Source organism: Argopecten irradians, chromosome 1 (genome assembly GCF_041381155.1).
Source record: "Argopecten irradians isolate NY chromosome 1, Ai_NY, whole genome shotgun sequence".
NCBI lineage: Eukaryota > Metazoa > Mollusca > Bivalvia > Pectinida > Pectinidae > Argopecten > Argopecten irradians.
The window spans coordinates 42,588,035-42,876,392 of record NC_091134.1 but is presented as its reverse complement, the minus strand read 5'-3'; the positions used below and the strand labels follow the sequence as shown (position 1 = coordinate 42,876,392).

Below are 288,358 nucleotides of genomic sequence, written 5' to 3'. Positions count from 1 at the left end.
ATTTTGTTTTAATTTTGTATTTATAAACATTTGTTGTCAAATGTCTTTATACGGTTGGATAAGTAATTAACGTACTCCGTTACAGGTTTGAGCCCAGATAATGTACCCGATATAACAAAATTATAAGATAACATAACCAGAGTCCAAAATCGTAAAAATTAATTAATTTTAACTCTCATATTCCATAAAGTCATTCCCTATTCTTCAATAAAAATAGTTTTGTAAAATTAAAAAAAAAAGTTAAATTACGATCATTTTTTATATCTATTTACATGACTTGTCAAAAATCTTCCATGTATATACCCCAATAGTTTTCATTTATCATAGCATACTGTAGTTGTAAAAGCAACAAAGCTTACATAGCAAAGAAACTGAGAACAAAATTTACCAAAGGCAGGAAGATTATTATTATGTTTCACGTTCAATTGATATAAAATCCACTTCCTTGGTACTGTAACTCAACTTTATTTCGTGTGGGATTTATTTTCGGCTATTACGCTATCCAGGTTAAAATTCGCGAATGTTTATCCCCTCATTACTACTGTATAGTTACTTATATTCCCGGATTGTTACAATTCGCTATATTCACGTTAAAGGTCATTTCCTTACACTTTAATATCCGCGAATAAAATGATAAGAACGCCATGTATAATAACATGTTAGAAAATTAACAAATGCGCGAACACTTTCCACCGGGATTATTTTCAAAGAGGAAATCGCGAATTGTTCTCCCGCGATATTAAACAAATACATATTTGTCCACATCCTGGTTGTCAGATATAAATAATGAATACAACATCTTTTACTAGTTTCTTAGGAGTTTATGGGTATTTTTCCCGTATGGTTTTATTGAAGATATTACACATGTAGAAATGTAATACACGTTCAGACTTCATAATGGTAGTGTTGGTTAAACCCGATTTTAACAGGGGAACTCCTGTCTTACCTCTGCTACTGACTGTAATGATAACTAGAGAGGTTTTGAGTGGCATTGTAATATGAAACTACTTTTCATTTGCTTCAGTCTGTTTATTTCCTAATGATTTATCCCGATATTCCTGATAATTCCCCCAATGTTGCCCCATAACCAAATCATATTGTTACCATCAACACCACCACTTACATTGCGCCTGCTAACACCCCCGGCGACCCCCTTATAATGCATCATTCGGATTGATGGACAAATTGGGTGTTTATGAGCAGTCCTCTTGTCGCAACATTGAAACCAAACGCTATTCACCAACAAGCCCCCTCCTGTCGACAAACGGCTTGCCATTGCTTTTTTGCTGTAGGCCAAAAGAACGTCAATATTAATTACTGGCACGGAACTGGTAAAAATCCGGATTCCATTATACGGTCAGAATTGAAACCAGTATCGAACATTTCCCCCTAATTGATTAAAATCTCATTAAGCGGATTTCCCGTTGTGCTTTGTTCCTATAATACGCTATTTAGAGAGCTAAAGAAAACTCCATAATTAAGGGGTCTTTGTAAGTTGGTCGTTTCGCCCCTACACCATTACACGCGAATAACACAGTGATTGTAAGAGAATACCGTGCAGGGCGGAGCTTGCACAGCACGACTCTCTAGTATCCGTTTGTTTAACCAGTTCTACTTTAATAGTATCTCAAATGAATGAATTTATTCGGTTGGAAATGTCATATCGGCCATTATTTTCCACCATCTTGCACCTTAAAGCCATATGAACTGGCTACGAGAACAATATGGTCGAAACAAATGGTACACCCTGGAAACATTGTCACAGTATTAACACAGTTAAAGGTAGCAAGTCTAATGTCATAGTAGCTTACACACCCCTAGAAACATTAAAACATGAAAAAATACATTATGATTTTTATATATGATATGTTTAAGTAAACATACAATTTCTGTCCAATATTTCCTGGAAACCTGATTTTATGTAACCTTTTTCCATAAAAGGACGGATTACAAGACACATTAATAATTTGCTTTATGTCAGATCCACCATACAGTTGTTTGCTCCTTCTAGCATTCGTCAATGATATCTAGAACTATAAATTCCATGAAGGAGACGTAGTACTTGTATAACTTTGTATGAATGCTGAATTTAATTGAATAAAGAATAACATATTTTTTAATATAAATGAATTTTTGCGAAAATATCGAAATCAAGAATATACCAAACCAGAAAACATATTATGCATGGTTAATGATCTCAAAGTTATATATGATTGTTTACAGGTCTTGGTGACGGCTGGGGTCAAAGACAGATGGGCCACAGAACGAGGCTCGACAAGGAATTAGGCTCACATCTATTGCAGGTAAGAACGTTTTTCTTAACTCTTTACATTAATACATAAACATTAATAAATATACATATAGTTTTACAAATCTAAAATGTTTGTGGATGTTGATAATTCGTACAAAACGTGTATTTACGAGGAAATCAAAAAGGTTTGACAGCGTCATTTGTAGTTGAATCAGCTTTAAATGATCGTTAATTTTCAAGTTTACATTAAACAATCAGGTAAGAAATGTCTTGGGTTTGCTGTTACCGGTATCTTGTTTCATTCTGAGGTTGTTATCAAAGAGGAAACGTCCTTTGAGGCGGGAGAGCTTGGAGTAGAAAAGTGTTTATTTCTGTTTGGTGAAGATCACTCTGTGATTCTGTCCGTCGTATACAATGTCACAGGATATGTAGTCCATGCATAACTAATGTAAAATCCGTACAGAACTCTCCAGATATGGAGGTCAGAACTCTCCTGTAACGGAGGTCCGATTAGTGGTTTATCTTCACCCCGCAGAGGCCTCGAGTACGTGCCTGCGCATTCATGACATAACTCGTGGCGGGAGACTGAGAGCGCGAAGAGCATGTCAGTTTCAGCTACTGTGTAATTTGTTGATGGCTGCCGAAATATGTGATAATTAATGGTGATTTTTTACGATCATTGACCTAAAAGTTCCTTTAACCTAATGGGTGGCAGAATAATTTGTGTTTAATGACGTTCTCCATAAGTTACCGTCGAGAAAAATTTGTTAATTGTTTTGGCATGTAGGTGATAAAAATAATTAATTTCTTCTCAGACCTAAAACACGTCAATCATGATGATATTGTAGGAATTCGGAAAGGAGATCCGGATATGATCCTAGATGGGTCGTGATAGACACTGTCGACACAATTTTTTAACAATAAATAAATTTAAACAATACAACGAAATGGGATTTTTTTATCTCAATCATTGAACATAAAAAGACAATTTCCTTCTAAAGAACAACCCTTTTTATAACTTTGTAGCACAAATTTAATCCACAATCGGAATGAATTGTCACGGTAATAAATTGAATTTTCTGTATTGAACAAAGTTTTAGTTTGAAAACACAAAGAAACCAAAACAAAAGTGTAAAACCATAATTATAAATTACATAAATAAAACCGAGTCAATTAAAAAAAGTATGTAATCTATCTGTTTCTAGAATTACAAAATTTGCATTCGAGGATCGACTGTTCATGCTTAATTTCAGAACATCATCATATATTTGATAAATAATATCAAACTTTAAACATTGTATTGCAGCCTTAAGAAGTGACAAAATCATGCATAAGAAATTGGCAAACGTGAGGTATCTATGTTTGTTCATGTAAAATCATTTTTAGGATAATCATATATAAGAAATAAATATAGGTTTCATCGCTGAAAACAATTTGTTCGTTTTTAAACGTTGAAACACCTTAATAAACTATAAAAAAGTACTGCAGCGTATTAAAGAATACACTTAATGTTCTTAACAAAACATCATAAGACTAAAGTATGTCATTACAAATAAAAAGAGAAGTATCAAAATTAATGTTTCAGAATCAGAGCATTGCTTTTAATGTATTCAAAAGCGATGATAATGGAAAATTTCATATTCATTTTGATAAACGATATTATAGCATTAATTTTTGTTTTAACAAATCAACGAATCAGAGTTGTATATAATATAGTAATTGTGACCGAAAGCAATTAAGACTAATCAAATTTGAAATAGTGAAAATTCAATGGTATACTACTTCTACTATTGAAGTAGAAAATAGAAAACACAATAATGTAAATGTTCTAATTTTTGGAAAACTGTAAACCGTGATTTATAAGCGCGGATATGAATTTGCGTAATTCGGTGGTTCACAACTAGAAATGGCCTTTTACAAAGTTTAGCGTTGTACATGAAGTAGCCTTCCAAAGACAGCGCAATAAGCGCTGAAATAACACTACCGTTCAAATAAGTGCGTTGGCAATAATAAAAAATGTTTAGATAAAACCTTTTCTGTTTGATCTATCAATACTCCAATGCCTTCTTCGGAATATTGGACTTACTTCTATGGTATATCTAAGATGTATTGTCTAAATCAAATGAGTTATAATTTGTTGATCGACATAATTATTGAACAAAAATGAGTTTAGAATGAAACCGTATTCGTAAAACATGACTCACCAACATTGCAAGTGTAACAAGCCATTCACCATATGGATAGTATGAAAATATAAAAAATGCGATATTAAATAAGAATATCTGTGACCACAACATTATTTCAGTTTAAACATTTTGGTAATCAGTTAAGCTGGAATGAAAAAAAATCATATGCAAAATTTTAGATCAAAATATTACCAGTTGAAGTTCGTATCAAACAATAATTACAAAATGTAAGAAATCAATGCGACACAAGAATATATTCCTTTATAAATAATGATAAAAAAGATACAATATATTTGTAGCCAAGAAAAAAAAGATATACTACAAGTTTTGTGTCCAAATCATACAACTAAACGACAAAAATCAAAGTGATTTAGCGCTTTCAGTATTTACAGACAGAAGTCAAGGCAAATCAGACGCAAGGATACAAGAAATCATTTCAACTTCAAAAATAAATGCAATAGATATGGCGAGAGTTTCATTGACGTTATTATTGATGCATCCATCATCAATTTAATTTCATTTCAAAAGCACAAACACATATCTCATCCTAGTAAATTTGCAAGAGCAATCATATAACAATTATTTCAATTGACTATATTTTAATTCATTTAACAAATTGATATATATTTAAAGGATAGCCAGAGACAAATAACTTACATAAAATAAAAGAAAAAAAAGAGAGATTATTATGAAGTAATGTTTTATCAACAATAGTGTCTAATAATTCGAAAAAAAAATTGTCCACACCTATAGGACTATTTCTTTGACCAATATTTACTATTTGAATATCCCACAAACAAACCGTAAGGATAACACTTTACATCATGTAACCTTCTGTGAACAATTTGACGATACAAATTTAATAACTACCTGTAGTCTTAATAATATTTTCAAAATTGTCCTATGTCCTATACAAAAAATGTATATAATGGAATTTAGTAACTTATTTTATAATCCTCACCGTTACTAAACATTTTACAGCACATCGTAAACTGGCAAAAAATTCTCTTTGGCGGTTTTGCATGACATGCAATCGCAACGCATTAATAAATGATTAAATAATGGGTTCGAACGTTTAATTTTTACTCAAAGGAAAACACAAAATTTGATATATATTTGTAAAGGTCACATGTAACATCTGCTTGAGTATGATTTACATAAGAACTTAATGCACTAGTTCTTATATTAGTGTGTTATCATAATGAAAGGCCGTAAACGAATTACAGCCAGTCACCATGAAATTAACATCCACAGAAGTAATAACAATGCTTATCAAGGGATCAAGTGTGAAAGAAATCGCCGTTGATATGAGGTCAAGACATTTAACAGCATTTCTTGGTACCAAGGACTGGGAGAGAAAGCTCCGGTCCTCCCCTTTTATGTTCCAACCCTTCATCTTGATTGCATCAGACGACAATACCGGTCCCTTATCGCCACTTAACGTGTTTCTGATAACACGAACATCACATCAAATGATTAGTCCGATATTTCGCCCGATATTGCCTGAAAAATCATCCGGAATAACTGCTCCTTTTTTCATTTCCTTTCCTTAGTTGTTCCTCCGAAGTTAATTGTAATCGGGTTTGGCAGAGAGAATTTGTCTTCTATTAGACTTTTAAGCGTAAGAGCTACATCCAATTACATGCTTATCAGAGCGTTTTTCTCGGCACGCCGATATCCAACATAAAGTAGCTTTCCTTGTCCCGTCATTAAACCTCCTTATTAACATTCAGTCCTCCTCTGCCATTTGTAAAACCCATTTTGATCGTTTTAATTGATTTGCCCGAGAAGCGGTTGACTGACTGGCGAGGAGAGTTTCTTATCCTCTGTCCTCTAATTAATGGCGTGGGCTTGCCTAGGCGGATTGTGTCCCTTCTACTCAGACGATTAGTAAAATCATTGTTGATGATAAAATAACTGAAAAATAAGTAGATTTCAACAAAGTCGAGCTTTATAATGACATATTTTATCCAATAAACCAGATCGTGCAAGCCGATGTTAGGAAATGTATTTTTGATTTAATGTAGAAAATATTGGTCTATTTTACCAAATATATAAATAGTGTTTTCAATCTTCAACGGAGCTCATTTTCGATAGAAAATTAAAAATAAATATCCAGATCAACAACACATAAAGCATATGATACGCTGTGTTTTAGTATTAGATAATATCTGAGAAATAATAATAATTTTTCATACTGGAAAAATGTATTTGGGAACTAAAGTTTGTTTTTCAAACACAAAGTTGAAAACATGATGCATCGTATTTATTGAAAATACGTGAAATGATTATATCAATTATCGTTCAGAGCATTTTTTCTTTATTGAAGGTCAGTTTCTTTAATCATCTGTCAACATAAATAAATAAGCTTGAATTCAAGAATTGCGAAATAATGGCGTCATTGAAACTTTAGAATATAACATACAAAATGATATCGATATTCAGTAAATCCTAGAATTACGCGACGGCTTTAGTTTTCTCTTCTTTATATTATTACGCCTTATTGTGCCATAGTTTTGCCAAAGAACAAAATGCTCGGGCATGTATTTAACTGATATATTAGTAATATGAATCTGTCTATTGGAAATCGATCTATTGGTTTTTCAGACTCTAGACGGCTTTATATTCGTTGTTGCCCCTGATGGTAAAATTCTGTATATATCAGAGACTGCATCAGTTCATCTGGGATTATCACAGGTAAATATATATTGAATTACTTGAATAAATAATATAAAGAATATCCTTGTGATGGAATTAGAATATCAAAAAAACAAAAATTAAAACAAGTCAAGCTTAATGAGCAGCGAAGCTGCGAAAGCGCTAGAGATCGCAGACATGTTTTAATTTTTGCTTTGAATTACTTATACATATATGTAATCACAAAAAATTATTTATTTTATTTATGTCATTGAGAATCTTTAATCCCATATATCACGAAAAAATGGATAATTAATTTAAAGATTTCTGTTTATTTAGGTAGAGTTAACTGGGAGTAGTGTATTTGAGTATATCCACCCATCTGACCACGATGAAATGACGGCAGTCCTATCCCTCCATAACCCGTACCATTCACATCTTATACAAGGTAAATACACATCTTCAACAAGGCACACAAGCAATTTTAGTTATTATCTATGCAGTAATTATGTTTTCGATAACGTTCATATGCCAGCAATACAATTTACTTTCACCCATTATTATAACGCTTATAACATTAAATGTTAGTAAACCCTTGATACATTTACTATACTTTTTTTCGATACATTGACTAAAATTTTATGGCATGCATTACATGCTCCTTATCTTCTTTGAATATTTTTTGGGAAAGGTATTATGACTGCAAAAAAATATAGGTGTATATATTGTATAGGTTGCAGAGCAATGAATCAAATATTTCATACTTTACTTATTTTTTTCAGATATTGATATTGAAAGAGTTTTCTTTATACGCATGAAATGTGTTCTAGCTAAACGGAATTCGGGTCTGACAAATGGCGGATATAAGGTATGTTTTGTCCTTACAACTAACTCTTTATAATTCAATTTTGCTAGTTAAGAGCATTTTTATTGGCTTAAAAATTTACTTTTATCAGCCCATAAAGGAAAAAAAGGCGTCGCCGTTTGTAACGTTGGCTGAGATGGCGGCGAAATGATTTTATAGACAAAAGAGTCCCAAAAAGAATTTTGAATATTGAAGAGATTATCTTTAGTAAATTGAATTATAAGGATTAATATGAATAGATTTTTAAGTTATGGAGAGATAACACAAAAATCTAGGTGTACTCTCATTATAAACCGCTTCGCGGTTTATTTAGAGTACACTCAGATTTTTCTGTTATATCTCCATAACATAAAAAATCTATTCAAGTTAATCCTTAAATAGTTACTACATACATATATGTATGCATTCACTAATGTTGTGTAAGAGAGGATTTGATGCACTGACACATGTGTCCGTCCTCAAAACATAGCCACCATCTTTCTTTATACAAGAAGATATTTCAGTTTAGACTGAAGACAAGAAAAGCATCCGTCTGTCCCATTTGAGAATAAATGACATAAACTACTACCCGTATTAACTTACGCATTTCATTTGTTTGTTTGTTTTTGGTGTTTTTTTGTCTGTTTGTTTGTTTTTTGGTTTTTGTTGTTGTTTTATCTTATTTTTTTTATATTTTGAAGGAAATAATATATAAAAATCTGTAAAGGTCTGTGTAGTATCTGTGCCACTATTCGACTCATCATAATACATTATTATTTTCCTAGCATTAATCCATGTGATAACTAATTAGTCATTGGAATATTCGGACAAAATGGTTTAGCATCCTATTAATTAACGTACTTGGTTAAACAAAGTAGAACATATTTCAATATTCTTTTCTTCATTATTTACTATCCATTTATCATACCCCAATGTATCGAAATCCTTTATAAATGCATTATCATTTGGTTATTGTTGTAAAGAGGGCATTTTTGTTAGTTATGTCGTTAAAAAGAAACATTTAATAAATGTATTCTACTGGTCTGATATTACCCATTAAAGGTTGTGTATATTATGATGTTCCAGGTAATACATTGTAGCGGGTATATGAAGATAAAGCAATACACTATGGATATGGCGCCGTATGACGGTTGTTTCCAGAACATGGGTTTGGTAGCTGTAGGACACTCGCTTCCACCAAGTGCTATAACAGAAATCAAAATGTTTAGTAACATGTTCATGTTCAGAGCCAGCCTCGATCTCAAACTCATTTTCCTTGATGCGAGGTACGTTATTTTGAGAATTTATGTCAAATTCTGTTTCATTGAGGTTTAATAGATATTCGAAATTTGAAAAAAAAACCTCGAAAATTTAATTGGTATCGCATCAATATTCAATTAAAATATTATGCTTATAAATTCAGACTTGAAAGCTTACGGGCTATATTCTTTTCAAAATAGTAAACATGTCACAAGTTCTGTTCTGATTTTAAAATCTTCTCCTTTCATAATAACAGAGTAGGACAACTGACTGGGTACGAACCGCAGGACCTAATAGAACGCACCCTGTATCACTATATCCATGCCTGTGATATTATGCCAATGAGATTTGCTCACACCACCCGTAAGTATAATGTTTTATTGTTTCTTCTATACAGAATGTATCTTGTGTCTTCGATTTATAAGGATACCATATAAATTGGAATTCTTTTTTGATAACTCAAGACTGTACTCTTTGTTTTAGTCTATATTCCCTTGTCATCATTATAAAGACGATTAAGAGACTGATCAATATGGAAGCTTATGTTGTGTGGTAACATGTTAGTTGAGGAATGCAATGTTTACGTTTATCACCCCTGCACCACAGATTTGCTTCTCAGTGTTAAATACGTTACACTTAACTTCTCTGTCAGACCTGTCATCACATCAAAAGTGGAGTTAATCTTCCTGCAGAAATATGCAGTATTTCGTGATAGTTTCCTAATTTCCTGGTGGAGTTTGTCGTGTGTCCTTTGTTTCTATCTACCCGGGGATAATCCTTTGCAGTTCCAACCTAATGATTCACGACCACCCGTCTATTCTCTCCCCGATCGACATACCCTGTACCGGCCTAGGTTACACCACCTATGCACGAGATGTGCAACCTTGTCCATCGACAGCAGAACGGTTGTAAATACCTCAACAATCAAAGAGATCGCCCATTTCGTCTAAATTTCCTTTAACTGTCCAACTAATCGTCTCGGACCGCTTTAAGACGATTTATCATATACGTTGATCCCACAAACGTGTCGGGATCTTGGTGCAACATGGACAACTTTATCATCGCGCTATAAAGATCGGATTATGCCTTGTTCAGACACAAGAGTGTTGCACTGTCACCCGAGCGCATTCTTCGCAACGACTATCGTGGGGGACCATTTTGAGATTTCTCCGACAATAGCTGTATTTATCATCAACCCATTTTACTTAGATTACATTCAAGCGTCCTCTTGCAAATGCGAAACATATAAGCTACATGTGGCATAACCTCTGTCATTTATTTACTATTATAGCACTAGTGCTGTCTTCGTTCTTCATTCAAACCTTAACATATGTTTCCGGTATTAACGAGTCTTCAAGTAAACAGGAAAAATGAATCTCTTTATTCCAAAACAACTTTGTCTCTTTAATGATTATATAACGGACAAAAAGAGTATGTTACCATAGTTTTGGGTTAAATCTTAATCACTTATAATATGAGACCAGTTATAGCGACTTGTCATTTGACATATCCACTTAAATTCTGCATAGAGCAACACTTTCTATCCCGTCAATAAATGTTCAGCTGTCACTCCAGAGGTTGGCGATAGGAAGGTTTTCGTCTGTGGTATTCAGAAGTCTGTTAGATAATCCGGATTACGTCGAGTTTACTTGACAAACCACAGAGTGAAGTTCACATCTGTGCTGTGAATACGACACAGGGACGTTACATAAGGGTGCCGAGGTGTGTGGTAGTCGGCGGGCTTATAGGGGCAACAGGGATCACTTGGTGATACACTTACTGGAACAAACCAGCATCAACTCACAACACGATTACATTAAGATCTATTTATCAATTTAGTTTGGTGTGCATGTTGCACGATTGTCAATCCAGAGGAAACTGAAAGGACGAAACATTCAGACACGGAAGGGCAATTTGTTGTATAAGTAATAAGAACAATATCTACATTATTGGCAAATTAACCATAGTCAAATGTACTTGTTGAAGACCAATTTAACGTGATGATACCGTTATATCTTGTAGACATGCTATCGAAAACAACGATATTTTATGCCAAGTGTCTCTATTTAGTAAATACATGTGTTTACATGACGATATTTACAAACGAATGCAATCGTACTTTTACGATTAATTATACAAACTAATTATCTTCTTCGTATTATTGGTTTTTAACATCGTCCATCTACACCTATGGCATGTTTGCACATATATACTTTTTGCTTGTTGAATCGCCAATGACTACCAGAAGAGCGAAGAAGGGTGAAACAGATGCACTGTTATAGAGTGTTGTTGGGTATATCTTAGATAGTGAACAGAATTTTTTTCATGATACCGAATAAGCATTTGGTCCAAATAAACACGCACACACATCCATAGACAATGTGATACTTACGTGTATACCTTTTGTTCTTTTTGTTATAGAGCAATTGTGAAATGTTGCTAAAGTCATATTTATTTGATAACACATGAGTTACAAAGTTAGGATTTCTACCAATGCTTTCGTATGTTGTAGTATTGCTGAAAGGCCAGGTGACCACCAAGTACTACCGGTTTCTGACCAAAGATGGAGGGTGGATTTGGATACAGAGCCATGCTACAATCGTCCATAACAGTCGGTCTTCTCGTCCACATTGCATCGTCAGTGTCAACTATGTCCTTAGGTAGGTGCAAATGAAAGGTGTTGATAATTTTTGGTATTGGTCATGCAGTGTATATGTTCCGCAAGACAAAATACAAATGAATTCATCCTTATATCAGCATTCATGACCATCATCATTCAACTAGTACAAATAGTTTGCATTGTCTATTACAGTGATTTAGAAGCACGAGGACTGCAGATACAGTTGGAGCAAACCATCGCCAAAGAGCCATCACCTTTCTCCAATATATCAAACAGATCTGCTAGCAAGATTCGCTCCTCGAAACCAAAGTCAAGACGTTCACCGTATCCTCATATCGCAGAGAATCCCGAATATAATCATGGCGATATGACCGTCGAGAGGCCCCAGTTAGACTTTATGTCGGATCCTGCTACCCAGGAACTGATGTGTGCCACCAGCACGCCACAGACAGCCCTAGTAGACTGTGGAGATAAGTTAGTCAATATGTACTCAACTCAGTACCCACAGGGAATTATATCTGATATTTACCAGTTCCAGGCGCAGCAGCGCTACCTGGACGAAAGATTACAATACCGAGAGAATGAAGAGGAAAAGTTCTATCCAATGAGGAACTTAGAGGCATATCCTGGATATATCCCTACTCATAATGGACATTGCAGCCCTCGACTCACACATATGGACCACCACGACCGACAGACAGTATCGCCACAATTTGATTATAGAACTTCCGGTCCATGTTCTCGTAGTAGTTCTCGTGACACAACCTTCGGAACACCTCAGGGGTATTCATGTCCGTTCAGCAATAGGTCTGAATCGTCAGCATCTGATGTTGACGTTGTAAGTGACGAGTATGATAAACAGCATCAGCCTCGAACGGACACCCTCCAGGTAAAATTTGACAATATTCTAGAATCAAACAGCTTGAATATAAAAGAGGAGTCGTATAAGTCGCCAACAAGGTTGGTAGAACAGACGAAAATTGTGTCTCCTTTACGTGAAAATCTTCAGCAATCAGTGATTATGTTACGGCCGTCCAGGCCAATGTACCCCTCAGACCCGCTGTCTGTAAGGAGTTCCGAGGATTGTTGTCAGGCCGTGATGGAACGTTCTCCAAGTGCTGATAAACTGTCTGCGCAAACAGACTTCACGAAATGTGCTACAGAATCCACCCCCGCCGACGACGTATATGTACCGGACGGTACTGTGGAAAATGACAAATTAATGGACGTTCGAATGATGCAAGAGAAAAACTTTTATACGCAATGTCTTCGTGCGGCATGTGTTTATGACAATTACAATCAAAATAGCGTGCACCAAACAGCGACGGCATCCAGTCCCAGGCCTTACACTGTTGGTGCTCAGCCCGGGTATACCAGTGTTATAGTGGACACTCAGCAGTATCACCTAGCCAATGGCTATGTACACTAAGGTTTGGGTTCACCAGCTGACAAATGGTCACACACACTATGTTCTTGTGTACCAATACTGACCAATGCGATTGTTTATGCTCAGTTAGATGTAATGCCCACAGTTTTAACGTAAACCTACTGACCAGTTCTTATGTACAATTACTGGTCAATAGCTATGTAAGGTTTGGTACAACTGACCAAAAATCTATTATCAGTAAGTTCTGAACATCTGCTGGCGAAGGTGTGTGCTCACTAAACTCTAGTGTAATACAATCACTAGTCAAAGTAAAGTAATCGTACCTGAACGCGTTTATTGGAATTTTTATCTTCAATGGTTGATGATATTGATTAAAAATTATCCTAAAATTATTTTATCAAACAAAATGTACTACTTTTATACATCTACAGAATATTCCATTTTTGAATGGCACAAAACTGACATTCAATTTGACGGGAAATGTTCTAGAATTTTTCATAAACAATATAATGGACAGAAGTTCAGTGAGCATTGTTTTCCAATTTGTAATAAAATCCCGCGTTGTATGAAAAAATGAATTAACCTCTGGTAAAAAATGGCATACGTTAAGACGGCAGAACCTAATAATCAATTAACATTTCCATGGTCTTTTTCTTGATATTAACCGGATATTTTATGACTTCGCTTAAATGAATAATTCTCGGTTTTTAAAGTTGTTCGTTTCATACATGCATAAATATCATATCCATTGATAGCATATGCGAACCTGTTTTAAGTATATAAATCACTGCAGTACCATAGTTATGCTTAATCTGTCTTTGCCATTATGCTTCATCCCCTTATAACTCAGATATGTTCTACTGCTTGGTATACGAAAGCGTCCTTGTCCCAATCAGTATTAATGGAATATAAGTTGATTCCAAAGCTAGATCTTAATAACCTTTCGTGTAAACTCTTGAAATTGCATATACTAATTTGTCGAAGGTGTTCAGTCGTTTTGTAATGAGGAATATTTTGCCTCTCCCTGTTGAGACAACATTTGAATCTTAAATTGTTGAACCATTTTAATTGCTTTTAAAGTATTAGTATGAAAAATATTAGCTATAACTTTATTATGGGTCCTTAATCAGTTTGCGATGTATTGCAGCAGCCTCATTTAGATGATTGAGAATTCATACGAGGTATATTCTACTGTTATTTCGCATCTGCATTAGAATTTGGTGCTTTATGTGTTTGTCGCAGGATTAAGCTGGTTTTTTTTTAATTTTTTTTTTTTTTTTTTTTTTTTTTTGATTTTGTGGTAATTAGCAATGTTAAATAGACATTATACATTCAATGGCGCTTGGATGATCGAAATAAGATATGAAAATACAACTTCTATATTGGCATAAACAGTGAAGGAAATGTTTAATAAATATTTATTATGAATGACAAGTGTTTATTTTATGGTATAATAGTACTATCCACGAAGTCCGTTACCAATGGTTCTGTTTGGAAACGTAAATTAGTCAATGTGTAGCTATACATCTGATTAGTTACAGTATACATGTTATTTCGCTACACTGTACTTTTTGAGTGATGTATTTTGTTACACTGTATTACAAATACATTTTTGTTACATTACAAATTGTATTTAAATGGTGAATTTTGTGACATTGTATGAATGATGTATTTTATTCCATTGAATGAGTGATCTGGTTTTTTTTCTGCATTATTTAATTGATATCTTTAGGTGGATAACTAAATTTAAAGTCATTTAGTATATAAAATATAAATCAAATATATTTTAATAAATATAGATTACTTTCTCGGACTAATTAGTTTGTTTCTTACTCGAGGTAAACTGAAATGGCTTTGACAAACAAAAAAGTGTGAGTGATATCTCACAGGCCTTTGATGGAATTAATACGAGCAGCCAGAGCGCGTTTTTCATTCTTTTGAAATAGAGTTATCGACCTTGATGTCATTAACTATGACGTCAACGCTTGTAATATAATTTTATCATTGATAATTGGCCATTTAAAGTTGATTTCCACAGAAATATTGGATAGGGAATTTTACAATCTTTATTCTGGCAGTCTCGATTCATATAGGTATATTTCTTAAAGATGCTCCACTGCTGACAAACGGTATTTTTTCACTATCAAAAACATGAGCACACGATTTAGTATTTTTCTTCAGTTAAAAATTTACTTACTTTACACCATTAACGCCATTGAAAAGTTTGAGCTTCTATTTTTGCTTAAAGTTAAAAATATAAAAAAACAACAATTTATTGCATCCCGAAAATATTCCATGTCACATTATCCTATATGGAATATAATACTGATTGCGCATGCACCAAAGGCAAAATAAATTATTTCATTAAATTTTATTAGTGCTAATTAGACATATATATACACGATTAAACACCAATTAATGTTCAAATGATGAATATCATTTATGCTCTGTCGGCGGTGGAGCATCTTCGCATGGAATCTGATGGTAACCCAAGGCAACTAGTCTTCAAAACAACTGTCAAAAACATTTGGAAATTGACCACATTTTAATACAGAACTGAATGCTTTGTTGATATGCAGGTAGAATGTTGGTGGATAATTTATAATTTGTTAGTAAGTGTGTGTATGTTTATGTGTGTGGTGGCATATGTGATGGTACGTGTACCCTATGTGTGAGAGATAGATGTTTTAGGCGTGCCATAATCAGGGAGATATGTATGGACATCTCTAAACAGAAAGTACAATCAAATGTGGTCATATCTTACAATTAATAAACAAGTATTAAAATGTTTATTTTTGTGTGGTTGTTGTTGCATTCCCAGAATTCCTACCATTTCAGAAGGGTGTTTAACAGGACTCTTTAAACACAATTTTATCGTTAAGGTAGAATTTCAGAATAACAATACAAGTATCTGCTTAGAGTCTAATATCAAACCTTACTGCAACTGCTTGCTATAATGTGGCATGGAGTCGTCTAGCAGTTTTGAGATAGAAAAACTTGTCTACTGTCGTGAAAATGAATAGGATAACCAATTTCAAAAACGAAAAGGTTGGTGTCAATATTCATGCGTCACTAGAATGATGACGTTATGGATCGAGTGTGAAATTAACTTTAATATTCATTTACACAAAATGAAGCACATTTCCATCTTTGGTTATATAACTTATTCGGCATGTTGACAAAATTAAGATTGTATCATCAAATAAACTATCAACGAACATTTACATAACATCAAAGGAACTTCTTTTAAATAAGATATGATGCTGAAGCATCAACATTGGAAACGTATTTAGTGTTATGTCTATTGTTGTGTGTATTCGAGACCTATTTTTCCACTCGGACGTTATCTTGAAATGTGATATCTGTTGCTCATTATAAAGGTAAAACAACAGCGTTTTCTGATCGTAGGTAGTACTGGTAATCGCGCGAAACTGACGTCACGAACTGGTGTTTACCATTTGTACACTGACGTCAGTACTTTTGATTATAGAGATATGATAAAAATTGTGACACTACGTGGCCGATGTACCATCACCAAATTTATCAAATTCTCTTTGTAACAAGTATTTATTGCAAAACTAATATGAATTAAAATATTTAATTATGTTAAGTTTATCTTATTAGCGTATTCATGTAATTCGTAATTCTGACATACGAAGAAGTTACGAAGCTTTGTGAAAATGTATCCTAGATTAATTTATGAACATGTCAGATTTTAGTATATGATAAAAATAGGAGTATCCGAAAATCAAAATCGACCTACGATCAGTATCTCAGTATCTACCACAGTTCTGGTTTACAGTAGATACTTACAATTATCAATGTCTATGAAGACGTATCCTATTGTTGTCTCTGCTCCTGCTTAACGTTCAGCATACCTGGAACGGGACGACTGGCTTGTCCGTTGTCAGTATAAAAGGCTCGCTTGGGTGTGCTGTTCGCTATGTTTGTTAGCATACTACCGTGATAAAGCATTTTGAAATGAAGAGTCCCACTACACATACAGCAGTCCCCCAAAAAACACGAGCAAGTACCTCGCGCATTACTACCTGCCAACCTATTGCATTGATTGAGTGAAGGCAGACTTATGATGTTATGATATATTTTGTAGAATATTTATTGATTTAATGAGTTTTTCAGTCACAATTTTGTTTTGTGCCAGGTATGTGTAATCATATTTTTTTGGACAGATTTATAAAATTGATATTAGTTTTCCTGTATTTTGGAGGGAACACTTTTGTCAAATCTTGCTGTAGTGAAATGTGAACAGTATCGGTACATGGTATCTTAAATCTGAAATGATGAATGATAAATCCGACATTATCGATGGAGCCAAATAAGGAACAATGCCAGACATGCAAATCTGGTTAAACAATATAACATTACATAACACAATGCATTGTGTAATCAAGGCTGAATTGTAACTAGATGATGTTTCACCGTGTTAGAAGTAAATGTTTGAGTAATCAGACGCATGGTCGACATTTCTGTGTAAACGAACTTTATGTAGAGGCCGGTGTAGTTCAGACCCACTATTTACAGTAATATCTGGTCCCTTGTGCATTCTTGTCTTATTGACTATGATAGCGGGGTGATCGGGCCGTTATTCGGATCGATTGTTATTATTTTGAAGCAAATAATCCCCACAGTGCCACTTAACGATAAAACAGTACGACCCTATCTCAACCGATTGATAAAGCTTGGTTTTAATTAAAAGCAAACTTGGACCACATTTTGAAAATTGATAGACATTGAGCTAGCAATAGTTCATCAAATCCCAATATGGACTCAATCTTGATCCTGTAAGTGTTTTTGGGGTCGCGTGCGAAGATATAAACTGAACGCACGCGTTCTTAGTGAAAGGAACCGCTTTATTGGGAAACGAAGCCAAATATTAATTGGAATGTCAAATAGTGACTTAGGATCAAATTTCCCAGAGCTGCTAAGAATCTACTCGTATTAGGATTAGAATTACAGATTTCTGTTATAGACTGATAATGTCAATTTAATTGGACGAAACTAATACATTTATGAAGAAGAAACACTATACCCTTAAGGAATTGTCAGTTAATTCATATACGGTCGGCTAGCTAGGCGGCTTCGTTATAGCTCAACTTGTTGGCGGCTAATTCACGTTAGGTTACATTTCAGGAGAACTATGGTATTTTAAACATAGACAATACTGAGTTATTTCCTAATTTATTTATCAACACCAATGTTACCTTCGTAAATGAAAATGATAAAGAACATACCGAAACAATTTTCACACTATTTTCCTAAACTTTTGAAAACAGGTCATGAATGTTCAAGCTCTTTTGTCATAAAGTTGGTCCGTTCTTATTTGGTGCTATGCCGCCCAAGTCTCTCTTGTCAAACATTTGTCATTGGAGTCCATGTCATGTCTGGGCTACCCTTTCTTATCATTGAAATTACATGTAATGTTCTTGTCAAACAGTTTACATCATGTCGTCGACTTACACGACAAGCCTCTTTCCACAGAGTTCACAAGTCTAAGTGATTCATTCTATCTTGCCTGATCATATATTTGAAAAGTTGGTATTCGAATGTCCGTCTGTATGATTTACTTGTACCGTAAGAAGAAAATGAGTCCGTCAGAAATATAGCAGGGCTTACTCTTCACAGGCCAAGACAGAATTACTCCATCATGGCAGATCACTTCTAATCCTAGTGCCTGTCGGACGATCATCCTGATCTGGCCATTGGGATCGTCGCTGATCCTCACGACAAAGTACCTTATGATATACAGCCCCGGGATCGGCTTTCTGGGCCCCCAATAGGTCCTTGAGGAAAGCCCCTTTATTGAAAAGTACCCACACTCGATCATAAAAGGGCTTAGTTTTCATTGACTGGCCAGGGCCATCGAGACGATAAGTTTGTACAAATAACTAGCCATGCTACAGGTGAGTGTTGTATTTCAAGCACAAACGTCCCGGAAACCTTCACAAGCGGAATGTTATGTCAAAAGAAACCATTGATTTAATCTCCAGATTTGATATATATGCAAATTAAGCTAAGTGGATACGAAAGCGTTCCCAGGAACGTGGATCGGATCTGGAAGGGTATACCCAGAGATAATGTAAAGAACCCAACATAGATAATACATATGTCGTATCGTATCTAAAGGCTCACTACCTTCCCGAAACAAAACAATAACATAAAAACTCTTAAAAACAATTCATAACATCAGAAAAGTATATCGCTTGCGTAAGATCAGTGAAGATTCATTTAGCTATTTGGCCGTCTAGCGGTGTGAAAGTCAACTAACGCGCGGTGATTAGGTTGACGGCGGGAGATATATGACTCGCGTTACGAAAATAACATCTAATTTACTTAAAATAAACTGTTAACTATGTGATGATAAGGTTAGTATTAACGGTAAACTAATAACTTTTGCGACTCTACATAATTACTAAACTCGTTTTACAGTAATCATTTCAAAATTCAAAAGCCGTTTCAAAAAGTTATTGGGCCTTTAACTACAATGACAATATATCTGGTAGCAATTGGTTCATTAACGTTTTGTTCTATTATCCAAATTTATTCTATGTTTTTCTCGTGTCCCGACTGCTTCAATTTTTCTTCTGATTTCCCGAATGATTTAGGCTTGGTTCCGATTTCCCCGCTTGGTTCAAACATTGTTAACACGTCCTAATTTTGTTTAATCTTAGTTCTCAAGTCTCGATTGGTCCAAGCTTTGTTCTCATATATATCTCCGTTGGTCCAAGCTTTGTTTTCATGTCTCCATTGGTTCCAGTTTTGTACTTATATCACCTTTTGTTTAAGCTTTGTTCTCGAGTCTCGATAGGTCCAAGCTTTGTTCTCATCTCTTCATTGGTTCAAGCTTTGTTCTCATGTCTTCATTGGTCGAAGCTTTTGTCTCATATCTCTATTGGTTCAAGCTTGTTCTCGAGCCTCGATTGTTTCAAGCTTTGTTCTCATATCTATATTGTTCTAATGTCCCGATTGGTTCATGCTTTGTTCTCATGTCCCGATTATATCGAGCTTTGTTCTAATGTCCCAACTGGTTCAAGCTTTGTTCTCATATGCCGATAGAGCAAGTTTAACTCTCTTATTCTAAATGGTTCAAACTTGATTTGCCTATACCAACTGATCTAAGTTTGTTCTTAAATCCAAATTGATTCATGCTTTATTATAGATTTGATCACGATTTTTCTCACTTTGTCCTCGCATTATCGGTTGTTTTATCAAGTCCTGGTTCGTTCTAATGTTTTAATTGATTCTATTCCTCAACTGCTTCACTTTTTTCTTGTACTTCTTGATTCATGCAGGTCATTTTTTAACTAAAAATATGAAAATATGCCATTCAGCATAGATAAGGTTGTAACCAGACAATGTAAGCTTTATTACCGTTGTTCGTATAATATAATTTGTCTACGATTTAAAAAAACAAACAAACAAAAAACCGGTTTTTTATAATCCTCAAAGCAGTACACCACACACTGATTTGATGTCAGCCACCAAGGTGCTGTATATAATTTAGCGTAATCATAACAGAGCCAGACATTTTATACTATAATATGATTCTGCTAATTGCATTCTACATATGTCCTCTCTGTAGCAATTACTTCAGATGTGTGAATTCTTCGCCGCCTTAACCTGTTCGAAATCAATTTTAAGATCAAGCTTGATTGTGTCAAAAACAGTACGTTTACAAAGGTTTAAAAGTAATAGACTGGACAAAATTGGTTAAGAACAAGAAACATATTAATATTACTGGCACTGGTTTCCGTTCATTGGAATTAATGACCGGACATTAACAGTAGAGATCTAGACAATACATTTTATCAATTGTTTTATTATAAGATACCTATTGTGTGTACATCTTATAACAAGTATATGAAAATGTCTCTTAACAATAATCAACAGTAATTACTCCCAAAAATTACCCACCAGCATGTGATACACATAATCTATATGAATACCTAATACCTATGGGGAGACACCATTGTCAAGTGACTGGTAAACGGAAGTCACAGGTAGTCACTATTAGAATTGTACGTAATTCTAAACAATTAATAACGGATTGTAAACAGCACTAGAAATCTTTTATCATAATCAACGAATAGGATGTCAAAACTACAGCTGAACACTGAACATGATTGATATAAAATACAAAATTATCTAAACTAATAGCGCGAAGACTTTGAATTAGGAGGAACTTTCTTAGTATTACAAATAGGGAAAATTCCAATAAATTCATAAAGTTTGTCAAATAGCAGACTTTAAAGCAAATTCTCCTGATCCTAAACAACTCTGAAATTTTAATTGAGAACTAGGTAGATCTATACATATATTTTTTTCATCTTTTTCTTTATCCATATGAAATGACTGATGATGCCTGGTAAGAACAACTTGATAAAGTTTTAGTTCAATAAGAAGTGATTATCCTTGTTAAAAGTGGACAATTAATTCAATTTTCTAAAATTGAACATTCGTATGAATGAATCAGGAAGAACGAACATAGTTCAAGCTCCGTCCTGCTTCCTGTTGTACAGGACCTGATTAGTCCTGTCACCCTATGAATTAAACATCCCTAAACGCAACAGTAGGCATTTGATTTACGGCCACAGACCTGCGCACACAGAAGCAGGCCCACTGGTCTGATAGTCGTCGTTATCGTGATGGTACATATTACTCATCCTAATTTGTAACCAATCCTCAACTCACTCTTCTACAAAGTCTGTCTTATACTGTTTAGTATTACCATAACACTTCACTGAGCATTAAACAATTCTGTAACCTCAACCCAGCATTCAAAAACTTCACTTTTTTGATAATGCACGGCAGAAATGAAGTCAAGAGAAATTTCACTGAAATAAGTAAATACTATGTTAATCATGTGATTAGCATGTATCAAAACTATCAACAATTTTATGTACAACAGTACCAACACAAAATTAAAAAAACCACTTTGAACTAGATATACAGTATCTCAGTCATAAGACAATCCTTTTTAGAAAATGGTTAAAAATTAAATATGAAGTGAAAAGATCAAGCAGTAAAAAGATGTATATCATGCAATAGCAAACTTCCAAGAGAGTCTAATGAAGAAGTAAATTTTATGGTATTCACTACAATCACTGTATGCAGGATTGTATTTTTGTTTTGCTGCAGGAAGTGTCATTACCAGCATAACTTAGTATTATTAATGAAACACAGTATATCAATGCATGGAAGAATTAAAATTAAAATTTCTAAATGGCACAAAAATTGCAAGAAAATTAAAAATTCTTTATACATATACATGTTCTGCTGCCATTCCTAGCAGATCAATGACTTTACAACTGTGCTCTTTCGAGGATGACAAACAAACACAGAAAAAAAAAATCAGCCTTAATTAATTGATTATAATGGATAAACAATGCAATTAATAATTTCACTAATTATGAATTATTTACATGTTAATGATACATGATTTTTTGTGTGCGAAACACTATGTATCTAGTCAATACCTGTTAAATCTAGAGGTATACCAAATGAAGGTAATACATCACCATACATTAAGTTATCTAAGATTCCATAGTTTGTTATCATATTTATGTACCAAATTTACAAATAAACTGACTTAACAAGAAGACTTATTTTTGCTCCATTTATCTGCCACCTTACTCATCTAGTGAACATGTTTACACATAAACATGGTACCCTCTGATATCATGTCTCTTGAATGAATGCATGAGAGGTGGCCATGGTTTGGAGATTAAGGCAATGAATGCTATTATATTACCTTTAATACAAGTTACGGTTTTTCATTTCAACAAACTTGGTGAACTATTACTATATAGCATGCTATGCAAGAAGTTTCTTCCAAGTAATAGAATGATTTTAACATACATGTATCGGTATCTGCAACCTTGAATGGAGGTCAAAACCTTTGATTTAAACTAACTTAATAGCAATTCATCCCAGCATGCTAATAATAAAATTAAGACACAATACAAATGTATCGTGTATCTAGGTCTTATGGCTTAATACTGAGAAGTCCAAAATGTTTATGATGGATGAGAGATAATGCACGACACCAGACAAAAGGCGACTTCTTCTCAGGTGACCTAAAATGGAGTTTTGTAATTCATGCTAACAGCATTGTATAACTGTCCTTAGTTCATCCCAGTGAAAGACTTAGAGGTTTAATTAGGTTATTGGAACAGATCAAGGCTGTAAATCATGTGCAAAAAAAGCTCCAACACACATACATCTTTGTAAATGTACACATTTTATAAAGAGATTACTAGCTAAAGAGGGGTTCACTTGCAGCCAACCAACATTCAAGTACATGTAAACGTAAAATTTCATGTGTAATGTATCTTGGTTACTGAAAAGACTCTGGAATATGGATTCAAATTTATTAAATTTTTTTTGTAATTTTTGGATCTCAATTATTTCTCAATTTTGTGTTTTAAATGACAATTTTCATAATAATCAAAATCATACAAATACGGTAAAACAAAGTTTATCACTCTTTCATATATTTATAATGGAACATTACAGTGAAAGCTACAAAGGCCTATTTTAACATTTTTTTTCCTGGTTTTGTTCACAAATAAGCCACACTAGAGTACAAGTCGCAGCTAGTACAATAGTATAACTATTTGGTTAGGTTGATAATAATATTGACACATGGGGAAGTTTACTGTTCCATTTTGCTACTGATAATCACTTTTATTAGGAGCACCAATTTGTAATAGTCATCACTATACTGCTTTTGTAGAAGTTTTGTAATTTTTGTAGTTTAAGATATCATTAAAAAATCACTAAGTTTTAACATTATTGGTATTACACTTGAATATATCGTGTACATAACAAAACATCCCTTCTTTACATCTTAACAAAGTTCAAAGCTCTTGAACCAAGGATGAAGTCATGTCAATAATAAATTGACATTAACTAACCATGGAATCAGAAATTATTCTGACTAAAAACATGATCACTTAACAAATGCTAGCCTCTATAAATTATCACATCAGGTTGGAGTTAAGCTAGCCACAACAACAAACTCCATACCATTTACCACTTAAACTTCAATATCAACTAATCCAAATATGGAAATTGAAGAGTTCAAATGTGATTCAAGGGATGAACAAGTTAATAGAGCAGTACAATGTAAGTTACATATCATAGCTACATAATAAAATTCCTTCATTGTTCAACTAGGAAATGATAGGCAATAATCATCCTGAAATCTCACTGATCATTGAAGCAAAGACTGTTCCTACAGTCCTGGTGTGGTGTCTAATATATACGTTCATAAAACAGAAGATAGGCTTGAGCTCTCTGTACCGTAGACTCGGTTGCCTCCGAAACCCGACTATCACTGATGTGGTACCAACGACCAGGTGGTACAAGTTTCTCTTCTAGTACATCTATGGATTCCTCACGTTCCAGTGACACATTACTAGCCAGGTTTTCCATGTAGCGCTGGATGTATTCGCGTTTGCTTGGGAAGCCTGACGCCAAGAATGTGTTAGTTAGTCCGACATTGGGGCGTACCTTTACGTAAGCTGTGTAATGGCCTGCGTTGAGCCGACCGCTGTGTTCTACTACACCATACAACGCATAGAGGATCTTCTGTTGTCCAGGCTTTATACCCTGTAATAACATAACAGGCTCGTCAGACGGATAAGCAAACTGTATACTTACTTGTAGATAGATCTAGAGAATACAGTGTACAATTCTACCAATAAAATCCATCAAATTTATCTGCATGATTGTGCCAAGAGAGGCAACTCTTTCAATCACGATAACTAGTACTGCACACAGAATACTTTATTTTATATTTTACCAGTAATCTTATTTTAGCACTTATTTGCTATTACATAATATGATTGCATTTGCTATCTTTATATTTAAATACATTTTTGTATAGAAATTTTAGCAAGCTGGCGAATCAAAGATTGCACTACATTTTGCACTAAATTGTGTTGCAATAAAATAACTATATACACATATCGAAATTTCACAATTTAATTGTCAGCATCACTTTTATCATTAAGTTTTAAAGATATAAATCAACATTGAATGTAAAACTCTCTGATCCTCCTACCTGACATAGGGAACTACAGTAGGGTGCCAAGTCTAATACAAACGGGAAGTCTACATGACGGTTTACTTTCCTGGAACTGTAGCCGACCTAGAAGAAACAAATCATTATAATAACATGTTACACATTATCAAAGCTATTAATAACAATGTAGACTTTGTAACTGTGTACTTTATTAAATTAAACTGAAATATTGAAGGTCAAAATAGATTACAGATTCTTTATGTACACTTAATATAATAACCTGACGACATTTGTGACCCTTTCCAATGAAGTTTGACTGGCAAAATCCAAGTTACCACTTACCTGTTCAAACCGTTTTAGATGCAATGTGAGAATAGGCGGAGGTGTAAATATCAGATACTGCTTCGAGGCAATGGAGTACTGCTTTTCTTTCTTCTCTATTGGCAAAGACAATAGAAAACATGATCATACAAGATCAAGTTTCATTTCAGTTCTTTATATAACAAGAGATCCCAGAGGGATCTTGGCGCCCACCAAAGAATGATCTATGTCTGACAACAGAAAGAGGGATCTTTTCCCTGCTTTTCAAACTTTTACTACATACTATATATGAACCTTGAGAAAGATCTTTTCAGTACTTTCTGAGATATGTAGCAGTAACAAACTTCAATTATCAAAATTCAAGATGGCTACCTGTCGATCATCTTGCTGACCGATCTGTCCCAAAATGCAATATGCACAACTAGGGTCGTAGGGGAACCTACATATGAAATTTGAGAAAGATTCCTTCAGTACTTTCTGGGAAATAGTGTTAACAAACTTTAACTATCAAAATCCAAGATGGCCGCCAGTCGGCTATCTTGTTGACCGATCACTCCCAAAATGCAATATGCACAACAAGGGTTCAAGGGGAACATGCATATGAAATTTGAGAGAGATCCCTTCAGTACTTTCTGAGAAATAGCGGTAACAAACTTTAACTATCAAAATCCAAGATGGCCGTCAGTCGGTCGGCCATCTTGTTGACTGATTGGTCCCAAAATGCAATATGCACAACTAGGGCCCTAGGGGAACCTATATATGAAATTTGAGAAAGATCCCTTCAGTACTTTCTGGGAAATAGCGGTAACAAACTTTAACTATCAAAATCCAAGATGGCCGCCGGTCGGCCATCATTGTTGACCGATTGGTCCCAAAATGCAATATGCACAACTAGGGCCCTAAGAGAACCAACATATGATATTTGAGAAAGATCCCTTAAGTACTTTCTGAGAAATAGCGGTAACAAACTTTAACTATCAAAATCCAAGATGGCCGCCAGTCGGCCATCTTGTTGACCGATCTGTCCCAAAATGCAATATGCACAACTAGGGCCCTAGGAGAACCAACATATGAAATTTGAGAAAGATCCCTTCAAAACTTTCTGAGAAATAGCGGTAACAAACTTTAACTATCAAAATCCAAGATGGCCGCCAGTCGGCCATCTTGTTGACCGATTGGTCCCAAAATGCAATATGCACAACTAGGGCCCTAGGAGAACCAACATATGAAATTTGAGAAAGATCCCTTCAAAACTTTCTGAGAAATAGCGGTAACAAACTTTAACTATCAAAATCCAAGATGGCCGCCAGTCGGCCATCTTGTTGACCGATTGGTCCCAAAATGCAATATGCACAACTAGGGCCCTAGGAGAACCAACATATGAAATTTGAGAAAGATCCCTTCATGACTTTCTGAGAAATAGCGGTAACAAACTTTAACTATCAAAATCCAAGATGGCCGCCAGTCGGCCATCTTGTTGACCGATTGGTCCCAAAATGCAATATGCACAACTAGGGCCCTAGGGGAACCTACATGTGAAATTTGAGACAGATCCCTTAAGTACTTTTCTGAGAAATAGCGGTAACAAACTTTAACTATCAAAATCCAAGATGGCCGCCAGTCGGCCATCTTGTTGACCGATTGGTCCCAAAATGCAATATGCACAACTAGGGCCCTAGGGGAACCTACATGTGAAATTTGAGAAAGATCCCTTCAAAACTTTCTGAGAAATAGCGGTTTTAAACTTTAACTATCAAAATCCAAGATGGCCGCCAGTCGGCCATCTTGTTGACCGATTGGTCCCAAAATGCAATATGCACAACTAGGGCCCTAGGGGAACCTACATGTGAAATTTGAGGAAGCTCCCTTCTGTACTTTCTGAGAAATAGTGGTAACAAGAATTGTTAACGGACGGACGGACGGACGGAAGGACGGACGGACGGACGGACGGAAGGACGGACGGACGACGGACCACGGACGAAAGGCGATTTGAATAGCCCACCATCTGATGATGGTGGGCTAAAAACTGTTTATCATTAACAATGCATGCGCAGAATAATTTTGCTGTATTTCTGTAATTCTATACAAATGATTTTCCAAGTTAAATTGACAGCAAATGTTTCAAATAACTGTAAAAGAGCTCCAATGTTCAGACAGGAGATAAACAATATTTTTTTAACAATAATTATAACGAATAATATATGCTAGCATATAATTACATGGTGTAAAATGTGTATGTACATATTTTAATGATAATTATGTTTTAGTGCTTTTTGTGCTAGAAAATTTTGCTCTATAACAAAATTATGCAAATTGTATTGTCTGTAGTTGGTATATAACTATATATATAGTATATATTTAATCAATTTTGCACAAAAAATTGGTTGTGACAAAATAAGTATGTTTACTGTACTCAATCTCCATGATAAAACTCCTTATGTTTGGAATTTTGTAGTGACTGACCTTTATTGGGGTTGTGTTTGCTTTTGATCTTGGTACACTGAGCACAGCCAAACCTGTTGTTACCGGTGAGTAACTCTGCTGATGTGAACTGGTGTAGACAAGACATGATGGAGCATTCGCGAGATGATGGTTGGTATCTTTGACCCAGTGTCAAGGTCGACTTGAACTTGGCCTCCTTCCGCTTAGAGTGATTAGAGGTCTGTCGACACAGAGCAGGACTTGTTTTCTTATTAACACTATCCAAAACGCTGGAGGAATTTAAAGGCTTGGGTGAATTACGCCCACCTTCCAAAGTGGGGCCGACACACTCCGCTGAGCGAGATTTTGGCAAGTGATCATACTTTGAGGTAGTGTTGTCTGTTGTGTCCTCTCCATCTTGTAACTGTAACTTGTCCAGTTTATCAGCCAGTACAGAGGAATCAGTGGAGATACCATTACAGAGGTTATTTTCCTCTTTATTCATGGAACACTGCGGCATGCCACAACTACTTGCATGTCCATTTACAATATGCGTATCTGAAAGACTTTTCTTCACAATTTCAACATCACAACTATCATAAGTTCTGTTTTCTAGTTCCCCATTACATAGACTAGCACTAAGTTTCCCTTCAACGTTCCTGTTTTGACCCTCACCATTATTATCCAAGACCTGACAGACTCCATTTCTGTTTTCTGTCTTGCCATTAATATCCGAGATCTGACTTACTCCATTTTGACCTCCAGTCCTATTATCACATTGGCTTTCCTCCTTGTGGTCATTACAATGTCCAGCTTCTTCACCATTACACATGTGACCATTACTTGACCTTGCCTGATCTGGTCCCTCCTCTGGGCTATCTTGGCCCTGTTTAATAGTACTCGTACTTCCACTCAGGGAACCTGGACCAGTGCTGCTTTCTGCTCCTTTAAATGTACCACTAGACTCTGACAGACTGCCAGCCCCGCACGAGTCCTGCATGACTGACTCACAGCCTGTCGGGAAGGCTTCCGTATTTTCATTCCCACCAACCGCTCCTTGTTCTTCCTCAGTCACCGGTTTCTCTCGAAATGAGGCAGACAGGCTTGCGAAACGGTTCACGTCACTCTCCAAATTGTCCTCCACATCAGCATCTGTTATAAAAACATTGAGTAATACAAAAAAACCACTATAATTAAACTTCTGTTGTCTGTCTGAACCTTTAACTCTGTAAACATATTTGAACACTTATAAATCTAAGAAGGTAAAGGTTCATTATGACATTTCAGGGGGATTTAAAGCTCAGCTTTTATCAATTAATTAATCAAATTAATAGTTTTTCAAGTTGTGTTTAAACTTTGAAAACTTTTAACAAGACTTATGTGATTTTTTTGCCATTGGATTGGGTCTTCATACCTGATGGATCATCCCTATTACTGGAGTTACCCTCTTCGTCAAGTGCTTCCTTCTGTCCTCCATCTTTACCCGGCTGTGTCTCTGTTGACTCGGCTTCCTCCCCCTGTCCATCACCTTCCTCTACAGCAGGAGTGTTTTCTCCAGCCATAGGTAACACTTGGTTCTTGGACACTTTAGCACGCCTCTGTAACAACAAACACACATTCAGAATTCTGCCAGGTTTATTTTGATTAACATTAAATTAATAGGTAATTTAAGGATGTGCTGGGTTAGAAAAAGGAGGTGGAAGAAAATCTAAGTGCCTAGAGAACAAGAGCTGTTGGAGAACAGCAAAGCTCGCCTATTCAGAAGAAGTTGATGTTCAAGTATTTATTATTTAAACATGGAAATATGACAAATTAACAGACTCAAAAACCCTCTAAAGGACCCCAAATTGGTTGTATTATCATGTTCAGCGTCCATACACATTAGGAAAATAAAATCATAAACATTTATGATGACTTATGCTTAAACAATTGACAAAATAGAAACTTGCTCAAAAACTTTAACATGGAAATATGACAAATTAACAGACTCAAAAACCCCCTAAAGGGCCCCAAATTGGTTGTATTATCACGTTCAGCATCCATACACATTAGGAATATAAAATCATAAACATTTATGATGACTTAAGCTTAAAAAATTGAGGAAACAGAAACTTGCTCAAAACTTTAACGTGAAATGGGACGCCAACGCTGACGCCGACGCCGGGGTGACAACATTAGCTCCCCCTATTCTTCGAATAGGCGAGCTAAAAACCTACCAATCCATGGCCTGTGCCTGGCAAATGGACCAAGTGGGTTTTGCTACCCATTAGGTGGAGGGCTAGAGGTAATATGTTGGAATTTCTTAACCACTCAGCCACAACAGCCATAGTCAGGATTCCAGAGCTTGATAAAGCTATCTAATCGTATTACCAATACTAGGCCTGCTAAAATCCAAAACTCAAACTCACTACCATTGATGTGGTCATTAATTGCTGATGAAATAACTGTGATTTTTACCCAATTATTTTCATATGAAAAAGGATCAAAATCAGATGACTTTGATCATTGAAGTGCTAAAAATCAATAAAGTAATTTTAATAATAATGCTTACTGTTTAAGAAATAATGGTGTTTTAATAGGTTTATGGGATTTAAAAGTTATTTTCAGGGGAAATTAATTAATTTTTAATTTGGAAGTGAATGCAAACAAGCACTTTAACATTTTTATTTTAGGACATTTTATCATGGAAGTGAAGTGTAATGATAAGGTTAATACTAAAGAATGAGAATGGTCATAGCTAAGTATTTTATGATGATGAATCTTTACCACGATGTTACAGATGATGATGATGATGATAATGAATCATGATCTACGACAACATGATGGTATGATGATGATTTATGATGATATCAAGATGAAGATGATGATGACTGATTATATGATGGTGATGATGATGATGATGATTGTGATAATGATTCTGTTGATGATTGATGATGATGATGATGATTGTGATGATGATGATGATGATGATGATGATGATGATGGATGATGATGATGATTGATGATGGGAGGATGATGATGATATCATGATGATGATGATGATGATACCATGTATTGTTTGTGTTCAATATTGATGTAGATATCTATTTGTGAGGATAATTATTGTTTTGTAAGGATGATTGATGATGAGAATGATGGGAATTAATTGATGAGGATGAGGACGATGATGTGTGAATGAGATATTATGTATCAATGAAATTGGAAAAAAATAAAAATTATAAAAAAAAAAATCAGATGACTTTGATCATTGAAGTGCTAAAAATCAATAAAGTAATTTTAATAATAATGCTTACTGTTTAAGATATAATGGTGTTTTAATAGGTTTATGGGATTTAAAAGTTATTTTCAGGGGAAATTAATTAATTTTTAATTTGGAAGTGAATGCAAACAAGCACTTTAACATTTTTATTTTAGGACATTTTATCATGGAAGTGAAGTGTAATGATAAGGTTAATACTAAAGAATGAGAAATCAATACCTTAGCATCCTTCTTTGCTTGGCGTTTCTCCTTCTTACTGACGTGTTTACTATTTTTATCTCCCTTTAAAGCGAAGCCATCGATACCAATTGCAGGAGATTCCTCCACCGACTCCACATCTACCGCTTCCTTCTTCCTCCCTCCTGGCACCTGGTTAGGTCTCTGAGGCTGAAATGATGGAAACATAAAATTAATATACATGTATAGGAACAATGACTACACCTGGGGTCATGGTACTGGGTACCGCCTTATATTTAAACCCCTGCTACATATGTTAAATGGTTTGGTTGATACACATGGAAACAGAATTATCTACAATACATCTTTTATCATTAATATCATCATGACTGTTTAGGTCTTATAAATATCTATGTTAGAAGAATTTAATTGACGATATCATCGATATCAAGACTGTTTAGGTCTAGAATATCTATGAATTTACAATTATTGACATACATACATCTTTTATCATCGATATCATCATGACTGTTTAGGTCTTACCTTTTCTTCAGTGATAGGGATAGAAATATCCAGAAATGGCTCGAAGATCTGTGATATCTAAAGCGACAATAAATAACAAATGTCTGTGAGGTGTACAAAACACAATACCAGCAATGATACAGTGGACTCGCGATAATCAAGAGCCTTCAGTCCAGAAAATTTACAATCCTGACACAAGGGGGAAACAAGAGATCAGATTAACAAGGGTTAACTTTATTATTTGAATGGAACCCTTAATTCTAAAATCAAATAAATCAAATTACCGTGTTAATCATGTACTCAATGATGACTGTCAATTAAAATGCTTGGAAATACATATGTCTACAAATATAACAATATTAAACAGAAGCGACCTAATCTATTTTTTTTATAAAAGAAGAATGACTTACAAAGGAACATTCTTCACATATAACTGTACTGATCAGGTTTCCTCCAAACACAGAGTCTACAAATGTGTGCTTGCCTTGCCGCCCATATTCTGTAGCAGAAAAAGGGAAATCATTTATCAAATAAAACTCAGATAGACCAAGGAAAAACTGCTTTAAATTGAAGTTTGCATATTGATTGTTTTTCATAAAACCAATTACTTGAAGTAATGAAAGTAGTTATGTCATTTTTTTATAAGAAAGGGATAGCCAACTGATATAAACAAATTAGTGTAATAGAAAACTGTGTATTAAAACAGTATTGTTTTGGTTGAAACAAATTTCAAATGTAATTGGAAAACATTTGTTTTGTTTTAACACCAATCATCTTACCTCGCACCCTATATCGAGTTTCTTCATCTACTTTCTTTGGATTCACATTTTCAGGCAATTTAAAAAATTTTAAAATAGCAGCTTGCCGTCTCTAAAAAATCAATAAGTGAATTAATGATGTACAACTGTCAGATCACAAAATCTGACGAAATCCTAAATATTGTAGGATTTAAATGAATTTTAAAACATTGCATCAGACATACAACAATTTAACATAAAGGCCGAAATCTGTTATGAATATAACAAAGCAACATTTTAAACTTAAATCTGTCAAGGGCTTATTGCAGCCGAAATATATAAAAAATTTCCATTCAAATTTCTCTTTATACTCGGTACAACACTCTTTTTGGTGACCATATATCATTGTCACATAATTCTAAGTGTTTTTATTATACTTCTCACTCTTTAAGAGGATAAAATTGATTTAATCTTACTTCATACTCACCTTTATCTCCTCCATTTTCATATTGTCTAACAAATAACGTAGAAGTTCATGACTGTCCTGTTGATGATAGCCACGGAACCTCTGAGCTCTGTAATAAAAGTAGTCAACGCTGCACTGAATATACTGTATCAAATATTTTATAGGTAGATATTACAGCTCAATCTAATTAGCTCTAGGTAGGTGGGGCCATGGTAAAACTGCAATAATCTAAATATTCAACTATACTATTATTGAATATATAGAAATAGTTTTGGTAAGAAAAACAAATCACTTCAAATTAATGAGGTTAATTGAGTTCAAACTTGTATATAAATTGGTTTAACTACATATATTCATTTTCAGAGCTCTATGAAAAGGATTGTAATATACTGGAGATACAACTTACTTTTTGCAGACCTGAGTGAAGAGAGCATTTGGGTTGACTGTAGAACTGCGGTTAGATGTGTTGTTGTTCATTTCCATGAGAAAGTGAATGAGAGATTGAGTGAGAGGCCCAGCTTCGCCCAGAGATACAGCTATGCATGGCAGCTCCTTTACTGGCGGTGGCTCTCCATCACTCTCCTCTCCTGTAGAGCTATCGTCTGTATCACTTTTACCAGAGATTGACAGTGACCGACCTTTCTTTCCACGCTCTAACAGGCAGCTTTCAAAGCAGTGCGTCTGTGTCACATTCTGAAGAGCAAACATTTTACATCATAGCAGCATGCAGAGAGATAAAATAGTTATTTAAGCAAAGCAACAGGATAGGTATCACATAAAAACATGAACTTTAACACTTCAACATTCTATGATGTAATTGACCTTCTTTGAGCTGTAGACAAACAAGCAAATTTGTGGAATTTCCATCCGAGCAAATTTGTGGAATTTCCATCCCCTGCTTTACAGACAGACGGACAAACCCAAGTTAATATCCCCGTTTCGGAAAAAGCGGGAGATAACTAAAACATTGGCATGTAAAGATGCAGAACTGCTACTAGTAAGGTCTTCCATAGAAGAAAGGTTTGATTGCCCTTCCCTGGCAGTCTAAGAAGTTGAGTTGGTTGGTATAGGCAACGATAAAACAATTGGTATGGATAGAATATTTGATATATAGATAAAAACACATCAAATTTTAAAAGAAACACCAAGTACTCCATTATAACAAAACTGCTTTTAAGTTATATCTGCTGTCACTAGGTGAACACTTTGACATGCTATTTTTTTCTGCAATTTATTGGATGCGATAAGATTTGATAACTTAAACTTTGGAAATCATTCAAAGGCATGGATAAACATGTATGATGCCTTATTTGCACTGTAAAAGTCCTTGTTTTTATGCATTATGTATTTTTAGATGAAAACATATCTTCATAAGTCACTTTATAATTACTAATAACACTGTGAAAATGTGAGATAAAATTGTAGACCAGAACTTGACTCCAGGACGTGACCATACATACTCATTTCATTGCACTTTAGCGTAGATTCATTTTGAGCTCTTATTTGACTTTGTAAAATTAAAACCTATGTATTGTAAGTATGGTAATTCTCAAAATCATGGTAGCTTTTGATGGTGAATAACATATGAAAAGCTCTTCTTGATTCGTGAGCATGAGAATTATGGCACGTAAAACTTTAATGTTTTGATTTAGAAAATTTAATATACCATTGCTGTCAGGGAATAGTGTATTGCAGTCAAGGAATTACTAACCTGTAAGACAGCATTGAAGAAGCAGGTATTTCCAAGGTTACTTAGGCCCTGAACAAAGCAAAAATAATAATGAATAATGCAAACATCAATAAAGTTGGAAAAAAATGTCAGACTATTATCAAAATGCTGAACAAAATATTACAGTGGTATATGGTGATTAAATTGTGCACCTTAAAAGTAAAGTAACTTTTGAAAACAAGAGGCCCATGGGCCTTAGCGGTCATCTTAGTTCTGATACAGATTAAAACAAAGACATATAAACACTATATATTGGCCCATCAGGCCCTTGAAGTCAGTTTGTAATTTTATAAATTTGACTTTTTAACCTATGAAGAGTATTTGGTTCCATCAAATCTGTGAATTCAGAAGAAAGATTTTTGCAATGTTATCCATTTTGACCACTTTTGGCCCCTGGAGGTGGGCCAGGACCAATATGGAAATGGTGTTAAAATGCTATTTCAGGCTAATAAATCTAACCAAGTTTGACTAATTTACCATAAAAATAAGCAAATAATGTTCATAAATGTGTTTTTCCTATATAAACTATAGTAAACTTAACCCCCTCTCCAGGGGGAAACCTGAGACCCCAGGGTCATATAATTCACAATTTTTGTAGAGGACCTTGAGACCTTTCTATCTATGAAGAGTACAGAGGACTCCACATAATCGAATAACGGTTATTCGAATATTTCGGTTATTTGCATAAAATTCTGCGGTCCCGATTTTTCCCTTCTTTATCTTTGTTTTTCAACTCCGTGTATTTGCATAGACTTTTACATGACCTCCGGTTATTTGAATAAAATATTTGGGAAATTCTAAAAATAAAATAGAATATTTTTCAATTTTGCAATATATTTTTAGCGAAATTCGCCGATATATGTTTCAAGATACTTCACTTTTACTAGAAATCATCCTGGTAACAGATTAACATTATAGTATGGCTTGTTATTTTATGCATGAATCTGCAAAGGTATTCGACGCTGTTACGATTTACATCAGCAGCGGTTGATCATAAATTTAGTATTATCACCGACTCAAACATCTAATTAAAGCATTTGCACTTTCAAATATGTTTATTTATTAACGTAACGTACCTTAGTTCGCGATCGATTGGAGAAACCATGCTTCCTTACAACAATCGCCATTCATGAGTAGTCTCGTTCAACCTGAGTCTTGTTAAATACGACAGACATGTGCGTATCAAGCGTCTCGTTGAACGAGACATAAAAGCATGCAAAGTCGGAGTACAATGACTACCGCAAGTTTCGTACAGTATGTAAGCTTAGGATACAAAAGATACTTGCTACGTTAATTGTTTCATTGCTACTTGGATATGAATTAATTTCTGAAATGTTATCAAGCTATTCGCCGTATAGATCAACAATACAGGGAGAATTCTCAAAAGACATTTAGGTCGAGTGAACGCATGGCTTCATCACCTGCCGCCATTTTCGAATTCATATGCACATGTGTAAAAGCAACACTACTAGTTGATCGGCACTTTGAAGTTTAATCACGATCGTAAGTTCACTTTGCCAGGCAAATGTACGTAAATTTGTTTATTATTTAGGTTTAGAATTGTAGACACAAATCCAATCCTGTTTAGTAGAATCTAATTGCATTTGATATCGATCGTTTAGCTGTTTCTCAAATATTCACGTGTCGATCTAACGCAAACAAGAATCTAATATTGGAATATTTTTTGTTATTAAACAATTAAAATCGATTTACAACTTCGAAAGTAATTACTTGTGGTTCGTTTTAAGTGTAAATAATTTACGTATTTATCAAGTAAACGAAACGATATTTATTTGCCTATTCACATACATATGTGTGGGGTCAAACGGAGGTGCAAAATGTCATCTCCGCCTATTCGAATACTCCGGTTATTTGCATATTTCCTTCTGGAAAATGACCTATGCAAATAAGCGGAATCCTCTGTATTTGATTCTACCACATATGTGAGTGGAGAAGAAAATTTTTGAAATTTTAGCCAATTTTACCCCTTTTGGCTCCTCCCACAGCCCCCTGGGGGGTAGGGGTCATATAATTCACAATTTTGATTGGCCTTATGACTTAGAGGGTTTGTGCAAAATTTCATTGAAATTGCTTCAGCGGTTTTGGAGAAGAAGTCGAAAATGTAAATTGTTTACGGACACATGACGCACGAAGACGGATAAAAGGCAATTAGAATAGGTCACTTGAGACTTTGTCTCAGGTGTCCTAAAAATTCCAAATTATATTCAAACATGTTGAAGAAAGAATGCTTCATAATTGAATTGTGTACCTTGATTTTATTACATAATCCAGGTGTGGAAGACTTTGGTGTAAGGGGGCGGGTATTTGTATCCTTTACTTGTTCTGTTCCATCTACAGCAGCAGAAGCCTCATGGCTGACACGCTTCACTACAAAATATCAAAACATGTACACTGATTGAAACAGAAGTTTAGGGAAGACTTAATATCTGATTTGGGAGAATGATTTGTGTGCACTTCAGCCAACTCTTCCTTCATTGTATTACCACCTGAACAATAAAATGTTGTAAAATAAAAACGTTTCGGATAACTGATTAACAAATCTATCATTTAGTAGAGAAGAAATATATCATGCAACAATGAAATACAAAAACATTATAGCCAACAGCTTCATAAAACATTGCACATGTAAAATGTACAACATAATCTATAAAACACAATGAAAGGATAAAGAGCAAAAAATCTGAGTTTTATGTACATAAAAGTTTATATGAGACACAGAAGGCACAGTACTACATTGAATAGGTTAATTTTAATTAGAACAGTTGAAAAAGAGGGCTTTTTTACTTCACCTGGTTCAGGTTGTGGTAGACCTGCCTGCTTTCTTAGATACTCCATACATTCCTGTAGGCGTCTGCTACGCTCCAGTGGAATATCATCGTCACATTTATAGCACCTAGCAATGACAATATTATAATGTCATGTTTGATAAACAAGAAAAGTATGTGAAACACTAAATTACACTATTTCACTAATTACCTATATGGGATCGATATATTCACTGAGATTTAACGGTACGGTTCATGTAATTTGTATGAATTATAATATTCTTATTACATACATCAATGGATTTTAAAATATTTCACTGGTATTTAGAATTTGTAGATATCAGTTAAATCCGGAAATAAACCACCAGCAAATTTAACCACCGTATAGTATTCTTTATCCTATTTGATTACAATCCCAAGTTTTCTTCGTTTTTCTACAAGTAAAATAGATATAGATGGAAGTCGTTCTTACCAGCACGTCCAGGTGGACGAGTTTATCACCAAACAATGACAACTTGACCGTGGCGTCTCATAATGCTTGAGTCCATGCTTGTCACGCGAGTTCCTGTCACAGCCCTAAAATAATCATTATATAAATAACTTTTCTGATAGTATTTCTTTGTTATTTAAATTGATTTTCTGGTTGGATTATGAGTGAAACAAAAAATTATATAGTAACATAAAACATGCAGACTGAAGTTCGAGAATAGACAATTGAGGTAGATCTTCTTTTCGCAAAGATGTGGCTAGCAACAGACAGTACACAAAATTGCTTTAAAAAATAGTCTATAAAAGGGTTCTTATAAACGAATTCATGTCATTTTGTATAATTTTATGTTGGTATTACCTGGTGTCCACACTGCAGGCACACCCACAGAGTAGGCTCAAGGTCACCTAGTAAACTTTCTTCTATATGCGATGCACTGGCCTGGTCATTTGTCTCCCCCTGTCCTGACTTACGTCCAGATGAACTTTCCTTAGAACAGGACTGCCAAAACATGTAACTAATTATTAACATATTCTTCAAAAAATATTTTCTTTCAAAAACTAAAATACTCATCAGTCTTCTATTCAGTATTCTAGCTAGTCTGCATAACATCTGCATGATGACATACAAGATATTGACATAAATTAAAAAGAAATGGAAAGGTTAATAGATGTTATGATATATGTAATAGTTGACATGGAAATCAAAACAACTGTTGAAATGTGGACTGAAACCTACCGCACACTCCCCAAATACTTGTTTGGCCAATCCTTTCTTCATGGAAGCAAAATTGACTGCCATGTTGATGTGATTACACACTGGTACTGAAAGTTGACAAAAATAAGGCATAATGTCATCTATAAACATATCATTAGCTCATTGCTTTAATATATCAATTTGGAATTCACTTTTGAATTGGTTTTTTATGCATTTTGTTCTGAATGACAATCTATGGACCTTTCAGCAATGTTCAAGAACAGCCTAAAATATGGAAGTCACCAGCTACTGCAAAATCTGTCTACTAAAATTGTCTACAAATGATAGCAATATATAACTACTGAAGTTACGTATATATATAGCGGTACAACAATTGTAACTTTTCCTTCCGTAATTTCTTGACAGATGGTGAATGAACCTGTATGTTCATTTGTTATCACGGAATTAACAAAAAAAGTTGGAAGATTCAAATGGTACATGCTAGAACATCATATATAACTACCTGAAGCACACCCATCATCTGAAGACTCTGAGGCTTCCTTTGCCTTTCGCATCTTATGTTTGCGATTCTTTCCCATGTTGTACGACTGTGTCGCTTCAGTCTCAAGCACTCTCATTTAGTCTGTTGGGTCAAATAAAACCTGCAATGACAAAAGAAAATTGCAAAATTCATAAGACATATTATAAATAATCATGATCTTCCAAAATAATGTACATAAAGGAAGTCTTCGTCCATTACCATGTTCAAACTGACATAAGAGGGTGATAGTTACATATGTCTCAGCCAATTTTACGTTTCACATTAATTTTGTTTTTAAAAGATTACGGATAATTCTATATATATTATTCTATAAAACATATTTCCTGAATATCTATAAATTGTTAATAGGTTTGGGTTTTGTTAGTTTTACGTCCTATTAACAGCCAGGGTCATGCAAGGTCATGCCAGGTTTGATGGTGGAGGAAAGCCGGAGTACCAGGAGAAAAACCATTGACCAGTGGTCAGTACCAGCTGGGAACTGCCCCATATGGAATTTGAACTCGAGACCGAGAGGTGGAGGGCTTGTCACTGGTTGTGGTAATATGTCGAGACATCTTAACCACTCGGTCCCCATGGCACCAATTATAGTTAATATTGTTAATAGTTTCTATTATTAGATTAATAATATATATATTGTTATACGGAACATTTTCCGTCGTTTCGTAGTAAAACTTTGTAAAAAAGGTTGTTTCTCATGCACAGAAATATATGGCCATTCATTAATTGGAATCATCCAACAACAATGCAGATACATTAAATTACATGTGTGTCAAAATAAATGAAATTTATGAAATGGCTTCAGCTTTATTCAATGGGAAAACAGAAGTCATATCAAATATATATATGGGTGTTTATGTTCAGTTGTCAATACATATACGATCTTACAGTGTTCATTTCACAAAATTTCATATGAAATTAACACAAATTTAAGATACTTTTTATCACATAACTACAAAAACCTATAATACAAAATATTTAATGCCAAAATGTATTGAGAAAATCCAACAGAGGATGCCATTTTGTTTCGCTGTTCTCGTAATCCTGACATCATTTTATTTTTTCTGTGTCTGACATCAAAATAATTTAAATTTCTAGCCAATGAAAATCGCTCCAGGTTACATATTACACTTGTGACATACGCAAAAATATTACAAAGGCGAAATCACAGGATATCAGACAGATTATGTGATAAAAGTATATCTTTGAAGTAATTTGTATGAACTTGTATAGGTCTATTGTACGAGTATTAAGCTCATTAATAAAAGGATGGATGGGATAGATATGCCCAAAATTTGGGCAATTAAAATGTAAGTAACTGTAGATGCATGTAGGCATTTTTTAATGGATATATAATTATGTAATAACCAGGTAGTATGCTTGTCTACTTCCGAGGATTGCAAGGTCGATGGCTTTCCAATTTGCATTTTTTTATGTAGTCATCAGTGTAATATTTCGTAATATTTCAAAAGTGTCTCGTCGCAGTAAATACACATTAATGTTGTTAGAGTAGGAATTGTCCAAATTGGGATGAGGTGTACGTGTTTTAGCGGATTTGTGCCAAGATGCAGGTCAATTTAGTAGATCCAGGAACATATACACATATTATATGTGTCTGGTAGCTCCGAATAAGTTTTGGGTAGTAGCAGTTTTAGCCATACAGCACTAATTAAAACGATAGTCAGTGTGATCGGACCATGACCTCAGTCCAATCAGGACAGGAGTGTTCAGTCAGGTAGAACGACCTAAACACAAAACAAAGTTCAACAAACGGAAAATACCCATAAGCAACGCATCTTTAAACGTATATTTTTATGAACCTTCATATGTATATTACGTTATATAATAAGATTAACTCGTTTTCGCTATTCCGTTAATTTTCATTTAGACCAAAACTAAAGCGATAAACTCATCCCTCGAGTTTGATTCTGTGTCCTATGCCTGTGTCTGAATATTGTCTTAAAAATTGTTGAGGCACGGTTCAAACTAAAACCATAGGACCCAGCCTACCTGATTGTAATGCTGTTAAGGTCATTTATTGAAATGACACCATTCAGTCGCCGATAAAACTTATTTCCCGGACCAACGATCAGTCGGGGCCCGTGATAACCAGAAACATGGCGATTTCGCACGATATTTTTCCCGCGATAGTTACGTATTTTGACGTCACTATATTGTTCTATATAATTTTATATTAAATAACAATTACTGTTTGTCATAATACTTTGAATGATAAATCTATATGCTTTACCAAATGCTACACATCTTTTTTCCCCTTAATATATACATTGATAATTATATACGAAACTAAATGCCGTCTGCATTTATAGTACGCGTTCGATTTGAGCACTGAAGGCAAGCTAGACAACAATATTAAGATGAAGCTTACTGTAGCCTATGAGATAATAAATGTAACAAGAATATTACTGATTCTGATGAGTTTTAATTATGTGGTTTTCGGTTCAATTATTTTCTTATCATTTCATATGGAAATATTACAACAAATACAAAGCGAATGCACCAAGAGAATGAACCTTGATAATTTAAGTCGTTGATGGCAGTCATGCCATGCAGCAAATTGATTAAAATGCGTGAATCAATCATTGTCCATTGTGAACAATCATGGAACAGAAACTAGAATGTTGCATTGATGATCACTGTAAATGTTAAACTAAAGGTAATACTAAATAGCTTTATCTTAGTCAGAGCAGTTTCATTTTCGCTAGGCCTATCTGCACAAAAGGCCTATTTTTTATCACTGATAGGTTATCTTGAAGCGAGGCCATGCATTCCAATGACATTTCTTTATAGGAACCCTCTTCCTGACTCGATCGGCCAGGGCTAGCCTCACATCCTCGATACTCAAGGGGTTACCTTTACCGACGTAATATACACCCCTGGATTATCTCATTGTAAAATTGGAGTGACAGTCATTCATGAGAGAAAAAAACTGACCATGGTAATAACAGTCCTGCAGAGACTTCTATTGAGATCTAACTGTTATACAATTCCTTTTATTCACACTGTTCACAATGTTTTCCAGCCGTTGTAAGTCGTGGACTTGTAAGGCCAATATATATTTGGTTTTTTTCCTTGATCCTCTTCTTGTTTTAAAAGTTTTAAAAGGTTTAAAAGAAGCAATTTCTGGTAAGCAGCGAAACTAGCTTACATCTTTAGAGTCCTGTTAGTGCTTCTCTCAATAAGTTTTTACACCGCAATTTATCAAACTATCAACCTTGACTGGATCATTACTTATACATTTATGACAACAGTAGTGATTGTACGATAGTAGAATCTGTAGACTTGAACCATATGGCTTCTCTTTCGTCTGCATTGTAGTGACGGTAGGCCTAGTTCTACAAGTCGTTCGTGGTTAGATTTATTTTGCAATGATTTCACTAATTTAGTAGCCCTTCATTGTACATTTTCTAGTGAAATAATGTCCTTTCTGTAAATAGGGTTCCAAATTGAACTAATGTACCAATTCCTTTGTGGAAAATTAAATTACTCATGTTTATGTTGCCTCTAGTTTTACCACGGGATGGAGGTGTACGTTGGTGATAGTAATTAACACCTGGAGCATCTAGGATGCGGCTATCTATAAAGACAATCTGCCTTACAGATGTCACAACATAACCCCTAGAGTATCGAGGATGGGGCGGTATCTATAAAGACAACCTGCTCTAGCACAAATATATTTCTGATACATGTGTATCAGGGCGAAGCTCTCCTGCAAGGTGGACTCGAACCCATGACCCTGGCTTACTGGTCCGCTATTCTACCGACTAATCTAAAGGGGAATTCCCCCTAGTGTGAAGCTTGAAGGTGACCGTATCGCTATGTAAAATTAAAACCTGCTAGTGCTACACTATTCCCCACTTAGAAATGTGTTTGCCCCAGAACATAATCAAACCAACCCTGGTTCTATCTCCAAAGGAGCCTCTTTATCACCAATTGCTTGCATTTGGAGTGGTCTATGTTACCAAATGTAACAGGGTGAGAGTAGACTTACTAGTCAATTGCTCTACCGACTGACCTATAGGGAAATTCCCCCTAGCGCAAAACTAAAAGGTGACCTTATCACTTACAATTAAAAATGCTACACATGTATTGACCATTTTTCTGTCCCCATCCATCCGTCCCCCCTATAACTGAGTCATTAGATACAGATGCCAAACATACGCTGTATAGATCTACATGTAGACTAGAATAACCAAAAATGTATTCACAGAATAGACTAAATCGCTGATTACAGGTGTTTAAAGTGTACACGGAATGGTTTGGTATATAAGGCTTGATAAATGCGTCATTAGATAAAATTTAGAATGGAAAAAGTAGGAGTTTCATAGTGATTACGGTATTAGAGATAATGCGACTTTTCTTTAGAACACACCTGAAGCCCGAAGCCATTGACCCCGATTCGGGACCCCTGACCTGTGACGTCACGAGGACAACGGGATCGACTCTACTCGCATAAGTTAGAGTGGCGATTTTCGGAGTCTGCCATCTAAAACAAGCTATCTGTTTGTAAATATCGATTTTTAAGACACAAATACCTTTGTACATGTCCAATACCTATTTAATATTATCCTCGATCACAGATATGAGTTTGGAATATGCTTGAAAATAGGGACTTATACCATGCATATAATTATGATGTATCTGTCGTAGATAAATGAACATCTCCGAGCGATTACTGCATAATTACACACAATAAAATATATCTAACTATAGACTTATGTTGTATGCATGAATATTATATCAAGGACGTATATGTTCTTGATTATGTTATCCAAAATTGCGTTGTCTGAAATCGATCAGGTGACTTAATTAATACACATTTAATACTTAATTATCAGTATATAAGTACATAATTGTTTGTCATTTAATTCTACTGTGATTTGGCAGATTTAATTCTATCAGAAACATATATTTCTGATTCTATATACCAAGTTTTGAGAACCGTAATATCACAAATATTTATAATTTAGCAGGAGTGATATTTTTGATCCATTTATTTTTGACGAAATACATTCAGCTTTCAAATAATACAGTACATCCGACGACTTGTTAATATTTCGCTCATGTTCATTCATTGGTGTCTTTAATTGAAAAATAAATCATGCACAGGTCAAACGGCTCAAAAAATGAGACTGAAGATGTCTATTTCTAATCCAAACAGCAGATATGAGGTATCAAAATTAGAATACTACCGAATAGCCAATGTCGTGCTGCTTTACCTGTATACTGCAGTTACTGAAAACGTGTGGTCAACCGAGACTAATGAGCTGTGGGCTAACCAGATTACGTAATAAAGGTGTTTAGTGATCTGTCACGCTTTGTTGATTAGCTCACGTCAGGTGTCAAAATATCAGTTCACAGGTAAGTTAGCGATGGACCATCATGTAATTGTTATATAATGTGGTGATATTTGTTTTCACTTTTCAAGTCTTGGTTTACAGTAAAATATACCGTTCGAACATTTCATATAACAAGTGTATCATATACTTCAGAAACACTTATGTATATATTTGTACATATGTTTCTGGTTACATGTAAATGTATTTTTATAACAAAAACTACAAAATTATTTTCAAATGACATATAGGGAAAGAACAATGCAAATATAATGCACAATGTCAGAATTTTGATATTTCTGATTGTTGCTAGATTTCGGATATCCAATTCACTGTGAATTTTGGTCAATATCGATCGGTATGTAATACCAATAATGATATTCTATATGACCAATAAATGTACTGTTGATGATTGTTTAAGAACACATGTCGACATACAAGTACATGTAGCAATTAAAGGAAGAGATACTCATTACAGCTATAAATGAATTATATACCATGAAATCAAACTCTCAAGTTTTTATTCCAATTTATTTCTGTGGTATCTACGTGCATTGAGCTATAAAATACATTTAACAAATTCTTTTCGTTATGCTGGTTCTTGAAATCCATAGGGCTAGTGAATTTTTATCTACACAGAAACAGTTTCAAAATGATAATTTCAAGACCATCATTTTCCGAATTTGTTCCTTTAGACCACATAATGAAAATTGAATATTCCCGAGGTTTAATTATTTAGTAAGCTGTCAAAACAAAGATAAGATCGCTGGTTAAAGTTTTTACACAAGGTACACACGGTGATGCCTACCAGAAACATGTATATTTCATAGATGTTTCTGCTGATGCATTTAGCCTGATTTTAGTTGCAATATTTCCTAGTATATAATTAAATCCTCACCATAATTGTATACTGTATATATTATTTGTAAAATTCTCGTAACCCCATTTCAGAAATACATATATATATATATGTATGTCCACCTTTGTGCAATTTTTTTTTCATGTTTTATTATAACCAAATGCGATACAGCATATAGGCACAATATAAATAATTATATTAAATCAAAATTCACATATAATATACAAGATGGCGGAGGAAATCCCATACACATAAATATGTAAAGAATCCTTTGACATGTAAGTTCGTAACAAACATCTTAATAAAGGAGGAACGATACAAAAAATAATTAATGTATTTGCGACGTCACCACATATGTGACATCATAAAAGTACACTTCAAAAAATAAATAAATAATCATTCATCAATGATTAAATAGCTAGGTGTTAAATAAATGTACAGTTAATTCAACATTTGTTATAAAGTTACACAGAGAGGAGATTTTTCCTTATTTTTCGAAGCATGAAACAAATATTTACTCAATTTATTAAAAAATTTTACACTTTTACATGAATGCAATTCTATAAGCTTGTGAACACTTGGATGTCGGTAATAATACTGCTTGATATAAGTCCTTCTTAAATCAAATTATAAACCCACTACTAACACCTCACTGCCGTTGTCCTCGTGACGTCACATCCAGTTATTCACCAAATCAGCGTGAGCGGCCAATTCCCTAATTAGCAGTCAATATACAGGTAAAAATCGAGTACTTTTGAGGGCGGTATCTCGGTACTGAAGCGGCCGATTTTGATGCGGTTTTCAACATTCTTGTCAGGAGATCAAAGAGAATAACATATCAAAATATAATTTTCCGTTCCGTGTACACTTTAAAATGTAGCAGAATAGGAAAATATTGATCCTATCGGCGACAAACAGGTAGTTTAATCGGTAGAGCATCTGATTGGTGTTCATGAGGTACTGGGTTTTAACCCTGTTCTGGTGGCTACATTTTCTCCTCCCATGTTACAAGTTTGGCGAGCTTGCCAACCACTGTTTCAAGAATTGGGCAAGAGGGTATGCTATCTTGTGAGTTGTTCACTGATTGTTATCTTTTCAGGGGTGAAGACTTAAAGAAAGGAAGGATGAATTATGAAGCAGAATTTGACAGGACAGTCGGCTTTGTAATATATATGTGAATGTAACATGATTTTCTTGTGCAGATTAATGATGTAGCAATCAGTACAAAACCCATCCTTATATATTTTTACCAAATCTACTGAGTTGCTTGCAAATTGTCATTGCTGACCTCAATGATTTAAAAATAATATTGGTGCTTATTTAGTTAGGACAATTTATAGTAAGGTACTTTATGAATTTGCTGATGATATCATGTTATAACATTGGGTATACATCTGTTTCAGATGGACTGACATTGACCTACTATTGAGAGCATGATGGAACTTGATGTAGATAATAATGTTACTGGACATTGGCACTTCCAAATACAAAATGGGCTTAAAAGATTGTTCCAAGAGAAACTTTGTTCAGATGTGATTTTAAAAGCGGAAAATGAGAAATTTGAATGTCATAAAAACATTTTGTGTGTGTTTTCATTGTACTTTGGATGCATGTTCCAATCTGGAATGCAAGAGTGTCGGGAAAAGTTAATAGAGTTGGGGATGGTGGAAGCAAGCCCTTTAAGATTACTGATACAGTACATGTACACTGGTACAATTGACCTGAGCCAACATAATATTGTCAAAGTACTATGGACAGCAACTTTCCTCCAAATGGATGGCTTCCTCACCTGGGTGTCTCAACACATAACCATTCACAAATATGTACACATGGACAATTTCTGGGATTTGTGGTGCTTGGCAGACAGCCATCATGATTGTGCTTTCTTAAAAGATCCTTTGAATGACTTCATGTTAACCAACTTTGAACAGGTTTACACGACACAGGGATTTGAAGAGAACATCACTTCTGAAAACCTTTTTTCTATACTGAGTAGTAAAAAATTAAAGGTGAAGAATGAAGATACTGTGCTCCATTCAGTCCTCAAATGGCTAAGCCATGATGAAGAAGCAAGGAAATTGGACCTCCCTAAGCTGGTACAGGTGATACATCTACCTCTTTGCCAGAGGAATAGCCTTCAGAAGCTGAAGGGTATCCTCAGAGAGGATGTAGAAAAGTCTGTACTAGATCATTTAAGTATGGCAGAACAGTACCAGGAGGACTATGGTGGACAGATGCGTTTCACTACAGCACAGAGTCAATACAGGCCAAATATGGGTAAGGAGAAGGCTCTTATCCTCATTAATGAAGAAAAAGAAACCCATGATCCATCAAATGAGGATATATGTTACCCTTCCATCACATTTATCCGTCATTCTTCCAATTGGATGTATGAGTTTGATGGAATGTTGACAGTGCTCCCATACAGTTTCAGACCAGGGTACTATGCTACCTGTACTTATGCCGAGAGCTATGTATACCTGTATGGGTACCGACAACAAGCCAATGCCTTCTTTTACTACTCAGCCTTAACAGACAAGTGGCAGTGTCTTCACCCAGGTCCTATTGGGGTCTGTAGGGTCGGGGCTCAAATTGTTGCTGTTGGAGACCGTGTGTATCTATTTGGGGGTGAGGATGAGGAGGGGTCATTGCTGTCTAGTGTGGATATGTATAATGTCACAAATAATCAATGGGACTCAAATTCAGTCTGTCACCTCCAGACACCCGTTACGAAATTTGTTAAGGGATGCCTGGGTGATAAGATTTATATTTTTGGAGGCATGTCGTCTGGATCTCGCGCTTGTGGACCAAGAATTGGGGACGACATTGTGCAGTGTATTAATACAACAACTCAGTCCTGTTCAGTTATATGTCACTCCAGTCTCATCAGGGGTGTGATATCTTTGGGATGTGCCTGTAGTTGTCAGACTGACGGTTCCATATACATTACCTGTAAAGACGATGCCTCCTCATTACATGTCCTCAAGTTTGACCCGGATTCAACAACAAATATTGAAGTTGTTGGTGCTATTCCTATACTGATGGATACAAGGGACCCAAGTAGACACAGCTTAGGGATGGTGAAACAAGATTCCAGTCTACTGATAGCTAGAACACAAAGTCAAATGCATATTGGTTGTATTACAAACTTTGATCTGAAGTCCAAACAAGAAACAGGGAGAGATTTAAGGGTATTTACACCTGACACAAAATTTGTAGATGTACACTATTTGGTTCTGACGGAAGAAAGTATGAATATATGAAGAACTATATAGTAGAACTACTGTATTCGACCCAAAAAGCTCCCATGTCCCTATAAGCGCCCCTCCCCCTTTCTGAGGCCTTGATTTCAATTGTCTACACATGAATAAAGACCAAAACTACACAGAACTTTCTATATATGCAATAATTTCGTCTTATTAGCACCTTTTCCTTTTTTTCAATTTTTTAAACGCCCTGGGCGCTTATTGGGTCGAATACGTTACATGTGTATGAGTATATACATGTAGTTAACAATCATTATATAGGTTTTATACAAGTCATTCAAAATGATACTTCATCAACCAGATGTTTTCTTTCTGTTTGAGCCCTAGCTTACAGTCTGAAATTCTACATTTACCAGGTATTGTATTGCTATGTGTAGCTACTGATTTTAGAAATATCTAACAATGACATGTATAACACTTTAAATTATGATTCTTAATTTCTAAGTAATAAATGAGTAACTTTAAGCATTGGTTTGTACATTTCTGAAATAGTAACAATTTATAAGCAACTACTAAATGGGTATGTTGTAACCTGATAATCATTGTAGTTACCATCTTTTGTAAATTGATTAGAAGAAATGTGAGTTTTGAAAACAGATACATGTTAGATAATCATTAAAGGTTTTAAGCTAAATAAGTGAGTTAAGTCTATATAAACTAGTAATAATGGATGTTTGTTAATGTATATATATTAGTGATAAGGCCATCTTTGCTTGTCAAGTGTTTCAATGCGATGCTCTTCTAGAGGAAGGTACTGAATCTTAAGTCTTGGTTAGCAAAGGTGTAATAAGGGATACATTTACAGATTCTAGGAACTGGGAATAAAAATTTTAGTACAGTGTAAAATCTAAGTCCCACACCAAATGTGACTATTAAACATTGTGATCTATCACAGTTACTTCCCTTTGTTTCACTGCCAGTACTGATTGGGTGAAATAAAGGGAATTAACTTGGATAGATCAGAATGGTCCACTTGTCTGTCCATCTACCCAGTTTTACTTTCAAACCTCCATCAGTTCATAATCCTTTCTTGTTATCTGTTTCTCAGAAAGCATTGCAAGAATCCCTCTAAATTATGTACATGCATTTTATTAGCCCACCATCATCAGATGATCAGATATATAAATCGCCTTTCGTCCTTGGACTGTCCGTCCATAAACAATTCTTGTTACGCCATTTCTCCGAAAGTAAATGACGGGATCTGTCTCTTTTTCATATTGCATTTAGGGCAGATCCGTTAACAATATGTTTGTTAGTGCTCATTCTCAGAAAGTATTGAAGGGGTCTACCTCAAATCTAATATATTGGTTCCTTTTGAACCCTGGTGGTGCACAGGGACATGGTACGAATATTTTAACCAACAGTATACATATGTATATTATAGTATCTTGATACTATAATATATAGATGTATACTGTTAGTTAAAAAAATTGTGCCAGGTCCTTGTGTTGTTAGTATGTTGCAATTTTGAAACAATCGCACATCAAGATAGCCAGAAGGTAGCATAGACATCTTGGGTTTTTAAAATAGGTTTGATTTTGTCACTTTCTCAGTAAGTACTGAAGAAGTCTGACTTCCTCAAATTAAAGTAGGGTCTTCATGGTCTGCATATCCATTTTGGAACAAATCAAAACACAATATGGCAGGCAGTAACCATATTCAATTTGATAACTGAAGTGACTGATCCTGCCTAACAACTTAATGTGGGCAACGTAATGTGGAGTTTCCCCATGTGCATTCAATATTTGAAATGGAAAGGGAACAGATGAGTAAAGCAGAGAAAAGAGCCCTTTTTACATCGTCAGACATACTGTAGATCATTCATTGGTGGGCGCCGAGATCCTTCTTGAATCTGTTGCTTTAGTACTGATAAAAAAACACGAACGTTAAGCGGCCATCTTAAGTTTTGCCAATTGAAGTTTATTACCATTTTATCTCAGAAATCATTTAAAAGGTCTCCTTCAGATTTCATTTGTTAGTCTTCAATTTTACCAGAAATGCTACTGACTGAAAATGTCAAAATCATGACGAGACCTCCTCTAGTCAACGTACATTTGAACATCTTTCTGCTATTTAGAGGGAAATTTCGAGGGGAAAAATCGTTAGGTGTGTTAGGAATGTGCGTAACATTGAGCTAGTTTTGACTTGTGTATAGATACATGTAGGAAGCTAATTATAGTTACAGACGCTCTAATCATGATTGATCGAAAATCCTGATCTCCATACATATACATATAAATTGTTAAAGGGACAATTCAGTCTAAGACAACATGAAAATTTGTACATATATCGGAGAAAAAAACGGTTCTAATGGAAATTAGATCAGTCGGTTTTACTGTGATAAGCTCGAAAAACCCATGGTGGTGAAATGTGTGTGAAACTTTCAAACTCGCTCGCTGTCCGCCATTACACATTGTGGTCGAACATCTTGTATGCCGAACCCTGTCTCTTGCTCGTAGAGTAATGCAACTTTTGTCTAGAACTGCTCAAATCGCTCTGACAGTAGTGGTTTACCTTATTAGATGAATTGTCTTGCCTAAGAATCATTTTATTACATCCTCAGTGGTGTAGTTCATTTGTTTAACGTGCGTGACTTTGGCTCGGGAATGGGTACAGAGTACATACTGTACCTGCTTAGTTACAACGGTATCAATTAAAATACTTAAAAATAACGTAGAATTTGTCAATATATTGAGTTAAATGTTTCATAAGAAATGTAGAACAATACATTTATGCCATATTTTGCTGCTTGGTTATATAAAAGAATTAGCATGAGTGAATTGTCCCTTTAACTTCCATGGAGGGTTCAACAGACGTCGAACCTTTAATTTCAAAATCTGCATCAGTCTTGGTATTGTACTGCTTCTACATAAAGATTCAAACTCTGTTGAATAGAATTTCTCGCTGTATCGAACGTTTTGCTTGGTTCGATTCTACACTAAGTATATAACATTACTATTGTAGTATAGGATATGAACTTCAACATAATAAAAGATAATACAATGAACACAGAAAGAATATTGCTTTATTTCATTAAACGAGTATAAATCCTTTACGACACATTTTGTTGTCCATTTTAACTTGTTCAGTATATCAAACGATAAACAAACGGTTCTATACAACAAGCTGTAACATAAATACGATAGCAAACGTCGATGGAAATATTAATCGTTACTCGTAAGTTTAAAGTATAGCCAGGTTAGGAAGGTTAAACATGTCAAAACTTAACCACGTTAGCAATGCCGGTTAGATCAGAAAATAAAGTAATACAGTATATAGACTGTAAAATGAATACCTGTAACAGTTGTTATAAGTTAGTAAAACAATATGCAATTAACTAGAATTTTAAACTTTATTTTAAAGATGCTCCACCGCTGACAAATAGTATTTTTTCACTATCAAAAACAGGAGAAGACGATTTAGTATTTTTCTTCAGTTACAAAAGTTACTTACTTTAGACCAATACCACCATTGAAAAGTTTGAGCTCCTAATTTTACATTAAGTTGAAAATATAAAAAATAATTAATTGCATCCCGAAAAAATTCCATGTCACTTTATTTATTCTATATGGAATGAAATAGTGATTGCTCATGCACCAAAGGCAAAATGAATTATTTCATTATATTTTTCGTGTTAATTAAACAGATATATACACGATTACACGCCAATTATTATTCAAATGATGAATGCCATTTATGCTCTGTCATCAGATTAATCGCTAACAAATAATTAAATGAAGCTTTACAAGATGAACAGGAAAAATCGGAGAATACTGTAAACCTAGTTTTATTTCACGGGCGATAACAATTCGTGAACATATACTGCCGCGAAAATGCTTCAGACAAGTTAAAGTATAACAAAAGAGGTGAAATTAAATCGTCATGAAAAAGTCGTTATATATGAAAACGTGAAATGAAGTCATGGCGATATAATTTGGTGTACAGTACATTACCTTAATATATCACCGAAAAGCTGACATTTTAACTAGGTAAATGAACGAATACGATTATAAAGTATGCTGCCATTAGGTAAGAAATCTTATACGCACTAGGATAAGGTAAAAAGATCTTTTATGTCCATGGGACACACATAATGTCATAACAAATACATGTAAAAACATGTTCCTCAACGCTATGCGCAGACAGTATTCAATATGCAGTGATTTCTCTTCCAGAACTCCCTCGAATAATAATCAAAGTAATAGAAAAACAACAAGCATTTTTAGCTAGTAAATATGAAACTAGTGTTATGTTCAGTTTGTAAAACATGAGCTGAAGCACCATGTACCATATACAAATTCATGTCCATGTGTGAATGATAAATCACTGTAAGCGTGATATACATATGTAGTATGGCAGCAAAGCATAACTGCTTATAATCTCGGTAATTGTTCTGTTAAAGTGTGATATGCAAACGCATCTCCGCCATGTAAGTTAGCATAAGATACAGTAAACAATATATAGGTTTAACATCGGACGACTATGCCAATGGGACCTATTACACTCGTTAAATGTTTTGCACCAAAACCATCCTATAGTATCGGCGTAGGTGAGATTATGCACTTTGAATGGGGATAAGGACTATCTTGTCAAAAGTAGGCCACATGATGCCCTGCCCCGCGTGACGGTCAAGGGACACGTGATTTCGAATTAAAGCAAGTGATTAATTATTAAGGCACAATGCCCTTTTTCGAAATCCCACTTGGTTACTGCATGGTTAGTCATCAAGAAAAACTTGATTTCCATTGGTCCATAAGACTTAATGTATGCGTTTGACACGCGCACGATTCGTCTGTTTGTGTACAACTATAGGTCTCTGGTGAATACATGTCGGGGGCTTCGACCTTGATGTAGCCCGACAACGTCATGGATGGTTCCATGTTCATAACGGGTATTGGTCGCTGTATATAGGACGTGTACGGATACAGACCATGGACGGAAGACATGCATTCGTCCTCGGACTTGGCTGTGTATGTTTCATCTAAAACAGAAAGATACAGAGTCAAGAAAAGGCTTCGACTTGGTATATTTTTCAGCTTGACAAGTAAATGCAATTTATAACACTTTATATAGAACCAACTATAGAATATCTTCTATTTGTAAAAGTTATGTGAACAAACTGATATAAGAGTTATTCTCCTTATAACAAGTTTCTTGAGAGACCATCGAGAGATGATTGGTGATGATATCTATTACAGATGAAAACTATCAAGAGGTGTGCGGTAAAGTTGTGAAAGCCATCGTGAGATAAAATGATGTGTGTGGATGAAGACTGTCTTAAGACGTACATGTATGGTGATACTCTTTGAAATTAAAAGACTTTCGGGAGATGTAGGACGAAGAAGAATTTTGGGAGGTGGATGAGATGAAGGTTAAGGAGATTACTCGGGAGATGAAGACCGAATGATATAGAGAGATAAACAGTGGAGAGATGACTATCGATAGATGTTGAGAAATAGGCCGGGATCTAGGGGGGGTCCACGTGCACCCCCCTTCCCCACCCCCACAACTTAACGAACCAATGTTTTTCTGAAGCCTTATGACCCACTGATAACGAAATCGAGAGGTAACATTGTATAAACTGGGATGAACTTCCGGTTATGACGTCATCAAGATGGCCGCCATCTCGAATTTCACTAAAGATTGAAAAATAGTCATAACATTGACATTTTTCAACCGAAGAAGACAAATGAGGCATCAAAATGACCACAATAGAACAACAAATACATATCAGGACCATATAATCCAATATATGTAGTTATTTCTACACAGGAAATGAAAAAATCGGATTTTAAGCTCAAAAATGGTCATTTTTAAGCAAATTTTTCATATTTGGCTTGACGCAGCAAAAATGTTTGCCAACAGCAAACTATTATTTCTAATCAGTTATTTGACCTCTTATCAATCAGTAAAAACAACACCAACAAAAAAACCAATGTTAACATTGTATAAGCTCCGGTTATGACGTCATCAAGATGACCGCCATATCGAATTTCACTAACAATTGAAAAATAGTCATAACATACACATTTTTCAACCGAAGTAGACAAATGAGGTACCAAAATGATCATAATAGAATAACAAATTCATATCGGGACCACATAATTCAATATATGTAGTGATTTCTAGGTAGGAAATGAAAAAAATCGGATTTTAAGCTCAAAAATGATAAATTTTTTAGCAAATTTTTCATACTTGGCTTGACGCAGCAAAAATGTTTACCAACAGCAAACTATTATTCGTAAACAGTTATTTGACCTCTTATCACTCAGTAAAACAATAAAATATATAGAGATACAAAAAAAAATTATTGTTATACTATCATTAAGTTTACAAAACATCACCGGGTGCGTATACTGGGTATATGCTATTTTCCTAACTCCAAACCGCTGACACTACAGTTTCCTGGTGTATTATAAGTTCCTTAAATACGTTTGACTATTGGCGATTTATAAGTAGGAAACATGAATGTAAAGTTGACAGAATATCTAGGTAGGACAAGTCACAGTTTCGTTTATTTCCTATGCATAGTATAAGCAAAATGTCAGATGGTTACCACAATGTCACATATTTCTTTCACTGGTTCTCAATTATAACCATTATCATTGTGCGTGCTTTCCCGCCTCACTGCACTATCCTCTGACGTGACTCGGCATGTCTGGTAGCTGGTACATACAGTCCGAATCAGAGTAATCGACATATCAGTATCCAATTCGTCGAAAGCCAGAGCGTCGTCTTCGATGTCGATGAGCTGATGTGACACTAAATTACCAGTAGTGTTCTAGCCTGTCATCTTTCATGACCCATCCATGGCCAGAGTTTATATCAGGAACAACAGGTTCAGGGATGTGGGATCTTCTTCAGATTCTAACACATCGTATATGCTGTTTCAGACTTCTCAGGAAATCACACCAGATCCAGATTCTTCGAATGGTGGAATGATTCAAGCACCATTCATCAACCTTGTGGACACTCGTGCGACTATAGATGGCACAGTTGATATCCTTGAGGTCTTTAATGAGGTCATAAATGTTAAATGTTTTTCATTTGTCAGACTTTCCCCAGTCCCTTGAAGGTACTGGTTGTGTCGCATCTGGTGTATGCGTGGATACACCATTGAAGACTCTCCAGAAAAAAGTTTTCTACAGTGCTCTCCAGACTTGACAAAGAGAGAAACTTCACTGTAGACCTCATTTATGACCTCAAAGAATTCACCTGTGCCATCTATGGTCACTGAGGGTTCACAAGAATGAGGAATTGTGCTTCATACGAATTAAGGAGAACAACTCAACCCTTCGCAGAATATGGCTCTGGTGTGTTTTCCATCCTACCGGAGAGGTCTGGAACATCATATACGATATGTGAATCACTAGGTTGAAAACAGGATGAGCTCCCACATCCGCGAACCCGATGTTCTTGATGTTACCTCTGGCCATGGACGGTTGACAAGTTAGAACCACGATGGTAAACCGGTAATGTGATGTCACATCAGCTCATCGACACTCTGGCGAGAAAGCACACACAACGATAATGCTTATCATTAAGAACTATTGAAAGAAATGTGTGATACTGCAGTAACCATCTGACATTTCCTTACATTATACACAGAAAAATAAAGTTAACAGTGGATGCGTTATTTCTAAAAGAAACAAATTTCGGAAAGTGTTGTGGTATTAGCGGAAACAAATGCTTTCTTCAGTTTTAATTTGATACTATATTAGTTGGCGTTGTGCTGTAAAAATTCATTTTGAGACGCTACTAGTCTACTTTCGAACATGAAAATGGATTATGTTAGGAAATTGTCAAGTCCCACTTAGATATTAAGCCAACTTAAAATTCAAATGTGTTAAGATATGAATCGTCAATTGCAAATGTTATCTTCAGGAATTTCTAAGACATCTGGAAACTGTAGTGTCAGCGGTTTGGAAAAAAAACAGCAATCATATACCCTGTATACGCACCCGGTGATGTTTTGTAAACCAAATGATGGTATAACAATAATTCTCTTTTGCATTTCTATATATTTTTGTTGTTGTTTTTACTAATTGATAAGAGGTCAAATAACTGATTACGAATAATAGTTTCTTGTTGGAAAACAATTATAGATGCGTCAAGCCAAATATGAACAATTTGTTAAAATATTACCATTTTTGAGCTTAAAATCTTATTTGTTTTTCATTTACTGCGTACACATCACTATTTATATAGGATTATTTGGTCCCTAATATGTATTTGTTGTTCGATTGTGGTAATTTTGAAACCTCATTTGTCTACTTCGGTTGAAAAATGTCTATGACTATTTTTAACTTTTCCGTGAAATTCGAGATAGCGGCCATCTTGATGACGTCATAACCGGAGCTTATACAATGTTAACATTGGGTTTTTTTGTTGGTGTTGTTTTTACTGATTGATAAGAGGTCAAATAACTGATTAGAAATAATAGTTTGCTGTTGGCAAACATTTTTGCTGCGTCAAGCCAAATATGAAAAATTTGCTTAAAAATGACCATTTTTGAGCTTAAAATCCGATTTTTTCATTTCCTGTGTAGAAATAACTACATATATTGGATTATATGGTCCTGATATGTATTTGTTGTTCTATTGTGGTCATTTTGATGCCTCATTTGTCTTCTTCGGTTGAAAAATGTCAATGTTATGACTATTTTTCAATCTTTAGTGAAATTCGAGATGACGGCCATCTTGATGACGTCATAACCGGAAGTTCATCCCAGTTTATACAATGTTACCTATCGATTTCGTTATCAGTGGGTCATAAGGCTTCAGAAAAACATTGGTTCGTTAAGTTTTGGAGGAGGTGCACGTGGACCCCCCTAGATCCCGGCCTAAAAGGAAAGTCTTTCGGTAGATGCAAGAAGATGGAGACTGTGGAATGATGTAGAGAGACAAAGAATATCGGGATATTTATAGTGATCAAGAGATCCGCTGTGGTGAAGACTTTCGGGAGATGCAGGAAGACGAAGACTTTTGGCAAATGTAAATTATCTGGAGATATGGGGATGATTACTGTCGAAAAATTTATGGTGATGAAGGCTTCTGCGGGATGAAGTCTTTCAGATGATGCAGGACGTTTTAGACCATTCTGAGATTCAAAAAACAATTGGGTAAAACACAATGTTGGGAGACGAAGACCGTCGAATGATATAGAGAGATGGACGACCTTCTGTAGATGAAGCAAAATGGAGATAATAGGGAGATATTGTTGATGAGAACTATTAAAAAATCCATTGTGGTGAAGACTTTCTGGAGATGTCGAGGAATGAAGACTTTCGGGAGATGTCGAGGAATGAAGACTTTCGGGAGATGTCGAGGAATGAAGACATTTGGGAGATGTCGAGGAATGAAGACTTTTGGGAGATGTCGAGGAATGAAGACTTTCGGGAGATGTCGAGGAATAAGACTTTTGGGAGATGTCGAGGAATGAAGACTTTTGGGAGATGTCGAGGAATGAAGACTTTCGGGAGATGTCGAGGAATGAAGACTTTTGGGAGATGTCAAGGAATGCAGAATTTCGGGAGATGTCGAGGAATGAAGAATTTGGGGAGATGCCGAGGAATGAAGGCTTTTGGGAGATGTCAAGGAATGAAGACTTTCGGGAGATGTCTATGAATGAAGACGTTTGGGAGATGTGGAGGAATGAAGGCTTTTGGACTATGAAAGCTAAGGAGATAAATATCGGCAGATGTAAAGCTATGCAGACTATCGATACTTAAAGGGTAATAAGAACAATCGATATATGAAAGGTTATGAGGACTAGGAATAAGATGACGATGGCCATAGATCCCCTACATTTCTCGAGAGTCTTCATTATACTACATGTCTTGATAGCTCCTATCATCCTATATTTTTCGATAGCATCCACCACCATACATCGCCCGATAGACTTTATCTCCTATTTCACCAACTCACTCAACAACCCCTTCCAAGAGAATATTGTTATAATGGAAATAGGGCTTAAACTTAGAAATGTAATGCATGTACGAAATGGATAATTCAGAGTTGGTGAAGTAGTTACATGCCTCTCTGGTGAGCACTTCGCTTCAGCATTCTCCTTCCGAGCAAGGAATTCATGTCAAACGCTCCCGGCCCGTCTACCTGTAGTCCATACGATTCCATCATAGCTTCTAGTGAACTCCTGTAATGGGAGAGTAAATGATTAAGTTGTCTTACTTAACGTCCTTCACGTTTGTTATTGTCAGTATAGAATTGCATATTATTTTTATCGTCTTCTTTTAACCTTCGGGGTCATTAAGAATAATGGAAGAGCTAACTGCTATAGTTTTACTTATTTCAAGCCCTTTTGTCTCGATCCAACTCATGCAAACGATGCAAATGTATGCTCTCTGTTTTCTCTTGGATATTCTATGATTACTTTATGCTTATCTATAAGATAATGTGCAATTTATACTTACCTATTTTTCTTATCAAATGTTTGTGACTATGTCAATGGTTTACGAGAAAAACAAAAACAGTGGCGTAGCGCCAGTGCATGCTTGCATGCTCGAGCATGCAAAAAATAATCTGACTAACATTTTTGTACAGTCAGAAAAAAAATACAACATTTGTATACACGTAACGCTGCAGAATACAAATGACGTAAAAATACACGTAATATGACCGGCTGTATACCTAACATAACTTTGTGCACATTGAAAGACTTAATGTATTGGCCATCAAGGACATTTATTAGCATAGTCAATATATTTCCTGTTACCAAGTTGTTAAATGTGATTATCTTTGAATCATGTCGAAGAAAATATTAGATCCCTCCAGCAAATGTAGATTTTGAATCGGCAAACACTTACGATCACCAAAATAAACAACATCGCATGAAAGTTAGAAATATTAAAAACAAACAATAAAAAAAAAACAAATAATTATGTTAAATGATAGCAAAACATCTCTAAAATAGCACTAACAACATGTTTTTTCGCCTTAGTAATGAAGATTTTGAAGTTTTTTTTTCATTTTGGTTCACTTCCAGCCCGTTAAAACGCGTATTAACCAATGATTTCCGTGGTACGAAATAGTTGGCTTTGTTTTTTGTCGAATATGAAGTTCAGGTTGTGGATTTAGAAAATATTTTTTTGATGTTGATTTTTAGGGGCTGGTTTTACGCAATTTTCACCATTTTGGCAGTGGTCTTTGACTTGCTATCGTAAACAAATCAAACACGCGAACTTAATCTTAATTTTGTTAAAATATTCACCAAAATTTTTTCCTAAGTTAAAATAATACAAAATTCAGCCATTGCTTACTATTTTATTTTTCACAGCCAAAATCCGTGTTTTTTGCTCGAGCACTGGTCAGAGGAGTCTAGTATAGTACGATTATACAGTGTAGACAATATAAAATCACCACTGTTCTAATTTTGTATATTATTTTCGCATGGTTATAAACCTTAATATCGTGACCTCCATTTAACCATTCATATAAATATATACATATATATATAAGTTTAAAGAGGTGAAATAGTTATTACATTATAACAATTTCCCGTCAGCTTCTGGGGAGCTTCGCCACCCATACCCCCTACCGGGGCTTCGCCCCTGGACCCTGAGCAGGGGGCTATCGTAACTTGCTACACGTTTCTAAATAACGTGATATATTCCCTAATGTATGAAGATTATAGAAATTCATCATATATATCCAGCAATAATATATTGCGAAAAAAGTCAAATTATTGATGAAATATATTTATATAGTGTAATGAATCCTAATTCCCCAATTTAGCGTGTTTTGTGATACCCAGAACGCTGTGACGAAATGCAGAAATATTTACAAGTCTTTTATCTGGTCTTGCAAGTGCTAAACTCATTCTCCACAAACACTTTAATGCAACCGAAAACAAGTATTAAAATCTCAGCAATCTACTCCCTAGACTTCCGGTATTCGTACTTATATGATACATACCTATTTTTACCGGCTTCTCGAAATCCTTTAGCGAATGGGTTTCTTGCAATTTTGAGCCTAGTAATCTGAAAGGTGATTGTGTTGTCTTATGTAATTTCCTGGTAATATTTTCATGAGATAACATTGGCATTCGGTTCCAATGAAAGTTTTCCCTCTTTTTACATGGTTTATGTTCAGGTTATTCTGATGATGAAGTATAATAACAATTTATTTTCAATGGTTAAACAAGTTTTCCTATTTTTTTAACATTATAAGAACGTTAAAACTCAAAGTTCTTTGCATCGTTTTCATTACAGACAACACTAACTGGACTAGTACCAACAAAATGATAACATTGCATTATTCTATTCTGCAGACGAACAGGAAAAAAACTTTGAGAGAACAAAGGGATAGCCGATAGGAGAAGAGCACTTGAGATTTATAACGGGGAGGCACTGACGACGTTTGTCTAACACCTATCTACGTTTATCTCTACAGCGATAGCGCCCCGACTCATTCGTACTTTTCGTTTTATCTTGAATGTATTTTGTGTTGATATAAGCATGGTTGTGATATAACTTCTTGGCCAAGAGCCATATCTGATTTTGTAAATTTATATGAATATGTATCCGAATACTGTGAACCTCTTTTTTCGTGTGCGATTTACATTCGCGATTTAGGAAAATTCTCTAAGTTGAACTGATATCTTCATGACCATTATCGGTTAAAATTTCAATGCAATCTTTATATTCGCGAAAGTAAACTTCTTTTGGAATGGATATCGCGAAAATAAGAAGCCGCGGAAGAAAGGCGGTTTACAGTATAAGGATTTTGTAAATAAATGTTAGTAACACAACGTAGGAGAATAATGCCGATTGTGAACATTTTCAATGACATGTTAATTAACATTGTATCAATTACCATAAGTATTTGTTCTACTGTCTCCCCTCGGATTTTCCTGGGTTTTTTTATTTTGTAAAAGAAGAATAATCTGCTCTCACATTACCTCCTGATTTTGGTAAGCGGTCACTGCTATAAATGAAGTCTGCGGAAAGATTGCGATGAAGTGTCTGTTCTCTGATTCCTCTGTTTCATCCGTCAGCACACTCTCCACGTGTATTCTTGGAATAAACTTCTGCATCGACACCAAGGATACCTGCAAGAATGCAGTATCGAAAGACATATTGAATAATGACTCTGACAAAATGACATCGACAGATGCCTTAGGAAAACAAATCGATTTTAAAGGTATGTCCATATCACATCAAAACTTTTATACCCGTCATCCACTCGTCCACATTCCTTTCTGTTCTCCAACTTAAGAAATACATTTATTGTACATTCAGTCATTGGCATCACATCCTCAATACTTAAGGGATTACTGTCACTGCCGTAACATCCACCCCTGGACTATCTCATAGTAAAACTGAATGCAGTCCAGGAAAAAAATCAAAACAACAGTCAACCACAGTGTACCGTTATACAATGCCTTTTATATACATGTACATTAAAGTATTTTACTTGTGTCTTCTGTTGTCACCAATTTTACTATGAGATAGTTTAGGGGTGGATATCATATAAGTAATAGTAATCCCTGTAGTATCAAGGATGTTGGCATTATGGTCCAAAATCAAGCCTTCGTTGGTATAAGGCACGAAGAAAATACATAGGTGGTGGAGAAAATCTTGAGAACATGTAATTTGGTTTGTCAAGTACCTCCTTTGACCTTAATTATTTCTTCTGGGTCATGAGAATTTTTCGTTGGATATAAAGAACTTTGGTAAGTAACAAATATATATATAACCTACCTGTCCCGCCCTTGTTTTATCGCTGTTGGTTAATTTGATTCGCTCAAAAGACACGACCTGTGACGTCAGGTGAGCGGCGTCCAATGGAGAGTCAGGATGATAATGAACTTGATTTGGAATCATCTTCTCCCCTGTTCCTGATACCATCCATTTGGAACTAAAAGTGAAGACATTCGTAGAATGTTACTGCTGTTACAAAAATGATACGAACCGTATCAAGTATCACCTTTATATCTGAATTATGTAGTCATCAACAAAGAAGTAAATTGAAAATAAAAAAGACAATGATTTTACTTTTGGTTTTGACAATCTAGATGGTAGAACATGTGATGTACTACTATCTTAGTATCTTACTGATTACCCAGGTTTTAATAACCCGTTGTTTGCATAACTGACTTAAGTTAAAACCATACTTGAAAACGGGCAATATGTTGGTTTTTTGTTTTTGTTTTGTGGTTCATTTTCAAAAAAAGTTAATGTCAATCAAAGGTACCGATTTGACAGAGTGATTTACTTAACGTAAAATTCCTCGTTTTGATTATATACGCAGGCGCATTAATATCTTCCAAAAGCGTGATCTGATAAGTAGTTTGCATACTTGAATTGTTAAGCTTACCTGTGGTATACATATCTATATTTGTGTTTGTCTTGTTGCTGAAAATCTATATACACTTTGTATCTTTTGTGTGTCTCTAGTCCCTGGATTCTTACTCGGATGGCGGGAAACATTCGTCTGTATTAAAGGAAAACGAAAAATCATAAAAGCGAAGACACATACTGGTTAAATGGGAAAAATGGTAAAAACTGTTTAATAATTGAGTGCCATTATGATTCATATGATATTCATCCATCGTGAGATATTGTATGAAAGAACATGAAATCATCGTTACTTTAGAGTTAAAAGTACAAAGGAAGACCTGAACATCACGAAAATTGACTGACCAGCCCTTGTCAATGAATGATCACGTGGTCTACAAAGGTGGTATCCTACACACCCCCATCATAGACCACGTGACACGTACCGGCGCTAACTTACCTGCCCGTTTTTGTGATGATCATCTCCGTGCCTAGGTTATGGAAGGCGTGCCAGAGGTCACTGTGACACAATTCGACACTGATCTGACTTCTTCCCGACATGTCTGGAGTCAAAAGTAAAAAGAAATTAAAGAAAATAGAAAGATTATGTTATTTACCACACTTTAAGATACACCATCAGATTGGGGTCAATAACAGAGACTTACAATGTATTGGTGGGTGACCTTTTGCACTATCCTCTTTGTTCTTCGGTATGTTTACTACTATATCACTGTTCTCATTCGAAGAACGTGGTATTTTTCAATATTTTTTATGGTGACCATCAATAAACGGGGAAGAGGGAAAATTTGTCACATATTAACTCATTAGGTATAGTCACAGGCATTTACTCTCTCTATATATGTGTGTGTCTGTGTAAGTATTACATACAAGAAATAAAAACAACGATTGACTAACGTGAGCGCTTTCACTCCATCCAAGGAAGCTCTTCAGAGGATGGAGCGAAAGCGCTCACGTTAGTCAGTCGTTATTGCTTTTATTTCTTGTTTATAATTTTCGTTCGTAAGGATTTTTCTTCAAATTTATCATGTAAGTATTATATATATATATATAGAGAGAAATGTCTATAGAGCCAAACGCCTGTGGTATTCTCTTATTTATCTTGATTAAATGGGATATCATAATTTACTGACGCTTTTTCGTAACACTCCAGACATAAAACATTTCTATACATGTATTCACATATCATTGATTAAGTTTATTATCATTCGCGTCAATGTTTTTATTTATTTTCATTCTTAACTAGGTCATATAGATAATTTTATCTCGTATATAGGCCAAATTTGATTATAAAGATAACCATTGCGCAATACAATCACCATGTATTTATCAGTTTCATTATACAACACTGTAATACTAGTAATAGTATACCATAACGTGTTAGGTAAGATACTTTATGGACTCACAACAAACATAATACAGTAAATATAAATTATTTTATACCGTATCCACACAGCATAAATACATTATTTTGTATAACATGAATTGTCTCCTGTGTAGAATATTTCGTTGCTGTTGAAACACGAATATGATTTGATTTATACGTTGTTGGATTTGCTGTCCCATAGGGTAATATTTCTACCCACAAAATACTTTGAATACGAAAACTGATATAATGTGTTTTGAAAACACATTTTAGTTACAGCTAAAGTCATTTAATGTAGAATACTTTTATTGGTATAAAGAAAAAGAAAATAAAAAAGATCATAAAGGAATAATTTCCATAGGTCAAATTGTTCCTCAAAATTACAACGTTTTAGTCTTATACAAATAAGTAGCTTTGTACAAACTATATTTTGTTTTGTATATGAACACGAGTTTATGAATGACGAGTCCACATGTTCGAGTCAGGCTATAATCGCGTGATCCCCAGGAAACGCTTATCTCGTGTGAAGATGGCCAACCTTATCTGGTGTCGATGGTCCATTGTCACACGATTGAATGACAGTTCTCACAGGAAAACAAACAGATAACGTAAGAATAATGAGTGAAAAATTACACGTGATAATCTCTTGTTTTGATATAGAATCAACCTTATCCTGCTGTATCGTAGTATGTACAGCTTGGTAGTGACATTATGGGTCTATTGCATGGTACTGTTATATCAATATTGTAAGATGACAGCAGTCGTAGTATTCTGGTCACTGATAGCTTGTGATAGATAACAATAGATAGTAGCACTGGTCAGTGGTCAAGAGGGCCAACGGACAGAGCAATGACACGCGTGCATCATTTTGTACTGGTTGCAGGTCAAACCAATCTTATATCATAACATTTCAAACAATTGTGTGTCCTATGCCCTTTTAAAATTACATTTCAAGGTTTGATTCTTAGATTATTTTTCATGGAGACATTGTTCGTGTATACTGTAGAAAGTAGACCTTTCAGCATGACTAAATTAGCATAGTCCCTTTACAGTAATGCATGAAATGACTAGAGCAGCTAAGTCCATATAGTTTTGCTATCATGTTCTAGAGACAAGAAAATTACATTAAGCATTGCGTTTTATTTTTCCCCGTATATACTTACGATGTGTAAGTCTTTCAATACATTTTTTTCTAAATTTGATTTTACCATTATCAAATATATTTTCAATATGAACTACATGCATTTCAATCTTTAAACGATGAACTCAATATTCCCAGCATTGACCTTTTGTTTCATTTCATCATTTATTTTTTCACGAACATTATCATTGATTTCATATCAAATGTCATCAGATTTATATCTTCTTTGTTGTGATCATAATGATAATCGACTATCTCGATGTAGATTCCCGCTATCTATTTCCTCGCACGGTAGATAGTCTGTGCTGATATACGCACAGTATATACATCAAAGGAGTATATGTTTACTCGTTAGCGGGTACCTATCCTCTCCGTAGATCAATCTGATAGTCATCAGTCAATATAGATTACAGCCCATGGGAATATCCCGTTATTCACATAAATACACGTACAGCATAGAAATCGTGGTTAACCTCACAACTTATCTTGCTCTGATGCATCCAGTCAACAAAAAGGTCATTGAAACAACAACAATACTTAGTATACCTTGTAATTTTTTCGAGGGATGATACTTTCCCGATTTCGCAAGAACTTTAATAATCGTGAAAAATATCTTCATTAGATTTAAAGCAGATCGCGAAATTTTAACTAGAAAATATTAAGTTTTATTTGAAAATCATTTCTTTAACTTTTTACCTCACGAACACCCAAATATAAGGCACAAACAAGGGAAACGTATAAGACTGAAGAAGTTGAAACGTTTTGTCAGTGCATTATATCCTTACTTTTCAAAAATCGTTTTAAAAAGCTTTTTGCTATTTTATTCTATCATAATTTTAATAAACATTTAATATTTTTTGATATCCAGTTATCTATTTAGTATAATAGTCTAGTAACTAATATTAATATTTTCAATAGCATCAATGCAACAGAATAGTTCATAATTTAAGGTCTTTTATATCTTTTAGCGATGCAGTGTGTTTAACACTCAGTTCCAAATGTTCATCCAAATTATAAGTCAAGGTTTGATTTTATAGATTAAAATATGCTTTTAATCATTTTACATCCATTGTAGATATTGGAATATTATTAATGCATACACTCTGCCATCAAAGAAAGGATATATTCAAAGGTCATAGATATAGATTATTTTTAAAACAAATGCTCCACGGCAAATGTATCATGATCACTTGACAATATGCAGTAAGTTCTTTCAAAACTTTTATTGTCAAAGTTTATATAGCTGTTAGATATATCAATGACATTCAGTTCAAAAGTTTTTAACAAGGTTTATTGTGCATAATAACAAACAGACGTCTCGCCAGAAACATGAATACTTAATTTAACATTTTTGGTATACACATCATCATTATCATCATCATCATCATCATCAATTAGATGTACAACATAGGTGTGTGTTTGTAAAATAAATGTCAAAAACATGTACACAAATCACTTATCGATAATCAGTTTAGCTTTCGCATATCTATATGAAAGTTTATAGAATAATTTTGGAATATATAGAAAAATAAAATATTTTGGAAAATAGAATATTTTTAGTTAATACACTGAAAGTGTCTTTAAATGTAAATAACATTAAATGGAATAGGTGAAGTGTCGAAGAGCAGTCTCTTTTTTCACCATATGAATAACCATCATCTAATACTTACTCTTTAATTTTTAATACAAGACATAAAAAAGTCACAAAGATTAAATAATTAAATGATTTTTTTTTGAATCCTTAGTTTTTCAATTACCAATATTAATACTTTGCGTATAATTTTGAAAAGTAAAATGCATTAATTTTCATGTGTTTAGGAAAATGTATCGTCATGATCCAATTAATGTTACCTCCTTTTATTTTTTTTTATTTTCCTATGTTTTAAACCCTCGAGATTGAAATATAGTTAAGCATTGCTTTTATATACAATTAATGAAATGTCAGGTATTAATTTTTTATCTTAAAAAGATCTCCTCTTTACTCATTTACAGTTTATTTATAAATCTGCCATATTCTCTTTTTTACTTTCAATAATATTGTGTCAATATTTTACCTTCTAATTTTAAGAACACGACATCCCGTCCTGCCATAGATTTGCATGGCGAGGAAAGTAAACAAAACTATAATAAGAATTATATCCAGAATAATACGACCTTTTAATTTTTTACTAAAAATCGTCTTCAATAAACATCCAACAATCATTTCTTTGACAATATTTCATTTTTAAAAATAAGAACTATGCTGATGTATTTTTTTTCAAAGTCCTCTATTTCCCTTATAGTTTTGAATCCTATTAAAAATAGAAATTCTCGGGATCATTTCATTGTATAATTATAATAAAGTCTATAAAACTCTTTCTTATTTAATGTTTGATGTTTTCTTAAATATGACTTCTTTTTCCAAGGTATGAGGTTGACATAATAAAATCTACTTGTTTGTTTTGATTAATAAAACCGTATTTTAATATGGTGGTATACTAAAAGTTGTTCTGTTATACTTCAGTTCTATAGTAAAATTCAATTGTATGAAATGTTATAATTCAATAAAAACAATGATTAGTTCTTATTATTTTCAATACCACACGTAATCGTCGATTTTATGTCATATATTTGTTTTTTTGAAATATTTTACACCGCTTTGTTTTTAGCATTTCTTTTTTAAATTTCTTTTTCTTTTTTATTACCAAGAAGACTAAACACATTATATACTTATCAAGAATATATTTTTTCAGTTCTATGTTGAATAATCATGAGCATCGTAGTCAGTCTAATGGCAGAAATGAATAATACAATAACTACTGGGTTATTACTTATGTAAAACGCTTACCTTGAACCGTCTGTCTGGCCGGGTGTATACATTGTATCCCGCCACTGGTGTTGGACGACAGACAGATATTTCTCACCGTATCCTCCCCATTACCGGTACACGGCTCCCCTTCCGTCCTACCCGGGGTAGTCTTTAATCCTAGTAAATTTTCTATCTGAAACGCTTCCGCATTTGGACTCAGCATATTTTATAGTGTTGTTTTCCTAGGAAAAAAATAAAACAATCTGATGGCATGAAAGTCCGCGATTTAAAATTATAATAAAATTTAACAGTTTGATGTCTGTTTGTTTATTAGTCGCGTCTTTCAATGCCTCGTGAGAAATATTCTAAGAATGTATATTTACTAATAAAATAATCATATGATAATCGAAAATTATAAAGGATTTAGATGGCAGGAACATAATTACCTAAACTACTTTACAGAATATAGATCGTTAGGCATCATTAGACTAAAACACTTGCATCAATAAGAATTTGGTAATATTGTGTCCGAAATTACCATGGAACCCATTTCGGTAAGGTTAACAAAAATGAGAATATCAGAAGTAAATGTAATAGCAAAATACAAAATCGTAGGATTGAACGCAAGAACAAATATATAAAATAGTGTAATAATTAAATGTATTCAATTAGCTAGAAAACGTGAAATCTTTTTAAATAATCAATTTAGATTGAAATAAATAAATAATAATAAATATATCAATTCGAAAAATAATTTTAAAATTAAATAAAAACGTCATTAATCCAAAAGGTTGTTACAAAAAATGAAGAAGTAAAACACTACAATGTTTTGAATATAATCTTTACAATGGGAGGTAATTGCATGCAATTGCATGCATAAAAACTTTTTTTTTCTTCTAAAAAATCAAAATGACATCTTTTTAATTACAATATGATTACCGTTAAGTAAGTGCTCCTGGTATACCCACCTGTTCCAGTGTCCTATGTCGGGTAGTGTGATGGCTTGCTATCAGCAGCTCTCTTATCAAATGTGTGTAGTGTGATTGCAATAATAGAGGTGTTGTTTTAGCCACAAGTACTTGAACATGTTGGGCCCTATTTGACCCGAGAAGGTCAGACAGTAGTGATAGGACTCCCAACTGGGCGCTATTTCATCACCCGCTTCACAGATAGCATGCTCCCTTTTACAGCCATAAAGCCTTGGAGTTTATTTTGAATTTTGTAAAAAAAAATTGGTCAAAAGTTTTATGCTTCAATTTATAAAGGCATCATGCGGTAGAGAGTGGGACTGCATCATGCAACAATTTGTTAAGGTATGGACCAATCCATGAAGGGGGCCAAAAGTAACACAAGACATTGATCTAAGATCAAAGGAGTGCTCAAATTTACACGAGATGCTGGGTACCTTCCTCCATCATATCAATTATGACCCTCAAACGCTTTTAGGAGTCCTCAGTGATTCTGATGGCCGAAATGGTTGATAATCGAGAGTTATATTTTGAAATGTTAATGGCTTTGAATGTGAAATTAAAGTCAGTCAAATAAAAGATAAAAAGTGTTACAAAATATAAAAAAAAAATGAAAATGAAATACTCATATTCACTATATATGGTGTCTCTAAATAATTTTTAGTTGGTTGGTTGGTTAGTAGCTTATAATCATGATAAACATCCTATTAACATCAAATGTCATTAAAGGACGGTCTCCCGTGTATGTTGTGTGTGTGAGTCTGTGAGTGCTTGTTTTGGGAGACTACGGTATGATCTTACTTGTATGTTTGTGATAGTATAGCCCGAGATACTCTGGCCCTGACACCTGACTTAGACATTATGACAGATAGATGTCGTAATGTCTAAGTCTGGTGGAAGGACCAGAGTATCTCATTTGATTATTTTTCTCCCATACTTAGAAGAAAAAATGATAAAATTCCACTTGGTTTCCAGCTTTTTCATCGCGTCATTATCGCAGAAACGTCGTTATGCGTCAAAATGATTGATGAAGCCATCTACAATGCGCGCCGCAGTTACGTCGCATATATTGACGACGTCATGTTATTATCCAGCGCGTGTGAGCTGTCTTACACCCCCCTGTGTAAGATAGAGATATCTTTTCCCTAGCAACCACGGGATATCCCTGTGAAGTATGGGAGAATAATAGAATCTTACATGGGTCTGTGAAGTGGACAGGGATATTTCAACCCGAGTGAAAGATTTTGGCCGATCAACCTGAGGCTCAAAATCTTTCACGAGGGTTGAGATATCACTGTCCACTTCACAAACCAATGTAAAATTCTTTTTCTCAAATACTTTGTTGAAAAAAAATGATGAAATTCCACTTGGTTTCTAGCTTTTTCATCGCGCCATTATCGCAGAAACGTCCTTATGCTTCAAAATCGATGATGTCATCTACAATGCGCGCCGCAGTTACGCCGCATGTATTGATGACGTCATGTTATTGTCTAGCGCGTGTGAGCTGAGATATATTTTCCCTAGCAACCACGGGATATCCCTGTGACGTATTGGACCTGGTTCCCTTCCCTTAGTTCTCTACTCTCCGCCAGGCTGCGCTCCGCTCACTAGGGACCGGTAGCGGGTAACCATGATGATTTTTTTGATTGGTCAATACGAGTTACACAAAGGAGACACAAGATTCTACTATTACAAAGGAGACACAAGGGTTCTACTATTACAAAGGAGAGACACAAGAGTTCTATTATTACAAAGAGACACAAGAGTTCTACTATTACAAAGGAGACACAAGAGTTCTACTATTACAAAGGAAGACACAAGAGTTCTACTATTACAAAGGAGACACAAGGGTTCTACTATTACAAAGGAGACACAAGGGTTCTACTATTACAAAGGAGACACACAAGGGTTCTACTATTACAAAGGAGACACAAGAGTTCTACTATTACAAAGGAGACACAAGAGTTCTATTATTACAAAGGAGACACAAGAGTTCTACTATTACAAAGGAGACACAAGAGTTCTACTATTACAAAGGAGACACAAGGGTTCTACTATTACAAAGGAGACACAAGAGTTCTACTATTACAAAGAAGACACAAGAGTTCTACTATTACAAAGGAGACACAAGAGTTCTACTATTACAAAGGAGACACAAGAGTTCTACTATTACAAAGGAGACACAAGGGTTCTACTAATACTATTACAAAGGAGACACAAGGGTTCTACTATCACAAATGAGACATAAGCAAGAAACAAGAACTGTCCTTCTAAATGACTATATAGCTGTTGAAAGGTCAACCAACCAACTCTTCAATGGTGGTCAATAACCTGAACCTGCAGTTTGCATTGGGCATTAAGTGCGTCTGTCCTATTATTCTTAAAATTTTATCGGGAATTATCCAGATAAAAACATAACATGTTTTCATTGTTTGAAAATTTAAACAGAACCACCGTCAACCACGACACTTTCCTCTGTTTAGGGTAAATATATCCTTTTCGACAAACGATGCGTTGGCACACTACTGTAGGGTAACACAAAGGATACAAACCCTGATCAACCAATCATCGTAGTGGGTATCAAAAGTCTGGGCTAATGACATCATTACCATTGTCACTTGGTATCACGGGGAGAAACATAGTGTCTCAGGACAATGTTATCGAATATCGAACATTTATACCATAAAATAGACATGACATACCAACGTTCGACAAAAACGTCAAACATTCCTCAAGAAATGGGTAAATTGCGTCTTTTGTAATTTTCTTTTCCAACAGTTCCATGTGTGTCCAGTTGGGCATATGTTTCCACACATGTTTAAGATACTTGACCGATACATTCGGCATGGACAAGTTTCAAGAACGTTTTACGAAACGCCTATGGTTATTATGACGGATACCCAACCTTCACTGCTACAATAGTCAATATGCCGTATGTCGAGTTTTGATCATGAGTGTTGGTGGGCTGAATCGTTTGTTAAAAAGGTATAATTCGAATAACACTTAAACAACACATTTCCAATCAATATTTTATTAATATTTTTGTTTTTGTAAAACATTCCTTGTAATTCAATTTAACCAAATTTTCTGCATAATTTTGACGTTACATTCGAAGGTTTTGCTGCAGACGAGATATTAACAACATGACCAGTTATTTTACTACATTGTATCTGAACACCTTTTAGTTTGTAATTGGTGCTGTAGTCGTTATATATCTTAGTATTTTATCTTTTAGTTTATCTTTAATATCAATATTATTATATTTAGAAAACCTTATCATTTATCGTTCAATTTGAACATGTCATCAATTCAATTGTTTGGATACTTTTTTTGAACATTGTATTTCCCTTTAAAGAGACAATTCACTCAGGCTAATTCTTTTACATAACCAAGAAGCAAAATATAGCATAAATGTATTGTTCTACATTTCTTATGAAACATATAACGTAAAACGTTGACAAATTCCACGACATTGTTAAGTATTTTAATTAATATCGTTGAAATATCAAATCGTTGATCAATACGATTAAGCAGGCACAATATGGACGCTGTACCCATCCCGAGCCAAAGTCACGCACGTTAAACAAATGAATTAAATAATCACTGAGAAGGCGATAAAATGATTTTTAGGCAAGACAATTCACCTAATAAGGTAAACACACTACTGTCAGAGCGATTTGAGCAGTTCTAGACAAAAGTTGCATTACTCTACGAGCAAGGGACAGGGTTCGGCATACAAGAAGTTTGACCACAGTGTGTAATGGCGGACAGCGAGCGAGTTTGAACATCTACACACATGTCACAACCATGGGCTTTTCAGGCATATCACAGTAAAACCGACTGATCTAATTCCATTAGAACTGTTTTTTTCCGAAATATGTACAAATGTTAATGTTCTCTTAGACTGAATTGTCCCTTTAAATAGTATTACATTACATGGACTTTTGATTATTCTTAGTGAGTTAAATCAAATGACCACGCTTCTTATTTTATTGGGGTCTTATTTAAGCGTTAAAATTTTGTTGTTTTGTCGACATATTGTAAACGTACTTATTTCATCAGATATTTTATTTTAGCGCTTTTCGCGCCGTCTCCGACGCGCTAATTTATGTACAGCGCTAAAATTATATTTCCGGTTAGAACCATCGAATTGCGCTAATTCATATCCGCGCTAATATATTGCGCTAAAATTTGACTGCGGTAAACTATGTTCACAGTAATTCCTCTGTGTGTATATTCGCTATGATTGTATGATTGACATAAATTTTGTTTTCGATTTTTTTTTTCGTGTGTCATTTTACCATGACGTTTTTCTTTTATTTTATTTAAGCTTCGGTAACAGCCAAAAATTCAGTAATCGAAAACACAAGTGCATACAACTTTACTTTACAGTAATCGCACAATCTGTCCTATATGTCACTTTGTCGGCGTATAAATAGGACAAATGGCTAGCTTAGGTCTCCCCTGTCGTTACCCTCGACACCATCATTCCAATTGTAACTAGTTGTTTTAGAATCAATTTCTTTTGAAAGTGAAGGTGTCCGGTCTTGACACGGGCGATAACAGTATAGGATGTAAAATTCCGGTGCGAAGCAACTGATTTACAGGAGATAAAAAAAACACACACGTCTCTCATATCTCACACCAAAGTTGCATCTCGTGCTAGATAGCCGGTTGCCCGACATCTCCAGTTTTTAATCCTTTAATCCCTTTATTGGACTGTATTTATATTCCACTGTAAACAGATTACGGGGAAGGGTGAAACAATTTACAAGCCAGACTTAGCAACATTCCAGATGGTTCTTGGAACTTCCGGGTTATGTGGGACTGAGGTGAGAATGTATCGGTATGTTTGTCCCGTATCTTTGTTATCATGGTAAACACAAGCGTGTACAACTTCAGAAGTGTGTAATTGTTGGCAGCCAACGGGTGATGCTAGATATCTGGTCATAGCTGGTCTCCCGCGGACCTTGTTGACAGAGATGTCACTATTTTGGGATGGGCACAAAACTAATGTATTGAATTCCCCATTAAAATGTCTTCTTTGTATCATCTTTCTCAGAGAAAACCACACAGGCCGACGCATTGCTTTGTTGGCCATCGCATCAAACTAGGCCTGGAAAATGCAAATACTTCATGTGATTTTGTTTGTTGGGTTTGTATATGTCCTTAATGAAGAGCAATGAGCTTCAATAGCATTTTAAAGCAAAATTATGTTATTACGTTGTCAATGGTTTTGTAACGGTCGCGTGACCGACTATGCCTGTTGCTACTCTGTACTGCAACTACAACTGTAGTACGGTCCGTTACCAAGTTCTATCTTGGACCCAGGCACTGTTAAACACAACAAACTAAATACTGCCAACAATATATACAAATAAATGGCTAGTCTACTTGACTCATAATCACATGCTAACAACCATGATCCGATTCATTTACACCTGGTAAATACAACAACTGAATCACCTTGAGCACCCTGTATCTTCAATACCACAGGTCTAAGTAAAGAGGCTGCTTCACTATGACAGTCAGTTCCTCGTGTACAAAGTACACAGTATCACGACACCTATACCGAGACACATGTGACTACAATACCGAGTCACCCTTTTACCGCGGCACCGAGTGCTTTGGCAAACCTTGTCTCATTGTTCAAGCAACACGTCGCTTTGTGTTCCTGAACACCTGGTATCGAACTGACACCCCGTTACCCTGTACTCGTTAGTACGTCACCCTGTACTGCAGTACTCTGTAACCTATACCCCATAGTGGTAGCAACAGTGGAACCCCAACTTACTCAGCTGGGCCCAAACTTATTCAGCTTGGTCACCGACAGAATCTTGCCGAAGCAGAGATTCGCCTCTTACAACGTGCTCCCCATTGACGATCATGCTGAACTACTTAACTTAGAATCAGTAAATTATTCCTGGTATACAGAATTTCAATAATTAAATACTTATTTATTTCAACAGTAATCAACTTTTATTTTGCTAATATATCTTTCCTACATGTAACTGTAAAATTAGAAACTATTTACAATATTCCAGACCTGCACATTGATTAGTCATTAATTAATTAAAGAATCATTATAAACTTCCGGAAATCAAGGGGAATAACTCTAATCAAAATATCTTACATTACAATCATTCGCTTCATTACCCATGCCTCCGATTCAATGAGTCCCGCATTGCCTATTAACTATTACAAATCATACATCCGTGATTCCAGCCAGGATACTGTCTCTTCATATGTCACAGGCTTCGTGTAGTTAGTCAAGGGTCTCTGCTTCACACAGACAGCCTCATCTTGTAAATCCATCCTGCGGTCTAGATCTCTAGCTTTCTTCATCCGCGTTGTAACATTGTCGCTGACACTGTATACATCCGGTAGGGTGTCAGATATACTGGTATATCTTCTCTCGCTGTCATCGCGTCTTGTCCTCTGTGACTCTAGTCTAACCTCATCATGACCACCTGTGATAACAGGGTCATCATCAAACCTCACAGATGGCCGCCGGTCCCTAGTACTGCTCACATGTTGGTATCCATCACCCTTTACAGAAGACCGTGTACTAGTGAATCCAGAATCCTGAGGACTGCTACCTTTTCCCTGTTTACTAGACACTGGAGTTGATTGCGACATAAACCTAATGCTGTTTTCCCTCAATGCCTCTAACCTAGCATCTAACTCTGCAATCTCCTTTGTCAGATTAATATCAGACATCATGATATACTGAATGAACCAATAGACACAATAAAACTATAATAAAACTAGAACACTGCAAACTATCAAACCCTAACACTGCGCAAGTATATATTAATAACAGTGACTGGATCCCACAACGCTGCCACCAATTTCTGTAACGGTCGCGTGACCGACTATGCCTGTTGCTACTCTGTACTGCAACTACAACTGTAGTACGGTCCGTTACCAAGTTCTATCTTGGACCCAGGCACTTGTTAAACACAACAAACTAAATACTGCCAACAATATATACAAATAAATGGCTAGTCTACTTGACTCATAATCACATGTTAACAACCATGATCCGATTCATTTACACCTGGTAAATACAACAACTGAATCACCTTGAGCACCCTGTATCTTCAATACCACAGGTCTAAGTAAAGAGGCTGCTTCACTATGACAGTCAGTTCCTCGTGTACAAAGTACACATTATCACGACACCTATACCGAGACACCTGTGACTACAATACCGAGTCACCCTTTTACCGCGGCACCGAGTGCTTTGGCAAACCTTGTCTCATTGTTCAAGTAACACGTCGCCCTGTGTTGCTGAACACCTGGTATCGAACTGACACCCCGTTACCCTGTACTCGTCAGTACGTCACCCTGTACTGCAGTACCCTGTAACCTATACCCCATGTACAAAATTGTATAGACGACCGGTCCGCTGAGCATCTCGACTTTTTTCGAGATTCGAGTACAGTGGGTGTGTGGTAGTAGCGTCCCTTTGACCTAACTTACGGTAATTAACTCTCATTAGTAGTCAAATTGGCAGCCATTTACTGGAAGCCCGAGCTTTTGATTTGTTTATACAGGAACTGTATGGTTTTCATTAACCTAGCGTCGTAACATTTGATGTACTAATATTATCTGCAAGGCCACTTGACATGATGGAAAGTATTTAAGAAATTAATAACCGACCGTTTAAGCCTATCCAAGACTGAAAATATGTTTTTTTGGTCGCAAGCGTGCCTTGTGGCAATGAAAAGCTCACGTAATAAAGTGAGATTTTGATACCAATAACTAGGATTTATACGGTAGGCAACATAAAACAATGCCGTTTTAATTTAATGTGTTCCGTTATTCAATGTCGATAATTAGCAATGTAATACTACTAAGAAATGGTCTGTACTTAAAACCTATTTTCAAATAGGCCTAAAAAATTTACGTTTCGATTTCTTCATGATTTTGGGATTCAGTCGGATTAATTCGCACCGACGTGTAAGCCGGGTATACATCGATGTGTTTATAAAAAACTACGGTCCCAATACATGGCAGAAATGCAACCGAGTGTGATTAAGTGTACCTTGCATTGTGATTGTTAAATAGTTAGTGGAACGCGTTATATATGTGAGAAAAATAATGCCCTCCCATATTGATCTTTCAGTCCCCAAGGATTCAATCCGTCCTAAACTGTTTACACCCCACGGGAAAACAATACATACTACTTGGCGGCGACAAAGTCGATGTTCCAAAATATAACACTCTTCACATTTTCACGTAAAAAAAAAAAAATAATCTTGCATTATATAAGTTCCAGACAATGTCAATTTCAGTAATAAGGAGATTATTTTTCTTCCTAGCTGAAAAAAATCTTTCTACACAGGTGTGTATGAAACCGAGTTGATTTTGTATATTTATGCGAAATTTTCCGCTTGCATTTGAGAGCCGCCATCCTAACATTAAAAAATAAAAACGTAACACAAAGCAACGGAAATATATTGACACCAATATGTTTCTTAAATAATGCATGTAATTATATAATAAATATCCTATAGCAAGTTGGTTTTGCATAAATATACTTTGTGTTTTATTTACTGACTTCGCTGGTTTGACATGAAATAGTCCCCAACCTTTTCGTTAATCAAAGGGGCAACCTGTCTATAGGTGACAGTATTTTCGGTCTCCCCTTCCAGTGGTCTGTTATAGACTGGTTTTGACTGTACTATCTACATACGTGCCATGCTAGATCAAGAGAGGCATCTATACAATGCCAAGACAAGCTTCCCTTTGATGCAGCTTTCAGCCAAAATGTTTCAGTCCAAAAATGTAAACTTTGTCATGCCATGCCTTTCAGCCTAAATGAGTTCAGTAAACTTAGTTATAGATCTAGTAGAGGAATTTCACTGTTATGAAGTTTTATATTTTGACCTGTCAATAAAAAGATATTCTGAAACTAGTAGAAACTCATTTTCATGTGTATGGCTAATCTATAATCAAATATAGGCCTGATAACGTCACTAAGATTCCAAAGCAGAAGTAACTGGTAAGGGAGTAGGCCTACAATTACTGAACGTTTACTATGACAAGAGGTGGATGTCAATTACAAGATTTGATTGGCCATCTCCATGATTGATTAATGAAGATATAAAATCAGTTAATTTTAAATTACCAATAGACGAGGATGGACCATAGTGTAAACCTGTTATTTCCAGCTCACGAACCAGGACATCCATGTTGATTTTAGGTGATCCGTTTGATTACGAAACACAAAAAAAACTTTGTAATTCATTCATCATGGAAAAACAGGAATAAGATAATTAAAACATAACATGTAATAATGAAATAGAGAGGGGTTAAGGTTAAAAGGCAAAACAAACTTCTAAAATGCAGTTTTTTTGTAGCAAGCTACAAAGACTCAGCAAGCGTTACTCTCTATCTCACCTGTTAGAGATAAGAATTAAGAGGAGGTTAGGGTACCTATCTTTATTCCTATCGTGATTTTCGGAGGTAATTCCTTTCTGTACAAACAATAAGTCCATATGATTGGTTATCAATGTGATTTAAACTGTAAGTGACGTCCACATAAAACTAAACTTCTTAAATTTAACTCTCCCGAAGCACCAACTCCTATTTATATTTCTTAATGATATTAGTGCTCAAGAGAATGGTACTTTTAGATAATGATTGCAAAAGTGTTTGGGAAAAAAGGACAGACAATAAAAGAAATAAATAGTAATGTTACAAAAGCGGCACCTGTGGGTGATAAGGGAGGTAACCTCCTATAAAAAAATGCACCTACAGAATAGTATAGACAGGTTCCCTATCCCGGTAGTTCTCTACTCCTCCGCCCAGGCTGTGCGCTCCGCTCAACTAGGTACGGTAGCGGTGTAACGCAATGATGATTTTTTTTGATTGGTCAAATCTACATATATCCGTTCGCTGGTACCCACCACTTTTTTAGACGTGGGAAAACCCCTTTACGCCCCGAAAGGAAAGATCGACTGATCTAAAAACGTAAAGAATAATTAATTATTTGAACGATATATAAACCAAAAATTAAATAAGATCTTAAGTTTTGAAATCCATTCATTTCTTGTGCTAACATAGTTTAGAGTGTCAATCTACAGTACTGTGCCATAAGACCATTGTTGTTGTGTTTTTTTTCTGTTTTGCGTCCACGTGCTGGTTGGTTTTAAGTCTCTTGAGTGAAAAAAAAACAAACAAACACAAACATTTTTTTCCGAAATGGGCAATAAAAGAGGCATGTAACAGGGTAAGTTACGTTTCCTACTATTTCCATAGATATAAAATCTATAAAAAGAAAATTATTTCTTAATTTGACCAGTTGAAATAAAACAACTGTTGTTTTTGTAAAAAAAAAAAAATGTATAAAAACAGCATCCAATTTGAACCCCCCCTCCCCCCCCCCCCCCCCCCCCCCCCAAAAAAAAATCAAAAAAAAAAAAAAAATAGATAATGATAATTCCTTAGCAAAACATTGTGATTTTTCTTTTGTGCGTGTTTTTCACCTTGCTGGCTGGTAGGTTTAGAAAATCAAAATGACGATGCTAAGTTTGTGGAAACAGCGTCATTTCCTCCATTGGATCCAGAGCTTCTCACATTTTTGTAAATTGTCCTGAGAGTTTTGTAGATTAGTTGATTTTGGATGTTAGATTCATATAAGTTATTTTCTTTATCTATCATCAGAAACATAGAGCTCTATGTATATATGTTTGTGAACAGCGTCACATTAATTAATTCGTAATAATTGGGTCATTTGGTCATAGCAAACCATAATATAATGTTTAACTTTGTATTGACGCAGAGATATAATGTTTTAAAGAATACACCTAAAAGTAGATAGCCAATGGAAAATGCCTATAAACCGGAGGTCCCTCTGCCTATCAACAAAGGCAAAGAAGGAGTTTCCAATTTCTGTATATATATGTTTCGGATAATATCGCTATGCGGCATCGCTGATTTATTTTACATTACGAAGATAAATCATTGAGTGCATGTACATTTATTCAACCTACTACAAAATTTTAGTCGGTCCTCTTTGCGTAGAAAGTACACAAAAGGCCACGAGTATACTTTTTCGTGAACAAGGCCACATTTTAACATAAATTTATACTTCACAGATGGTTATGGGTTAATCACTGTGAAATTAGGCCTACAGTTTAACGACAATTTATAAACTTGAATTGATTAAGATCATGATTTAATCTAATAGCTACATTTGTTACAACCTTTTGAACAAATCGGGCTTCAAACCCTTTTTCTCCCCTTTCTTTCTTGAGCATGACAACATGACTTAGTTGAACATTAATTTTCGTGAAAATACATAAGTAGACCACCCAGTCACAGATTTGACGCTAGCTACTTAGCCTAAAGTATGGAATCCATAAAAATGTGCAGGGCTCCACCGATATTAACAGGAATATAAGGTCATATAATGATATAAAACAAGACGCTGATGGGCTTAGAGATTAGAAGAGACTAGATTTACAACCCTAGTGTCATTTCGAATGAAAAACGGAACCCCGCCTCACTCATGTGGTGAGCATCTTTATTTTGGAAATAACGCAGGTTTTTGGACCCTTTGAATACTCCAAGTGTATTTTAACCCGTTTGGTAATAGCAAATTAAGTATACTAGACAGATCTTCTTTATTGCCAAGGCACATTAGTTAAACTAGCGAGTTTCACCTTGCCTTTGGACACTATATAAAAGTCAATACACACACACAAATAATGTAACAACAGCCGAACTAATATCGCTTACAACAGCCGTGGAGCAGGGAAGAAAAGCTTGATCCTTAAACCTTATTCAAGAATTTTTGCTTTGTTGGACTTTTCTTTCCATTCAAAGCCATTTGTCCGTCTCAAAACGCAACTTGTCTTTATCCAATTGCAGTTATGAAATGTTCATTTGTGAATATTGGTTTGTATTGATTCATAAGTGTGTTCGTATTGTTTCATAGTAAATTAAATAGTACAATGTTATTGTGGTTTCTATATTTTTCTTATTATCAAAAGTGCCTTTATCTGCATCCAGATACCATGTCAGAAATTTTGTATTGGTTTAAATCACAAATTACTCTATAGGACATTAAAATCCTACTTTAAAACAGTAACGTATATGTTACATCCATACTTATATATGACTGTAGAAATCTGGAAAGGATATTATGTTTTCTATTTCATAAATTCGTCAAAATGCATCAAAGAAAACGTCCTTATCTGTAAGAATAATTCTTTGTATTGTCCTCGCCTTCTTCACCTGAGAAAAAACGTATCAGTCACCGTCGATTACTTGATTGCACAAACAACCCTAAATCTTACATTTTCTGACCATATCTAGTCTGTAAAAACAAATTGTAGCAAATGAAACCAAGTTCACTCAAATTAAGGTTGAAACGTACAAAAGTACAGTCTCCGTTACCAAAATATGACAGGTACGTTACCAAATTTAAACGAGATACGTTATTTCTGTTTACTATATTACTTTACCGTATCATTAGTATAACTAACATTCTAACAATATCTGCTATTAAATGTATTGAATTAGTTCGAGTAATACAGTTTTTTTATTGTTTTTAACTAAATATTAGAGTTAAAGCTAATTCTTTCCATACAGTTTACGGGGATCATTTTATACCTGATACGGGAATGGGGACAACCTACGTCATCGGAAGTGATATCGGGCACACAAAAACAATGAAAAAACGCCCGCTTCAAGATGAAAATCGGCTGAAATTATGACATAAAAGCAATGCATTTTCTAAACCTATCGCGCGTCAAAGACAGTGTATTGTTAGAGATTCTGTGAAACGTATAAGATATCGTCAAACTAGCTCAGATAATGCAAACACCTCGACACAATATTTTTTGACAGCAGGGATATCGGTCACATATTTATTCAATAAAACGTAACAAGTTGTAAAAAAATAAATTTTGCTGCCACAAAACCGTCCCGTTTACTAATATGTAATATATGACTATAGAAAGAAAATATTTCATTCATTATATCTTCTAGTGGAGAAACATAGACGGTGCTTAATTAGAAATTATGAAAGTGATATCGGTCACACTTAGAATTTTAGGGGTAACGGTCACATCCAAAATTACGAAAACTGAATAATACAGCATTGTACAATGTAGTCGTTATTTACGCATTCATGCAACTCCAGTGGAAAAGCGCCAATACACTTTTATTGAATTTATCTGATCTTGAAAGATGACTTTTTAACCGATTATCAGCAAATGGTTGGCGAGCTATAAAAAAAACCTTTCCCCCATTGTCATCCATCCGTCTTTTGTTTCTGTTATTTCTCTGAAAGTCCTGGAGGGGTTTCATATGTAGATCCAGTTATGTATAAAATATTTCGGGATCAATCAGAAATCGAGATGTGAAACAAGAAAACAATATTTATTTCGATACAAATACATGTATTTGCCAGAGAGTATTAAGGATCTATTTTAAATTCCATGTTTAGAAAGTCATATTTCTTGATTCTAATAATGGAACTTGCTGCTATGGTTCAAATTCCACATGTGAGCATAGTTATGCATATTTCATTTTGGGACCGATCCATTGACACAATGGCCAACTGGTAGTCATCTTTGGTTTTCATATAGGAGTTATTACCCATATTTTATGTACTTAATGGACCTTTCTGGAATTTTTTAAGTACTATCTCTCTCTTTACCATAGTTGTGCATAATGCACCAATTAAAGCGCGGTAGTCGACAACTTGAAGTTCGTTGCCATGTAGACATACAATTATCAAATATCTTGTTTGATATAGATATTTTGATATTCATTTATGTCATAGGGTTGTATTTATTAATGCTCATTTTTGGGACAGATAATATTACAAAATAATGAATATTTGGCTATCTTGGAAATTTTTGACTACCACAGTGCTTAATAGCATTCATATACATGTAGATATATTTACTTTTTCACTGCAACCCCACTATTAATACTTACCAAGTGCATTTGACATTCAGGGGTGCATGATCTGCTATCCGCCTATTTTCATGTAACGTCATAATTTGTGTGCCATCGATCACATAAACTATAGTTGTTTCGTCCTTGACGATATTGCTTTTTTCCTTAGATATGCAAATATCTTTAAATGTTATCATACAATTGTTATCAAATGAAAATGCGTCCAGTTGAAAATTAGGAGAGCATGAATGCCAACTGGACATCGGCTAATTCAACATGAAGCGCTAAAGATATTGGACCCACATATCAAATTGACTTATTTGCAAATCCAATGGTAGACGTCACGATATTTCCTGGGCCTCTTGTTATCGACTGATTTGCTTTTTTATAATTTGTTTGCGTATGATCATTTGTGATATTGTTGTTAAGATATATTCTATTTACCTTTTCAATCGTTATTGTGTGTTTATTTGTATAAAGCAAATTATTGAGTTGAAAATCTTTGGAGAAACTATCAGTGAACTGTCATGAAGAATTGTACAAACGCTATCAGCTAAAAACCCTCAGTGATCCTGTCTATCATGTATTCACGTATCTCTGTTGCTTATAGATCAGTGTGGTTTTCCTTTTGTTTACATCGGATGCCTTTACATCTTTAAGTTTTATGTAGTTTCTTATATATTGTCACTGCGAAGTTTTTAAATTATAATTACTTTAACACAGAAACGTACTTCAAAATAGTACAATGGTACTACATGGAGATGTAATTTGTCTTGGTAAGGGTTTCCCCAGTTCCACTTTGCTTCAGCAAGCATTCCACGCAAAGGCAATGCAAGAACAAATGGGTATGTACAAATACATGTATAGACAGAAACAAAACAATATACAGTGTACGAATAACCAAAGTATTCAGCAAAAAATAGTTACGATAATAGTTAATGATGTTTCATGTATCTCGGTAGTATTTCCTCTTGAATGATTAGATAAGGAAAATAAAACTGCAATATTTCAGCAATCTTTACGAAGCGACAAACCATTTCAAAAACTTTGGATTTGACCGTTACCATGTGAACGACATTCTTTTCAAAAACAACAAAACGCCAATTATACAGGTACGTCACTTTTGAAGCGGATAAAATGAACTATAGTTACTACTTGAAATATAAGGTAATTTATATCAGTAAATAACAATAAAGTTACGAAATTTACACCTGACATATTTTGAGTGAATAAATTGTGACCGATAGCCACGCTGTCGAAACAAAAAACGAACGGATGACGAGCAATGGACGAAAGGCGATTTCAATTGCTCGCCAACCATTTGCTGATAGTGGGTTAAAAGTCGTCTTTCAAGATCAGATAAATTCAATAAAGGTATTTTTTGCGGCGTATCCACTGGAGTCGCATGCTGCTTAAATAACGACTACATGTACAATGCTGTTATATTCAGTTTTAGTAGTTACTTTGGATGCGACCGTTACCCCTAAAGTTCTAAGTGTGACCAATATCCCTTTTATAATTTTCTAATAAAGCACCGTCTATGTTTCTCCACTAGCAGATATAACGATTGAAATATTTTCTTTCAACATTCATATATTACACTTTAGTAAACGGGACAGTTTTGTGACAGCAAAATTTGTTTATTTACAACTTATAACGTGTTTGTGAAAAAATGTGACCGATATCCCTGCTGTCGAAAAATATTGTGTCGAGGTGTTTGCATTATTTGAGCTAGTTTGACGATTTCTAATAGTTTCACAGAGTCTCTAATTCAATAAAAGTGTATTGGCACTTTTCCACTGGAGTTGCATGAATGCGTAAATAACGACTACATGTACAATGCTGTATTATTCAGTTTTCGTAATTTTGGATGTGACCGTTACCCCTAAAATTCTAAGTGTGACCGATATCACTTTCATAATTTCTAATTAAGCATCGTCTATGTTTCTCCACTAGAAGATATAATGAATGAAATATTTTCTTTCAATAGTCATATATTACATATTAGTAAACGGGACGGTTTTGTGGCAGCAAAATTTATTTTTTTACAACTTGTTACGTTTTATTGAATAAAATGTGACCGATATCCCTGCTGTCAAAAAATATTGTGTCGAGGTGTTTGCATTATCTGAGCTAGTTTGACGATATCTTATAGTTTCACAGAGTCTCTAACAATACACTGTCTTTGACGCGCGATAGGTTTAGAAAATGCATTGCTTTTATGTCATAATTTCAGCCGATTTTTCATCTTGAAGCGGGCGTTTTTTCATTGTTTTTGTGTGCCCGATATCACTTCCGATGACGTAGGTTGTCCCCATTGGTTACGGTCATCATCGATACTCCAGGCCCGTTTTCGTTTATTCGGAACAACCGATTCGACCGATTGTCATGCTGTATTGTTTGATATTCTACTGACGTCTAGGGCTGAATTGTTGATTTAAAAAAAAAAAAAATTTTTTTTGGTCCAAAAATATTTTCAAATATGCTGTCTAACTTTGGGAAACCTCCTGAGCAAATTCAAGGCGATTTTCTCACCTTACAGGAAATACAAAAACAACAACATAACAACGATAAAACTTCAATCATGAATATTTTGTATTAATATTAAAGTCAAATTTTCAGCAAACAATCATATTTTAAAATTAAACTCATCCATATCTTTTATCAATTTATTTTATTTACATTCATTTTTTAATTAAAAAGAGGAAAAAAAACGTCATATCATGGCAAATGTACACTTGTCATAAGAAATCGATCAAGGGAGATAATCTGATTCAAAGGATTTTTAACAAAGTGGAAGAGTTAAGGTCTTGAAACATGTGCATTGTCTAAAAAAAAGTGAAAAATAGTAACATGTTTATTGAATTAATTTCTATTTCAATGCATCAGACTGACTAGTTGTTTGGCATGAAATAACTCTCTTTAACTCAATATAGTCAATTCACTTTACATGCAATATTCCTCCAAAATTTAGACTGGTACATTTCCTGGTCGACATCAATTATAATTACATCGCAACTTATTCAATGAATCATGTTTTAAGTAATTGTCAAATATATACATAGCCTGGCACAACATGTCATCATATAAACAATTTTGAATTTATCGATTCAAAGTCTACTCTTCTTGTCCAGGTTGGGTGGTAAGTCTTAGTCTTTTGTAAGCCAACACAAACTCTGCTTTAGTGTGATATAGTTCGAAACAAGGCTCAACACACAATGGAACACAACACTGTTTACACTGGAAAGTGGTTTCCCTTCCAAGACGTCTTGGAGCAGGAAGTCCCTGATGTTGTGCTCTATACAACTCCATCTCACCAGGCCCACAGACAACACATCTCCTCCTGGCTGCTGATTTGGTTCCCGTTGGTGGAAGGTGCCCTATGAAATGTCTCGCTGACAGGCGCTGAAGGTTGTCTCCCTTCTTCCTACCTCTAGACTCTGGTCCTGTCACATCAGCCTCCATTACAAGTTGGCGGACAACTTCTCTCCTGAAAATGTAAAATAAATAGATTATTGGAATGTAAATTTTCATGATTTCACACAAAACGCCTTTGATGTCAAAATTGTTATGCTCCCATTGAATACTTTCTTTTTGTACATGATCAAAGTTCCTGATTCCTGATTTTTTTTATTAATATCTAACAGTAAAATGCACCTTCAAAACCCATTTTTTTCTAATCTATTCTGTCTTAAGTTAATTCTGTCTTAAGTTAATTAAGACAGATATGTTTTCTTTCCAATAATACATCTGCTTCATCAACTGACGTTATGTGTTTTTACTTGTATTTCATTACCTGAATGCCCTTTGAAGAACTGGGTGCTGACTCATTTCTTTGTAGATTATATAAGAATTCAGGACTGCAATGCCAAGGATATGAAAGAAGACCTTCTTCCACCATTTCAATGTCCGTCTGTCGAATCCATTGTAGGATACCATCTGGTCACACCTGTTAAAGCAATGTCCTTTATTTAGAGTGATGTTTTGATTTTAAACTTTTCAAAAAAAAAAATGCTTTGAAATATGACATGCAAAATAAACTCATTTGCTGACATGCAAATCTCCTAGCATCAAGTTAATAGGACTTTTTTTCATTGGTTTAACGCCCTATTAACAGCCAAGGTCATATAATGACGTGCCAGTTTTGTTGTTTGAGGAAAGTCAGAGTAACCAGAGAAAAACCACCAGTCAGTCGTCAGTACCTGGCATGTTAAATCAATAAAAAAAACTAGCATCAGTGATGCAGTTTTTACAATGTAAACAAATCTTTTTCAACAGATTAAATTTCAATGGTTCTCATATTATCAATCTATCAATAGTGTTTTATCTGTAAGAATTCAATTTAGTCTGGCTATTTAACTTACCTGTCTACTGCTCCCATGTACTTGTTGTAGCTCAAGACACAGTCAGGCCGGACAATTCTGTTTCCATCATGGTCACGCTTTCCTGTATCAACCATTACACCTGTAATAATGAAATAGTAATCTGAATTTTCTGGGTTTTTTTTTTTAATTAGAACTCAAAATTTAAAACTAAAATTAAAAATACTTACCCATGTAATTGCACAGGGTAAAAATATTGTAAGTTTTTAACATTTATAAAAAATGAGTCTAGTTCTCAGTTGTTATTACAATGTACTGGTATATAAATTTCTTCTGTGAAATCAAATTTTAAAAAATAACACATCCAGCAACATACTGTACTGTAGATTATACTTGAAATTATGTACATGTATACATGTAATATGTTGATACTCCATGCAACACAAACATACCTTCATGAATTGTAGTAAGAAAGGACACATCCTTCTTGTCAGCATACTTAAGGGCGACCAGAGTTCCATTATTGAACACGGATATCTCTCCTTTTGCCGGATGCGCCTCCTTCATTGCCTTTGGAACTCCTCTCCTGTTGCTCCTCAAAGTTCCACAAGCCAGTGTGGCGTTCATAAACAAATCATAGAATAGCTGAGGGCTACTGTAGTAGTTGTCAGTATATAGGTGATGTCCCTTGTTCAAATATGGCTCCATCAACCGCATCACTACGTCGTAAGTCGAACCATTCCCACTACAGTCCAGCTGTACTCCCTCGCGACCAGTATATAACTCAAGCCGACTACAGTATCAATTCGCAGAATCACACAGCATGTACATCTTGAGTCCATACTTGATTGGCTTATCAGGGCTATATACACGAAAGTTCAACTTCCCTCGCCACGGTATCATACCTTCATCAATAGCAATGTTCCTTCCAGGGTTGTAACAGTTTTCAAAACTCTTCAAAATATCTGTGTAGGGTCGACCTAACTTCTGTAAAGGGGAATAACCATCAAGGCCTCGCTGCACAGCAGTATTGTTGTCACATAGATGAAAAAACTCATAACATTCATAAACCTATCTCTAGACATAACAGTCCCAAAAAATGGCGTACTGGTTACCTCGTTAGTGGTCCAATATTCCTGAATATCGGTCTGTCTGACAAGCCCCATAGCTATCACCATCCCCAAGAATGCCTTCATCTCACCAACAGTTGTAGGTACCCACTTCTTCAACCTGGAGTGTTGTGACAGGGTCCTGTTATCCAAGTAGGAGGCTGCATATCTGTTGGTCTCCAGTACCATCATACCAATGACATCTTCGGTGAAAAACCTCTGAAAAATGTCCAAATGAGACAACGTCTCTCCTTCCTCCGGAGGATTTGTAACGCCAGCGTTTCCAATGAAAGTCTGTCCAGACGGGGGTAGACCGCCTTGCACCCAGCTGTCATCTTCAAACACATTCCGGTGTTCCTCTACTACATCAAAATCATCACCGTCCCATCCCTCAAACTCAGCATCATCGCTGTCCTCATTAAGAAATATCTCCTCAAACAGATCGCGATTTTCCGGCAAAACATTTCGGAGCAAGAAATTCCCGTCCGCCATAGCGAAATCCCGACACCGGACCCACGACCGTCTGGTCAATCTCAATTCTTGTTCGTTTTTACAAGGACGTATATGACTTATAAATCCTTGGGTTTACATATTTTACACACATAAAGCTGACATATTTATTGAATGGCCAGTATCGAAATTAACTTTGAAATAAGTTTTATTTTAGAACTATTCATATTACAAAATACGAAGTGGCCGTACAGTACACAGACCGACTAAAGTCGGTATCCGCACGACACCGAAGAACCGACTTTAGTCGGTCACAGCATGACTAGGGTTAAAATCATTATTGCAGTTTTTTTTAACAATATAAAACTTGTACAATTTTTAAATACTCATTTTTAAAAATGCTACAAATGGCTTTTTGATATGAGTGGTATCTAATGCTTAGTTTTAGAAGCGATGTCGTTTATATGGAAATAGCCAAACCAGAGATTTAAATAGTATATAAATCTCTGGCCAAACTGACACTTTTGGCTATGCCGAGGTGTAGCCAGGGTTAATCGATTTACATTGAAAATATCTCAGATGCACAACTCTACAATTTCAATTACAAGCAGCTAGGTAATATACAAAGAACATATAATATATATATGGGATAGTTTATGATATAATTTCAATATTTATAAGTTCAAGAAGAAATACAATATTGACGTAGATTGATAATTTGACATAGTTTGAATATCAGAGAACATATGATATAGCAATAGGAACAGAGACATTTTAGCGATAACCGTAGTTAATTCAGCTTCTTTATATAATACTGTGCATGTACTCAAATTTGGTTGAAATCGAAAAATAAATACTAATTTTATCGAGCGGAAACAAGTTATTTATCTGTGATTATTGACGGATTTTCACCAGTATCTAACCAATCCAAGATCTCATGGATATCGAGCGGAAACCATGGATTTATCTGTTTTGACGATTTTAAAGTCCCGTAACTCTCGCAAATATTTTCTGACCAGTATTAAACAATAAACAAATTTGGTTGAAATCGAACAATACTTACTTAAGCTATCCCACGGATTCTGTGTTGCACTTGTGTTGCAAGCGACACAAAAATGGTATTATAGTGCTATATATCACTGAAGCATATTACACTAACAATCGGCGAAAGTCATCCTACTCTCTGTATGCTGATGGTCAATGTAGTCGTTATGCACAGTGCCATTATATAGTAAAAATGCATGGGAGTCTCAAAACCGGTCGTTAAAGACCCCGAGGCGGTCGTTATATACAGGCAGTCGTTAGAGCAGGTTTGACTGTATATGGTTGTCCCTTAGTGGATAACTTCTCTACTTATAAAGACTTCTTCCTGTGTGACGTATATTATATATACTGGTATTAATTAATATAATATTGATAGTTCTTCTCATTTTTTCTAAACTGGATAAAATATACATAAATAATACATTACTTAATTTACTTTATATGCATGAAATATGTGCTCTTCAATTCGTTTTGACACTTGATATTTGAAATGATATGAGCGAAAACACACAAGCGAATGATTACGACAAGTTTTTTACGACATTTCTTGCGTGTTTTATTGATCGGCTAATTATACAGTTTCGTTTATCATTATGTTGGACAATTCTGACGAAACTTGATTATAGATCTCTTACTTGATTGATTGGTCAAACACCCCAAACCAATGATACTCAATGAACTTGATTAATCGGGACACCACTATCAGGTAGCTTGTGCTAATTAGGCTTATAAGTCTGAATTATTATGTATTCTTATTATGATATATTGCACGTAGGTATATACATACAACATGACATTAAACATGAAAGTTGAAATTAAGATTAAGGTATGGTATTAATTAAAATATTTCTTTACAAGTGTAGAAGGGGAGATGATAGGATCAATTAAATTTTTAAAACTACAAGTATTACTTATAATAATTATGCATCAGACTTCATTAAAATGTGGAAAAATCATGCAATCACACTGACAAGGAATAACTTAAATAAGGCCTAGTTAGTATATTTCTACAGCATTCAATTCGTAAGAATTTTTTTGTCTTTCAAATTCTAAAATATTGAACGAGCTATAGCTACCTGAAAATGTTGCAAATTATAAGATCCAATTAAATGAAAAGACTTTTAAAAAATTTAAACAGCTGGATTAATTTTAACATTTGGAACATCATGGACCCAGAGGAATTCCATGAATTAAATTTATAATTTTGCAGTAAATTGGTTGAATCATATATTATCCACCCTTAACGTAGGATCACGAAATTCGAAACCACTAAAACTGAATTTTCTCCTTTTACTTTTAGCAAAAATTTTGTACAGTTCTGTATTTTGATCAAGCACCAATTTATTCTAGATCTCCATGCATGCTTATTAAGTAAATAATGGGGTAGCACATGCTGATCATCGTCTATCCCTTAAAATGGAAATTGATATGATTGATGACTTCATTGTTGGTTTCATCACCAACTTCTGATGTGTTGTGATCATGAATCACTTTCTTTAGGTCATTCACCACACAGATGCTACATTGACCGATCGCGCATCAGCTGGGATCTCTACACTTTGATAGGTCAACATCTTAAAGTTATAATAGTAATAAAAAGCTAAACCATGTTTAGTATATAAGAATGTATAGCTAATGAATCCACATAACATATGTGATCGCATATATTGTAATAAATAGGTTTAAAAAATTATAAGGAAAAATTATTTGCTATATAGTTTAATTAATTTCTTAACTGCACCAAATGTCTACATTGTAGTAGACTTAAGTTTTATAGCTGTAGTGTTATTAATGGAAAATGTTTGTATATTATATATTGTATCAAAGAAATGTTATACATGTAAAACTGTATGTAGATATATAAACATATAAGGTAGAGAATGTTCTCAATGTACCTATTTTTATGTAACAATCTTCTGTAAAAAGTGTAACTGGGCATGATCTTGTATAACATAAATAGGCTTAAATCCGGCCATGTTACATACATAAGTGTAGTTATACAACGTTAACCAGCATTACAGAGTACATGTATATGTAATTTGTTGTTTTACTTGTGTACCAGACACAGGCCTTAGCCTGTTAATGCTGGCAGCAATGATTTTGTACGTAATTGTATTGTTCCTGTTGTAATAGTTTCAAATCTCAGTGCCCTTTGTTGCTTTTTAATGCCTTTAGCAGCAGACACCAGTGGAAGTGTTAGATCTGTTTTGTATTTATCTGCAGTCATGTGATTTGCTATTCACCAGTCATAATCATGTGACAAAGTTAATGTGACAGGTGTTCCGGGATTTTGCCTACACTCTGATGAGTCACAAAAATTGTGTGATACTATAAACAGTGGTATATAAACAAGTAGTTTTGTAAATATTTTTCAATTCTGGTCTGTGAAGAGAGTATAAGGTTTATTTGTGAAGGGAGAGAGAGGGTGTTGGTAAGTGTATACATGTAATGGTAAGGGTCATATAGTACTAGTGAAGAATTATAAATATAGCTATAGAGTGTTGGTAATCAAGGCTGGTGAATTATATTGGCACAACTGTCATAATTATTGCTACATTGTATGTATGTTGACTCCAGTGGGAATGTCACCATTGAATACACACATACTGTATTCGACCCAATAAGAAATTGATAAAAATGAAAAGGTGTTAATAAGTTAAAATTATTGCAAATTTATACCGTTTTATGTAGTTTTGGTCCTTATTTGTGCCTGGGCAATTGAAATTGAGGCCTCAAAAAGGGGGATGGGGGCTTATAGGGACATGGGCGCTTATTGGGTAGAATACAATATATATCATTAGTTATAATATTTGTTGTTAAAGTTATACTTTATTATGATAATGCTTATCATAAATATAATTACTGGTGTTATATATATACAGATAAATACCTTCAGATCTCTTTGATAATGTTAAAAAATACACTGAAAGACTAATTAGTTAGCTTAACAATTGCCATTTTTTTCATCTTTCTAGAACTCAAACTTAAGCATAAATTTTAATATGATTAAAACAAGCTACAATGTTTTTATCAAGATAGCAAAATACCAACAAAAACAAAAACCCAGATAGTGATATGATATATATCATCGGGTTATAGTACTAGTAATTATGTAATGGGCGAGTACAGTGCATAATGTATAGCTAGCTAGGCTGTCCTCATTGCATGCATCTTATTCAATAATTTTTCCAAACCCATACTCAACACTACATATTTATATATATTTATATAGAAGTACATTTCGTTATGTTAAATTCAATTGTACCATATAAGTTCTCAGGAGCACATCGTTGAAACCTTTTGCTCTGATGAGTTAATTAGAGGTAGCTAGATCTAGAGAACTTTACAGATATGTCAATAAATTAAATCCTTAACAATGTCGCTGATGTTTTATTTCTTGAAGTATATACCCGTATATCTATAAAGGTAGTAATTGGGTAAGGGTACGTATCATATCAGAGATGGGTCTCGCAACCCTCAGTGCCTTGTACAGATCTATGTTTATTGCCATTACATTAACCTCTGATGAATTTACAACTGGTGAAATTAGCATAATTTATGACAGCTAATTTAAAAAGCATGTGTCTTTGTCTTAACTCATGACCCAGTCAGCTGATCATGGTCATGGGGTTTTAAAAGGAGTAGCCACTCTATATGGTGATTAGGTGGTGAATGTACTTACATGTGTGGGTATATATACTTACATTGTATTGTAAGTTACGACATTGGCCACAGCAGACTTTCTTAACTGGTAAGATAATTATATAAAGCTGCAACCTACATGGATTTTGCATTATAAAGTACCAGCACAGTGTGGTTAAAGAATTAAATTATGTCATTAACTACATTTACTGTATGTGTCGTTAATTCATCAATACAAGTGTTACAAGTTTATGATTTATACACTCGCATCATGTGAATTCATGATCAGAAATGGTGGTGACGAATAATTTTTACTGCTGATTTCCAGAATGAAGTTGAATTGTTATTTATATTAATTTGATTTTTTTTTCTACTGTTTCAGAAATCTTGAGTGAATTTATCAAGGATGATGTACGCTTTTGTGTTGTTGGCCTCCGTGGCCTCAGTATGCCTTGGCGTCCCCAACTATATCCATTGGTTTGAAATGGAACCAGCAAAGAACATCCTGGAGGCTAAACCCCATCTGCTGGGCCGGGAACAGGCCAAAGTGGAATTTGATGACGACTTCACTGAATTCAACAACTTCAAACAGTTATTCGGTAAGTGGATTTTCATAAATACGGAATCGTAAGTAATTTTATCCTCATTAAAGATATCAGGAAGATAATGTTATTTAAAATCTGCAGTTTGGTAATGTGTATTATATATATCATACATGGCCATGGCTGATTTTGAAGTTTAAACCATCTACATTTTGCATTCTTTTCTGCCGGTATTTCTTAGTATTATAACACAGAAAAAGCTATATAAATATTGTTAAATTTTCTAATAAAGTTTAAGATCAAGTGACAGGAATATCCCATATAATCATAATTATGTTTTTGTGCAACTTTTTTAAAAATAAGTAATTACTTTTGTGTATATAATCTAAAAGAAAATTATATCCATATGCTTGAAAATACAGTTTGTAGCATTAGAGATGTGAGAAAAAATCATCAGTTTAAAACACCCAAGATAATGAGAGGAAATAATTGTTCTCATTATCACTTGAGACAAACATAATTTGGTAAATTTGGCCACTGACATAATGTACTAACTATCAAAAATGGTCATGTGATAGAGTGATTAAGTGTGTGGGAGCCAATGCACTGGGGGACTAGGCTGACATTGTAAAAATATTGTACTAATGATGTGTCACAGTAGATCCTTAACACTGAAAATTGACCTCCACTCAAGTGGCGGATATGATCTTAGGCTTGGTATATAGTACAGTGTGTCCTTATGACGATACACATCCAACATTTTAACAAATTAAATTCATTGGAAAAAATTACATTCAGCATAAACCTCAATAGATTATATCATATATATTACATACATTTGTAGGAGTACATAATGTATATCATCACTGAAGTCAAATATGAATTCCATGATGTGGCTATATACCTAGACTGTAGTTGGTACAATGGGCAAAATGTTGAATGTGTATGATGATATTAATTACAACAGCTAATATGCATGTAAATACATGCATATATTTGCATAGCTACAATATTGTAGCTCAAAAGACTTTTAGATGGATAATGATGTCATCTTTAGAGCTTCAATTGGTGCCTATTACTGCTAATTGAGCAAAGAAATGATTGCATGTTCAAATCATTATTAAAACGTCTGTAGGCATATTATCCTACTTGATTTATATCACTTATCTAATAAGAAATAAAACTGAACCATATGAAATATCAAATTCACAGCAAGACATTATTTTTTTATCCCCCGCCCAACGAAGTTGGCGGGGGATATACAAATGGGTTTCCGTCCGTCCGTCCGTCTGTACGAATGGTTTCCGGAGCATAACTCTAAAACCAGTAGAGATATTTCCACGAAACTTCATACACACATTGGTCTTATGGTCTAGTAGTGCCTTTTGCTATTTTTAGGTTTTCATTTTTTGCATTTTTTCCGTAACCATGGAAACATTGCTGAAAATATCATATTTTGTACCAGGTTCGTTTCCGGAGCATAACTCTAAAACCAGAAGAGATATTTCCACGAAACTTCATTGACACATTGGTCTTATGGTCTAGTAGTGCCTTTTGCTATTTTAAGGTTTTCACTTTTTGTACTTTTTTCTGTAACCATGGAAATATTGCTGAAAATGGCAGATTTTTGTGTAAGAATCGTTTCCGGAGCACAACTCTAAAACCAGCAGAGATATTTCCATGAAACTTCATTGACACATTGTTCTAATGGTCTAGTAGTGCCTTTTGCTATTTTTAGGTTTTCATTTTTTGCACTTTTTCCGTAACCATGGAAACATTGCTGAAAATATCATATTTTTTTACCAGGTTCGTTTCCGCAGCATAACTGGAAAACCGGTTGAGATATATGCACAGAACTCCATAGGCACATTAGTCTTATGGTCTAGTAGTGCCTTTTGCTATTTTAAGGTTTTCACTTTTTGTACTTTTTTCTGTAACCATGGAAACATTGCTGAAAATGGCAGATTTTTGTATAAGAATCGTTTCCGGAGCACAACTCTAAAACCAGCAGAGATATTTCCATGAAACTTCATAGACACATTGTTCTTATGGTCTAGTAGTGCCTTTTGCTATTTTTAGGTTTTCACTTTTTGTGCTTTTTTCTGTAACCATGGAAGCATTGCTGAAAATATCATGGTAAATGTTACTTTGCAAAACTCCACCCATCTTTGTGTTTATAGTCTAATATAAATGTCAAGGCTATATACCTGATTCAACAATTGCAGCCCCGCTCTACTTAAATTATACTCCATCTTTCTTTAGCTCAACTTCCTTTTTCCTGTTTTTTTTTCATACACATAAGTCTCCACAACAAACTTACTTCAGCTTTGATATCTCCATTGGCGGGGGATCTGAATGACTATGTCCTTGTTCACATATAAATATGATGGCCTTTTCCAAGGAAAATTATTCGGCAAGTCTACAATTTATGAATTTGACCTATTATGAGTAGTAAAGTAGATATTCAGAATAGTCGTTATGACTTGCCCTGTCGGGCAGGGGACTACAAAAACCTACCTGCCCGACTGGAAATTTGACTTGCCCAATAAAATTTAATGAAAAATGATACAATTTCTCTATTTTTATGATAAATTTATGATTCCTTTTGATTTTCTTAATTTTTGTGTTCTATGAGCATATTGAAGAATTAATAATTCACTGTAGTAAATATAACAAAATATGTCCTGTCCTAATAAATTGTTCCTAGCTACTGACCAGTTGGGCAAGTGATAATTATCAGGAACCTTCCAGACCTAATAACTCCACTGACACTTCAAATCTGCTTTGATGTATCTTCTTCTTTAAGTTCTTAGTCCACACAATATCGGTGATTATTAACGAGATGAACAGGTGTCTTAGCTAACAATATTCTACAAGCAAAAACTGTAAAATACCGATAGGGAAAGACCGATTTGAGCAGACTAGGTTGTGAATAGCCGGCATGGCGAACAGAACTTATAAATTTCTTGATTTTCAGTCAAAAGCTGGTCATGTATAATTAATCTTGATTCTTGCATATAATGATAAACTTTTGATTTCCACTATTGCCATACTATTGCTTTTGAGCTAGGCCTACCATTTGTTATCAATCTCAAAGCTCTTTGCCATGCTTTCTGTCAAATTACATTATGACTGTGTCATCAAAGCGCTTGAATTATCACATCGTGTATACTACATGGGTGTACAAACATCTGTTTGACCATGACTAATTATACCGATAAATCTGTGTAGACAGCTTCATAGCTCAGATTTTGTTACATGACCCGTAAATGTATCTTAAGGACTGTGATATCAACTCTACATCAGCCTAAACAAGTATCAATGGCACTAAAATATCCACCTGCCCAGTCGGGCAAGTCACAGACGTAACTGACCTGCCCGACAGGAGGTCTGACCTGCCCCGGGCAGTCGGGCAATGGTGAATTTGACCTATTATGAGTAGTAAAGTAGATATTCAGAATAGTCGTTATGTTTGTTTTGGACAAAATAATAAATAAATGCATGTATACTCTTCAAAAAATTGGAAACCAGAAAATTGTGCCCTAGTGATGTTCCATTACGACAAATAGGCACCAATTGGTACCCTGCGAAAAGGTAGTAGGCTTGGATGTATATTCGTTCTAATATTTGCAATCAAATTTTGGATTCTATATATAGGCATAAAGTAGATTACAAAGATATCTTTTCCTGTTCCTTATGCTATCAGAAGAGTTTTACCTACATACTTTTGAGGTCATCTGACCCGAAGGGTCAGGATGACCTATATAGTCGTTATGTTTCATCCGTTGTTGTCCGCCGTGCGCTGTGCGTTAACTTTTCACATTTTGAACTTCTTCTCAAGTTCTATCGGTGCGTTTTGGCTGAAACTTACATGAAATGATCCTGACATGGTCCCGACAAAGTGTTGTTATTTTTTGGGTTGATCCGAAATCCAAGATGGCTGCTGTGGCAGCCATCTTAAAAACACATTTTTGAACTTCTTCTCAAGTTGTACCAGTGCGATTTGGCTGAAACTTGCATGAAATGATCCTGATATAGTCATGACAAAGTGTTGTAATTTTTCGGGTCGATCCTCTATCCAAGATGGCCGCCACAGCTGCCATCTTGAAAACTTATTGTTAACTTCTTAAGTTTTACCAGTGCTATTTGACTGAAACTTGCATGCAATGATCCTGACATGGTCCTGACAAAGTGTTGTTATTTTTCGGGTCGATCCGAAATCCAAGATGGCCGTCACTGCCACCATCTTAAAAAGACATTTTGAACTTCTTCTCAAGTTCTACCGGTGCGTTTTGGCTGATACTTGCATGAAATGATCCTGACATGGTCTCAACAAAGTGTTGTTATTTTTTAGGTTGATTCAAAATCCAAGATGGCCGCCACAGCCGCCATCCTGAAAACACTATTTGAACTTCTTTTCAAGTTTTACCAGTGCTATTTGGCTGAAACTTGCATAAAATTATCCTGACATTGTCCCAACAAAGTGTTGTTACATTTCTGGTTTATCCAAATCAAAGATGGCTACCATGACACTATATCTAATTAATTTTCCTACATGATTATTGCCAAGGTAGTTAGATGACCGTTAAGGCCCTTGGGCCTCTTGTATTTCTTACCAGTACAAATTTTATAATGAAGGACTAGAAATAAAACACTGGTTCGATTTCTGTGACAGCTGTGTACTCTTACAATGTATCAATAGGAGAGGGAAAGAAGGGGAAACAGAGAAAAGATCCTTTTTACACATGACTGATATAGATCATTCAATGATACCAAGAGCCTCAGCTTCTAGGATCTCATCATGTTGACTCAGTAATGATCATGAGATTGTTACTGGGTTGGGGGATATTTTGATATTAATCTTTTTTTCATTCACAGACACACTTTATGAAACAAATGAGGAGAGTTCTAGGATCTCTTGTTTAGATTCTTTAATGAGATTTTTATTTCAATGTCAATTTTGTTTTCGTTTAAAGGCAGGTTTTATGAAACAGAAGAGGAGAAAATGAGGTTCAACACCTTTGCCAAAAATCTAAATGTCATTCGTGAACACAACAAGAAATTTCACACTGGAGAGAAAACCTTCTATTTGGGAATCAACAACTTTACTGACATGGTAAGTTCTGGTGCATCCAATTCTTTGTGTGTTATTTATATTTCTCTGAGCATGGTCTGCCTTCCAAGTCTCCAAAGTTTACAATATTAAATATCTTCCTTTGGATGAGTCTATTTATTTCCATTGGATTTGTTAAAATAAATAGCAATATACTTAATAATTGAAGAATGTACTCATGAGTAATTATAACTTAAAAGATGACTAATATGATGCTCTTAAATTTAAATCTTAACTCCATGATTTGCTAAATTTTTTCTGAAAGGTTTTGTAGAAAGTATTGTGATGTAATTTTTTATTATGTACAACGCTTGTTTTGAATTTTAGGAAGTTGAAGAATTTCGTCAATACAATGGACTTTTAAAGAAAAAACCAGAAAATGTAAAAACCTCAGACTGTGGCAAATACATGGTGCCCCACTTCTTAGCTATGCCCGAGTCAGTGGACTGGAGGACAGAGGGATACGTCACACCAGTGAAAAACCAGGTCAGTCATTAGGTCACCCTGTCATTAGGCCATTCCAACATCTAATCTACTGAAGATTAAATCAAAAGTTCTATTAAAGTTAAACAACATTACAAACTTTGCACACATAAGATGCTTCCAATAAATACATATTTACTATTTAATATTGTAGTGTCTGTAAATATTATAAAGATTTATACTGACCTACAGATGTTTTTACATTTTCATCAATCATTTTACAGGGACAATGTGGATCCTGCTGGTCATTTAGTACAGTAAGTATTCACTCAATACAACATTTACAATGTATCCACCTCATACAACATTTATAATGTATCCACTGCATACAACATTTACAATGTATCCACTTCACACAACATTTATAATGTATCCACCTCATACAACATTTATAATGTATCCACTTCATACAACATTTAAAATGTTTCCACCACATACAACATTTATAATGTATCCACTTCATACAACATTTATAATGTATCCACCTCATACAACATTTATAATGTATCCACCTCATACAACATTTATAATGTGTCCACCTCATACAACATTTTAATGTATCCACTGCATACAACATTTACAATGTATCCACTTCATACAACATTTATAATGTATCCACACTCATAAAACATTTATAATGTATCCACTTCATACAACATTTATAATGTATCCACCTCGTACAACATTTATAATGTATCCACTTCATACAATATTTATAATGTATCCCCTCATACAACATTTATAATGTATCCACCTTATACAACATTTATAATGTATCCCCCTCATCATACAACATTTATAATGTATCCACTTCATACAACATTTATAATGTATCCACTTCATACAACATTTATAATGTATCCACTTCATACATACATTTATAATGTATCCACCTCATACACAATATTTATAATGTATCCACTGCATACAACATTTATAATGTATCCACTGCATACAACATTTATAATGTATCCACTTCATACAACATTTATAATGTTTACACCTCATACAACATGTATAATGTATCTACCTCATACAACATTCATAATGTATCCACCTCATACAACATTTATAATGTATCCACCTCATACAACATTTATAATGTACAGTGGAACCTCCCGAAACCGATCATGGTCGGTGCATATAATTTCGGCCGGTTTAGAGAGGGTTCAGTTTGGAGAAGTGAACCGAATACCGATCATCACGATCCGGATTTAATCGATCGGAAGTCGTTTTTTACACTAGTGGACCGCATGTATGCCTAGTGTTCGTTAAAAGCGACCTATATTGATTGTTAATGTGAATGTTATCACAAAAGAGAGAATCATACGTTTAAAAGGAATTGATTACAGCAAACTTGACTTTGTTACCGCTTATAAACGTAGTTTAGTTAGTTAGTTGCGTGAATGTTCTTGGGGATGTTCTCGTCTGCAACCTACATACGACCGATCGCTTCCGGTTACGTCAAGAATCAAATTATATGGTCTAATTACACGATGATCAGTCGATGCCGGTCATTATATGACATAGTCATTTTCTAAAACAATACATGGCTTCGGCTTCTTCATACAGATAATTTACGTTATCCGACAACTACATATGTAAATAAAAAAAAACCTAGTGATTTGAATACGAAACTTTCTCTTTATTACTAGCTCTGCTTGTTTTCCTACAGTAAACAAACTGCGTGCACATGGTAGACCTTCGTTAGATATCTAAACAATAGACATGATTAAATAATTACACCACGATCTCGGGTATAATTACCGTGTACCTATAGCCTTCACATCTGTATACATGCCCAAGGACATGGCATGCAACAACTATGGTACAGGTACGTGTGTATTTCACGGTCGGTTGATCAGACCTCAATGCAATCTATCGGTGTCGCTCAGGTAAGGCCGGTTTTCAGAAGTGTATTTTAGTTACATTTGACTATTCCGATCTCAAAATCGGTCCGGTATTCGGAATTGGGAGGGATCGGTTTTGGGAAGTTTTATATACTATTAATAAAGAGGAATTCATTCCGTACATGACATCCATGTTCGGTTTCTAGAGGTGATCGGTTTTGAGAAGGTTCGGTTTTGGGAGGTTCCACTGTATCCACTTCATACAATATTTATAATGTATCTACCTCATACAACATTCATAATGTATCCACCTCATACAACATTTATAATGTATCCACCTCATACAACATTTATAATGTATCCACCTCATACAACATTTATAATGTATCCACTTCATACAATATTTATAATGTATCCACTTCATACAACATTTATAATGTATCCACTTCATACAACATTTATAATGTATCCACCTCATACAACATTTATAATGTATCCACCTCATACAACATTTATAATGTTTCCACCTCATAAAACATTTATAATGTATCCACTACATACAACATTTATAATGTATCCACCTCATACAACATTTATAATGTATCCACCTCATACAACATTTATAATGTATCCACTTCATACAACATTTATAATGTATCCACTTCATACAACATTTATAATGTATCCACCTCATACAACATTTATAATGTATCCACCTCATACAACATTTATAATGTATCCACTTCATACAACATTTATAATGTATCCACTTCATACAACATTTATAATGTATCCACCTCATACAACATTTATAATGTATCCACCTCATACAACATTTATTATGTATCCACCTCATACAACATTTTAATGTATCCACTACATACAACATTTATAATGTTTCCACCTCATAAAACATTTATAATGTATCCACTTCATACAACATTTATAATGTTTCCACCTCATACAACATTTATAATGTATCCACCTCATACAACATTTATAATGTTTCCACCTCATACAACATTTATAATGTTTCCACATCATACAACATTTATAATGTATCCACTGCATACAACATTTATAATGTATCCACTTCATACAACATTTATAATGTATCCACTGCATACAACATTTATAATGTATCCACTTCATACAACATTTATAATGTATCCACTGCATACAACATTTATAATGTATCCACTTCATACAATATTTATAATGTATCCACCTCATACAACATTTATAATGTATCCACTTCATACAACATTTATAATGTATCCACTACATACAACATTTATAATGTTTCCACCTCATACAACATTTATAATGTTTCCACTGCATACAACATTTATAATGTATCCACCTCATACAACATTTATAATGTTTCCACTGCATACAACATTTATAATGTTTCCACCTCATACAACATTTATAATGTTTACACTGCATACAACATTTATAATGTATCTACCTCATACAACATTTATAATGTATCCACTACATACAACATTTATAATGTTTCCACTTCATACAACATTTATAATGTTTCCACTGCATACAACATTTATAATGTATCCACTACATACAACATTTATAATGTTTCCACCTCATACAACATTTATAATGTTTCCACTGCATACAACATTTATAATGTATCCACCTCATACAACATTTATAATGTATCCACCTCATACAACATTTATAATGTATCCACTTCATACAACATTTATAATGTATCCACCTCATACAATATTTATAATGTATCCACCTCATACAACATTTATAATGTATCCACCTCATACAACATTTATAATGTATCCACTTCATACAACATTTATAATGTATCCACTTCATACAACATTTATAATGTATCCACCTCATACAACATTTATAATGTATCCACTTCATACAACATTTATAATGTATCCACTTCATACAACATTTATAATGTATCCACAACATTTATAATGTATCCACTTCATACAACATTTATAATGTATCCACCTCATACAACATTTATAATGTATCCACTTCATACAACATTTATAATGTATCCACTTCATACAACATTTATAATGTATCCACCTCATACAATATTTATAATGTATCCACCTCATACAACATTTATAATGTATCCACTGCATACAACATTTATAATGTATCCACTGCATACAACATTTATAATGTATCCACTTCATACAACATTTATAATGTATCCACTGCATACAACATTTATAATGTATCCACCTCATACAACATTTATAATGTATCCACCTCATACAATATTTATAATGTATCCACCTCATACAACATTTATAATGTATCCACCTCATACAACATTTATAATGTATCCACCTCATACAACATTTATAATGTATCCACCTCATACAACATTTATAATGTATCCACTCATACAACATTTATAATGTTCCACCTCATACAAATTTATAATGTATCCACCTCATACAACATTTATAATGTATCCACTTCATACAACATTTATAATGTATCCACCTCATACAACATTTATAATGTATCCACCTCATACAACATTTATAATGTATCCACCTCATACAACATTTATAATGTATCCACCTCATACAACATTTATAATGTATCCACTGCATACAACATTTATAATGTATCCACCTCATACAACATTTATAATGTATCCACTGCATACAACATTTACAATGTATCAACATTCATAATGTACATCGAAAACTAAACATTTTACTAATATACATGTATTTTGAAACAAAAATATCCTGACGCCAATATATCCCAATTTTGGGTATAGATTAAATCAATATGTTCAACTGCTGTACTTGACTTCTGGTTTTCTGTACCATTTGACTTGTTTACACATATGATTATTATATGTCAATAGCATGTGAGAAACCCCATGTAAATGTATACCTTTGAATTTTTAGACTGGTGCTCTTGAAGGTCAACATTTCCGAGAAACTAACAAGTTGGTGTCACTAAGTGAGCAACAGCTCGTAGACTGTTCTAGTGACTATGGCAACAACGGATGTAATGGTGGACTGATGGACCAGGCCTTCGACTACGTGCGAGACATTGGAGGTCTTGAGTCGGAATCTGAGTACCCTTACAAGGCTGAGGTAAGATTTTCTTACTGTAGGTTGATGAGTAATCAATGAGGCTTCTAAAGGTTAAAGAAAGTGAACAATTAATGTAAAAACATTATCAACATATGTAAGAAAACAAATTCAACTTTCTAACCAATTACTAACTCACTTTTGTCAGGGATATACATTATAAGGAATTAAAAGCATGGTTCAGGACATCTAGGCTTGGTCACAAATTTAAGAGTTACTATATATATATATTACAGCAGGCTAATGATTTTTTCTCCTGGCTATTCTGGCCCTTATCTCCCAAATCCAGTATGTCATAACATGACTGTCGATAGGATAAAACATAAAGAATGGAACACTGAACGATAGTTAAACATTTTGTTTTATTAACTGCATATAAATATTTTTATTTGATGCCGTAATTTCAGGATAAGAAATGCAAATTTCACAAAAATGAGGTCAAGGCCACATGCAGTGGATGTATGGATATTGAGAGTGGCGACGAGGACCAGCTGAAGAGTGCGGTGGCCTCCGTAGGACCAATCTCTGTTGCTATTGATGCCAGTCACCAATCCTTCCAGCTTTACAAAGGAGGTAAAACTTCTAGACATTTTTAGCACATCATCGGATTTGTTTCTCTTCAAATTCACATGTTAATTTTGTTATTATATTGAGAAAAAAAAACATCAAGATGCATGAATGGCCAACTTTTTATTAAGATTAACCTTTTAGAATTTGGGTATTTCTATTTGAACTTTGATCAGTCTATTCTCAAAAATTATTTTTAGGGATAAAAAATTATATCTGATTTGTTACTTTTCTGATGTATGTCTGAATGTGATACAAAATGTATTGATAGTGAATTTATACAATGCCTTTTATTGAAAATGAACTGACACCACATACAGCTGTGGAACATGATAATAAAATACTTTATATGTGTACAGCTGTTTTACAGAGATAATAATGTGTCATGTGTACAGGTGTATGTTGTGTACATGTGTGTATACAGATGTAATGATGTACCATATGTATGTTGTGTACAGGTGTGTATACAGATGTAATGATGTACCATATGTATGTTGTGTACAGGTGTATGTTGTGTTCAGGTGTGTATACAGATGTAATGATGTACCATATGTATGTTGTGTACAGGTGTATATACAGATGTAATGATGTACCATATGTATGTAATGATGTACCATATGTTGTGTGTCAGGTGTTATACAGATGTAATGATGTACATGTATGTTGACAGTGTGGTTAGGTGTTATACGATGTAATGATGTACCATATGTATGTTGTGTACAGGTGTGTATACAGATGTAATGATGTACCATATTATGTTGTGTACAGGTGTATGTTGTGTTCAGGTGTGTATACAGATGTAATGATGTACCATATGTATGTTGTGTACAAGGTGTATGTTGTGTTTAGGTGTGTATACAGATGTAATGATGTACCATAAGTATGTTGTGTACAGGTGTGTATACATATGTAATAATGTACCATATGTATGTTGTGTACAGGTGTGTATACTGAAGAAGAATGCAGCAGCGACCAACTCGATCATGGTGTACTGACAGTAGGCTACGGCAGTGAAGATGGCAACGACTACTGGATTGTAAAGAATAGGTAAACTCACCTCATATCTAATCCAAGTTAACTTTCTTAAGTGGAAACAACTTTCTGCTCACCTCATGTCTACTCGAAATTTACGTTCTTTAGAGGTAACGACTTTCTGCTCACCTCATGTCTACTCGAAATTTACGTTCTTTAGAGGTAACAACTTTCTGCTCACCTCATGTCTACTCAAAATTTACGTTCTTTAGAGGTAACGACTTTCTGGTCTCCTCATGTCTACTCAAAATTTACTTTCTTTAGAAGTAACAAATTTTTGCTCACCTCATATCTACACAAATTTTACTTTATTTAGAAATAATGTCTTTGCTCATCTCATATCTACCCAAAGTTAACATTACTTTCAGTAAGGAGTAACAACTTTCTGTCTCCATTGGCTACTTTAAACTTACATTTGCAAAACAGTATGACTATTAGTTACATTTTAGTGGGTCTAATATGTTGCTGTTGTTCAAACTTGTTCAAAATATGCCGATTCTGAGATACCAAGAATTTTTTTCTGGGAAGGAGATGGAAAATATTGATTTGGTCATGTGACTGCGAAAAATTTAGGGCACATTTTGCCGTCATGGCGGTGATACTTATAGGCGGAGAATACCAATGTCCGAGTAAAGGTAATTGTCGATAATACTTTCTCGACAACGGAACTAAGATCAACTGTTATGTTTTGTGTTTCTTATTTGTTACTGATTTTTTTAAAGAAAGTACCCAGGTAAGTTATGAAATATTTGTGAGTGAGACGTCAGATAGCGTTGATTTCCAACTGTTGGACGACAGCTCCATTTGATGCCGTAATTTACATGTCATTTCCTTGTGAAGTGTCAAGTTCATTTTTCATGCATATTTAGATTATATTAAGTACGATATGTTTTGACAATCAATGTTGAGTGTTTTTTTTTTATATTCTGTAATTTTCCACTCGTGAACAATCATTACATATGCCACCATTTCAAATGACTAAAGTGACTGAATGTTGTATTCCTGAATCGGCGTATTGACTGAATTTGACTCTGTGCTCAATGTTAATAACAGAAAAATTGAATGTATACATACATAAAATCTTGCTCTTTGATTTATAGCTGGGATGTTGTGTGGGGAGATGAAGGCTACATCAAGATGGCAAGGAACCAGAACAATATGTGTGGGATAGCCACCCAGGCCAGTTACCCAACTGTGAAGAAATGGTAAGTTATTTGTTTTCACTGCTCTGACCTGTCACAATATTTTGTTACGTTTATTTGTCACTGTTAGACTTGAATAGAAAACAAATGATGCTACGTTAGAATTGCAGAAATTGAATAGTTATTTTATTGATTTTGTGGTACCAAATCAATTGAAAGTCTCTGTCAAAATGTCTTTAAAGATGCTCCACTGCTGACAAATGGTATTTTTTTCACTATCAAAAACAGGAGCAGACGATTTAGTCTATTTCTTCAGTTACAAAAGTTACTTACTTTACAACATTAACACCATTGGAAAGTTTGAGCTTCTAATTTTACTTCAAGTTGAAATTATAAAAAACAATTAATTGCATCCCGAAAAAATTCCGTGGCACTATATCCTATATGGAATGAAGTACTGATTTGCACCAAAAGCAAAATACAGTCAAACCTCGATGTATCGAAGTTCAAGGGACCATCAGAAAAACTTCAAAACATCGAGACTTCCAATTATTCGTGGTTGAAATTAGACCGATGTTTTTTTTACCATGACCAACTGTGGTAGTTGTGTACATGTCGTCTCCGTTCCGTAAACTTTATAATCATGGTATTTACCACAAGCAAAACAAAATAATAACGAAGTATGCAATTTATCACATGTATTGCTATCGTTAGCAATGCATACGTATATTATAAACAAGACTTACGTGTACTAGGCCTAACCCATGTACATGTATTCGTTTGGTGACTATTTAAGCGATGGTCAATATTACGGAATGAATATAAAAACGAAAATACGTTGCAAAAACGAAACTAAAAAGGAGGAACTGAAAGCGCTACAACACCTACAAAATACTTCGATTCAGAATGATCGATTTGCTCCAGTATTTATGCCAAAGTTTTGCAATGTAACAGTTTTGAGTATGAGTTACTAATAATGTGGCTCGCTATTTACCGTTCCGTAAATTCTACAAACCGCTACCAATGGCGGCGGCGAACATCAAAAACGACTAACTGTATCTTTGCCGTACTTATGATTTAATAACACAGCTTGTAAAAACAAAGCACCGGGTATCTGCCTGATCAGTGATATTAATTATCCTGATGATATCAAGCAAGCAACACAAACTGTCATAATCCCTATTGTCCGGCGAAGGGCCGTCGCGAGACAGCTAGGTGTGACAACATGCCGCGGGGTATCGGCGAACACCTGATCTGTACAGGTAAATTTTTATTCGAATCATCGAGTGTCAGTTACCTATGATTCTATAACAAATGGTCCATGAAAAAAGGTTCGATACATCGAGAACTTCGATGCGGGAAATTCGGGACCAGACAAAAAGTTCGATACAGCAAGAAATTTGATTCATCAGAGTTCGAATCATCGAGGTTTGAGTGTAGATTATTTTATTTTATGTTTTTGTGTTAATTAGACACATATATACATGATTCTTAAAGTGATGAATATCATTTATGCTCTGTCGGCAGTGGAGCATCTTGGTGAAATTTGTGACATTAAAAAATCTGTTTTATAGAATTTCTCCAAGAAACCATAATAATAACCATCTAAAAGCAAATCGGCGAAGGAAATTATTGAGGGTTTATTAGAGTTTTTGGAATATTTTGGTAATTTTACCATCTGTTTGCTAAACTTTTACTGTTAATTTACAGAACTGCTGGTAACCTGAATCACCAACAACAAAAGACGAGGGGGGATAACTCTTACAACACAACGATGCAGAAAATAATAAACGGTTGTTAACATCATTTGGAATGGGCATTTAGAGTTAGTGACGCTATTTATACAGAAGTATAACCTTCAAATTGTGAACTGAATATGTAATGAATATGAAATTGAACATAGCTACTACTATAAGACATTTATATAGTAGATAAATGCTGTTTGGTGACAAACAAATATGCACATTATAAATCTTGTAACCATTCCATATTATATATTTTAAAACAAACACTAAATTGATGTTATTGGAAACTTAATTTTTCACCTATGACCACTATCCTCAATGTCACATAACCAGCAAATTATAAATGTGACAGATTTCTTTGTGTTAGAGCAGAGAGGATGTGTGCGAGGCAACAAGTGTGTGTGTGGGTTTGAATCAGCCTTAAGTAATTCAGGAATATCTCATTTGTTAGTGGATCTGCAATATTATTGTATTTGTTTAAATTCATATTTTTTGGGAATGTAATCAGATATTGATCTGAGTTATTTACAAAAACTTTACAAATGGGATCTGAAATGTTGTGTACTGTAGTATCATTGTGGATTTAACCATGATCTATAAGTAACCCATCCTCGATACTCCAGGGCTTCCGATCACTTACGATCTCTACACCCCTGGACTATCTCATAGTAAAACTGGTGGCAACAGAATAGAACAGGTAACTTAGTCATTTGATGTACATCAAAAGAGCCGTATAACGGTACACTGTGGCTGACTCTGGCTTTGATGTTAGGCGTCGCTCTCTCTGTAGTCTTCAAATGAAATATTTGTTAGCCTGTGATTGGTCAAATGTTTTCCGCTGAGCTGCCTTCAATTTCGCTATGAGATAGTCCAGGGGTGTAGAGATCGTAAGTGATCGGAAGCCCTGGAGTATCGAGGATGTAAGTAACCATGATCTGTAAAAGTCTGGGACAGGTTTATCTGTCTTCCTTTTTAAACCCGTGATAATTTATGCTAGTTAATCTTTTTGGGGGGGTTTAAGTGTTCAGAACATTACCTGGTGTCATTCCATGTTTTTGTTAAAAGCTTCGGATACTTTGTGATATTTTGTATATTTTTATGACATATATATATATATAGGTGTAGTCCCCTTGTGTTTTCATATCAGTGAGTGCCTTTAATAGGGAGAGACAGAGGGAGAGAAAGGGAGAGAGCTTTTACTCAGATTCACGTATCCAGACAAATATGTCCTATACAAGCTAAGAAAAGCTTTCATACTTACTTACACATGAAATCAAGTAAAATGAAGAAGATGTTCAGGTAAATAATAGGATAGGAATTGGTTTTAGATCAAACATTTCATCATATCTAAGATTTTTTTTAAATTTTGAACATTTAAAAACAATTAATTACGCAACTATGGAGAAGTTGAACTACTGATAGTAGATAAGGACTTCACTGATGTGTAACAACAGGACTAAACTTGCTGCATATTGGTCACACTTTGAGTGTGGACCATATAATTTGTACATGAATATGATGATGGAAAAGTTATCTATTGTATGAAATGAAATAAACTGTGTTTTCTATGTAAGTGTTTTTTGTATTGTTACTCACCAAGCTTACTGTATTTGTCATAGGTCGTTAAAATTGAGGAAATTAGGAGAGAGGAGGTAGGGGGGGGCAGCACTTTATAGAACAAAATTAGATCCATCATAAAATTATTGTACAAAGAAAGTCAAAAATTGATTTGCAAAAGAATGAAAATAATGATATTATGCAGTAATAATATTTTGTCTGCATTTATTGAAATTATTCAAATTCATTTCAAGTGAACTTGTGGCCTCGAAAATGGGAAGGTGCACAAACGGGGATGGAGACGATTGTTGGATTGAATATGGTAATCACTAAATACATGTATTTGTATACTTGTCACGAAACATAAACTGATGAATTATATTATACAAGGGTAGTAAGATTACAATGGGTTTCAATGACACCCAGAATACAAATATGGTTTAATATAATCATTAAAAGTATTTCTTGATCTACGTAAACCATAAATTATTATTTAAATCTGAATAGATTAACTATGTTGGTTTATAGTTGTAAACAAATTGTAATTTTACGAAATTCTGGTTCAAAAAGTACTTTTAGAGAGATTGGATGATAATTAAAAGGCTTTTATAAATACTTCCCGTCACACTACTATCCGGAAGTAAACACGAAGAAAAAACTATGAATATCCAGGTACCAGGACGTTGTTTATGTAATATTTAATTCACAAAAATGCACACTGCTGTGGATCTGCTACAGAGCCTATAGAGCCCCGATACAAAATATTGGGCCTGTGACATGTTGATATGAACGTTTGTAAAACGTTTGAGGAAAACACAATATTACACTAAACAAGCGATAACCATAAAGATATGAACTTTTCAGAGTATCCCTGAAGCAGCATCCTCTGGTTTTGAGACATGTACGTATCTTGTATGTCTAAGCTGACTAAATAGTGATATCTCTAGCAAACAACCAGAAGATTATCGTATCAATTCATGTTCTGAAAAATGGGGAACCACAAAAAAGTCATTAAATATATTCTAAAGCATTCCTCTCAGATTCTTCCTCTTATTAAAAGCAGATAATATGGCTGTGCACATTAAGGTCGAAGAAAGCAGAAATATGTGAGAAAGAAGTGTTCAAGTTTTGTCCTATTTACGACTATGGCAATGGGTACTAGTAGTTATCCTATGGCACAAAACAAGGGGGAAATGCAAAGGCACAACGAAAGCTGCACATTACATTTTCAAGGTTCGTTGATATTACAGACAGAAAACGGTTTGCTTACTTATACATTTTTGACCTGGTAGAAGGACGCTAAAACTAATCGAGTTACACATAGACGCACACATATCTTTTGAGAGTTTCAAATGAACTCTTGGATCCAGATAACGTTGATTGTGAATTTGATGGTTATGTTTCCCCTGACGTGTGAAGACGGTGTCTTTCCCAAGAACTGCCTCCTCCAATAAATACTGCTTTCGAGTGAACAAATGTCGACAATTAGGTGTCTCTCTACCCGCCTCGTGTATCAGTAATGTGATAGAGACCAAGCGCCTTATTCAACTTGAGATGATACACTATTGTTATCGAAAACCTCATTTTCTTTTCCGTCAACCTTGATGTAAATCATGTTAAAATCTATGAGGACGTCATTACTCGGACCCTTTGTCGAAAAGTCAAGAATAATACTAAGCCGACTGCCGAAACACGCCCATTCTATTCATTAGAGTACAATAAAAAGCACAAAACAATTCTTCAAACAATTACGATTTTAAACAAGTCTAGACTTGACTTTATTCTTTTGATGCCATTTTGTCAAATGCGCGTGCACTTCAAGTGCAACATACCCGACATAAGTTACTTATTTACATCCGTTTGCGATCCTACATAAAACATAGGTCATCGACAAGTTGTGTAATGCCATCTCAATCTCGGGCTCGCTTTTTCAATCTGTACCGATGTAAGTCTTATATTCATCTAATTTCCCACAAGTTGCTCCTTGGACTGCACGTCTTTCGCGTTGCTTTTGGAGGATTTTCTTTTCGTGCTACTGGCGATTGATCATCGATGGCACATTTTCTAACAATGGTGTTAATGGTGATTGTCTCTTTTCTTTATAGAAGTAAAAATAACAATTCAGAATTCATAGTGGAATTAAATATCTTGACTTTGGTATTTATAATAGAAATATACTTCCCTAAATGGTATGCAGTTGAAAAAACAATGTTTTATCGATCATACCAATGATAACTCTAAGCCAGGTCACTGACTCTTGCATTTTGACACTGTCTCCATGTCAGCCCTATCCTCTTCGGGTTCAGACGGCTCTTCTTCGACTCTTTGTGGTGAATGTGTTGAATGCCTTCTTGCTTATAGCCATTGTCCGTCAGAATGATATTTCTGATAGAGGTACCTGTTTACGATGATTTCTACTTTCTTTGTAGTAGCTGTTGGGGCAGAGGTATTACCGATTCAATTGTGGTGTTCTGATATCGGACCGTTGAACATCAGATGTTTTTGCAACCATAGAAAAGCTTATGGTCAATCACCAGTAGCAAGAGCCATATCCTCCAAAGGCAGCGCGAAAGATTGGCAGGCTATGGAGCAACTTACGGGTAACTTGAACCGATTCTTACTTGAACTTCACCCAGAGTCATTTTGTCTACTTATTTACACTAGTAAGAGCTCGAAAGGTTTGCCTCTCGTTAATTGATATTTACTAATTGCAGTTTCCGCTTAAAATTCATTTGAAAGTTTCCCTTAATAAGGCTAACTCAAACAAAAAATCGCTTTTAGTACATTTTATGGTGTTGGTTCTGTTTCTTCAAAGATAAGCTTTGATCATGATTCAACCAACATTTTGCATACTGGTCATAGCCTTTTTATTCCTTTGTATTGATATTATTGTGCATTTGATACCTATTTTAGGATCTTGGTTCAAATAAGGGATGGAATTGCTAAATGATACTGATAAAGCATCAATATGCCAAATGCCATCAGATGGTGGGCTATTCAAATCACCTTTCGTCCGTGGTCCGTCCGTCGGTCCGTCCGTCCGTCGGTCCGTCCATTAAAGGGCCACTACCTTTCCGAAACGGCTTTTAATTTTTAAAATAGGAATGTGAAACGAGATCAATAATTTTGTAGAGTCGCAGAAGTTATTAACTATACATTTACTAGCACACTTATCACCACCTTCAGAACTGTTTAATTAGAATAAATAAAATGTTAATTTTCATAACGCGGGTCGTTTTATGTTTCCCGCCGTCGTCCTAAATGCCGCGCGGTAGTTGACTATCACTGCGCCAGACGGCAAAACAGCGAAATGAATTTCCACTGTTATCGTACATTAGACAGGAAATCTTGCATATGTTTGGTGTTGTAACCTCATCTTAAGCCATCGATATATATTTTCTTTTGTTATTAATGTTTTTAAGAAACCTATAAATTTTGCTCCGGAAAGGTAGTGGCCCTTTAACAATTCTTGTTACCGCTGTTTCTCAGATAGTACTGAAGGGATCTTTCTCAAATTTCATATGTCGGTTCCCCTAGGACCCTAGTTGTGCATATTGCATTTTGGGACCGATCGGTCAACAAGATGGCCGACAGGCGGCCATCTTGGATTTTGATAGTTAAAGTTTGTTACCGCTATTTCTCAAAAAGTACTGAAGGGATCTTTCTCAAATTTCATATGTCGGTTCCCCTAGGACCCTAGTTGTGCATATTGCATTTTGGGACCGACTGGTCAACAAGATGGCCGACAGGCGGCCATCTTGGATTTTGATAGTTAAAGTTTGTTACCACTATTTCTCAAAAAGTGCTAAAGGGATCTTTCTCAAATTTCATATACAGGTTCCCCTAGGACCCTAGTTGTGCATATTGCATTTTGGGACCGATCGGTAAACAAGATGACCGACTGACGGCCATCTTGGATTTTGATAGTTAAAGTTTGTTATCGCTATTTCTCAGAAAGTACTGAAGGGATCTTTCTCAAATTCCATGCATAGTTTCCCCTTGTACCCTAGTTGTGCATAGTACATTTAAGGACTGATCCATAATGCCTTTCGGGACTGATCGGTAAACAAGATGGCAAACCGGCCGCCATCTTAGATTTCATTGTTAAAGTTTGTTACCACTATTTCTTAGAAAGTACTATAGCGATCTGTCTCAAATTTTATATGTAGTGTGTTTGAAAAAGTTTGAAAAGCAGGGAAAAGATCCCTCTTTCCATTGTCAGACATAGATCATTCTTTGGTGGGCGCCATGATCCCTCTAGGATCTCTTGTTATTAAAACTGAAGCGAATGATTGTAATGTAAGATATTTTGATTAGAGTTATTCCCCTTGATTTCCGGAAGTTTATAATGATTCTTTAATTAATGAATGACTAATCAATGTGCAGGTCTGGAATATTGTAAATAGTTTCTAATTTTACAGTTACATGTAGGAAAGATATATTAGCAAAATAAAAGTTGATTACTGTTGAAATAAATAAGTATTTAATTATTGAAATTCTGTATACCAGGAATAATTTACTGATTCTAAGTTAAGTAGTTCAGCATGATCGTCAATGGGGAGCACGTTGTAAGAGGCGAATCTCTGCTTCGGCAAGATTCTGACGGTGACCAAGCTGAATAAGTTTGGGCCCAGCTGAGTAAGTTGGGGTTCCACTGTTGCTACCACTATGGGGTATAGGTTACAGGGTACTGCAGTACAGGGTGACGTACTGACGAGTACAGGGTAACGGGGTGTCAGTTCGATACCAGGTGTTCAGCAACACAGGGCGACGTGTTACTTGAACAATGAGACAAGGTTTGCCAAAGCACTCGGTGCCGCGGTAAAAGGGTGACTCGGTATTGTAGTCACAGGTGTCTCGGTATAGGTGTCGTGATAATGTGTACTTTGTACACGAGGAACTGACTGTCATAGTGAAGCAGCCTCTTTACTTAGACCTGTGGTATTGAAGATACAGGGTGCTCAAGGTGATTCAGTTGTTGAATTTACCAGGCCCCGCTTGCACAAAACTTCTCAAACTGAGATTTATCTCAACTTGAGATTTGAGCTCAAGATAGATCTCAAAATTGAGATTTTTCTCAAATTGGCTTTCACAAAGTACTTACTCAGAAAATCTCATCTCAACTTTGAGTTTTTTTCTCAAATATTTGAGACAGATGTAACACTGTCTCAACGCTGTCTCAATACATTCCAAGATGGCGATTGCATATGCTATTAGGAGGCGACGATTACGTCGGAATGCTGTTCAAAGAACATTTAGGTGCAGGTTTATGTCAGAATCTATGTGTGAGCGTGAGTTCCGGGAAAGGTATAGATTTTCGCTTATAAACATTCAGTTTATACTCAATCTAATTCGTCCGAGCTTGATCACTATGACAAGACGCAGCAAGGCTGTCTCCCCATTATTGCAACTTTTGGTTGCTCTCCGGTATTTCGCGACTGGATCCTTCTTTCGACTGATTGGAGATTCTGTTGGTCTGTCAGAGGCGACAGTGTCTCGATGTGTACATAGAGTGGCCACAGCATTGTGCGGAATCGGGAGGCGATACATAAGTTTTCCAACAGATCGACAACTTCTGAAAACCAAACAGGAGTTTTACAACTTGAGCAGTAAGTCTTCACAACTTTCGTTAGGATACGTTCGGCCTTGACCGAAATATAGGTGCACTTGTTTGACATCGATAATCGATTCACCGAGTGAATTTTGTAACGCTAAAATTGAGACAGACATAAGAATGAAATGCGTCTTCAAATTAAGCTATTATAGATACCAAATATGTTTTAATTTAGCCAGTGTTGCTATCTATACACTTACATTCGCAGTTCATGCGAACGTCTCCTAGGAATATTTCTAGTACATTAAAATGTCATCGGAACACACCAAACAAGCACGCCTACAATCAAGGGGTGCAACTCAGCTGTATGGTCCACCTAAAAGCACCCACTATACTGCTATAAAGCATCCGGAAGAATTCATTAAAGTTAATATCTTACCAAGAAGAAACTCGAAACCGCTTCAGCACTTTATATATATAAGGATCTTGCATTTTAACATACAGTATTAATTGTGTTATTTATTTGTTTTGTTTTTTTTCCCTGTTCAGTATAGCCAGAATAAAAGGGGAAAAAAAAAAAAAAAAACAAACACACACAAAAAAAAAAAAAAAAAAATTTAAATCCGGGACAACAAACTGAAATATCATAAGCACAGCTCAGATACATTTAAGGTAATTTATTCAACAATTACCATCACATACTTTGATTTCAAAATTGCTTATTGATAGAGAATTGATAATCTAGATATGTGGCCCTGCATGTGGACATGTTTAACTGAATGTACAATTTTTTGCATTTTTTTTAAATTGTAGGTAAAATACAATTTTACACATAGATTTATAATGATCCTTTACAATATTAATATAAAAATAAATAAACCTACTATTGCGATTGTCCCTTTGAAAATCTATCACAGCTCAATTATATGCATTTAAATTATAATAATTGGCTCCTCAAGTATATATTTACATATATATTTTTCTCGACAATATTTGTATACATGTATTTAGCCTACATGTATGTTTAAATAAGAACTTGATATACTATAATTATCATTTATGGTACATGCACTAAATGATTAAATGATATGAGAAATGAAAATAATGAATTCAATTACAGGATTCCCAAATGTTGTTGGATGTGTTGATTGCACACATATAAGGATCCAAGGTCCCACTGCAAATGAAAAGGATTTTGTAAACAGGAAAGGGTTTCATTCTCTGAATGTACAGGTACATGCCCATAAAAAGCTGTCTTCAAATATCACTGTCATCAACCATTACAGTATATTATTGATTTGACAACAATCAGTTTAGATTTATTTGACACAGTGACTACTTGTTAATAAAAAATGAAATGACTTTTACAGTGTAATTAATTAATTAAATTACACACCAAGTTAAACAATTCTTACAAATTGTAAATAAATGTCAAACACATGTACATATTGTATGTCATCATGCTACATATGTACTACTTAGCTTATGGAGCATTAACATGTATATATACATGTATCTATATTAAATCCCATTCAAGATTTAACTGCAGTCCTTTATTTCATTTCCATAAAACTGAATAAGCTGTAAGCCAGAATCCTAGAGGAGAAAGGATTAAAAAATGAACAACACTTTGTAATATTATATACCAGGTATTTCTCTTCCAGATGACATGCGATGCAAAATTCCATATAACAAGCTGTGTTGCTAAATGGCCTGGATCTGTACATGATTCTCGGATTTTTAGGGACAGTCAGCTCTGTAGTAGTTTTGAGAATGGTCAGTTATGGTTTCTGATACTTATGATAAATAAAGCAAAGTTAAGTTTGAACAATCAAGATAATATACACTGGAATGTCAAATTGAATAATTTGGTTATCTCTATTTATGAAACAAACTATATTTGGTGAAGCTCATATGCTTTTAAAATTTTTAGTTACAATTAATTTTAAAAAAAAATCACACATTTGAAGAAAAAAATATGTAAATCTGTGTACAAATGTTATTATTATGATTAATAATTATTCTCAAGAACTTTCCAGACTTTTAAGTAAATTTGTTGTGCAAAGTTCTTATCTACATGTAATACATGTAGCTTCATCTATTCTGCTTTTGGGAACATATATGTTCTAGCTTAACCTATTCTGCTTTCAGGAACATATGATGGACTCCTACTTGGAGACTCGGGATATCCATGTAGGCACTTCCTTATGACACCATATGGTAACCCTGTGTCAAACGAACAGCGGCAATTTAATAACTCACTTTGTAGAGCCAGGACCACAGTAGAGCAAACATTTGGTATTCTAAAAAGGAGATTTGCCTGTCTGTCTCTTTGTTTGAGAGTGTCGCCAACCAAGGCTGCATTGATAACGGTTGCATGTGCAGTGCTGCATAATCTAGCTCTAGAGTTAAATGAGAATTTAGATTGTGTTAATGATCAAAATACATGTAATGGAAATGCTGATGTAGCAAATCATGTCCACTATGTTGGTCCTGATGGTGATGGTGTAAGAGTCGAGAAATCACATCTGTAACAATTATTTCCATTGAATAGATTTTTTAATGTTATTGAAATATAACACAAGAATCTGGGTGTACTCTTATCATAAACCACAAACCATAACATAAAGAACCTATTCAAGTGAATCCTTATAATTCAATTTACTAAAGGTAATCTTTTCAAAATTCTAAACTATATTTGATGACACTTTTTTCTATGAAATCAGTAGCTGTTATCTTATCAATCAGAAGTGATGTTACACACTGCGACGTCATTATTTTCCTTTATGGGCTGATAAGTAAATTTTAAGCCAGTGAAAATTGTTGTAACAAGCAAATTTTAAATTATTATCCTAATTTGGAAGAATTACCGAGAAGATATACAAATATATCAAAAATGCACCATTTTCCACCAAATATATTTGACCATAAATACAAATTATAATAACACTTTTGAAATAAATTCACATTTGGTATATACAGTTGGTAGTAGACTAAAGGTTACACCCTTGTGCACACGGAGTGCACGAGGTTTAGACTACAGGTAGACACGGAGTGCACGAGGTTTAGACTACAGGTAGACACGGAGTGCACTACGTTTAGACTACAGGTAGACACGGAGTGCACAAGATTTAGACTACAGGTAGACACGGAGTGCACAAGATTTAGACTACAGGTAGACACGGAGTGCACTACGTGTGAACACGGTGTCCACTACAGGTGGACATGGTGTCCAGGTACATTCAGACTTAGACAGACAAGGTGATGTGTTATAGTTAGGGATCGGGGAAGAATACGTTCTTCAATTTAAAATAATACATAGTTATAATTTTTTAGTGTTTCTTTTTTTAAATTACAACATCTACAATTTAATGTACAGTATATATAACTATATATAATACGATATTTTTTCAGTATACACGAATAAAACCTTTTCACTGCAAAAGTAATAAAGATTAATTTGTATTCATTAAGTATATGTCTATTTAATGTTATATCAGTAGTTTCCATTTCATATCTTAAATTTTCTATATTACGTTTTCAAAAGTCAATGTTTTATGGGTAAATTGCATTAAATTTTACATGAAATAGTAAATATAAGTCAAAAACAACTTTGAATTGCGGCAAAAACTAGAACGAATATTCGTACCCGGCCTACTAAGACGACACCATTTTCTGTCTAAAAGTCTTTTGAGCTACAATCTTGCAGCTACGGCAAAAACCAGTCCTATTGTGCTTTTGAGACACTTGTTCTTTTATAATTTAAGCTATTAGTAATACAATCATATACCGGGTAATACATAGCTTTTAAATGAAAAGATTTGGTCCCTATCAATCGGTTTTCTAGCGACACCCTTGTAGATCGTCTTTCATAAAATATACACTTTTATAATATTTTTCTTTGCTATATCAAGTTCTAAAAGTATTGTACGTAAAAATAGCTTAAGTACATATTCTTTATTAAAAACTGAACGTCTTTAAAAGATCATGCAGAATAAATCCACTTCAAACTTTATGACGTAGCTACATGTATAGTCTACCTACAAGTACCCAATTCAGTTTGTTTTGATTCTTAATTACCGGTAAACACAATAATGTTTATGATCCCAACCCCGCAAGTTATCTTGACCGTATATTGCGTCATGGTCCAGTAATTATAACTTGTCAAACATACAGGTAAGCCACAGTATCCAGCTATACAGGTACCTCAAGGTGACCATCGATAGATGGCCAGAGGGCAGAATCGTTGTCTTCTGTGTTTGCACGGCTTTATGAGAATGGAGGCAGTATCTTTATATAATATGTGATTTTAGAATTGTTTCAATGGAAGTTTGTTAAGACAAACAAATACACTTTACCTTTTAAAAATCATATAGGTTTGTGAGTTTGAAACACAAAAGTACCATTCTTATTAGATACATGTACATGTTTGTTGTAGAGCCTGGGTAAACATGTACACCATTTCCCGGGGGAGGGGGGGTAGATTGGGATGAGGTAAAAACTAGCTGGCAAAACATATAGTAAGTGATGCTGAATACACCTCAATTATTGTCATGACAGACAGCCTTGAAGTGGAGCTGACGGGAGCTGTACAATGCGTAAATCAAGCATGTCTGTCACAACCTTGAATTTACCAATAATACATGTATATATTATAATCAAAATTAATTTAGATTAGGTACTTATTCAACATTGTAATATGGTATTTTATATACATAGTCATGATAATCAGGTTTCTGATATTTGTAAAAAGCCAGTGTAAAAAAAAATTAAATTAATGAAAAGATATTGGATGAAATATGATTTTCCAATAATTTTGAAATAAATGTTTTAGTTAATTATACACTTGGTATTTTGATTATTTTTTATTTTAATATATAAAGCTTCATTATCAAATAAATTAAAATGCACTACCAGTTAAAATACATATCCCTATTGACTACCATTGTTGTATAACTGTTCGTATTTGTGTGATGAGTACAATGTATATGTAGAGAGGCTGCCGCCTAAGTACAGCATGCTATAAATGGACCTCCTGGGGTTGGGATAAGGTACTTCATGTATACAGGTGTTGTTAGTCTGTGATACACTTGACTGAACATATTGAAGGGTGCCCAAAGAAGGCCCCAGGCCCCTGGCCCCACTCTGACCAATGTTAGGTAATTTAGATTATCATATCCGTGTGGTTGATGGAACAGTATGAAGTCCAAGTGACCATGGCAACTGCAGTCCTAGCCTAGGGGTCTACCTTTCGAGCAGGCATATTTGTACAATATACTATGTATACATGTATGGATCACACATTGTAAAGAAGGTCAGAATAGGATATTGTCAAATTATCAGAGTTTCTAGAATTAAAATAATTGTGACAAATTCAGAATCTAATCAACAACTATGAATCTACAGTTTAAATGGGTAGAAGTTGGATTTATTTTGATTGTCTGTTTAATTTATTATCAGGCATGTGACCTACATTTTTCCGATCGGTACTTTGAACAGTGTTGATACTAAATTTTTGCTTTCTATAAGCCAGTGCTTACAGGTTCCTCAATCGGTTGACACAATAAAATGTAATTTCTAATGCCGATTTTTAACGTCTATGGACGAATGCCGATTTTTAACGTCTATGGACGATTTCACATATTTTCAATGCTTTGCAACGCGCCAGGTTCTATGTAGCAAATGTATACGTATTATACATTTGACAGGATTAAAACTATTTCGCGCACCTTGCCGTTTAGAAAACTATATTCAATGCATACATAGTTAAACATCTTATGAAGAATTTAATTTGTTTATGTTTATCATGATGTCCTTGCTTTAATTATGCCCATCAATATATCCTTTTTAATCAAAATATTTTGCCGATCAAAATATCTCTTGGGCGACGATTTGCTAACACTGAAAATCTTACTCCCTGCAAGGTTCATCAATTTATGCGTTCGAAAAAGAATTTCATCTTTAAACTACATATCACTAGCTAAGAAAAATAGTTTTTACTGGGAAAATGCGGACTTGAACTATCCATTGATGAGACATAACCAGTACGTGGTTTACGGTGGTTTACCGTACGCAGTTAATTTTCTTTTATAACTTCTAATAAACGTCCTTATTTATAAATTAAATTGTATGATAATATATATTGATACATTTTACTTTATATGTATCTATTCAAATAAACATTACAGTACGAATGATTTCCAGTAATTAACGGCAATTTTATGTTGCAATAAATATTATGTTTCTGATCGCAATAAATATTTCTATCTGTCAAAGTCCATATAGACTGCAGAATAAATACATATTTTCTCATATCTCTGTGGCACATCATCTAGTCTGTCTGTGGTCTTGATGTAGTGGACATTTTACCTGGACACGATGTCCACCTGTAGTGGACACCGTGTTCACACGTAGTGCACTCCGTGTCTACCTGTAGTCTAAATCTTGTGCACTCCGTGTCTACCTGTAGTCTAAACCTCGTGCACTCCGTGTCTACCTGTAGTCTAAACCTTGTGCACTCCGTGTCTACCTGTAGTCTAAACCTCGTGCACTCCGTGTCTACCTGTAGTCTAAACCTCGTGCACTCCGTGTCCACTCGTAGTTCACACCGTGTGCACAATGTGTAACCTTTAGTCTACTACCAACTGTATATATGGCTGATTAATACATTATACTAGATTATCTCCCCTAGTTGAAACTTAGGAGGACATTAGACATGGAGTAGAGACAAAAATAATCAAGTCAAATTTTAGTGATTTCTTCAATATTATAGAGAATAACAGGTGGTCGCAGTCTTAATGGAAATATATATGGTGAAAATATAATCAGGATATAAAAAAAAAAAACAATATTCAAACTTCATACAAACATGCAGGCAGCTGATTTACTTGCTGGGCATAGTAGATTTTTTTTAATTTTAGCACATCTATTTCTAATTGTAATTTCTCCTGCTCTAATTTTATTTTCTTTGTTTCCTCTTTGATTTTCATGTTTTCCAATTCTATATTCGTACTCTCAAGCTCTTTCATGTTGGAACAGCTCTGTCTTTTTCTTTTAAGTCTTTTGTCTTTGTCATCTACAAACAATGCGTAATGTAATTATAGTTTTTAATATAAACAGAGATATTACGTATGTTATACATGTATAATATCTACATCATCTGCATGTATTTCAATTCAAGATGACTAATTATTATTGATGTATATTGATAATGTTTGTACTGTCTTGAAACAAGTTTGACTCCATTCCATTTGAGCAACAGGGACTTGGGAATAAATGAAGCCATATGTAATCTACATGTATTTTGAGTTTTTGACCCTGTGACTTTAATGCAATTTCTTTTTATCATGTTGGGTGATTAATTATTGCACTTGAAACCAATCACCAGACAATAGCATACTGAAAGCATTATTCTACACTTACTCTGTGAAACCATGATCTTTGACGATCCAGGCACTGGCGATTCTGGACATGCTGGTTTTAAAACGCATGTTTCTTCAGAGTAGTTGGTGTCTGAAATTAATACAGTTCAAGAATTTTTAACATTTCAATATTTACCAAATATAAAACAAATATGAATACTTAAAAGTTTTATTTGTAAATAAATAATTACCAGTACTTGGATTCACACAGTTTTAAAAAGAAACATTTTTTCATACAATCACTAGACTAGGGGATTCAAAACTTAAAAGTTCACCAGATGTGTACATGTACTGACAGCAACACTATATGTAATTGGGTTATTAGGTTAGTGGGAGGTCACCATTTCTGTGCCTGGGTTTCAGGATAGGGGACCGGTAATTATGAGAAATTGTAATATTGGACTTAAATAGTTTATGAATATATGGAATAATGTTAATTAAACTGAGCTTTATTTATTCAAGGAATATATTTTTATTTTGTTGAGGTTATGAGGGTATAATGATAATGGAGTGCGTGTAAATTATGTAACCCCTTGTAATTATGTATTCCTTATATTTACAGTTTTTTACGTAAATAACTATTTATTCTCGCAACAGTTGCATATTTTTTTATTAAAATACCAATATCATTTTCTCTCCCGTTATCGTTAACGAATTCGATTGAACAGCTGATTGGAATCAAGTCATTCATACATTCCACCAAAAGTGGGGCCATGACCACACGTTGCTACGCCAGCGACTATAATTACCATAACAATAGAATCGCTGCACATGTTGTACTATCATTATACACTGATAATGATAATACTAGAAAGCATGGTTATTGAGTCCATATCGGTGCAAACTGTAAATATATTTGAATAGCAATTAAAAAGTTTAATGTATGGTGTGTATTTTTAATTATTTTTTTCATTTTAAACTAGTAATTAAATCTCACTTTATAAATTTGCCGTTTAATTCATGCATATTTTACTATAATTTGCATTTATTAAATAACAAAATGCAAGACATAGTTTTAGTCTATGATGTAATCAATAGTTACTTCACAGACAGTTTCTAATCGTATATGGTGAAATATTAGCAGTGTTCAGTGATTGCTGAGAACTGTCTAAAATTGTGGAACTGCCACAAAATTGCCTAATAACTGCTTATGTATTCTAAGCAGTTCACATTGATATGGGACATTGACTTGAAGAAATTGAAATTAAAAAAAAAATCACTGTTTAAACTTGTCCTTTCTTACCTTCTGTGTCCAGATTGACTGGAAGGCCAATTACCTCTGGCCTGCTTCCTATGTTCTCTAACAACAACGCTTGGCTTTGTGTCGCCTCTTGCCTTGGACCTCCTCCCGTTTTTCCTAAGCGAATCCACTGTCTCCTTGGCTGAAAACATTAACAATTATATAAATGTAAAATTGAAACAGGGCCTACATGTATGTATCAATTTAATAATGTCCAGATACCTGCATGTGTATAGAAGACGTACAAAGATGAAAGGGAAAATTGTCTATTATGAATTATAGAGTAAAGTCCTACTATCACAAAAAGAATAAAATGGAAGTTTTGTATTTTAAAAACGCATTTGATTCAAACTTTTAATTAAATTGACCTAATGCATGTACTACCGATATATAATATAATATTCTGACATACAGACAAAAAGAAAAATTGAAGTAAAAATGTTCAAGACAATTTATTGAACACTTCAGTGCAAATATAAAATTAGAACTTGAACACTTTTACTTACATACATACAGAATAAACATGTATAACTGTAAGAGTTTTGATTCATTCATTGAATGAATGTGTATCATTTTATTATTTGTAGCATTTTAAGTTTAAACATGGATGTGTAAAAAAATGTTATAAAATGAAGTGACACATAGAAAATAATATACCTCTCTGTTTTATGTTAGAGTACTGTTTCTTTACTTGATCCACTGTCTTGGGGACTTGGGCAATGCTGAATAAAATGTACATCTGTAATATTATCATGCATCAATTTTCATGTGTTTACTTATTTTGGAACTAAACATTTGCAATTCGATACATATAATAATATATATGCCACATGGTATCACATTAGCATAACCATTTTCGACCCAATAAGTGCCCAGGGCAGGCGCTAATAAAATTGGAGCAAATTAAGGGGCGATTAATATAAACAATTTTCGACTTGCCTTTCATAAATTATTCTACAAAGTATGCCATAAATCAATTTTCAAAAGAAATCAGAAGGAAAAGCAACAAAGTTTTCATATTTTCAGGCTGCCTTTAATTCAAAGTGAGTGAAATTTAAGTCTGAAAAATGGTAGGGGTGCTTATAGGGATGTGGGCACTTATTGGGTTGAATGCGGTATGTCATTTAATTTTCTCATAATAATGTTCTCATTATGCAGTCTATTGTTGTATTCTTTTCTCATTGAAAATAATTTGCGATTAATATATATATTTGTTTCATAAAAATGAGATTATTCACATGCAATCTGAAATGCTAATAAGTTTAGATAAACAAAATTGCCAGGTCAAAAACATATGTATACATAAAAATACATGACAAATTTTCTTTTTTACATCAAAACGATTCAACTCATATTAAATTAGGAATTGAAAAAAAAATATTGAATTTCTGGGAGTTTTATTATCACCTGCACGTATTTTTTTTTTTTTTTTTTTTTTTTTGCCTATTTCACTCCTATCCAGAGCTTTTTTTAGTGTTAGCCTGATTTTAAGGAAACTGCTCGAACGTAGTCGAAGACACCCCATGCACAGTATTATCGATCGATCTGGGCCGCTGTCGATCTGTCACAGGATCTCATGTTGATATATGCCTATATATGCATAAGGGCTATGGTTATATTATTTCATTACTTAAGAGATGTAAAATACTTATTGTTCACTTAATTGGATCACATACTAAATATATTAAACTAAATACATGCCGATTTTGAACTAATCTTGCGCGTTAGTTTTGACAAAATCAACACGAAAAAAACACGACAACTGCAAAACTGGTTGCGGAAATTGTAAAACCATGCATTTTAAAATGCTGCTAAGTTGCATTGGATAACAGATGTGAACATACATATTGTACATGTAAGCCAGACAGCACGTACTTACTTAGTCCGCTAAACATGCCTATAATATTAGTTTTTCGTCATTTTTTCTTTATTATAAAGTCTATATATTAGGCCATTTTTTAAAAGCCTAATAATATTGGCAGGTTTAGCGGAATAGTACATAATATCATGACAAATTCGAAAATAAAATAATGGTAGAAGCAAGTATAAAACCATATAATATAATGAAAACCCTTCTTTATGGCTACAAAAACCTGTACAGTATAGGATTATTTACACTTAGAAACTCTTCACAAAACTTTTGCATACGTTTCAACGTTTATTAGATTAACACAGTAATCAGGAACCTGTAGTCGATAAATTTGTGTTTTCAGTCGATAGTAGATATGTCCATTAGACAGATGAAATTTCCTTCGATCGGATGTTTGGAATGTTCACGCGTCGCGCATGCACATAGGGGTTGTTTACACTCGCCGAAAGATAATAATATGAAATAGTGACTAGGTCGGTCCTATTTATTTTCAGTTTTTCTCCATTTTGAACAAAATTGTTATACAAACTTTTAAATATTGTTATTAACACAAAGTACACAACTTTTACAATTAATTTTAGTCCTATAACTCTTTTTATCTTTTATTACATGATTTTTTAGCGATTTAGTCCCTTTAATATTGATAATTCTGGTCGAATTATAAAAAAAATGACACATTATTTATAAAAGTTACATTACTCAGGGGATCATCATAAGTGTAGCATTATCGTGATGCTACTAAATTTTGCACCTCTGCAAAATTATCAATCTCGTTTTAAATTCAAATTTTGATAACCAAAATCTGTTTTGGAAAGGTAGTGCCCCTTTAAAATATAAAGTTCTGCAAGTCCACAGGGTTCAGTACAGATTTCTGTCATCAAATAACCATGTCACTGTCATTGTGTTTACTATCGTCTATAGAATCGCATATGAGTGTTTGTTTGACCGAATTCGACTTTAAACAGCTTTCACTTTGATAATAGTAATGTCATGTATATGGCGGATACATGTAGATTAGATCATGCAAATAAAGCATAAAAGGATAAATTTCAATCATTACAAATACTTCTATTATGTACTTTAAGTAACACTGAACATGAAACGATGACTAGTTTTGAGAAAAAATGTCCAATTATTGTATTTGGGGCAAAACATGCAGATTTTTGGAAATGCACGTAAACTCCAAAATTTAACAGTTTTTCTTAAAAACAGTATTTCAATCAGATGATCAGATGGCGCATTATAGCATTGAATATCTACATTGATATCAGTTGGAATGCCTCTGTTAATGCCATATTTGCATACTCTATTCTACATCTGCCATTTTCATGGCATTATCAAAGTGAAAGTAAAGTGAATAGCTGTGTAAATTAAGTCAAACGCACCTATGCGATTCTATAGACACTAGTAATGCAGTGACACGGTTAATTACTGACAGAAATCTGTACTGAACCCTGTGCACTTGCAGAACTGTAATGATCAGATCTATATTTATCAATCTGACACTTTACTGACATTTATTTCATGATAATTTATGTTATTTTGTAACTTTCAGTCTCAGTTGCATGTACTTAAAGTCTTCAATCATGATAAAACAATTCCCGAAAGGGTATTGTAGCGAAGAATTATGAAGATTTCATCACATCATGTAAGTATATTAATTAATATTAAATTGTTGTATATATGGCACGTAATAACGGTGTTTTTCTTAATTGTATTCATTTATCTATCAGAATTGGTATAACAGCATTTGAAACTGACACTAGTAAACATGTCTCCATTTTGCTTCTAGTGTAAATCTGATGGAGGTTGAATTATTGTTTGAAATTTCAGTTTTCAAAAGTAAAGCTGGTCCAATGGCCAATGGCTATAGAAAATCTTATGGGTCTATATATAAAATTAGTTTTTGTTGGCCCTATTGGCTAGTATGCAATTTTGAAATGAAAGCAATAAAAGAATAAAATTTATTTGGAAAAATCTATATAATTTACAAATTTCCATTGGTTATGCTACTTTTGTTTAAAGCTGGTCTATGAAAAATTGATAGGGGCCATAAATTGTATTCTTCTGTAGACCAATAGTCTATATGGAAAATCCACAGGCACTGTCACTTTCAGACACTAAAATCTACTTTTTTCCATATTTTCATTTCACCAAATTTTATTGACAAAGATGTTTCAAGTCAAATGGATAAAATAACAGGCAAAGCCTATATAAATTCTCTCCAATGGTGGCAAAAGTAATAGTTTAAACTTACATCAATTATAGATATTATATTTAAGTTTTGAAGTGAAATTTTACAACAAATAAAGGGAGATAACTCCTTTGCATACTCCATTCACACATAATATAAATACAGCTATTATTTTATTACAAGAACATGTTATATTAGACCACATGTTACTCAGATATTGACAGACAATGACCAACAGTCCATGTGTATATATATACACTTGTCATTGCTCTCAATACTGTTAACTTTCTTGAAAATAATTGAAAATATACATGTATATACTTTTAATAGAATATGTATATGCTGTATATAGAATAAAACAAAGTAACAGTATTAAAACAACCATGCTCAACAAAATACTCCAAGTATATCTTTGTCAGAGGATAATTAGAGAAGAATATATACAAAGTTATTTAAATGTTATATAGTGAACATTGCATAATTTTTTTCCATATGTTTATAACAAAGAAAACAGAGGTAAAACTTAAGGTTGTTTGAAGGGCTCACGGTTTGGTAAAGGAGAATTATATACAAGGCCATAGTTTTGATGTATCATATGGAGGTGCATTGTTATTAAGGCTTGAAGTTTTAAAGGTTATTAAGGCCATCCAAGGTTTGAAAATTGTTTGGTTGCGCTTTCCCAACTGAACCCATGATTCTATCAGGTAGGAATATATTTTTTTCTTACTGTAAAATCCTCAATCAAAATAACAATAAATTGAGCCTAATTCAGACACATTTCCAAGAATAAAAAGAACTTTGATATATATACTATTGTCAAAAAAACTTTTGGGTGGGTAGGTTGCGAAATTTTTTTAAGGATGGCCTAATGGCTCGGTTATGAGGTATAGAGGTACATGTATAGCTTAATTAATAAAATGCTCACAGTTTGGAGGTATACTATAGAGGTGTTGTAATTATAATCAAAATTCATTAATTAATTATTGATTAAGAAATTGCTACATTGAAGGTAAAGAGAAGTTTGAAATACCAGTGCATGAAGACGTCTCTATATGTCTGGCACTCGATGGCACAGAAGTAGACTCAACTTACTTTGAGGTGTTGGAACGCAACACAATCGTCTTACTGTTGCGAGCAGGACAGAGGTGGGAAGAAAGTCCAGGTGTGTAAATATTTTGTTATTTTGCTATATATGTTCCAAATCGGTAGGTTTTTGACTCTGAATATATTAGATATTAAAGTAAAAGTTTACATGTAGAAGTAAGTTAACTTTTATTTTTTACCCTTATCAAAAAGTCATAGGTTCAGATATTAGATAAATCCGCCATTTGAATTTGTACTGAAATTTAATCAAAACTGACTTTTACTGTATTAAACCAAAACTTCACATTTTCTTATGTGGGTATATGAAGGATTAATAGAATGTAACATGGGTCTGTCAAGTAGATAGGGGCATCTTAACCCAAGTGAAAGAATTTGGCTGGGTTGCCGAGTGCAGTGCTGACCCGCCAAACTCTTTCACGAGGGTTGAGATGCCCCTATCTACTTGACAGACCCATGTTACATTCTATTAATCCTTCATATACAACTTCCTTCAACTTCCATGTTTGATTATTTTTCTCTCATCATGTAATGTAAAAATGCAGGATTTCACAAAGATCACCAAAAATATGACTTTGCTGTAAAATGTGCAACAATAGCACTACCTGAGGCTGAACCAGGTAGTTCCATGGTTCCATGACTGTAATTACGAGTAATTCGTAGTCATGTCAACAAATATACCAATGAACCAAGGTTCATGAAAATTAAAATCAGAAGACGAAAATAAAGTTAATAATTTGATAAGGGAGCGCATCCCAACACTGGATAATTCTCACTCAACTCAACAGTTGACTTTCACTTGCCACGCCCACAGGTGCTTGTGGATAAAAAATATCTGTAAATATAACAGTTTAAAATAAGTATCTTGTATATAACTTTGTATTAGTGTCAGATATGAAGCAAATATATTTCCAATACTAATTTCCAACTGTTATATTTATATATGTTTTTATTCATGTCCACAAGCACCTGTGGCCACGCCATCTGGTTGGAAATTATGTTAAATATTAGTTATTATTAAGAAATATGATTTATCTCTGATTCCTAACCCTAAACAGATAAACAAATGGTTTCCAACCAAATGCCACTAAATATGAAAACTAAAATTAAGAATCTACACTTTCTCACTAAAAATTGCAGTCTTTTTCTAACATACTTCTCACACTATCTTCATCCTACACGCAAATAATCCTACACGCAAATATTAGGATAACTTACCAGTACCTATTCTTACTAAATCATGGTAAAAATCTACAATACATAATCCACCCTTCTGTCCAACCCCGATACTAATATAACCTGGGTACAAATCTACAAAAAAATCATATTAAAGTGTTTATTCCTGAAAAAGTACTAAAATTATCATTAAAATACAAATTTAATCTAATATAACGATAAACAACCATCCCCCACACAAAACATCACAAGGTCAGGCGGCATCGGGACACAGAATAACTGTCTTTACCCGACCAAAAGTACAAGGACAAAACACGCCTTCTCTAGTCTATATGCTAGTGTATAAGTGACCAGCGTTCAGAAGATCAAAACTGACGTGTCGGTTGTATGTGCCAGAATTCCGATTTGTTGAAAAACCGTCGGATAATGTAAATCTTGCATAAATGTGATAATGAAATACACATAATACATGACCTGTCATCTTGTAGTAATTAGGTTTGAGAGAAAGTTTGATATCCTATGTGAATGATACTTTGTACAATAATCGTGTTTTTGAATGCCAATATAAACTTCAGGTAATGTTATATTAAAGAGTTATACTTTTAACTTTTTAGGTCCAAGTAACACCAATGTGACCCCAGGAGGTGAGTATACAGTGGATATCCGTCCGCATTGAAATCACATTATCCAAGTGAAATTTGGTTTTCAACTTTTCATATATTTGATGAATTGGAGTATTTGGCATCATCATCTATGATCTGTTCTAATTTAACTATGAATTTTGAATGCCCTGAGTCCCAAAAATGTAGAAAATTGCGTCTTAAACTATAGGCTATAGTGTCATCTATTTTATCGAGTCATGTGACCATTTTCCAGGTAATCCATTAGGAAAACTAAGTACCTGATTTGTATGACTTTGACAGGTGCACAACATTTTATGATTTTTTAAAATCTCCAAAATTTGATTCAGTATAATTCATAAGAAAGTATTTTCATCTATTGATACAATTTTTAGCTTTTGGTAATTTAATTTATAATCAAAATCTCACTTTGACATTTATATACATTCCTTAGGAAACTTCAGGGATAGATATAAATATGTACAATGTAATAACATGTGAATGTAATGTTGTGTTTGCAATCTTTGAACAAAAACCCAGTCACACAACCATGATCTGAAGTTTTGAAAAGTCTAGTGTTTGGGGTCATTATAAATACCGGAGAAATTAATTCTTCTTTAAATGACGTGTAATTTTCTCAAAACCCTTAGTAGTAATGCTTTGCATATTTAGAAATATGGGACTAACTGAAAACCATTATAGATAAAGCTATATTTGATATTAAAAGTCAATGTTGTCATCAAGGATTAACAACTAAATATACATGTTCATCTTCGGTATCAAGGGTTATATTATTAGCATTTGTTAACACAGAAAGTGATTTTCTAACATTTTGTATGCTTTTTCCCACTGGTCCATAGCTTTAGTAAATTTACATAAATTAATGTAACCGGTAATGTGACTTATCAAATAGTAACTAATAGAACTTTTATTGAAGGAAATATTTTTTTCTAATGGGAGATCATTTTGATTTCAGGAGTTATTCCTTTCCTGACCAATCCTCACATAAGGTTGAAAAATTGAGAAAAAAATACCAATCAATTTAAATTATTTATGCATACCATGATCTTTTAGACCAGACACATCACCTGTAAACAAAAGTAACAAGCAATATGGATTTGAGTCTCAACTAAATTATCAAGTTATGATAAGATTGCAGAATGATTATACACTGTATCTGGTAACTTTTTATTGCAGCAACAGAGAGAGTAATGAAAATAATGGAAAAAAATCCAAAAGAAATCAGGAAATCAGAAATCTGCTAATCCAACTGGAGTTATTGTAAGTTCAAAATTGAATTTCTTTAAAATCAATGGTTAAATAGGTTTTTCTGTAATAATTAAACTTACTTTCTAAAAAAGCAAGCTTCTGCTATGATTTCCACTGCCCTGTCATCCTTTTAACGACTTCTCAATAACCTAGAGACATTATGATAATGATAATAGCATGCTAAGATTGATGTGAACAGTCGGGGCTACTTTAACACAATCAACGGTGAAAAAAGGTTTCCTTTGGTGAATGAAGTATGGAAAACAACATGGCCAACAGGCAGCCATCTTGAATGTTGGAAATTGAAGTTTGTTATCATTTTAATGCCAATTTATTTCTGTAATATCAACAGAGTTTGCATGTAGTAAGTTCTGTAAGCCTCATATTATAAATTGACAAATTAATTATACCATAAAAGGGGGGGGGGAGAAGAAAGCAGTGAAAAAAAGAGTCTTAATCATAGAACAGAAACAGATAATTCAATAAATGGCATCAAAATTACTCAGGGTGTCTTGATTATCGGCCAAACGAAAATGATTTATTACATGAAAAACTTTCATTGCAAAATTTAATTTTGTGATAATCAAATAGATATTAAGGATATGATCCTATTACAGGGCCAAAGGAAGAGTCCTACATTAACTGTAACGGTCGGCTGGCAACATTACAGTTTTACAGCGCATAAGTATGTACTTGCAAAAGCGTCAAGAAATCACCCCGACATCGGACCGAGACCAGTGCAGTTGCTGCGGAAAGCAAGTTACAAAGAACTTTTGGCCGAAATGACGAACATTTTTTTCAAAAAGGGGAAAAACTACAAGGGACACATCAAGAACATGGTTTCATCTTTAGGAAATGCAAAGGGGGAAGTTGTTATTGACACCGCAGACTTCACTCTAGAAGAGTATGCTTCAGATGGAACCAAAAAACGGCTGTATTTGCTGACAAAATCTCAAGTAAGCTTCAAAATGTTTTACCTCTCCGATCCATTACTCAGTGCATTATAACATTATACAACAGTTTCACAGATCAATATTCACAATGTCATATAACAAGTATATTGTCCACTAATTGGTGAGCTTGAATAGAGCTTTTTTTCTGTAGATTTAGCCTGAATTGCTAGGAACTGTTTGAACAAATGTACCATAGGATGTTAAGAAATGATTTGACAGGTACTCACATGAACAGTCACAGTATGTAGTTGCCAAATGTTAGTATTAAAAAAGTGTTTCTGGACACTTCATTTGTTAACATTATAGTATAAATTTAAAAGAAGGTAAAATTCCATTATTACTCCGAAGATATGGAAATATACTGACAAGCTGACTTAACACAAGTCAGTAAGCAACTGTTTCACTATTATAGAGTACCTGGTAAGTCTTGGATTTATGAATCAATTAAAAGATGTAAATTGTGTCATAAATTATTCACTATTCAGTAAATGTGTTTTAACTTACGGGGCATCGTAGTAGCCATTTTGATGTTTAAAACATATTAGCAATAGCTTATAAATGCATGGTTTTCGATCCAAATGGCTAAATGTATCTTTAGCAAAGGTCACATAATTAGATTCCAAATACCATAAAAGACTTCTTCAACTATATGTCTCAAAATAAGTCAATTTGGGGTAAAAAGGCAATATTTTATGCATTTTAGAGGGTTACAATTTCCCGTTTAATACGACAACATATGTTTTAAATTTTAATGGGATGATACTTCAAGTGAACCACATTACGCAATAGGGGCAATGCTTTTTCAAATATCATGAGGCTATTGGTGTTTCTGTATATTAAATGTTACCTTGATGTTTATATGATTTCAAGGTACCGGTAAGCTGACAGTGCTTTCATAACTAGTCTTCCGCTTGGGTCCTAAAAACCAGTCTGACTGGTTTTCATGACACGTGCAGGGTCCTAAAAACCAGTCTGACTATTTTTTTCATGACACGTGTGCTGTATATGATATACTGGTACACTGTGGTCAGATGGTCATAACTCTAACACGTGTTATTTTTCGCTAGCTTTGTCAACTTTCAGAAATGAATCGGTAAAACATGTGACTTCCAGTTTACCTTCAAACCTAATGATATTTGTTTTTGTTTGTCCTCAGTTGTGTTGTAAATGACTAAGAAAATATTCTATCCTCTTGTTTTCTACAGAAAATAAAGGCATTATTTTAGAAATTATTACCTGCTGTCTGTGACATTAATGATGAGACGTTGTTTTTACTGACACAATTTAGTAGAACTTTAATTTTGTCAAAATTAGATAGCTGGCATTGATATTTTGATATATAATATGACATATATTATTGAAAGGTTAAAAAATCAGATCGGAATTATTTTTAACACCTTGGTTCTCTATTTAGATGACCCTTAAAATGAGAAACATAGATTATCTTTGATATAAAATGAAAAATTCATAAAAGAGTGCTAATGTCTTTCCAGCTTCCTAGCCTTTTGTCCGACTCTTCAGACAGCTCAACCTTACCGGATCCAGAACTTTCATCAGACAGCGATTTTGAGGTTTGTCATGAAATATATGGAATTTTTTGTTTAAGAGATATTTTCTACATTTGCTGATTGTTCAGTACTGTAGTACACATTTATAAAGAAACCAACCAACTAATTGATTTTTCCATAGACCTTAGTGTTAAATAGTGTTTAAGTTTTTGGATGTACCATTAAATACGAACTCAAATTAGGTTATCACTATCTGCAGAACATACAAAAAAAAGACCGAGTCGTTCTGCTCAAAGTCTTACAAATTTAACTATTATGTAATAGGTAAATTCAGCAGTAAAAAATGGTGATTTTGTACCAAATTTACCTTACTATTATTATACATAAAAATTTGAACAATAAAATCTCTCCAACATTTCGAATTCATATAAAAAGGGATTATTTCTTGTCAGGAATCATTTATGTTTTGGAAATTTATATTTTACCAGCCAACCAGTAACCCGGCCAAAATTATGTCCTTGGCTTAATCTTGTATACACAGGGGTAATTTCAAAATGTTTTTTTTCAATTAATAAGAACTAATGGTATCTCAATTAGTTCAATTTATCGGATGAAGACATTAGAGTTATGCCCCCTGTCCTTCTATAACTGTGAACTCTCCAATTGGGAGGTAGATAAATCCTTTTTAATCCATTTTACGTACAGGGAAGGCGCACAATATTTGATCCCATAGATTGTTTGGAGAAAAAAAAAAAGGCATTTGGTGAAGAATTGTGGTGTCAACAGTTTATTTAGTCATACAGATATACTTTGTGTGACTGTTATACAGCATTGGATTGTATTGAAGCGGATGTCGTTCGATTTTGATATGTTGTGTGGTCAGTCGTATGCGTACTGCATGGTCACCACGTGCGGCCATCCTGCCCTCGGACACGTGGTTGTCCCGTTTCTAGTTGCTCATACAGTTTATAGATAATTTATATATATATAACACAATGCCTAGTTCCTGGCATCATTGCTAATAATTTGCCAGAATTTTTACTTCATTATCCCATATCGGAATTTATTTCGGTATTTTATTTAATTGTAGAAGTGAGTAATTTTGCACTATTAGTGCATAGTAAACGGTGTTCCCTTTAGCGGGGTTATAAATTAGTGATTTGGAGTATTCACTTTTATAGTCGTATCATGATATTTTTTCTTCGAACTGAAAGTCTTCATTTAATAATTCGTTTAATTGTGTTTTAATATTGTTCGTTGATGGGAGTTGCTCCCCTTTGTTCATGTATAAGTGTTGTGAACTTAAGTTAGCCTAGATCTATTGTCATCCTCGGTGACCCGGGCGTTTATATGCTAACGCTGATAGGTAAATTTTTCAATACCGAGTTACCAAGGATGTAATGGCATGTTTGTTTGTCGGATTTTGTCGATTTGTTCTATATGTCCTTATTTGAGTTTCAGTCATGCGTGGTAAGGGAAAGCGACCCTCGAGGCTTTCAACCAGCCCCTATGCTAGGAACAGAAGTGGTTCCAGGGCGTCCAGTGCAGCCAGTCAGAGTGAGAGTGGCCCCAGTACTGCAAGGGTGACGGCTCCAGCAGTAGCCAGTGGGGGTAACGGAGAACAGGGTCCTTTATCAGCGGATCAGCTGGAGGTGGTTGTCGAGCAGGTGTCAGCCAGGGTTGCCCCACAGCTCGTTGAAGCGGTTCATCAGGCAATTGAGCCTGTGCACGTTACGCCCCCAACCTGAAGGTAATAGAACAATTTCGAATTCTTTACAATCTCCTGCATTAGATGTGAACCATTTTAACCCAATGCTACATCAAGTGCAAAGTGTTTGTGATGATTTGGGCGTTTCAGTTTCTTGCACTCTAAGACAAAAGATAATCAATAAGGAATTTGTTGACCTTGGGCAGCTTTTGTCAAAACCTGCCCCAATCGTTGAAGACAAACATTTTTCTGTTGTTAATGGGCAGTTAGTAATGAAAGAAAAACAAAAGAGTGTGAAAATCAATGACATAGATATGTGGACGGATGCTTTTACTATATTCATTTCTGTCTATTCATCTGCCCATCCTGAGGATACTTCTGGGTTGTTGAAGTATATGCATACAGTTAGGTTAGGGGCCAGGAGAACTGGGGGTCTGTCATGGAAATCGTATGATGAACAGTTTCGCCTTAAAAAGGCTCGTCACGATTCGTTGCCATGGAATCAGGTGGACCAGGAGTTGTAGCTCCTTTATATGTATGGTAATTCGGGAGTAGTTGTAGGTAATAAGTTTGGTCAAAAACAAACAGATGTCGTGAAATCTAATGCAATTATCAAAAAGTGCTACGATTTTAATAATGGTTCATGCAACAGGAACCCATGTTTTTTCCGTCACCTGTGTTTATTTTGTGGGGGGTGGTCACAAGAGGTTAAATTGTGTCAAAGCGCAGCAGTCTGACTCGAGTGTTAATTCTACTTTTAGGTCAGGTGGTGTTCAACAACTTGGCAGTAACTCAGGCCTCAAATACCAGACACGCGGAAGCTTCCAATCTAAGAGTTCTCGGCCAAACGCCAATTAATAATGTTCTTTTAGAAAAATATCTTGAGTCACATCCTAATAGGGAGTTAGTTAACACGGTTGTCTCAGGGTTTCGTTCAGGTTTTTCTTTACATTACAAGGGGCCACGTGGCCATATGTCTTGCAAGAATCTTAAATCTGTTTTTGGTAACGAGGAGGCGGCTTTGCAAAAAATTAGGAAAGAAATTTCGGCTGGCAGGGTAGCAGGTCCTTTTGATTATCTCCCTTTACCATCTTTAAGGGTCTCCCCTATAGGTTTAGTTCCAAAGAAAGATGGGACTTGGCGACTTATTCACCATTTATCCTATCCTTTAGGAAAGGGCATTAACTTTTTTATCGATGAGAGCTTGTGCACAGTTCATTATACCAGTTTTGATAATATTATTGATATTGTTAATAAGCTAGGTCCTAAGACTTTGATGGGCAAGATGGACATTAAGTCAGCTTTCAGACTTTTACCTATTGACCCTTCGGATTTTGAGTTATTGGGGTTTAAATTAGGTGAGCAGTATTTTGTTGACAAATGTTTACCAATGGGTTGTGCTATATCTTGCTCTTTGTTTGAGAAGTTCTCCTCCATCATAGAATGGTTAGTCAGGGATAGAACTCAGGGTGTGCATGAAGCTGGGCTGGATCATTACTTAGATGATTTTTTCTTTGCTGGTAGGGAAAATACTTCAGTTTGTGCCAATCTTATGTACAACTTTGAACAATTGTGTAAAGAGTTAGGCGTGCCTATTGCAGAAGATAAGACTGTACTTCCAACACCAGTTTTAGTTTTCCTAGGTTTGGAAATAGATTCCATTCTAATGCAAATTCGCATTCCGCAAGAGAAGTTGAGTTCATTGAGAGAATTATTACTTGAGGTATATTCGAAGAGCAAAGTTACGCTTCGCAAACTTCAGTCATTAACAGGGGTTTTGAATTTTTGTGTTAGGGCAATCCCGTCGGCTCGTGCTTTTATTCTGCGTTTTTATGACGCAATGTCGGGTATTCGCAAGTGTCATCACTTTGTTAGGGTCTCCAGTGGTATGAAACAAGATATCCAAATGTGGTTACATTTTTTAGATCAGTTCAATGGTTATTGTAGTTTTCCAGAGAGGTTCTGGATCAACAACTGTGAGTTACAGCTTTTCACTGACAGTGCTGGTGGCGATTGTTCCAAAGGTGGGGGTGCCTTCTTTCAAGGGATGTGGGCATTTTTCTCCTGGCCCAGTGAATGGGCTAATTGTGAGGTTATTCGTGATATTACATTCCTGGAGCTTATTCCAATTGTCATGGCTTTGTTTATTTGGGGTTCTGATTTGAGGAATAAAAAAATTTTGCTGCATACAGATAACGAGGCCTTGGTTGCTATTCTAAGTAAGAAGACGTCTAGATCTAGTAGGGTTATGGAGTTAATTAGGCCATTCGTGCTACGCTGTATGCTTCTCAACATTCAGTGTAAAGCGGTCCATATTGATGGTCTTGATAATGGTATTGCCGATGCTATCTCTCGACAGCAGTGGGTGCGTTTCCGTATGTTGGCCCCTCAAGCAGCGTTGGAACCATCAGTGATCCCAGAGGCTTTTGTTCAGTTAGTGTCCAGGCTGAAGTTAGCAGACTTTTGAATGCATCGGTTTCAGTGGCCACGAAGAGGGTCTATGATACAGGACTGGACCGTTTTGAAGACTTTCGAAGGTCTTGTAATGCTGGTAGTGACTGGCCGCCCACCCTGCGTAGTGTTGTAGAATTTGTAGCTTATTTGTCTACCCAAGAAATGGCGCCTTCAACAGTAAAATCCTATTTGTCTGGCATTAGTTTTAAGTGTAAGCTTAATGGTTTTGCTGATGTTACCCAGTTTTTTATCGTTAAGAAAATGATAAGTGGTTTGTCAAGACTAAATGATAGAGTTGATAGCCGTCTTCCTATCTCACCAGAGTTGTTAGTTAAGATAATACAGACATTACCGTTGGTTTGTAGTTCATCTTATGAGTCAGCATTATTTGCAGCTCTTTTTTCAGTGGCATACTACGGCTTTCTACGTGTTGGTGAGTTGGTGGTGGCCAATAAGTCTGATTTTGGTCATGCTTTGTTGGCTCATAATGTCTCAGTTTGTGATAGTCAGGATATGGTGCAAATAAAGCTCCCTCATTCTAAAACCGATCAAATGGGAAAGGGTGTTGTTATCTCTTTGACTAGTAATGAGTCGCTTACATGCCCAGTGTATTTAGTGAAACAATATCTGTCTTTACGTAAGCAGCTCCCTGGTGTGTTTTTCTGCCATGTAAATAGTTCCCCTGTTACTAGATTTCAATTTTCTTCTGTTTTACGAAAGTCTTTGAATGCTGTGGGGGTAAGGTCAGAACGTTACAAGTCTCATTCGTTTAGAGTAGGTGCGGCAACTTTTGCCGCCATGCAAGGTTTCTCTGAGGAGAAAATTAAAGAATTGGGTCGCTGGGAATCTAGGGCCTTTAAGAATTATATTCGAATTCCTACTAACGAGCTTCTTTAAGTATGGTTTTTGCACGCATGGCTTACCTTAAGCTTAAGTTGCAGATGCCAGTTCTACCATATGGATAGTTGGGTCTTCCATCATCAGGCGAGCATTTTGTCAGGCCAGGGCATCCAGAGAAACCTCCAACTTGGATATGGGACGTTTCAATTTTAGTATTGTATGGCATGCAAAAGGGGGATTACGTTGGAGAGATTTAATGGCTCATTTGAAACTTCTGTTACCAATTGTTGAGCCACCAGCCCTATTAGTGATACATTGTGGGGGGAATGATGTAGCACAAGTTAATTCATGTGAGTTAAGGCATAGGATGATCAAGGCTATTGACGAAATACAGGATATGTTCCCTAACACTAGACTGGTGTGGTCAGCCATTTTACCTCGCGTTAATTGGCGGGGTGAGCAAAGTCATTCTACCGTTAAACAGATTCCGGTGAGAATCAATAGCCAGATTGGATCTTACATTGTTAGGCGAGGTGGTTGTTATATTAGATATCCAGAAATAACTGATAAGAACCAAGCTATGTTTTCGGATGGTGTTCATTTGAGTCAGCTAGGCAGTAATCTGTTTTTGTATCGTTTGCAGCAAGCATTGCAGGCATTTTTAACTAGCGCAGAAAGAGTTTCTCCCCCTTTTGGCGAATTAGGCCCTTGGGCTTGGTTGCTTTAGTTTTAAGCAAATACAATGGTTAATTGTTTGGTTAAGTTAAGTTTGTGCTTGCAGTCAGGACAAAAAAAAAATTAAAAAAAATGAATATTTGTTAACAAAATTTATTGATTGATTTTGTTTTTGCTATGCTGCATTTTTGTGTATTTTGGAGGAAGAGTTTGATATTGCTGGTTTTATTTGTGGTCGCCCTAATACGCCCAAATTTTGGTTGGGTCGGTGTCCTCTTTTATGCGATTTGCATAACTTTTGTGCGTACATTTGTTTGGTTACGCTTCCAGCAGAGCAATTGGCTCATTTTGACATCTGCTCTTCCTCATATTTGTTATTTTGGCACTTATTTGTATGGTGCATCTTGTTATTTTAACATTTCTTATTGAGCCAATTTTTGATATGGCTTTGCCCTTGCAGCAAATTTATTTATATTTTGACCATTTTTACTTGGAATTGTCCTGACTGTAACGCATTTCTGTTGGCGGTGACAACCTCTAATGTTGTCATTTGGCGGTGTTTCACTTGGAGCAACAGAAAATGCCGATATATAATTTCTAAGTCTATCATATACAACAGCTTCTATTTGATGGAATTTTCTGTTCCCAGTTTCCATTTTAATATTAGCTGTTTTTAATTCTCATGTTGAAGCCTTGGCCAACTTCTGCCATTTTTTAGTAGGTTAAAAGTATTCAGATATAGTTTAATATACCATTTAAGGCTAAGTATTCAAATGTAGGTTTTGTTATTGATTGAATATTGATTGAATATTTTCAATTAAAATTTAGTCGTGGTAAATATCAATTTTGTGTTTGTCTTCTATTTGATAATAAGAACTAATGGTATCTCAATTAGTTCAATTTATCGGATGAAGACATTAGAGTTATGCCCCCTGTCCTTCTATAACTGTGAACTCTCCAATTGGGAGGTAGATAAATCCTTTTTAATCCATTTTACGTACAGGGAAGGCGCACAATATTTGATCCCATAGATTGTTTGGAGAAAAACCCACCCTTCCCACCCGTTTATCTAGTGCTAGAGTGCTGATTGTTATCTTGCATTTCTGCTGTCGGTTTTTTAATTTGTATTTTTCAGCTCATCACTTCCTGTGTTAAGATTCGTCGTCGAGGCTTCAGCATGACCCAAAGTGCAGTGATAATTATTCCAGGACATCAGCGATTGGTTTGTGACAGATTGCGGTAGCAATGATTATCTGAACTTTGTCGTGGAATTAATTGTTCCGTGTAAGGCGGTGTTTCACTTGGAGCAACAGAAAATGCCGATATATAATTTCTAAGTCTATCATATACATCAGCTTCTATTTAATGGAATTTTCTGTTCCCAGTTTCCATTTTAATATTAGCTGTTTTTAATTCTCATGTTGAAGCCTTGGCCAACTTCTGCCATTTTTTAGTAGGTTAAAAGTATTCAGATATAGTTTAATATACCATTTAAGGCTAAGTATTCAAATGTAGGTTTTGTTATTGATTGAAAATTGATTGAATATTTTCAATTAAAATTTAGTCGTGGTAAATATCAATTTTGTGTTTGTCTTCTATTTGATAATTGGTTGTTTCCTAATATTGAACGCCCAGTCCAATCTATCATAATTGAACTAATAAATTAAATACTAACTATGTGGACAAAATATATTCTCAAGTTTTCAAGGCGGTCTGCCCCTTTGTCAAGACACAAATAGAACAAATAAAATTTAAGCAACATCTAGGGGCATGCAGTTATAAAATTAAATCTACATGAACAATGATAAGTATCTACAGTCAAATTTGTAGATTAGTGTACAAATAGTCCCTTCGGTAAGTTGTGTCTTGACTAATGGGCAGACCGCCTTGAAAATTTGGCAATATTTTTGTCCACACTGTTAAAATTACTTCTTTGCTCTATCTTTAGTACATGTACTTATTTATAACGTATTATCACATGATCTGCTTGATATCCAATGAAATCGCCCATGTAATATTTTTGCATATTTCACTAGTATTATACACCATTGTGACGTCATAAGTAATTTTGACGTCACAATCTAAGTATGACGTCAAACGATTGTCTCTGTAGACGGAAATTTCATTTTCGAGTCAGATTTTATCCGTCTTATAAAGACAAGAAAATGAGTTTTGTATATATAAAAAATTTCCCAAAATATTGATTATGTGATAAATAGAATCTTACACTCGTGACAATTTCATATGGAATTTATTAAACACGTTCAATAATATGAAATGCCACTCACCTAAAGGCTCGTGGCATATCAAATTATTGAACTTGTTTAATAAATTCCATATGAAATTGACACTCATGTAAAATCCTCCATATAATTAACTACACCAATTTTGGGTAAATGCCATTTATAACTGGTTGAACATGTATTTAACAGGATGAACATAGTAGGCAGTTACCAAGCATACCCAAGAAACAAAGAGTAAGTCATAATTACCAGTATACAGTAAAACATGTTTAGTACGAACATGCTTATAGCGAAATTATATGTATTGCGAACTGCTTTAGATTCCCCAACTATTCCCTTCTTGTATTCATAGTACAAATTTTATATAGCGAATAATTGTCTATAATGAACCGAATACGTGGTACCCTCGGCTAAAATATAGTGTAATTTTAACCCTCTAGTACGAACCTGTTTTGAGACGCCATGAGCTATAGTGATCACATTCCCAAAACGACCAGAAAGTTATCACTTAATTATTTCTTTAAATGAAGATAGTTTAAACTAACACAATGTTTATATATTTCAATGTAAATATGACATAAAACTGATAACAAATTTGATTTGTATTGTTCTTCTTGTTTACGTCTCTATATTCATACAACAAAGTTTGTAGAAACTACCAACTTAAATATGTTATAGGTGTAATACAAACTAAGTTTATAAGGGACACAATTAGAGTGTCCCCAGAGATTCGTTATAACCGTGTTTTACTGTATGTGTCTCAGGAATTTATTTTGTTTGATTTGTAACCTTTCCCTTGAACAATTCGCTTTGCCTGATGAGTATGGTGAGCTTATTTGTAATTTGATCACTTCTATATATACATTTACTAGAGACAAATTAAGTCATCAGTTGCTAATTGTTATTGACCCTTTCTTTAGGCGTTGCCTTGTAAAGCGCTGTTTTGTGTTAAATTGTCTCTCACATACTCATTCTTGCTAACAATTTTTAACACTGGTTTGACAGAGGTTATTGCTTTGTCTTCTATATAATTATATATACACTGTACATATTGTTTGCTTTTGCCTTGGCTTTAGGTGCCATAAAAAATGAATAATTTAAAATTACAATTTAATTATTGTGCATATTGATCATTGAAATGCCATCAAAGGTATGTTTATATATTGATTGCTATAGATGCCTAGATATTTTAGAAAACGGACAGTTGGTATTTTTATATTCTGGTTTAAGTTTGTCCGGCTTAGAAGCAGCAGCCATGCCATCCCAGGACCTAGTGTGGCAAGTACAGGATCACCTGTAGGTCTTACTAGAACTGCAAGCACAAATTCTGCAAATTCTCAAGTTACTGTGGCACAGCTTAGAAGCAGCAGCCATGCCATCCCAGGACCTAGTGTGGCAAGTACAGGATCACCTGTAGGTCTTACCAGAACTGCAAGCACAAATTCTGCAAATTCTCAAGTTACTGTTGCACAAGCGTCGCTTTTGCAACCACAAGCATTTGCCAACAGTTTGCAACAGCTTTCTCCAAATTTGGTTTGTATATATTCTGTCAATGTTATAACTATTGAAGTGTCAATTAATGGTATTTGTTTATGCCTTCCAATTACATGCATGCGCAGTGGTCCAGAAATGATAATTGAAAATAAGTAAGCTTTATAATTATGACATAATGTTGTATATCCCTTATTTACAGGAAAATTAAGATTTTAAGTCACCTGAGACAAAGTCCCAGTGACCTATTCTAATCGCCGTTTGTCCGTCGTTGTGCATCGTCCGTACGTAAACAATTTTACAATACATTTTCGACTTTTACTCCATACGTAAACACTGAACGAAATTCATTGAAGTTTTGCAGATACCATTCATGGCCAAAGGTTAACCAAAATTGTAAATTTTATGACCCCAGGGGCTTGGAGGGCCAAAAGAGGTCAAACTGGCTAAAACTTTAAAAGAATCTTTTTCTGAAGTTCCATCTTCATATTTTTAAAGGTCTTTAGGTGCTTTACAAAAATTGTAAATTATATGGCCCTGGGGTCTCCTTTTACCCCCTGGGGTCAAGTTTACTATTATAGTTTATATAGGAAAAGTATCTTTTTTGAGCATTATTTGGTCATTTGTTGTAGGAAATGAGTCAAATGTGCCTAAAATTTTCAGTTTGAGATGACAGTTTAACTCTTTTAATAACAACAGAGATACTCTTCGCATTATGATAATTAGTGCTTATTGAATCGATCATCATACAGCTACATGTGCAGTACATGTATTATATATCTCAGCTCAGGTGACCGTTAAAGCGACTAAAATGTAAACATCACTATATGGTGCTTGTCAGTATATAAAGTCTTAGTTTTATAATATATTTTATACTAAATAACGTATTATGTATAGTTTCACAAGAAAAAAGTACATTTTAGTCGCCTAAGGCCAATGGGCCACTTGTTTCTATTTGTTTATTTATTATTTTTTTTTATTATTATTATTGCTGTCAATACTTGACATTAAAAACTTTTAAAAAAAACTTGAGTACTTGCATTGGAAAAGTGATGCAAAATCTATTTATCTATATAAATTAAATACAAGACAAGTTATTACAATGCATGTGTGATAGTATGAAGCATTTTATCTCGTTTTGCCTTGCAATATTCTTTTTTTTGTTCTCAATCTATATCACAAATGGATTATAATAAGACTGAATTATGAAGAGATATACTTATAATAGTACTGCTGTTATCCCAGAAGACTTTTGTCAGGCAAAAACAAGAATCTGTGGTATCATAAGAAAATGTCCAAGTATAAACCTGTTAAAGCCTAAACTGTTTGATTAGGAGTTTAGTGTAATATTTTAGCTAATAATTTTGGATAAAGCGTAAATGAGTTTTTAGAGGTGTTTGCATTTAGTATTTATATCAATAGTGATTATGAGAGCATGATACATTTTCATATGGAGCACTCTGCTTTGCATTTTGCTTTTCAAATCTAAAAATTTATTATAAAATTAATTGGCATTACTTTCTGTATTTCATCAAAATTATTTGTATACCTTAATTGTTGTACAGGTACATTCGTGGAGTCAACCGGGATCACACCTAATGACGCCCACCACTTCAACAGTAAGTTAAAGAATATGGATGTTGAGATTTATAGTAGATTAAATCAAGATACATGTATTCAAAATCTCCTACTTGTATATATGTATGCAGCATGAGATTTTATGTAAATTTACACGGCTTTTATGAGGTGTACACATTTGGCAATTTCTATATTTCTCCAATCTGTGATATTATAATTTGATTCTGTGATATGTTTACTGTTCTGTGATATATTTTTTCCATTTATTAATTTCTGTATATTTATTAAATATGCTGTAAATTCTAGTACTGCCTGATCTGTCATCGTCCACTGTGCGCCGTTCGTAAACTTTTCACATTTTAAACTTCTCCAGTTCCACCAGTGGAGTTGACTAATATTTAAAGAATTAATGTATTTCAAACTTCTCCAGTTTCACTGGTTTCATTGAGCTGACAATTAGTGATGATGTTAGGGAAAGGAAGGCAATAAAGTGTTGTTATTTTTTGCTCCATCAAAACCTTGACATATAGTAACCATGGCGGTCATATTGTAACATGATTGTACAATCATGGTATTGAACAATACCTATCTAAAACTCCATTCTTTTCAAGTTCCACAATTGGGATTGAGCTGAACCTTGCCTGAATTTATCCCTAGATGGTCCTGACTAAGTTGTTATTTTTTGGTTGGTCTGAAATCCAAGATGGCCACCATGGCAGCCATCTTGAAAAGCACATTTTAAACTTCTTCTCAACCAGTGGGCCTGAGTTTAAACTTGCCTGAATTGATCCTGTGATGGTTCCGAGCAAGTGCTGTTTTTTTTCCAGGTTGGTCTGAAATCCAAGATGGCCACCATGGCAGCCATCTTAAAAACACATCTTATACTTCTCATTTTCTACCATTGCAATTCAGTAGAAACTTGTCTAAAATGATCCTGACATGGTCTTGACCAAGTGTATTATTTTTCTGACCATATGTTAGAATTTTACCATATTTAGTTGGTGGGGAATCAAAATTGTACAAATGATGGGGCTGACCCCCGGGGCCTGAGGGGTGGGGCCAAAAGGAGTCAAATTGGCTATATTCATATAAACGACTTTTCCTCTGAAACTTACTGATGGATATGGCTCATATTTGCCATGGAGCATCTCTTTAGGTTTGGGAATGAAAATTATTCAAAAGATAAGCCTAAATTTATTTTTGTAGAATTTGTCATATTTACTTCATTTAAAAACTTGGTGAGTGATACAGGCCCTCTTCTTTGTCAGGTACAATGTTTGACACAGGAAGCATTGTCAACCCTTCTCAATACAGAACAGTCAACCCCATTGTTTGGAAGGCAGTATGCTACAACCTTGCACATCAGTATCACACACCAACACGACCTCAGAAATTGTACACTCTGTAAGTAAATTTCTCTTGGAGTAATATTTTGTGAATGAAATAAATCTCATTACCCCGGGGAGGGGGTCAAGATTAATTTAGTTTGTATAGGAAAATATATTTTGGGGCATTATTTGGTCATTTGTTGTAGGAAATAAGTAAAATGCAGCTAGAATTTACAACTGTTGTAGTAACAGCAGGGATAAATAGAGTCACATCATGATAATTAATGTTTATTGAACCATTATACAGCTACATGTGCAGTAAATGTAATTTATCAGAATTCAGGTGACCATTAAGGCCTCTTGTTCATTTAGCTCCACATTGAGATGAATTTCTTTTTAACTTCATCAGCTAGCACAATTAAACTTGGAAATATATATATTTATGTATAAACATCCAAACAAGCATTTCTGAATCAGAATTTTACCTGAAATTCTCAGTTATAAGTAATTAAACTTTTTCGTTTATCTCCACATTAAGAGGCGAAAGCAGAAACACGCGAGGCAAATATAATTACGTGTAATTGTTGTTTTTAATGTTGATTTTTTTAAAAGCAAAACATATCTATCAGAGAGAAAAATAACAGAAAATCAACATATGGAATAAAACATCGCAATTCATGTACAGTATATGAAATGGCATAATATGTTTTAGATTTTAAGATTAGAGGTTATGTCACGGTTTCAGTCAATTTTCCTTTTTTTGTCTCTTAGAGCGTTCAAGAACCAGGATTATCATCTACACAAACAGTTACACCAACAGTAAGTATTGCGCTTATTTGTCACTTTCAGCAGCCTAGTTCATTTCCATTTTGATCAAACTTAAGACACAGCAAAGACTTTCGTTATATCTTCTTTCTTGAACAAGCATGAGTTTTGGGTTTGTATCGATCATGCAAGTCAAAGTTGTCGTAATTATTTTCATAAACTCGTCATACATTATATGTTAACTTCTTTTCATTTGTTACAGGTTGTCTTTCGAACTGGAAATGAGATATGCTCCATTTGTTGTGAGAGGTCATGCTCAGCACTGATTGTGCCTTGTGGGCATAAGATGTGTACTGTGTGCGCATATCAGATTAAAGACCTAGGACAAAGATGCCCTCACTGCAGAGGGGTAATTTGCAGCATAGAATCCATCTAACTGAAAGTAAATTTTCTTAATGGAATCATGAATTCAGTTGAACTTATATTTTCATCATTTTAATTTCACCAGTTATCAGTATGAAGTAAGCAGAAATGCTTAATGTTTCCAAAAAGAAAGGGGGGAAATTAGAGAAACATGAATTAAGTATTTTAGTGTTCTATGGCATAATACATTTAGGTTCAAAATTATAAATATTTTATCATGAGACTTTTGTTTTGTGGATTCACCACCTCTAACCACACAATTTCTGGCCGTGATAATATACTGATGGTTCTTTCTTAAATTTCTTTGAAATGCCAAAGGCTGACAAATTTAATTGAACAGTATTCATATTGCAATCAAGGACATGGTATTAATTAATAGATTTAAGTAACAGTTTCCCTGTTTAAAGGAAAAGCAGAGAAAATCCCACTTTCCTTTTACATATATGTACCAACATTCAATAATGGACACCAAGATCCCTATGGTTCAGTGATGTGGGATATATCTATATGCTCCCTTATAATTATGTTTTTGTTTCAAATACTAATTTATTAAATTATAAGCCTAATTGTTTAAGCAAAGTATATAAGCAAAGTATATTTGAACTAATTAGTTTAAAGCTTGCATGGCAAGACAGAGCAAGTGGTATGGAATTGCTGTCTATCAATTTCATCCATCCATCATCAGCATTAAACTTCTAGAAAAATACAAGTAAGTGAGGAGTGTTATTTGGCTATAGATACATGGAAATTTGGACGAGTACATATACATTTTACTGTATCTAAGATCTTGACCTATTTTCAAGGTCACAAAGATTAAACAAAAAAAATCAATAAATTACCTTCCTTAGTTACAAGTGGCTGACAGGGCTTTTAAAGAGTGGTATAAAGTTTACTAGTTTAAATAGCCCTTATGTATTTTTAAGTTTTAAAAGACTATGAACACTCGTCTTTGGCAATCATGAAAAAAAATAAGTAGGTTCCTACTATAGAAGGATTTATTCTTGTTTAACCAGGCATGTCTGCCTTTTCTTCCATGTTTCATTAATCATTTTTATTGCATGCATTTCTTTTATTCTGCCAATTTATTAGATAGTATTTGATCCTATCAATTTACATTACAAATGAAAGTTCAGAGTAATGTAGTTTTTCTTTCCTATTCATATTATTTTATTAGCTCACCAGGTCCAAAGGACCAAGGTGAACTTATGGGATACTAAAACGTCCTGCGTCCGTCGCCTGTCCGGCGTCCGTCCGTCAACAATTCACATATTCAACTTTTTCTCAAGATCCACTGGCTGGAATTTGACCAAATTTGACTGGGCTTATTAGGGGTTTGTATAAAAGAGTTGGCTATTTTCATATAAACTACCTTTTCTCTGAGATTAAGAAATGAAAGAGGCTCACATTTTGACATAGATTGTCTCTATGGGATTGTTATTAAAATAATCAAAAGATAGGCTTTCATATTTTTTATATTTGTCATATTTACTTTTTTAAAAACCAGGTGAGCGATACAGGCATTTTTGGCCTCTTGTTAAAATATAAAATTATCATTGTCATCAAAAATCATTTGTTCGAATATAAACAAATTCTTTTTAATCACTTTGGTGTGAAATTTATCGAAGGTTATTTGTAACCAGGGTGAACTTCACTGGATGCTGTATTATATAATCTGAGACCCTAATTGTATTTTATTTATTTTGCGGTTATGGAGTAAAAGTTAATATCTCCAGCTATTTTTTTTTTTTTAAGCTCTATCTTTTGGCAGTAAAGCAATGGATATAATAACAATTATATCTTGTTTATAATACCCTTTTAGTTATTGGATTCAGAATGATTTATGATGTGAATCATTAAGTATTAGTGGTTACTTTTCGTTTTTAATGTTTTTTCCATATTAAATTGTCAGCCAATATAGATTCAATATTTAAAATGTATAGTAATCTGCATGCTAAAGGTTCACCAAAATAATACAAACGTGTTAGAATATTCAGTATGAGATGACAGTTTTTATATTTTGCACATACCACCCATAACTGAGCCCCAGGAGCTGATTGGCTTAGTGAAAAAAGTGAAATTTCAAAAGACTGATCCTATATGGTAGAAACTAATACTCTTCATAAATGTGAAAGGGTCTTCAGGGGAGGGGTTAAAATTTACTTTAAATGTAGTTAACATAAGGGAAATCACATTTTTGGTAATCAAGTTGTTTGATTTCTTTTTGGATTTATTCTATGTTAGTATAATAAGCATTGGATGACAGTTCAATGTTATGCACATGCTGCCACTAACTCATCCAAGGGGCTGATGGATTGGACCAGAAAGGATTCATTTAATAAAAATGTTTGAAAAATATTTGTTAAGACCCGCATGGGCCTCTTGTTAAAAAAAAGACTTATCATTTTTTATTTCACTCAACAAAGTATGTACACAAAATAAACCTGATAATGAATCATTAATTCGTTTGATTTCTCTTTTTATTCCCCATATTTAAATATAGATGTCTTTGTATCATTTTTGAGGAACTAGCCAGAACAGGTAACTATGGCAAGCCAACTTTTAAAATATATTCAAGGAGCAATTTTGATCATGTATTTGAATAGTTGTATGCAGGATATATTATATATCTTATATATAATATGAGATATTATCTTATATACTATTTGATATAATATCTTGTATACTCTATGAGATAGGTTATATTGAATTTTATAAGATATCTTACATAATAAAAAGAGATCTCTTACATTTATATGAAATATCTTAAATGGAAAAAGTTTACAAAACTTTGTGCATCTGTTGACATATATAAATAATAGGAAATCAACAAGATGCAACTTTTTGCTAACATTTTCAGGCGATTGTTTTATTTCTCTGGGTTACATGACGTCATAGTACATGGATATGATGATGTCAAAATAAACAATAACCGATTGTGAGGTAACGGTATGATTTACAATATAATACTTCTATAGAAATTTTATGAAACGTTATATAAGATATCTTACTTAATATATAAGATATATCATTTACTATATATGATCACTTATTTCGTATATAAGACATTTTTATTTCGTATATAAGATATTGAATCGTCATTAATATCAAAAGACATAAAATGTTAGCGAAAACTTACATCTTGTTGATTTCCTATTATCTATATATACCAACAGATGCACAAAGTTTTGTAAACTTTTTTTCATTTAAGATATCTCATTTAAATGCAAGATATCTCTTTTTATCATGTAAGATATATTATAAAATTCAATAATATACCTACAGAATCGGCATTGCTCCGTGATTAAATTTTAAGTTGGCTTGCCATAGGTACAGTAACAGAGACCTTGCAATTTTATAACGTCATTAATTTCGATGCACAAGATTCACGACACATTTTGTTTACTACACATCTCACTGGAGTGTATTGAAAAAGAGCCCGATTTGGTCACCTCACCTGGTCATATTATACTGAAAACAGACCTACCAGTCGTCCCACTCCCATGATTCTGAGCGCCAAGCAGGAACAGCAACAATTCAACAACCATTTATATTTTCTCTGGAATGTCTTTACCAGGGTACAAAACCCAAAGCCTTTCTCACAGGAGCAAACACTCAATTGCATTATATAAAGGTCAAAAGTGAGACGATGTCAAGACGTTAGAAAGGGAAAAGTCAAAGAGGAGAAAATACAAGATCCTAAATTTAGTCGCCTCTTACGATCATGCAATGGGATAGATCCTGTACTGAGCGACACTTTCCCGACAGACATTTGCATACATTTGGGTAGTGACAATCTATCCAAATGTCAGTCGGGTTAGTGTCGCTCAGTACAGGATCTAGCATTGGGGACAGCAAGCCATATATGATCGTAACTAAGCAAATGTCACCACTCATTTTCTAAATTGTTTACAGTTTTCGACAGACATGTTGAAAATGTCGCCACCTGTTGTCACGTGATTAAAAGCATACAGTTTACTAGGACGCTCTTAGCCTACCAGTATAACTCTCAGAATGAGAGATAACTCTTATTGGTCTAAAATAATTAAAACAGTCACAAAATTAGGTTTTATCTACTTATCACATCTTAAGACAAATTTCGGTCCAAGTAGACCAGTACTTAAATATTTATAATCAGTTCAATTTTGACCTATTTAGGGCCGTGGAGGCCATCTTGGATGCTGGACAAAAATGGCACCGGATGCCACATCATTTCTGCAGGCCGTCAGATATGTCTTCGCAAAATTTCATGGCAATCTGTTTTATAGTTTTCGAGAAAAGTGTCGGAAAAAGAAGAAGAAACGGAGCAAACACAGTAAGTTCGCCACTCCGTTGAGGGAATTTAATTACGTAACTTTACTAAAAATAAGTTCAATATTTAAATGAAGTATCGATGTGGCTGGATTAATCTTGTCATTTACAAACACATTTATATCAATTTTGAAAGCAATTGAATCCAAGATGGCTGCTAAAACTAGAAAATTAGTCAAAAAGTGAGATTATAGCTAAAAATCAAAGAAAAATATCATTTCTACTGTTTTTCTCTCTGGTAAATATTTTCCATTGAACTAATATATACCCAGCTGAAATGAACAACTGTAATGCACCTCCGGTTATAACGTCATAAAAATGGTCGCCAACGCCAAATCGACCAAAATCAGTAAAATGGCATAACTTCACTAAAATAAGTACAATCTTTACAAATGAGATATCAAAATGACAAATAATGGGATTAACCTAGTCAATGTTTACAGATACATAATGTAAATATCAATTTTGAAAACAATAAAATCAAAGATAGTCGCACCATTACTACAAAATCAACATGTCAGATTATGGCCTTAAAAATCAGCATATTCATCTTTTCCTCTCTGATGAATATTTTCCACTGAACTATGATATCCAGGGAAAAAACCTGTTTATACGTCATCATTGAAAACCAATTCACAAACACAAGGTTCAATATTGGCAAGAGAGAATAAATGCGAAGGTACAATAGAAAACAAAAGAAATCCACTTATGGGCTTTGGTCAAATTAGCCTTTATGTGCGCCCTGAAAAATAGGGTTGGTCTCTCTCGCGGACATGAAATTACAGGTAGCGAAATTGTGCGGGAATAATTCATCAATATAGAGTCTACAATGTACCATAAGGCAAATGCTTACTCTCACCAAGCACATAAGTCTGAGCAGATCATGTCAGGACTGTGATCCAATTGACATTTAAAAGACCCTCCTTGATTTGAAGCTCCCTTTCGACTGGTTTAACGGCATCTGATGGTTATGGCATTACCACAAAGCCAAGAAGGTTGGTGCCAATATGCATGTCTCATTGGATGGTGTAGGCGACAGCGATGTTGTACCTATCACTGAGTGTATTAATTCAAGACTATTACTTGATATCTTGCAATATATGTCCTATGAAATGTGAATATTTCGTAAGTCCCCTTAAAAGAAGGATGTGTGAGGAAATCAGACAAATGAACAAATGTAGATCTTGCAAGTCCAATTAATTTTGCAATCTTAAGATGTAATAGTGTTTACAGACAATTATTTGATTGTGTTCTGCAGAGACTGCTTCTTTTTTTTAATTACTTGACAGAATCCCTGAGTATCTTGAAATCCATATTCAAATTGATAATTGAGCCTCGATAACTTTGGAACCTTAATGAAAAGCTTCCGTAGCTTCAGTTGCCTTAAGGTCATATAAACCCAGTTTCTTGTAGTTGAAAAAATGAAAATACAAAATTCTGCCGATAGTTTCAAAAAATATCCGGACTGTGGCGCACTATAGCTACATATACGGACAGACTTAAAGGTTAATTTGCGCTTACTATTCTATAATTTAATGATGAAGCCATGCTACTTTCCACAGTTCTTCATCAACAGTTTTGGCCAAAGCCCATTTCAATGCACGTAGCACGGACAAGGGAACCTGGAATACAAAATAGTGATATATCTGTTATTTTGAACAATAAATTATTATCACGTTTTTAAATATCAAAGCGCGAGTAAGTGGACAATTTAAAATTTAACATTTTGTATGGATAAGTTGAAACTGATGACAATTAATGCTAATGGGTTAAATGTCGAAGAAAAAAGGTCAAATCTTTTTTATTGGTTCAGAAAGGTTAAAGCTGATATAATCCTCTGTCAAGAAACTCATTGTGGAGACAATAATTCTTTATTTAGATGGAAAGGTGAATGGGATAGCGGAAGCTATTGGTCCAATGGATCATCTACTTCAAGAGGTGTAGTCATCTTATTTAGGAAAGGTTTGGATATAACTGAAATATTGAGAGACAAAAATGGAAGGATGGGCATTTACTGACATTAGTAAATATATATGCACCGAACGATTCTTACCAAAAGAAAACTTTTTTTCTATCATTTGAAACAGGAATTATCTAAAAAGAAGTACAATTGAAATAAATTTATAATTGGGGGGATTTCAATTGTGTAACTAATTGCGTACTTGATAGAGATAGCACAAGAGATCAACATGGTTCTGGAAAAGACGAATTAGAAGATTTGTTAACTGGATTGGGAATTGAAGTTGTATGGAGAAGGAGGTATCCAAATAAAAAGTCATTTACCTTTAGAAGGGGCAATAAAAGATCACGAATAGATAGATTTTATACTTCAATAGATCTTGATGCAAATGTTTAAACAACATCGATAGAATACTGTCTCTTTACTAAAACATATCATTATGGTTTCCATGTTTAAATATAAATCTAAATGACAGTAAAAAAGGTCCAGGCTCTTGGAAAATGAGTGCAAAGGTAATTGATAGTACTCTTTTTAAAAATGCCTTGACAGATTTCTTGAACATATGGAAAAATAAAAAGCGAGAATTTGAGTCACTTGAGGAATGGTGGGATATAACAAAATTAAAAATCAAAGATATTTGTATTACTGTTAGTAAAATGTTAAATGTTAAGGAAGATCAAATAAAAAAACTAGAAAAAGAATTACAAACCAACCCTGACCTTAACAACGAAAGATCAAAACATATACAACAAATTTGGGAATCCTTCTATAAAGAAAAAGCCACAGCTGCTAGAATCCGTTCAAGAGTAAAATGGTTTGAAGAAGGAGAAATGTCTACCTCATATTTTTTTTGGTCTTGAAAACAGTAGAAGGGTTAAAAAATGGAATTCTATCAAATGCAAAGATAGAATTTATAAAAGTAATATTGAAGATATTCTTAAAGAACAAGTCCTTTTTTACTCTAATCGATTTACAACAGAAGGAATTAATAATGAAAAAGCAAATGAACTTTTACAAAATGTCGATAAGGAAATAACTGATATTGAAAAAACAGTTGTGACTTACTACCTACCGAAATTGAAATAAAGAAAGCAATTGATAATTTAAAATGTAATAAAGCACCTGGTACAGATGGTATTATTTCAGAGTTTTATAAAAAAAAATACTGGTATCTCATAAAACATGAACTTTTAGAAGTAATAACACATATTTTTCAAACTAATAAATTAACCTATAGCCAGAATAGAGGAATAATAACACTATTGTATAAGCAAGGTGAACGTGAAGAAATAAGGAATTGGCGACCAATTACCCTACTTAACAATGACTATAAGATAATAACAAAAATTAAAGCTAAGAGAATTAAAACATTACTACCTTCTATCATACACCTAGACCAAAAGGCTTTGTGAAAGGAAGAAACATTGAAGAAAATATACGGCTTAATTCAAGATATTACAGAATATGCACAGTCTGAAAACATGGAGGGAGGGGTTATTTTTTTAGGGCAAACTGTAAATATATAATTAGTGTAAATTTTAGAGGTCTAGATGAAAAATAACGGTAAAAATCATACTATGAGATATTATATCGGCTACACAGACAGTATGAATTTTAATTAGATGATTTTCAAATGGCTAGAGTAATGTTTGTTACTAATGGGACTTAAATCGTCTTAATGACGGCACTTTGTATGGATGTGTAGGATGATTTTAAAAGGAAACTAATAGCTCTTTCCAACGGTAGTAACAGTTTTTTGAAGATGTGCTAAAAATGTGTTTTATTGCCGCTAAATGTAGGCGGGTTAGAAATTTGGAGTCTAAAAGTCTTGCCACCCTTCTCGTATATATATGCATGTAGAGTATGATTTTTATCGGGTTTTTTTTATCTAGACCTCTAAATCTTAGGGCACTCTGGTGGGTCGATAATTATAAAATCTGTAACTAAATCTCAGATCCCAGTGGGATGGACCTCATTCTTGGTATTGTTAGCGACTTGCCTCTTCGACTTATACCCTTCCATTGATGTGTAGGCTTGTTGGCGAGGGTAAGGTGTTGGATGCCAATAGCAGCAAAAACTGGATCCCAATGTACAACATTATAATGTGAACAAAGTCAAAAGACAACTGGTTTGTCTCGTTTGCCACCAAATCCATTAATTTTTCAAACCTGTTATTTAGTGAATAAATTGTTGAATTTCAAATATCGAATATATCCTTTATACAATGTAGGTATGATGCATAAAGGGCTGAAGTTGTGCTATAAATAGACTTTTCAGATAATTTCCAATGTTACTTAGTAAAATTAAGAGTTTAAAATGCGTTTAAAAGATGGTGGCAGTGGTGGAAATCTTGAGATTCTATCTGAAAAATCACACTTGTAGAACATGAGAAATTTCAGATGGCTATCATAATTTGGATTTCAGATTGACAAGAAAAGTAACTCTTTACATAAAAGCTGTGACCATGCGAATGTATGTTAGGATGTTTTCTAACAAGTTTTAGCCAAATCATGCTTGTAGAATAACTAGAATTTGAGAAGTTTAAAAAATGTTTTCAAGATAGCAATGGCGGCCATCTTGGTTTTTTTAGTCAACACCCAAAAAATATGTTCGATCAGAACCATTTCAGTTCAGTTTCAGCTATAACTTGTGTGCATTTGTAGAACTTGAGCAGTTCCAAAATGTGTTATGCGATGGTGGCCATCCATAACTTTGAATTGACCTGAAAATTACAACATCTCGTACCGGTCCGTCGGGACCATTTCACGCAAGGATTTACTAAATTACATTTGCATTTTCAAAAAGGTGTACATTGTAACCTTGAATTTCAGATCAACCTGAAAAATAACCATGTCAGAATCATAAACCATCAGTATATCACTGCAGGCAAGTTTCGGTTCAATACATACCACTGGTGGAACTGATGTTTAAAGTTTACTGATGCATATGGTGCACAACGGACAAAGCATGATGGCTAGGTCATCTGACCAGATCTAAAAACTGTACTACCAGATATCTATATATCCTTATTCCCCGTCTTCATTTTGATTTGTCGTTCCTAAAACAAGCAAATGATAACAAGAGGCCCATGGGCCTTAACGGTCATCTGACTCATGGCACAAAACAACAAAGTCAGAGTATAAAGTAGTGGTTAACAATTAATATAAATAATACAAGGAACTCCTTAGTTGAATGTGTAAGTTTCTGAAATAGGTAAATATCATTTGTTGAACAAACTTGGTAGCCCTTCATCCATATACGGTATGGTTGTAACCCATTCAAGGATTAATATAAGGAGTCAGATTTTAAAGCCAAATTTTTAGCAAAGCTCCCATTTTGGACCTCCGCCGTACTATCCCCATGGGTCTTAGCTCGGTCCTTTATAAAATATGATTGTCCTCACCTAAAGTTCCCCCTTTTGAATCAATTAAAACACATATAGACCAATCTTCATTGAGATATCAGAGACTGAATCGAACACAGGAAGTGGGCCAGCGGCCATCTTGGAATACCAAAATATTTACGAAAATGTTTGCATGTTATTCGGCATCAATTAAAACCCCTATAGACCAATTTTCATTGAGATCGGAGACTGAACCCTAACACAGGAAGTACGCCAGCGGCCATCTTGGAATACCAGAATATTAACGAAAATGTTTGAATGTTGTTCGGCATTAATTATAACCCCTATAAACCAATTTTCTTTGAGATCGGAGACCGAAACCTGAAAACAGGAAGTGGGCCAGCTAAAATTAAGAAAATTTGCCCTTTTGGGGCCCACCCCTCAGCCCCTAGGGGTCGGACCAGACTAATTTATATAAAATAAAATTGCCCTTCCCCATTGATGTTTCACACCAAATATGGATGAAATCATCCCAAGGATGAAGGAGGAGTAGGATTTTAAAGCTTAAATTAAGAAAATTTGCCCTTTTGGGGCCCCACTCCTCAGCCCCTTGGAGTCGGACCAGGCTCATTTATATTAAATATGATTGTCCTTCCCCAATGATGTTTCAAACCAAATATGGATGAAATCCATCCAAGGATGAAGGAGGAGTAGGCTTTTGTATAAATAGTCTTACGCACGACGCACGGCGAACGTTGACGGACAAAACACGATGACAATAGGTCATCCTGACCTTCGGTCAGATGACCTAAAAATGTCTACACATATCATTCGGCATTTGTATAATCATTTTAATTGAAGACTCTACAAGAACATGTGTGAATCAGATTTTATTTTTGTTATGTCCAACAAATAAGATTTATTTACACAATTATAAGTCTACTGCCTGATAAAGGTATGAAATTGCTTTCCATTTGAAATAAAATGAAACACTACCTGTGTTTGCTAAACTAAAAACTCTTAAATATTAATTAAAATGAAATAAAACTTAAAACGTGTAGAAATATTAATGCAAACAAGATACAAATTAAACTGAATGATTGAGAGGCATCCTAAGCAACAATATTTGTGCCCAGACACCCATATACAAAGGCAATTCACTGATCAATCCTTCCTCACCAAATACACTTCTCCCTTTTGAATAACTTATTCCATATATTCCTTATGTGAATTAGAAGACATTAACTGCAGACTGTTTATATATATATATATGCAGTATATATAATGGTTATGTATGTACTGATAACCATACAGTATTATATTATAGTGTTATATATTTACACAGAGTCTAAACAAAAGCAGGCGGGTATTCAATTTACCCGCCAGTTGTTGCTGTAAACCATGCAAGTTTCAATATGTCAGTATTAATCCATCTGTATAATCCAACACGGTACAAAACACAATAAAGTACACACATTTGAGATAGCTCTACCTGACTTGGTAGAATGTAGACCCGAGCAAAACCAAGAGGTCTGAATCACGAACACACATTGATGTGGTATCAGTGCAATATTTGTCTATCCAGAAACACTGGCCAGCAATGTCACAACATGTCGCTGTTGTAACTTCAAATGTAAACACTAGCAGGCAGTGGCAGAAATTTATCCATTGTTCTACATATGTTCCCCTTTTTCATCATGAGCAGTTTTTTTTCACAACACAATGAATTTCCCACCAGAATTCCATAAATAAATAATGCCGTTTAGTGAATTCAGTAAATGCACTTGTTGACTCCATTATATCTAATTGTTCATTCTTTCTCAAGCATGCAAGGCTAACAAGTGCATTATTTCCTTATACATGCAATTTTACATATGTAAAGAGTAACAAGATTCAAACATATTTTTTTTACAACATTCTTTCAAATTCTTCTCGCAAGCAGAAAAGGGACACGGACATCTCAGCTACCATCCATTCCACATCAAGACACATCTATGAAAAAAGAGAGACAAAGATAAGATTGTTTAAACAAAACTATGGAAAAATTCATGTAGGAATTGGTAAAACTTATTAGGTTTTGGTGATAGTTTTATCAATTAATTTTCAAAATTAACAATAGATTCTTCACATTACTATTATATATGTAGGTACTTATTCTGAGTTATCTCATTCATCCTCTGTTAATCAATTTATCAGAACAGTTGATACTGTCAATAACTTGGACTGTAATTCTAATTATATATACTATGTTGTAAATAAGTGTATTTTATTTTGTAAACAGTAAATAAAAGGACTTTTATACATACAGCTAACAGGTGCATTTCCAAACTTCTTGTGTATCTGATCATGATTGAACTTCAGGAAAGCCTCATATTGTTCTGAAAACAAAATCAAAACAGTTAATTAACTGATATAAGACATCATACATGAATTATCTTTCAACCAAATACTACAGTACATTGAATCATTCAGTAGTGTGAGCTGCACAGTTCAGACGCCAGGAAGAGTTCATGTAGTAAAAGAACTGGTGCAACCATAAATGATGTTTAAGATCAAATTTAGAAGGAAAATCGAGCCAATTTCTGAAACTATTGAGTGGGCTACTAACACATCATTAACAGGTTAATTAGCCCAATGATGAATTCATGCAATCACCATAATGGCTATATTCACAACATCACACAGAAATAAAATTAGAGAAATCACATTTTAGTGCAGCATTCTAGTGAAAAATGTGAGAGAAAATGAAAGATATTCATAAGAAGAATCAATTAAAGATTACTGCTTAAATATGAAATGAATGTGCTCCATTTACTACAAGGATAGTTTCATATCGATGTTTTAGCTGATAGTTTAAGTTATAGACATATAGTGATGGGAGCTATATCAACTAAGCTTCAATTATTGTGGTATCTAATATAAATATACATGCCTGCTAGTTTGCATGTCAGTGTGGTGTTGTACTCTTGGCGGACCTGATCTTCCCTTTCCTTTATTAAGCGTTCACAAATGAGGCTGACTTGTCGGAAGGTGAACAGTGGCGCATCTTTTTTACTGGGTGACAATGCATTAAATAGTGAAGTGGAAGAGGAGGAAGGTGAGGCACATATACTGCTACTCTCCATGGCTGTCAAGCAATGTGAAGAAGAGCTCGAGGAGGCCTCATGTTGAGGAGACATGTTGGGTGGACTCTGGCTTCCAGATGATTGGTAGTGCAATTGCTTTCTTCTCTGCATGCGCTTGATTTCTAATCCAAGACTTGTGGCAATTTGCTCTGGAAATGAAATATCACAATACTCCATTAATTAACATGTGAATGTTCCGAGAATCTCTACAAATTATCATTCAATATAACTAACCTGCACATCAATAACTAATGGTCAGCTGTACGTATGTTGCCAAACCTGATATAATCTGTATTTACATGTCTTTATATCTGGTTTTAAGAATTGTCAAAAACTTCAAAATGATACAAAGTCTACCGGTATTTTTTTCCCAACTCAAGTCTTAAATATCCCAAAATCAAAGTTTCTTGAAAACTATCCAAAAATATTACATGCACAGCATCTTTTAATTGGCGTGGGGTGTTCTACCAAATAGTGTCACTGACCCTTGCTAATATACACTTTATTGAGGGCTAGACATCACATACTACACACATACACAAGTTTGATAGGCAGTGGTAGTAAAAACGTGAAGCGTCAAATTGACGCACGGCATGCATAATCTTGTGTCAAACTAAATTTTGCTGTGTCAATGACCCGAGGTCTCAGGTTAATGGATGTCCTGCATGCTGTCTGCGACTTTAAGCACTGGTCCAATTGGACTAGTAGCAATCGGTTAATATTATATTTTACAAATATGGTGGTCAATTGCATTTTTCAACACATTTTGAGTGAATTCTAATGTATGCAATTATTTCAGTCCAGATTCATCATTTTGTGAGAATTTGCGTTTGTAATTTGAGTCAAAAATCATAGACTGCATGATCATGACAGAAGTGTTAATTGAAGCAAAACGATTGTCAATCTTATTTGGACAAGTGATTTAATAGTCGGGCTTGTAAAGTTTTGGGGTGTACTAGTCCAAATGACTACCAGTGAAAAAAAATAACGTCATAGACTGTGCATGAGCTTAGTTGGTCAAGACTATATATTCGTGAATTGGCTTCAGAAAAATACACTAACATAAACAACATGTACACTGGAAATAAAAAGAAATGAATTTTAATATTAACCTCTAAAATTCCCCTATTGGGCTCAACCCCTCCTGCCCCTCAGGGGGTCAGAGCCAAAATTTATACAAGTTCTGTTCCCTTCCCCCAAGGATGTTTTATGGCCAAATTTGGTCATAATCCAAGTAAAACTCTAGGACAAGTAGTGATTTATAGGATTTTATCTCTATTTCCCCTATTGGGCCCCACCCTGTTCCTGCCCCCAGGTGACCAGAGCCAAAATTTATAAAAACTTCAGTTCTGTTCCCCTTCCAAAAGGATGTTTGTGGCCAAATTTGGTTACATTCCATGCAGATACTCTATGACTAGTAGCGATTTAAAAAAATTTACCTCTATTTCCTCTATCAGGGGCCCCACCTCTCCTGCCCCCCGGGTGTCAGAGCCAAAATTTTATACAAGTTCTGTTCCCCTTCCCCAAGGGATGTTTTGTGGCAAATTTGGTTACAATCCATGCAGAACTCTTATGACTAGTAGCGATTTAAAGGATTCACTTCTATTTCCCCTATTGGGGGCCCCGCCCCTCCTGCGCCCGGGGGATCAGAGCCAAAATTTATACCAGTTCTAGATCTGTTCCCCTTCCCCCAAGGATGTTTGTAGCCAAATTTGGTTACAATCCATGAAGAACTCTAGGACAAGTAGCGATTTTTTAAGGATTTACCTCTATTTTCCCCTATTGGGCACCCGCCCCTCCTGCCCCCCGGGGACCAGAGTTAAAATTTATACAAGTTCTGTTCCCCCTCGCCCAAGGATGCTTGTGGCCCCCAATTTTAAAATTTTGGTTACAATTCATGTAGAACTCTATGACTAGTAGCGATTTAAAGGATTTACCTCTATTTCCCCTATTGGGCCCCACCCCTCCTGCCCCCGTGGGGTCAGAGCCAAAATTTATACAAGTTTTATTCCCCTTCCCCAAAGGATGTTTGTGGTACAAATTTGGTTACATTCCATTCAGAACTCTATGACTAGTAGCGATTTAAAGGATTTACCTCTATTACCCCTATTGGGGCCCCGCCCCTCCTGCCCCCGGGGACCAGAGCCAAAATTTATACAAGTTCTGTTCCCCCTCCCAAGGATGTTTGTGGCCAAATTTGGTTACATTCCATTCAGAACTCTATGACTAGTAGCGAATTTAAAAGGATTTACCTCTATTTTTCCCCTATTGGGCCCCGCCCCTCCTGCCCCCGGGGGGGGTCAGAACCAAAATTTATAAAAGTTCTGTTCCCCTTCCCAAAAGGATGTTTGTGGCCAAATATGGTTACATTCCATTCAGAACTCTATGACTAGTAGCTATTTAAAGGATTTACCTCTATTACCCCTATTGGGCCCGCCCCTCCTGCCCTTTGGGGATCAGAGCCAAAATTTATACAAGTTCTGTTCCCCTTTCCCCCAAGGATGTTTGTGGCCAAATTTGGTTACAATTCTCATGTAGAACTCTATGACTAGTAGCGATTTAAAGGATTTACCTCTATTACCCCTATTGGGCCCCACCCCTCCTGCCCCCCGTGGGGTCAGAGCCAAAATTTATACAAGTTTTGTTCCCCTTCCCCAAGGATGTTTGTGGCTAATTTTGGTTACAATCCATGCAGAACTCTAGGACAAGTAGCGATTTTAAAGGATTTACCTCTATTTCCCCTATTGGGCCCCGCCCCTCCTGCCCCCGAGGGGTCAGAGCCAAATATTTATACAAGTTCTGTTCCCCCTCCCCCAATAAAAGAAATTATTTGTTATGCTTTATTTCATATTTATGATTTTCCCCAAATCTTGATTTTGTCACACACATTTTCCCAAATTCAAAGCCATGGGCCCCATTATATTCCCAAAGCAGTGAGAAAAAGCTCTAAAGGTAAAATTTAGTATGGGGGGTGCACTGAACAGATTGGAAACTATACTACCTTGGAAAGTAAAAGGGACATGAACCTTAAATAAGTTTTTCTGTATGCTTAGATATGGTTTTCAGATGTTTATTGAATATTTTATTACAATGAATGGTTATCTAAAACGACAGGAAAACATGGGGGACATTTTAAGATGATTTTCTAATTTACGATGGTTGACAAATGAAGTTTAAGCCATATTCGTTATTAAACAATTTGTATTTAGCTAAAGAATGGTAAGACAAAAGTCAAATGAGACTTTTCATTCGACACGGCACCGCGAAGTGAGGTTCCTGACTTAATGTACATCACGTTAGTATAAAGTGGGGAGTAGCCCCGTCTCTTGCATTTCAGAGATCCATTTATATTTACCTACTTTCCAAAGCTATGTCTTAAGGGTCTCTTCATATATATATATATATATATATATACGTGTCATTTACGGCTCTCGTTGGTAAGGATCACAAAAAATATATTAGTGTCGCATAGTAGGCCCAAAGATCGGGGCTTTGCCCTGGCATGCATGCCATTCATAGCAGCTAGCCTTTGTACTTCCTAAATAAACTTTTGTAGCCTAGTCTGTCTACTGCATGCAGTCATATCGATAATTGTCGATTCATAACAAAAATGTACTTGCTCATTTGAACCAGGTTACAAAAAGACTGTTAAAGAAGGTCTACATATCATTGTCAACGCTTTTATTTCCTATTGTACCGCACTGTCAGTTCATTTGAGGTTCGAATTCGGAATTCTTCAAAAATACCTACCCGAGGTCAATTTTGGACTCACTTCCCCAAATGGAGAAGGGTTTATCTGATGGTATTTCGTTGGAGGAGTTGAAGGAGAAAGCGTCATCGGCATGCATCTTCTTCTTTTAGGCGTGGTTTGACCAGGACTGTGTAACGGATCGAATTCAAGACTACGTTTCAGGGTTGCACCACAAGCCATTCTGCTTCGATGGCTTTGGCGACTTAAAAATGGTAAAGAATTAGAAATATGATAAAAATTAGTATCCAAATGGATTCCTGATAAAATATTCTTGTAGAATAACTAAAACTGATACAGTCTCCACCATAAACAAAAGCGATGTTCGCCGATTTGTATCATTCGCTCTTACACCATCCGTATGTATTACTTTTAAAATGGCCGATACCAAAACAACAAGCCTCATTCTGGGAACAATGAACAACAAACGAAACGTAATCAAATGTGTTTTTAAAGTAATCATTTCGTTATGTCATTTGCTATAAAAACAAAATAAAGTTCATATTTAATATTTTTTTATCATATATAATGATAAAATTTGTACGTGAATGTAAAAATATATATGTATTTTTTCGGATAAACTTGACTGGCAGGTGCGTAATTTATATTAACCCTCGCAAAATGAAGTAAGACGTAAAAAGATGATTCTGTAAGGATATGTCAATAACTGTTGATTTTGGACACTCTAGAACATATATCGAGGTAAGGCATGTTTTCTATTAGTTAGTATGCACACCAAAGAACATTTTAAAAGTAATGTTAACAAATGCATCGCTTGTTAAACTTCTGTTTGAGATTGTCAAAGTAGGCCTAGTCACCCGTTTTAGGTCTAAGCCTGGTAGGCCTAACAGTGGTAAATATTATTTTCTGTTCTATTTATTTTAATTTGATGGATGTGAAAGAATAAAGTTTTTAACTTTGATTAAAATTTTCTTAGAGATTTTTTTTAAAAGTTAGTGTAGCATTTTTTTTTTAAATTAAAAGAAAATGTTTTATTGAGGAAAATAATTTTACCATAAGATATCTTGGAAAACATGATATGTATTAAGTAGTATGGAAGTGTTGGTGAATTACTGTAGCAGGTGGTGAAAGTAGAATTTTAATACATTGTATGATTATTTAGAAGATGCAATATTTAGTATTTACTGTATGGTATATTAATGGTATGTTTAACTGTAACAAATATTTAAATAATTTTTAGATACACTATTGTCAATTAATTTGAGATTGTTTATGATATATATTATATACATATGCATGCATATGCAAAATATGTGCATATTCATGCATATGCAAATAATTAAGCCATTTTTATATGCTTAACATGTGTAGCTATATTTAGGTTTTTAAAATGACCTAATGCCCGAAAATAGATTTTGGCGAATTCAGCAAAAAGTCGAGATTCCGAAATTCCACTTGTTAAAGGCCCACTACCTTTCCAAAACGGCTTTTAATTTTGAAAATGGGAACTTAAAGCGAGATTGATAATTTTGTAGAGTCAGAAAAGGCATAAGCTTACCGTTAATACTACACTCATCATCACCTTCTGAACAATTTTATCAAAATTAATTCATAACGCGGGTCGTCTTACGTTTCCCGCAGTCGTCCTTATTATTATGCGTTACTTGACAATCATTGCATGCGCCAGATGGCAAAACAGCAAAATTACATTCTTCAATGTTAACATAGATTACGCTGAGAATCTTGCATTTATTTTGTGTTGTAACCTCATCTTAGGCCATCAATAGACATTTTCTTATGTTATTGTTGTTTTTAGAAACTAAATTTTTTGTTTCGTAAAGGAAGTGAGCCTTTTACATTGAGCTACCACAAATTAACCCTCCACCTTTCACAGGATTGCAGACTTGAAACCTTGGGCCATAGAGCAGTTGCCTATAATTATATTACTATTTGAAGTATGTACAAAAAAAAAAAAAAATCTTACTGTAAGCATAATGATAAGGGAGTGGGTCTCATATTACTATAGTCTTGACATAAAACCTGAAATTAATGTGCCCAGAAAGTGCATTCAATATATTTATACAGAAGGGACCTTGATTAGATGATAATAACCCCACCTATATGGAACTCCCATGGAGTACAATCCCAGGATTGGTCAGTGTACTAGCTAGGCAATGTAGTGATGTCAGACCATGTGACCCACATTGATTGGTTTTTGGTTGATGTGATCACTGCCACTCAAGTGCATACTTAGAAATAGATCCTCTGGTTCCTCTTCCCCTAATTTCCATCACCTAGGGGGCAAAAGTGCCAATATTATAATAATAACCACACCATCAAAGGCCAGTGATAGAGAAACCTGTGACTGCCTGGCATCCACTGGGGAGCCAGGAAGGAGAAGCATGGACTTGCCTTAAACAAATAAACTAACTACAGGAAAGTATGCACATGGCAAAGTCTGCTCCCTGATCTCTTATATAATAACATATATAAAGTATAAACATACTTTAATGCTTCCAATGGGGCTGAGATCCAATAAGGTAGTCAGATCTACTTCAGGTTAACAGAATTTTTACTAGATTTATTGTCACATATTAGTGTATTTTGGTGTCAGACAGGCGATGACTAATGAATGCTAGTTGATGAAGGTAAATTTAACATGGAATACTATAGTTTTCTACTTGATGCTTTAAGAAACTAGTTATATTTAAATTTGGATCAACATTGACAGGAGAACTGATAGCAGAACACAATGGGTAAGCGGAAGCAGGGTGCTCCACAGAGGGCATCAGAGGACAAACGTCGTTGTCTGGAATGGAACATGTTTGATGGAGTAAGTCCGGAGCCAGAGGGGTCTCTTACTGTACTGGATGACAATGACCCTAGCATCTTGAATGAGGCACAACAATTACAAGGATCTTCGCAGAGAAAAGTAACAGACACAATCAACATGGAACAACAACCAGAATTCTCAACACAGCAAACACGAGAAATGTTTGAAGACAACATGACATACTGTTCATATTCCATTCAGCTGATGTCATCTTTGCCATTTAAGGAGAATGAGTGGCACACAAAACTTGGTGTTTTTAATATTGAACTGCTCCGCAAGTCAGAGGAATGTCAACCCAATGGTCACAAGGAGATCTGGCTTTATGTCAGTGAGGTGGCAGGAAAAAGTATGCTGTACATTGAAGAGGGTGAAAACGAGGAAAATTCATCCATGGCAGTGAAGCTGAACTATTGGTGTGTGGATATAAACATTCCAATTAATGTAAGTACCTTAGTTGAATAGTTCTATAAGTACATTTATTTCAAATGTGTTTTAGTCCAGTTTTTAAATTTAAACTTAATTTTCAAAAAAGATAGTCATTCAATCAGATCTCTGAATGTCTCTTGCATATCATCCACCACATATTCAAGACAAAAGCTATAATGGGTAGTTACATAACATTTTATTAGGTCACCTGAGACGAAGACTCAAGTGACCTTTTCTAATCACCTTTTGTCCGTCGTCGTGCGTCGTATGACGATAAACAATTTATAATTACTTTTTCAACTTCTTCTCCAAAAGTGCTGAACCAAATTAGTTGAAATTTTGCAGAAACCTTCCATAGCCAAAGGCCAACAAAAAATTGTAAATTATATGGTCCCAGCCCCCCAGGGGCCTGAGAGGTGGGGCCAAAAGGGGTCAATAGGCTAAAACTTCAAAAATCTTCTTCTGAAATTCCAGAAATGGTAGAATCAAATACTCTTCATAGATTGAAAGGTCTTGAGGTCCTTTACGAAAATTGTGAATTATATGACCCTGGGGTCTCACACCCCCAGGGGCCTGAGGGGTGGGGCCAAAAGGGGTCAAATAGGTCAAACTTCAAAAATCTTCTTCTCCACTCACAGATGTGGTAAAATCAAATACTCTTCTAAAGATAGAAAGGTCTCAAGTCCCTCTACAAAAATTGTGAATTATATGACCCTGGGGTCTCAGGTTTCCCCCTGGGGAGGGGATTAAGTTTACTATAGTTTATATAGGGAAAACACATTTTGGAGCATTATTTGGTCATTTATAATAGGAAATTAGTCAATTGTTGTCAGAAATATCCCTATGAAATGGCTATTGAAACCTATTAACAAATTTACATGACTGACCCCCAGGGGCCTGAGGGGCGGGGTCAAAAGGGGTCAAATAGGCCAGAACTGAAACTGATAGAATGAAATACTCTTCATAGATGGAAAGGTCTTAAGGTTCTTTACAAAAATTGTGAATTATATGACCCTGGGGTCTCGTGTTTCCCCCTGAGGAGGGGGGTCAAGTTTATTATAGTTTATATAGGAAAAACACATTTATGGACATAATTTGCTTATTTTCATAGGAAATTAGTCAAACTGGGTTAGAATTATTAGCCTGAAATATCATTTATATGACCCTGGGGTCTCACGTTCAAAATTGGTCAAAATGGTTAAAATTTCAAAAATCTTTTTCTGAGTTCACAGGTTTGATGGAATCAATAATCTTCATAGATTAAAAAGTGATATTTATAAAATCACTGACACTGACTGTTTTCTAGTTTGGTTTTGTTGTTTAAAACGTTGGCAAAGCAAATAGGAATTTTAAGCATAAGGTTTGGTAACATAATACACTAACTATCAAAATGAAAAACAAAAAATAAAAATTCTAATACGAAGGTTCAACTTTAAAGTTTATTCCAATTTGTAAACACTTTTTACAGATTTGAACCAACTTTGCAATATGCTCTTTCTATATCAGCACTCAAGTGACCGTCAAGGCCTCTTGTGCCTCTTGTTAAGTACACATATATACACTGTATACATTCAAAACTGTCTATAAGCCATGTGGGCTTTTATACATAGGTCAGTTGACCATCTGGGACACCAGAAAGTGGTCCAATTGATCAGGTGGTCTTTATACAGAGCTGAACTCCTAATGTTTACTGTGTGATTTATCTGAATGTTTCTCTAGCATATGTTCCAATTAATAATTTTGGTGTATTTTATTTCACAACTATAGCTATGTTCATATAAATTGTCATTATACTTGCAGGTGCTGGCAGCATTAGACATGTATAATACAAAGATGGTTGTGGTGACCATTGGGCAGTTTGACCCTGCTACATTAAGGTTTGAACTGACCATTCACGCTAGAGAGGCATTGCTGTATAACCCTAAATTCCCAAGTGAGCATGTAAACATGAAGAAAATCAACATTCTTCTGAAGTTGATCATGTCCCACTTCTATGGATTATCTCCCCTTGGTAAGCACTCGATACTCTTGTTTACATGTCTTCTGTATACAGTTACCAGCAGAATTTTATATGCCATCTATAAAGTTAATCAAACTCTGTAGTAATGCACCTAAATTCCTTTCTGATTTTAGTATTCCATTTCTCATTTTTTTGGTCAATACTTTTCTTTACACTTGAAGCTTTTAGCAACCTTAATGATATATGAGATGGGTTCTCAAATAATGTAGCTTATATATGGAAAGGATGAACCAATTCACTACTGATAGGCATGTTTGAATACTGCTAATTCAACGGGTTGAAAAGTTGATTACAGTATGGAATTTAATGGGTGAGCAGGTAAATTAATATGATTTTAAATGGTGTTAATTGATATCTTCTTTCATCCCATGCATCCAAGAGCAGAAATTGAATATATTTGAATTAATCCATTTATTTGTTGACAGTATTTTTTCATAATGCAATATTTTGATGTCTGAAATTGTTGCTGTTTTAGAAAATTATCAAGGAATCTGTTGCAAGAAGCATGACATTGAAAACCTGTACACTGCTATCAAGACAACACATGACCAAGAGGAGACAACTGTGGATGTAGAGGTTCAGCACCCAAGTCTTATTCCCTGCCTTCGACCATACCAGAGAAAGGGTGTGTCATGGATGCTGACTCGGGAAGGGTTCAAGGTCAGCCAAGGTCAAGCTACAGATAATTCATCGTTAAATACAGGTTAGAACTACTAAACAGGGTGTCTATAATCTTAACATAATACTGTTTGTTATGTCATAAATGTCACTATTTTAATGACTATGTGATTTAACATTACTCATGGATTTTTGAGACAAGGTGTAATGAATTCTTTTGAGTTATGAGTTAATATTACTCATAACTCATGGTGTCTATAAGAAGATCAAATTGTATTATGGATATATCATTACAGAGTTACCCCTCCACATGTTGTATGATGAAGTCAAGACAATAGATGGCAGCACATTATTTTACAATAAATACTTAGGAAGGTAAGATGTCAAAAACAATGTAATATATTTTTAATAAGGTATAATGATTTTGTATGAATTGAAAATGTATAAACCCATGTCATTTAACTTTTTAATGTTGTTCATATTTCTGATTTAAAAACATGGAGTAGTCTAATGAACACCAGAATAATTATGATTGACAGAATGGTGAAAAGAGCTGAAATAGTGTGGCTATTAAATTTCACAATTTTTGATTCAAAGCATAATAAAGATTGAACCGAATCATTCTCTTTCAATATAGACGAGGGATATATTTTTTCACAGAGACTAAATTCCATCATCCTTGATATTCCAATGGTTCACTGTCATTATACATGTACCTACCCTTGGGCTATGTCATAGTAAAACTAAAGTCAGTTCAGGAGAAAAAAACCTGACTAATCACAAGCCTGCAGAGACTTCCTTTGAAGAATACAGAAAGTGATACCCAGCTTCAAAGTGATACAGAGGACTATTATCCAATTCTTTTGAAGTATACACATCACAGTATGAAATAATCTGCTTATCTGTTGTCACATAAAGAGCCTTCAGTTTTGATATGAAAAAGTCTAGTGGTGAATATTACGACTGCGATGGTAATCCTTGGAATATAACGATGATGAATTCACTTCCAAGGGTTTTCTTTATCACAAAATTAGCAAAAGTATCACATAAACATGATGGAAAGTTGATTTATAGTATGAAATATTGTATGTTTATTTATGTTTTTTCAGTTTAACAAAGGAGTGTCAAAAGAGATTGGCTGTCCCTCTTGGTGGGATTCTGGCTGATGAGATGGGCCTGGGTAAGACCGTAGAAGTCCTGGCCTGTATCTTACTACACAAGAGTCCTGTCATAGAGTCACCTCCCAAACTACCCACACTCAAGGTTGGTACACTGGACCTAAAGTAAAGACAGAAAAGAATGTTTCAAATGAAAAGGGACTCCATGCAGAGTCATGAAACAATTTAAGACTTAAATCTTTTATAACATCCAATCTGTGATTGGCTATGACCACACTAAAAATGCAAATGAAGACTGATTTTATAATTCTGGGGCATTTTCAAAGATACCACAGTTCTAAATTCAGTAAACATATTTTATTTCAGTGAATTATTGATAATAATTTGTTATTTAATCAATAAATTCAGCTAAAAGTTTTACTTATCTATTTCTCATAGTGACATCATTTACCTGAAGTTGATACATACTGGTGTGTACATGTAAACAAGTGGGTTTTTTTTTTCTATTTCAGGAAATGAAAATTGAAAATGATGGGAATGGTAGACTTATTGATGTTAAATATGTTCATGTGAAAGTTATGTGTAAATCACAAAGTACACTTCCTGTAGCTGAAGATACAAAATGTATACATGTTGACGCCCTACCAGAAGATAAGGTTGATCGAGTTGACAATAGTACTGGAAGATGTGTCGAGGAAGATCTCCATGGTAATAACAGTGATGGACAGACAAAGGACGGAAGTATAGAAAACAGAAAGATAAAGAATGAAGAAATGGATGATGTACAAGATGAAGGCAGACAGTTTGAGAATGGACAATGTGCAGTTGAGGATGTGCAGCTAGAGGACAAGAAAGAAGAGGAGATACAAATGGAGGATGGAAAAGTTGAGCAAAAGCAGGAAGATGGAAAAGAAGAGGGGGAACATGTAAGAAATGGACCATTAAAAGAAGAAAGTCGAGTGAAGTGTATGGATCAGGGAACATCAGATTTAGCTAACAACTGTAAAATATCTTCCCCAAAAGAAATCGAAAAAGTTGTTTCCAACGATCTGCTTAACAAAGACATCAAAGATAGTAACATGGACACAAGTAATTCTGGTCATGGTGACCTACAGGTCAAAGGTGAAGGTTATGACGATAGCACAAGACTCAAGGTCAATGGAGAGGTTACCGGTGGCACTAAGAAAATATCAGAAATGAATGGTGAAGATATGGAAGAAATTCAGCCTGGAGAACAAAGTCGTGTTGAAGAGGCTGAAAATCAGTCAATGGAAGAAGACAGTCTTCCAACAGAGACAGGTAGTCAGAAAAAGAAAAAAGTAGTGAAGAAACGAAGACGTAAGAAATGGACCACGAAGAAAAAGCCTCGTCGCTCATCTCATTTCTGCATTGTAGATTTAGGAGATAGTTCTGTAGAAGGTGTGGAAGATGGAGCTGTGGTTGAAAACGGTGAGGTAAACAATGAATCTTGCAAAGAGGATCCTCAAGAACCACAGGTTCCTAAAGGCAATAAAAAGAAAAAGAAATCTGTAAAAATAAAGCAAGCAGAGGCCAACAACGAAGGAAAAACTTGTAAAGCAACAAAGGAAAGTAAAAGTGTTAAGAAGCAGACCAATCAATCAACAAAAAGATGTGGAGTGCCATCACGATTTGTGGAAATCGTTGAGCAATCTTCATTCAAGCCTAAGTACCATTTTTCTTCAGAAGGTCCAATTAAGCGTCATAATTTCTTTGAGTGTATCTGTGGGGCAAAGACAGCCGGAAGTGGTAAAATGCGCCATTCTGTACAGTGTGTGGATTGTGGCTTACAGCAGCATGCAGAGTGTGTCCACTACGATCTCGAAGATCCACTCAGGGGAAACTTCCGCTGTCCTCACTGTCATGTGTCAGCTGTAAGTATGTTATTTAACATCTAATTAAAAAGATGAAATATGTTTGGTCCCAATGACTAGAGTGGTGTACAACATGTATAGCATGCTTATAAGCAAGTCATTTTAAGCCTTCAATCAATTAGTTACATTCATTCATGAAATCTACTTGAAAACTCACCAGAATAAACTCCATTCAGATCACTTGTGCTATGAAGGCTTTTCAGGTGATGCATTATCGAGAAAGCATGTTTTAATGATTATTTCATTTTATATCCATTTGACTAGGTTTAAACTCCAATATCATGGTGATGTTTAGCGACTAAGATACTTTATTGAGAAATTTTGTTTGCTTGTATAGCCGCCGATCAAGTCTGGAGCCACCCTGATTATCTCCCCTTCATCGATCTGTCATCAGTGGGTTGATGAAATCTTAAAACACATTCGCAGCCAGTCATTGAAAGTATTTGTAAGTAACTTCTATATTTAAGACATTTATTTTGTGGTTAAAGACAAGAACTTTGCCTTTATTGAATCCATTTTGATATCAAATACACATTTATTTCTGTGTAAGGAATGTCTTTGTTTGAAATATTGGTTGTCTTTTATTTGCCTGATAGAATTAGTTCTATATACTTTAGCTGTCTTTGTAATCAATGAAAGGTATTTACTCATGTAGGTAATGTTTTCAATCATTAGCTGATGATATTGTTGAATTCAGATTAAGGAAATGTTTTCTCAGAAATATGTACTTTTCATATATTGATCAGTTTTATTAATATTTTTGAGAATTTGACCAAAGTCAACATATTCCTAAGACAATGATAATAACTAAGATTTTGCTACAGGTTTACACAGGTGTGAACAAGCTGGGATTTATTCAGCCTCGTACCTTAGCCAATCAGGACATTGTCATCACTACTTATGAAACTCTACGGAAGGAGATTGACTATGTTGACCTGCCTCACTCGAATAGTAAGTAGATTTCTTCAGATCAATATCTGTCTTCAATGAGCCACATATCTCTTCTATGTCAATGTCCTATATTTATTTTCATATGAAGGAGGAGTTATTTCTAGTTTGTTTCATGTTTTCGTTTGTTTGATTAAACAATACTATATGTAGCATAAAAACACTAAGACAATAATTGCTAAATTCTGTGGTATATAGTATAAATGTGCAACTTGTTTGATACTAATCATATCATACACGTACAACAGTACAGATTTAGAATAGTTTAAGCTATTAAGAAATTAAGCCTCACATGCAATACTTTTCTATGATTTTTTTTTTTCAAATTTGTATGATATGATAAGATAGAAGATGTCAGTCAATATACAATGTAATTCATATTTTAGGTGACACTACAAGAAGGTTCCGCAATCCAAAGAGATTCATGGCCACACCGAGTCCTATGACAGCAGTTGAATGGTGGAGAGTGAGTAATCCTTGGGGTCAATTTTGCTATTTTGAACCTTGATTTCTTCTCTGAAATCAAGCAATGGATATTGATCATATTCCATACAGACCATCTCTATGAGTTGGTGATAGAATAAAAAACAAATAGACTGACTGTTGGGAGACTAACATGTGAATTTGGGTTTAATTAGTTTAATGTCCTATTACCGGTAACAGCCAGGTTCATATAAGGACATGCCAGGTTTGTTGGTGGAGGAAAGCTGGAGTACCCAGAGAAAAACCTCTGACCAGCGGTCAGTACTTGGCAACTGTCACACATGGGATTCAAACTCACGAACCAGGTAGAGGGCTTGGAGTTATATGTTGAGACATCTTAACCACTCGGCCACCACTGAGGTGTGAGGATAAAAGAGCTAAGCATTTTATCTGAATAAAGCGCTGGATATCATTGACTATATCCATGTTGGATTGGAATTTTGAATATCACTGTAATTGGGCTTCTTTGATATATACATGTTTTTCAATAACTTCTTTTCTGAAATAAAGTTATGTATATTATATTAGTCATAATGGTCAAGTTGTTATGACATTCTACAACTCTGGGTTACAAGTTTGAAATCCTTGTGGTTCAGGTTCTACAGAAGCACTGACCAAAGGTCGATGGTTTTTCTTTTGGTACTTCAACTTCCCTCTTCATCAAAATGAGCACATCTGTAAATGGCCCTAGCTCTTACTTGAAAGTTAAATAACATCAACAAAACTAAAGTATCATTTATTGTTTGTTTTGACAGGTTTGTCTTGACGAGGCCCAGATGGTTGAGGCCACCACCAGTAAGGTAAGTCTGTGTTATACAAGTAAAATGTACGGTATTGACAATTGGACAGTACCAGTAATCATATACTGTACTGTATATGTACTGTAAACATACATATTTTAGTGGTAATCTTAGTTAGAATTTTTCTGCAATACATTTAGCACTTCAGTATGATTGTGCTTTGAAGTGCATTTCTTGTGTGATGCTGATGTCAGTAGTTAATATTGTAATTGCACTTACCTACCATCACGCCAATATTTAAAATCAAAGTGTATGATATCTTGTAAACATATTCTGTTTCCCAGACTGCTGAGATGGCTCTTCGTTTGAGTGCTGTTAACAGGTGGTGTGTGACAGGGACTCCTATTCAGAAAAGTGTATCAGGTACTTATAGTCATGCCAGAGGTATCTGTCCTAAATTAGGATGTTATGGATGTTGTCATAATTTGGCTTTAGTTTGTGCTTGGTACAATAGCAACAATTCAGCACACCAAACTATTAATATGTTAGTATCAAGATAAAAGAAAAATACAGATTATGTTTTGAATTTTCCCATAATATTCTATAAAAATTCTTGTCTTTAATATTATGACATATGCTACACTTCCATTAATGTCTGTTTCAGCACAACAATCATATTGATTTGGTAGAATATTTTAGATGAAAAGTTTGATATTACATATGCAACTTTTCAACATGTAATATGTATTTCAAGTTCTGTCATTTTGTTTGTTTTAGTACTGAACAAAGAGTTTATGTTTAAAACATGTAGAAGAAATCTCATGGTTTTTCCATTTTCTGTATGGATGGGTGATAAAAAAGTAACAGCTGTTATCATATTTCCCTGACTTACAGATGTGTACGGGCTACTGCTGTTTCTGGGATTGGACCCTTACTGGGTAAAACATTGGTGGATGACCTTGCTGTATGACCCTTATTGCCATGGCAACCCAAAACCTCTTCAGACTGTTCTCTCTTGTGTGCTGTGGCGTAATGCTAAAAAGGATGTACTGGATCAGGTACGAAAACAGTGTACTCTATATGTTTCTGATGTTTTGGTCAGTGTTGTATACATGTACAGGTTGCATATGCAGAGTTAACAACCCTTAGTACAGAAATAAATGATCAAACATTTCCTACATACCAGAAATCATTACTCCTAGCATTGCTGTAGTGGCAGCCCTTTACTGTTAGTTACAGGATAACACAAATATCAGAATGACAGGTTCTGAAAGATGGGTGTTACCAGTATGCGTTATAAGATGTTATAACGTTAGCTTACTATGGTACCTTAATTATCTTGTTGGTAGATTTTGTCTCACTGACTATAGTTGTCAATATTTTAATGAGTTTTAGGTTAGAATTAAAGAACATCTCTATTGGCTTACTTGACCATCATTTCTTACTTTCAGATCAACATACCTTCCCAATCAGAACACGTCCATTGGTTGACCTTTTCACCCGTTGAGGATCACTTCTACCGACGACAGTATAATGAGTGTGCCACAGTGGCTAGACGGGTAATGACAATATTACAGTCTCATGTTCTAAGTATAAATGTTTACTCTTGCAAATTTCCAAATATGAATTATTTCAGAAATAAGAATTTGTTGACATTGTCTTTCATTTTGATAGATTCATGTTGTTTCAGAGTTACAGCAAATGGACCGACCTGAGTACCAAGTTGAGCAGTTTAGACAGACACACTGTTAGCCAGGTATATATTCAGCTCTTCATTTACTATACTGTATAGAATCAGCAAACATTGATCTATAGAGAATGAACTTTAGGTTTAAAACTGCATTGAAAATTGAAAACAAACATCTTAATTTCATTGATGATTATGTACTTCTTTTGGCTGTGCATTCAAAATTACCCATGTAATTGCCCTGACAAATACAATACAGTATTTGGGGCTTACATGATTCTTGCATATGCCCCTATTTCTCTGGGAGTCACTCTAACAGGGCTTCATTGTAGTAAAAACAGTAGCACAATCTCCCTGTCTTCCCTTTACTTTCCATTGATAACTATATGTATTGTATAGTTTTTTTAGTGAATTATTTTCTATTTTTTCTACTTAAATTTTCTTGGCGGAGCATCGTCTTCATATGATTTGCCTATCACCTTTTAACTAATTTAAAACGTCTTTTACCTACAAACACTGGTACGCAGTTTCAATATCTACCTTAATACTTGTTCATATTAACATGGAGCGTTATGTTTTACAGCTGTTGTCACCATTGCTGAAGTTAAGACAAGCCTGTTGTCATCCCCAGGCTGTCCGTGGTGAATTCATCCCTCTACAGAAAAAGTAAGTCATCTATATATCTTGGATATGCTCATTTTTCTCTGTGAGATTTATTTTGTGTAGATATTTATTATATATTGAAACTGAAATACAGTCAAAGATTAAACACTTTTACCGCAATAGCTCTCCACAATATGATATTGACCTCTCCAATTTTGAACAGTGACGTTATAGATAATCAATACTTGTTATTGTATTTGTATTAAATAGTTTGTTAATGAAGGAAATCTGGATATAATTTTACCATTGTGTATTAAAGCACTATGACAATGGAGGAGCTGTTGGAATCCCTCACCAAGAAGGCTCAGCTGGAATGTGAAGAGTCCCACCGTCAACTAGTTGCAGCTATCAACGGAACGGCTGGTCTCCATATCATAAAGGAAGAGGTATGACATAAAATATCTTTTAGACTATGTTATCTTGTACCTAAATTTGTGGTATTTGCATGTAACAGTGTATGAACAATAAATGGATGGATATTCATTACTGCCTTATTTTCCAAAGTAAATGATGATGTAATTTTGGCTCTCAAACTCTCGAACTATTAAAGAAAGTCATAAATGATGTTTTCCTGCAAGGGCAGATAAGACTGTTATATGCAAAGCCTGAGTAGCATATTTTCTTGGTTCGGTGATGGTGACTATGTTTGTCAGATATTTCTTGGTTTGGTGATGGTGACTATGTTTGACAGATATGTCTTGTTTTGGTGATGGTGACTATGTTTGACAGATATTTCTTGTTTTGGTGATGGTGACTATGTTTGACAGATATTTCTTGTTTTGGTGATGGTGACTATGTTTGACAGATATTTCTTGTTTTGGTGATGGTGACTATGTTTGACAGATATGTCTTGTTTTGGTGATGGTGACTGCTTTGTTTGACTATGACATATTCTTGTTTTGGTGATGGTGACTATGTTTGACAGATATTTTTTTTTGGTGATGGTGATTGATATGTTTGACAGATATTTCTTGTTTTGGTGATGGTGACTATGTTTGACAGATATGTCTTGTTTTGGTGATGGTGACTATGTTTGACAGATATGTCTTGTTTTGGTGATGATGACTATGTTTGACAGATATTTCTTGTTTTGGTGATGGTGACTATGTTTGACAGATATTTTTTGCTTTGGTGATGGTGACTGATACAATACTATGTCATTTTGAGTTAGTGATTGACACTGACCGTTGAAAAAAAAGTGTTACATGTTAGTATATTTTGTTACAGTATAAAGAGGCAGTGGAAACGTACCGTGAGGTGCTGTGGTCTGTGGAGGAACATAAAGAATACCTGAGGACAGACAAACTACAACTCTTACACACCCTCTACAACCTCAACGAGATCCTGTCCCTCAAACCAGAGGGTGTCGCCCCAACTCTCAGGGATGATCAGCTCAAAGGACAGGTAGGTCAAACATGAAGTGTGTCGCATCATCTAGGAGGATGAATCAAGTGTTTGTTGTTCTTTTATTTTATCAATTCTGTCTTTGCAAACTGCAGAGTTATCTACCCTTGCAGTTAGGTAATGAGAGTGGGATGATTACTTTGCCAAACTCATGTCATTTTGTCTGATATTTACAAATACAAGATGTAACAAGCAGTACATACCTACAAAGGTAAATAAATCTGTAATATTCATTTCATAATGTATAGAATGTATATAACCGAGAATGATGCCTGTCTGTAATAAAGTTATACAACCTATTTTAGTTCAGTGTCATTTCATCAGATGATTTTCTATTGTAATGCTTTCATATGATGTAAAGTTATATTCAGTTTTTTTCAATACTGGTTATTCTAGGCTGAAGACCTTAAAAACAATTATATGACTAAGGCTGAAGCGAAAGTGACAACGAGCCAAAGTGCATTGATGCCAACACAGCAGAGCATGGCTGAGTTTAGAGCTGAGGTATGTTTAACAAAGTTTCTTGACACTTAAATAACCAAAGTTTACCAATGTAGAGTCATCAAAAATGGTTGTGTTCAGGAATAAGGATACTTTGATAATTTTCAAGGCTTAATAGAACAACTTCAATAAGGAAAGAAAATCATCATCTGAAAGTTGGTTGAACCATAATATAGCATGTAGTTTGGTCCCGACCAACAAAATACAAGGTCAAGTTTTTGAGTTTCAACAGTATTTGGTATACATGTATAGACTGTTTACATTGTTTTGAACTTTTGATGGCTTATTAGTTGGTAGTTGGCATTTAATAGCGCTGTCTTTATACATTACGACTTTACACTCTATATTGATTTTTATATTTCTTCAGTTGTCTGATGGACTGGAGTGGTGGCTAGAAGTCATAAAGATTGCCGAGGCGAGACAGACAGATGAAATCCTGGTGGAAATGGTGAAGAGTGAACTCCTCAGAGACTATGTTGACAACCATAACAACCCTACTATTTCAATGGCCCGTCTGTAAGTCTGAATACATTCATGGTCTAAGTCTTTCTTTGACAACTGATACTGATCATCTTTGATGATGCTTTGATATTGATATATCTGTTAATAGTTACAAATGTAGTTACCGATTTAATGCCTACATGACTTTGCCTTATAATTAGGTACTGGGTTTTGTCTCAGCGATTAATATCAGCGCTCTGTCAGCATAGTCTGTTAATAAAGAATTATTGTTTACTGAATAGTTATTTCTCAAGTATCCTTTGCAGGCCTCCCTTGTATTGGCCGATATATATTGTTCCCTTTTGTACAAGTCAGAAAAACAACTTGGCTTAGAGATACCAATCTTGGGAACTTCTTCAACTGCTCATGAGGATGTAATTATATGAGCAGTATTGATCTTCAAACTTAAAAATATATGAAGGCCCCTTAATTTGCTATTTAATGTTTGGGGGTTACTAAGACGAAATGAAAAGAAGAACAAATTTACTATTTGATTGGTATCATTGGTGGATACCAAGATCCGGCTAGAATATCTTGTTTTGCTACCAGTATTTGTAAAGTAGATGGTGTTATATGTAAATGTTTCCAACAGTTTCCAAGGTTCTAGAGGATTGGAGCTAGCTATACATGGCAAACTTGTTGCCCTGGAATCTGCACATGAGAAACTATTACAAGGGATCGGAAAGCTGTGTGAGCCTGTGAACCAAGACATGTTGAATAGGTCTGTGGAGTGTTGTCTTCGACCTGTGGGAGAGGTACTCAAGAGGTATAAAAACCAATACAGTCTTTAATGTATTTAATTTTTGTTAGAAACAGTGATTTGTTTTGAGAAGTTTCTGTTAAGTCACATCTCTGAAAACATACAAAATTTTAGATATAACATTAATCCTATTTCATATGTCATGCAATGACAATATTTCACAAAAATATTTTCATGTTCAAATAAGATAAAGTAAACCATCTCTGCAAATTACAGAGTTAACTCCCTTGCGGGTAGGTATTCATTTTTCAGAAAAATATGAATTACGCTCACTAACACATGACATTACAATCAATACCTACAGGCAAGTACAGATAACTCTGTAATATGCAAATACAGAATATCTTGAAATATCTTGTGTGCAGTTACTGCAAACCTGGTAATCATCTAGTGTGATAACTTATGAAGTGAAATGAAATGACTGTAATAAAAACACTTATTGAGAGTGTTCATCCTTTTCATCCTATAGCTGCCAGTTGTGCCTTGTTGACAAGCTTTTTGAGGAATATGAATCCAAGTTGTTTTCATTCACTCAGAAGTAAGCATAGACATCTAATTAAAACACTTTGTGTGTTTTGGTTTTTTTTGTGACTGCCAGTATACTTAAGAATCTATACTTTTACATCTTCATCGTAAATTGTAATCCTACACATGTTGGTTTTTTTTGTCGAAATAGATAAAACACAAATAGCCTGTAGTGATTCTGTAAGAGTACAACTTTCTCTATGCTTATAAGTTCTATAATTTATGAAAAAATAAACAAAGCTTAAATTAAATCATTTAAAAGCTTACTGATACAGCTGTATCTAACATAATAGTACTTAAGGTAAAAGATTTCATTAGTCTTTACAAAAGTATATTTGTACTTCAGGCCGACGGCCATAATTGAAGGGGACCATCCGAGTACCACAAAGAGACAGGGAACCTGGGCTGACAGTGAGCTGGAAAAATCACTCAAGGCCATCCTCAGCTTTGCTAAGCTCTACAAAGGTACAGCAGATCAACTGATAGACAATGTATTTTATAATATACAATCTTTACGGTACCTGTAATTTGTTTGAAACACAGTCATATTATATCTTTCAGTCCTTCAGTCCCAACAATGTAAAAATGATATGACATATAGGAAATGACATTTCAGTAGATTTCTAAGGAGTATCATCTTTGACACATATGTATATGCTGATGAAAATGTCAAGATGCATAATGGTTTTTCCCTGACAGCCGAAATAGCCGAGTTCGAAATAAACGCCTGTCCGTCTGCCTGTGACCAGCAACTTTATAGTCGGGCAGACAATTTTTACCATGTAACTGGTCCTTTGATCGGGAACTTTTGGTCCAAATAGATGATATACAAAACAAAAATGGCAGTGGATTTGTAGAAAGATCGAAGATCAGACTGTACAAAACAAATTTTCGTAGCATTCTGGTTTTCAGTCAACTTTGTTGAGAGGCTACGATACTAACCCGGATATGCAGATATCTTTTATTTTAATACTTGATTTAATTTTGGTATGTATTGTTTTCACAGTTGGACATGACCTGGTAGAGTTTGGTGGTACACACATCAAATTGATGGACGCTCTCAAGAAGGAGTTCAAGGTAAGTTGATATAGGTTACTGCATAGTATTGATTTCAGTGGTTTCACTAATGTAAAGGAAGGTGTACATGTCATGTGATGAATATTGTTTGTTCCAGAGATAAAAGCTTGTTTTTTTTCTATAGAATATCTAGACCAAGTGCAATTCAGTAAACCAGATTTCATTTCAACATATTTTATTAATAACAAAGGGATCAGACAACAGGCAAGCCTATATAAGTCTTCTCCCATAAAAACCAACTTTCTTCATGATTTCTATTTCAATACAATATCAAGAAGGTTTACTTTATGGTATGTGGGGTTTTCTCTCTAGTTTTGAAAGAAAATGGTTATATTAAGAGAAATTCCAGGAGTAAACTGCAAATTTGAGGAATTTGGCTGAAAGATGCTCCACCGCCGACAGAGCATAAATGATATTCATCATTTGAACAATAATTGGTGTTTAATTGTGTATATATATGTATAATTAACACAAAAAATAATATAAAATAATTTACTTCGCCTTTGGTGCATGCGCAATCAGTACTTCATTCCATATAGGATATAGTGGCACGGAATTTTTTCGGGATGCAATTAATTATTTTTTATATTTTTAACTTGAAATAAAATTACAAGCTCAAACTTTTCAATGGTGGTAATGGTCTAAAGTAAGTAACTTTTATAATTGAAGAAAAATACTAAATTGTCTGCTCCTGTTTTTGATAGTGAAAAAATACCATTCGTCAGCGGTGGAGCATCTTTAATTATGAAATAATTTCATGTAAAAATAGGGCCCTTTAACGACCCAAAAAAGCATTCAGGAAAAGCCATATGATTTTGGATTGCATTAAGAGCTACATGTATTTTATTTATCAAATGTGTACAGTCAGTTAAAACTTCTGTGGATTCTGATGTAGAATCTGCGGTCAGTCTGGATTTCAAAGCATGAGCAGTTCCAGGCGTTAGATGAACTGGAGATGGCCACAACCAGATTGAGGCTGCGTCTTCCTGACGAAGATGTACCAAATACCACACAGCTTAATGTTCTTGAGCCTGCTGACGTAAGTCTTAAATTCTACATATTGGTGTATTCAATATCACACATAATTATACATGTATGTGTACATTGTGTTAATGGGAGTTCTTTATTATAATGTCTGTATACATTATATAGGTAAAATGTGCAAATTACATTACTGTACAGCTGTTACTTATGTGAGTCGAAGTTTCTGTGATTTTAAGTGAAAGAGAAAAATTAAATTTGAGCGGTTTTTTTTTATTTTCTCGATCAAAGTACCAATAATGTCACACAAACTCACAAAATTCTCATACCTACGAATATAACCAGCCTTACATTAGATTGAATGGCTAAAGATGAACATAATTACAGGCATAATGAGATATTGTATTAGTAAAATACATTTAGCCATTATGTTAGATTACATATTTGTCATTCTATAAACTTTTATTCTCAGCTTGAGCAGCAGAAATTGAAACTTCGTACTGAGAAAATTGTAGCGACGAATGAATTACGAAAGAAAGTTGGTCAGCTTTTCTATCTGAAGAACCTGGCAAAGGTAAACATTTGTGGTCCCATGTTTTCAATGGAAAGAGGAGAAAAGGTCTTATCATTTAATGCTTGGCTTCTATATCCCTATTAAATCTGTTGAATAAAACAGTTGTATAGATGTATAATGCAGATTTGCTATCAGTTTGCTGCATAATTACATTTTGCAGTCATCCATTCAGACCTAATTTAGTATTTTGCAGTAGCATCTTGTAATGTGTAAGCATTATGCAAGCATTGGTTTATACCTGATTTTCATTGGGTATTACTTTCTACTGTCAATGTAATTATTACTGTTTCTTCTTCACAGAATCAGGTTGATAATGAAGAAGGAATAAACCCTGAACCCTGTCCAATCTGTCAGCGAGAACTTGGAAAAGAGGTAACATACTTGATCTCCTGTTATCTGTGTACATTGTAAGGTCCTATCTTGTACATCTTGTTTTAATATGGAAATTCTGCACATTTACATGGCAATTTCATAAGACACATGTGTAACAAGTTTTATCACAATAAATTTTCTGCAAAATCCAGCTTTTTATAGACATAAATCTGAAACTTTCAAAAAGTATCAATGCGCTCTCTATCATTGGTATCAGTAATTATAATTGATATATCATCTTTTTATAAAATGCTACAATTCTATCATTCGTGTGAGGCCATTGCTGTTGATGTGTTTCCAGTGGAGTGTGGTCCAGTGCGGCCACTGTTACTGTATCGAGTGTATACGTGTGATGGTTGTCAAGTACAGCTTTGGTAATAACAACCGACGCCTCAAATGTGCTGTATGTCGTCAGCTCAACTTTATCAGTGACATATCGTATGTCAGCACTAAGGTGGCACCAGATAGTGAAGGAGTGGACGGGGTCAGAGTTAAGGTATGTACACTCAAACCTGCCTATTAAGACCACTCCATTAAAAAACAAAGATAAATGGTTATTATATCCATGTGGTACACAGGTTAACTTGTCCTGACTTTGGAATCAAACTAATCTGTTAAACACACTCCAGTAAAAGTCAAGAAAAAAGGTCTTTATAGCCATGTGGTCTTTATGCACAGGTTAATAAACTGTGTTAAATTTATGTATATGTTACCCTTAAGAAAGTAGTCTTATTAAGCAGGTGGTTGTTGTACAGAGGTGGTTGCTATGACAGACTTTACTGTAATTACGCATCCACAAACTTCTTAGTACATATATGTATTGTAAAACCTGATGTCTGTTGTGTATAAATACATTAAAAGTTTGAGACGACGTGTGTCGTGCGACATCTGTTGGTGCAATTTGACAGAAACTTGCCTGAAATGAATTGTTACATATCGGGTTGATCTCAAATCGGAGATGGCCACCATGACACCATATCTAATTAATTTCCTATACAGCTGTTGCCAAGGTAGTCAGATGACCGTTTACGTCCTTGTGCCTCGTTTTCTTGATGTCATGTCACTCATATGCTTTACTAAGACATTATTTGTTATTCCAGGGCAGCTACTCCATCAAGATAGAATCTGTTGTTAGATGTATGCTTGGTATCCAAAAGAATGACCCTACAGCCAAGGTCCTGGTATTCTCCAGTGTAAGTATCTGATAATAGATACTTCATTTCAATGTCCTCCTGTTCTCAGGCATAACTCTAGCTTTTTTCCACCCCTGAAACACACTCATTTCTGACCCTAACTCTGTCTTTCTTCCACCCCTGAAACACACTCCTTTCTGACCCTAACTCTGTCTTTCTTCCACCCCTGAAACACACTCATTTCTGACCCTAACTCTGTCTTTCTTCCACCCCTGAAACACACTCCTTTCTGACCCTATCTCTGTCTTTCTTCCACCCCTGAAACACACTCATTTCTGACCCTAACTCTGTCTTTCTTCCACCCCTGAAACACACTCATTTCTGACCCTAACTCTGTCTTTCTTCCACCCCTGAAACACACTCCTTTCTGACCCTAACTCTGTCTTTCTTCCACCCCTGAAACACACTCATTTCTGACCCTAACTCTGTCTTTCTTCCACCCCTGAAACACACTCATTTCTGACCCTAACTCTGTCTTTCTTCCACCCCTGAAACACACTCCTTTCTGACCCTATCTCTGTCTTTCTTCCACCCCTGAAACACACTCATTTCTGACCCTATCTCTGTCTTTCTTCCACCCCTGAAACACACTCCTTTCTGACCCTAACTCTGTCTTTCTTCCACCCCTGAAACACACTCATTTCTGACCCTATCTCTGTCTTCCTTCCACCCCTGAAACAAACTCCTTTCTGACCCTATCTCTGTCTTTCTTCCACCCTGAAACACACTCTTTCTGACCCTAACTCTGTCTTTCTTCCACCCCTGAAACAAACTCCTTTCTGACCCTATCTCTGTCTTTCTTCCCCCTGAAACACACTCATTTCTGACCCTATCTCTGTCTTTCTTCACCCCTGAAACACACTCTTTCTGACCCTAACTCTGTCTTTCTTCCACCCCTGAAACACACTCATTTCTGACCCTATCTCTGTCTTTCTTCCACCCTGAAACACACTCCTTTCTGACCCTACTCTGTCTTTCTTCCACCCCTGAAACACATTCATTTCTGACCCTAACTCTGTCTTTCTTCCACCCCTGAAACACATTCATTTCTGACCCTAACTCTGTCTTTCTTCAACCCCTGAAACACACTCATTTCTTTCTTCCACCCCTGAAACACACTCACTTTCTTCCACCCTGAACACTTTCACGTCTTCTCCCCCCTAAAACATCCCTGAAACACTCCTTTCTGACCCTATCTTTGTCTGTCTTTCTTCCACCCCTGAAACACACTCATTTCTGACCCTATCTCTGTCTTTCTTCCACCCCTGAAACACACTCATTTCTGACCCTAACTCTTTCTTTCCTCCACCCCTGAAACACACTCATTTTTTGACCCTAACTCTGTCTTTCTTCCACCCCTGAAACACATTCATTTCTGACCCTAACTGTGAATAGAACATTCAAATAATCATACCATACCAAGCCAAACCAGTTTGTAATACCACTTGCAAGCCTATCATTTGTACAGCGCAACATCATCAGTGTGTTTTAGATGTATTTATTGATGACAACCTTTCATTTGAATTCAGTGGAAGAGTGTGCTTGGTATTATAGCTGAAGCTTTAGAAGAAAACAGCATTACACACCGCACTCTCTACACAGGCAAATTCCAGGTTAGTACCACAACAATCATGTGACCCTTGGACAAGTTGAGGAACAGTGTTTGTTAATATGGCACCAGCTGCTTCGTATAAACAACATAGATGTATCAATGTATGTTGGTATCAGCATCTCTGTTCACAGAGAGTTTACCACACAATCAATCCTGTTCCCTTGCCAAAATTATTTGGTTGAGATTGCTTTCAAATTTGAAGGTCAAAGATCAAGGTCATTATTACTAAAAATTGTTATCATACATTGATTCAATTTGCCTCTTTGATGAAATTCCTACCTTTGCCTAAATATCTTGTCCATGACAAAGTCTCAAGAGTAAGGCTATGGTCTTACTTTTCAGGCAACAGTGCAATTATCATAAAGGTTTTTGAATTTGGATATTTATATTCTTCTTAGACCTGCATCTTATACTAATAACAACCAGTTTACCTTTTTCATATAGAATCAACTGACTTCATTCCGTGAAGAAGAAGATGTGACAGCACTTCTACTCCCAATACAGTCTGGCTCTAATGGCCTGAACCTCATTGAAGCCACCTACGTCCTCCTAGTGGAGCCGATCCTCAACCCAGCTCAGGAACTCCAGGCTATAGGGCGAGTTCACCGAATAGGACAGACAAGGTAATACTTCATCATGTCCTAGTCAGTGTCCACAGGACAGGTCAGTCAAGGCCATGGTACGAAAAGAGGTTTTCTGTTAATAGATACCAAGAGGTAGTCAGAACCACTCACATTTATTATTTTTATCAAATTAGTTAGCTTCACCATCTACAAAACTACTTAATGCTGACGATTATAGACATAATAAGATATTTTTTCCTCTATTTAATAATTAATTCATTATAAAATATGTTTTGTATCAGTATTCAAAAGAAACATATTGCTTCTGTATTTCAGAAAAACTGAAGTCCATCGCTTTCTAATCCGTGGTACTATTGAGGAGAAGATCTACTCAGTGATAAAAACAATTGAAGATGTGCCCTCAAGTCATAATACGGAGGAGAATGTGCTTACCATTGGTCATCTAACATCTTTGTTACACGATGATGAGGAAAACTCAGGGGCAGGTAACTCTATAGAATCTGGAGACAGTCAGGATGTTCTCGATGATGGTGATACTCAGGATACTGGTCAAGCCCAGGACATTGTTGTAGAGGGCCCAACTGTCGAGGTTGTAAGTCAGTCTGTAGAGGATACAAGTACAGAAGGCACGTCGGGTGAAGTATCTGGTCAGAATGGTGACATAGGGGAGATAACTGGTCAGAATGGTGACACAGGGGAGATCACTGGTCAGAATAAGAAATCGTCAGATGTATGTGTGATTGAAGACTCGTCGTCAGAAGAAGCATGTGTGTTGAGTTCAGGAGAGGAATCGGTAGACTCTTATAATATGTGTTATGATCTATACGGTCCCTCATCTGATGAGGACACGGATAATTCTGATCACAGTGATGAGAGACCAATAAATGAGCCTGTTATAATTGATGAGGATAGTTCTCGACCAATCAACAACACTATAACAAACCCAGAGGTGATAGATGTTGATTCAGAGGTGGTTGAGGAAGCTATGGTTTTGGGGGATGAATGGAAATCACAAATTGTGGATCTGACTTCCATGGAAGCAGCAGGCAGGGAAGAAATTAATCACCGAACTCGTTCAGAACATTGTCAACAGGGACAACATCAAATTATCATCAGTGAGGGATCCGAAGCAGTAGTTGATCTGACATTTGACAATGATGAGAAGGAAATAAAGAATGACTTACAGGTCATAGAAGATATAACAGACGACTCCCATAGTATACTTACAGATAATTCAGAAGGACAGCCAGAATCTGAGGCTGGTCCTAGTGATATATCAGGTCCTTAGGACAAGTCTGATCTTACATTATAGACAGTTTGTATCATCCTGTATTCTAGTACATACGAAGACCAAGGCAGGTATTGGTGACTTGTCTAATCCTAAACTGTATGAAGAGTATAGGACTCGGGCAGGTCCTGGTGACTATAAGTCTAATCATGGAATGTGTGAAGACTAGAACCATGGTGGTCTTAGCTTTAGTGGCTATAGCCTGATCCTGGTCTGTATATGAAGACTGAATCCTAGAAGCTCGAAGGCCAGTCTGATTTTTGTCGGAGTAAAGACAATGACAAAGGCATGGGCATTATTGAGACTAGTCCTATTCAGGTCTTACCATGTTGTGGCTAGTCTTGTCTAGGTTATAGCAAAGGCCAGGATTAGTTTAGGATTAGACAGAACAATACCATTAAGTTCTTGATATAGTTATTGTGTTTGATGTTAATGGGATCCTTATGACTTGTATTTTACAGCTAGATTGAACAGCATCAATAGTTCCACTGTAGCCTAGAACAACTTTATACATGTTTATACTTCTTGATGTAGGATCAGGTTGTTCCAGGTTATATATCCAGGTTTTGTCGGTTTTGGATACACTTTACATAATTCTGTGATAATAGAACCACTTTCTGTTTCGATAAAAGCGGGTATGAATGTCATTTTCAATTTAGTGATGTTTTCATGTGTTTTAATTACCATTGAATAGTGCTGGAAACTTGATTTATATTTTAAACATAGCCTGTATTCAGGAATGTTTTTATAAGCCTATGATTCCACAATGAGTACATCTTACTAAAGTTGTTAATGTTACTCGTTGTGTATACTTATCCCAGAATAACCCAATCATCCTATATGTATACCAGCTATAAGTATATAAGTTAATTAAACAGGGACTTCAGATAAATTTATTTTAAGATGTTCTTTTTTTATTTGAATTCAGATGAAAGAGGGTCTATTTTGTGAGTAAATACTCTATTTTCTTTATGTGTCAACTTAATACCTGGTACTAGTATTCAAGTTTTCTATTGTGATAATGTTTCTCTTTTTTATTCTATTTTTGTGTTTGTTCATCTTGTATCCTATTTAAATTTATTGCAGGAACCAGAGGGACCAGTATCTAGTTTTGTTAAAGAATTGTTAAGTCTTAGCTTATAATGTTTGTTGGTGTTTTGATTTACAAAATGTACGTTACACAAAAGGTCAATCAATATTTTTAAAATTAAACCATGACAGACTGCCTTCAAATTTCAAGCAATGAAATTTGGAGTCTGAGTGACATTTTCACAAATGATTTTGCTCCAGTGAAAAGGCAGTTCTCTTACTAAATGTATCAGTTTAATTATCACAATTTGTAAATTAATTAATCAAGTAAAAGACTCGCCTATCAACATGGGTTTGGAAAAGAACTATAAATTTTTGTTTATTTTACTGTTTGAATTTTAAATTGTTTTGAATATGAAGAATAAATAAAAAAATATTATTAAAATGATTTAAATATTTTAAGTTGTGTCTACTTTAAAGAGAATACATGCATAGAAGACTATCAACACAAGAATGTAACACTACTTGATAAAACACAATTACTTTCAACAGTCTGTTCTATGGAGGTCAATAATTCAATTTTCACCATGTGTTTTTATCAATTTGAATGATCAATGAACATACAAGTTAACCCTTTGGTTACCCATGCACTTTCTCTCTTCAGAATCTTTGAATACTATGAGATTTTATCTGCCAAGATAGATAATATAAAATTTATACCATAACGTAGAGGCCAGCTATTTTTTTAGGCTTAATTTACTTACAAGCATCTGCTTTCATGTTTTGGATGAGAACAAAATCATAATTTTATCTCATAGTTATACAGAAATGGTTGTTTAAAATCTGAGGAAATATGTATGATTTGAAGTTATTTTTATACAACAATCCATGCAGGGGAGATAATCCACTCAAATGCCATAACAAAATATATATATACTGAATAACTAACAAACAAAGCAAACAATTATAGCTTGTAAATATACACTGTACATAAGTTTGAATTATAAATAAATACTGGTAAGTTTGTGTTTTCAAAATAAGACTGCAGATGTGTGCAACAAATATTACAGAATAGGAATTGCATGTTAGGTTATTTCTACAAGATTTGTTTTTCAGCTTGAAATTATATTGTCTATAAAATTATTTATAGCTATATAGCTCAAGCTTTCAAATAATTTTAAGTTATTTTTATACAACAATCCATGCAGGGGAGATAATCCACTCAATTGCCATAACAAAATATATATACACTGAATAACTAACAAACAAAGCAAACAATTATAGCTTATAAATATACATAAGTTTGAATTATAAATAAATACTGGTAAGTTTGTGTTTTCAAAATAAGACTGCAGATGTGTGCAACAAATATTACAGAATAGGAATTGCATGTTAGGTTATTTCTACAAGATTTTTTTTCAGCTTGAAATTATATAGTCTATAAAATTATTTATAGCTATATAGCTCAAGCTTTCAAATAATTTTATTTTCGTCCTTTATGAACTTTATTTATAACACTACATGTAATGTATTTTGTATTTACCATTATTATTTGATTTTTTTAATGTTTAGAAATTTGTGAAATTTTACGGTAAAATTTGTTATGTCATTTTTTAAAAGGTTAATTGATTTAATGAATACAATTTTAAAAATATTATCCTTTCTTCTACAACATTTTAAAAATATTCGGAGTGTGGCACTTATAGGCCTCAAATAATTTTACATTTTTTGGTCAATGTCATTGTTTTTAACAGATAAAAATTTAACAAAACAGGTTTAATTTTATATCATTCTTTGTTTTTTACTCAAGTGTTTTTGTTTAAACTTTAAACATTGATTAGATATTTATATTAGTTATAAAACTGGACTTTCTTATCGAACACACAAAAAAATATATTGGGAGTTAAAGAAAATGTATACATATATTATTAGCTTTTAAATTTATTGACATGATCTTTATTACATATGGAAAGCAGATGTTTGTCAATGTTTTGATATTCTTGCTAATTGCACTATGCATCGGTATTGAGCAATCGTTTGTGTGGACAATGTAGAGAACAGCAGTAATAGGCCTATACAAACTCAGAAACGGGTTTTCCTTCTTGTTTAAGGGGAGGTAAGTCGTTTCAACTGCTGTGAATGAATATCCGGCGTTTCACTCATTTTATAGTGCTGAATACACCTTCTTGTCTTTCCATAATACATATTGCAGTTTTCATAGTATACAAAAGTATGTCTTCATAAGTCACAAACTATGGTTGATATAGTTTTATAAATCCCATCTGGTCTATTTAATGTAGGAACTATTTGCCCAGGTGAAAATTATGACAGACATATTCTTCCGCAGTGTACTCCTATTTTTAGCAGGTCAACTCACCGGTTGCAAGTCAGCACGGAAGTATAGAACTAGAAATAGACCTTTGTAACAAATCAAAAACATCGTGCAAGAACAGGATCTCGTCGAAATCAAACCGTATGTATATTTGGGAAGTTTTGTGTGTCGTAGTTTTACCAGAAAGCACACCTTTGTCATGTATCGGTGATACAGGTAAGTCTTTATTATCACACGAAATACCTGGATTTCTGGGAGGTACTCTACTCTGATATGTCTGATATGTGCTAACATACAACGATAATTAGCATTACATGATCCTAGTGGTGTCGAAAGTGTTTGACAATCACATGTTACTGATGCCCGGAAGGGCGTACCTATACAGGTAAACACAATCGATAACCTGATATCGATACAAATCAGCTGAGCGGTCAACCAGGTATAACACCTGTCCGCGGCTTTGATCTCTGGCTCATATAACAGCATCATTAATTGTTACACTATGAAAGGGATTCCAGGGGGTTTATAAATCGGAATAGACAACGCACGTCTCAATCGCAATGTGTGTTATCATAACTCAAAAAGACTGTACTTTACAATTGATTATAAACAATGCGTTAGATGAGAGATAACAAGCACAGACACATGTATAATGGACTGACAAGTCCTACATGTACTTACTTTAAATGCTGTCAGGATTGCTTGAGAAAAAAGGAGAACAAAAAGCTCCATAAGTAAAACAGATTACAATAAGGTATAAAGCTGTATATAGGTACATGTACCTACCTGGACAATGAGAGAGAGTTATATACATGTGCCTCCAAACTTGAGTCAGTTTTGTTTTCTACATACACAACTTAAAGTACTTTAAAAGTTTTATTTGCTATGGTCGTTTAATTTTCAAAATTACTTACAGAAAGTGGGGGTGTTATGTTAATTTTGTTAGTATATGGTTTATGAACTACCAGGTAGTCAGTGTGCTTTCCAGTTTAGATCTACATATAGGTCAGACTTGTTTACACAAAAGGGTACATACAATGCATGGTGGTGACGATAAAAAAGAACCCTATCTTTTTTAAACAAAACTCCATAGTCCTTGTACTGTCCACTCCTCACTGTTTATATATGTATGTGTCTCTAAATCTATTGGTTATATAATAGGACAGGATCTTATATCTATGTAGGGTATACACACATTTTTAGTAATAACAAATCAAATGGTTATTTTTATTTCTTGCATTTCTCATGATCGTGATCATCTATTAGTAAATATTATATACCTTGTAATATTGATATAAATGTAATTTCAAAGCACCGCTTCTGTTCTGACATATCACATGTACCGGGTACATCCCTTTGGAAAACCTGCACTTCATTTGTTCTGTAGTAATAACACAGTAAGTATCCCCTAAAAGCACACATTTCCTTCTGGAATCACTTTCACCCTTTCTGAAATCAATACACTTGACCCCTTCTGGAATAACACCCCTTCAAGTTCCTTCTGAAATCATATACACTCATCCCCTTCTGAAATCTAGCACCTACACCCCTCTAATTTTAAATCACATATTTTTTTTCTCAACAACACCTCACCCAGTCCCTAGACTACAGTGGCCTTTCTGAAATCACTTACAGCTGACCCCTTTGATATCCCCCACACCTTGCTAGCACTGCTTCTGAAATCACCTACACCCCTCCCAGGATTCTGAAATTGCTCACTTTCCCTTCCTACTACACTGCAGATCACTGCTTCTGAAATCATGCACCTACACCCCTCCCATCTGAAATTGATTATATTCACTTCCTTTTGAAATCGCTTACCCTCTGAAATCATCAACACCTCATTCTTTCTGAAATTGCATATTGCCACATGTCCCTTTAGAAACCCACATACCCCACCACTCCTGATATATTATAGTAACACTTTGTCATTTTGATATCATGTATATGTACACGGGTGCTTGGTCACCTATTCTATGTGGAAATGACTATTACACTCTGATCCTTCTGGAAATATCTACACAACAAATCCCTTTAGAAACATCATGTGGAAAAAATAATGGTGGTTCATTGCATTGTTAGCTAGCTACTTAATTCTCTGCTGAAATCCTACCTACCCACCTCGTCAATGCTAGGTAATTCAATAACTTCCATACACCATAGCATCTCATCAGTCTTGTTACCATGGTAACTAGCCTTGCTGCTCAATACGGGTAATATAATTTGACATAAAATAATCCTGGAACCATCTGCTGGATATATGCTTTCTCATAGTCATATTACAACATCTCAGTATATCTGTATGATCAAGTACGATATATTCATTATTTCTTCATTGATTTTGTCAACAGTCTACCTGGTACACAGAAAATAGAAGTTTAGTCTAACCTGCCAGTGTGTATTACTTGCACAATATTTCTTATTGTGGAAATGTCCAACTGATCCTAAGTAATGTCCACATGTTTGAGGGTTTAACATATACCAAAAAACACCTAAGTTAGGCTAATGAAAACTGACATAGTTTATATTGGTTGAAAAATCAACCCACAACAAAACAAACAAGAGCTGTTGGAGAACAGCAAAGCTCGCCTATTCAGAAGAAGTTGATGTTCAAGTATTTACTATTTAAACATGGAAATATGACAAATTAACAGACTCAAAAAACCCCTAAAGGGCCCCAAATTGGTTGTATTATCACGTTCAGCATCCATACACATTAGATAAAAAAATTAAAAACATTTATGATGAGTTATGCTTAAACAATTGACAAATTAGAAACTTGCTCAAAAACTTTAACATGGACATATGACAAATTAATAGACTCAAAAACCCCCTATAGGGCCCCAAATTGGTTGTATTATCATGTTCAGCATCCATACACATTAGGAAAATAAAATCATAAACATTTATGATGACTTAAGCTTACAGAAACTTGCTCAAAAACTTTAACGTGAAATGGGACGCCAACGCTGAAGCTGACTCCGACGCCGGGATGACAACATTAGCTCCCCCTATTCTTTAAATAGGCGAGCTAAAAACCAATAAAACAAAATATCAATAACTTCAAATTAGCTTAATTAAGCCATTTTTTGTCAGATAAAAATGTGTAGTATGACAATGGCATCTGGCATGGTTTGTCAGTTATTTACTAATGACAAGCAATGACTGCATTTTAATTAATTGATATCTAGGTAAACTCAAAGACATTTACAAACTGTAGTTATAGGTCATGTATCAAATGATAAAAAATCAATGAAATATAAATGTTGTTGTACAGGTGGTTTGTAATGCATTGATCACTACAAACATGGAGAAAGAGTTAGTCATAGTGATAAGGTTGTGTACATACCTGTAACATTGAAGGGAGGAGACCCTATATACACTGATACAATCACCGTCGTGGTAGTTTGGGCTGGCCACTTATACAAGATATACTGAAGGACTTGGAAACTTGGAAAACCACCTTACTATATATCTTTTTTTTTGTGTGCATGTGTTTTGTTTGCACAAAATGTCATAAATTTTACTGATGTTACAATTACCTAAAAATGTGCTCTACGCAGAATATTAATCTGCAAACAGAAAGTTGCAATATCTTTGCATTGGATGATAATTATATTGATGTGTTAAATGCCATATTTAAAAAAAAAATTTTTAGGTATAATCAAAGCTGTATGCTAGTGTGTATCTGTAGTTGTCTTATAATTAATAGTACTGTAAAGTTAAAGTCTAACAGATAGATTAGGTTTGAGATTTTTATATCCACAAGGATTTTTTCCCCAGTTTTCCAACTGAAAATATTACTAACTAACTACCTGCCAGTATTTTTGAGAAATTTTCTGTTTTTGCTTCAAAAATTCTACCACATTGTTAATTAGACCAGTTTCCAAGGCCTCCAATTAGATAAAAAAAAATATATCAATTGCAATGTACTTGTTTAATATTTCTAGCTCATGTCCAGAAATATAAAAAGTAAATGTACTTATTGTACTACCAATGAATATATTTGTTTGCTCTCCTCCGATGGTCATTTCTGAATGATAGTGTACATGTTAACTAGACCAGAACTATAGAGATTAACTCAGAATGACTAATACAATAGGGATGTCAAGTAGACCACGACACCTCAGCGGTATCAAGGTAAATCAAAAGTGTGTCTGTATTTACCTGAAATCGAAAGTACACCTAAGCTTAGGTGTACTTTCGATTGAAAGGGCTTGAATCAGCAGGAAAATAAAATGTTAATGAATTGTTAACACACATGATTATCACTGTTGTGTGTGGTAGAAGCAGGTCATACTACACAGCTACACATGGGTATCTATATAACAAATCCCTAGTTAACCAGGTGGAGCAGATGGTCTCTCTAGTCTACTTGTGTAACACCTACTGATACTGTGACAGAATTCAAATCAATACAGGTATAGCTACTTCAGTAATACATTGGCTGTCTTCGTACGGTAAAAAAGTGTGTATGGAGAAATTAGGTCTTACTGTTTGTGAAAGGGAGCTTGCTTTCATGTTAAGCAAGCTCTAATTTAGAGCTTATTGCCATCTAAAAGTGTTTTGTATTTGGATTTACATGTATACATATATCCGGAAGCAAACTGTGCAAATTAAGGTTAGTTGTTTTGCATTAATTAATCATGCAAAGACAGTTTTTCATATCTCACCAAACTACATTTTTGTTAACATCTTATAGACATCGAAAAAATCCTGAGTAATAAATTCTTCATAGTTAAAAAAATATATGTGTGTTCTGTGAAGTGTGTGTGTGTTGCGGGGAGAGAGGGGGAGGGTTTGGCGATGGGGATGAAGGGGTGTTGTTGTTACTGGTTGGCTGCACAGTATAAATGTTCATTTAGGGAAACATATTGCTGACTATGAACCCCCCCCCCCTCCTCCCAAAAAATGTGATATCTGAAACAGTTATTTATTCAGGTATACTTGCATGTTGATGAATTCATATAAATATAAAAACACAAATGCTTTATAAATGCTTTAGTGTTCAATATAAGTTTCCGATCACAGTATGTTATTAAAATAGTACTTGTATCAGTTAGCCTTAATTGATACAAATGTTTTATGTTAATGTGATATGCATAGGTATATATGTACATGTATACTCATTATGTCTGTGTAATTCAGGATAATTTACTGGTATAACAATACGCCAAAACGCCTGTTACATTTTAGAGGCTCTATAGACATTCAGGCTAAAAATCCGGATATGTCTGTCTGAAATAATCTCACTTTTACCCATAAAAGTCATTTTTCTGCCTCATTAAGATAAGAAAGTTACTGGTATTTAGTTTTATTAAATGTCTGTAATTACTGTATCACCAAATTATATTGGGATGCACGGTAAGCATGCATATATACTAAAACTGCAAAAGACAATACAAAGCTACAGACACTGTGTTGGCTGCAATTTGTCAACAGCCATGTATGGAGGAATGTTTACAGATGACTAATAATAATTTCAATTGCTGTACCAAATACCTGCGTAGACATATGAACTAATTTTTAAACCCTGTGATAGGAAATTAATGTTACAACTAGATTTCCAGTTGAATATTTGCTGAATATCGCATATATTGTACTATTGTAATAGCTACTTCCATTTAATTATAGGTGGTGATTCACCATGGATGGAGGAAAGAAAGTGTGGGTGCCACACGCGGCCGACGGCTTCAAGCTAGGCCGAATCACAGACATAGGTTCAGATAATATCTCCATAGAGCCCTTCGATGCCCCAGGAACTGTAAGTTTGACCTTTGCTTTTGACCCCTTGTGATAGCAGTAAAAAAGTTATGGAGTTATCTTATCATGGGCAAAATGATTCAGCTCTTTTCTTGGAAAAAGACATTACAAAGAAAAAATTTTTTTACAGATTGTTTATGTAATTTACATGAAAGATATCAGTACCACTGTTTATATAATGTAATGATTTCATCCACCCATACTCTAATATGTTACTATTCTATTATTGTGACTAATCTGAAATGTTAAGATTATCAATTATGATTTCAAGATGTCTGCTATTTACAACAAAATATATGCTTTTTGCAACAAAATTTTATTTAAATCTGTTAAAGTGAAGAATTTTTTCTCCTATTGTGATTTGATGAAAATTGCCTTTAATTTTGCCAAGGCTTACAAAAAAACAAACTTATCACATTTCACAAAATCTCTTTTGAAATGAAGACTTCTTTTTCAACTTTCAAGTTCCTATGCATGATTGACACCAGAAAGAAAATGTGCTTTCATATGATGTACATGTATATATAATAAATGTTTGTATTGTGGTTAGGATGCAGATTAAATAAGTATATTGTACATGTATTGTTCTTGCAGACTATCCACTCCGTGTACGACCGTGTGTTCCCTGCTGAGGAGTATGATAACAAAGATGTTGATGACAACTGTATGTTATAAGTTATTAGAGGTGTTGGAAATGGGAGGGGGGGTGTCTGCTTGTTTTTCCCCAACTCTTCACAATTTATCATGTTTAACTGTATTTCTTTCAATATATAGCTGTATTAAAGTAAATCACTGCGATGTGTTAGATGTCTCCCAAGCTTCATATACCTATATCTATGTTCTTCTACCAAAAGTACTATGAAGATATTTATCAAATTCTGCCCAACTTTTTATTTAAGTATTGAAGTCACTATTTTTTAATTTCATCGGGGTATGAAAGAAATTTTGTTTGCAAACTGTGTGAATCCGCGTAGCAGATTCTCACAAAAGTTTGCAAACAAAATTTATTTCATAACCCGATGAAATTAAAAAATAGTGACTTCAATGCTTATAATTAATTTTCCAGGCTAGTTATAAAATGAAATACGTTTACACGTACGATTCCATTTATTTTTTCCAGGGGATTATTTTTTCCAAAACAATACGCAACGTCAATGTTTCTATTGTGACGTCACGATAACGTCGGGATTTCCGCGCCATTCTCGGATTTTTTTTTCATCGTGGAATGAAAAAAATGAATAGGCCAATCAGAAAGCCAGTAACAAAGAGAAAATTAATTATTTTGATATATATCACGTATTGCTTAAACACAATATCTTTACATAAATAAAACAAATTAATTATGATGACACCTAAGGTGGTAGGCTATGCAAAGCAATCATTGATTGTTTTGTTGTTTTATCTATATCTCTTTATACTTTGAGGTTGATTTTGTTTTATTTTTGACAGGTGGTCTTATGTACCTTAACGAGGCCACACTGCTCCACAATCTTAGGATCCGGTACATGAAAAACATGATCTATGTAAGTGACAGGTCTAGCTTAATATTAATAACCTTCTATTATTCTATTGGTAAAATGTTCTTCCAGATTTGCATCAGTATTTCTTTGGATTTACAAAAAAAAAAAAACAAAAAAAACATCTCATTGTCAACTTTATCAAAAGAAAAATTGTACATTCATAACTTTGGATGGTAAAACTTTAAAAAATTAATGTGATCTGATACAGAGAATATTTAATTGCATGCTATTTAACAGCATTTGAGTCTGGTATGTGGTATAAGATACGACAAACTGATCCAATATACATTGATATCACTGTACATGTTGTTACAGACCTACACTGCTAACATCCTCATTGCCCTTAACCCGTACTATGAGGTACCAGATCTCTATACCAACGCCACAATCGAGAAGTATCAGGGCAAGTCCCTGGGGACCATGCCCCCTCATGTTTACGCCATAGGTAAGTGTGATTTACCTGTCTTAACAAACACCTCTGTATAAAGACCACCTGGTTTATAAGGCTGTGAAGATAGAAAACTTAACTTTGGTTTGAGTACAAAAACTGAGATAAAACATCCTCTTATTTAAGTTTAGATGACTTTGTGGATGTCTCTGAAAAATTATTTCCTCTTCTGTATGATGTTCCCTAAGACCTTATTTTCTACTAACTTTACAGCTGACAAGGCCCTGAGAGACATGAAGGTGGCCAAGCTTAGTCAGTCTATCATTGTCAGTGGAGAATCTGGAGCAGGAAAGACCGAGTCTACAAAGTACATCCTCAAATACCTGACCATGTCACGTGGACAGAGCAGTGGGCAGATAGAGCAGAGGATTCTAGAATGTAAGTTTGTGAGGTCTTGGATAATAAAGAGCGTACTAGAATTTGAGTTTGAAGGGAGATTCGCAGATCTCTGATATTCCATCTTTGCATATTACAGTGTAAATTCCCTTGCAGGTAGGCATCGATTGTTAAGTCATTATGTTCTGAGTGAAATTCATGTAATTTTCTCCGAAAAATATGATGTTACGCTCGCAAATACACGACATCACAATCAATACCTACCTGCAAGGGCAGATAACTCTGTAATATGCAAATACAGAATAGAGGATACTAGTGTAATTTGAGATGGAAGTCATGAGAACTCTGATGATATATAGGATACTATTGTAAGCTGGAAGGAAGACTGTTCTGTATTATGAAGACGACAAGGATGTAACTTAGAGGGAGACAGAGAAGTTATCTGATAACACAGAGGAAATTGGAGATAACTGCTATTGATGTGAGGAATTCTCAAAGATTCTGATATGTGTACAGGACAAAAAGTTTAAGACTCTGGTAATCAGGAAATAATCAGGAAGTTTACAGTTTAAGTCAGACCTTCTGTATTGCATTAAACAGTTATTGTATTATGAATTTCGCAAACCTTAGATTTACCTTCTGGGTGACCCTGAAATAAGTATCCCGTAACCATGTTCTGCCATATCCATTACAGCTAATCCATTACTAGAAGCCTTTGGAAATGCCAAGACAATGAGAAACAACAACAGTAGTCGATTCGGGAAATTTATTGAAATTCACTTCAGTGGTAAAGTAAGTATAGTGGTTAATTCATCCTTCTGTGTTGATCAGAGATTGACAAATTAGGAAAACTTGATGTTCTTACTAATTCAATAGAAAAAAAATCAAGTTGTCTACAATGCTTTTCTGTATTGTAAGCTCACTGCATACCTACAATGATGAATTTTTGTGTTTTCTAAATAAGAATACCTATGTGTATTTACAATGTTTCTTTTCTAGGTTCTTTTTCCAGTTTTTATTTGCTATTTAGAAAAATACTTCAAAGTGACTATTGGAGGTTTGATTATTGTGAAACATAAGAATAATATATTGGGTGATTATCATTGAGTGTTTTGTCAGTGTAAGATATGTAATAACTTTGCTGTCTGTTTCACAGGATCTGGTAAGTAAGGCTAGACACTAGATATCTAATACATACTAATTTTATATACAGTCAAACCTGTATATAAAGACCATCCAAAAGGACAATGAAAAAATTGCATTTTCATGCCAAGTGGTCTATATACGAAGGTCAAATTGGGTTGAAAATGGCCATTGAAGAACCCCACGAAAGTGGTCCTATGAAGGGTGGTCTTTATACAGAGGTGGTCTTTATACATAGGTGGTTGCTAAGGCAGGTTTTACTATATGTTCCTTAACAATCAGTATTTTGTCTTATTTGTCATGCAGAGTTATTAGCCCTTAAGAGCAGGTTTTTTTTTTCTTGCAAGAAAATCATTTTCTCTATCACACTAATGAAATGTAATAGTCAGTGTATCTACTAACTTCAATCTTCTACCAAACCAATTGTTAGTAGTCACAAAATTACTCTTTAAATCAATCTGTTTTTAAACTGTCATATTTATTTATGAAAATATCTCTTCATAGCTATAAAAATCTCTTTTCATATGTAATCTACATAATATTAACAACATGAACTTCATATTCAGACCGTGACATTGCTAAAGTGTGGTTGTGTACTTTAAAAAGGTTACTAGTCTGACCTTCATTTTGATCTTTAACCTACCAGGTACAAATGCTGGGAACTAATGTTGTTAAAAAAAATCGTTCACTGTAACATCTCATTATTGATATTAATTGAAGTTGAAATATTGCACCACTATGGTAACTGATTATATGTCGCAATCAGTACTAACTACTTTTGAAGTGTTTTGAGTAAACTCACCAAACTCCCCATGTTCTATGACCTCACTGTGACAATTACGTAGAGTTGAAATACAGGCAGTTCTGTAATCTAATTATTGCATGATATTTTCATATTCTACTTTTATTTCTAATATTGTTTTGAGTAATTTTATATAATTACTGGTTTTTTTTAAACATAATATATATATAATTACTGGTGTTTTTTTTAACATAACATATATATGATATAGTGATGGCTAGGGTATACTCTAGTGAACTAGCCAGTGTATACTTCAAACTAGTATATATATAACTGGTGGTTGGTGTCTGTATTGTTATAAACAGCTCTATACTTACTCTCCAGTATTATGTATTTAACACTATGTATTACTAGTACATTTAATATATAATCTAGTGATGAACGGGTAACTTCAGGTTATCATTATTACATTCTATTTTGTGAGGACTACAAATGGCACGATCATTTATCCCTGATACTGCATGTATTAATGCTGATAATAAAATTTAACAATGACACCTGTGATATTATATGTTGTCATATATAATCCAGAAATATTCTAGAACCAACGGGGATGTTTTCATTGTTTTTAGAAGTGGTCCATTTATGCTATTTTTTGAATTGTGAAGGGATATTTCGTGAGTCAGATAGTTCTTGATGACCTCTAAACTTTGACTGAAATAGTAGAGATTGAAAAATCCCTGTTTATGAAGGTCTTCCACTTCATAATCATGTTCTACAAAACTTTTTATCTGTCTTTAATAGCTGAGCAAGTACCATGCAAAGTGGTATTGAAAAGTATACTTAAAATTAATAAGCCCAAAATTAAAAATGATCTTTAAATTTTGGAATATTTTAATGCTGTATGACAGAGTTTTGGTGTTTATACAATGATGCCTTAGTCTAATATCTATCTTTGTTTATTTGACTTCATGATCCGTTCATCTTGTAGATGATGTTGGCTGGAGGTTTCATTTCCCATTACCTGTTGGAAAAGTCGAGGATTTGTGTCCAGAGCTCCAATGAAAGAAACTACCACATCTTCTACAGATTGTGTGCTGGTGCCCCAGACGATGTTGGCTGGAGGTTTCATTTCCCATTACCTGTTGGAAAAGTCGAGGATTTGTGTCCAGAGCTCCAATGAAAGAAACTACCACATCTTCTACAGATTGTGTGCTGGTGCCCCAGACGATCTTTACCAGAAACTTAGACTGGCCCCTCCGGACCATTTCCACGTATGTTACTGTATGGTCGGGGCTTTACTTATAGTTTGTCCGTGATGGAAATCCCTTGCATGATTGTTAATCCATTTTTTGATCCATATGTTGATTCAGCTAATTTCAGGAGAAATCCGTGAAAATGAAGTTGACATATAATTTGGAAGAAAAAATAATAATAGAAAAAAAAATGGTTATTCATTAGATAATTGATAAATTTTGTGCTTCTGTGTAATCTTGTATGCTATGTTATAAGGCATTGTAGTATTTGGTGATCAATTATATATATGGAACTTTGTACCTAAAACATTTGTTTTATGTTTTGTCATACCTCCAAATGTAATGTGAACTTGGATTGGTACATATCTCCTGATGTCACATGTAATTTGATTGGCTCATGGTCATACCGCCTGAAGTAATATGTAATTTGATTGGCTACCCTGTTTGCTGTTGTATGATGACCATGCTATGATTTGTCGTGTAATCTTTTTCCCCATGTGTAGTACTTGAATCGTGGATGTACACAGTATTTCTGTGGTCGCCAAACTGACAAAGCCATGTCACAGAACAGGAAGAGTAAACAGGTAAGTACAAAGTGAGCACAGCCACCGTACAGCTGAGTTATCAGATGAGTTATTTTATAGTTGGGTACCTCACAGGTAGGTAAAACATGGTTATCTTATAGTATATGTGGATGCAGGTGAGTTATTTTATAAGAAGGTACAGGTGGGTTATTTTATAAGTAGGTAAAGGCGAGTTATCTTATGGTATACAGTCCAACTCACATTATACAAATTGAAATCCCCTGCAAATTGCATTCAATATTTTTGTATTTATTACCCATTTAGTATGAGTTGTTTAATACAAAAACTTGGGTAATACGTAACAATATTCTAGTCCCCTTGGTACTTTTTGTGTTGTTTCAAACCCACACAATGCGAAGTGCCAAAAACAAAGTTAGCAAATCGTGACCTATATGTACGTTTTGATAATTGATCACTGCAGTGTGTCGACACATGTACATTATACTGCCCAATCAGTGGGTAATCTGCATACATGTGATGAACAGTTTTTCTTTAACAATAGTATATCCCTGTCCAAAGTCTCACTTTGTTTCACTTCTGTGTCTGTTATACAAATGTTAACCCACTTAGAATGAGACCTGTATAATACAAAATGGGATCCTAGAATTGGTAATAATCTGGTTGGACTGTATGTTGGTATTAATGTGTAAGTTATGTCACAGGTGGATACAGGTGGGTTATCATAAAGACAGGTACAAGTGGGTTATTTCATAGATACATACATGTGGGTTATCATATATGTGGGTACAGTAGATTACCTTATAGGTGAGTACAAGGATATGTTCGTACAGGCAGTCTATACAAGTTGATTATCTTAGTTGGATACAGTTGTAATTATTTATAATTAATCAATTTAGCTTCTAGAGATTTGATACAGGTAATAGGCACACATTGATCATTGTATAGTATAAGAGGTGGGTAGTAATTTTCAAAATATTGACAGACAGGTATTGAAAACATTATCAAAAAAATTCCTTAAATGATACATTTTGCTGGCAGTACCATTACCTATAAGGGTTTTTGTTGTATATAAATATGCTGTTTCTGTTGCATAGTACCTGAAGGATGGCAGTCTCTCAGATCCTGTCATTGATGATGTACAGAACTTTAAGACCTGTGACGATGCAATGAAACATCTCGGTTTCTCCGACTCTGACCGTTTGTCTGTATACAAACTGGTGGCTGGAGTTCTCCACCTAGGAAATATTGGATTTGAGGAAAACCATGAAGATACTAAAGGTTTAGATAATATTTCATTTTTAAAAAAAACTTACGACTATTATGTAAAGAATTATATAATAATATCATTTTCTAGGAATGTCTAATGCACATCCATAATTGGATGTTGTGTTGTATTTTACATTCATATTGAACAGAATCTAAATACAAAAACAAACAAATCTAATAAATTTTTCAATGCCAATTTAATGAAAAAGTTAAGATGTCATGCTTGAATGATTTGGTTGACAGGTGGTTGTAAGGTGGTAGCTGGAACTGAGGGCGCACTCGGGGCTGTTGCTGAACTGCTGGCTCTGGACAAGGAGGAACTGAGGGAATCCCTTACAAGTCGTATCATGCAAGCAGCAAAAGGAGGATCAAAGGGCACAATTATAAAGTAAGTCACATGTTATGTCAAAGAGCACCATTATAAAGTAAGTCACATGTCATGTCAAATGGCACCAATATAAAGTAAGGCAAATGTTAGGTCAAAGGGCACCATTATAAAGTAAGTCACATGTTAGGTCAAAGGGCACCATTATAAAGTAAGTCACATGTCGGGTCAAATGGCACCAATATAAAGTAAGGCAAATGTTAGGTCAAAGGGCACCATTATAAAGTAAGTCACATGTTAGGTCAAAGGGCACCATTATAAGGCACATAAGTCACGTTAGGTCAAAGGGCACCATTATGAAGTAAGTCATATGTCAGGTCAAAAGGCACCATTATAAAGTAAGTCACATGTTAGGTCAACTGTACCATTATTAAGTAAGTGATGTATCAGATTGATATTTATGAAGGTCAAAATTTTGAAATTACAACTAGAAATGGAAACATAGTGAATTTAGATTTTCATGATCTGACTTTGAAGGTGTATATGATGCAATGATTTGTCAACATTTCGCAGATCTAATTTTTGCAATCATAGCAATGTCCCGCAATGTGTTAAGTGTCACCAATAGATTTATAATATGCTATATATATATCATTATAAAAACTTATCTGTATCTATCTTTTCCTTTCCATATGATGAATATTGAACCTTTGTTTACAGGGTTCCACTGAAGGTCGGTGAGGCCTCTAATGCCAGGGACGCTCTAGCCAAATCTATTTACTCCCGACTGTTCGACTTCATCGTGGGCAGCATCAACAAGTCTATCCCTTTCTCTTCCTCTGTGAGCTTCATTGGTCTGTTGGACATAGCTGGATTTGGTAAGGCTTATTGACAATTTAACAAGATACAGTACTTTGTAAAATGATGACTTCACATAGGCATTAGGAATAATTGCCTTGCACAAAAAATGCTGAAATATAATTAATGCTAAAATGTTTACAGCATATTAGCAATTTGTGTTTTTCATGCTTACATATGTCATTGAAGATGATTAATATTTATTTTGCTTTAAAGCTTTTGACTTTATTCAGTACATAATTCACCAAACTAAGTGAGATTTTAAAATCAGTGTGGATCAATTTGTTAGATTTTTTACACTTTATTAACTTGTAACACAACTGCAACCATGATGAAAAATGAATGTATATTTTTTTACGCTTGGTTGTCTTTCAGAGTATTTCCAAGTGAACAGCTTTGAGCAGTTCTGTATTAACTACTGTAACGAGAAACTCCAGCAATTCTTTAATGACAGAATCCTCAAGGAGGTAGGTCTTAATGTGCCCATAAACTACATACTTCATAAACAGGAATTTACAAAAAGATAGAATACTAAACAAACTGTAATTTTACAAGAGTAGGCACGTCACATCAACAGTCAACATGAAATTAAAATTTACAAGTGCACTGCATGAATTCACAAGAATACTCAAGAAATGAAACATGGATGAGAATTGCTACATTTATTAGTATTCAAGCAGGATGTTTGAAAGGGGCTTAATTTGATCTGTAAAAAATGTTATGCTTGAAAAATTATGTATTTTTATAGTTTTGTAGACTCCAAAAATAGAATTAAGTTAACGTTTTAATATTGTTGTGTGTTTAAGGAACAAGTTCTGTACGAGAAAGAAGGCCTGAACGTGAAGAAGATTGAATGGACAGACAATAAAGATTGTATTGGTAAGTGTTGGAAGCTGGCAAGATCATGATCTCTACCTTTCATAACAAAAGTAAACAAGTATTAGCACTTACTGGAGGTAATAAAATGAAGATTCAAAATTATTCACGCTGAAGACAGTCACCAAACTAATGCTCTTTTACACAGTGTTGCTCCGGGTTGTACTGTCCTGTTCTCTCTAGTCCAGTCCACTAATGTCTGATCCTATCTCAATTCAGTACCACATGATTCATACATGTGTAGATTTGTTTAAAGCATTGTTTTACAAAGTGTCTCTAAACTAGTCCTCTTATGCCTTTCTTTATTCATTACTCCTGCATTTTATCTGGGAATACCAAACTGAATGCATTTCTTTTACAAAACTCCAGATTAAAATTGTGTACTATAGCTAGTTGTGTATGTTTCCTATTCTAAATTAGACCTTACAGGTGGCCCAGATTGTTGGATAAAATACTAAACAGAGTCAGGAGGGACACTTGTGACCTACATATATTTTCTACCTAACTTAATTTATAGATATCGTGGACATTGATATAGATATAAGGATTTGTGTAAGGCTGTGTTTGACATTGTACCTGAGATGAGTGCTTTACCCATTTTGTACAGATCTGATTGAGATGAAGGGGTCAGGTATATTTGACCTACTAGATGAGGAGAGTAAACTGCCCCAGCCAAAACCAGACCACTTCACAATGGAGGTCCACAACCGTAACAAGAAACATTTCAGGCTTAGTGTAAGTAGGGCTGTGTGTAAATGTATTGTCAGATACATTTTAATGTCCAGGTGCACATATTTGATAATTTCATGCCAGTATTATAGACTTCATAAAGTGTCCAATGTCAATGTAAATCAGTTCTAAAGACATCTCTTTAAATTTGCATTATTTCTTTTACAGCTGCCACGTAAATCGAAGTTGAAGATGCACCGTGATGTGAGAGATGAGGAGGGATTCCTGATCCGACATTTTGCTGGTGCTGTCTGTTACCACACGGTAATTAGAAACTTGTTGTCTCTCCATATAAAGATGTGATAATATAATTAGTGAATTATTTCTTTACATGATTCTCGTTTCCATAAATTCATTTCAGTATAAACTGATTTTGTATTTATGGTGTGTATTTACCATAAAATGGGGTCGAGGCAAATTGTCCATTTTATCTCAACCCATCCTATCTCTTCCTGAGAATTTTCATGAATTTAGATTCCAATTAAATATTATCCTGCAGTAGTTCTTAGGACTAAAATCTAACATTATGATTTCTGATAGAGTTAAAAAAAAAAAAAAAAAATGTATCGCTTTTTACAAGATGATTACAATACTATTTTCAGGTACAATTTATAGAGAAGAATAACGATGCTCTTCATGCATCACTTGAGTTCCTCATACAAGACAGTAAGAATGAACTTCTAAAGAAGATGTTTGAGGGTGTCAAGGTTTCTTCAGGGAAACTGAACTTCATCAGTGTTGGCAGCAAGTTCCGTTCTCAACTGGTCGTCCTGATGGAGAAACTTAAATCCACGGTAAAGTCTCTCTGTTAGTCACTCAAATCGTCGTTTTGATGACATTATAAAAGAAGTATATGATATTTTAACTAGTGAAAAATGTTCATCAATGAAAGAATTTCTTAAAATGACGATCAACTGTAAGCAATATTAATGACATTCAACTGTAAGCAATATTAATTCATTGAAAATAAATAAAAGAATTAGAATTATATCAAATGATTTATTCATTGAAAAGCAAATAATAACCAGGTTTCTGGATTATAAACGTTATATTACTATAAATTAAGAAGGAAAGGAAAATTTCATACAATACGGCGGTTTCAAGATCCCAAAATGATGTGGGTAAAGCATAATTTACCGTCGATTAGTCCCACCTCTGGTGATTATAACGTCACAAAAATCATGTCAAATGATGATGTCATAATCTCCGGAAGATGGGACTAATCAACGGTAAATAGTACTTTACCCATGTTGTTTTTGGATCTCGAAACCCATGTTTTACACTGCAATAGTTATCCAAATAAGACAAAGGTCAGTTTTGACAAGTTATACTGAAATATAAGTGATATATAATCTTTTAGATCTGATTTATTTTACAGGGAACCAACTTTATCCGATGTATTAAACCCAACTTGAAAATGGTGGACCACATGTTTGAGGGTGCCCAAATTCTTAGCCAGCTGGAGTGTTCAGGTAAATTATGTTGTTAAAATCTTGTTTATGATTTCCAAGGGCAATTATTTTCAGCTATTGTGTGATATGACTATTTTACGTTTGTTACACCTGTGTGACAGAGAAACCTATTGTCTTTTACAGGTATGAACTCAGTACTAGATCTGATGCAGCAAGGCTTCCCGTCTCGTACACAGTTTGTCGAACTGTACAACATGTACAAACGCTATCTTCCTCCAGAGTTGGCTCGTCTGGACCCCCGTCTCTTCTGTAAGGTAAGTACCACGTCTCTGATCTTTGTAACACTTTATCCGACACACAGCTTTCCTTGCCACTTGCAATATTTAAGCAAGGCAATACTGAGTGTTGCCTTATCAGTGCCAGGGTTACATTTTGTCAGTGTATGGTTTACATCAGTTAGAACACATGGGCAAAGATTGGAATAAATTATATCATACATTGAGTAAACCTTAATAAATAGTTGTCCTGTTTTGTCTTTTGGCACATGGATTTTAATGTTATTATGTAGTCTCTTAATACAGGTTAAATATGAAGATATAATAATATAAAAATATGAAAGCCACATATATATGACAGGTGTTTGTTTAATGAAGATGGTCACTAAGGTATGATGGCTGTATTATAGGCACTGTTCAAAGCTCTGGGACTGGACGACAAGGACTTCAAGTTTGGGCTGACCAAGGTGTTCTTCAGACCTGGAAAGTTTGCTGAGTTTGATCAGCTGATGAAGAGTGACCCGGAGAATCTGGCCATGTTGGTGAAGAAGGTCAAACGCTGGCTCATCTGTTCTCGGTGGAAAAAGGCACAGTGGTGTGCATTGTCTGTCATCAAATGTGAGTTCTTATAATACTAAACTGATGAAGTTGAGTATGGCTGTGGAAGCATAGTAATATCAGAGAGGTGTGCTCAAAGAGGTGGATTGGGAAGTTTGTGTGCATGGACTGTTGAAACAAATCAGAAGTTGTTGGTGGGGTAGGGGAGGTGAGGAAGTATAATGATATCAGCTATCAAATATTTGCAGTGGTTTAGAAATTCTACAAAATAACTGTTATTTTGGGGGGAGGGTGGGGGGAACGGAGGGATAAAAGAAAGAATTTTATGAAGGGGTTGTCAGATTCCGAAAGTGGATTGGTGAAGTGTCATCTCTGCTATTCAAGGTTTTCACTAAATATAGCATACATGATCGTTGATGAGAGTTACTGATGACTCAGAATTCTATCTTTACACCAATTAAACTATCAGTGCTTTAATGAATTGGTATTTGTTGTCATGGTTACAGTAAAGAACAAGATCTTATGGCGCGGTGAACAGATTGTTCGTCTCCAGAAGACTGTCAGAATGTGGAGAGATGTCCGCAAGTTCAAGCCTAAGTAAGTCACAGGAGACATTTGTAATTCAATGCTCTGTAATGATTAAACATCAAGTGTATTGTACAAGATTCTTACTCTATGCACTGTTCACAACATTTGGACTTATGCAATAACAATATATTTTTTACCAATAACAATTTGTTTTTATTCCTAGGCATGTGTTAGGTTGTTTTACATTTTGTTGGTGTTTTTCAGATACAAGATGATTTCAAAGGTTGTGGCCTCACAAGGACAGGTGACAGAAATGTCTAAGATTGTGTCCCAGCTCAAGAAAGATAAAGATGCTGCAACTAAACAGGTGGATGCCATACAGACAGCCTTACATGCCTTCATAGCCAAGATCAGGGTAGGTATTCACTACAGACAGCCTTACATGCCTTCATAGCCAAGATCAGGGTAGGTATTCACTACAGACAGCCTTCATAGCCAAGATCAGGGTAGGTATTCACTACAGACAGCCTTCATAGCCAAGATCAGGGTAGGTATTCACTACAGACAGGCTTCATAGCCAAGATCAGGGTAGGGTATTGCACTACAGACAGCCTTCATAGCCAAGATCAGGGTAGGTATTCACTACAGACAGTCATTCATAGCCAAGATCAGGGTAGGTATTCACTACAGACAGCCTTACATGCCTTCATAGCCAAGATCAGGGTAGGTATTCACTACAGACAGCCTTCATAGCCAAGATCAGGGTAGGTATTCACTACAGACAGCCTTCATACCAAGATCAGGGTAGGTATTCACTACAGACAGCCTTCATAACCAAGATCAGGGTAGGTATTCACTACAGACAGCCTTCATAGCCAAGATCAGGGTAGGTATTCACTACAGACAGCATTCATAGCCAAGATCAGGGTAGGTATTCACTACAGACAGCCTTCATAACCAAGATCAGGGTAGGTATTCACTACAGACAGCCTTCATAGCCAAGATCAGGGTAGGTATTCACTACAGACAGCCTTCATAACCAAGATCAGGGTAGGTATTCACTACAGACAGCATTCATAGCCAAGATCAGGGTAGGTATTCACTACATATAGCCTTCATAGCCAAGATCAGGATAGGTATTCACTACAGACAGCCTTCATAGCCAAGATCAGGATAGATATTCACTACATATAGCCTTCATAGCCAAGATCAGGGTAGGTATTCACTACAGACAGCCTTCATAGCCAAGATCAGGGTAGGTATTCACTACAGACAGCCTTCATAACCAAGATCAGGGTAGGTATTCACTACAGACAGCCTTCATAGCCAAGATCAGGGTAGGTATTCACTACAGACAGCATTCATAGCCAAGATCAGGGTAGGTATTCACTACAGACAGCATTCATAGCCAAGATCAGGGTAGGTATTCACTACAGACAGCCTTACATGCCTTCATAGCCAAGATCAGGGTAGGTATTCACTACAGACAGCCTTCATAGCCAAGATCAGGGTAGGTATTCACTACAGACAGCATTCATAGCCAAGATCAGGGTAGGTATTCACTACAGACAGCATTCATAGCCAAGATCAGGGTAGGTATTCACTACAGACAGCCTTCATAGCCAAGATCAGGGTAGGTATTCACTACAGACAGCATTCATAGCCAAGATCAGGGTAGGTATTCACTACAGACAGCATTCATAGCCAAGATCAGGGTAGGTATTCACTACAGACAGCCTTCATAGCCAAGATCAGGGTAGGTATTCACTACAGACAGCCTTACATGCCTTCATAGCCAAGATCAGGGTAGGTATTCACTACAGACAGCATTCATAGCCAAGATCAGGGTAGGTATTCACTACAGACAGCCTTCATAGCCAAGATCAGGGTAGGTATTTACTACAGACAACCTTACATGCCTTCATAGCCAAGATCAGGGTAGGTATTCACTACAGACAGACTTACATGCCTTCATATCCAAGATCAGGGTAGGTATTCACTACTGACGGCCTTCATAGCCAAGATCAGGGTAGGTATTCACTACAGACAACCTTACATGCCTTCATAGCCAAGATCAGGGTAGGTATTCACTACAGACAGCCTTACATGCCTTCATAGCCAAGATCAGGGTAGGTATTCACTACAGACAGCATTCATAGCCAAGATCAGGGTAGGTATTCACTACAGACAGCCTTACATGCCTTCATAGCCAAGATCAGGGTAGGTATTCACTACAGACAACCTTACATGCCTTCATAGCCAAGATCAGGGTAGGTATTCACTACAGACAACCTTACATGCCTTCATAGCCAAGATCAGGGTAGGTATTCACTACAGACAGCCTTACATGCCTTCATAGCCAAGATCAGGGTAGGTATTCACTACAGACAGCCTTACATGCCTTCATAGCCAAGATCAGGGTAGGTATTCACTACAGACAGCCTTCATAGCCAAGATCAGGGTAGGTATTCACTACAGACAGTCTTCATAGCCAAGATCAGGGTAGGTATTCACTACAGACAGCATTCATAGCCAAGATCAGGGTAGGTATTCACTACAGACAGCCTTACATGCCTTCATAGCCAAGATCAGGGTAGGTATTCACTACAGACAGCCTTACATGCCTTCATAGCCAAGATCAGGGTAGGTATTCACTACAGACAGCCTTCATAGCCAAGATCAGGGTAGGTATTCACTACAGACAGCATTCATAGCCAAGATCAGGGTAGGTATTCACTACAGACAGCCTTCATAGCCAAGATCAGGGTAGGTATTCACTACAGACAGCCTTCATAGCCAAGATCAGGGTAGGTATTCACTACAGACAGTCTTCATAGCCAAGATCAGGATAGGTATTCACTACAGACAGCCTTACATGCCTTCATAGCCAAGATCAGTGTAGGTATTCACTACAGACAGCCTTCATATAGCCAAGATCAGGGTAGGTATTCACTACAGACAGCATTCATAGCCAAGATCAGGGTAGGTATTCACTACAGACAGCATTCATAGCCAAGATCAGGGTAGGTATTCACTACAGACAGCCTTCATAGCCAAGATCAGGGTAGGTATTCACTACAGACAGCCTTCATAGCCAAGATCAGGGTAGGTATTCACTACAGACAGCTTACATGCTATAGCCAAGATCAGGGTAGGTATTCACTACAGACAGCATTCATAGCCAAGATCAGGGTAGGTATTACTACAGACAGCTTCATACAAGATCAGGTAGGATTCACTACAGACAGCATCATAGCCAAATCAGGTAGGTATTCACTACAGACAGCCTTCATAGCCAAGATCAGGGTAGGTATTCACTACAGACAGCCTTCATAGCCAAGATCAGGGTAGGTATTCACTACAGACAGCATCATAGCCAAGATCAGGGTAGGTATTCACTACAGACAGCCTTCATAGCCAAGATCAGGGTAGGTATTCACTACAGACAGCTTCATAGCCAAGATCAGGTAGTATTCACTACAGACGCTCAGCAAGATCACGGTAGGTATTCACTAAGATCACAGACCTTCATAGCAAAGATCAGGGTAGGTATTCACTACAGACAGCTTCATAGCCAAGATCAGGGTAGGTATTCACTACAGACAGCCTTCATAGCCAAGATCAGGGTAGGTATTCACTACAGACAGCATTCATAGCCAAGATCAGGGTAGGTATTCACTACAGACAGCATTCATAGCCAATATCAGGGTAGGTATTCACTACAGACAGCATTCATAGCCAAGATCAGGGTAGGTATTCACTACAGACAGCCTTCATAGCCAAGATCAGGGTAGGTATTCACTACAGACAGCCTTCATAGCCAAGATCAGGGTAGGTATTCACTACAGACAGCCTTCATAGCCAAGATCAGGGTAGGTATTCACTACAGACAGCATTCATAGCCAAGATCAGGGTAGGTATTCACTACAGACAGCATTCATAGCCAATATCAGGGTAGGTATTCACTGCAGACAGCCTTCATAGCCAAGATCAGGGTAGGTATTCACTACAGACAGCCTTCATAGCCAAGATCAGGGTAGGTATTCACTACAGACAGCCTTTATAGCCAAGATCAGGGTAGGTATTCACTACAGACAGCCTTCATAGCCAAGATCAGGGTAGGTATTCACTACAGACAGCCTTTATAGCCAAGATCAGTGTAGGTATTCACTACAGACAGCCTTCATAGCCAAGATCAGGGTAGGTATTCACTACAGACAGCCTTTATAGCCAAGATCAGTGTAGGTATTCACTACAGACAGCCTTCATAGCCAAGATCAGGGTAGGTATTCACTATAGGCAGTTTTCATAGCCAAGATCAGTGTAGGTATTCACTACAGTCAGTCTTCCTAGCCAAGATGAGGGTAGGTATTCACTAAAGACAGCCTTCATAGTCAAGATCAGGGTAAGTATTCACTACAGACAACCTTACATGCCTTCATAACCAAGATCAGGGTAGATATTCTCTACAGATGGCGTTCATAGCCAAGATCAGGATAGATATTCACTACATATGGCCTTCATAGCCAAGATCAGGGTAGGTATTCACTACATATGGCCTTCATAGCCAAGATCAGGGTAGGTATTCACTACAGACAACCTTACATGCCTTCATAGCCAAGATCAGGGTAGGTATTCACTACAGACAGCCTTCATAGAGTCAAGATCAGGGTAAGTATTCACTACAGACAACCTTACATGCCTTCATAACCAAGATCAGGGTAGATATTCACTACAGATGGCGTTCATAGCCAAGATCAGGATAGATATTCACTACATATGGCCTTCATAGCCAAGATCAGGGTAGGTATTCACTACACAATAGCCAAGATCAGGGTAGGTATTCATGGCCTTCATAGCCAAGATCAGGGTAGGTATTCACTACATATGGCTTTAAATGCCTTCATAGCCAAGATCAGGCTAGATATTCACTACAGAGGGCGTTCATATCCAAGATCAGGGGAGGTATTCACTGCAGATGGCCTTCATAGCTAAGATCAGGGTAGGTATTCACTACAGACGGCATTCATAGCTAAGATAAAGATATGTATTCACTGAATACAGACCTCCAATAATGAAGAATTAAAACCAATGAAAGCAAACTCTGGTGACCATAGTTTTTATATATACACATATAGAAACAAGAGTAACAATACACATGCCTTATTAATATTTGGCTGAACCACTTGTTTGACTATAATGTATCTTCATTACAGTGATTGGTTATTGTTTATATGCATGTGTTTTTACATTAGATGGAACAGCTCAACTCAGTAGTTAAAACTCAAAATTGACATTTATAAATAACTTCCATTGTGGGATTAAAGTTACATTGACACCCAAGGTATCTGTTGATATGGGAGTTGTCTGTTTATAGAAAACTTGACCGATCGCCATGTGGTGTGTAGCAATACCTCATGCTCGCACACGCATGTGTACTATTCAATGTAGCATGCAGAGTGTAATATGCAGTCGCATGCTCTTTGATTGTCAATTACAAGTATATTTAGGTATATTTTGTGTTGTTTTTGACCCACAGAAAACTGAGATCACTCCGGTGGAGATGGAGAAAACCTATAACAACCTGCTCACACAGATGGACCAGAACACACAAGGTATACGCAAACTGCTGGAGAAACAGAAGATCAAGGAGGAGGAGGAACGCCTCCGCAAAATACAGGTCAGTTTTGTTGAAATGACCAAGAATGCAATTTTATCACATAACTGACCCCTTCAGTCATCTCATACATCCATGTCATGAATATCATAAGACACATGTAATAACACTATTGTGATGTCACACATAATAATTTGTCATACGGTAATCAAAATATGACGTCAAATCTGAGCCCAATTTTACCACTCTTATATAGAAACCAAATTGAAAAATTATCCATAAATCTTACATTTATGGTTGTGTGATATGAAATTTATTAAACTTGTTAAATAATTTGTTATGCTACTTGCCTTAAGGGTGGGGCATATCAAATTATTGAACACATTTAATAAATTTCATATTACATGGCCAATCATGTATGCTCCTCTATGTCAAATTTTTTGCAGTAAAATATGTTGGAAAATATAAACAATATTGATTTCTTTTCTTTTATAAATCTTATAGGAAGAAATGGAAAGAGAAAAAAGGAGGAAAGAAGAAGAGGAAAGAAAGAAAAGGGAAGAGGAACAAGAGAGGAAGCTGTAAGTGGATCATTAACAGTAAAATAAATGAAAAGTGAGGTACATCCTCAAAAATTCATTACAAATAAATCTGGATGAACTACTGTTATAAATTGAATCATTTAGCAAAATTTTATATTAAATAACTTTTTCCTTGACAAATGTTTCTTTATGAAGTTGATTTTGGAATGCAAACTAACTTTATGTGAAAATGTATTATATGTATACAGGAAGGCTGAGATGGAGGCTAAAAGGAAACGTGAGGAGGAGGAACAGAAGAAGAAGGCCGAGGCTGAACGTGTAGAACGGGAGAAGATGAAGGTCCTGCTGGCCAAGGAGGCTCAAGAGAACAAGCAAAGGTAGATAACTGTAGATATGTATACATGTGTCTCAATTTTATACTTTTCCCAATAGGTAAATAACCATCGTTGGAATCTCATGAGCCACCCATCTAGTTTTTCTGACCATAACGGAGAACAAGAAATTCAAATCTATTCCATATTGTAGATTAGGAAATTGTTAAAAATTAGAGTTAAAGGATAGAGTAAAATTATGTAGTCGTTGTATATCTTAAAAACACATGAATTTTGTAAAAGGGTACATTAATTTGCACTGTTATTGACATATCCTGCGATATCTTTGATAAGTCAGTTTCTAATATCATTTTGATTTAAACCTAAAGTAAACTTTTGATTTGCTGTGTTGTAGACAACATCAGCTGGAACAGGAGCACCGAGACAGAGAATTGGCTCTCCGTTTGGCGATGGAGGACCAGGAGGCTGTAGAGGACGTAGTGGTACCCCCGTTACAGAGGTATCAACTCTTTACATATAATTCCGTCTTTGCATATTACAGAGTTACCTCCCTTTGGGGTAGGTATCCATTGTGACGTCATTATCATGTGAGCGCAACTCATGTCATTTTCTTTGAAAATCATGACGTTACCCTATGAAACACATGACGTCACAATTAATACCTACCTGTAAGGACAGATAACTCTGTAATATATAAATACGGAATAGTTACTCGGATAATCTCTATCAACAAATACATAGTCCCACTGCTGGACATGATTATGGCAATTATAATCTCATTATCTTAATTAATATCACTATATTGGCGAGGGATATTGGTAACATAACTAGTAATCTTTGACTAACATTTTCATCTTTTTGTGACACCGCGATATAGGAGAGTAAAGATAATCATGTTACCTTTTTCTGGCTAACATTTCCTCTTACAGGTATATTAAAGCTAATCTATGTAACCTGACCTTTTTCTGACTAACTCTTACTCTCCTTTATTACGCTGACAGAGCCATCAGTATGGTTATAGAGAAGTAAGATGACCTCTATGACCCCTCACTTATGGTCTAATGACCTTCACCTTCATTTTAGTTAAGATGGCCTTCACCTTATAATTTTGGAATCTTTATTTGCCACCTGACAAACATAAAGACATATAAATGGTGTACTGACCAACAAAAGAAGCACTGTGCTTCTTAATATATCTATTGTTCAAAGTTTGCATCACAGATTTATACCTGAACCATTACACAAAAAATACTCCAGTTAACCAAATTCTTACCCACCATTGCTATACATGAATCTTAACTTTTGAGAAAACATCACATCACAACCTATACAAAATCCAGATGAAAAGTTAACAAATGGACTTCTGATATATCTGACCTTTTATATTGACTACTACCCTGACATTCAGTGACCATTAATTTTGTATGACCTTGACCTTCACTTTGCTGATATTATTTTCTATTTTTATCACTAGCACTACAAAAGAAAGGTATATGGAATCACTACCATTTTTTCTTAATTTTCTGAATGCCAAAACATTTGGGATCCCTGATTGCCAATGTCTTGCTTTTCTAGTGTCTAGATCTTACAAAGCTTGCTTACTCACCTTGTTCCTGTCATTAAAGAATTTGCACATCGAGAATTAGAAATGGTTGTTTTGGTTGTAATGACAATGTAACTCTTTCTGTTTACCTGTGAAATTCTGATCTATTATACATTGAGCTGTACTAACTGTAAATTTGCTGTATGAAATGTGTTGTGAATGAGTGATTTATTGATTACTTACTGTAAACTAAGAATATTTTAACCTATCCAGGAAGGCATATTAATAAAATGTTTAGCTTAATAATGTAAAAAGAGTATTTTGAAATTAGAAATGTTGCATGCACTTAGTCAAGATATGCCAGCTGTCGATCCAAACGTCCTGTCTATGTCTGCATAAACAGGCATTAATGGTGATACCTTGGTAAAATGCCTCAAGAACATGCGCACATCAACCATCCCATGTGTTTATGTAGTTTGACTTGTCCACTTTCATGTGACACTCCAACACCATCTTGTTTGTCTCCATCCTGACACCTGATTTTCTGTCCTTTGTTTACTAATTAGTATCTATCATCTTAATGATTTTTCTGAATGTGTAATTGTGATTATAGTGAAATGATTCAAATACCACATGCAGAATTGAATTATGACAGTAAATTCCATCTGTACTGACTTGAATCCTATCCTATGTGATCGGCCCATATTTGGTGAGTTTGGGGCATACAGTAGTTACCTATGTCAGTCATGACTTTGTCCTTTCCCATATTGTATTTTGTCCAATCCCTTAACTGCTGTTCAGATTTTATATGAGGACAGGGGTCTTACTGACATTTCTATTTTGCCATCACCTTTACTTGGCTATAATTGATTCAGGGTCAAAGTTCATGTTCTAATGGAAACCAAGTGTTTACTGTCTGTATTGTGACTGTCAGCTGCCACAAAACTAAACCCCCTCGTCCAGCGATTCCAGAATCCGAGCTGCCATACTAACAGCCAGCCTGTGAATGCCTTACAGATTTGAACATTCTTGTTATGGATTTGTGTGTTTTGTTATTCTTTGTTTGAATCAGTCTTGATGATAGATATATAGAAAATAAGTATGTGTATGTGTGAATTACAGTTTTTATATCTTAATAATTTTTTCTTGTTTTACATAGACCTGTAGTTTTACAACCATGCACTTTTGAATGAATCTTTTTAGAATTGTTGATCATGGATGAAATAGAAATGCTATTGATAGATAATGATTTAAAAGATAAAAATAAAATATTGTTGATAGGTAATGAAATTAAAATCATTTTCATAAATATATAAATTAATTTGACATATTGTAAATCAAAATGCATCCAAAGATAGAGTCGTATGCCTTGAAAACAAATTACTGTTTACAAACTGTACATACATAAGTATTACCACAATTAAGGTTCTGCTGCAAAAGTTTTCAGCATATCGAAAATGAGTAATTTTCTATAAGGTGGATTTAAACACAGTTAATCGACAAAGCTTTAATGATCTTTTCTAATAATAAATAATAATTTTACGTAATATATAATTAGTTGACATTTGTGTGTTGTGTTATGATTTTACTAGGTTTTTTTTGTCTATTTTACAGAAAACCATATTAAAAAAAAATTTGATTCAATATCTACATGATAGTATACAGTATAATAATCCACACAAAATTGATTTAAACTATGGTAGCCATTCAACACCAGCTAATGACAATATTGTGATGATTTAGTTAGATCTATGTATCAAATAATTACCGATACTAACAATGAACATGATATGTTTACAGGTCTGCAGAGGTACAGGCTGCGCGCACTGCCCTGCTGTCCAAGAAATATGACCTGTCCAAATGGAAGTATGCTGAGTTACGAGATACCATCAACACCTCATGTGGTACGCTCTCAATAAATGGTGCCCCGGTGATCGGTTTAAATTGTCCAGGCCAAGTTTCACCAATATGCCTTTAAGTTATGGACGAAATTCCTTATATTGAAATTATTCATAGGAAAGCATTACAATAGTCAGGGCTGGTTTCTAGACTTAAGACTATTATCATAATTTCTGTATTAAATGCTTTTCAATGGAGACTTTAAATTCAGGAACGTAGGTGATAGGTAGGCCTTGTTGATATGCCATTACAACATATTCAATTTCAAGTCAAAATAAGTTATGTACTATTTTTCATAATGTTTTTTATCTTTTGTAGATACTTGGTTTGAACACCAAATGTTCATAATATTTTTATGATGCCTATGTCAGTTCTTATTTTATATTATCAAGCTTTATGTCCAGCTCTCAGAAGGGATATGAATTCTGGAGAAGAAATAAGAAATGCAAGTGTAGTTTACCATGGTAAAAGTGTTGTGTTTTCCAGTCTTTTGAGGTATTTTCTGTAGATTTGATTTTGAACCCTTAAATTTTTGACTGTAGATATTGAGCTACTAGATGCCTGCAGAGCCGAATTCCACAGGCGATTAAAAGTTTACCATACCTGGAAGTCTAAGAACAAGAAAACCAATGACAATACACCAGATGAGCGGGCACCCAAAGATTTGGTGGAAAATGCAGGTGAGGTCCACAAACAGTTAAGTGGCGTATCATATCTGTTTGATATGTTCCTATAAATTTCCTTACATGCTTAGCAACCTTGGGAGCCAGGTGATTAGGAACGTAGGCTTAATAAACAATCACTGGCCCTACAACTCTTAGTTGTAAGTGACCAACTCATGGTCAATTGGGACAGTTGCCATACAGTTTAAAACTGGATGTTTTTTCTCCTTGTACTCTGTATAGAATCCACATCCAAATACTTACTTTATGTTAGATGACATTAGTTTAAGGGTGTCTAACTGGGATAATAGGATTATGTAGCTTGTTTTATTTTACAGATGTAAATTTTTGTTTTGGAAATCTTTATTTGTTCCAATTACAGATCAATTTTAACCATGTTTATTTCTAGAAATAGAAATTGTCTATGCATTACTGTTAGTTTGTGAATTAATCTTGAATTACAATTATGTATTATATTCCATAGAGGCCATGGCTGCCGCTACTGGACAATCCATCAGCCAGAGACCGAACATCAACTCCAAACAGGATGCAGTCCAGCGATTTTTCCGTATTCCGTTCGCTCGACCATCTGATGATTTCCGTGACAATCCGACAGGAAAGAAACATGGGATGTGGTGGGCCCACTTTGACGGTCAATGGATCGCTAGACAGATGGAAATGTACCCTGATAAACAGCCCATTATCCTAGTATCAGGTCAGTCTGCAGACTGGGTCCCCTCGACCTGGATCACTTCATTATGTAATAGGTTTTAATTGTACCTGAACCCTTCCACTCACCAACCTACAACCCTGATCAGAGGGTAGGAAGAAAAAATCATTTGCTTTCAAAGTGTAGATCAAAAAGATGAATTGCATGGGACTTTTGCATGAAATATTAATCTAGAAAATTACTTATTATAAAATTTAAATAAGAATGATAATTCTACTATTTTATCTACTGAAGTATCGATATAACAATACAGGCCTTTTGGGCCATTTGTTTTTTTGCTTATTAATCTCTTAAAATATTTTTTAAGTTGAATTGATTTTGGGAATACTGTTCATCATATAAAACATATAAGTATATTTGATGAATTTGATCAACTTCAGTCAGGATGAACTTATTACAGCAATATATGGCTATTACTTGTCAGGTGTGGATGACATGCAGATGTGCGAGTTGAGTCTAGAGGAGACAGGATTAGGAAGAAAGAAAGGGGCAGAAATCCTAGGGAAGGACTTCGAAGCCGAGTGGATCAAGAATGGTGGAAAGGAATATTTGAAAAAGCATGCCCAGAAGTTGTCATCTCAATTTTTGAGAAAACGTCAGGGCCTGTCTAATTGAATTAATGCATTTTAGGAAGCTCAAATTTTACCCTTCTATAGCTCACTAAATCTTTAATTGCGTGCTTCACACTTGATGTTCAAGAAGAGAACTGAAATCAGTAACTTTGTCAATGTACTGGCATTACGTCGCCCGGGGACCAGTCTTGAATGAATGACATAAGACTATCAAATTTGAGACTAATATGGTCTGATATTTACTAATCTGGAGAGAAAACACAATGCATGTGCTCTTTTATGTTACATAATATGTAACAGACACCGATGGTATACAGGATTTGATGAACCATTTATTAGAGCAACCATTATAACACCAAATATCATACTATTCTGTGACAGTTATAAATAACGTTTTGTTCCATGTTGCTTAAAGTTGGACTGGTTTCCCTTAATTCTTAAAGCTTAGTTTTAATCGGCCTGGTTCAGTACGGATATCTCCATTGGTTTTGGAGATGAAGAACTTTCTACATTTTAGAACGGTTTCCATATCAAACAAGCTACTACATTCTGGTGATCCCTGGTGCTTAAGAGTAGCCAATAATTAATTTTTATGCTTATTTTCTTGAGAAAGTGTGTAGGTTTTTATGTTGTAGTATAACTGTTGTAGTGTAACTTGGGTTGTCCAAAGAAATCCAAACATATCAGATATGTCTCAATGGTGAAGTGTAGTACAGCTATCCAAAGGTATGATCCTCAAAGGTTGGAATATTGACTGTATATATAATACCTGTGCTTTAAGTATGTACAACAGAGAAACTTAGTCTGACATGGATGTACGCCATTATGTATCAAGCCAAAGATTATGTCAGTATCAGGACCAGCATTGGCTTTATACAGGCAAAAACATCAGGTCAAAAATCTTAACCGAGATTGACCTAAATTTTACACAAAAATCTGAAATTTACCTAAATAGAATAGAATCAAGAAATAAAGAAATTTCAAACAGAAATTGCAGGTTTAGATTTCTTGTGGTCAATTTAAGGACATCAAAACAACCTCATTTCTTTAGTTAGTAAGTAGGATGAGTTCAGTTTTTTACCTAGTTAGGGTAGGATTTTTGTTCTGTAACCATTTTACTTGGTGATTATTGAGTTAGTAAATTAAGCTAGTAATGCACAATATTTTTGTTAAGGAGATGTCATGCTTTAAGGCTATTTTTCATTTTTCCTATTTACATGTCTTTAAAGAGAGTTTATATTTTACTGAGAAAGTGGAACAAATGGGCTGTGCTAATTTATAATTATTTATAAAGAATTGTTCATGCATATTTTACACATTTTATCTTAATATGAATGTTACAGTTAGATATATTGTTGAAGTTTGAAAAGTATTTGTTATTCATTACGAATCCAGTCCTGGTCAGTGTTGACTGTCTGCTCATTTAGCGCCATTTACGTAACGACCATGAAACCCTATCAAAGTTGTGTTGTTAACTTCATTTGATGGAATTTTCTACTGGTCCTTCAGACTTTTTCATGAGTAAAACAAAAATACTGTGGGTCCTACAATGTTTAAGTACCCATTTCTATATAATTTCTGTGAATCCTTTAAAAATTCTGCTAATACGGCTCATGGTCATAGTGAAGATTTTGAAAAATCATGTACCAGGTATTGGTGTGTTTTTAGCCAAGGTTCTACTGAATCAGATATTTTTCTCCAGAGGTTATATCTGTAGACAAAGTGGCGTAAGAATTGAAGTAGTAATTTTACATTAAATTATCCAGTTGACTTAGACTTTCTGCAGGTTTCCCCTAAAGTAGTTATTGATTACTAGTGAAGACTAGTTATTAGTTTAGAATGAATTTGCTGTGAGATTTCACTATATATATATAAATGAAACGTGCAAAGTACTTATTCAGTTAACATATTTTTATATGCAATTGATTATCGTATTTTTCATGAGAGGTTGAATTTAAAGAAAATTTGATAGCAAAAAAATAATACCAGTCAGCTTTTTATGACTCCACGGAATGTGTTTGGTTGTGAAAAAGTGGAAATTGATTGATAATTTGACAAATAATATCAACAATATGAGACTGTTTTAGACAAATAGATTAACTGTTCTTGAACTTTATACAGGCCTGTTAAGGATTTAATTTGAATTTTTTTTAATGAGAACAAATGATATTAGCAATGTGCTCTCTCCACCGTCCATCAAAACTTAAGTGAAAAGTGCCTCCAAAGAAATTCTGTCCAGTTGTCTTGTGATATAATAATAATCCTTTGAATAAGACAGATCTGTGTTTTTTTACCAGCTGTTTGTATTAACACATCCTGTGTAACTCTCATACCCAAGGTCATGACCCCACGACTTACACCCAGATGGCAGGCCATGTTGGGTGACAATGAAGAAAGTAAGATGTTTAAATTTTGCCATAAAAACAAAACCACTGGAAGGTTTTTCTGGTAGATGTGAGAATTATATTTGATGTTTTGGATTATATGTTTGCTGGCTAATTGTCAGAACCAATCAAGTGTATTGTTGGTAAAATTTATATGGTTGTGAAATTGTTTTAATATGTTAAGAGTATCACGTTGTTATATTTGAGTAAGACAGAGTTTTATGCTAGAAACACCAATCCTTGTTAACAGAGATTCGGTATGTTTGTTCTAATCATCGAGGCTAGCCAGGTTTTGTATTCCTTCAAATTGAGCATCATTTATTATTAAAAAAAAACAACAAACAAACTATGAAACCCAAACCCAATAGCTGTTGATTGAAAGAAAGCCAAGGCTTAGCTCTGGATTTTCTATGCCAACTTTTTATGTTTGTTACTTACAGTTGTACATTATATTGGCAACATGCTTGTTATCTAGACAAAGCCACTTATATCTATAATGATTACATTACTGACGAGTCAATGACTGTGAGCATGACTTTATCATATGTCCCCATAATGAACCAACTATTTACACAGTATGTTTGGGGGGTGAAGGGTTATCAAAGTTTTCTGTCTCCAATGCAAAGAAGATGCACATTGTTTTTGAAACAACTCATTACAGCTTCTATGAAAACTGCATTTATTGTAAAGTTCCAATTGGGGAAGTTTAAAAAAAAAAATTTAGCACCAAAAAAAACCTTATTATTAAAGTGTTGATAAATATGTTTTTTTTTAAATTTGCATATGGGACCACTGCTATTCTACTAGCTGGTTTTGCACTATTTTTGTTCAATCTTTACCCCATTATCAAAATATGATACATACCAATAAAATGCCATACATAGCACCAGTCGGAAGACTGAATGAAGGTCATATATACCAAATCATGGTCACAAAACTACGACCCAAGGTCATTACACCAAGCACAAGTCTGTAGTGATGTCTTATCGGTGAACTTTTTACTTGGGAACAATTTTGACGTGTTTGTTGTTGAAACTGGACCAGTGTGGAGTGTAGCCACACGTAATTATTATTGTAGCACGTTGTAGTCCAATGGAATATTGTTCAGCAAAGAATTAAATGTGCATATGTCATACACGTGTGTTGTTTTTCTATTCAATATCTGGGGCTTACTTCACAAAAGTTTGAAATGCATTTTTTTTCTGTCCCATACTGTTTTAGTGTATGGAGGTGAGATATTTGTGTCTTTGGAGATTTCTTGGTAAACACTAAAGACATATATCTCAATATCGGCACAGAACCCAAAATATATGATTCCAGGTATATATAGATATGAATATCTATACTGTAAACACAGAGATTTTAGCAGTAATTCCATTTAGCACTTTTTGCACCAGCTCTTAAATATGATTGTGTAAATTGTCATTTTTATGTATTGTAATTCTAGCAATTACTAAGAATGTGCTAATTTATTATTGCCCTATTTAACCTGCTCCAAATCAATTTTGTGCTTTATAAATTTGATTATGCTAAAAATTAGTATGTTTACAGTTCATTACACAAATCTTCCATGACTGAAGGTTCCCCAGTAATACGGTCTCCCCCCTAGCACCAATGGAACTCTTTATGGTACATTGCTTTGCATAAAATTCCTTAATTAAACAAGTCTGATGCTTCTATTTGCTTTATGATATAATATGTTATCCTCAGATGCCTTACTATGGATACACATAGCTTAAAGAGACAGAAATTACCTTTCTGTTCTATTGTCAAGTTTTGATGTATGTAACATGGAAGTCAACAAGAAGTTTTGATAGTGAGATATCCCTGATAACCTCCACACATACAAACAGTACTACTGAGGACGAAACTTAAGAGAAAATAACACATGTATACACAATAAATATTATAAAATCTGTTTATTCAATAATTTAGATGAAGATACTATGCAATTGTACAGTACAATACAGTTGTACAATAATTTGTAATGCTTTTTATTTCAAAATAAATGACCAATAAAGTAAGATATAAGATGACTGATCTCATTGGCTAATACATGGTCACATGAGGATCAATATTTCAACTTATTAACATGATGTTTCCTATTTTTAGAAGCAGAGAGTTAATTTCCTTTGTTTGATTAATATTACATTTGCGATGTCAGAAATACCTCAATTTTGACTTCCTCAATGCTAATGACCTTTTTAGACAAATATTTTGTATCTAATAAAAAAGAATTTAGACCTTCGGTTTGGTCAATATGGTATTATATACACCTACTGTATTCGACCCAATAAGCGTCCAAGGCGTTTAAAAAATTGAAAAAAATGCATAGGTGCTAATAAGACAAAATTATTTTGAATCTATACAGTTTTGTGAGTTTTGGTCTTTATTTATGCCTGGGCAATTGAAATTGAGGCTAAAAAAGGGGGAGGGGGGCATATAGGGACATAGGCTCTAATTGGGTCGAATATGGTATTATGAAATAAAGATTTGTAGCTTTGTTCTCAGTCAAATTTGTCATTATAACACTATATTTACCTCAACAGAGGTCCATAATTGGTAATATGTTTAGAATCCTAAAATACTTTTAAAGCATGTCTGGTTCATCTTTTTTATGGAATTACCTATATGACTTTGAGTATTTAGGGGCAACCTATTGTTATCAGGAGAATGTTTATAAATATGACCTAAAATTGGGTAGCTTTTTGTCACCAAAGTCATTATCTGAAAATAATCACCTAAAACCAAGACCTTGGAAAACAAAGCAGCAATTAGATTTTATGTCTTCTTTTAAAGAGAAGTTATAAAGCTTGAAAGAACATGGACAAAAGTCACAGACTGTTTCTGAAAATTTACAAGATAATTGATGGAATGAATGAGCATTCACAGTAAAATGATGACCCGAGCACCATTAGATCACAGGGACCTGGCAGAAATTTCCAACCAACAACAAATATATGTATGTATTATAGTTTAAACCTTACATATATACATTGGAAAGTAGTGCTTGGTCCCTGTGCATTAAATCATCACAAATCCAGCCACATTGATGAAAACCAATGTTTGCAAGGCAATCTACAAAGCCAATAAGGAATACAAAATGCAACTCTGTAATACATATTGAATGCAACACTCCAGTATGTACACAATTTAACCATGAAATAAAGCATCAATAACATACATTTCAATACCCCCAAAAATACCTGATACAGCATGGAAATGGAATGTTTAGAAATAATATATTCTAATCATAGCTAGTAACATATTGCCTTCTATATTATAGGAATATCTGCATAAAACCAGGCTCTATGGTGTCTATTCTAACTACAGAGTTATCTTCACTTTGTCACAGTATTCCTTGCTCCCATAGGCCAACTCAATTCTCCATGTTCTAAGAGGAGACAACTCTATTTACGCTCCAAAAGACCTTCCAACTCCGGGATAAAAGAAGCTTCTAAAAGCAGAAGAGCTGTAAATCTATTGACTGGAACTTTTATCCTAGATTTCGATGGTCACAAATCCAGTTTAGGCTCTGGGGTCACCTCGATTTGTGATCTTCAAAGAAGAGAAGATTTTCAAACTCCTGGACATTAGAAGCTTCCATAGACAGAAGAGCTACGAAATGAGTGATTGGAAGTCATATTCTTGAAGTAGAAGAAAACAAATACTGATGCTACCACTGCACTTTACCAGCGTTGAAAAGCTAAGTAAGGAACTAAGGGAAGTAACTCTTGATCAATTTTAAACTGAATGGTCATTACGCTGTACCATGTGCGAGAAAATCACAGTCATGATATTTCTTTTACAAATAAATCATGTAACCATAAATACCTGCTTTTGAGTGTAGATGACTGAGTATAACTAAAAAATTACAGTAGAATAATAATAAATTCATGGTAAATATTTATATACAAGCCTGAAAAATATCTGCAAGGTAGCCATCCAAAATATCTGTTAATTCTTAAACTCATTAATGTGCCACTATATATTTGTTTACTTCTTAATGTTTTACACATATACCTAGTGCCAGATATATGTCTAGCTTACTGAAATTAAACCCACACACACATGTGTACATCACACTTGTTAACTCAAACAAACACACATAGAATTCATTTGCATAGTTTCATTTTCTTGCTAGCATTTTGACATTTAATCACGACATATTCTATTTACAAATACAGGATATATCAATTTTATCTTGACCTTTTTTATGTTCTCGACAAACATATTACACAAACCAGTGAACAGTGAACAGGTACACTGAATAGTATCATTAATAGAGACAATTATTCTAAGAGCTATTGAGATCAAACGAACTGAATTTCCTGGTTACCATATTCGACCCAATAAGCGCCCCGGGCATTTAAAAAAATGGAGAAAAAAAATGGTGGTAATAATACTAAAAGTTATTGCAAATCTATAGTTTTGTATAGTTTTCATCTTTATATATGCCTGGGCAATTGAAATCGAGGCTTCACAAAGGAGGAGGGGCGCTTATAGGGACATGGGTGCTTTATTAGGTCGAATACGGTACATAAAACATGAAGAGTGCATCTGTTTAAAGATGAGCATTACTTTTAAGGATTGTATCCACTGATCTCACTTATCAACTGAATATATTACAATTGAATACAGTTGTTTGAAGTCAAAGTTTGAAGATTTTTCTATGTAATTAAATGACTATACTAAACCTTTACATTTAATTCCCAAAAATACACACCATTATCTATTATGTTTGTATTAAATATGTGAATGTACGAATGTACAAACACACCAAAGCTGAATAACACATAAATATCCAATGTCTCATTTTTACCATCGAGACATAATTTAACCAATATTCTCCCTGTGACATTTTCATGTGAACTTGACCATTTCTCTCCCAAACATAAATTCATGTTAACATGACCTACTTTTTCTTTATTACAATTGATTACTTCTTAAACTATTTTTTCTAACTGATACAAAAACCTAATAAGCTTATCTTACAAACCACATATTATGCATGTACTTGTATTCATGGTAATCTACAAATATTGAACTCACTTTAATTTGTTGAACATTATTCTGAGATCAACAGCAAAAACAAATACATTGTTAATTTGTTATATGATTGTATAAATTAAGATACCAAATGGGCCTGTATCACATGATTGATTGATTGATGGGGCTTAACGTTCTTGTTCCAGTTATAACCAAGCCTAGGATAAGTCTGTATTGCCTATCGTATTACCTGTATCCCTATACTAAAGCTTATAAAGAATAATGTCAGAAGACTTTATTTTGTGGAATTAACGTTACATCTAAATAACCAGCATGGTGTTAGTGAGAATTCAATGTCAGCAGATCCCTTTTTGTTATTAAATTTTATGATCATAGTTACTTTATCATTGAAAAAATATTACTTAAATATCTTAAAACACATTCATCAATTAATTAAATCAAGCCAGGTCCATCATTCAACTACAAGTAAATTTTTCAATTGTCAGGTTTATAAATCTTGATCCTTAGGTTTTCATGATAGAATTAAAAAAAATATTAAGAATAAATAAGAGTTTCACAATTTCACAATCATAAGTAAGTAAATTACAGTAACAAAGCAAATCTCAAACAGTAAATTACAGTAAGCAAAAGTCAAACAAAAACAAACACAGAGCTACCATACTATAATAAATATGTAATATCACCTTGTAGTTTCCATTACTACCACATACCTGTGAAGAACAATAATCCATTCTCTGTTTAATCTGTCAAAGGAGGATCTAAGTGTTCACCATTAGAACAATGCCTCACCAATAATGTAAATTAAAGAAAACTCTTTTGAGATTTTTTTCCGAAGAAACTTTGACAAAAGTGATTACAATGTTGATGACACTGTCACCCCTAGAAAAGCAACACGTTTCATCTTGCCTTTTGCAACTTTAGCTGAAGACAAGATGAAAATAGGATTTTTTTATACAGATGGATGATGATGATAAACCACAAAGACAGTCCCATATCTAATAATGAGGATGAAATTAAAAACAACAAGAGGCCCAAGGGCCTTAACGGTCGTCTGACTATCTTGGCAATAGCTGTATAGGAAAATAATTAGATATGGTGTCATGGTAGCCATCTTCAATCTGGGATCAACCAGAGATATAACAATACTTTGACAAGATCATATCAGCCGCATTTCATGTTTCAAGTTTCAGTTAAATTGCACTGGTAGAACTTGAGAAGAAGTTCAAAATGTGTTTTCAAGATGGCATCTGTGGCAGCCATCTTGGATCATCTGTGGCAGCCATCTTGGATTTTGGATCGACATAAAATATAACAACACTTGGTCAGGACCATGTCAGGATCATTTCATGCAGGTTTCAGCTTAATCACACTGGTAGAACTTGAGAAGAAGTTCAAAATTCAAGATTTTGGAATATTTGACTCTCATGACCTTGAAAGTAGGTCAAGGTCATTCATTTCCACAACTTTGATAGCCCTTTATCTCAGCATGCTACTGACTAAATATGAATACCCTGGACCTTTCGGCTAATTAAAAGGTGTAGTTAAAAGATTTTAGCTTAATTGACCCCTGTGACCTTGAAAGAAGGTCAAGGTAATTCATTTTTATAACTATGGTAAACCTTCATCCCAGCATGCCACCAGCAAAATATGAGTATCCTGGACTTTTGGGTTAGTTAACAAAAATCGTTCAAAGAATTTAGCCTATTTGACCCCTGTGACCTTGAAAGAACGTCCAGGTCATTAATTTTCACACCTTTGGTAGCCCTTCATCCCAGCATGCTACAGGCCAAATATGAGTACCCTGGACCTTTTGGTTAGTTAGAAGAAGTCGTTCAAAGATTTTAGCCTATTTGACCCCTGTGACCTTCAAAGTAGATCAAGGTCATTTATTTTCACAACTTTGGTAGCCCTTCATCCCAGCATACTACAGGCCAAATATGAGTACCCTGGATCTTTCGGTTAGTTAGAAGAAGTCGTTCAAAGATTTTAGCCTATTTGACCCCTGTGACCTTGAAAGTAGGTCAAGGTCATTTATTTTCACAACTTTGATAGCCCTTCATCCCAGCATGCTGCAGGCTAAATATAAGTACCCTGGATTTTTCGGCTAATTAAAAGGTGTAGTTAAAAGATTTTAGCTTAATTGACCCCTGTGACCTTGAAAGAAGGTCAAAGTAATTCATTTTCACAACTTTAGTAGCCCTTCATCCCAGCATGCTACAGGCCAAATATGAGTACCCTGGACCTTTTGGTTAGTTAAATATGAGTACCCTGGACCTTTTGGTTAGTTAGAAGAAGTCGTTCATAGATTTTAGCCTATTTGACCCCTGTGACCTTGAAAGTAGGTGAAGGTCATTTATTTTCACAACTTTGATAGCCCTTCATCCCAGTATGCTACAGGCCAAATATGAGTACTTTGGGCCTTACGGTTATTGAGAAGAAGTTGTTTGAATGAAAAGTTTACGCACGGCGCACGGCGGACAGCGCACGGCGGACGACGATGGACGGTGCATGATGACTATAGGTCATCCTGACCCTTTGGGTCAGATGACCTAAAAATCCTTGTATATAAAATTTTAACAAAGGCAAAGACAAAAATAAATTCAATAAACATGAAGAAAAATCAAACCATTAATACTAAACAGCTGTTAATAATGACAAATATATATCACAATTTAATTAGTCCACTAACGCATGACACAATATTTTGCTGGGTGGTCCCTTCATGTACATGGAATGTTTGACATTTACAAAGAAACAGTCCATCATCACCCATCTCTGTCTGAGGTTATATAGGTAGAAGAAAGGAATGTACAACATTGCATCAAGAAAAAGAATATCAATTAGAAAATGCAAAGATCTTCTCATCTAAAACTATGATATCATAAAACTTTCAACAGAGAACGGAGATTAAGTGGAAATTTAGAAAAACATGATATGAAAACAAATCTAACTGCTTTCTATTACTAAATTTACTAATACTTTGTTAATATAAAGGAAAGAACTAAAAAAAAACAAATTTCAGACTAACCAATTAAGAGTAATTTATCCTGCAACTGTCTTTGAGTTATCATCCACTACACCTATGCACATGTATATGGCACTCTTCTAGATCAAGACTGAAGGACAATGTTAAATATGAGTTCATGACACCCTCCACTTCTGTACCTCTTTTAATCCTCTGATAAATTACAATTGATCTTTTAAAAGACTTAACCAGTCATACCATATACACTTTGAGCAAATACATATTTGCACCATAACATCACCATGCACATCTGATATTTCAGATAACTTCTTCAGCCCTGAATCAAAATACAAAATGTATTGCAACAACCATCTAAATATCATCTGAAATATCTTTATAAAATACAAGTACAATCAAACCTGTCTGTACTGACCACCCAAGAGACAAAGAAAAACTAAAGTGGTCTTCATACAGAGTTGGTCACTAAGGCAGGTTTCACTGTATATATAGCAATATTTGTATATATAGCAATATGAAGGGATTAGCAACTACACAAATGGGAGACTTTCTACGACCAAAGGGATGTAAAATGGAATTGATAAATCTTTACTTTACAGGTAAAGAATAAACATAAACAATATGGTAAAGTACTGGGGACTATATTACATCTGTATCATAACAAAACAATAATGATGATCCCCTATACTACAGACGCATTTCAGGAATGTAGTTACATGTAAGCAGTAATAATGGTACATCACTCCCTCCCCTCTTTAAAACTCATCTTCTGTGTCCGAGTTCACCAGAAGAGGGACATGCCCACCATTTACTGCCGTAGTAAGGCTGTGAAATGAACTAGGTAGGGTTGTAAGTGATCCCAGCTGTATTTTTCTGTGTCTGTGCCTTCTGTGGAAAATTTGCTGCCGGCAAGCCGCAATACTAAATATCCCTCCAACCAAGGCAATGAAGATTAATATGACAATATCTACAACAGAACAATGATAGATCTATGTAGAGTACTGAAGTTAATACATTGAATCAATAAGACTGGACTTCTCCCAAAGTGTTTCCACTTCCTCTTTATTAGAAAATAACTCATTCATAAAAACTTTCTCTCAAAGCCTTATTTACCTTTTCATTAGGGATACAAATTATGAATATTAAGAATAATTATACAAATGGCAAAGCTACAGTGTATCTATAATATTTGATAAGTATACTTTTAAAACTACTTGGTATTTAGTGTTACAACATAGCAATATTAAATATATTTGTAGACAGGGCCATCATATAACACTAACACTAAGCCTTTAAATGGATGTGGCTATATACCAACAGAAAAACAGGATTTCTTATGTTAATTAAGACTAGATGTGATGCTGCCTCTGTTTCTAAGAGACACAGATCTATACAATGTTTATGGTAATATCTACAGTATCATGTGATTCCTATAACCATCTCACAACACATATTCACAAATATTTTACAAAATTGTAAATCCAAAACTTACAAACAAGGAAGACATTATCGTTGTCCTCACCAATCAGTATTGACTTGACATGTTCTAAGGATCCATTGTTTGGGGCGGGTTTCAGGCCCATAATATGGCACATTAAGGGATAAATATCTACAATGTGCAGAGATTCTAGCGTTGTTCCTTTCTTAAATGCTGGACCCATCCCAACAAATAATGGATGCATGTCTGGTAACATGTTGCTATAACCGTGGTTACCTCCTGTAAAATAGATATATCGTTTGGTATGAGACTGCATTATTTTTGATAGAAAATGAGAAACAAATATGACGATCTACCATGATTTCCATTTACCTGTACTGTAGATAAAATATATCATTCTGCATGAAATTGTTCTACAATTAAAGAATGCATAGAAATGTCACTACCAATACTGTAGAAGACATTAAAGGGTTGTTACTGAACCACTAGTCTCTTTAATAGTTATAATTAAAAATTTGACATATTTAACCCTGTAACCCTGTAACCTTGAAGATCTCATAGTAATTGTTAGTGATTTAATTTGATCTTGGAAAATTTAGAATTATGAATGCTCGAAAAGAACTTGTTTAGAGATTTAAAATATTTGGCACTAATTTTACTTTAGGGTCTCACATTTACAATGAGGCCTTTAACTCTGAGCTATAAGCTTGTTGAAGTTGACAGGTACTTGCCTTACAGGTTATAAGTAGTTTTCTCCAGGAACTCTAGCTTTACTACAACTTGATATAGATCCAAAGTCAAACAGCCAAACCAATCATCAACCAAAATGGTTGACTTAAACTTACCAATATGTATAAACTATTGGTACAAATATACAAAAGTTAGTAATGGGTGTCAGTCTAGACCACTTTTTTTAGGAAACTGCATCTAATGAGATATCTCTGTACGTCGTTAGTTTTACTTAAAAGCTATTAAATGTGACTAACTTGGCACTGCAGAGTTATTGTGTCTTAATGAATATCCTTCATCTGTCACCAACAGTAAGGGCTGTATCCGCCTGTTATGGTCATAGTGGTATCTTTCTGGTATGTCTTCTTTTCTGTATACTTTTAAATGCTCCACTTTGGACAGGTTCTTTACAATCTCCTCTTCTTTTCCTTTAACATCACAAAATTGTTCCTTAATTTTAAACATAAATAAAAAATTCTTTGACATCCAAGTACATAATGATGTACATGTAGTGTACATATAACTTGTAACTGAAATAAATGCTTCGTAAGTATTTCAAAGCTGATAGTATATAAACTGAACCTTGAAAATTTCAAAAAGTTTCAGTCCTTTTAGTTAAGCATCTATTCATGATAAATGAATTTTAAATAAATGAAATATGTACAACTGTACCTTCATTTGGCAGAACACTTCCAATAGGATTTGAAGAAAATATTTGATATGATAGCAGATCTATATAATCATCTAGATTAATGATTTTTGATTCTGGTGTGGAAGCCATGCCATGGTCACTTGTGATAATCAGATTTAAATCCTGTAGATCATTCTCTTCAATTTTTTGTAGAAGATATCCAACAAGTGTATCCAAGGCTTCAATCATTTCTCTCATCTCTGGAGAATCTGGCCCAACTTCGTGTCCAAGTTGATCAGGTTGCTCAAAGTACAATATACCAAGGTTGATAGGATAGTCGTCAGTGAACCATTTTATGATTTTGTCAATCCTAGTTTCGTTTTTCACATCCGGGTTATAAAGCTCATACCTATAAGGTCTAAATCCCTTCACTGCTGCCCCATTTCCCGGCCAATATAGCACACCACTGCGATGTGAACTACCTTGTCTCTGATTTGTTACCCATATAGGTTCCCCTCCGTTATCAAACCATTTCGAATCTGTGACTTGCTGCTTGTTATATATATGGAATACCTCATGAAAATCTGGATCGTACATAGTGTTCCCAACAATGCCATGACTCTCCTCGTACAAGCCCGTTACTATACTGTAGTGGTTTGGTAACGTCTTTGTAATGAACGCGTTTACCACTCCTCTAGTGGCGACTACACCTTCCTTCAAAATTTTGTCAAAATTTGGCGTGTTGAATTTGTTCAAGTAGTCCCACCGAAATCCGTCGAACGAAATCAGCAGGCATCGAGGACTTGGGTGACAGGAGCAAAACGAAAATACATTAATCAAATACAAAATTGACAATAATGTATAATACAAAGACATGTCAGCAGCAAGTTTTTGTTCACTTATATAGGTAAATAGGGTTAGTTTTGACAGACCGAGAGACAACGACGTGGATGTTTGTTGTCATGTGTGTCGCTATCATTAACCGGAATTCAATGAAATATTACAAGATAGGAACCAAACACGCGATGATTGAGATGCAATATAGATTCATAGGCCTAATACACGAATAAAATTAATGGTAGACACCGTACAAAATTATAATCTATTTTATTGATTAATTGTGATAGTAATTTTAAAGGAATAATATAATATTTAAAAAATAAAAATTGAACAAAAAAATATATACCGGAAAACTTTCCGCATCCTTTATTAGATGTACAAGGTAATATCCGTTATAGATTTTGTGATAAGAGGCAAGGTAAACACAATCTGGGCCTAATGAAGACTATTTTAGTTATTTGTGTTGCAATACTGTGAGTTTGCTTGACACAATCGAAGAGATATTCCATTTCCAAACGTAATTGTGCCTTGACAGAATTCGGCAATGGTGAACCGGTGAATTTAATTTTGTAATCGTCCAGCATCTGTCAGTGTCTGTATCTTTTCACTGGTAAGCATTCTCTGATGCATGTTCATCGCTTCTGTTAATTCAATATTTGTTTTAATCATGATAAACACATGTAGTTGCATTTTGAGTACATCTTCAATTTTGAGACTGATTGAAAAAACAATATGGCCGCCAGGTAGCCATCTTGGATTTTGGCAGTCGATGTTTGTTACCGCTATTTCTTGAGAAGTACTCGAGAGATATTTCTCAAACTTTTCATGCATAATTTCCTTGGTCCATAGCAGTGTCATGCTGATTTTGAGACTGATCGAAAAAACAATATGGCCGCCAGGCAGCCATCTTTGATTTTGGTACTCCAACAATGTTAGAGGTATAGCACGATGGGACACTTTTTGAACATTATGTCGTGTCTAACCTCTAACTTCCGATAGGCCATTTACCCGATGCTGAGGGTAACATTTTCAAAATTTGGATGGTGACGATATAAAACGTTTAAATCATATTTAAATAGTCATCAATGTCAAATACCTACCCCTTTTTCATAGATTAACAAGTATTTTGACAAAATCAGCTGTAAAATCCATTTAAAACAAATATGTACATCTCCTAACGTAAACTTTCATGACCGAGACAAAACTTCATGTTGATAAATAGAAAAAAATAGAAAAAAACAAATTGCAAAGTCCCCAAAATGCTTGATTTGCCTTTCCTTTTACTTGTATTCTGCCCGCTTGAATCCACATTCTGTTTTTTGTAGTAACCAGCCGCCATATTTAAAACTAGGTCAAAATGTTACGGAAAGGATGCATCATATCTCATTCTGCTAAAATAATGTTTTATGAGGCCTCAAGTTATGGTTTTACTAGATAAATAGGATAATTAATACCTAAACTGTAAGTACACATCAATGTTATCACTGTTAGAGCTTATAAATATGTTGGTATTTTTGCACTTTTCCTTCCGCCTTCATATGATATCGGAAGCTGCATCTAAGAAATAAGCCTTCGGAAATGAGAGTCGACAGTCAGCGAAATAACGTCCAATAAAAAAACGGCTGACCAGTCGACTCTCATGTTATGGGAGTAGGATTTTGGCAGTTGATGTTTGGTTTGTTACCGCTATTTCTCAAAGAAGTACTCCATGGATATTTGTCAAATTTTAATACATGGTTCCCTCGGTCCCTTGGAGTGTCATGCCATTTTTGAGATTGATGGGAAAAATAATATGGCCACCAAACAGTCATCTTTGATTTTGATGATTGAAGTTTGTTAATACCGCTATCTCTCAGAAAGTACTGAAGGGATCTGTCTCAAATTTCATGTGCAGGTTCCCCTAGGGCCCTAGTTGTGCATATTGCATTTTTGGACCAATTGGTCAACAAGATAGTCGCCAGGCATCCATCTTGGATTTTGATAGTTAAAGTTTGATACTGCTATTTCTCAGAAAAGTACAGAAGGGATCTGTCTCAGTTTCATGTGCAGGTTCCCCTATGGCCCTAGTTGTGCATATTGCATATTGGGACTGAACAGTGACCAAGATGGCCGACAGGCCGTCATCTTGGATTTTAATAATTGAAGTTTGCTACCGCTATTTCTCAAAAAGTACTGAAGCGATCTATCTCAAATTTTGTATGAGCAAATGTATATGAAGTACATGTATGTAGTCAAAGTTTGAAAAGCAGAGAAAAGATCCCTCTTTCCATTGTCAGACATAGATCATTTATTGGTGAGCGCCAAGATCCCTCTGGGATCTCTTATTTCATTTTTTTCATGTAATTCACACTCTGTCGTTCGTTCCTCATATCCATTTGTTAGAAGAAAGTGATGTATTTGCATAACAGATATTCCCTTTTTTGACCAGCTGGATATGTTTTACAAAAGACTGTGATAAAGATAACATTCATCGGAATCATAAGAGCATTTGACGGCTTGGTAATGACTGAAAACTTACTTGTTAGTGTGAAGGCCTAAATGTTGAAGTTTTTAGCCCACCATCATCAGATGGTGGGCTATTCAAATCGCCTTTCGTCCGTGGTCCGTGGTCCGTCCCTCCTGCCCGTTAACAATTCTTGTTACCGCTATTTCTCAGAAAGTAAAAGGGATCTTTCTCAAATTTCATATATAGGTTCCCCTAGGGCCCTAGTTGTGCATGTTGCATTTTGGGACCGATCGGTGAACAAGATAGCCGAAAGGCGGCCATCTTGGATTTTGATAGTTAAAGTTTGTTACCGCTATTTCTCAGAAAGTACAAAAGGGATCTTTCTCAAATTTCATATGTAGGTTCCCCTAGGACCCTAGTTGTGCATATTGCATTTTGGGACCGATCGGTTAAACAAGATGGCCAACAGGCGGCCATCTTGGATTTTGATAGTTAAAGTTTGTTACCGCTATTTCTCAAAAAGTGAAGAAGGGATCTTTCTCAAATTTCATATATAGGTTCCCCTAGGACCCTAGTTGTGTATATTGTATTTTTGGACCGATCAATATACAAGATGACCGACCGATGGCCATCTTGGATTTTGATAGTTAAAGTTTGTTAATCGCTATTTCTCAGAAAGTACTGGAGGGATCTTTCTCAAATTCCATGCATAGTTTCCCCTTGTACCCTAGTTGTGCATAGTACCTTTATGGACTGATCCATAATGCCTTTCGGGACTGATCGGTAAACAAGATGGCCAACCGGCCGCCATCTTAGATTTCATTGTTGTAGTTTGTAACCACCATTTCTTAGAAAGTACTATAGCGATCTGTCTCAAATTTTATATGTTGTGTGTTTGAAAAAGTTTGAAAAGCAGGGAAAAGATCCCTCTTTCCATTGTCAGACATAGATCATTTTTTGGTGGGCGCCAAGATCCCTCTGGGATCTCGTTATATATATATATATATATAGATATATTTGTAATTTGTACGTATGTGTTACCTTAGAAGTTCTTTGCACTTAGTGCTGTTTGGACATGAAGCGCTGTACCCTTATCATTCAGCATATTCTATATTGTATGCTACTTTTAAATAAACATGGTGATATCGCTTAAGCTGAATATCAGTTGGAAAATATGGATGATATTAATTTATGGTGGATTATACTCAGTAAGTCTTAAATCAATAATTTCAGTTCAACAGTATGTCATTTCAGACAAAGCATTGGACTTCTGGTGATGGAAATCATGTGAAACATCAGGTTCAAATCAGGCTCCCTATATTTACACTACATTTTTTAGTCATTCCTTAATTATCACAAGACTGTAAATCTTTTGATGAAGAAGGGTATCAAAGTTATATACAAAAGCTCTGCGTTGTCTTGAATTTATCTTTGATTTGACAAATAGATTAATACATAAATTGTTAGATTTGTTTTGCAACTTTGGTCTTTATCAAGCCCAAATAATGGTTATTTGAAGCCTGGACAGGTCATGCAGGTTTACTTCTTATTCATTCTTAAAAGTCTAAAACTAGGAATTCATTAAGCCCAGCAACTAAAATCTGGTGAGTAGTTGGCAGTACTATCATCTTCAAACAACTTTTTATTTCAAAAAGAAAATGGCTTTATCAAGGGTGCCATTTAATTACTAATATTCACTTTATGTATTTTCAATATTTCAGGTTGAATATACTTTTTGAAAAGAAGCAGTTCACCAAAGTGTGAACGGAGTTTACAGGAAAATCACCATATTGGATAAACTGAAAACATCACAGCAGCAGTGTCTAACATGGCCAGGTGTTGTTCCCTGTAGGAGGTAAGTGTCATTTTAATTACTACAAACAAATGTTCAATGTGGCAATAGAGTTAATGTATCATACATGTATTACATGGTATATTTTGTTCATATACTGAAATGAAAAAGGGAAAAAAAAAATGTATTTATGTAGGGGCTATTCTTATTTATCTTAGGACTTATTTTTACGTTGGATTTCACTATATTGATTGTTCTATGGTAATATGTTTACTACATGTATTTTATATCAAATATAATTTTCAATTTATAAATAACAAAAGTTATTGACTAACATAACAGTTGTGCTGTACATTTGTACAGCTAGGTACAGGTATAAACCAACTCCTACCGGGGAATGTTCAAATGGACCCTTATCAGGTTTTGATGACAACTAACCTTCAAGCCGAAACATGTCAACAACACTCTGAATATTTAGTTTACTAGAAGGAACCACCTTGTCCGACTCACCCTTTTACATATTTACTTGGATCCCTAGTGACTAATGAGGCCTCTGTATTCATGTAGATCCACGGCTGGTTCCATTGAGATCTGCACCAAATTCCATATTCTAGGATATTGTATATGTAACTCCCTGTAGTGACTGTGCCAATATTAGTTGTATCTCTGATGGACATAGTGATATGTTATCTAAGGAGTGATCAGTATATATCTGATGATTGAGAGAAGGCCGCAAAGAGAAGTCAATATAATTGTCATATTTGTGTAGAGATTTCCAAAAGAATAGTGAGGTTTATATACTGTAAGCAAAGTTATTTTGGTGTGCAGTTAAATTTCGCGGGCGATCAGAAATAACAAAAATAAATTGCCATGAAAATGCATCAAGCAAATGTAGATTTAGGTCCACTTGAGTCTAAATCACGAAACTAAATTGGCTGTGAGGCGATAACTATACATGAAAATGCTAAATTAAGTTGCTTTGGAAATTAGATGGTTTACAATAGAGGGCTTCATACAAGTTGGAAAACTTTTGCTCAATCCCATTGTGTATAAAATATTACAATAAAATATGTTGAAATCAAATGAGGTGAGTTTGTCAATAGTGCTTTACCAAGACAAAGAAATCTATTTTGGAATTGAATGAGATTGTAAATTAATTTATTGATTAAAATTACTTTATCATGACTAATCACATATCTGTCTTTTTTTTGCGTTTAACCGCTACACATGGCTAGCAAATGTTTGTGATAAATGCTGAAGTTTGTCTGAATTAAAGCAGAGTGCCTCCCATATGAAATGTCACTATCTGAGGTTTTAACAATTATGCTGTCTGAGAAGGACAAAGAAGGTTATATATAAGGGACATTGTGTGGAAGATTATATGAAGGACAGTATTGAAAGAATTACATGGAGGACAATTTGGAGAGGTTCATAAAGAAGGCAGTGTAAACAGTTTACATAGAAGGCAATGTAGAGGACATTATAGAGAGGTTTATATAGAGGACAGAATAGAGAGGATTATATAGAGGACAGAATAGAGAGGTTTATATAGAGGACAGAATAGAGAGGTTTAAATATAGATCAGTATAGAGAGGATATCTAGAGGACAATATGAAGGTTTATGTAGTGTAGAGAGGTTAAAAAAGGACAGTATAGAGAGGTTTATTGAAATGACAATTTAGAGAGGTTTATAAAGAGATCAGTATAGAAAGGTTTATATCGAGAAAAGTTTAGAGAGGTTTATGTAGAGGACAGTATAGAGAGGTTTATATAGAGGACAGTATAGAGAGGCTTAAATAGAGGACAGTATAGACAGGCTTAAGGATGTACAGAAGAATACATCCTTAAATAGAGGACAGTATAGAGAGGGTTATAAAGAGAATAGTTTAGAGAGGTTTATTTAGAGAACAATATAGAGAGGGTTATATAGAGGACAGTATAGAGAGGTTTAAATAGAGGATAGTTTAGAGATGTTATGAAGTTGACAGTATAGAGAGGTTTGTATAGGTTAAAGGACAGTATAGAGAGGTTTTTATAGAGGACAGTATAGAGATGTTTATATAGAGGACAGTATAGAGAGGTTTATGTAGAGGACAGTTTAGAGATGTTATGTAGTAGACAGTATAGAGAGGTTTTTATAGGTTAAAGGACAGTATAGAGAGGTTTATATAGAGGACAGTATAGAGATGTTTATATAGAGGACAGTTTAGAAGGGTTTATGTAGAGGACAATTTAGAGATGTTATGTAGTAGACAGTATAGAGAGGTTTGTATAGATTAAAGGACAGTATAGAGAGGTTTATATAGAGGACAATATAGAGATGTTTATATAGAGGACAATTAAGAAAGGTTTATGTAGAGGACAATTTAGAGATGTTATGTAGTAGACAGTATAGAGAGGTTTGTATAGATTAAAGGACAGTATAGAGAGGTTCATATAGAGGAGATTATAGTACAATAGAGAGGGTTGTGTAGAGGACAGTATAGAGAGGTATAAGGACAGAGGTTTATATAGAGATCAGTATAGAGAAGATTAATGTTGTGGACACTGTATAGAGAGGTTTATGTTGAGGACAGTATAGTGAGGTTAATATAGAGGACAGTATACAGAGGTTTGAATTGAGGACAGTATAGAGAGGGTTACATAGAGGACAGTTTTGATAGGTTCATTTAGAGGACTGTAAACAGAGATTTATGTATAAGACAATATAGGGAGGTTTATGTAGAAGACAGTATGGAGAGGTTTATGTTGAGGACAGTATATAGAGTTTAATATAGAGGACAGTATACAGAGGTTTATGTAGAGGACTATATGGAGAGGTTAATGTAGATGACAATCTGGAGAGGTTGATGTAGATTATGTAGATGACAATCTGGAGAGGTTGATGTAGATTATGTAGATGACAATCTGGAGAGGTTGATGTAGATTATGTAGATGACAATCTGGAGAGGTTGATGTAGAATATGTAGATGACAATCTGGAGAGGTTGATGTAGATTATGTAGATGACAATCTGGAGAGGTTGATGTAGAATATGTAGATGACAATCTGGAGAGGTTGATGTAGATTATGTAGATGACAATCTGGAGAGGTTGATGTAGAATATGTAGATGACAATCTGGAGAGGTTGATGTAGATTATGTAGATGACAATCTGGAGAGGTTGATGTAGATTATGTAGATGACAATCTGGAGAGGTTGATGTAGAATATGTAGATGACAATCTGGAGAGGTTGATGTAGAATATGTAGATGACAATCTGGAGAGGTTGATGTAGAATATGTAGATGACAATCTGGAGAGGTTGATGTAGATTATGTAGATGACAATCTGGAGAGGTTGATGTAGATTATGTAGATGACAATCTGGAGAGGTTGATGTAGATTATGTAGATGACAATCTGGAGAGGTTGATGTAGATTATGTAGATGACAATCTGGAGAGGTTGATGTAGAATATGTAGATGACAATCTGGAGAGGTTGATGTAGATTATGTAGATGACAATCTGGAGAGGTTGATGTAGAATATGTAGATGACAATCTGGAGAGGTTGATGTAGATTATGTAGATGACAATCTGGAGAGGTTGAGGTAGAATATGTAGATGACAATCTGGAGAGGTTGATGGAGATTATGTAGATGACAATCTGGAGAGGTTGATGTAGAATATGTAGATGACAATCTGGAGAGGTTGATGTAGAATATGTAGATGACAATCTGGAGAGGTTGATGTAGATTATGTAGATGACAATCTGGAGAGGTTGATGTAGAATATGTAGATGACAATCTGGAGAGGTTGATGTAGAATATGTAGATGACAATCTGGAGAGGTTGATGTAGAATATGTAGATGACAATCTGGAGAGGTTGATGTAGAATATGTAGATGACAATCTGGAGAGGTTGATGTAGAATATGTAGATGACAATCTGGAGAGGTTGATGTAGATTATGTAGATGACAATCTGGAGAGGTTGATGTAGATTATGTAGATGACAATCTGGAGAGGTTGATGTAGAATATGTAGATGACAATCTGGAGAGGTTGATGTAGATTATGTAGATGACAATCTGGAAAGGTTGATGTAGAATATGTAGATTACAATCTGGAGAGGTTGATGTAGATTATGTAGATGACAATCTGGAGAGGTTGATGTAGAATATGTAGATTACAATCTGGAGAGGTTGATGTAGAGGACAGTGTAGAGAGGTTTATTAAGAGGAATCTATAGAAAGGTTTAATATTCATATAAAGGAAAATTGATACGGATGTAGATATTCTGATGTCTGTGTCAGTATAGAGAGGTTTATACAGATTAAGTCACATTGATGTCTGTAAGTGTAGAGAGGTTTATACAAATGTAGATATGTTTTGATATCTGTCAGTGTATAAATGGTTATTCAGATGTAGATGTGTTGATGTCTGTGCCTATGTAGAGAGATTTATACAGATGTAGATATATTGATGTCTGTGTCAGTATAGAGAAGTTTATACAAATGTAGGTATATTGATGTCTGTGTCAGTATAGAGAAGTTTATATAAATGTAGGTATATGATGTCTGTGTCAGTATAGAAAAGTTTATACAAATGTAGGTATATTGATGTCTGTTTCAGTATAGAAAAGTTTATAAAAATGTAGATATATTGATGTCTGTGTCAGTATAGAGAAGTTTATACAAATGTAGGTATATTGATGTCTGTGTCAGTATAGGGAAGTTTATACAAATGTAGGTATATTGATACCTGTGCCTAAGTAGAGAGGTTTATATAGATGCAGATATGTTGATGTCTGTGTCAGTATAGAGAAGTTTATACAAATGTAGGTATATTGATGTCTGTGTCAGTATAGAGAAGTTTATACAAATGTAGGTATATTGATGTCTGTGTCAGTATAGAGAAGTTTATACAAATGAAGGTATATTGATGTCTGTGTCAGTATAGGGAAGTTTATACAAATGTAGGTATATTGATCTCTGTGTCAGTATAGAGAAGTTTATACAAATGTAGGTATATTGATATCTGTGTGTCAGTATAGAGAAGTTTATACAAATGTAGGTATATTGATGTCTGTGTCAGTATAGAGAAGTTTATACAAATGTAGGTATATTGATGTCTGTGTCAGTATAGAGAAGTTTATACAAATGTAGGTATATTGATGTCTGTGTCAGTATAGAGAAGTTTATACAAATGTAGGTATATTGATGTCTGTGTCAGTATAGAGAAGTTTATACAAATGTAGGTATATTGATGTCTGTGTCAGTATAGAGAAGTTTATACAAATGTAGGTATATTGATGTCTGTGTCAGTATAGGGAAGTTTATAGAAGTTTATACAAATGTAGGTATATTGATATCTGTGCCTAAGTAGAGAGGTTTATATAGATGCAGATATGTTGATGTCTGTGTCAGTATAGAGAAGTTTATACAAATGTAGGTATATTGATGTCTGTGTCAGTATAGAGAAGTTTATACAAATGTAGGTTTATTGATGTCTGTGTCAGTAAAGAGAGGTGAAGAAGAGTCCATCAGAACAGAGGTCCCTATAGAGTGTGCTAGGAGACTAGGCTGTAAGCTGTGTAACAAGTGGTTTGTCGGCTGTGGTGTGAGATGCCTAGCTGGCCACTGTGATCCTACAATGCATGTGTGTGTGCCTCAGCCTACACAGGCTTCATGTGGATCAATACAATGTTTTCTGTTACAACTATGCACTTAGTTTGGAGGTACACATTCATTGTAATGTATGTATGTCAGGCATGAGCAGTGTTGAATGGCTAAAGTAGCACCTATAGATACCACAGAAATCAACCCTGCTCCCACATCAGCCTCACTGGGATCTCCCAGCGGCAGGTTTTCTGAACCAGAGACAATACACACTGCTGTCATTGTATGATGGGGAGGTGACAGGTAATAGTCAGTGTGGATTGGTGGAAACATAGTGGATTACAATGTGGATTCTACTTCCTGTCCCACCTGTGTGTCCTGACTATAGTATTGGTGGATGATTTGTGGATTACCATGTGGATAGGATGTCCTTATTTACCTGTACATCCTGACTATGATAAATGTGTAATTACCTACTAAACATTTCCACATGTAATACAAACTGACAAGGCTTCCTAGGTATGTATTGTTTAACACACTAGATTCTGTAGGTACATTATTAATGTCCCTTAATAGTATCTGATTGTACTATACAACTATATGTGCATGTTCTAGAACAGATTTTCATCAACCCTCACAATTATACTAAAGAATCACCAAGATGCTATGTATCCAATCTTGTAAACCTTCAAATGAATTGAAAAATAATTGAATTATGGATGCTTTATGATTGCTTCAGATCACTGCGAGTCTATGTAGTTCTATCCTAACCATTTTTCACACCTTCAGGTTGCATTACTGCTAGTTTCATCTTGTTGTCGGCAGCTGAACATGAGAAAAATGTGATAAATAGTCCATGTTTTCTGTATTTTTTTCCCTGTACACGTTTTTCCGAGCTTGTCAGACACTTTCTCTAATTAAAACTCTAAATTTTCTCCCTGCTTTCCCTGCAGCTGATTGCTGCAATCTGTTATAGGAAACAGAGATTGAGGGGGTAATTACTGGAGATAAGGTTCCTAGCTCTCCCTTACTTGTTATTGGTATATGTATCAGGATACTTTTATAGGTTTTCTATCCTCGAGGTCATCTTGTCCTCTGGTTTCTATGTATATATATACTGAGGCAGGCTTCTGTTAACTGATGGTGTCTTAATCCATTAATTCCACACAAATTGATTATAAATCATTTGGGTTATTAAATGTCAACTGGTGCACTCTTTCAAACTGATTTATTTTAAGGCATATACTTTGGGATATGTTTACCAGGATCAAGGACTTACCCGGTACCTGTCTTTCCACTTCCTCTTCCTCTTCCCCTTCCCCCCACTTCCCCCTTTCCCTCTCCCTCCCACTTAATATAAACAGTAGCAAGCACTAAACATCACTTGCTGTCCTTCTGCAATAAGATTTACTAGGTATTTTATTAGATGGTCTGCTTTAGGATGTTTCATTCCATTGTTCTTCATATATTACAAAGGGTTATACTGCATTGTTCTATCAAATATGTTTCATTCAAGGTGTTTCCTGACATTGTTTTAGCAGAAGACCAAATGATATCGTCTGCTACAAGGCGTTTATTACATTGTTCTATATGGTGTTCCATTACATTGTTCTATATGGTGTTCCATTACATTGTTCTATATGGTGTTCCATTACATTGTTCTATATGGTGTTCCATTACTTTGTTCTATATGGTATTCCATTACATTGTTCTATATGGTGTTCCATTACATTGTTCTATATGGTGTTCCATTACATTGTTCTATATGGTGTTCCATTACATTGTTCTATATGGTGTTCCATTACATTGTTCTATATGGTGTTCCATTACATTGTTCTATATGGTGTTCCATTACATTGTTCTATATGGTGTTCCATTACATTGTTCTATATGGTGTTCCATTACATTGTTCTATATGGTGTGTTCCATTACATTGTTCTATATGGTGTTCCATTACATTGTTCTATATGGTGTTCCATTACATTGTTCTATATGGTGTTCCATTACCTTGTTTTATATGGTGTTCCATTACATTGTTCTATATGGTGTTCCATTACATTGTTCTATATGGTGTTCCATTACATTGTTCTATATGGTGTTCCATTACATTGTTCTATATGGTGTTCCATTACATTGTTCTATATGGTGTTCCATTACATTGTTCTATATGGTGTTCCATTACTTTGTTCTATATGGTATTCCATTACATTGTTCTATATGGTGTTCCATTACATTGTTCTATATGGTGTTACATTACATTGTTCTATATGGTGTTCCATTACATTGTTCTATATGGTGTTCCATTACATTGTTCTATATGGTGTTCCATTACATGTACATTGTTCTATATGGTATTCCATTACATTGTTCTATATGGTGTTCCATTACATTGTTCTATATGGTGTTCCATTACATTGTTCTATATGGTGTTCCATTACATTGTTCTATATGGTGTTCCATTACATTGTTCTATATGGTGTTCCATTACATTGTTCTATATGGTGTTCCATTACATTGTTCTATATGGTGTTCCATTACATTGTTCTATATGGTGTTCCATTACATTGTTCTATATGGTGTTCCATTACATTGTTCTATATGGTGTTCCATTACATTGTTCTATATGGTGTTCCATTACATTGTTTCTATATGGTGTTCCATTACATTGTTCTATATGGTATTCCATTACATTGTTCTATATGGTGTTCCATTACATTGTTCTATATGGTGTTCCATTACATTGTTCTATATGGTGTTCCATTACATTGTTCTATATGGTGTTCCATTACATTGTTCTATATGGTGTTCCATTACATTGTTCTATATGGTGTTCCATTACATTGTTCTATATGGTGTTCCATTACATTGTTCTTATGGTGTTCATATTACATTGTTCTATATGGTGTTACATTACATTGTTCTATATGGTGTTCCATTACATTGTTCTATATGGTGTTCCATTACATTGTTCTATATGGTGTTCCATTACATTGTTCTATATGGTGTTCCATTACATTGTTCTATATGGTGTTCCATTACATTGTTCTATATGGTGTTCCATTACATTGTTCTATATGGTGTTCCATTACATTGTTCTATATGGTGTTCCATTACATTGTTCTATATAGTGTTCCATTACATTGTTCTATATGGTGTTCCATTACATTGTTCTATATGGTGTTCCATTACATTGTTCTATATGGTGTTCCATTACATTGTTCTATATGGTGTTCCATTACATTGTTCTATATGGTGTTCCGTGACATTGTTCTATATGGTGTTCCATTACATTGTTCTATATGGTGTTCCATTACGTTTTTCTACCAGAAGGCCAAATGATATTTCCTACTACAAGGCATTTATGACTTTGTTCTGGTGTTCCATTACATTTTTCTATATGGTGTTCCATTTCTTTGGTCTACATGTATATGGTGTTCCATTACTTTGTTCTATATGGTGTTCCATTACATTGTTCCACCACAAGAGAATTGATTACTCTTCTCTAATAAAGCTTCATTACATTGTTCTTGTACACAAAGCTTCATTACATTGTTCTTGTACACAAAGTTTTATTACATTGTTCTACAACAAGAAATTTTATTACATTGTTATGTTGTAAGGTATTTCATGGACTTGTCATTGCATTAGTCTACTACATGGTGTTTAATTTAAAGTATTTCACGACACTTTGTTTTAAAGTGTGTGAAAATGTTCCATACATTGCATTGTTCAATATTTTTTTCCAATGTATCAAATTGATTTCAAGGTGTTCTGCTACATAGTGTTTCTCTGTATAAATGATTGGACAGACTGTGTCCTTGACTAGTATTGACTTATTGATAAAAGATTTGGATCCAGAATGAGTTGGTGAAGCTAATATTAAATCTATCGGTGTTAAATTTGTCATGCAATGAGCACAGATTTTCTACTGTAAGCTAAAGCAATAAGATGTTACATTATTAAGCTAATTTAGAAATAATAAAATTTGAAGAAAACTTTTGGCATGCCTTTAGAAATGATCAATTGTATTTTGTATATATCATATGTGGACCAATTCAGTTTTCAATGCTGATTATTGTGGCCGTGAGACCTTGATTTGCCTGTATAGAACTCTGACTCTACATTTGATTATGTATAATGAAGTGTCTAGACTTGTCTTATTCTCCTCCTGTATAAATGAATGGACCTGACCTAATCTGTCAAAACAGACAAATCCTGTGTCAATCCTACGTAATCCCTTATAAAAGACAATTTCAGTCAAACCCGGTATTGGAGAAATCAAGGATTTCTGTCCGGGCATTGATAAAGTGAGAGGATGTGTGTTATTTAAAGTGAACACAGCTGGGATTGTTTTATTATGATAAGGGGCCTTTATACACACGTGAACTGTAAAATTGGATTACAATAAACAATGAATAGCAGGAATGATCAGTGATATTTATAGATCTTAGTAATGTTAGGACACAGAATGATCAGTGATATTTATAGATCATAGTAATGTTAGGACACAGGAATGATCAGTGATATTCATAGATCTTAGTAATGTTAGGACACAGGAATGTCCAGTTTTATTTATAGATCTTAGTAATGTTAGGACACAGGAAATATCAGTGATATTTATAGATCATAGTAATGTTAGAACACAGGAATGATCAGTGATATTCATAGATCTTAGTAATGTTAGGACACAGGAATGATCAGTGTTATTTATAGATCATAGTTATGTTAGGACACAGGAATGATCAGTGATATTATGTTAGGACACAGGAATGATCAATGATATTTATAGATCATAGTTATGTTAGGACACAGGAATGATCAATGATATTTATAGATCATAGTTATGTTAGGACACAGGAATGATCAATGATATTTATAGATCATAGTTATGTTAGGACACAGGAATGATCAGTGATATTTATAGATCATAGTTATGTTAGGACACAGGAATGATCAGTGATATTTATAGATCATAGTTATGTTAGGACACAGGAATGATCAATGATATTTATAGATCATAGTTATGTTAGGACACAGGAATGATCAATGATATTTATAGATCATAGTTATGTTAGGACACAGGAATGATCAATGATATTTATAGATCATAGTTATGTTAGGACACAGGAATGATCAGTGATATTATGTTAGGACACAGGAATGATCAGTGATATTTATAGATCATAGTTATGTTAGGACAAAGGAATGATCAGTGATATTCATAGATCATAGTTATGTTAGGACACAGAATGATCAGTTATATTTATAGATCATAGTTATGTTAGGACACAGGAATGATCAGTGATATTCATAGATCTTAGTAATGTTAGGACACAGGAATGATCAGTGATATTATGTTAGGACACAGGAATGATCAGTGATATTATGTTAGGACACAGGAATGATCAGTGATATTATGTTAGGACACAGGAATGATCAGTGATATTATGTTAGGACACAGGAATGATCAGTGATATTCATAGATCATAGTTATGTTAGGACACAGGAATGATCAGTGATATTCATAGATCTTAGTAATGTTAGGACACAGGAATGATCAGTGATATTTATAGATCATAGTTATGTTAGGGCACAGGAATGATCAGTGATATTATGTTAGGACACAGGAAATATCAGTGATAGTATGTTAGGACACAGGAATGATCAGTGTTATTTATAGATCATAGTTATGTTAGGACACAGGAATGATCAGTGTTATTTATAGATCATAGTTATAAACAAAACAACACCATCCTGAAGTATTCGTCAGCAGCTAAAGACATTCGAAATCTGGACGCACGGTAGAATATACACACAATCACGACTGTGACTGTTCCGTCACGACTTCTGGTTGGGTCCCAGTATAGATCATATAATCTGAAATATTATTATGAAAATGATAACGGTTGTTTCATGTTCCTTATAAAGCATGGATGTTAAGTTCTTGTTTCATGTCAATTCTCACAGAATTTCTACGCTCATTATTGTTCCGTATAGACTGTGAGACAGTACTGTCTTGTCCCAGCTGATGGACACCATACCAATCAATGGTCATGGACTACCTCAGTCTGTTGATTAATATTTAGTAGATATAGGGTCGTTAGAGTACAGATTTGTGCATACATTGTATAATGAATCATCAGGTGCTCAACCTGCAGAGGGAGTACTGATAATGACCTCTGACCTTTACATCATGTACTAGAAATAAATACATACATACATGTACACATTTTTGATGTATAATGTAAACAAACATATAAAATCTGACCATATAAAATCACAATACCGTATTTGGCCCAATAAGTGACCAGGGTGTTTAAAATATTGAAAAAAAAAATGAAAATGTGCTTAATAAGACAAAATTTTTGCAAAGCAAAGGGCAAACCTATACAGTTTTGATAGTTTTAGTCTTTATTTATGCCTGGGCAATTGTAGTTAAGACCTTAGATATATTGTTGTATGATGTATACTGTTAATTATCTAGTTATATTTTTGTATGCTGTATACATTTTCCTATCAATGTGTCCATTATGGCTATTTCTGGGTCAGTTTGACATTTGACAGCTTGAAGTTGGCAACCTGATTAAAGTCTGAATAGTCTCTACATATGTTTTATACTTATTACATTAGAACGTCTGTATAAGGTCTATAATTATAAAATCTGTTTGCCATTTGTTTTATCGAATTAGCAGGTAAGGCAGTGTCGGAAGGGAAAAGTAACCCATTATGTGTGTTCTATTAATCTGAAATCATTACACGAAGGCCAAAGCTGTTAGAATGACCTGGACAACGAGCAGCATGGCTGATCAATAACATTGTAGATTTCGGTATACCTTTGTGTTATGCAGGGAAACAAAACAACTTTGTATAGCCATTCTGAATGTCAACAGGTACAGTAAAAAGTCAATTTTCCTGCCATCAATATTCATGCTCTGTTGTCTGCTAGCCTTGTTGGTTCCATGTTTCTTAGTTACAGTGGGGATCAATAATAACCAGATTTCGTACTTCACATTAAAAGCTAGGACAGTCTTGTTCATTTACCGATTTCCTGAAGTCTTACAGCGAGCCATTGTCTGGTAACACATTATTCATTGATTATTTAATTACATAATTATGGTATTTAACACACTAATGACATGCTTTCAAATCACACAACAAAATGTTAATATGACTAAAATTAGTTTCCTGCAAGCACAAACTTTAACAAAATTACATTTGATGGAATAATCAATCTTAAAAATTAGGTGGTCTTGGACAATAGAAAGTTTATCTGTCAAATACGTGGCCTTGGTCAATAAATTGATTGCTTGTCAAACAGATGTGTATGCAATGGTAAAAAAAAAGCTTATCTTGCAGGTAATGGAAGTGTTTTTGTCTACCAAAAAGATGAGCTTAATCAATTAAAAGTTTGTCTCTAAATAGATGAATCAAATCAATGAAAGGTTTTCTTTTAAATGATGAAAAAGATACTGCCAATGAGATTTGTTTGGATTAAACTTAATGGCACACAAATAAGACATCCTTCAGTTTGTATATATAAAAGTCAGAACTGATATCAGTGTATCAGTTTCCTGTCTGAGACACACAAGCTACTGTAATTGTAATTCCAGGTGAACAATTTGTAGACAGTGCATAAAGATTGGTGATATTGGGTATTTTATAAATACCTCTATGTATAGTATAGCCGCAGCTCACATGTGGAGGAACCATCAGACAGACGAGGAGATGTTGTGATTGCCTTCAGACTTAACACTACAAGTCGGTATTGTTTGACAGCCTACTTAATACTTGGCACATTTTCTACCATTATGTTGATGTATTGCTGCCATTAACTGGTTCCTGCAAAATTTCATGCTTTAATGAAGAAATCAGGGATGTTATAGCATGTGTTCTCATCACCATTACATCTAAAGCTGTACCTCGAGTAAAAAAATGATCTGTGTACATAGTACACCAGTATTTGTGTTCAAACAATGCTGCATTCACAATAACGTATACTTTCAGTGGAAGGGCACATTATGTATCTTTAGAGAAATATTATTGTTCTTTAGCAGGGATCACTATCTTTCTTCATAAAGGTTTTTATTTGCGTTAAAAGTATATTTGTTACTGAATGTCATATTTTGGTCAAAGGTTCACAAGGATCAAGTTGCAGACCTTGTTCTAAATGTAGGTCACTGTGACTTGCATTTTTTATTGACCTTCATAAAAAATAATTCTCTGCTATATACCTCTACGTTACTGCCAATGTGGGACTATAATTTGTTGTTATAACTTCAAAAGTCCATGTCATGTTGAGCACATATGGTTTAGTGTTTAATTTGCAATGTGGAAGTAATTCCCATCTAACAGAAAATTGTGCTGTAAGTACTCTTCTGGCATTTAGTTTAAATATTTATAACATCATCACTGTCCTGCATTTATTAGCAATTATCTTCACCAAGTTGGCACACCAAACTACAAAATATTTACACTTAGATCAAGACAAATACTGAAGTCTAACTTCAAATTGATTAAATTTGGCATCTGTCAGTCAAAGCGCCCAGGTACTGCATTTTGCATTGGGTTTGCTCCGACATTGAATGGGTACCTGTACATGTGCAAGCACGAGGCCTAGATATTGTGATCACCTGATGATTGGTCAATTTACTCAGGCAAGTGTTAATACATTCTATCACTAACCCTTATGCTCTGGGTCGGAAGTATGAAACCCATGTGGGTCAGTGGCCAGATACTTTCAGTAGTTCAGTGATATTTATCTCGTTGAGTTTTCTGACTTATGTTCTTAAACCAGCATAGCTGTTCATTAATAGGGTGTTTTTATGAATGCTTTTAAAGTTAAATAAACCTGTTGACACAGACTGAGCTATGTGACAGACTGGTGAACACATTTTCTGTTTAATACAGCCATATCTCAGTTGTATTGTGCAGAACTGATGCAAATACACATTTTTATCACATGATCTGTCTGATATCTATTGACTTTATTTATGTATTATTTTTCCATATGTTATGAGCGTTTAATATGACATGTAGGCTATTTTCTTTGGCTGTACAGTCCAGGAATCATTTAAACGATGATGTGACATTGTGAAACAATGTAGTTAAGATGTACTGATCGTGAAAGAATGTGGTTAAGATGTACTGACTGCTGGTCGGTGGGTTTTCTCCAGGTATTCTGGCTTTCTTCTACTATCTAAACCTAACATGACCTTATATGACCCTGACTGTTAATAGGACGTTAGACCAATTAAATCAAATATCAAAAATATACTAACTTAAGTTTTATAAGCCCAACTTTCAGTATTCTGAATGCTGAATGTTTTCCTTTGTTTTTAGGTCATCTGACCCGAAGGGTCAGGATGACCTATAGTCATCATGTTTCGTCCGTCGTCGTCCTCCGTGCGTTAACCGTCCGCCGTGCGTTAACTTTTCACATTTTGAACTTCTTCTCAAGTTCTACCAGTGCGATTTGGCTGAAACTTGCATGAAATGATCCTGACATGGTCCCGACAAAGTGTTGTTATTTTTCGGGTCGATCCGAAATGCAAGATGGCCGCCACAGCCGCCATCTTGAAAACACATTTTGAACTTCTTCTCAAGTTCTACCGGTGCGATTTGGCTGAAACTTGCATGAAATGATCCTGACATGGTCCCGACAAAGTGTTGTTATTTTTCGGGTCGATCCGAAATGCAAGATGGCCGCCACAGCCGCCATCTTGAAAACACATTTTGAACTTCTTTTCAAGTTCTACCGGTGCGATTTGGCTGAAACTTGCATGAAATGATCCTGACATGGTCCTGACAAAGTATTGTTATTTTTCGGGTCGATCCGAAATGCAAGATGGCCGCTACAGCTACAATCTTGAAAACTTATTTTGAACTTCTTCTCAAGTTCTACCTGTGCGATTTGGCTGAAACTTGCATGAAATGATCCTGACATGGTCCCGACAAAGTGTTGTTATTTTTCGGGTCGATCCGAAATCCAAGATGGCCGCTACAGCCGCCATCTTGAAAACACATTTTGAACTTCTTCTCAAGTTCTACCGGTGCGATTTTACTGAAACTTACATGAAATGATCCTGACATGGTCCCGACAAAGTGTTGTTATTTTTCGGGTCGATCCGAAATCCAAGATGGCCGCTACAGCCGCCATCTTGAAAACACATTTTGAACTTCTTCTCAAGTTCTACCGGTGCGATTTGGCTGAAACTTGCATGAAGTGATCCTGACATGGTTCCGACAAAGTATCGTTACATCTCTGGTTGATCACAAATCGAAGATGGCTACCATGACACTATATCTAATTAATTTCCTATATGTTAAGGCCCTTGGGCTTCTTGTTTGAAATAAAATTTGTTGAAAGAAATTGAAAATGATCCTGATATGGTCCTGACAAAGTGACACCATATATAATTAATTTTACTATTGCCAAGGTAGTCAGATGACCGTTAAGGCCCTTTGGGCCTCTTGTTGTAAATATTATCGTTTTATGGATGTAAGAGTCAATATCAAACTGCAGATCGCACTAGGAGTCCTTCTGACAATGCTGATAAATGTTGGACTGCTCTTCTGTCTTTGTATGGACATCAAATATATCAGAACCTGAACTTCTTCTAATAAAAAAACTCTTTTGTATCGCCTTAATTGTTTGCCACTACTATATTCTTGGAGGTATTGTATTGTGACAATAGTCAGATAACCGTTAAGGCCCATGGGCCTCTTGTATTGTGTTTGCTACAATGTTTGCTAAGACATATAAATAGGTACACATGCATGTGCAAGCACAAGACGTGGCTACATACTGTCTGACGATCAGTCTTTTTTGTCATAGTGATAGTCAAATTAAATTCTTGAGGTGTAATGGTTCAATTGTCAATGAAGTTGTATTTCATGTATCTTAAGTTGATTATAAACCCACACAAACATTGGCAAATTATAGGCATCCCTGCAGTCTAGTAGAACGAGAGGAAATGCTGTAGAAATCACTTGATTATTCTTTGTTTGACTTGTAAGACTTCTCTGATCATTTTGGTTCTTCATCTAGTTAATTACATTGCTCCATACGAGGAACTAATGACTGCTAATTCCCTGAAAACGAAATGCCGGTCATGTTGTGTTAATAACTGGACACTGGGTAGAAAGGCTGGGTTGTGTTTTTACTGGACTCTTTGATAATCAATAACATGTTGCTGTGGGTACCTTTGAAGCTTCCCGACAATTGATCAAAACTCTGTCTGTGGACTGGCAACTCTGACAGCAACCTGTAGTTTTTGGTATGTATACGGAAAATAGGACATTTGTAAGGGTAATAAGTTAGTGACAATAGTATATGTGATATCTGAGTGCACCTTTTACAGGTATTATCTTAATGACATTTGTACAGGTGATATCTGAGTGCCACTTGTACAGGTAACATCTGAGTGCCATTTGTACATGTATTATCTTAAGGACACTTTTACAGGTATAATTTTAATGACACTTGTACAGATGATATTTTAGTGACACTTTTGTACAGGCAATATCTACAATGGCACTTTGTACACTTGTTTCCTGCTGTTGTCCTTACCACACGTTGATTGATAATCACTGTGCAAGCCAGCAAAACAGTGAAATGAATCTTCACTATTAACATAGCTTACACAGGGAATCTTGCATTTTGTTGGTATTATAACATTCTCTTTTGCCATTGATATACTTAATTTTAAAAAACTTACAATTTCTGTTTTGCAAAGGTAGTGGACCTTTAAATGTAAAATACTTAGTCGTTGGGCTGTTTGCTAGATTAACTTGGTTATGATTGGTTGGTATATTGGGAATAAAGCGATGATACAAGTGGAACTAGTCAGTCAGTCAGTTAACACAGAATTCCTGCTAAGAGGATTGCAGGTTTACACATTTTCCTTTGTACACAATAAGTTATATTACTTTGAAATGTTGTTGCTTGTTTTCTGAGATTTTGATTTTGTAATGAAACTTCCATATGTATGCTGCTTGTTCTAAGCTATAAGTATTGAACTATAAGAGGAATACTGCTCTGAGTCCTCGTCTAAATACCTCTGATGGTAATCAAGCAAGGTCAACATTACGGACCAATTTTAACTGATGCACTTGAACAGAAAATTGGTCTAGAAAGTCTTTGCATCAGTCAGAGCACATAGACAAAGGTTAAACAAATACTTTACCAAGTCCTAGTATATATTTTTAGGGATGGAAACAAATACTTTACCAAGTCCTAGTATATTTTTAGGGGTGGAAACAAATACTTTACCAAGTCCTAGTATATATTTTAGGGGTGGAAACAAATACTTTACCAAGTCCTAGTATATATTTTAGGGGTGAAAACAAATACTTTACCAAGTCCTAGTATATATTTTAGGGGTGAAAACAAATACTTTACCAAGTCCTAGTATATATTTTAGGGGTGAAAACAAATACTTTACCAAGTCCTAGTATATATTTTAGGGGTGAAAACAAATACTTTACCAAGTCCTAGTATATATTTTAGGGGTGAAAACAAATACTTTACCAAGTCCTATATATATTTTAGGGGTGAAAACAAATACTTTACCAAGTCCTATATATATTTTAGGGGTGAAAACAAATACTTTACCAAGTCCTAGTATATATTTTAGGGGTGGATTTAATTGGACTTTGATATGATTTATGTTAGATTTCAGGATTACTTCCCTTAGTTCCTATAAAGGCAACTATTGTTTTGTCTTCTATTAATGTTTAAGGAAGAGAATGGTACAGGATTCAACTACATTTGATATGTAGGACTTCATACATCACATGACTACTGGTATATTATTCCTGTGAGTTAATAGCCTGGTGACTATCCACATCAACACGACTACCCTATATGCTTATCAGAATGTCAGTTTTGTTTTGGTTTCACACCTACAATATACATGGATGTTACACGTACACTCTTGTATGTATTAATACCATATTGTTGTTAGGTATTGATGTATCTGTTTTATCCCCCACAGCTGACCAGAAACTTTGCCATGTTGTACCAGGTATATTTTTAGGCAGTGTCCTAGTGTGTGCAACAAATACTTATCGGGAGTATATATTTTTAGGGGTGGAAACCAAGTAGTCCTAGTATATATTTTCTTAGGGGTGGAAACAAATACTTTACCAAGTCCTAGTATATATTTTAGGGGTGGAAACAAATACTTTACCAAGTCCTAGTATATATTTTAGGGGTGGAAACAAATACTTTACCAAGTCCTATATATATTTTAGGGGTGTGTAAACAAATACTTTAGTATATATATTTTAGGGGTGGAAACAAATACTTTATCACCAAGTCCTAGTAAACAAATACTTTATCTAGTCCTATTTTAGGGGTGAAACAAATACTTTACCAAGTCCTAGTATATATTTTAGGGGTGGAAACAAATACTTTACCAAGTCCTAGTATATATTTTTAGGGGTTGAAAACAAATACTTTACCAAGTCCTATATATATTTTAGGGGTGAAAACAAATACTTTACCAAGTCCTAGTATATATTTTAGGGGTGGATTTAATTGGACTTTGATATTTTTAGTCTACACTTTGACCAATTTTACTGGTATCTACAAATGTAACTCTAATTTTACTGAGACTTGTTCTTATACTCATTGCATATGGGATCAAACTAAATAAAAAAAGTTTTGTCAACTGGAATTTGCTATCATTCACAAGGTCATTAGTTGCTACAAATACTTAAGGGTATGATTTATGTTAGATTTCAGGATTACTTCCCTTAGTTTCTATAAAGGCAACTATTGTTTTGTCTTCTATTAATGTTTAAGGAAGAGAATGGTACAGGATTCAACTACATTTGATATGTAGGACTTCATACATCGCATGACTACTGGTATATTATTCCTGTCAGTTAATAGCCTGGTGACTATCCACATCAACACGACTACCCTATATGCTTATCAGAATGTCAGTTTTGTTTTGGTTTCACACCTACAATATACATGGATGTTACACGTACACTCTTGTATGTATTAATGCCATATTGTTGTTAGGTATTGATGTATCTGTTTTATCCCCCGCAGCTGACCAGCTTTGCCATGGGCTGTACCAGGTAGGATGCAGTGTTGTGTGCCCTGTAGTATCGGGAGTATACCAAGTAGTGTCTGGTATCTACCCAGTAGAGTCTGGTATTTAACCAGTAGTATATTCGGAGTAGTTTCTACAATATTAGAAGTATATCTGCATGATTTGGTTACTGTCTCTTGGTGTTGTAAATCTGTTTTATTTACATAGCTGTAGCTGACCTCTTTTAAAACTTCATCACGCCATATGTCATATTTATTATAAAACATGTGTGAAATTATACTATTGTAAATTCAAAAGCATTTTATGACATCCTGATTGATATTAGACTTAATATTCTTGATTTACCCACTTTCAGGAAAGATTTTTTCTGCCTTTATGAATGAAATGGACCATTTTGGCATATCCTTATTTTACTGGTTATGTGATAAATAAAAACTTATATACTCATGGCTATGCATTACAAAATTGATTTGATTAGATTAACTACCCGATTAGCGAGAAGCCTAGCTCTTGAGGTTTATTGAGTAATTGAAGCTGCGTAATTAATATAATATAGCGCTGCATGTACGATCATTGATTTTTCAATTCCTTAAAGAAATACTTTGCCAAGACATATATAATTAAGTAAACATAATTTTCTTTGATAGAGACACGGTAATAGAAGGTTCTGTTGTTGTCATATCTTGAAGTAATTTTCTTGTTGATTTCTAATGAGTATTTTTTGGATTGCCTAAACATATCCTTAAAACCATGTGCTTCTGACAACTAAAATTCATTATCACTATTCCTGGTGAAGGAACTGTAATAAAAAGTTTTCCCTAAAATATAGATATGCATGCCAAAAGAATGCAAAGATTCGCTGCCACCATATAGTTTAACAGTTTGTTGCTGTTAATTTCTCATTTCTATCAAGTGGTGTTTTTTTTAGCTTACCTGGTCCGTAGGACCAAGTTGAGCTTATGCGATACCGTGGTGTCTAGCGCCTGTCCTCTGTTAGTCCGTCAACAATTGACTTCTTCTCAATAACTGCTGGTCAGAATTTAACAAAATTTGACTAGTAGCATCCTTATTGAGTACTGACTGAAAATTGTACAAATGGTCGGGCTGACCCCCTGGGGGCCTGAGGGGCGGGTGTAAGGTTAAGGGGATGGAGGAAAGCTGTATGTAATCCACTGTGAAAAAAACCATTAACCTACAGTCTATACATGGCAGCTAACCACATTAGTTTAGGGGACTAGTTGTAAAAGGTTGGAACACATTCAACCTTAACCACTCAGCCACGCTGGCCTTAACCAGAGGTGGAGGACTAGTTGTCATAGGTCAGAACATCTTAACCACTCAGCCACGCTGGCCTTAACAAGAGATGGAGGACTAGTTGTCATTGATCCGAACATCTTAACCACCCAGCCACGCTGGCCTTAATCAGAGGTGGAGGACTAGTTTTCATAGTTCAGAACACCTTAACCACTCAGCCACGCTGGCCTTAACAAAGAGGTGGAGGACTAGTTGTCATAGGTCAGAACATCTTAACCACTCAGGCACTCTGGCCTAAACCAAGAGGTGGCTACTAGTTATCATAGGTCAGAACATCTTAACCACTCAGGCACGCTGGCCTTAACCCAGAGGTGGAGGGCTAGTTGTCATAGGTCAGAACATCTTAACCACTCAGCCACGCTGGCCTTAACCCAGAGGTGGAGGACTAGTTGTCATAGGTCAGAACATCTTAACCACTCAGGCACGCTGGCCTTAACCCAGAGGTGGAGAACTAGTTGTCATAGGTCAGAACACATAAACCACTCAACCAGTATAATTGGCTATCTGGGATACCATATATACATTATACTTGGTTCGGTTTATTGTCCTCTTAACAGCCAGGGTCATGTAAGGATGTGACAGGTTTATTGCTGGAGGAAAGCCAGAGTACCTGGAAAAAAACCACTGACCAGCAATTGCTCCACATGGGATTCAAACTCGTGACCCAGAGGTGGAGAGCTTGTGGTAATGTGCCAAGACATCTTACCCACTCGGCCTGCGGCCCCACTACATTACACTATAGACATTTTACTGTGATGTCAATACTGCAGACAAAAAAATGTGTCAGTATTTCACAGAATATATATGTTCAGTACCAGTCAGTCTGAAATTGACGACAGACTTGTTGATTACATTTTCTATGGTATATTGTTATTCAGGTTTCCGATATATATATGTGATTAGCAAGGCCTGTGAGTAAGGAGGATTCAATTTGATAGCTGTCAACCCGGACTTGCCATTGGTATTTGCATTGTAGTGGAATTGTTTGCGTTTGACTGCATACTGCGAGCCTCAGATATTGCTTTGGATCTAAAGCAATTTTAGTTTGCAAGTCAATATAAGTGTGATAGGTCTGAGTCAATATCTGTGTATGTCTTTATCTCTCCAAATCAGTTCTGTTGGCCTGATACACCCGCTCATCTCGCTAGTTCTGACCAGCTCAGGCTTAGTAATCTCATGAATATATTGATGTAGAATAGCATCAGGAGAGGAATAAGCTTGTGAGATTTTCCCCTGGGAATCCTTCCTGATGGATTTATATATTGAGAGCTGATTTTCATTGAAATGTCAGCAGATAGGGTGATTTGGCAATATGTTGATCTGAAACCCTTAGTGTTCCCATAGCATTTCTTCCTCTTTTAGGTCCTAATGACTATACTTCTGGTTTTTGTAATGGAAACACATTCGTATAGCATTACTCCTTTCATTGATGTAAAAAAATAATAAACCAGTATATGATACACCCTTAAATTAATGTAAGAAAAATTACTTTAATATAAGTCACTACTTTACACATCTAACTGATATAAAAATCTTAATTCTGTTCTCTTATAAGAATGAATTTTGAAATAATCATTCATGTAGTGTGCAATGCAACTGTACAACAACACCATAGTGGTTTCCTGCACATTTCTCTGTTGTTTTGTTTAATGTTGTTTGTAAATTTAGAAGCTGCATGCCATTTTTCTGACTCTTTGGTTCATTATTGTCATACAAATTGAGGTCACGGTAATTAATTGCCTTATAAACGGACAGAAGTGTATTGATCAAATTGGTAAGCCATCTTAACAAGAAGACTTAAAACGGAATCTATCAACCTTGTGGCTAAAGTAGATTGTAAATTCCTTTCACATCTAATTGATTTGTAGTGTTACAATTAATATACATGCTCTAGGTAAAACTTTAATTTCCCCATAACTATTATCTGTAAGAGTTGACTATTTTTAAAGGCCCAATATACGTAATTTGTCAGTTTTTTTTGTAATCACAAATATATATACAAAAATTGAACATTGTACCAATGGCCTAGTCGTTTATTATGACATTATTCCATGCAGATAAACCTACGATATCCAACGATCAAAGATCGTCTGGTAAACATACCTGTCATCTTGAATCTTATCTTAAAGAATAATAATAGATACTATAATACATATATATACTGAAATGGTGCCAGGTCCCTGTGTATAGGCCTACACATTTTCTGCAGCGGCTAACATGTTTGTTTCTGTTTTTCCCGTGCGAAGTCGATTGGGTCACGACAATTAACGAAGCATTTCGTATATAGGGCTAAAGCCTATATTGATCGTGTCGTGATATTTTCTGGAAATCAAGAGTTTCCATGAACTTCTTCATATCGTTTCAGTTTGTATTTATTGTGGGCCACATTAATTATTTTTTATTGTTTTAAATATTTTTTTTTTCTAAAACTTCACAGTTGGTCTCAGTAACATCTTACCTGGCTTTAGTCATCATTTTATGCAGAGAGAACGTGGTAATTTTCTTGTAAATGTTTGTGATTTCAAATAAGTTACTTATAGTGTGCTTTTAACTTAATTCCTGCGTGATGGTGAAGTGTATGCTTAATATTTTCATGCCCCCACTATGGAATAGGTAAGTGGGCATATAGAGATTACTGCCGTTCTATCATAAGATTGCACGATTGTGTTACAGTACTAGTGTATCGACTCACTGTAGTAGATTATATCGCTACATGGTACAGGTGAAGTGTCTATGTAACACGCATTGTGATTGGCTGAAGTGTGTATATAAAGAAACGTTACACAATGCAACCTATTTGTGCAATCGGGACGTTGTAAGTAAGTCGAAACAATTACAAATGTTCATAGATAAACATCTGAAAAATTAATATTTGTAAAATAGAAGTATTACGCTGTAAAAATAAATAACGCTGATATATAGAATTCGCGCTGTAATAAACTTGACTGACAGAGTTTCCTGAAATAGCTGTTGTAAATATATAAATAAGATGATTGAAAAAAAAATCAAACATGGAAAGAGATAACACACAATCAGGTTATACTAGCTGTAGAAGAATACATAATATTGATTTTTAAAAACATGATAATACTGGTACCGTTAATGAATAAATATGAAGGTCAAGAAGAAAGTATCTGCTAAAACAACTGTCCAGTTTCATAATTATGGTAAGGTATATTTAAAATGTCAATTTAACTCTGAATTTGAACTTTATACTGAATAAAAAAGTGTGGAAGTACTAAAAATCGTCGATCGCTAAGCTGCCAACGCGTGCATATCATAAGTTACCGGTAAGTTACATGTGTGTTCATACATGTTTACGTTACTATTTTAATCTCGCCAAAATTAGAAGCGGTTCAACCGATCACAGCCAAAATTAGAAGCAGTCCTCAACCGATCATATGTTGACATGTCAAAGCCACGAACCGATCTAAAAGTACGCGAAAGGGTAGTGAAAATGTACAATGATGGCATGGGGTGTCCTATGGAAATATATCTAAAGCGGCCGACGTTTGTAAATCCACCTGTCGGAAACATCGCAAAGTTGTGCGAGGAACAGCATGGTTCTCTGCTTCCACGTGTTCGGTCTATCATGACACCAACAAAGGTCAGTGAAGAAGTTGTTAAATTCGTCGAATATCGGAAGAAAATGAGACCAAGCATGGCAGGCTAAAAAAAACAGCTTTACTATGCTTTTTCTCTTCTATTTTTAGATCAACTCAGCCAATCACAATGTGTGTCACATAGGCACTTCACCTGTAACATGTAGCGATGTAATCTACTACATACACTAGTACTGTAACACAATCGTGCAATCTTATGATAGAACGGCAGTAATAGAATCATTCTCTACCAAGAGGGTGTGACATGCAACAAAATCACAACCTGAGGGGTAGTTCATGAATGTCCGACCCGAGGCTTGCTGAGACTTCCATCTACACTCATGAATTCCCTGAGGGTTGTAATTTTGTTGTCACACCCTCAAAGGTAGGGTTTTTCTCCCATATACAAAAGAAAAAGATGAGATAATAGCCTTAAAAGAACTATTTTACATGAACCTAGTTTCATCGAATGCACATCAATATCGATGATGTCATCAACAATGCAGGCCATAGTTACACACCGCATGAAGTCATGACATAACATAATTGTTTTACTGGAACTTCAGGTTAAAAAGGTTGACAAAGAAATATCTCATGGCTAAAATCGCTGACAAATCAGTGAATGGTGGAAGAAACCCATATTTGCCCCATCCCATTCTGTCCTGTCCAGTTGTGTTTTGTCACATCCAGTTCCAGTTTGATATATGGGTGTGAGGATATATTTGTCTAAAAGACAGTTCTAGTTTTTGTACATTATTTTAACACGGTTTTCCATGGCACTGGGTTTCTTTAATTCTAAAACAAAAACTTTTGCTGTGAACTCCTGGATCACAATATGGGAGTCTCTGGGACTCAGTTTGAAATAAAAAATGAAAAATTGAAAAAGCAAAAGGGCACATTTATGTGCAAGAAAAGAACATTAAGCGTTTGAAATATCAAAACATTTCTTAAAATACAGTAAACTTTGTAATATGTGAAATGTACCTGGCATGTCCAAATTTGCTATGGCTACTTGTAATAACCAAATTTGGCCACAAACATCCTTGGGGGAGGGCGAACAGAACTTGTATAAATTTTGGCTCTGACCCCCCGGGGGCAGGAAAAGGCAGGGCCCAATAGGGGAAATAGAGGTAAATCCTATAAATCGATACTAGTCATAGAGTTCTGAATGGATTGTAACCAAATTTGGCCACAAACATCCCTAAGGGATGAGGGACAGAACTTGTATAAATTTTGGCTCTGATCCCCCGGGGGCAGGAGGGGCAGGGGTCCAATAGGGGAAAAATAGAGGTAAATCCTATAAATCACAACTTGTCCTAGAGTTCTGCATGGATTGTAACCAAATTTGGCCACAAACATCCCTAAGGGATGAGGGACAGAACTTGTATAAATTTTGGCTCTGATCCCCCGGGGGCAGGAGGGGCGGGGTCCAATAGGGGAAATAGAGGTAAATCCTATAAATCGCTACTTGTCCTAGAGTTTCTGCATGGATTGTAACCAAATTTGGCCACAAACATCCTTGGGGGAGGGGGAACAGAACTTGTATAAATTTTGGCTCTGACCCCAGGGGGGCAGGATGGATGGGGCCCAATAGGGGAAATAGAAGTAAATCCTATAAATTGCTACTTGTCCTTAAAGTTCTGCATGGATTGTAACCAAATTTGGCCACAAACATCCTTGAGGGAGTGGGAACAGAACTTGTATAAATTTTGGCTCTGACCCCCTGGGGGCAGGAAGGGCGCGGCCCAATAGGGGAAATAGAGGTAAATCCTTTAAATCGCTACCAGGTCCTAGAGTTCTGCATGGATTGTAAACCAAATTTAACCACAAACATCCTTGGGGGAAGGCGAACAGAACTTGTATAAATTTTGGCTCTGGCCCCCTGGGGGGCAGGATGGATGGGGCTCAATAGGGGAAATAGAGGTAAATCTAAAACATGGGGGAACAGAACTTGTATAAATTTTGGCTCTGACCCCCTGGGGGGCAGGAGTGTGTGGGGCTCAATAGGGGATTTAGAGGGTTAATATTAAAATTACTTCTCAGAAAAGAAACAATGAACCTGTATTCAGAACATTACTTGGCATTACAAACCAGGTGAAGCGATACAGGCCCTCTGGGGCCTCTTGTTTTAATGGCACTGGGTTTCTTTAATTCTAAAACAAAACTTTTGCTGTGAACTCCTGGATCACAATATGGGAGTCTCTGGGACTCAGTTTGAAATAAAAATGAAAATTGAAAAAGCAAGCGCACATTATATGTGCAAGAAAAACATTAAGCGTTTGAATATCAGAAACATTTCAAAATAAAGTAAAATCTTTGTAATATGAAATGTACCTGGGCATGCAAAATTTGCTCTACTTTTGCCCTTTATGGAGCTACCTTGATACGTTAACCTAAATATTGGGTTTGTAGCACACCTGTATGCTGTAGTTGTAATGTATAATCAAAATTATTCTAGGATTATAGGAGACTATTATAGGACATTGTCTCAAATTTGCTAAAAAGAATTAATGTTTTTATGTCCCAGCAAAGAAAATCTGACTGATGTTGGACCTATAGCATGTTTGTTCTAAAGTACATGTAATGTCACATACATAAGGTACTAAATCATTTAATAGAAGGTATTGGTACATTGGCTTCATTATGTTAAATTGTATTTCCTCCAACCTCTGTTTAATTTTAGCTCCTCCAACAATTTTGATAAGAGCAGCAAATCTTCCTGTGGTAGTAGCAATAATTCAAACGACTTCAAGATGGCGGGGAAACAGTCCTTGGGAATCAGTCAGTTTCCAGCCCCTAACTCCCAACAACGTCTAGGGGGTTCTCCTACAAAGGCACGCACGAAGGTCGCCCTCAAACCTGGGCGTTCCCTCATGGACTGGATCCGTCTAGGAAACAGCGGGAAGGACCTGACAGGAGTTGGACGAAAGGTCCTAGAGGTTACCCCAGAGGAGTTAGCCAAACATGCAACAATGGACGACGCCTGGATAGCTCTGAGGGGTCAGTGCTTTAATATCATAAAATCTAGTTACATAGTAAAACCAGCTTCAATGAACATCTCTATGTAACAAGCAACTGTACAATAAGACCTGTTAAGACCAATTTGAACACATGTTGATCTGTATATAAAAGCTGAGTATTTGAAATGATCTAGCTATATAAAACGTTACCTTTACTTTGTTCATTTGGTGGTCTTTATAGATAGGTTTGACTGTATTTTGGATCTTCTTAAAACATTTTCCTTGTACATTTATTGGAGTTTGTTTAACAAGAATAACATTATTTGATGTCAGAATTTCAAGGTTGTATCTACTCCAAGTGTGAACATAATGTAACTGTTATATGATTGCTTTTTCAGGAAAGGTCTACAACATATCTCCATATTTAGAGTACCACCCAGGTGGGGAGGAGGAACTGATGAAGGGGGCAGGGATAGATGGTACTGTACTGTTTGATGAGGTAAGTCACAATGCCAGAAATAACCGACGCAGGTAAAGAGATAAAGTATATGGAATAGATGTACATTAAAACATGTTTATAATGAACAGGCTTACAATGAATTCATGGTTATAATGTAGTGATTTTCAGTATCTGTAAGAGTCTGGTATAAGGATACTTACAATAAGTGGTATATCTATATGCATACAAATTGAAAGGGGAACTTCCATTATTCATAAAATATTCCATATTTTTCGATTCTGAGTCTACTCTCGAGATCACAAAAATGTTGTAAAACCCTTGACTCATATATGAAAGAGTATTTTTTCTCATACCTTGACGTTTTATTGCAATTTTTCTACTATGATTATATCTGTCTTTTGAAATAAATTCGGTAAAAAAGGGACTGCAAGTCAATTCTCCATACATAAAAATTGTGTCATATTTGTTGATGCTGTGATGTCACAAGGCTTTATTGCACGTATAGCCATGTAATACAGCCTCAGGTGACATGAGTGTATTGCCCGTGAACAGCCAGTAGTACACTTGTTAGTATCAGAGAATATTCTATATAGAGTTAGTCATCGAAATAAATGTAAGTAAAGGGAGAATAGATTAATGAAGAAGGGAAGCACATTCGGCAAATTAAGGTGTTGGATGAGGATTTATAGGAGAGAAATGTAGGGGACAGATTTGAGTTGATGTGATGGCTGGTTAAGGCAGATCCTGGCCATACTATTATTTTGCTGCCAGTGTAATCCCTAAGCTGCTTTAAGAGATGGTCAGTGCTGATACCAAAAATAGCCTTTCACAGTTTGATTGATGGGTGGTGTGTTTCAGAGGGACACAACTGATAAACAAGTCAATCAAATCTCTGAATGCTTGGATGATATTCAATAATGTACTTAGAGTAAAGCTGTTAACTATATACTCGGTTTTATATAAAACATCACAATTGATATGTCTCCAATATAAGAATAGTGAGAATAGTAGATAACCACCACAGGGTATTAAGGGAATTAGCACTATGTACAACACCACTGATGGTAGGTAGTGAACTATTAACAGGTGGTTGGTTATCTATGGTGTTCTGTCTTCCGTCTGTCATTGGTTCATCACTCTGTAAATAAACAATAGTATCCCTATCATCTGGAAGGTTGGATAGATCTTTCTCAAATTTCTAATGTTGATTCCCTTCAGTCTGTATCAGTGTTTATTCCATTTTGAAACTGATTGAAAAGCCTGTATGTTGGTTAAATTTCATCTGTAGTTTCCCCATCTTTATCAAATATTTCAAAGAAAGATGGAAAGAAGAGGAAGCTGAGAAAAAATGTTTATGTTTTATTTTACCGATATAGAATATTCAATGGTGCCAAGTATAATACAAGTTGCTCATATGATTGACAAGGTCAATGGAGTTAAAGTGAATAGTCGGGCAAAGAAAACCAGTCTAAATGCGTTCATTGGCCTTCCAAAAGTTATCATATATTAATACGACGGTCAAGTTCTGCTTAGTTTCCCAGTTCTGACCATTAAAGTAAAGAAAAGTTGAAAGCATTGAAAGCGAGGCTGCGTGGAAATGTAACCACCGACATAGTGAGCCGGGAGGACGTTTTAGAATTTCCATACTTTAAATTAATTTCTTCGTACGCAGACAGATTTTGACGAGAGATTTTATTTTTCCATTTATATAAGAAATTATACTGGATACATTCACACCATTTTTACCGACTTTAGCCATCCTTGCCCGACTGTTCACTTTAAAAAGATTACCAGTATACCTAAATATATAAGTGTGTATACAGTATTTTTATTATTACTCAGGTACATAAGTGGGTCAATTATGAGTCTATGCTGGAAAAATGCTTTGTTGGAAAACTGAAAACAACTCCCATACAAAAGAGGGGTAAGTGAATCAAAATTTAAAAAAGTAGATGTTGCATTAAGTAAACTGTCATTTTATTGTTGGATTGTGTGCTAATGTTGTATTATTTTTTCCAGGAAGTGTGTCTTCCCTACTTCGCCTCAAACCTAGTACTCCTAATGGTAAGTGTTGTTACCATTACATTACATCTGCCTGTTACCTAAGATCACTTTCTTGGAATTCCAAATCTCTAATTTCAACATAATTTGACCTGTGTATTAGGATGTAAAAATAACCATTATTTCATATATTTTTCATCTGTGAGGCTTCCTATGTTTATTGTATGGTATAAATGATCTCTATACAAAAACCTTGCAAAACTGTTTGCTCATTATTGATTTTTGTGCATATCTTAAGTGATTGTTTTGTAACTTGGTCACATGGGTAAATGTGCCAAGGGCTCGGAGGAGTTCACTCGGCACTTTTCATCGGACCCTATTTGGCTGATTTATAGACCTTTGATTAAGGAAAAGCACCATTTTCCGCTGTTTCCGTTTAATAACTCTCGCAAATATTACCAAATTTTCTCAAAAGTTGGTAACATAGTTAAATGTCTGAGGGCTTTGGCCATGTTCGATCAGGACTATGATTGAACCCTATTTGGCTGAGTTATGGCCCTTTGATTAACATTAAGTTTGGGATATAGATTCCATAATTTGCTTGTTGAAATATGTTTTTTATGTCCTTTAGGTCCAGCCCAGCCCCATCCACCGATGGGACCACCCCCTCCCCCTGTCCCCAGTCCACCACGGTAACTATGATATCAAGAATGTTACATTCCTTTAACTGACATTAACGATACATTTCACGAAATAATAACTTTCTTCTTTCCCTTCACTTCCTCAGTGAAGGTTTCACAAATTTGGTTTTTGTATAATAGCACACATGCATTTCTATTGATAACAAATTAAATATGAGATAAATATTAATGCTACTATTATAACAGTTACCGAGAGGCATTTTAGGATAAACTGACTTTGGACTCAAGAATATAAAAATAAGCACTGCCAACCCAAAATTAAATTGCACCTTCAAGAATCCAAAGTCATTAATATGATTGAACAATCCATTTTAAAAGCTCAGTAGAACCAGTATTGATTATTTTGGCATTTGTATTCTACAGCTACAATTACTTCGTTAGTTTCAAAGACAATGATGTAATTTTCTTTAAACAGCAAAACAAAACAAAAATGATGTTACAATCAATAAACCAGGAGGAGATAACTCCTGACTTGGTGGCTGTAATGTAATGGAGTTTTGTATTTTTTTCTGCCCTACAGGTTTGATTGGTACCAGAATGATAAGACCGTCACACTTGTGGTTTATACTAAATGGAAACAGATGAGAAAGGAGAACATTATCATAGATAGGACAGGACGGGACCTGACAGCCTGGGTGTATATAGAGGACCATACCTTCACCATACATGTAGGTATGTACTGACAGCCTGGGTGTATATAGAGGACCATACCTTCACCATACATGTAGGTATGTACTGACAGCCTGGGTGTATATAGAGGACCATACCTTCACCATACATATAGGTATGTACTGACAGCCTGGGTGTATATAGAGGACCATACCTTCACCATACATGTAGGTATGTACTGACAGCCTGGGTGTATATAGAGGACCATACCTTCACCATACATGTAGGTATGTACTGACAGCCTGGGTGTATATAGAGGACCATACCTTCACCATACATATAGGTATGTACTGACAGCCTGGGTGTATATAGAGGACCATACCTTCACCATACATGTAGGTATGTACTGACAGCCTGTGTGTATATAGAGGACCATACCTTCACCATACATGTAGGTATGTACTGACAGCCTGGGTGTATATAGAGGACCATACCTTCACCATACATGTAGGTATGTACTGACAGCCTGGGTGTATATAGAGGACCATACCTTCACCATACATATAGGTATGTACTGACAGCCTGGGTGTATATAGAGGACCATACCTTCACCATACATATAGGTATGTACTGACAGCCTGGGTGTATATAGAGGACCATACCTTCACCATACATATAGGTATGTACTGACAGCCTGGGTGTATATAGAGGACCATACCTTCACCATACATATAGGTATGTACTGACAGCCTGTGTGTATATAGAGGACCATACCTTCACCATACATATAGGTATGTACTGACAGCCTGGGTGTATATAGAGGACCATACCTTCACCATACATATATAGGTATGTACTGACAGCCTGGGTGTATATAGAGGACCATACCTTCACCATACATGTAGGTATGTACTGACAGCCTGGGTGTATATAGAGGACCATACCTTCACCATACATGTAGGTATGTACTGACAGCCTGGGTGTATATAGAGGACCATACCTTCACCATACATTAGGTATGTACTGACAGCCTGGGTGTATATAGAGGACCATACCTTCACATACATATGGTATGTACTGACAGCCTGGTGTATATAGAGGACCATACCTTCACCATACATGTAGGTATGTACTGACAGCCTGGGTGTATATAGAGGACCATACCTTCACCATACATATAGGTATGTACTGACAGCCTGTGTGTATATAGAGGACCATACCTTCACCATACATATAGGTATGTACTGACAGTCTGGGTGTATATAGAGGACCATACCTTCACCATACATGTAGGTATGTACTGACAGCCTGGGTGTATATAGAGGACCATACCTTCACAATACATATAGGTATGTACTGACAGCCTGTGTGTATATAGAGGACCATACCTTCACCATACATATAGGTATGTACTGACAGTCTGTGTGTATATAGAGGACCATACCTTCACCATACATATAGGTATGTACTGACAGCCTGGGTGTATATAGAGGACCATACCTTCACCATACATATAGGTATGTACTGACAGTCTGGGTGTATATAGAGGACCATACCTTCACAATACATGTAGGTATGTACTGACAGCCTGTGTGTATATAGAGGACCATACCTTCACCATACATATAGGTATGTACTGACACCTGGGTGTATATAGAGGACCATACCTTCACCATACATATAGGTATGTACTGACAGTCTGGGTGTATATAGAGGACCATACCTTCACATACATATAGGTATGTACTGACAGTCTGTGTGTATATAGAGGACCATACCTTCACCATACATATAGGTATGTACTGACAGCCTGGGTGTATATAGAGGACCATACCTTCACCATACATATAGGTATGTACTGACAGCCTGGGTGTATATAGAGGACCATACCTTCACAATACATGTAGGTATGTACTGACAGCCTGGGTGTATATAGAGGACCATACCTCACCATACATATAGGTATGTACTGACAGTCTGGGTGTATATAGAGGACCATACCTTCACCATACATATAGGTATGTACTGACAGCCTGGGTGTATATAGAGGACCATACCTTCACCATACATATAGGTATGTACTGACAGCCTGCGTGTATATAGAGGACCATACCTTCACCATACATATAGGTATGTACTGACAGCCTGGGTGTATATAGAGGACCATACCTTCACCATACATATAGGTATGTCACTCAGCCTGCATGTTCATAGAGGACCATACCATCACCATACATATAGGTATGTACTGACAGTCTGCGTGTATATAGAGGACCATACCTTCACCATACATGTAGGTATGTACTGACAGTCTGTGTGTATATAGAGGACCATACCTTCACCATACCTATAGGTAGATGAGTGTGTTAATGTAGATTTTGGACAAGTTTGGTAAACCTAATTTATCAGATTATTTTCTCAGGACTTACAAATACATTTGTACATAGTGATTGTAGTTGTTTGAAGGTTATTAGTCTGATTACTTTTGGTCCAAGTTACCTGTGTATGACCAGTAAATGAGTTACTCAGTCTACCTTTCATTGGTGATGAGTAATCTACCTTAGTCAGGAATAGACACAGTTTTAATGGTGTGAAATTGTAACTTTGCTATTACGCCTCGCCCTAGGTTAAAGTGCTAATGAACTTTGTACATTCATAACATGGCAAGAAAAAGTTTAATGACATCATGTCATCAATACAATGATATCACAATATCTATGACAATTCAGTCACATCATATTGGGGTAAGAGGAAAATAATCATTCACCCTTGTGGAAATAACACAGGAACAATCTCAACCCTTGTGGTCAGATTCCTTCTTTAGCTGTCAAACTTGAGTCTTGCAGAGTCTTTTACAACTTAAGAATTTTGACCCTTATATTGAGATCCCACTGTCCTATCTTTGGAGATTAGTTAGGTTCTTGTACTACTACTCTGTTGAATTGATATCAATGTTGTGGGGTACATATATGATTTGTTATTTTGCAGATTTAGAAGATGACATCACTGATGAATATGAAGGTAATAACGTTAATCATTATCTGAATAATATGCCTATATATATTTAGATAATACTGATATGTTATTTGTCTTTAAAACTAAATGTATTTGAAGTTATGTGCTGCAATCTGTCACAGTTGAACCTTGTTAAGTCATTTCAATAGAAATATTTTTTGGTTTCCACTGAACAAACTGCCTTGCATCCTCAGAAACCCACAGTTGATCGCGCTGCACTACGCTACACTTATCATCCTGTAAGTGTTGCTAAGTGTAGTGCGATCAGCCGTTGGTCTCTGACAATGACTGCATTGGTACATTGGCATTAGTTTGTGTAAGTTGGGCACTCCAATACAGTAAGGTTTGCCGCTGTCTCAATATAAGAAAAATTTATGCTGCATTTCTTAAGTATTAAGTTGATGTGTACGAGAAAATGTGTTTGTTTCCCCTGATTTCTGTGATACATGTGGTTGTCTCCCCTTTTACAGTGACGGTACAGAAACAGACAGGGAAGACAGAGTTAGTGTTACAGAAACAGACCACAGGACAGCAGTGGCGTGGACTGGGCAAGTTCCTGGACGGACATAGCTCCTACACACCGACAAATGATAAAGGTAACAAATTATTTACATTAGTAGAAAACCTACAGTTCATACATATAAAATCTATTTTTCTTACAAGTGTAGAGGTTTCTTTAAACTTGGTAATACAGTTAGATTTCTTACAGGCTTGTTAGGCATTATTTCTGAATTATAAAGGAGAGTTATGGCCCTTTATTGAGTTTTTCAGTTACTCAGACATGCCAATGTTATTTTATTGATCTTTTCTACAGTCTGTTTCGAAATCAAATGACTTAAGCTATATAAATTTTCTGAACTTTTACTTCTATCAGGTCTTTGTTTCTAACATGATATTAAAACATTAATCGCTGTTTTAAGATTTATTATACATACAGATTTGATATACATGTATAGATGATGTCATGTTGATAATAAATGCAGTTTCACGTAATTACTGTTTCTTAGGTTTGGTATATAGCAGCTGCTGTATGTCATCTGTAATTACATGTAACTGATGTTTTTTAGGTCTGGTATATAGAATCTGCTCTATGTCATCTGTAATTACATGTTATTGTTGTTTCTAGGTTTGGTATATAGAATCTGCTCTATGTCATCTGTAATTACATGTAATTGTTGTTTTCTAGGATTGGTATATAGAAGCTGCTCTATGTCATCTGTAATTACATGTAACTGATGTTTTCTAGGTTTTGTATATAGAAGCTGCCATTTTGAATCTGTTGTTTCTGTGTGTCGTTTTCTAGGTTTGGTATATAGAAGCTGCTCTATGTCATCTGTAATTACATGTAATTGTTGTTTTCCATGTTTGGTATATAGAAGCTGCTCTATGTCATCTGTAATTACATGTAATTGTTGTTTTCTAGGTTTGGTATATAGAAGCTGCTCTATGTCATCTGTAATTACATGTAACTGATGTTTTCTAGGTTTTGTTTATAGAAGCTGCCATTTTGAATCTGTTGTTTCTGTGTGTCGTTTTCTAGGTTTGGTATATAGAAGCTGCTCTATGTCATCTGTAATTACATGTAATTGTTGTTTTCCATGTTTGGTATATAGAAGCTACTCTATGTTATCTGTGATTACATGTAACTGATGTTTTCTAGGTTTGGTATATAGAAGCTGCTGTATGTCATCTGTAATTTCATGTAACTGATGTTTTTTAGGTCTGGTATATAGAATCTGCTCTATGTCGTCTGTTATTACATGTAATTGTTGTTTTCTAGGTCTGGTATATAGAATCTGCTCTATGTCATCTGTAATTACATGTTATTGTTGTTTCTAGGTTTGGTATATAGAAGCTGCTCTATGTCATCTGTAATTACATGTTATTGTTGTTTCTAGGTTTGGTATATAGAAGCTGCTCTATGTCATCTGTAATTACATGTAATTGTTGTTTTCTAGGTTTGGTATATAGAAGCTGCTCTATGTCATCTGTAATTACATGTATTGTTCGTTTTCTAGGTTTGGTATATAGAAGCTGCTCTATGTCATCTGTAATTACATGTATTGTTTTTCTAGGTTTGGTATATAGAAGCTGCCATTTGTCATCTGTAATTACATGTAATTGTTGTTTTCTAGGTTTGGTATATAGAAGCTGCTCTATGTCATCTGTAATTACATGTAATTGTTGTTTTCTAGGTTTGGTATATAGAAGCTGCTGTATGTCATCTGTAATTACATGTAACTGATGTTTTTTAGGTCTGGTATATAGAATCTGCTCTATGTCATCTGTAATTACATGTTATTGTTGTTTCTAGGTTTGGTATATAGAAGCTGCTCTATGTCATCTGTAATTACATGTAATTGTTGTTTCTAGGTTTGGTATATAGAAGCTGCTCTATGTCATCTGTAATTACATGTAATTGTTGTTTTCTAGGTTTGGTATATAGAAGCTGCCATTTGGAATCCGTTGTCTCTGTTAACCATGATACAAAGCTCTTGTGTGTAAGTCTGCCTCCTGGCACCTGTATGTGTGTACCTGTCGGTTACCATGTACATGTACGTCACAATGTCGAGGGTAAGTAATGTCAGTACCTCTAAAGACTTTGTCTGTATGTATGTATATTCTGACACATCTAGTATGACTACCATACTTAGTTTTCTGTACATATTCACAAAGATGTAGAGGAATATTGTGGCCATGTGGTTAAAGTGTCCCAGAATTTCACCACTGACAATCACCTCAGGTTCTTATATTGGGAACCTGCATAGGTAGTTGTCAAGTTAAAACCATAGGTTTGTGATTTTCTCTTGGTACTCTGGCTTCTTCTACCACTAAAACCTGGCACATCTATGAGTAACACTGGCTTTCAAACATGGAATAACTTTACCAAATTAATATGTAGATATTATTTTGAAAACTTAAAAATACTAAACTTTTACGTTTTATTTCTGAACTTAAGTGACTAATAATGCCTATGTGCCTTTCATTGTTCAGAGATATAGTTTTGATTAAACACATGCAGGTAAAATTATGATATAAGTATTCAGAAACAAAGATTGGACATATGATTATTGGGAAGTGCTTTACAAAGACCATGCTGTACAGAATACACCCTTAATAAGCTTAACCATTGTTTATTCCAGGTGTGATGGTAGAGCGAAGTTACACAGTCGTCCAGCCCTTGCTCGGGACACAAGACACTGACCATCGGCTAACGCAGGGAAAGGTGTTCTACTTGATGATCAAGATTTACACGGACGGAGCGATAACTCCATGGATAAACTCGTTAAGGCCAGGTAAGTTAACGATGATTTTATTAGATATTTCATATCACAATTATATAAACCTAATATTAAATTGAAATTTTCCTCATGGTAGCTATATACCAAAATCTTGCATACCTTTAAATGTATTAAAAGAACTTTATCAAAGTGTGATGATTATAAATCATGTTCTGTGATGTATTGTAGGTGATTCTATAGAAGTCAGCCAGTATGAGGGAAACTTCAGAGAAAGTCGACTCGATGGGCAAGGTGACCTCATCATGTATGCTGCTGGAACAGGCTTCACGCCGATGGTGGGACTAATCAACCACTGTTTATCACAAAACACCAATAGGTAAGGTTTCAGCCTCACTTTCAATTTCACTTTCCTTCGGACCAGGTGAGCTTATGCGATACCGTGGTTTCTGGTGCCCTGCATTCGTCAACAATCAATTTCTTCTCCATAACAGCTGGTCGGAATTTAACAAAATTTGACTGATAGCATCCTTATGAGCTACTGAAATTGTATGAATTTGTCGGGCTGATCCCCCAAAAGGGCCAAAAGGGGTCAATTCGGCTAATTTCATATAAACAACTTCTTCTCTGAAACTAAGCATGGAATAGCACTCATAATGCAATGGTAGCATCCTTATAGGTTAGGGATTCAAAATTGTACAAATGATATGGGGCTGACCCCGGAGGCCTGAGGGGCAATTCCAAAATATGTCAACATTCATATAAAAAAAACTTCTTCTCTGAAACTTCTCATTTAATAACACTCATAGTCATATGGTATTCATCATTATTGTTGGGATTCAAAATTGTGGGGTCAATTTTGCGATTTCTAATTGTAATAGTTTTTGTGATAATTGCTAAAAAATAACAGGTGAGTGATACAGACCCTCTGGGCCTCTTATTGTAATTAAATTAATTTGTAGATGACATTCATTTCTGTGGAAATTCTTGTTCAGATTATATCCATGTATCAAATATTTTGTTGAGATATTAAAATGGATTGAATAAAAAATTATATCATAATGGTTTTCAAACATTTTTTTCCAGGAAAGTCAAATTAATGTTTTTCAATAAAACGGAAGATGACATATTATGGAGAGAGCACCTAGACAGTATATCAGAGAAAAATGAATGGTAAGTAATTCAGTCAACCATGATCAGATGGCAATGTAATAGACTTGCCTTTCACAAGATTCCAGAAATAGATATCAGAGTATAGTAAAACATGGTTAAAGCAAACCTTTGGGACCAACAAAATCACTTCAATATAAGCATAGTTTATAGGAACCTTGACAGGTAACGAAAATTGCTACATTATAATCACGAATTCGTTGTAAACATGTTCGTTATAAATATGTTTTACTTTAGTAATTTTCCAATCACATAGACTTTGACTTCTCATGCACAAACATGATTAGTAACTTATTTCATGAATATCATAAAGTAACTTGTGTATAAACAAAAACACCATAAAATGGGTAAATCTAAAATAATTTATTGGAACTTATCTAATGATAATAAAGTAACTATACCCAACTATTTTATCTTTTTTACAGGTTTTCAGTGCAATATGTACTATCGGAGCCAGGTAGCAGCTGGACAGGTTCTCACGGGCGGATCTGTGAGGATCTGATGACAAGTTTTAGTCCATTCACAGAGGCCAAAACAGACACTCTTATATGTGCCTGTGGCCCTACACCATTTACTAAGTCTGTTATACAGTAAGTATATCAGGGAACGTCCTCAAACTTCAGTAAACCAACTTTCTCCAACATTTTGTAGTTTCAGTTTTAAAACAGAGATTTACTTTTTGGTCATAAAAAATGAATTAAAATACCTTTAAAACATGGGCAGACAATATGTGGATTTTACTTTGATGATAATATTTGTGTAAACAATTTAAATCACTGACAGAAAAATGAATTTTAATACAGTATTGACAAACACTGACAGTAAAGGTTTATATTGTTGCCAGGTAACTGATTTAAATGCCATGTGCCAAAGTATTTCATTTAATCATTGTAAACCTTTTCTGTGTTTGTTTCTCCAGATTAGCTAAAGACATAGGATACAGTGATGATAACCTGCACGCCTTTCTAGGATGATCCACGTTATCAAAATCTGTAGGATTAAATTGTATCAGGAATAGATATTTATATTGTGAGATGGAATGTTATCATACATAACCTGAAAAAAGTCAACGCCAAAAGTCTACAGAATTGTCTGTACCATAGAAGATTGTCTTCAGGGTAATCCGTGAAAGTCTACAGCGTAATCTTTACAGGAAAATTTACCATGTATACATAAAAGTCTACAGGAGAGACAGCAAGAAAGTGACTTCATGTACCCTGAAGGATATCCTAAAGATGAATTGACAGTTTACCAGCAGTCAATCAAACCGCATGGGTACTGCTTTGCATTTTGCATTGTGTATATGCTTCAACATTTACTCCTGACGTTGAACTGGTACACCTGGGTGTGAGATCATGAGGAGCGACTAAATACCATCTGGGGATCAGATAATTGACAACAAAATTCCACAGGATAATGTAATACCATCTTGGGATCAGACAATTGACAACAAAATTTTACAGGATAATATATAACAAAGTTGTAAGATGTACCCTTGGGGATATCCTAAAGGTTAACCAGTGACGATGTATAGTCCTCAGAATAGCTGATGTGACGTGGCTATTCCGATAATTCTGTATCGTAAGAACAGGGTGATTCACAGTGTTATGTTCTAGACAATGTGTGTACATGTGTGAATTTATTGATATAGTATAAATATATTTACAATAAGGACACAAATGATTTCCAGGAAACTTCTATTTTTGCAGAATAATCAGTATTGAAGAAAAAATTTAAGATTTCATAACTTCACATTTTGATTTCATTTCATGTCATCTGTAGTTTTCTAGCAAGTACTTTTAAAGTAGTCCATAATGTTTTACAATATGTAGCATGGAGTTAGAACATACTGCTAGAATCAAGCAGAAAGAAAATACACACTGCTGAAGCTAAACATCACAATGATACACTGCTAAAGTTTAGCATTAAATTGGTACACACTGCTAGCATTTAGCAGTAAGGAAGTACACACAATAGTGATATTGCTAGTGCTTTAGAATTTAGGAACTACACAATGCTAGATTTAAGCATTTTAGAAGTACACACATCTAGAGTTGGGTGTTACTAGTAAACTAGTTAGTACGCACTGCTTGTACCAATGTCGATACAGTAGTACCTCACTGAAGTTTAGCAGTAAGTTGGTCCTCATTGTTTGTGTTTAGATGTAAGGAAGTATTATTACTGTATATGAAATCATTCTCTGCTAGAAATTAGCATCAATACACACTAGCTATAGCTTAAAAGTACTTTAGTGCTTCATGCTACTTGAATGTAGCAGTTAATGAACCACACTTTCAGTCCAGTCCAGGATTAAGAGACGTATGCCATTGAAGAAAAATATTGTCACAGTTATTCCTTCAGTATTATCGTTTTCATGTGTATAATTCCCATATACTTTATAAAGAAAGGAATCAAGAATCCTACTATGGAAGCAGCAGTGATATGAAATCCATTCCCACTCTAGCTAGTAATTATGTACAGTATATTGTACTATGTGTTATAATTGTGTGTATTGTAAGGGGAGACGACTGTAGCTAGGTCGTGTTCCAGCTGTGGCATTCAGTGTTATTCCATTACTGGATGATCTCATCACCGACTCCACAGGTTATCTTTATTGTATTATTACACACATGCAACATTTTAAATGAGATTTTTAAAATGTCAGCTGAAGTCATATTTATTGAACATGTCATTAACTTTTAGTCCACTTTCTGGGTTCATATTCATAAAGGTGCAATATTTTTAGCTCATCTTACAAAATGTCTGATGAACGTTTCTGTGATCTTGCTGAATATATTTATATAATTTTGTTTATGACCATTTAGATCCTAAATCCAACACTCATTGGTAAGTCCTTATTTTATATTATTTTCTTTTCAATTTCTACGTACAGTATCTGAAAACTTTTTTTTTTTTTTTTTTTTTTGAAATGTGAAGGTTTCGTTTCTAGGAAATGAACCTTATAGATAGTACAGTAATATCTGTCTTAACAACCACCTCTATATATAACGACTACCTGTTTAATATGACCACTGTTTGGGTACAAATTGGTCAATTGTAACTTAATTTGGCCAGTGGATAAAGGTCACTTGGCTATGAAGACTTTCTTTGCTATGAAGACCATTTCTTGTCTTTGTCCCTTGGGTGGTCATTATATACAGGTTTGTGGGTGGTCATTATTATATAGACAGGTTTGTCCCTTGGGGTTCTTTCTATACAGGGGGGTGGTCTTTATATACAGGTTTGTCCCTTGGGTGGTCATTATATACAGGTTTGTCCCCTTGGGTGGTCATTATATACAGGTAGACTATATTTTGGTTGTTAAACATACTAGATTACCCTTGCTATAAGATTTAGTTATCAACATCTTCAAAAGGTTTGCTTGATTTCATAGAAAATCTTGCTATAAGATTTATACAATGCAAGTTTTACAATGCAAGTCAGTGGATACAGGTCACTCTGGTCAGGGGAATGTGGAAGTCTTTGATGTTTGTTCATCCACATAAACTGTACCCTCACTCATACACTGTATTCTCATGGTACCATTGGCTAATACAATATCATGCTTCAATCATAGAGTATCTCGAGTTTAAGATGTATCATAATTCAAGTCTTTCTGCTTTCTTCAGTACCAGGAATAGAATATTACTAGTCCCAAGCACGTGTAACTTGTTTGCTTCCATTCAACTTCAAGGTTTCCCAACCAAAGCACCATGGTAACCTGTATCCCGGGGGATTTGTGTTTTTTCTTTAAAGTGTGTAATATGTATCATTCACATTCATAATAAAGAATATGTTATATAGATACATATTTATATTAAATATATATATTTGAACAGATATATGTACATATTGTGAAATAGAAAATCATTTATAAAGAGAACTACAAATAGATAAATCATGTTTGTTGTTTTTAAATTCATAAATGTATGCATGCCCCAGTTGCCCCCATCCTCGATATTTCAGGGGTTACTATTACTGTCATAATATCCACTCCTGAAATATGTCATAGTAAATTTGAAGGCATTTCGAGAGAGAGAAAACTGACCAATTACAGAAACTTCGTTTATAGAGAGAGACGCACAACTTCAAAGCCATACAGTCAACTAAAGTGTACCGTTATTAGATTCTTTTGATGTAAATTAAATGACCAAACTACCTGTCTCATCTTCTGTTGCACATGGAGCCTTCAGTTTTGTTATAGCATTTTCCAGGGGTGGATATTATGACAGTGATGGTAACACATGGAATGTTAAGGATGGCATGGCCGTAAAGGTGAAATTCATTTTCAGTGTCAAAACTGATTGTTTTTTAAGAGTTGCTTCCCTTTGACTTCAGGAAGGCTAAAACTTACAGATGGGTCCAAGAGCATGCTATACATTTATTAAAAAGGTGTCCTCATTCCAATGATATTACAAGATCAGTTATATTGGTGTACACACTATTCTGTAAACTATAACTTGCATATTTTAAAAGTACCATGGACCCTCCATAATCCGGACACCTTCGTTCCCAGCCTAAATCGTCTGGATTACGAGTTTTCCGGACTGCCGAATTCCGTGTTCATAGTCAATTAAATTGTCACGTACGAGTTACTCCCCTTAACCTTGTAATTGATGATAGGCTTTTTCTGTAATATACGTGTATTATAATAAATACTTCGTTTGTTATGTTTTATAGGTGTTGGTTTTTTTAGCCCACCATCATCAGATGGTGGGCTATTCAAATCGCCTTTCGTCCGTGGTCCGTCGTCCGTCCGTCCTTCCGTCCGTCCGTCCGTCCGTCCGTCCGTTAACAATTCTTGTTACCGCTATTTCTCAGAAAGTACAGAAGGGAGCTTTCTCAAATTTCACATGTAGGTTCCCCTAGGGCCCTAGTTGTGCATATTGCATTTTGGGACCAATCGGTCAACAAGATGGCCGACTGGCGGCCATCTTGGATTTTGATAGTTAAAGTTTGTTACCGCTATTTCTCAGAAAGTTTTGAAGGGATCTTTCTCAAATTTCACATGTAGGTTCCCCTAGGGCCCTAGTTGTGCATATTGCATTTTGGGACCAATCGGTCAACAAGATGGCCGACTGGCGGCCATCTTGGATTTTGATAGTTAAAGTTTGTTACCGCTATTTCTCAGAAAGTACTTAAGGGATCTGTCTCAAATTTCACATGTAGGTTCCCCTAGGGCCCTAGTTGTGCATATTGCATTTTGGGACCAATCGGTCAACAAGATGGCCGACTGGCGGCCATCTTGGATTTTGATAGTTAAAGTTTGTTACCGCTATTTCTCAGAAAGTTTTGAAGGGATCTTTCTCAAATTTCATATGTTGGTTCTCCTAGGGCCCTAGTTGTGCATATTGCATTTTGGGACCAATCGGTCAACAAGATGGCCGACTGGCGGCCATCTTGGATTTTGATAGTTAAAGTTTGTTACCGCTATTTCTCAGAAAGTTATGAAGGGATCTTTCTCAAATTTCATATGTTGGTTCTCCTAGGGCCCTAGTTGTGCATATTGCATTTTGGGACAGATCGGTCAACAAAATGGTCGACTGGCGGCCATCTTGGATTTTGATAGTTAAAGTTTGTTACCGCTATTTCTCAGAAAGTTTTGAAGGGATCTTTCTCAAATTTCATATGTTGGTTCTCCTAGGGCCCTAGTTGTGCATATTGCATTTTGGGACAGATCGGTCAACAAGATGGCCGACTGGCGGCCATCTTGGATTTTGATAGTTAAAGTTTGTTACCGCTATTTCTCAGAAAGTACTTAAGGGATCTTTCTCAAATATCATATGTTGGTTCTCCTAGGGCCCTAGTTGTGCATATTGCATTTTGGGACCAATCGGTCAACAATGATGGCCGACCGGCGGCCATCTTGGATTTTGATAGTTAAAGTTTGTTACCGCTATTTCTCAGAAAGTACTGAAGGGATCTTTCTCAAATTTCATATATAGGTTCCCCTAGGGCCCTAGTTGTGCATATTGCATTTTGGGACCAATCAGTCAACAAGATGGCCGACTGACGGACGGCCATCTTGGATTTTGATAGTTAAAGTTTGTTACCGCTATTTCTCAGAAAGTACTGAAGGGATCTCTCTCAAATTTCATATGCATGTTCCCCTTGAACCCTAGTTGTGCATATTGCATTTTGGGAGTGATCGGTCAACAAGATAGCCGACTGGCGGCCATCTTGGATTTTGATAGTTAAAGTTTGTTAACACTATTTCCCAGAAAGTACTGAAGGAATCTTTCTCAAATTTTATATGTAGGTTCCCCTACGACCCTAGTTATGCATATTGCATTTTGGGACAGATCGGTCAGCAAGATGATCGACAGGTAGCCATCTTGAATTTTGATAATTGAAGTTTGTTACTGCTACATATCTCAGAAAGTACTGAAAAGATCTTTCTCAAGGTTCATATATAGTATGTAGTAAAAGTTTGAAAAGCAGGGAAAAGATCCCTCTTTCTGTTGTCAGACATAGATCATTCTTTGGTGGGCGCCAAGATCCCTCTGGGATCTCTTGTTTATATTATTACGTTAAGAATATTAAATATACTATTTCTTTTTCAAAATACAAAACCGAAAGCCATCGTTAATTGTGTACTGTGTATGCATATCGCCACGTATCCCATCCGTATGTCATTTGGCAGTGTGCATTTTACACATGACTGTAGCTGACCTTTGATTTTCTCGGCACGTGGTGACAACAACTTGTCCGGATTATTGCGGGAATTTATCAACAAAAATTACATTCCGTTCCCAAAATAGAGTTCCGGATTCGGAATCCGAATTTCCGATC

The 288,358-nt window shown here is 35.0% G+C and overlaps 12 protein-coding genes and 1 pseudogene across 25 annotated transcripts in view; 8 read left to right on the top strand and 5 right to left on the bottom strand.

Annotated features, from left to right (window-relative positions):
* LOC138328926 (single-minded homolog 2-like) overlaps positions 1-15,975 on the top strand; it is a 38,756-nt gene extending 22,781 nt beyond the window's left edge. For both annotated transcript variants that reach the window (XM_069275642.1, XM_069275644.1), the window contains exons 3-10: positions 2,224-2,303; positions 7,045-7,134; positions 7,414-7,522; positions 7,857-7,942; positions 9,005-9,204; positions 9,435-9,541; positions 11,691-11,838; positions 11,991-15,975. In XM_069275642.1, the coding sequence (XP_069131743.1) occupies positions 2,224-2,303; positions 7,045-7,134; positions 7,414-7,522; positions 7,857-7,942; positions 9,005-9,204; positions 9,435-9,541; positions 11,691-11,838; positions 11,991-13,227 (2,057 nt within the window). In that variant the 3' untranslated portion in view covers positions 13,228-15,975. The remainder of the gene's footprint in view (positions 1-2,223; positions 2,304-7,044; positions 7,135-7,413; positions 7,523-7,856; positions 7,943-9,004; positions 9,205-9,434; positions 9,542-11,690; positions 11,839-11,990) is intronic.
* Positions 15,976-21,002: 5,027 nt separating this feature from the next.
* Positions 21,003-41,556, bottom strand: LOC138328915 (ubiquitin carboxyl-terminal hydrolase 16-like). Its single transcript, XM_069275632.1, has 19 exons — positions 41,402-41,556; positions 39,356-39,494; positions 38,875-38,960; positions 38,497-38,637; positions 38,122-38,225; positions 37,674-37,777; positions 37,133-37,251; positions 34,846-34,893; positions 33,541-33,827; positions 33,156-33,243; positions 32,711-32,801; positions 32,342-32,430; positions 31,953-32,009; positions 31,452-31,619; positions 29,388-29,571; positions 28,016-29,125; positions 25,574-25,668; positions 25,271-25,357; positions 21,003-24,816 (listed from the first exon to the last, which is right to left on the bottom strand). Exons 2-19 carry the CDS (start codon positions 39,468-39,470, stop codon positions 24,460-24,462), a joined length of 3,330 nt encoding a protein of 1,109 aa, XP_069131733.1. The 5' UTR covers positions 39,471-39,494; positions 41,402-41,556; the 3' UTR covers positions 21,003-24,459.
* Positions 41,557-41,981: 425 nt separating this feature from the next.
* Positions 41,982-49,338, top strand: LOC138328867 (kelch-like protein 2). Of its 4 annotated transcripts, none has more exons than XM_069275597.1 (3): positions 42,199-42,350; positions 43,014-43,216; positions 47,011-49,338. In XM_069275597.1, exon 3 carries the CDS (start codon positions 47,041-47,043, stop codon positions 48,868-48,870), a length of 1,830 nt encoding a protein of 609 aa, XP_069131698.1. In that variant the 5' UTR covers positions 42,199-42,350; positions 43,014-43,216; positions 47,011-47,040; the 3' UTR covers positions 48,871-49,338. The 4 variants fall into 4 exon arrangements, with proteins under 4 accessions (XP_069131687.1, XP_069131698.1, XP_069131693.1 ...); XM_069275592.1 differs by having other exon boundaries at positions 42,921-43,216; XM_069275586.1 differs by lacking the exons at positions 42,199-42,350; positions 43,014-43,216 and adding an exon at positions 41,982-42,068.
* A 2,542-nt stretch (positions 49,339-51,880) lies between these two features.
* LOC138328893 (T-box transcription factor TBX15-like) lies at positions 51,881-70,996 on the bottom strand. 3 transcript variants are annotated; one of them, XM_069275617.1, is made up of 9 exons: positions 69,419-70,996; positions 68,519-68,721; positions 63,627-63,729; positions 63,207-63,323; positions 62,591-62,747; positions 61,789-61,938; positions 60,804-60,868; positions 58,910-59,025; positions 51,881-53,854 (listed from the first exon to the last, which is right to left on the bottom strand). In XM_069275617.1, the coding sequence occupies exons 2-9, from the start codon at positions 68,700-68,702 to the stop codon at positions 53,598-53,600; spliced, it is 1,149 nt and encodes a 382-aa protein (XP_069131718.1). In that variant the 5' UTR covers positions 68,703-68,721; positions 69,419-70,996; the 3' UTR covers positions 51,881-53,597. The 3 variants fall into 3 exon arrangements, with proteins under 3 accessions (XP_069131718.1, XP_069131725.1, XP_069131714.1); XM_069275624.1 differs by having other exon boundaries at positions 69,448-70,996; XM_069275613.1 differs by lacking the exon at positions 69,419-70,996 and having other exon boundaries at positions 68,519-69,323.
* A 14,951-nt stretch (positions 70,997-85,947) lies between these two features.
* Positions 85,948-90,441, bottom strand: LOC138328856 (piggyBac transposable element-derived protein 4-like; annotated as a pseudogene).
* A 2,162-nt stretch (positions 90,442-92,603) lies between these two features.
* Positions 92,604-111,106, top strand: LOC138328838 (procathepsin L-like). Of its 2 annotated transcripts, none has more exons than XM_069275572.1 (10): positions 92,604-92,726; positions 94,320-94,536; positions 99,456-99,595; positions 99,920-100,078; positions 100,300-100,332; positions 104,859-105,050; positions 105,455-105,620; positions 106,556-106,661; positions 107,747-107,851; positions 109,499-111,106. In XM_069275572.1, coding segments are annotated over exons 2-10 (1,095 nt in total). In that variant the 5' UTR covers positions 92,604-92,726; positions 94,320-94,343; the 3' UTR covers positions 109,500-111,106. The 2 variants fall into 2 exon arrangements, with proteins under 2 accessions (XP_069131673.1, XP_069131667.1); XM_069275566.1 differs by lacking the exon at positions 92,604-92,726 and adding an exon at positions 93,899-94,046.
* Positions 111,107-116,284: 5,178 nt separating this feature from the next.
* On the top strand, positions 116,285-120,690 carry LOC138328827 (putative nuclease HARBI1). The gene is made up of 4 exons (XM_069275558.1): positions 116,285-116,699; positions 117,765-117,877; positions 118,309-118,420; positions 118,796-120,690. The coding sequence occupies exons 1-4, from the start codon at positions 116,285-116,287 to the stop codon at positions 119,176-119,178; spliced, it is 1,023 nt and encodes a 340-aa protein (XP_069131659.1). The 3' UTR covers positions 119,179-120,690.
* Positions 120,691-130,060: 9,370 nt separating this feature from the next.
* On the top strand, positions 130,061-151,940 carry LOC138326877 (uncharacterized). Its single transcript, XM_069272889.1, has 13 exons — positions 130,061-130,073; positions 130,379-130,531; positions 132,261-132,290; positions 133,464-133,474; positions 134,153-134,491; positions 135,982-136,059; positions 144,106-144,150; positions 145,147-145,449; positions 146,973-147,026; positions 148,254-148,389; positions 148,621-148,631; positions 149,085-149,132; positions 149,341-151,940. The coding sequence occupies exons 1-13, from the start codon at positions 130,061-130,063 to the stop codon at positions 149,512-149,514; spliced, it is 1,395 nt and encodes a 464-aa protein (XP_069128990.1). The 3' UTR covers positions 149,515-151,940.
* Positions 151,941-159,989: 8,049 nt separating this feature from the next.
* LOC138328805 (akirin-2-like) lies at positions 159,990-166,386 on the bottom strand. Its single transcript, XM_069275546.1, has 4 exons — positions 165,988-166,386; positions 162,045-162,386; positions 161,419-161,490; positions 159,990-161,104 (listed from the first exon to the last, which is right to left on the bottom strand). The coding sequence occupies exons 1-4, from the start codon at positions 166,166-166,168 to the stop codon at positions 161,094-161,096; spliced, it is 606 nt and encodes a 201-aa protein (XP_069131647.1). The 5' UTR covers positions 166,169-166,386; the 3' UTR covers positions 159,990-161,093.
* Positions 166,387-166,557: 171 nt separating this feature from the next.
* LOC138328789 (E3 ubiquitin-protein ligase SHPRH-like) lies at positions 166,558-192,229 on the top strand. 2 transcript variants are annotated; one of them, XM_069275530.1, is made up of 32 exons: positions 166,558-166,687; positions 168,678-169,220; positions 171,006-171,216; positions 171,701-171,928; positions 172,140-172,218; positions 172,953-173,106; positions 173,474-174,853; positions 175,191-175,298; positions 175,678-175,804; positions 176,188-176,267; positions 177,040-177,084; positions 177,369-177,447; positions 177,919-178,082; positions 178,476-178,583; positions 178,715-178,780; positions 179,295-179,377; positions 179,634-179,760; positions 180,602-180,778; positions 181,175-181,282; positions 181,647-181,795; positions 182,373-182,546; positions 183,010-183,078; positions 183,412-183,530; positions 184,072-184,142; positions 185,038-185,181; positions 185,596-185,697; positions 185,998-186,069; positions 186,371-186,565; positions 187,170-187,262; positions 188,792-188,875; positions 189,319-189,497; positions 189,774-192,229. In XM_069275530.1, exons 2-32 carry the CDS (start codon positions 168,699-168,701, stop codon positions 190,744-190,746), a joined length of 6,270 nt encoding a protein of 2,089 aa, XP_069131631.1. In that variant the 5' UTR covers positions 166,558-166,687; positions 168,678-168,698; the 3' UTR covers positions 190,747-192,229. The 2 variants fall into 2 exon arrangements, with proteins under 2 accessions (XP_069131631.1, XP_069131636.1); XM_069275535.1 differs by lacking the exon at positions 189,774-192,229 and having other exon boundaries at positions 188,817-188,875.
* Positions 192,230-194,102: 1,873 nt separating this feature from the next.
* On the top strand, positions 194,103-228,103 carry LOC138328751 (unconventional myosin-VI-like). Of its 3 annotated transcripts, none has more exons than XM_069275503.1 (31): positions 194,103-194,248; positions 199,742-199,871; positions 200,465-200,534; positions 201,320-201,393; positions 201,706-201,835; positions 202,052-202,216; positions 202,869-202,966; positions 205,169-205,333; positions 205,819-205,899; positions 206,955-207,138; positions 207,370-207,514; positions 208,172-208,329; positions 208,685-208,776; positions 209,116-209,188; positions 209,793-209,920; positions 210,083-210,178; positions 210,517-210,708; positions 211,293-211,386; positions 211,510-211,640; positions 212,012-212,219; positions 212,666-212,756; positions 212,952-213,102; positions 218,227-218,367; positions 218,809-218,885; positions 219,095-219,223; positions 219,573-219,677; positions 220,653-220,667; positions 222,522-222,625; positions 223,163-223,300; positions 223,767-223,997; positions 224,437-228,103. In XM_069275503.1, exons 2-31 carry the CDS (start codon positions 199,755-199,757, stop codon positions 224,625-224,627), a joined length of 3,774 nt encoding a protein of 1,257 aa, XP_069131604.1. In that variant the 5' UTR covers positions 194,103-194,248; positions 199,742-199,754; the 3' UTR covers positions 224,628-228,103. The 3 variants fall into 3 exon arrangements, with proteins under 3 accessions (XP_069131604.1, XP_069131614.1, XP_069131609.1); XM_069275508.1 differs by having other exon boundaries at positions 194,154-194,323; XM_069275513.1 differs by lacking the exon at positions 220,653-220,667.
* Positions 228,104-228,872: 769 nt separating this feature from the next.
* LOC138328777 (bis(5'-adenosyl)-triphosphatase enpp4-like) lies at positions 228,873-238,737 on the bottom strand. Its single transcript, XM_069275521.1, has 4 exons — positions 237,801-238,737; positions 237,386-237,556; positions 236,454-236,678; positions 228,873-235,928 (listed from the first exon to the last, which is right to left on the bottom strand). The coding sequence occupies exons 1-4, from the start codon at positions 238,633-238,635 to the stop codon at positions 235,717-235,719; spliced, it is 1,443 nt and encodes a 480-aa protein (XP_069131622.1). The 5' UTR covers positions 238,636-238,737; the 3' UTR covers positions 228,873-235,716.
* A 243-nt stretch (positions 238,738-238,980) lies between these two features.
* On the top strand, positions 238,981-284,663 carry LOC138328709 (cytochrome b5 reductase 4-like). Of its 4 annotated transcripts, XM_069275490.1 has the most exons (17): positions 238,981-239,209; positions 242,767-242,900; positions 262,492-262,520; positions 270,095-270,411; positions 270,770-270,870; positions 272,674-272,755; positions 272,851-272,895; positions 273,464-273,524; positions 274,054-274,205; positions 277,131-277,163; positions 277,628-277,753; positions 279,591-279,731; positions 280,301-280,453; positions 280,628-280,775; positions 281,483-281,569; positions 281,992-282,156; positions 282,486-284,663. In XM_069275490.1, exons 3-17 carry the CDS (start codon positions 262,507-262,509, stop codon positions 282,538-282,540), a joined length of 1,680 nt encoding a protein of 559 aa, XP_069131591.1. In that variant the 5' UTR covers positions 238,981-239,209; positions 242,767-242,900; positions 262,492-262,506; the 3' UTR covers positions 282,541-284,663. The 4 variants fall into 4 exon arrangements, with proteins under 4 accessions (XP_069131591.1, XP_069131593.1, XP_069131592.1 ...); XM_069275492.1 differs by lacking the exon at positions 262,492-262,520; XM_069275491.1 differs by lacking the exons at positions 238,981-239,209; positions 242,767-242,900 and adding an exon at positions 248,424-248,948.
* The last annotated feature ends 3,695 nt before the right edge of the window (positions 284,664-288,358 follow it).

What these genes read in the sequence shown, in the direction of transcription:
- LOC138328915 (XM_069275632.1), bottom strand. Translation starts at nt 39,470, where the DNA reads ATGAGAGTGCTTGAGACTGAAGCGACACAGTCGTACAACATGGGAAAG. An exon ending in TTCACTCAGGTCTGCAAAAA is followed by an intron (nt 33,244 to 33,540) that starts GTAAGTTGTATC and finishes CTTTTATTACAG; the next exon opens with AGCTCAGAGGTTCCGTGGCT. An exon ending in AACTCGATATAGGGTGCGAG is followed by an intron (nt 32,431 to 32,710) that starts GTAAGATGATTG and finishes TTTCTGCTACAG; the next exon opens with AATATGGGCGGCAAGGCAAG.
- LOC138328867 (XM_069275586.1), top strand. Translation starts at nt 47,041, where the DNA reads ATGATGGAACTTGATGTAGATAATAATGTTACTGGACATTGGCACTTC.
- LOC138328893 (XM_069275617.1), bottom strand. Translation starts at nt 68,702, where the DNA reads ATGCTGAGTCCAAATGCGGAAGCGTTTCAGATAGAAAATTTACTAGGA. An exon ending in TATAGATATGTATACCACAG is followed by an intron (nt 62,748 to 63,206) that starts GTAAGCTTAACA and finishes CTTCACTTTTAG; the next exon opens with TTCCAAATGGATGGTATCAG. An exon ending in CCGCTTACCAAAATCAGGAG is followed by an intron (nt 60,869 to 61,788) that starts GTAATGTGAGAG and finishes ATCACCTTTCAG; the next exon opens with ATTACTAGGCTCAAAATTGC.
- LOC138328838 (XM_069275572.1), top strand. Translation starts at nt 94,344, where the DNA reads ATGATGTACGCTTTTGTGTTGTTGGCCTCCGTGGCCTCAGTATGCCTT. An exon ending in TCAACAACTTTACTGACATG is followed by an intron (nt 99,596 to 99,919) that starts GTAAGTTCTGGT and finishes TTTGAATTTTAG; the next exon opens with GAAGTTGAAGAATTTCGTCA. An exon ending in AGTACCCTTACAAGGCTGAG is followed by an intron (nt 105,051 to 105,454) that starts GTAAGATTTTCT and finishes CCGTAATTTCAG; the next exon opens with GATAAGAAATGCAAATTTCA.
- LOC138328827 (XM_069275558.1), top strand. Translation starts at nt 116,285, where the DNA reads ATGGCGATTGCATATGCTATTAGGAGGCGACGATTACGTCGGAATGCT. An exon ending in GGAGTTTTACAACTTGAGCA is followed by an intron (nt 116,700 to 117,764) that starts GTAAGTCTTCAC and finishes ATTCAATTACAG; the next exon opens with GATTCCCAAATGTTGTTGGA. An exon ending in TTCATTCTCTGAATGTACAG is followed by an intron (nt 117,878 to 118,308) that starts GTACATGCCCAT and finishes TTTCTCTTCCAG; the next exon opens with ATGACATGCGATGCAAAATT.
- LOC138326877 (XM_069272889.1), top strand. An exon ending in TGACGCCCACCACTTCAACA is followed by an intron (nt 147,027 to 148,253) that starts GTAAGTTAAAGA and finishes CTTCTTTGTCAG; the next exon opens with GTACAATGTTTGACACAGGA. An exon ending in CACAAACAGTTACACCAACA is followed by an intron (nt 149,133 to 149,340) that starts GTAAGTATTGCG and finishes CATTTGTTACAG; the next exon opens with GTTGTCTTTCGAACTGGAAA.
- LOC138328805 (XM_069275546.1), bottom strand. Translation starts at nt 166,168, where the DNA reads ATGGCTTGTGGTGCAACCCTGAAACGTAGTCTTGAATTCGATCCGTTA. An exon ending in GAGTCCAAAATTGACCTCGG is followed by an intron (nt 162,387 to 165,987) that starts GTAGGTATTTTT and finishes TTTCATTTCCAG; the next exon opens with AGCAAATTGCCACAAGTCTT. An exon ending in ACTGACATGCAAACTAGCAG is followed by an intron (nt 161,491 to 162,044) that starts GCATGTATATTT and finishes TTTTGTTTTCAG; the next exon opens with AACAATATGAGGCTTTCCTG.
- LOC138328789 (XM_069275530.1), top strand. Translation starts at nt 168,699, where the DNA reads ATGGGTAAGCGGAAGCAGGGTGCTCCACAGAGGGCATCAGAGGACAAA. An exon ending in ATATAAACATTCCAATTAAT is followed by an intron (nt 169,221 to 171,005) that starts GTAAGTACCTTA and finishes TTATACTTGCAG; the next exon opens with GTGCTGGCAGCATTAGACAT. An exon ending in TTGAGGCCACCACCAGTAAG is followed by an intron (nt 177,085 to 177,368) that starts GTAAGTCTGTGT and finishes TCTGTTTCCCAG; the next exon opens with ACTGCTGAGATGGCTCTTCG.
- LOC138328751 (XM_069275503.1), top strand. Translation starts at nt 199,755, where the DNA reads ATGGATGGAGGAAAGAAAGTGTGGGTGCCACACGCGGCCGACGGCTTC. An exon ending in TAGCCAGCTGGAGTGTTCAG is followed by an intron (nt 211,387 to 211,509) that starts GTAAATTATGTT and finishes TGTCTTTTACAG; the next exon opens with GTATGAACTCAGTACTAGAT. An exon ending in CCTTCATAGCCAAGATCAGG is followed by an intron (nt 213,103 to 218,226) that starts GTAGGTATTCAC and finishes TTTGACCCACAG; the next exon opens with AAAACTGAGATCACTCCGGT.
- LOC138328777 (XM_069275521.1), bottom strand. Translation starts at nt 238,635, where the DNA reads ATGTCTTTGTATTATACATTATTGTCAATTTTGTATTTGATTAATGTA. An exon ending in AAGTGTTCTGCCAAATGAAG is followed by an intron (nt 237,557 to 237,800) that starts GTACAGTTGTAC and finishes GTGATGTTAAAG; the next exon opens with GAAAAGAAGAGGAGATTGTA. An exon ending in CAATAACTCTGCAGTGCCAA is followed by an intron (nt 236,679 to 237,385) that starts GTTAGTCACATT and finishes TCTATTTTACAG; the next exon opens with GAGGTAACCACGGTTATAGC.
- LOC138328709 (XM_069275490.1), top strand. An exon ending in CCTGTCCCCAGTCCACCACG is followed by an intron (nt 273,525 to 274,053) that starts GTAACTATGATA and finishes TCTGCCCTACAG; the next exon opens with GTTTGATTGGTACCAGAATG. An exon ending in TACCTTCACCATACATGTAG is followed by an intron (nt 274,206 to 277,130) that starts GTATGTACTGAC and finishes GTTATTTTGCAG; the next exon opens with ATTTAGAAGATGACATCACT.